General features: G+C 47.9%; 1 protein-coding gene across 2 annotated transcripts; it reads left to right on the top strand.

Annotated features, from left to right (window-relative positions):
• Window positions 1-55,795: 55,795 nt before the first annotated feature.
• SLC4A11 (solute carrier family 4 member 11) lies at window positions 55,796-225,139 on the top strand. Of its 2 annotated transcripts, none has more exons than XM_066572917.1 (20): window positions 55,796-55,932; window positions 100,110-100,160; window positions 118,536-118,694; window positions 141,150-141,193; window positions 150,143-150,374; window positions 156,307-156,388; window positions 170,311-170,434; window positions 171,415-171,618; window positions 178,651-178,735; window positions 181,410-181,535; window positions 189,482-189,595; window positions 189,743-189,875; window positions 192,666-192,739; window positions 196,234-196,483; window positions 197,294-197,400; window positions 205,364-205,532; window positions 207,041-207,214; window positions 208,738-208,933; window positions 213,738-213,907; window positions 222,915-225,139. In XM_066572917.1, the coding sequence occupies exons 1-20, from the start codon at window positions 55,893-55,895 to the stop codon at window positions 222,976-222,978; spliced, it is 2,598 nt and encodes an 865-aa protein (XP_066429014.1). In that variant the 5' UTR covers window positions 55,796-55,892; the 3' UTR covers window positions 222,979-225,139. The 2 variants fall into 2 exon arrangements, with proteins under 2 accessions (XP_066429014.1, XP_066429013.1); XM_066572916.1 differs by having other exon boundaries at window positions 141,147-141,193.
• The last annotated feature ends 63,219 nt before the right edge of the window (window positions 225,140-288,358 follow it).

Genomic DNA, 288,358 nt, shown 5'->3' with positions numbered 1-288,358 from the left:
TCACCGGGGTAGATAAGTGTTCAATCTTCATTTTAAACCTCCATAACTTAACCGTTAACACTCTAGTGACTTTTTTTGTCAACTGCTTCACCCATTATGTCTATGACCTCCCGACAGAAAGAATGCGCCCTTCTCCTTGCCCCTGGAGGTCGAGCGTTCTGCTCATCTTGATCGGTGCTCCTATAACAAGTCCTGCTACTATAATAGCAAGTTATTTAAACCACATCCCTGCAGGCGCAGTTCAGCCGATGCAAGAGGAAAAAAAAGTGTAAATATTTATGCGTCCTGCGGAGGCCAAATCCCCTCCGGGAAATATGCAGCCGCGTCTGAGAAGAGAGAAAACGCTCCACTTTGATTACATTTTAACACATTTTCCCATCAGTAGTCGGGGACTGGGAAGGCCAATATTGTAACAGACAACCTGTGGCTCTCAGTGTGCGGTGGGACTACAACTACCAGCATGGTGCTCCAGCAGTGTAAGGACAAGTCGTAGTGAGGGTCTATCTGCCTATAAGACTACAAGTAGTGTATAATCACTTGTCTCCATACATGAGCTCCTGCAATGTATCTTCCACGTGCAACTGTATCCGGATGAGATCCATCCTGCCTTAAGCCCCATTTACATGCAAAGATGATCGCTCAAAATTCATTCAAAAGATAAGGAGAGTGACAGTTTTAAGCGATCATTTCGCATAAAATACTAATGGGCACTAATGCCCATGCCCATTAGTACTTTATCAGCTTCATTTGTGTGCAATTGAGCCTCTAGGAGCTGTTGCAGGACTCAGCAGGTGGTGTGAGCTATGTAATTAGCTCCAGTGTTCAGCAATGGGCTGCTAAGAGAAAACAATGTAATCTCTAGCTCCCATGTAGATAAGAGCTTGTGGTCTGTTTTCTCTCATGGACTGCACAGAGAATACAATGTTAGCTCCTGCTCCCAGCCTGTGGTCTGAACCATGGTTTTTATGCTGAACTAAAAATCATCGTTCAAAGAAAAGTGCATGATGGTAGCGTTTACACACAGCGATTATCGTTATAAAGCCATTGTTTTAAAGAATTGTGAGTGATAATCGTTGCGTGTAAATGGGGCTTTATACTCCAGAGCTGCATCCGCAATTCTGCTGGCTTCAGAAATAAAATGTCTCTCTTAGGGCTAATTCCCACGGACAGATTTCTGACACGTTTCACGTGGTGAAAATCCGTGACATTATCCCACAGCTATTAGCTTCTATTGAGACTAATAGCTTTCTGCCTTTCAATGTTAAAGCTGCGGAATTCTACCGTGGAATTCCGCAGCGTGAAAGAAATCGCAGCATGTTCTAATTGCCACGGAAAACGTGCGTCCGGCTTCCATCATAGTCAATGGAAGCCGTCCGTCATGCGATACTTCCGCTGTGAGTACAGTATCTTGTGATTATGCATCACTGCCCACTGCCAACGCGTCATGCATTGCACTGCGCATGCGCGCCAGCTTGCTGAACGGGACTTGTGCGGCGGATCCGGAGAGGTGAGTATGGGGTCTTTGGGGGGCACTGCTGGCGGAGTCCGACACAGTTGTGGGAAGGAGGCCTTAGGCCTCATACCCACTGGACAATTTTATTTAGTAAATCTGCGCGGGTGTCCCGCACGTGTGATCCGCGCCCATAGGGATGCATTGGACACCCGCAGGTAAGTAAATACCTGTGGATGTCAATTTTCCCTGCCGCGCGGAACATTACTCGCAGCATGCTCCATTTTCTGCGTGTTTCCCGCGCAGACGGCTCCCGCAGGCTTCCAATGAAGCCTATGAAAGCCGTCTGGATCCGCAGTACACGCGCAGCTGAATTTCTGCTCTGCCACGGGAGTGCGGGAGAACAGGAGTTCAAAAAAAAAAAGTGCGCGGCGCATGCGCCCAGCACGCTGCTGGCGTGCCGAGCACATCCACCGGGCAGAGGAAAGGAAGATGATCTGGCCGCAACGGTCGGGAACCCGCAGCGTCCGGACAGGTGAATAAAATCAATTTTCAGGTCTCATGTCCGCGGGAAAGGAGGGACCCACTGCGGGATTCTGCATGGAGAATCCACGCGGGCCCGAATTTCCTAGTGGACATGAGGGCTTACTCTTCAGGAATATCAATGTTTGCAGCTGGCAACAGGAGCGCCGGAGGGGTGACACAAGACCCCCCAAAAAGGGACTGGCGACCATTCCTCTCTCCTCCTCCTACCAGTACATGAGGACCTACTTACCTGCAGCCCAATCAGGTAGTCCTGCTCCAGGAGGAAAATAAATAAGTCAGTCTTATAGCCAGTATAAAATAAAGAGAACTCACTTCAGAGGTTACGTAAAGCCAATTTATTCGAGGTTCATGTCAAAAAATAGGTGCGATGTGTTTCGGAGGACAGAGAACCTCCTTTATCAAGTACATACAAAAAGTTGTCACAGTTAAATTAAAAGGGTTGTCCAGTTGTAAGCTATTGATGGCCTATGCTCAGGGAAAGTCTTCAATAGTAGCTCTGTGGGGGTCCGTCACCTGCGACCCCCACCAATCAGTTTGTAGGGTCGGTGTGCTCATGCATTAAGCTGATTTCTGTTCTCACTGTAGTGACCTGGCTTGGTACTGCAGGCATTGAAATGAATAAGAACTTTGCTGCAATACCACACCTGGCCACTTCAGTGAGAACGGAGCTGTCTGCTTCCTGCAGAAATCAGCTCTGTGCACCAGGCCAGAAACAATCGGCTGGGATCCTGGAAGGCTGTCCCCACTGATCTACTATCGAGGAAAGGCCATCAATAGTTTACAATTGGACAACCCTTTTAAACTTTGCTATATTTGTATATACAGTCAGCGGTTATCTACAGTCTAGATTGCTCTGCGATGAATCATTGAAGAACCGGGGGGACATCTGCTGTCTGTAGCCACCCCAGGTGTTAGAATCACATCTATTTGTGGCGCCATTTTTTTTTCTGCCAAAAACAGAACATGCAGCGATTTTTCGATCTCGGCCCATCAGTCCAAGAATAGTCGCTTGTGTGAACAACCACATTCATGACAATGTAACAAACCAATGTATGTAAGGCCAATAAAGACACACGGCCATCCAGCTCCGCCTATTGACCCCCCCAATGTTGATCCAGAGGAAGGCAAAAAAAACAATGAGGTAGAAGCCAGTTTTTCCCAACACCAATCTGGCAATCAGAATAATCCCGGCTCACCGCCCCAGCATGTTCTTTTGACGTGTAATGCCTGTCCATATCGCAATCGGTCAGATATTGTGGGTGAAAATCGCCCGTGTGAACGCGCCCTAACCCAGAGAGTCACCATAGTGCGTAGCAGCTCCGAAGGGTTACGTCGGTGTGGGCTCTGCCACATCTGCAGGTGCTCTATTAGTCCATACGATGGCGTTATAGTGTCAGAGAGGTCAGCCTTGTTCTTCTTCTCCCATTTTATTGCTATATTTCGCAATTTGAAGATTCTGACTTTGCTAAAATAAAAGGTGCCCCGTAACTATTTACTAAATTCTGGTGGAATGTCACAATCATGTGACCACAGAGATCACATGACGGTGAAGTCGCCGGACAAATAAAGGTCTAGTGGATTTAGCAGTTTATGATCCATGGTAATGCCGTATGGGGTCATGAGGTTGTGCAATGGACCCCGTGTTGAGGAAGGTCTTTACGTGCCGCAAGCATAGCCAGTGTTAGCTACGTGCAACCCGTGTGCAGGGTACTGGCCACCAGCCTGTAGGGGGGCACCAGGTGATGTACGCTAGAGGTAACTGCCCCCTTAGGTCCGCCCGGACAGATGATCTTCTTCCTCTGTACAACAGCCCCTTGTAAAGGTACATGAATCCTCCTCCTCCAGGCTCGGCCTCCGCCCCTGTGATGTTCTGGGGCTCTGCAGTCAGCCTAAGATCTAGGTTCTGGTGTGTGTGTGTGTATATATATATATATATATATATATATATATATATATATATATATATATATATATATTTCACCAGCACCATATTGCTCCAAGCTTCTTAGAGTGATATAACGCTCGCCGTGGAAATACGGCCTCAGAGAGATGTTCAGACAAAAAGATTTGATGGCTCTTGGGGTTAAACCCCCATCTTTGGACCCCAGGGGATCGAGGATTCAGTAGAAATGCTATAAAAGTTATCAAAATCCTCCTTTACAAAAACATCCATGTTATCCCATGAACAATTTAAAGAAGCCGTAAACTGTGGGAACCTGCAACAAAACCAAAAGATCTCCCAAGATTGCTCGTAAACAATGAGGGGCGCGGCGACGTTCATTACTTCGCAATAAAACTATTATTCATGTATTATAAGGAATTATAATGACTCATGACCAACCTAAAGTAAAGCTGCCACATTGTTGTCTTCCGCCTAGCATTCCTTCTTAACCTTTCTTCCTTAAATGAATATCTCATTGGTGTCATTAGGAAAGTGTAATGGGTGCCGACATTTTGGGTAAATTACATCTTGAGACTCTACAGAGAAAGTTATTTCCTTGCCCTCAGTACAGACATTGTAAGATAGGATGTAAGGCTGAAAATAGAGACATCCAGTTCAGCCTATTATCCACCAAAGCCGACTCTGACAATTGGAATAATCCCCGGATCACCGACCCTTCTGAAGTAATTAGTGATATAATATGTAATATTGTATCGCCTAAGAAAGGTGTCCAGGCCCCTCTTGTACTCTTTTATCGAGTACCCCATCACCATGTCCTCAGGCAGAGAGTTCCATAGTCTCACTGCTCTTACAGTAAAGAACTCCCTTCTATGTCTGTATAGAAATCTTCTTTCCTCGAGACGTAAAGAGCGCCCCCTTATTACATTCACAGACATGGGTATAAATAGTTGATGGGAAAGATCTCTGTACTGACCCTGATATATTTATATATTAGTTATTAGGTCACCCCTCAGACATCTTTTTTCTAAACTAAATAACCCCAATTTTGATCACCTCTTTGGGTATTGAAGTTCAATCATTCTACTTATTACTTTAGTTGCCCATCTTTGTACGCGTTCAAGCTCTGTTATGTCCTTCTTAAGTATCGGTGCCTAAAACTGTCCACAATATTCCATGTGTGGTCTGACCAGTGACTTGTAAAGAGGAAGAACAATGTTCTCATCATGTGCATCTATCATAGAATGGTAGAGTTGGAAGGGACCTACAGGGTCATCGGGTCCAACCCCCTGCTCAGTGCAGGATTTACTAAATCATCCCAGACAGATGTAACCTGTTCCACTCATTGATCACCCTTAATGTCAGAAAGTTTTTTCTAATATCTAATCTGTGCCTCCTCCCTTTCAGTTTCATCCCATTGCTTCTAGTCTTTCCTTGTACAGATGAGAATAGGGCTGATCACTCTGCAGTGTGACAGCCCTTCAGATATTTGTAGTCTCCTCTCAGCCTTGTTTTTTGCAAGCGAAACATTCCCAGATCCTTTAACTGTTGCTCATAGGACATGATTTGCAGACCACTTACCATCTTGGTAACTCTTCTCTGAACTTGCTCCAGTTTGTCGATGTCTTTTTTAAAGTGGGGTGCCCAGAACTGGACACAGTATTCCAAATGAGGTCTGACTAAGGAAGAGTAGAGGGGGATAATGACCTCACGTGATCTAGACTCTATGCTTCTCTTAATACATCCCAGAATTGTGTTTGCCTTTTTGGTTGCTGCATCACATTGCTGACTCATGTTCAGTCTATTAGTATACCCAAGTCTTTTTCACATGTGCTGCTGCTTAGACCTATTCCTCCCATTCTGTATGTGATTTTTTTCATTTTTCTTGCCCAGATGTTTTTATTTTTTTAAATACCATTCTGTTAGTCGCTGCCCACTGTTCAAGCTTTTCTAGATCCTTTTGAATACTCTCTCTCTTCCCTAGTGTTAGCTATCCTTCCTAGCTTTGTGTCGTTAGCAGATTTGATCAGTTTCCCATCAATTCCCTCCTTCAGATCATTTATAAAAATGTTGAGCAACACTGGGCCTAGGACAGAGCCTTGTGATGCCCTACTTTATACATTCTTCCACTTGTATGTGCAGCCATTTATGACCACTCTTTGCGTAAGATCACTCAGCCAGTTGTGAATCCACCTCATAGTTGGCTTGTCAATCCCATATTTGGTCATTTTTTCAATAAGTATGGTATGAGATACTTTGTCAAATGCTTTACTAAAGTCAAGATAAGCTATATCCCCCACATTTTCCTGATCAACTCAGTCAGTGATTCTGTCATAAAAGGAAATTAGATTAGTCTGGCATGACTTGTTTGTTACAAATCCATGCTGGCTCTGGTTAATTACTCCAATTTTATCCAAGTACTTGCATACATGCTGTTTAAGAATTTGTTCACAGATCTTTCCCGGTTTAGAAGTCAGGCTCACAGGCCTGTAATTTCCTGCATCCATCTTCTTCCCTTTTTTTGAAGATAGGGACAACATTTGTCCTTTTCCAATCTTTGAGACTTGAATTCATTTAAGTTAGCTAAGTGTTCCCTCGCCATCTCTCTGATTATAGATAGCCTGCATTCTTTTATTCACCCAATAGCACAGGGAAGATCAGTTGATGTTCCATCTACTTTCTGAGAGAAAACAGATACAAAATAGGAATTTAAAAGTTCGGCCTTCTCAACATCATTCTTAACCAATTCCCCATTTTCATCTTGTAAGCATCCAATAGCATCTTTTCTTTTGCTTTTGACATACACTAAAATCCTTTTTTATTGCTTTTGGCCTCTGTTACAAGCCTCAATTCATTCTTAGCTTTAGCTTTTCTGACACTTGCCCTACAGTTTCTGCAGACTGCATTATATTTTTCTTTAGATATTCCCCCCTCTTTCCATTTGATAAACATATTTTTCTTCATTTTTAACATGCGTGCAAGTTCAGTGTTCATCCATCCTGGTCTCTTTAAATTCTTCCCATTAGTAACACTTTGGAAAAGTCCAGATACACAAAATCTAATGACTCTCCCCAGTCCAGTGTAGAACTTTTGACCCCTTTTTGAATAATGGCCCCACATGTGCCAATTAAGACAATTAAAAAAGGCAATGTTTGTTCTTCTGTGAATATTTAGGGAAGTGAGAAGTACCACCTGGTCATGTTTTTTTGAATTTGATGAACCTACAAAGCAAGATCGTAGGGTTCTTTAAATGTGAAAGTGATTTTGTCACAAGTAATGTGTGTTGGGAGCATTATGAAATGGGTTTCAAGCAGTTGGACACAAGTCTAAGACCACCATACACAATACCAAGCGTCTGCTGGGATGGCTTAAAGCAAGTCATCCCTGGACTCTGGAGCAGTAGAAACATGTTCTCTGGAGCGATGATCATCTCACACTATCTACCAGTCTGATGGAGGAAACCAAGCATGGGTAATCCTTGAAAAAAGCTACCTACCGGAATACATAGTGCTTGTCATAAAATGTGGTGGAGGAAGGATAATGGTGCGGGGCTGTTTTTCAATGAAAGGTAATGTTAATACTACAACATACAGTGAGATTATAAACAATTGCAGCTTCCAACTTTGTGGTAACAGTTTGGGAAAGGCTCCCTCCTGTTCCAGCATGAGAGAACTCCATGAAGACATGAGATGATGAGGATGAGTCTGGTGGAGGAACTTGAGTGGCTGCACAGCGATCTGACCTCAATCCCTTCCCACACCTTTGGGATGAATAGGAGCGCCAACTGCAAGTCAGACCTTCTCCCCCAACACCAATCCTGACCTCACAAATGCTCTTACAGCTGAAGGGGCTCAAATTCCCAAAGTCACCTCCATAATTTTGTGGAAAGTCTTCCCAGAAGAGTGGAGGCTGTTTTAGCAGCAAGATTGGCCAACTCCATATTAATCCCTATGGTTTTAAAATGAGATGTTCAACGAGCTCCGATACATATGAAGGTCAAGTGTCTACATATGGTTAGTCATACTGTATATATATCTACAGCATATAGAGTAGATTAGGGAATTATTATAGAATTGAAGGATGGCTTTGCCTTTTCAATTTTACTTCTCCAATAATGTAGGTAAATTATGGATGTAATAATCCTTCACAGCGCCACCTACTGGAATGGTAGTTACCCTATGAGTCAATTCTGACTATTTAAGAGGTCTTGCACCATGACTAGGAATATAAGCAAAGCCAGAGTACCCATGTACATATAGCTCCTTCAGGGTTATTGCTCCCCATCAGTGTACAGTAGGATTCTGGCTGGCTGGTTGAGACGTCATCAACGTGAGGCCAATATATTGCAAGGCCTGTTAACGGCTTACATATTGACTCATAGGGTAACTACCATTCCAACAGGTGGCAGTGTGGATAACTATTCCTTCACTCATTTGTATATCTTTTTCCCATGGAGCATTGCATGGCCTGTAAGACTCCCTCTATCGTTGTAGTGCTCTCCACAAGGAGAAACATTACCCGGTCTCACTTCTATAATAAATACAATACAATGGCTTCAGATTTATAAGTTCCTTTGGCAATAAAAAAATGCTGTTTCCTGATGTTCACAAAATGAGCTGTGAGCTGCAATTTCTAGTCGCTCATTAACCTGCGCGGTGCAAAACACTCGATGCCTGCCAAATCCCTGAGCCTATACATGAGTAATATGACATAGCGATGCCATTGGAGCAAAGAAACAAATAAGAGGGGGGAAAAAAAAGAAATCAAAGGAAAAAAATTAATGGAAATCATTAAAAATAAAAATTATTTTTTAAAAAAGTTCAAAGAAAATGTTAAAAGCTATGCAGATGGGTTCAGAAGATACAGAAGAGCTTCACAGATAATTAAAGCAAAACACTGAGATCTTCTCTCACAAAACCGCTCACTGGGAAAGTCGAGAAGCCTCTTACACAAACCACTTTAAAGATCCTGGGTATAAAAGCTGGGAAACAAGGCCACATTATGTAAGGACTTAAAAAGATACTTTTTCAACGGAGTCCATTGTTACGGAGGGAGAGGACAATGCAGTGCAAGGAAATGCCGTGTGATAAGGGATAGATGGATTTCCTGAAATAATACTCAAGGCATTTCCAAAGAAAACCAAAAAATATAAGATCTGCAGACAAATGACTTTAGATCTAGGGCATTGGGGGCAAACTATATACCCTGAACTCATGGAGATTACCGACTCTGTTAATTCTAAAACTATTGTATGTTTCCAATAGTTGATAAGTTATTGAACTTGATGGAGACCCAACAGCAAAGATAAAAATTAGGCCGCTTGACACTAGTGTAAGGGATTAAATGCCCATGTATATGGCTGTCTTTTGGTAGTCTAACTGCTATATTGGTCTAACAGGATCTAAGCTGTCTATTAATTGGCTGATGAAATAGGTATAAAGGCAGGCTCTAGTGTGAGTCAACTGTTTCAAAGAGTGCAGTGAAGAAAGACTCCACTAGTGAGAGCTGCAGCAGAGCTGATCTGCAGCAGAGCTTATGAGTTTCTGCAGCCGGGGAATAAGGTTTTTTCACAGAGCAGAGAGCCTTGTGAGGTGTGAGCTGCCCCCGTATTACTAGAGAGCTGTTTTTTTCTATACCACAGAGAGAAAGCGCAACTCAGGTTCCTGTGGTGGAGCTACCAGCTGCTGCAACACGAGTGCCGCAGCGAGGTCTTCCAATTATCCAAGGAATTGTCAGCTACAATTACTGAACACAAAAGCCAAGCCATCACCGGTAAAGAGAGAAGATAGACTGACAGCCAGTATCCAAGCTTTGGTTGTGTGAATAATATCCTTCAGGCTCATCACCAGTAAAACTGATTATTGTGTCTTCATCACTGTACAGCCTCCCCAAAGGTTCTGTGCTAATAATTTGGTCCGGGTGAAGTGACTGTAGATTTTGGTTAGCGGATTTTAGTCATTTGGTTAAATTAGGTTCTTGCAAGACTAACGGCCCTTTTAAGCGGGCTAAAAGTCTTTCAGACGACTGCAGGAGCGCTGACATCACTGCTAAGGTCATCAGCACTCGTGGAGTGTTTACATAGAAGGACGCCACAGGATCGCGGGCTTCTTGTCCGCTTCTCGCTCAACACTTCACCTCCTAGGTGAAGCTCTGAGCGGGGAGCATTTACACAAGATGAGAAGCCAGCGAGCCAATGAGGTTGCTTAAGTTGACTGAAAAGTCAGCTTACCAAATCGCGAACGACAAGGGAACAACTTTTTGCATTCTGAATGATTATCGCTCAAATTCGGTCATCCCAACGAATTTTGAATGATAATTGTTTAATGTAAATGGGCCTTTAGTTCCTATTGTCAACCAGCATCTGTGGAGCTATTTTCCTCTGACCAGGTAAATCCATTTACTGACTATGATAATTCTATAGTGTGCACAATGTTAAGGACACCCTACGTATAGGGACCGAGGTATACCGTCAATCGAACGTTAGTAAGCTATGTTGGATGCTATTGCCTAATTATTCTTCATCGTACATTCGGAAATGCATTGTTTGCTCAACTGAACTGGCGTGAAGTTTCTCTATAACCAGAGTCATATTTTGCACCTTTCATGCTAGCATATACTAAATCACCTGCGCCAGGAGGCTCTGGTGTCCCTGTACTATTCTAATGACTCGAGTACATTTTTTTTCTATAGCACCAGTCCCAGAAAGGTTGTCCACAAAATGAAATGGGGATGTGACCAACCTGGATTGGCACCCATCCCACTGTAAAATGGTTTTGGAAGCCCCTTATTATGGGATTGGTTCTATTTGTTGGTAACTGTCCCTTCCATTTCATATACTGTACCTCCAGGTTGTTGAGTGGACTAGGAGTGACAGTGCAGGACCAGAAGCTCCTACAAGAACAGACTGGTTTGAGCTTTCTGTACATACAGCAGAAAGGGGTTTGTGATGCAGTGTCTTCTTAGCTGGGCAGAAGCTGTCATGTCTCACTAGAGCTGACTTAGCATGGACTTTGCAAAACGCTCAGACACTAACTGCTTGAACTAAGCTTGAGTTAAGCACAGTCGATATTGGCTTCCAGAGAAACAGCTGCTAAAGCAAAGTTCAGACTCCCAAACAGAGTACATGGAAGCAATTCTGCACCGTCGGCCAAGGAAATTTGGGTCCGGACGCAACACCGAAACCTGTTACTGGCCGAGAGCTCTTTGCAGAGTTTGTCACTGAGATTTTAAGTAGTCAAATCAATGAATAGCATTGAATACAGCAATGTGGCCCAGACCTATCTCAGTGCCTCCATATCACCTCAGCCACCAGAACCCCTGTTCCCAGGAATTCTTCCATCGCTTCCCACAACACACCTTCCTGCCAAAGGTAAGCTCAAGGGTTATGAGTGACTCCAAGTCTCAGGAAACCCTGTCCAGTCTATCTGCCCACCTGCTAAATCATCAGGGGCCCTACAGCAGCCTCATAGGCTGTCTTTATGACATTTACAGCTTTACAAATAAAGCATAGTGATTTCCATCCACACTTTGGAGCCACTTTAACACTCTTGACAGTAGAATTGCACTATGTATTCTACGTCTGTTGTTGTAATTATTTTCTTTGCGAGTAGAAACACTTTGTGTACCAGGGCAGAAAAATCCATGTGGCTCCTTTCTGGTACTGACAGTGGTTGCCACCGTGAAAGTCAACTTATTGCCCTTCTGCTCGTCCCATTCGAAGACTACAAGTTCCATAAGACTGATGTGTTGTGTTGACAGTGCCAGTTCCCGTTATGGTAACTTATGTACAGTGTCCCTATTTAGTAAAAAGAGAGCTGAGATGCTGATGGTCCATTATCTTAATTCTTGAAATTCTTGGCCTGGTGACACCCCTAACACTAATTCATGAACCATAAAACCTTCACTCTCTTATCAGTGACTATTTACAGATGTTTGTATGTCTTTTGTAGTATTCTTATAAGTGCAGATCTCACCATGTCTGTGCCTTGTCATAAGTAAGTGTGTGTGTGTATATATGCATGCCTCTTCGGATCTATTTCATTTAGGCCTGAAGAAGAACCCTGCATTGGTTCGGAAGCTCACATTAACATCATGTATTTCTGTTAGCCATTAAAAGGTATCCTATCTACAAGATTACTTGGTTTCTCTTGCTGGGAACAATCACACTTAATTCTTGATGCATTCTGATAATAGCACCAGAAGGACACTTATGGGGATGAACTCAACATGGTTGCTGTGGTCTAGTACAAAAATCACTGCCATTTGCAAAGAATGTGACATAAGTAGGTGGCTCCATCTTCCTTCCGCATTAATGTTGTGAACTTCTTTACCAGTTCCTGAACATTACTGAACCTAATAGATGGGAAATGCCTTTGGTATAAAGATGCTTTGGAGTATCCACTTGTACCAAAACAACCAGGAGGGAGCCATTATTTAGATTTTTGCTATGGGACCAAGGGTGTATGTGTAATGGTGGCCTGACAGTGCAGCATGGTGGATAGGGTCAGGTCTGAAAGTATGTTCTAGAAGCCACTTTACTTGTAGGCAGTCAACAACACTTTTTGCTCAAGCTGATGGTCAGGTTATTCTTTGTATGTACAGTATCTTGGGAAGATGAGGACATATGCCGGCACCGGTCCTGGGAGGGAAGCAAGGTCCTTATCGCCTGACCCCAATTTCTCTTAGTAGTGACTCTCTCCAGCAACAACATGGCTGGTCACTTTTTCTAGATTCCTGTCCTCCAACCATCTTTGGTCCACTGCATACTCTTCTAGCTGTGAGGGAACTCCAGAATTGGAGGTTCATCCTGCTGCTGAGGGCACAGAGGTGAGGGGATCCTTAGGTATTTTCAAAATGCCTGGCTGAAAAAAAGCAGGACAGTTACTTGTTTAAAAGGTAAGCAGCTCGGGGCACTCTGAATCCGCATGAATGGCAGGTCGCATGACAAATTACTCGCCCACATGTCACTGCTTGAAACTGAACAAGTTAAGGAACTCTTCAGTGACGCTGACTCCCGCTCTTAGGGTGGCCACCCTTGCCATTGGCTTTTGCTTTATGTTCCTTCCCATTTAGCGTTGCAAAACTAGTTTTCACTCTGTAGGAGCCGCATCTCTAGAATGCAAGACGCGTAACACCAGAAGCGTTGTACTCTGTGCACCCCATGGCCTTACGCCACTCCCTCTATATCTACCCTCTTGCTACAGCCCCACCACATCATGTGACTCCACCTTGAGCGCGGTATTCTGCACCACAAGTGCTTAAAGGCACAGAGGCTTAATAACAAGTTTCATGATAAAGAGACATCATGAAGAAATAAGCAGTATAAACATTCCCCAAGAATTACCTCGTCACATCTTGCACTCACTAAGGGCCATCAGCCTACAACATTATATTATGATATAAACATAAGTTTATAACACAACATCATTAAAAGTATAGGACTTTACATACATATCATAGAGACATCCCATAGAGATTGATATGGGAACCCTAGATAGAGGGGGTCCACACTGGTTGACTGCATCCTTTACTTTAATGGGTGTTGAGATTCCCCCTCCACAGACCCTACAATATTAGCGAACAAGAATGTGAGGAATCAACTCTAGGATCATGGAGAACGGATGGGGGAGCAATAATGCGCCAAGTCCACCAGTAGCAGGTGGTTAGTTGTGTTGTGGTGTTAAGCTCCATCGCAAAGGGACCCTATTTTAGTCTTTGCTATGTGCAGGCCTGCATGGGACTATCTTGCCACAAATCGTCATTAATCCACTATATTGGCGCATGTGGGGAACATCTAACCCAACGAAGAGACACCATTGGCTGTTCATATGCGACAGTGCCATAATAATGATCTTGCACAGCTACATTTGCAGGGAGTTGAGTTTATACGTTGTAATGGAAGGAGAGGGGGTATTAATAAAAAACTTCTATGCAAAAAGGCAACTTGGAGCTATAGGTTGAATTTTGGGGCTCCTGATGGCTTCAATGCAATCGTGTCCTTCAATGTCTTCATTTGAAGCTGAAGGTCTTTGAGGAAGCTGTACTGGAACTGGATTTATTGTTTGGTTGTTTTCTTTTTTTTCCATGTATATCGACTGTCCTGACCAAAGGATGTGATTAGCTCTCATGGTGGGGCCTGTGGATAGAGTATGCACTATTAATATATACACTGTTTTTGCACACCTGTCTACTAATATGTATATCATGATAGACACACCAACTGGGGTTCTTTTTTTGTTCTTCTCTTTCCTCTAACTATGTCCATCTAATTCCAATATTCCTCATCTTGGAGTGTTAACTAATATATACATCATGACAGACGCTTCATTTGTTGTTGTTTTTCTCTATCTCCCCAGTATAGGGGATTTACTACTGTGTAGCTTTTAATGCTGGTAGAGACCTATTTAGGGTATATATTGGGAATACTTGATCTATTCTTTCTGGGATCGACTGTATATCCAGCTCAACTATTCGGCTGATTGGCTCTTGCTTGTAATGTCGGCCTTATGTCGATTGGACTGTGGAGCCTCCTTGGTGGATGTTCTTGAATGGACTATATAAAATGGATAGTATGAGGCTCTTCCCAACCTCCACCATCAGGGCTTTCATCCTAAAGCGTTGGGTTTGCCAACATTGGCAACCATGTGGGCTGGCGATTCTGCTTTTAATATATCTTCTGTTGTGCTGCGATGGCTCATTTTCACAATCCTTTGCACATTATTGGTATTGCTGTTTGATGTCCACCTTATTTCGCCATCATTCTTCCATCTGTAATGCAGGCCTGATCGTCACCGCTGTAGCATGAATTTATCACCTTCGTCTTTTTTTTGACTTGTTATTTTGAGCTTGTTTGCTCTAAGCATTTCATGTTCAACCCATAGCTGTCTCTGGGACTTGGGTGCAAACCAATTGTTTTGGCTATAGTATCTACGGTATTATCAGTTAGTAGACTCCCGGCGTTCTAGATCAGTTTCTAGAGAAATATGTTGAGCCAGAACTATTTCTAAGATATATATATATATATATATATATATATATATATGTGTGTGTGTGTATCTGCCTATACTGAGACAATATTTTTATATCTATTAGGCCGGGCTTACACCTGTTGGAATACAAATATTGGAGGATCCGCGACAACGCAGGCATTGAAAAGCATGTAAAATTGTTTTTTCCTTAACACTCGCGAATACGAATTGCAAATATGAATTTTTTTCTCGCCATTTAGCCCTTAGGGATTTTTTGGATGAATGTTCGTATGTTTTGTATCATGTTAGGGTGTCTTCTGTGAAGCGCTATTAATCCACTTTTATTAAAAAAAAATAACAAAAATATGTAAAATTCTATGTAGTGATCGTAAACTGGCGTCCAAAGAGGAGGCGCCAGAACGTGGCTGACATGGCGGCCACATAAATACACACAGCAGGCTTACATTGTGTAACAGAAAGAGCTCTTTGTGGTAAATCGTCACCACAATTGTTTGCCTAATCCTCATGTATGGGATCATGTTCTCTTCTTCGTTGAGTCCTTGTCATCACATCTACGGTTTACATGTGTGTTTATGTACTTAGACTTGTTTGTGGCCACCTGGGAGATGGCACGAGATCGCTCCACCCTTCAGGCCTCTACGGCTTCTTTCATGGGCATTTTCTAATTAGACTGATTTGGTTTTCTTTATTGGTATGGTTGCTGACAAAAACAGCAATTAAAGAGCTTTTGGATTTTTGCCTCCTAATATCTCCTTCCCCCATTGGGTGTAGAGTTTCCCCTAATGAGAAAGACTGATTTTTCCCATAACACGTCCTGTTACAAAGCTCGGCCCTATATTAACAAACCTCATCCAGTGACCTCATGGCCAATAATTGACTTCTCGGAAATCATTACCTTGAGGAAAACTCTCTACTAAACACGTGTTTTAGATCTTCTGATTAATGTTCCATGCAACGTCTTAAACTGACTCATTACCATAGAGGAAGAAAAGGTTAATCCTGAAGACGATTAACTTGGGGAATCCGTTGTTTTACTAATCATTGGAAGCTTCCAGGGTTATATTAAGACGGAATGACATAAGATGGGGTTAATTATTAGGCAACTGTTCCTTTAAAAGTTTCACCGTCAGCTTTTCAAAAACATCCAGGTTGTAACTTCTATCCATTGTGAACCATTCCCGTAAACTTCAGATAATCTGGAGTCCTTCTAACCACCATCCTTGGATCATCAAAATGATCACAATTGATGTCAACCAGCCGTCCACGACACAAGACCTCCACGACATTATTGTGGTTAATGAACTTACCTGAACTTCTCAGGACTATTGGAGTCACATCCTTTAGTGCGGCATCTTTACCAAAGCTGCAGTTTCATTGTTTTTTATAATTGTTTTGTCATTTTACCGCTTTTCAAAGTTGAGTCTAGAAGAACCGAGAAGCATCTACTGCTAATCCAACTCTAAAAGATCTGTGAGGGTCTGCAAAAATAAGTGAGATGTGGCTCAGGTTAAGGTGGATATACAATTTCTGTAACTGTAGAGGGGTCTGAGGCTGCCAGTTCCGCATCTACAGGCATGTTGGACAGAGAGGGCAAAATATCTGTTTCACCACCTTTAACTTCAGCTAAGGGCATTAGTTCTGCCCCTACTTACATCTGCTGCTCTCCATACCGGTCAGCCTCCGAGTTGGCCATACAAGATCAGCAGTGGGTTGAGAAAGGAATATGGCAAAGCTACAGAGGCTAAACCAGAGCGTGCGCGGAAAATACTCATACAGATGTTGCTGATACATGCTGGCAATGGGCAACAGTTATTGCATAGTCCAATATGCCTTCCCCCTATCCTAAGGTGAGAATGGGATGCAAGAGAGCTGGGTATGGTTTGGAGCGTGATACTGAATTCGGCTTTCCTGAGGTTGGCAGATGCATACTAGGTTCTCTTTCCTTCCCTTCTGCAGACGGTCTAGAAGACCGACTAACGCAAACAAAAATTTCACTTTTTGGAATCTCTCTGATCTGATCTGATTTTCAAAAAATTGTGCCGTGTAATTACAGGTAGACCAGTAGGGTGTATTTGCTGACAGATATTCATGTTGACATACATCACGGCTGCTGTAGGGACAAGGGGGACATTTTACATTACAACATTGCGCTTCAATGGGGCAAAAAATAGCCAAGAGCTTGCCACCCTGATCATATAAGAAATGTGAGAAGATGAGATATTCCGGTGCCGTTCGCAGCAGAACATTGTGACACCAGAAGGATTGTTGCACTGTATATTTTACCTCTAAAAAGCGATGTTCTTCTGTTTCCATGGAAACCTTTGTCCAGTCTCCTGACCAAGCATTATCATGCGCCTTTTTTTTCCGGATGTTGCATAGATGCTTCTGAAGGTTTACTATTAATCAGATACTTTTTGGCTGAGCTCGACTGAATATAATTATAGAAGATGCTACTAACCATCCTCGGGTGCGTGGGGAAGAGCGGAATAACCAATGTATAAAACAGTCATTCTAAAACCGTCTATTCGATTTGTCCTTGTAGAAACTGGCAATATCCCGAGAGTGAAAGTGTACCTTACAATATACCCTCTATCCTGTGAATAAGGGGTAACATCTATAGGTGGAACAACCCATGTAAGGGGGTATTCCAACCATGCCAGAAGAATGGGGAGGGGGAACGCTGGCCTCTATTGTGCCAATCAGTATGACCAAAAACAAAGAAGATTGGGCATCAGGTCTGCTCTCCATTAGAGTTCATGGGTGTTGTGGAAATAGCCAGACTCATGGGCAAGCACAACGTATTCTCTTAATTTTAATCTTTTTATGCCCTATTTTGACAACCACTGGTCATTTTGATTAACAGAACAGAGGTCAGTGGACCTCAATGGGGGATCACTAGTATTTCCCAATGAGATAGCTTAAAATGGATATTCTAGGCCAGACAACCCATTTAATAACCATCCATGGGCATGTCTACATTGGACTGGAGAGCCTGGTGTAAACTAGACCTTCAGATCACAGGGGCCACAGCTTTTAACTAGCTCCTTTACAAATCATGAAGGACAGCTCAGATAGAATACATTTCTATTCATTATCTTACAGATAAGATGCTTGCAGTATTAAGAAAAGAACAAGATTCTATTATGGAACTGGGAAGTTTACTTATAGCAGCAGAAAATGTAAGCAATTGCCAAAGAGAGATGATGATTGTGCAAGCCAACATTTCAGGATTTATAAGTAAAGTGAAATTAAAGCCAGTGATATTATGAAGAAAAGGCAGAGCAGCTGAAGTAGGACTGACTTGTAGAAAGACATAAATAAATGCAGAGTCTGGAGCATGATTTTACCCTTTTCAATCAACCGTCTGACGTCTAAAGACATTCTGATTGAAGGCTGTAAGGCTCCAATGTCAGAAGACGTCCGGCAGGGTAATCTTACTGTATATTACTGGCCGCTCTGTTGTCAGGGGCCTCTCCAGCATGTCACATACTGCAGTACTAGCTCTAGCCAGCACATAGAGAAGAAGAAAACCCCCTAGGAAACCCTGAATCCAAAATTTCATTGCAAAGATCAAGTTAAAGACTGCTCGTTCTGTACAAATAAATAATTACTATAATACTGCCCCTATGTACAAGAATATAACTACTATAATATTGCCCCCTATGTGCAAGAAAATAACTACTGTAATACTGCCCCCTATGTATAAGAATATAACTACTATACTACTGCCCCCTATGTACAAGAATATAACTACTATAATAGTGCTCCCTATGTACAAGAATATAACTACTATAATACTGCCTCCTATGTACAAGAATATAACTACTATAATACTGCCCCCTATGTACAAGAATATAACTACTATAATACTGCCCCCTATATACAAGAATATAACTACTATAATACTGCACCTATGTACAAGAATATAACTACTATAATACTGCCTCCTATGTACAAGAATATAACTACTATAATACTGACCCCTATGTACATGAATATAACTACTATAATACTGCCTCCTATGTACAAGAATATAACTACTATAATACTGCCCCCTGTGTACAAGACTATAACTATTATAATACTGCTCCCCATGTACAAGAATATAACTACTATAATACTGCCCCCCATGTACAAGAATATAACTACTATAATACTGCCTCCTATGTCCAAGAATATAACTACTATAATACTGCCTCCTATGTACAAAAATATAACTACTATAATACTGCCCCCTATGTCCAAGAATATAACTACTATAATACTGCCTCCTATGTCCAAGAATATAACTACTATAATACTTCCCCTATGTACAAGAATATAACTACTATAATACTGCCCCCTATGTACAAGAATATAACCACTATAATACTGCCCCTATGTACAAGAATATAACTACTACAATACTGCCCCCTATGTACAAGAATATAACTACTATAATACTGCCCCGTATGTACAAGAATATAACTACTATAATACTGCTTCCTATGTACAAGAATATAACTACTATAATACTGCCCCCTATGTACATGAATATAACTACTATAATACTGCCTCCTATGTACAAGAATATAACTACTATAATACTGCCCCAATGTACAAGAATATAACTACTATAATACTGCCCCCTATGTACAAGAATATAACTACTATAATACTGCCCCCCTTGTACAAGAATATAACTGCTATAATACTGCCCCCTATGTACAAGAATATAACTACTATAATACTGCCCTCTATGAACAAGAATATAGCTACTATAATACTGCTCCTATGTACATGAATATAACTACTATAATACTGCTCCTATGTACAAGAATATAACTACTATAATACTGCCTCCTATGTACAAGAATAAAACTACTATAATACTGCCCCCTATGTACAAGAATATAACTACTATAATACTGCCCTCTATGTACAAGAATATAACCACTATAATACTGCCCCTATGTACAAGAATATAACTACTATAATACTGCTCCTATGTACAAGAATATAACTACTATAATACTGCCTCCTATGTACAAGAATATAACTACTATAATACTGCCCCTATGTACAAGAATATAACTACTATAATACTGCCTCCTATGTACAAGAATAAAACTACTATAATACTGCCCCCTATGTACAAGAATATAACTACTATAATACTGCCCCCTATGTACAAGAATATAACCACTATAATACTGCCCCTATGTACAAGAATATAACTACTATAATACTGCTCCTATGTACAAGAATATAACTACTATAATACTGCCTCCTATGTACAAGAATATAACTACTATAATACTGCCCCTATGTACAAGAATATAACTACTATAATACTGCTCCTATGTACAATAATATAACTACTATAATACTGCTCCTATATACAAGAATATAACTACTATAATACTGCCCCCTATGTACAAGAATATAACTACTATAATACTGCCTCCTGTTTACAAAAATATAACTACTATAATACTGCTCCCATGTACAAGAATATAACTACTATAATACTGCTCCTATGTACAAGAATATAACTACTATAATACTGCCCCCTATGTACAAGAATATAACCACTATAATACTGCCCCTATGTACAAGAATATAACTACTATAATACTGCTCCTATGTACAAGAATATAACTACTATAATACTGCCTCCTATGTACAAGAATATAACTACTATAATACTGCCCCTATGTACAAGAATATAACTACTATAATACTGCTCCTATGTACAAGAATATAACTACTATAATACTGCTCCTATGTACAAGAATATAAATACTATAATACTGCTCCTATGTACAAGAATATAAATACTATAATACTGCCTCCTATGTACAAGAATAAAACTACTATAATACTGCCCCCTATGTACAAGAATATAACTACTATAATACTGCCCTCTATGTACAAGAATATAACTACTATAATACTGCCCCCTATGTACAAGAATATAACTACTATAATACTGTCCCTATGTACAAGAATATAACTACTATAATACTGCTACCTATGTACAAGAATATAACTACTATAATACTGCTCCTATGTACAAGAATATAACTACTATAATACTGCTCCTATGTACATGAATATAACTACTATAATACTGCCTCCTGTGTACAAGAATATGACTACTATAATACTGCCTCCTATGTACAAGAATATAACTACTATAATACTGCCCCCTATGTACAAGAATATAACTACTATAATGCTGTTTCTATGTACATGAATATAACTACTATAATACTGCCCCCTATGTACAAGAATATAACCACTATAATACTGCCCCTATGTACAAAAATATAACTACTATAATACTGCTCCCTATGTACAAGAATATAACTACTATAATGCTGTTTCTATGTACATGAATATAACTACTATAATACTGCCCCCTATGTACAAGAATATAACTACTATAATACTGCCTCCTATGTACAAGAATATAACCACTATAATACTGCCCCTATGTACAAGAATATAACTACTATAATACTGCCCCCTATGTACAAGAATATAACTACTATAATACTGCTCCTATGTACAAGAATATAAATACTATAATACTGCCTCCTATGTACAATAATATAACTACTATAATACTGCTCCTATATACAAGAATATAACTACTATAATACTGCCCCCTATGTACAAGAATATAACTACTATAATACTGCCTCCTGTTTACAAAAATATAACTACTATAATACTGCTCCCATGTACAAGAATATAACTACTATAATACTGCTCCTATGTACAAGAATATAACTACTATAATACTGCCCCCTATGTACAAGAATATAACCACTATAATACTGCCCCTATGTACAAGAATATAACTACTATAATACTGCTCCTATGTACAAGAATATAACTACTATAATACTGCCTCCTATGTACAAGAATATAACTACTATAATACTGCCCCTATGTACAAGAATATAACTACTATAATACTGCTCCTATGTACAAGAATATAACTACTATAATACTGCTCCTATGTACAAGAATATAAATACTATAATACTGCCTCCTATGTACAAGAATATAACTACTATAATACTGCCTCCTATGTACAAGAATATAGCTACTACAATACTGCCCCCTATATACAAGAATATAACTACTATAATACTGCCCCCTATGTACAAGAATACAACTACTATAATACTGCTCCCTATGTACAAGAATATAACTACTATAATACTGCCCCCTATGTACATGAATAGAACTATACTATAATACAATCTGCTATGCAGAAGAGTCTAGCAGAATTGCCTAGTAGTAAACCATTATAGGAGAAGCAGATGTGTGTTTTGCAGTCCGTGATTGTGTGACCCGGATTATTGCAGTGCGGCACGTGTTCTGCCGCTCACAGAAGTGTTGCTGATCGTGCACACTAAAAATATAAAAACAGGAAGAGCGAGGAGAGATATTATCTATGTGACGGGTGGCCCCGCGCCCTGTGCACAGGCTCTATTGTTCTGAGACACATAACTAACATAAAGAGGAGTGGTTTGTTGTATTTTGGCGCGGACCTTTAGGCCACCTCTGAATCTTCACCAAAGACTCACCAAGGGTTCACATACATATGGAAAGATCTGTGAATCATTAGATCTGTGAAGTGGTATAATGCAACAACGGGAAATGTTCAGTATTTAATATATTGAGTTTTTCTTATGTTTCTCCAGATCCTGGTATCCTGCACAGACATAGTACTTCTCACAGCTGAGGGTTTCCCCACAACTGAGTCAACACTAGAGAATCCTCTGTAAGCTGAACTCATGAGCAGTGTTAGGGCTTTTACCCACTAGCGATATCTTTCACTGAGATGCGACAGAGATGATTATGAAACCAATGATTTTCAGTGGTTTCATACTCATTTGCAATTTTTCACTTCAGCTTCACATCGCAGAGTAGAAATCTGCGATATCGTTCAGTGTTCTCAATGGGACCTGCGGCAGCAGCGCCAGCCCCATTGAAAACATAAAGAGTATATCGCGGACTTCTGCCACAGCAATGGCAGCTGTAACAGCTGTGGCAGAAGTCCAGCATGCTATCCCATTGCTTTCAATGGGGTCAGCGCTGCTGCTGGCCCCAATGAAAGCACTGGGTTGTAGGCAACCCCCGCAGCATGATTTTCGGGGAAGGGCTTGAAATATAAGCCCTTCCCTGAAAATCATCCCTAGCTGGTGAAAAAAAAAATGATTTACTCACTTCTCCACCGCTCACGCCTGTTCTCCGGCTGGCTCCCTGGCACTTCTGTCAATCTCTTTCAGCAGGCGGGGATTTAAAAATCCCCACCTCCTGAAAGGGCTGTGCTGATTGGCTGAGCGCTCAGCCAATTACAGGCAGTGCTTAGCCCTTCATTGATGACCTACAACCCACTGCTTTCAATGGGGCCAGCAGCAGCACCAACCCCATTGAAAGCAATGGGATAGCATGCTGGACTTCTGCCACAGCTCTCACAGCTGTGGCAGAGGATTCCTTCATCCCTGCGGTCCCCGAGGCGAGTTTATTCACTCGCTCTTGCAGCGCAAGAAAAAACAAAACGCTAGTGGGTAAAAGGCCAGTGTAATAGAACGCATTGATTTTAATGGGTTCATTCTCACATCCCATTTTGGCGCGTGCAAAAAAATACGACCTGCTCTATCTTTGTGCGCATTTGCATACTGAGGGTCCCCATTGAAGTCCATGCGCACATAGAAAAGCAATGTGCTGCGCAATTCCACGATTAAAAGAAAACATCTGGAACTAATCAGGCTAAGTGGCCATTTAAATCAGGGCACGTTTATCTGCCGTGCGCAAAAAATACAATAAAATACGCCGACACCTGTGCAGGAGAGCCTCCTACGTAGTGCAAAAACACTTACGCCCGTGGGAAGGAGCCCTAAATGTCTCTCTGCTAACAGTTTGCTACAGTGTGATATCAGTGCAGGTAAGATGGAGTGCAGCATGTTCAGCTCACAGAGAATTGTCCAGACCGGATACAATTGTAACAAATCATCAGCTGTCAGAACTGTTACATCTCTAGGGGGGTTTTCAGCTATTAGATGCGATTCTGAATGTCCCAATTCACTGACAGAATTCGGAGATCTTGGAAATGGTGGTGAATTAAAATACAAATTATATTTTAAAGATTGCAGACTTTCTCTGCACAGAAGTTGAGCTCTATTTATAAAAAATAAATGTAATACCCCTTTAAGTCTCTCCGTTTATCCAGAGATCTCTTAATGCAGTTCATGTCTCGTCCTTGGGGAAGCTCCTTTGGACACAGTATATGTATAAGCATTGTCCCCCCATAGTAGTCATCCCCAAAGTATACTATTAGACCATGAAAAATTTCAGCCAGGAGAATTTTGAATGCAGCTCTGGATGTGACTAGAGTGACAATGCAACTCCAGAATAGTACAAAATAAGTTAAGTATTTATCGGCTAATTCTAGTATATGGACAAACATAAAAAGGTGCTAAAAATAAAGCATCACAACAGGGGACGCAAGATACGTTTTTCTGTAACTTTCCTTTCAGAAAACTCTCTGGCGATAAGCTGCAATTTTCTTATAGTGCATGGCTGGCCAAGCACACTGCGAGCATCACACAATAGCCAAAACCTGCATACAGCTCTACTGCGAGGAGGACAAACAGTTCGTAACATCAGATAAACTGCTAACATCTATAGAGAAGCTGACACAGGAGAAAGTGAAGACCAAATGAACCCAGACAGAAGCGATAGTCATAGGACCTTGGGGCTCAAATTCTGAGACAACCTTGGGTTTAAAGAATGAAAATTAATTATTGATAGACAAAATCAACCTGATATTGAGGAAGTGAAGTTGAAAAAAATTTTCATTAGGAAGTTCAGTGTCCGACAATACCAGGTATAAATTTAAGAACAGACTTCCGTAATACTGCCCCCTAAGTACCAGAATATAACTACTATAATACTGCCCCCTATGTACAAGAATATACCTACTATAATACTGCCCCCTATGTACAAGAATATAATTACTATAATACTGCCCCCTATGTACAAGAATATAACTACTATAATACTGCTCCTATGTACAAGAACATAACGACTATAATACTGCCCCCTATGTACAAGAATATAACTACTATAATACTGCTCCTAATGTACAAGAATATAATTACAATAATACTGCCCCCTATGTACAAGAATGTAACTGCTATAATACTGCCCCCTATGTACAAGAATATAACTACTATAATACTGCTCCCCTATGTACAAGAATATAAATACTATAATACTGCCCCCTATGTACAAGAATATACCTACTATAATACTGCCCCCTATGTACAAGAATATAATTACTATAATACTGCCTCCTATGTACAAGAATATAATTACTATAATACTGCCCCCTATGTACAAGAATATAACTACTGTAATACTGCCCCCTAAGTACCAGAATATAACTACTATAATACTGCCTCCTATGTACAAGAATATAACTACTATAATACTGCCCTCTATGTACAAGAATATAACTACTATAATACTGCCCCCTATGTACAAGAATATAAATACTATAATACTGCCCCCTATGTACAAGAATATACCTACTATAATACTGCCCCCTATGTACAAGAATATAATTACTATAATACTGCCTCCTATGTACAAGAATATAATTACTATAATACTGCCCCCTATGTACAAGAATATAACTACTGTAATACTGCCCCCTAAGTACCAGAATATAACTACTATAATACTGCCCCCTATGTACAAGAATATAACTACTATAATACTGCTCCCTATGTACAAGAATATAACTACTATAATACTGCCTCCTAGGTACAAGAATATAACTGCTATAATACTGCCCCCTATGTACAAGAATATAACTACTATAATACTGCCTCCTAGGTACAAGAATATAACTACTATAATACTGCCCCCTATGTACAAGAATATAACTACTATAATACTGCCCCCTATGTACAAGAATATAACTACTATCATAATGCCCCTATATACAAGAATATACCTACTATAATACTGCCCCCTATGTACAAGAATATAACTACTATAATACTGCCCCCTATGTACAAGAATATTACTACTATAATACTACCTATGTACAAGAATATAACTATTATAATACTGCCTCCTGTGTACAAGAATATAACTACTATAATACTGCCCCCTATGTACAAGAATATAACTACTATAATACTGCCTCCTATGTACAAGAATATAACTACTATAATACTGCCCCTTATGTACAAGAATATAACTACTATAATACTGCCCCCTATGTACAAGAATATAACTACTATAATACTGCCCCCTATGTACAAGAATATAACTACTATAATACTGCCCCCTATGTACAAGAATATAACTACTATAATACTGCTCCTATGTACAAGAATATAACTACTATAATACTGCCCCCTATGTACAAGAATATAACTACTATAATACTGCCCCCCTATGTACAAGAATATAACTACTATAATACTGCCCCCTATGTACAAGAATATAGCTACTATAATACTGCAGAGAACAGCTGGATGCAGAAGACAACTGGGGCTGCCTCGCTTTTCTTCTGCATCCTCCGCTTGGAGCGCAAGGTGTCAGAACCGGCAACTCTCGGGGCCGCCGTGCCCGCACCACCGGTCCGGCCACCCGGGGTACAGGAGCGCGGCGCAGAGGTACCCCGGTTCTTGTGATCTCCCCGGGCCGCTGTAAGACTGGTCGCCGCCGGGTTGCTAGGGAGGCAGCTGGTGCTTCTAGTGTCCTGACTACCAGGCTGGCTTCCCTAGTAACTGTCTGTGCAGCTAGACTGGGGGCGTGTCCCCAGCACCGCCCTGATTAGCCCTGCTGCTGTCAGGCTCCCCGCCCCAATCAGCTTCTGGGGCGGGAGCGCTGACAGCATTTAAATAGGTGTGTTTTCCTCTCAGGCCTCGCCAGTGTTAGTTTGGTTCTCCAGCTGCACCCGCGTTTATCCTGACTGCTCTTGTGACCTCGGCTTTTCTGACACCTGCTTTTGGACTTGACTACGTTTTTGCCTGACCCCTCCGTACTGCGTACCCTCTTGTTGCCTACCCGGATTGTCTGACCATTCTACCGTTGCTTGTCTCAGTGTCTGTTTGTCTCCCGTGTCCCGCTTCCCTAGTGAGGGTAGGGACCGTCGCCCAGTTGTCGCCCTGGGGGTTAGCCCAGGGGGGCAAGTAGGCAGGGACAGGGGTTGCGGGATATCTCAGGGACCCCCATATCCCGGACACTGTCCTGACACAAGGTGATTGGTCAACGTTTGAGCGATCACCTCGCGCTGTAAATGGACACAACGTTTATCGCTCAAAAGTTGCTCAAAAGACATCTTTTGAGCGATAATCGTTGTGTCCAAATGGGCCTTTAGCGGACTTATAGTCGGTGGCGGGCTTGAAGAAAATCACTCCTTCGGGAGATAATTTAAAGGTACTTACAGTTACAGTTATATGACGTATTGTTTTTCCACCTGTTTCCAGTATGAGTCTTAAACTGGGCAGGACCACCATAAATGACTCCAGGAGCCGATATGATCATTACAGCGCCGGCAAGGATTGGAATCAATCGGTTTATAGGCAGATAGCCATTCTGGAGATTTATACTGTCTTGTTATCAATTTATAATGGTTTCCTGCAGTCTTACGTATTTAGAACGGCCATGTGAGATACATTTCACCTCACTGTCTGACAGATTTATATTCAGTTCCTTTTCCCAAGATATAATAAATGTTGGTCTGAAGTCAGCCTGTGGTTTCCCTGAAAATAAGACCCTGTCTTATATATATTTTTGCCCATAAACGAGACACAGGGTCTTATTTTTTGGGGACGTCTTATTATACTTACCTATCCGTCTCAGTCCAGGTCCCTTCTGCTACTCTCCACAGCTCCAATGCGCTTCCCGCACTCCTCGGCCGCTCATACAAAATCACTTCCTGGTTACGGGATTCATAAATCCCGCATGCAGGAAGTGATGGCTGTGATTGGTTCTTCGACCGCTGCTAAGCGAATCAATGCAGTGCTGGATGAACCAATGCGAAGGCAGTGATTGGTTTATCCAGTGCTGCATTGCTTGGCTGAGCAGTGCTCAAAGAACCAATCAACAGCTATTGCATTGTAGAGGGGGGATTTATGAATTGGCTGAGCTACGGCCAATCACTGCCATTGCATTGGTTCATCCAGCGCTGCATTGGTTGGCTGAGCAGCGGTCAAAGAACCAATCACAAGCATCGCTTCCTGGTGGTGGGATTTATGAATCCCGTAACCAGGAAGTGATGTTTTACGAGGACTGCAGGAACTGTGTCGAAAGTCTAGAGAGCAACGGGAGAGACCTGGACCGAATCTGCTAGGTACGGTTTTTTTTAATGTAGTTTAACTAGGGCTTATTTTCGACATATGGCTTATATTTCAAACCTCCCCGGAAATTATGCTAGGGCTTATTTTGGGGTAAACGGTACATTATAATGAATGGCTCTTTAATCATTCTGGTATGATCAGCCACATCTCATCTACGTATCTTTTCTCATCTTCCACTCTAGACTAACCCTACCACCACGCTATCTGAGAATCCTCCAGAAGACAACCCAATTGGAGGGTGACTTTGTGGCAATCATTTGCTACTAGATTCTGTTCTTATGAAATGATCCCAAATCTATTAGATCTCCCTGATCATCTGTCCTGTGTGTACAAGGATGCCAAGAGAGATCACAATGCACTTAGACATTATGTACAGACAGAGGGAGGGGCTCTCAGACTCATGCCCTTTGGTTCCTGGCTCTGCAGGGTCTACTACATCAGCAGGTTTTTCCTGTAACTTTCCAGATCAGGACAATGGATAATGTCTGACAACTTCATTCCCGCACATTTACTGCCAGTATGAGTAACGTCCAGAGGCAGCGCCTGGAGGAGAACAGGCTAATTGGTGAAGAGCCTGCATTGTAAGGGTCGGAGCAACCTTCTTCTAGTGCATCTATGGGTTATCACATCCTCTAATGAAGGCGGATGGAGAGGTAGGAAGACTCAAGATGGAAACACCACAGTACAAACCATCCCGTGTACATGAACCCGTTGTGTGCCACATGGCAGCACATGTCACTGCAGTGTCCTCCATTGTCTACGTCACTGTGGTGACTTCCACCACATATATCTGCTGCCAATTATCTGTAATGTTACCGTCTCATTATTTTACTGACCCCCAGAGATGTCCACGACAAATGCCATTTATATTCTCACCCTGGTCAGACTTGGTTTCCATCCCACTAAAGTCTATTACGCTAGCAGAAATCCCTGGTGCATCAGAGATGTAATGATATGACTGCAAAGGGTGCCATTCCACACGGGTCCTGGAGCCTCAGGAGGCCCAAATGGTCCTTACCTTATATCAGGAGACTGGCACTAAAAGATTAGGGTGCCATGGAGCTTTAAATTACACCTCTGTGCATTGTGGTCCTTCCTCTGGTCCTGATATATATATGTATACAGCTCTATACAGTGCAGCTCTACTATCAGGCTTGTCATGGAGTCCCGTTAAGTCCCATCCCATCTAAATGGTTCAATTTCAACATGAGGTGGATTATGAGAACTCCTACTATGAGGGACAGAGAGGAAGTGCATGGGTGGCACTAATTGCGTCTTTCCTGCATTGTTTTATGCAACGATCACTGATAATAGTGGTCTAATGATCAGTTGTCATAAGATTACAATAGTAAGTGATCACAATATAAGGAGGGGATTGGCCTGGCCGGATGTGGGTAGTAGCACGGGCAACAGCCCGGAAGGCAAGTATACAGTGCTGTAGGTTCTTGAGGGAACTTCCTATCCCAGGCCCCTCCAACATAATGGACGAGCAGTGGAGTGATGATATATATGGCATACAAGTCGACCAAAGTTCACGAAGTTCGATGCTCAAAAACAAATGTTTAATAAGCAGTCCAACCCTTTGCTGTAGAATAGAACTTGGATGCATTGGTGAAGGTGGAGAGGTGCGTAGCGGGTGACCTCTCAAGACTAGCCGTTCTAAGCCCTCCCGTTCATCGGCTTATATTTGCACATGAACAAGTCAAAATTATTTTTTTCTTTTCTGCTGCTTACATTTTTTAAAAAAAGCTGAAGGATAGGGCAAGTCCTATCTTTTCTTTCGCGTAGTATAATAATTAGAGATGAGCGAGCATTGCCCTTAGCGAGTACCTGCCCGCTCGAGAGACAAGGTTCGGGTGCCGGCGTGGGTGAGAGGTGAGTAGCGGCAGTCAGCAGGGGGGAGAGAGGGAGAGAGAGATCTCCCCTCCGTTCCGCCCCGCTCTCCCCCGCAGCTCCCTGCGCGCTGCCAGCACCCGAACCTTGTCTCTCAAGCGGGCAGGTACTCGCTAAAGACAATGCTCGCTCATCACTAATAATAATACCAAGCACGAGAATCACACTAGCTGAAACTAAACTATTGAAATCACTGACTTCACGTTCGCAGTTGTTTGGCATAAAGCCGGACTGATGCTCATGTATTAAATGAGTCTTTACTAGAAGGGTTCTCTTCACAAGTACCTTCATCAGGATTTTAACATCAGTGGTGAAAAGAGATATTGGACAACGGGAATTCGGAAGAGAGAAATCCTTTCCCGGTTTAGGAATGAAGACAATCACAACATCTCTCATTAATGGTGGGATTTTAGTTGAGCCAAGTTGTCAGCCCAATTTAAAAAGTGTTGATTGACACTTGTTTCATCTTGTTTTATAGGGGCTAAGAATTGGCTTATGGGCACAAACAATCAGTACTACGACCGTTCATCTCCATGGGCCGACCGTATGTCTCCCAGTTCAAACAGGGAGATGTAGCACCGATCAGCGATCACGGTCTGTTGGCGTTGGTAGCGTGATTGTTGGTCCATCACACAGCCAGACCCTCAGGTGAATGAGTGTCTGGAGGAATGTTCAGGCCCAATAGTTGGCCCGTGTAAAAGGACTATCAGTCCTAATTTGACTGTACTGTGTACTTAGATGTCTTCTTGGCACCGTCCTCTGATAGGACTTTTCAGTAACCTTATCGCATTGATGTTTGGAGTGTCCTGTTGTCTTCATAGTATTATTTATCCCAAAAGCAGCCGGCCCTTCCACATACAGGTGCCTTTATATTACAGTCACTGGAAACATGGCAGCTCCAGCCCCAATTTGGGTGTGAATAATTAGGCATTCTATGTCATTTTTCATAGACTTTATATTTGTTGATCGTGAAACAAAAACCTTATTTACTGGGATTCAATGTAGTTACAAAGTATGAAAATAATCCAAAGGGTGAATACTACTACTAGGCATTGGTGGTACACGAGTCTCGGACCTGCTGGTGGCATACGAGTCCCGGACCTGCTGGTGGTACACAAGTCCCGGACCTGCTGGTGGCATGCGAGTCCCGGACCTGCTGGTGTTACGCGAGTACCGGACCTGCTGGTGTTACGCGAGTCCCGGACCTGCTGGTGTTACGCGAGTACCGGACCTGCTGGTGGCACGCGAGTCCCGGACCTGCTGGTGGTACACGAGTCCCGGACCTGCTGGTGGTACACAAGTCCCGGACCTGCTGGTGGCATGCGAGTCCCGGACCTGCTGGTGTTACGCGAGTACCGGACCTGCTGGTGGCACGCGAGTCCCGAACCTGCTGGTGGTACGCAAGTCCCGGACCTGCTGGTGGCACGCGAGTCCTGGACCTGCTGGTGGTACGTGAGTCCCGGACCTGCTGGTAGTACGTGAGTCCCAGACCTGCTAGTGGTACGTGAGTCCCGGACCTGCTGGTGGTACGCGAGTCTCGGACCTGCTGGTGGTATGTGTGTCTTGGACCTGCTGGTGGTATGTGTGTCTTGGACCTGCTGGTGGTACGCGAGCCCATATCTTGCTGGTAGGATGCAAGTTCCGGACCTGCTGCTGATACATGAGTCCTAGACCTGCTAGCGGTATGTGAGTCTCGGACCTGCTGGTGGTATGCGAGTCCCAGACCTGCTAGTGGTATGTGAGTCCCAGACCTGCTGGTGGTATGCGAGTCCCAGACCTGGTAGTGGTATGCGAGTCCCAGACCTGCTGGTGGTATGTGAGTCCTGGACCTGCTGGTGGTATGTGAGTCCCAGACCTGCTGGTGGTATGTGAGTCCCAGACCTGCTAGTGGTATGCGAGTCCCGGACGTGTTGGTAGTACGTGAGTCCCAGACCTGCTAGTGGTATGTGAGTCCCGTCCCTGCTGGTGGTATGTGAGTCCCAGACCTGCTGGTGGTATGTGAGTCCCAGACCTGCTGGTGGTATGTGAGTCCCAGACCTGCTGGTGGTATGCGAGTCCCGGACGTGTTGGTAGTAGGTGAGTCCCAGACCTGCTAGTGGTATGCGAGTCCTGGACCTGCTGGTGGTATGCGAGTCCTGGACCTGCTGGTGGTATGTGAGTCCCAGACCTGCTGGTGGTATGTGAGTCCCAGACCTGCTGGTGGTATGTGAGTCCCAGACCTGTTGGTGGTATGCGAGTCCCGGACGTGTTGGTAGTACGTGAGTCCCAGACCTGGTAGTGGTATGTGAGTCCCGGACCTGCTGGTGGTATGTGAGTCCTAGACCTGGTAGTGGTATGTGAGTCCCGGACCTGCTGGTGGTATGTGAGTCCCAGACCTGCTGGTGGTATGCGAGTCCCGGACGTGTTGGTAGTACGTGAGTCCCAGACCTGCTAGTGGTATGCGAGTCCTGGACCTGCTGGTGGTACGCGAGTCTCGGACCTGCTAGTGGTATGCGAGTCCCAGACCTGGTAGTGGTATGTGAGTCCCGGACCTGCTGGTGGTATGTGAGTCCCAGACCTGCTGGTGGTATGTGAGTCTCAGACCTGCTGGTGGTATGCGAGTCCCGGACGTGTTGGTAGTAGGTGAGTCCCAGACCTGCTAGTGGTATGCGAGTCCTGGACCTGCTGGTGGTAGCACATTCCAGTGTTTATGACATTACTCATTGATTTCTCACATCCAGTACTGTACAAATTTAGCTAAGGACTTTGGTAAAGCATGTCTTACAAGTTGTAATGAGTGACCCCCTGAGAGCGTAGCCGGCAGAGAACCCGCCCGACCTGTGCGGATGAATGAGTACTGTGTCATTTCATGTGTTAATTAACTGACTGTCTCCGAAGCTATTTTTGTCTTTTTCCCATCAATTGTCGTGAGGATTACTTTAATAGGATTATGTCTTAGAGTCAGTCTGGAAGAACAACATGAAGAGGAATATCAAAGAGGTCCTCTGCTTTAAACAGTTCCTACTTGTTAGAAGGATTCCTTGAAAATAAACTGATCACAAATCCGTCCTCCGCCCCCCCCCCCCCCCCCCCCCTTACCTGCTGGGATCGTCAGCGATCAGCTGTCATCTATACAGAAACCTGGCAGTAAGTGCTCAGTTTCCCTGCAGCACCGCCACAGGGGAAATGAAGTATTACACAGTGTCCACTCATATTGATGGGTGGTCTGTGAATACAGGACAGGTCCTCCAGAATAAGAGGCACTCTTTATAACCACCTGCACTGTAGCTAAGAGATGAGGGTCTTGTACAGAGGACCCCCTCTGTTGTCTCAGAACTCCCTGAGTGGGTGTGTGAAAATAGGTATCTGAAAGCAGAGAACCCATTTAAAGGACGGCTCGTCTTTCACAAATGTACATCCTTATGGTACAGAATTGCTTATTTAGGGAGCTTTCACACAGGACGAAATGGGCCGCACGACGCACCGCAAACCGGGGTTAATTCTGCACTAAAATATGAATGCTACCTGACGATTTTAATGCGAAATTGAAAATGCCTTAAAACCTGCCTGCAATTGCGCATCAAAATTAAAGTTAGGGTGGCTTCACGCGAGCACGCTTGTGCGCATTCTGCAGGGAATGAACAATGGGTTCATTCACACTTTCACTTTTGCGCATTTTGCATGCTAAAAAAAAGAAACGTGACACGCTCTATTTTTGCGCACCTCTGCACACCTAAGGCATCGTGGGAGGCTATAGGGGGTGTGCAGATGGGCACCTGATCCCCGCGAAAACTGCAGAATGAACTATGTCATTTTACAGAGAAATCAAAACTACTGGGGACTAATTATACTGCAGAGCCCTTTAAATCATGGCGCGGGTGTGTTCTGTGCTGATGTGAACGGTCCCCAGCAGCGCAGTAAGTCCATTGTGTGGGAAAGGTCCCAAGAAACAATCTGATGGAACAGAAAAGATAAAATCAACGGGGCGGGGCGCGTGTTTTTGCATATGAGTTTCAGATAACTGAACAAATAGAATATTAACCCCTTCATGACGCGGCGCTTTTTTAAAATCCATTTTCGTTTTTTCCTCCCCCCCCTTAAAAAAAATCATAACTCCTTTATTTATCCATCGACGTCGCTGTATGAGGGCTTGTTTTTTGCGGGACGAGTTGTAGTTTTCAATGGTGCTATTTAATGTACCATATAATGTACTGAAAAACTTTTAAAAAATTCTAAGTGGAGTAAAATAAAAAAAAAAAACGACATTCCGCCATCTTTCAGTGCGTCTGCACAAACTGCAACAAAAATGACCTGATAACTTTATTCTATGGCTCGGTACGATTACTATGATACCAAACTTGTATAGGATTTTTTTTAGTGTACTACTCTTTTTTTTTTCAAAGACATTTAATTTTTTTCAATTATTTTCTGCGGTCATCTTTTGCGCGCAATAACTTTTTTATTTTTCCGTCGACGTAGTTCCGCGGTGGCTCATTTTTTCTGTAATGTCCTGTAGTTTCTGATAGTACTCATTTGGAATACGTACGACGTTTTGATCGCTTTTTATTGCATTTTGTCTGGGAAACAGGGTAACTAAAAAAGTGCATTTCTGGCGTTTTTTATTTATTTTTTTGAACAACGATCACCGTGCGGGAGAAATAATGTGCTACTTTGATATATCGGACTTTTACGGAGGTGGCGATACCAAATATGTATTTTTATTTTATTATTTAGACTTTTTAATTATAGATATGGCAAAAGGGGGGTGATTTAAACTTTTATTACTTTTTTTTTACAATTAAAAAAACTTTATTGCTCTTTTTTTTCACTTTACTTTTAAGTCTACAACATGCGATGCTTTGATCACTCCTGCAGTATGACGTAATGCTACAGCATTACGTCATACTGCATTCTGACAGGCAGTCTATCAAGCCACCCCACGGGGATGGCTTGATAAGCAGTCTCTCAAAGCAGCCCTGGGGCCTTTTAGAAGGCCCCCGGCAGCCATGACACCTGCACGGCTCCCCCGATCTCACCGCGGGGAGGGGGGGGGGGCTGTATGGTAAAAGTACGTCCTGGAGCGGGAAGGGGTTGAAGGGGACCTCCGGTTTTGGGACAGAATTCTGTCCTGGGACTTGAAGGAGTTCTGATGCACACTGTGATCACATGATCAGCTTTGACCAATCAGAGAGCAGGAATAGTGATTTAGTAGTCTAACATTACCAGTGTGCCGTGGGGATTGGGTAGCCTGAAGATTGCGCTGGCCATCTTGGATGGCTGGGACCTGGAAGTAGTGGACTGGAGGAGTTAGAGAACAACAGCTGCAAGTAATATTGCCCTCTCCTTCTCCAGTCAGTACCATGCCCTGAAGCCGGACGGACGCTTTAAATATATGCAGTGATAATGCAAAACGGCGGTAGGTTCCAGAAAGGGAGTGCAGTAAGAGAACACATTGAGAAGGGGGCAAATACTTTTTCACCGCACAGTAATTACAAAACAAATTCAGCTTTGCTACAGCGATATGATGCAGAATATTGACTAAAGCATTCGGTAGATGTTCAGCCTGCTCTTGTGTAACGGTTTGAGGGGCCATGCACAGGAAGACCCTCCAGTCTTCCAGAAATGTCAGTGATGCGCAGCCGCCTTATTTCTGCTAATTGTCTTGCTCTCTCATTTACACACTTTAGTAAACGATGGACGATACGGTGAATGTGTATAAACGATGCATGATGAGCTGATCGGTCATTGCTCAGTGTAAATAGCAGCTGTTCAGTACTGAACAGCCGCTATGTTAAGTCAATGGACAGTGGCAGGGGAGCGCAAGGAGAGAAATCTCCTGCAGCCTCCCTGCTGTGAGCCAGCGATACTAGATCCCATGCAGCAGCACGAGAGCTACTATGTGCAGGGATGAGTGTCGGCCAACGGTTGCCCAACACTCGTCCCGTCTAAACGGCCCTTTACTCTCCCAGCACTGCTACACTGACAGATGATCAGCGGGGATCCCGAGCAGGGAACCCCCACCGACCAACAGGAGTTATCCTGAGGATAGGTCATCAGTAATAATCTGCTGAAAACCCCTTTTCACACTAGGACCAACCATAACTGATGATAGCAGCAGAGAAGTCCATCACAATGACTATGTTCATTTACTCTGTAGTGCCCCCCACAGGAAAACCATACGTAATGACCCATATTTGGCTGTCCTACAGAGCTCCATTGTTTCCATGGCTAGACGAGAGCATAGGTATTTGTCTTGTCACCTTAAGGAGAAGGTCCTGGATAGAGACAACCCCCTTTAGGCACATCTATCTGAGAAGGTCATTCCACAAAGTGAACACTCCCTTTAATTCTTCAGACTTCTGTCCAATCCCTGAGACTCTCCGTGACTCAGACGTTACGATTCTGCGGTTCTGTGGCGCTGTGGACATCTCTGCTGCTGAGGTGCGATCTGAGACAAGGTCATACATAACCCTTATACCAAATAAATGAGGCGCGGCGCTCGGTACCGGCACTTTATAATACGCTTCTAGAAGACAATTTATCAAAATCAACCAGCGATAAAAATGCTGAAAACACCAGTTATGTCTGATAAAGCGAGAAGTACTGAATGCAACACCAGTGTAACCAGTAAGTGGTTATCATTCTATGTGTGAACTGGGAAATACTGTCCAGGGTACATAGGTCACCTCTATGTACCCTGAGCGCCTTATAGCAATATATGTACAGTATACATCTCCTGTGTATAGTGTTATGGACCATGCTGATATAACCTAGGGATCTTCTGTAGATATTATAAAATATGTACAGCAGGTATAAGTTATACATCTCCTGTATATAGTGATATTAGCATGCTGGTATAACCTTGGTATCTCCTGTATATAATTATATATGTACAGCTGGTATAAGTTATACATCCTGTATATAGTGATATGGAGCATGCTGGTATAACCTGGGTATCTCCTGTATATAATTATATATGTACAGCTGGTATAAGTTATACATCCTGTATATAGTGATATGGACCATGCTGGTATAACCTTGGTATCTCCTGTATATAATTATATATGTATAGCTGGTAAAAGTTATACATCTCACTGTATGTAATGATATGGACCATGCTGATATTACCTAGGTATCTCCTGTATATAATTATATATGTAGAGCTGGTATAAGTTATACATCTCCTGTATATAGGGATATGGAGCATGCTGATATTACCTGGGTATCTCCTGTACATAATTACATATGTACAGCTGGTATACGTTATACATCCTGTATATAGTGATATGGACCATGCTGATATTACCTGGGTATCTCCTGTATATAATTATATATGTACAGCTGGTATAAGTTATACTTCTCACTGTATGTAATGATATGGACCATGCTGGTATAACCTGGGTATCTCCTCTATATATATTTACATATGTACAGCTGGTATAAGTTATGCATCTCCCTGTATATAGTGATATTAGCATGCTGGTATAACCTGGGTATCTCCTGTATATAATTATATATGTACAGCTGGTATAAGTTATACATCCTGTATATAGTGATATGGAGCATGCTGGTATAACCTGGGTACGTTCTATATATAATTATGTATGTGCAGCTGGTATAAGTTATACATCTCCTGTATATAGTGATATGGAGCATGCTGGTATAACCTGGGTATCTTCTATATATAATTATATATTTACAGCTGGTATTAGTTATACATCTCCCTGTACATAATGATATGGACCATGCTGATATTACCTAGGTATCTCCTGTATATAATTACATATGTACAACTGGTATAAGTTATACATCCTGTATATAGTGATTTGGAACATGCTAGTATAACCTGGGTATCTCCTGTACATAATTATATATGTACAGCTGGTATAAGTTATACATCCTGTATATAGTGATATGGAGCATGCTGGTATAACCTGGGTATCTCCTGTACATAATTATATATGTACAGCTGGTATAATTTATACATCCTGTATATAGTGATATGGATCATGCTGGTATAACCTGGGTATCTCCTGTATATAATTATGTATGTACGGCTGGTATTAGTTATACATCTCCCTGTATATAGTGATAGGGAGCATGCTGGTATAACCTGGGTATCTCCTGTATATAATTATATATATGTGCAGCTGGTAAAGGTTATACATCTCCCTGTATATAGTGATATGGACCATGCTGATATTACCTGGGTATCTCCTGTATATAATTATATATGTACAGCTGATATAGGTTATACATCTCCCTGTATATAGTGATATGGACCATGCTGGTATAACCTGGGTATCTCCTGTACATAATTACATATGTAGAGCTGGTATAAGTTATACATCCTGTATATAGTGATATGGAGCATGCTGGTATAACCTGGGTATCTCCTGTACATTATTATATATAGTAGATATGATTCAATAACCTATTAGATGAGAAGGTGTCAGATGATTTGTGGATTACTCATGAGCCGGGTCTATTACACGTCTCCTCCCTCCGGATGTACAGTGTTTTCTATACAGCGACCACACGCCAGCAGCAGACTCTAAGCTCATTAGGTGATCAATACAAATTAGTCGTCTCAGTGGGAGAAAGTCGATGAGAATTTTATTTTATCCTCCTAGACTCGTGTCGTGGCGATGTGTAACACAGAAGCGGCAGCGCGGCCTTCAGTCCTGCAGCGAGGACGGCAGGTGATGTGATGTGGAGACCCAATCTGCTGACTTATAAAAATCAATGACCCAAGAAAAGAAGAAATTCTTTAAATGAGTCACCAGAGATATGTTTTTAACCCACTAATGGCTGAGTCTTGAGCAGACCTGAAAGCAGCGGTCCCATCTGTACAATCCCTGCCGCTTGTTCTCCTAGGCACATATGGATGTCATAGAGGGGAGTCCACAGCTTGGGACTAAATGCCCCAATGTAATATTATACTGCAGGACATTCCCTTAAAGACGTTTTCTGGGAATTTACTATTGATGACGCATCCTCAGGATAGGTCATCAGTAGTTGATCACTGCGGATCTGCCACTTGGCAACTTCGCCAATCAGCTGATCATTGGGTTGACTTTTAATGCAGCCAAAGCCAGTTGTCCCTAATGGGGCCGGAGCCAGAAGTGTGATAGAAGGCATTGCCATCATTGGAAACAATTGTAGCGATGCCTCCCATTACACTTCCGTCTCCGACCCCAATGCAGGCGCCTGGCTTGGCTACACTGACAGCGGGCAGGAATATCAACTGATCGTTAGGGGTCCCAAGTGGCTTATCTCTACTGATTAATTATTGATGATCTGCGGATGGGTCATCAATAATAAATTCCCAGAAAACCCCTTTAAAATGTAACGTCCATGCGAAATCTTTGATGTTTGGTTCTACTAATAGCGGCTGTGTTAGTGTAAGGCGGTGTAATGATGACTGGTCTTATAGGGGTTCTGCCACGATAGTAAGTAATGGGGCATGTCACACTCATTTTCACCAAGGGCCACAGCAGCCGTATGGTTGCCTTAAAAGGGCCGCTTGTAATTGTATAGTAAGGGCTCGTTCACATGAGTGTATTTGCGCAAAAGCTGCGCACGTAATACGTAGTGAATAGAACCCATTGATTTCAATGAGTTCATTCACATAGGTGTATTTTTTTGCGTGATATACGATCGCATGTATAAATATGCAGCTCACCGTATTATGGTGTGGATTACAAAATAGCCCGTTGAAGTGACTGGGTGGGTGTGCATTTACGCACCATTTTAATAGGCAGTAGTACTAGTGGCCCCAATAGTAGTCCCGCTAGTAATAGTGACCCCCCCCATAGTTGCTCCAGTAGTGAAAGTGTCCCCAATAGTTGACCCAGTAGTAAGAGTGACCTCCATAGTGGACCCAGTAGTAAGAGTGACCTCCATAGTGGACCCAGTAGTAAGAGTGACCTCCATAGTGGACCCAGTAGTAAGAGTGACCTCCATAGTGGACCCAGTAGTAAGAGTGACCTCCATAGTGGACCCAGTAGTAAGAGTGACCTCCATAGTGGACCCAGTAGTAAGAGTGACCTCCATAGTGGACCCAGTAGTAAGAGTGACCTCCATAGTGGACCCAGTAGTAAGAGTGACCTCCATAGTGGACCCAGTAGTAAGAGTGACCTCCATAGTGGACCCAGTAGTAAGAGTGACCTCCATAGTGGACCCAGTAGTAAGAGTGACCTCCATAGTGGACCCAGTAGTAAGAGTGACCTCCATAGTGGACCCAGTAGTAAGAGTGACCTCCATAGTGGACCCAGTAGTAAGAGTGACCTCCATAGTGGACCCAGTAGTAAGAGTGACCTCCATAGTGGACTCAGTAGTAATAGTGTCTTGTGTTTGACATGTGTGGCATATGCCATCACTTACTGATCGTGGGGTCTCACTGCCAGCACTCCTACTGATCTTGACTTGACTCTTTCTAATGACAACCAGCAGAATTGTGAATGAAGCTTTGGAGCAATGGTGGATTATAATACCAGCACTCTACATGGCTGCCCAGGACCCACGGACTCTGGGGGTCCCACAGCCACCCAAAGTATCTAAATGCTTTTTGTGCATTGACATTTTATCGCATTTTGCCATGAATCATAGCAAAACTGCAACACAAATGCTAAGTGGTTCCTGACCCATGGATACACAAGGCAGTTTTGTCTTGTTTTTGCTGCTGTAACTCTGATAAAACTACATTGTGCAATGACCACCTGCAGAAGGACCTTTACAGGCAAAGTCACATGACTGCAGTTCTTCAAGCCACAGAGGAGAGCAGCAAGGAGGCAGACGAGATTGAAAGCCGAATGTAAGTATATGAGGTCTGATCTGGGGTCTGTATTAGTTATGGGGTCTGCTCTGGGTCTGTATTTAGGGGATTGAGGATCTGAATTTATTTAAAGGGTCTTGTAGCCTCAGCTGTCCTGTCTTCAAGAAGAGCCAATGATTATTGGTGCAAGTTCTTAGACTGGAGTGGCAGAGTCTAAACCTGTGGTGCTGAACACGGGGGCATCTTACTAGTAGGTATGGCTAAGTTTGTTATTTTGTACCTTCCACAGCCCTCAACCACTTGTTTCTGGTTGTCAGAAAACCTCTTTAAATGCTATCACATAAAGGGGTGCTTTCTATACCCACAACATTGCAAGGTGGCGATGAGCAATGGAGGGGGCAGATATTAGAAACAGTCCAAGGACACGCAATCCACTTTAGGGCTTCTCTGGTTGAACACTCTTGATGACCTATCCTCAGGATAGGTTACCAATAGCCAATCAGGGGAGGTCCACTAAGAAGCTGCTGTCACCCAGCTACAAAGCTCATAGGGCTGTCTGGTCAGTGGTGGCCTTGTTTGGTATTGTAGCTTTGGTGGAACACCATTGATGACTTATCCTCAGCCGATCAGTTGATAAGAAGCTGCTGTCACCCAGCTACAAAGCTCATAGGACTGTCCGGTCAGCGGTGGCCTTGTTTGCTATTGTAGCTTCGGGGGAACACCATTGATGACCTATCCTCAGCCGATCAGTTGATAAGAAGCTGCTGTCACCCGGCTACAAAGCTCATAGGGCTGTCTGGTCAGTGGTGGCCTTGTTTGGTATTGTAGCTCCGGGGGAAGACCATTGATGACCAATTCCTAGCCGATCAGCTGATAAGAAACTGCTGTTGATGGGACTAGCTGAGCGGCTGACTCCCACTGATCCCAATTGATGAATTGATGACCTATCCCGAAAATACGTCATCAACAGTGTTCAATCAGAAAACCCTTTTAACAGTAAAAAGGGTCTTCAGTGCTGAATCTATACTGCTGATTTGAGTTTCACCGTGTCTGCAAATCATGGTATTTTGGCAAAGTCAAAGGGAAAACTTTGCAGGCTACTTGCAATGAATGCAAGCATTCTAACCAACGATCACATGACCGGGGGTAATCCCATTATTATGCCTTGAGTTGTGGGCAACAAAAAGATGCCAAGTGTAGTAGCCCAGTACATGCTTTCCTGGCCCCCTCCATAATGTCATACATGCATGTCCTATGTTGATGCACTGTGCAAAACTGTCTTGTCATTCTGTTATGTCTATTGCACAGCTGCAGCAAATGAGAGGTAAATGTCTGCAAAGTGAGAGCTGACTGTCTGCAAATGTAACAATTTCTGGGCTGTCACGTGGTATGAGGGAGGTTATAAATGTGAGTGCAAGAAAGCGGGAAATGGAGTTCCATGTCTTCTGGAGTCGGAGTCAGGAGGTCCTGCTACGAGGGGCACCTTCAGCCCTTCATGTAGCAAAGCATGGAAGCGGAGGAGAGATTTCCAGAGTGTCTGGATATATGAAGAAGGAGTGAGCCCCTAAAAGAGAGTGAGTGAACAACGAGTGAGCTTTTCATCCCAAGGCCTAGTGCAGAGGTACTCATCTATCATCATTGTCTTTCACACCCGAACGTATTTAAGTTTGAGACTGCCGAGTTGAGGTACTCTATCTCATTGTTCACATTCAAGCGTTCTGAAGTCTGGGTCTGCTGAGTGGAGGTACGCATTTTCAATTTATCACACACAGGTGCCTTGAAGTCTGGGTCACCGTGGGGAGGTACTCTAGCCTGTCTATTGCCTGCACTTTCCAAATTTGTCATTTATGCCTTGTGTATTGCTGAAGTTAACATTAAGTAAAGTTATTCCAGGCCCTGACCCTTCTCGGGGACCTGAGGTACTATACTCCTGTCTGTGGCTCAGTTATTTCCCCGCCGATGTTCATGCTGGTGGGTGCCAGAACAGTGGCGTCACTTGTGACAACCCCTTCACATGTCCCCCTTGTACTTGGTCATTAACGGGATACCAGCAGCATCCTGGACCGTTCAAAGGAATAATTGGAATTCAAAGATCCCCAACGAGGTGCCAGTTACCTGCAAAAGAACCTGCTGGGGACACACACACCTCAACAACTGAGGCCGGGCTCACACGAGCGGGGCGGATATCCGCAGTGGAAGGCCTGCGAATGATTGCGGAAACAAATTGCGTAGAGTCGCATATGCGTGCGGAAGAAATCTTGCAAGCAGGAAATTATATCAGAAAGTAGCCCAAGATGGCTGAGGTGACGTTCTCTTGTGCTATCATGGTGGGAGTCTCTCTCTCCAACGTACGTACAAATCCGCGCCCACGCACAATATTAATTGCGTATACAATGCAGATGAGACGCATTCATAGAGATCAATGGCGCCCATAAAGGCGGAATTCGCAGTAAAATAGAGCATGCTGTGATTTTTCTTCTGCTCACACAATCCGAAATTCTTACCCGCAAGTGTGAGCGACACTTTGAGAGCCCATGCCTTTTACTGCCCACATATTACCGCGTATCGTCCACGCAGGTGGCGATTGTGGAATCCGCAATTCAAATCTACTTGTGTGAGACCCCCCCCTGACCATATTCATGTGTCTTAAGGCCCTTTTACACGGAACGATTATCGTTCACTTTTAGTTCATGTCATGCAGGCATGAAACTCCTTGTTGGCTCGTTCGCTAATCGTTCAGTTAAAATGGCGACCGTTCAGTCGTTCTCTTAGGCCTCCTTCACACGAACGTCAGTTTAACGCTCCAATAGCCGAACTAAACAATTGCGGATATCAGAGCTTTAACCCGCTTGAGCGTCAGGCTGCGGCGTCTTGCATTCTTAGTTAATGTGACTCACGATGGCAGAATTCGGATGTGCTGGTCAGCTTGAGGATCCTGTACATCGCCAGCGACATGTGATAACCCTGTCGTTATCCGTAAAAGGTACAATAATCCCCATATTAATGTCGCGGATCATCAAACACGGGAGTCTCCCTGGGAGACGCCGGCGACGTCTGGGAGAATCAAACACTGAGGTTCTGAGAAAGTGCAGAGTTTGTGGGGGCAGAGGGAGTATTTACCAAGGGCTATACAGCGCATACATCATCTGTAGTGCCGGAGATTATGGGGTTTTATGTCGCTAATCCCAGATAATACGCCTAATTGACCTGATTTACATGGACGGTGTTTAACACGGCGACGCTTTAGCTCTCGGATTAGGCCATCAAATTCCTCAGCGTTTAAATAAACAGCAAATCTCTTTGTGCAATCGATCCCGGGTCACAGGGAAGGCGGCAGCGCCGAGTGTACCCCAGCGACCACAGCAATATTCATAGGATTGGGGTACCCCATAATGCCCAGCCTGGTCTACTCCCTACAATACACTGGCAGAGGTTTATAACATTGGGCACAGATACTGTTCCTATAGGGGTTCTACAACAATAGTAATGGCGTACGCCATGACTTACTGATCACGGGGTCTGACAGGCAGGATTCCCACTGATCTTAGCTTGGCAGTTTCTAATAACAACAAGCAGAATTGTGAATGCAGCTCTGGAGCAATGAGGGATTATAATATGAGCTCTTTGGGTGGCTGCTCAGGACTCAAGGATCCCCACAAACACCCAAGTTACCCAAATGCTTGTTGTGCATTGATGTTTCATCGTATTTTGCCATGAATCACAGCAAAAACTGCAACAAAACTGCTTAATCAGATGGTCCCTGGCCCAAAGACTCAAAACTGAGTTAAAACTACACTAAAACCACATTGAGCAAAGAACCACTTGCAGAAGGACCTCTACAGGCAAAGTCACATGACCAGAGGTCCTCAATCCACAGAGGAGAGCGTCAAGAAGGCAGAAAAGAAGAGTGAGAGCCAAATATCAGTGTATGAGGTCTGGTCTGTGTTTGGTATTAGTGTAGGGGGTCTGTTCTGTGATCAGTATTGGTGTAGGTGGTCTGATCTGTGATCGGTATTAGTGTAGGAGGTCAGTTCTGTGATCCGTATTAGTTTAGGGGGTCTGGTCTGTGATCTCTATTAGTGTGAGGGGTCTGGTCTGTGATCCGTATTAGTTTAGGGGGTCTGGTCTGTGATCTCTATTAGTGTGAGGGTTCTGGTCTGGGATCGGTATTAGTGTAGGGGGTCTGGTCTGTGATCGGCATTAGTGTAGGGGGTCTGGTCGATGATCAGTATTAGTGTAGCGGGTCTGGTCTCTTGATTGGTATTAGTGTAGGGGGTCTGTTCTGTGATTGGTATTAGTGTAGGGGGTCTGGTCTGTGATCGGCATTAGTGTAGGGGGTCTGGTCTGTGATCTGTATTAGTGTAGGGGGTCTGGTCTGTGATTGGCATTAGTGTAGGGGGTCTGGTCTGTGATCTGTATTAGTGTAGGGGGTCTGGTCTGTGATCTGCATTAGTGTAGGGGGTCTGGTCAGTGATCGGCATTAGTGTAGGAGGTCTGTTCTGTGATCCGTATTAGTTTAGGCGGTCTGGTCTTTGATCGGTATTAGTGTGAGGGGTCTGGTCTGTGATCTGTATTAGTGTAGGGGGTCTGGTCTGTGATTGGCATTAGTGTAGGGGGTCTGGTCTGTGATCTGTATTAGTGTAGGGGGTCTGGTCAGTGATCGGCATTAGTGTAGGAGGTCTGTTCTGTGATCCGTATTAGTGTAGGGGGTCTGGTCTGTGATCCGTATTAGTGTAGGGGGTCTGGTCTGTGATCGGCATTAGTGTAGGAGGTCTGTTCTGTGATCTGTATTAGTTTAGGGGGTCTGGTCTTTGATCGGTATTAGTGTGAGGGGTCTGGTCTGTGATCGGCATTAGTGTAGGGGGTCTGGTCTGTGATTGGCATTAGTGTAGGGGGTCTGGTCTGTGAACGGCATTAGTGTAGGTGGTCTGTTCTGTGAACGGCATTAGTGTAGGAGGTCTGTTCTGTGATCCCTATTAGTGTAGGGGGTCTGGTCTGTGATTGGCATTAGTGTAGGGGGTCTGGTCTGTGAACGGCATTAGTGTAGGTGGTCTGTTCTGTGAACGGCATTAGTGTAGGTGGTCTGTTCTGTGATCGGTATTAGTGTAGGAGGTCTGGTCTGTGATTGGCATTAGTGTAGGGGGTCTGGTCTGTGAACGGCATTAGTGTAGGTGGTCTGTTCTGTGAACGGCATTAGTGTAGGTGGTCTGTTCTGTGATCCCTATTAGTGTAGGGGGTCTGGTCTGTGATTGGCATTAGTGTAGGTGGTCTGTTCTGTGATCGGCATTAGTGTAGGAGGTCTGTGCTGTGATCCCTATTAGTGTAGGGGGTCTGGTCTGTGAACGGCATTAGTGTAGGTGGTCTGTTCTGTGATCGGCATTAGTGTAGGAGGTCTGTGCTGTGATCCCTATTAGTGTAGGTGGTCTGTTCCGTGATCGGTATTAGTGTAGGGGGTCTGGTCTTTGATTGGTATTAGTGTAGGGGGTCTGGTCTGTGATCGGCATTAGTGTAGGGGGTCTGTTCTGTGATCGGCATTAGTGTAGGAGGTCTGTGCTGTGATCCCTATTAGTGTAGGGGGTCTGGTCTGTGATCGGCATTAGTGTAGGAGGTCTGTTCTGTGATCGGCATTAGTGTAGGAGGTCTGTGCTGTGATCCCTATTAGTGTAGGGGGTCTGGTCTGTGATCGGCATTAGTGTAGGGGGTCTGTTCTGTGATCGGTATTAGTGTAGGGGGTCTGGTCTGTGATCGGCATTAGTGTAGGGGGTCTGTGATCGGCATTAGTGTAGGGGGTCTGGTCTGTGATCAGTATTAGCATAGGGGGTCTGTTCTGTGATCAGTATTAGTGTAGGGGGTCTGGTCTGTGATCGGCATTAGTGTAGTGGGTCTGGTCTGTGATCGGCATTAGTGTAGTGGGTCTGGTCTGTGATCGGCATTAGTGTAGTGGGTCTGGTCTCTGATCGGATATTAGTTTAAGGGATCTGGTCTGTGATTGGTACTAGTTTAAGGGGTCTAGTCTCTGATGCGTATTAGTGTAGGGGGTCTGGTCTGTGATCAGGTATTAGTTTAGGGAATCTGGTCTGTGAATGGCATTAGTGTAGGGGATCTGGTCTCTGATCGGTATTAGTGTATGGGGTCTGGTCTCTGATCGGTATTAGTGTAGGGGGTCTGGTCTCTGATCGGTATTAGTGTATGGGGTCTGGTCTCTGATCGGTATTAGTGTATGGGGTCTGATCTGTGATATATATTAGTTTAGGGGGTCTGGTCTGTGATCTGTATTAATCTGTGGGGTCTGGTCTGTGATATATATATTAGTTTAGGGGGTCTGGTCTGTGATTTATATTAGTTTAGGGGGTCTGGTCTGTGATCTGTATTAATCTGTGGGGTCTGGTCTGTGTCTGTACCTAGAGGGGCTGGACTTATTTCGGAGGTCTGCTGGCCTCAGTGGTCTGCATGAATAGCATGTGATTCACTAAATGGGACTGAGCTGCTTTTATTTTTCAGAGGGTCGTTGAAGAATGAATGCTGGAATCGGATTGGTTGATGAGGTTAACGTAAATGTAGGCATTGCTTGGTGTATTTTCTTCAAGGAGTAGTTTGTGGAAATGTTCGGCATGTACCGAGCCGTCGCTATAGGTTGTTTTCAGAACGGAAACGTACTGTGGAGTTTATGTGTCCTGACATTCGCAGTTCGTGCACAAGTCTGACCGCGCCACATTAGCTGCCTCTGCGGAGTCCTCCGCACCTCCAGACAGGTTGCAGTCCTCGCCACATTAGCTGCCTGTGAGGAGTCCTCCGCACCTCCAGACAGGTTGCAGTCCTCGCCACATTAGCTGCCTGTGAGGAGTCCTCCGCACCTCCAGACAGGTTGCAGTCCTCGCCACATTAGCTGCCTGTAAGGAGTCCTCCGCACCTCCAGACAGGTTGCAGTCCTCGCCACATTAGCTGCCTGTGAGGAGTCCTCCGCACCTCCAGACAGGTTGCAGTCCTCGCCACATTAGCTGCCTGTGAGGAGTCCTCCGCACCTCCAGACAGGTTGTAGTCCTCGCCACATTAGCTGCCTGTGAGGAGTCCTCCGCACCCCCAGACAGGTTGCAGTCCTCGCCTCATTAGCTGCCTGTGAGGAGTCCTCCGCACCTCCAGACAGGTTGCAGTCTGCGCCACATTAGCTGCCTGTGAGGAGTCCTCTGCACCTCCAGACAGGTTGCAGTCCTCGCCACATTAGCTGCCTGTGAGGAGTCCTCCGCACCTCCAGACAGGTTGCAGTCCGCACCACATTAGCTGCCTGTGAGGAGTCCTCTGCACCTCCGGACAGGTTGCAGTCCTCGCCACATTAGCTGCCTGTGAGGAGTCCTCCGCACCCCCAGACAGGTTGCAGTCCGCGCCTCATTAGCTGCCTGTGAGGAGTCCTCCGCACCTCCAGACAGGTTGCAGTCCTCGCCACATTAGCTGCCTGTGAGGAGTCCTCCGCACCTCCAGACAGGTTGCAGTCCTCGCCACATTAGCTGCCTGTGAGGAGTCCTCCGCACCTCCGGACAGGTTGTAGTCCTCGCCTCATTAGCTGCCTGTAAGGAGTCCTCCGCACCTCCAGACAGGTTGCAGTCCGCACCACATTAGCTGCCTGTGAGGAGTCCTCCGCACCTCCAGACAGGTTGTAGTCCTCGCCACATTAGCTGCCTGTGAGGAGTCCTCCGCACCTCCAGACAGGTTGTAGTCCTCGCCTCATTAGCTGCCTGTGAGGAGTCCTCCGCACCTCCAGACAGGTTGCAGTCCTCGCCACATTGGCTGCCTGTGAGGAGTCCTCCGCACCTCCAGACAGGCTGCAGTCCTCGTCACATTAGCTGCCTGTGAGGAGTCCTCCGCACCTCCAGACAGGTTGCAGTCCTCGCCACATTAGCTGCCTGTGAGGAGTCCTCTGCACCTCCAGACAGGTTGCAGTCCTCGCCACATTAGCTGCCTGTGAGGAGTCCTCCGCACCTCCAGACAGGTTGCAGTCCGCACCACATTAGCTGCCTGTGAGGAGTCCTCTGCACCTCCGGACAGGTTGCAGTCCTCGCCACATTAGCTGCCTGTGAGGAGTCCTCCGCACCCCCAGACAGGTTGCAGTCCGCGCCTCATTAGCTGCCTGTGAGGAGTCCTCCGCACCTCCAGACAGGTTGCAGTCCTCGCCACATTAGCTGCCTGTGAGGAGTCCTCCGCACCTCCAGACAGGTTGCAGTCCTCGCCACATTAGCTGCCTGTGAGGAGTCCTCCGCACCTCCAGACAGGTTGCAGTCCTCGCCACATTAGCTGCCTGTGAGGAGTCCTCCGCACCTCCGGACAGGTTGTAGTCCTCGCCTCATTAGCTGCCTGTAAGGAGTCCTCCGCACCTCCAGACAGGTTGCAGTCCGCACCACATTAGCTGCCTGTGAGGAGTCCTCCGCACCTCCAGACAGGTTGTAGTCCTCGCCACATTGGCTGCCTGTGAGGAGTCCTCCGCACCTCCAGACAGGTTGTAGTCCTCGCCTCATTAGCTGCCTGTAAGGAGTCCTCCGCACCTCCAGACAGGTTGTAGTCCTCGCCACATTGGCTGCCTGTAAGGAGTCCTCCGCACCTCCAGACAGGTTGCAGTCCTCGCCACATTAGCTGCCTGTGAGGAGTCCTCCGCACCTCCAGACAGGTTGTAGTCCTCGCCTCATTAGCTGCCTGTGAGGAGTCCTCCGCACCTCCAGACAGGTTGCAGTCCTCGCCACATTGGCTGCCTGTGAGGAGTCCTCCGCACCTCCAGACAGGTTGCAGTCCTCACCACATTAGCTGCCTGTGAGGAGTCCTCCGCACCTCCAGACAGGCTGCAGTCCTCGTCACATTAGCTGCCTGTGAGGAGTCCTCCGCACCTCCAGACAGGTTGTAGTCCTCGCCACATTAGCTGCCTGTGAGGAGTCCTCCGCACCTCCAGACAGGTTGCAGTCCGTGTTTTTACTACACACAGGATAACATTACAATCAATGTTTGCATAACAGTGCGGAAAGTGTTGACAAAGTGCTGCAATAATTGGCGCGGAGTGATAAGACGGCAGTCTGGAGGCAGATAAGTGGCGGCGTTATCACTCACAGCCCGTTATAGGACCATTAACAGCTTTGCTGCAGTATTACAGCTGGCGAGATACTTTTATAGGGGATTCACACCTGCAGACGACATCTCTGCACACACCTCATCTGCGGCCGCCGCGGTCAGCGATCCCTGCTCCCCGTCCTCATATCTCACCTATGTAAGTGCATGCGAAGGAAAACCCGCTGCACAATCGCCGTCAGAAATCCGGGACTGCGGTAAATTAGCTTTTTAAAATGCGGCATGTGAACGTATGTCCCATTCAATGGGGCGAATCACATGGGAATCGCGCCAAGAATTGATGCCAATTTTTTTTGTTTACCGCACCGCAGATTTGAAATCCACACGTGGAAAACCTTGTGCTGCAGCTGCAAATAATGGGACAAGGAAAGGGGGGTTTCACTGTGGAATACGTGTTAGAATCCACGCAATGCTCCCACGGCGTGAACACGCTCTACGGCGCTATTATGGGGGCGCTGGTACAGGGGAGCAGTGCAGCTGTTGCTGTTAGGGCAACTTCACACGGACGGGTTTGTTCTCATTTTTATTTTGCGCTTGCACAAGTACATAGGAGTATATGGGAGGTGCGCAAATGTGCACAATACGCAAGAGCATACGCAAAACTGCGGGGGAAATTACATATCTGGACCCTTATTAGGCTCAATAGCCTCTTATATCAGGGCGGGGGGGGGGGTCGCTTGTGCATACAAACAGGCCCTGCATGCGCAAAAAACTACAGTTCTATGCAGAGGCATGCACACGAATCCCGTTAATTGCGCCAATATGTTGCGCTGAGCCGAGTGTGTTCGCATATCTGCTTGTCTTATTCCGCCACTCTGATGGTCACTGTTATGTGAGGACTGCAACTGTTTGGGGGAGTATGGCGGCTATTTCTGCCGTAGGCTGCTTTTACACGGACGTTGGCGCGGTAAACAGTGTAGAGCGTGTTGTGTACATGCAGGTAATGTTTACAGGGGTGGGCACTGTATACAGTGTTGTGTGCATGCGGGCAGTGTATACAGTGCTATATAGGGGGGCATGAGCAGCATATAGAGGTGAGCAGTGTATACAGTGTTGTATACAGGAGTGGGCAGTGCATAGTGTGCTGTAAACTAGAGTGAGCAGTGTAGATAGGGATGGGCAGTGTATACAATGTTGTATAGAAGGGTAAGCAGGGTATACAGTGCTGTATAGAGGGGTGGACACTATAGATAGGGGTGATCAATGTATACAGTGCTGTATTAAGGGGGTGAGCACTATAGATAGGGGTGATCAGTGTATACAGTGCTGTATAGAGGGGGTGAGCACTATAGATAGGGGTGAGCAGGGTATATACTGCTGTATTGAGGGGGTGAGCACTATAGATAGGGGTGAGCAGGGTATATACTGCTGTATAGAGGGGGTGAATACAATAGAGAGGGGTGAGCAGGGTATACAGTGCTGTATAGAGGGGGTGGACACTATAGATAGGGGTGATCAGCGTATACAGTGCTGTATAGAGGGGTGAGCACTATAGATAGGGGTATCTATATCTCTGAGTAGTGTGTAGAGCGCTGTACCCTTGGTGGGCAGTGTATACAGTGCTATACCCTGGGTGGGCAGTGTGTAGAGCACCAATCCTTGGGTGGGAAGTATGCAGAGCGCCATACCCTGGGTGGGCAGTGGGTAGAGTGTTGTACCCCACGGTGGGCAGTGTATACAGCGCTGTACCCTCGGGGGCAGTGTGTAGAGCGCTGTATACAGTGGTGGGCAGTGTATAGAGCACCGTATTCCTGGGGGCAATGTATACAGCGCCATACCCTCGGGGGGCAGTGTATACAGCGCCATACCCTTGGTAGGCAGTGTATACAGTGCCGTGGCCTCGGCGGGCAGTGTACACGGCGCCATACCCTCGGTGCCTAGTGTGTAGAGTGCTGTGTATCTCTGTGTGCAGTGTATACGGCGCCGTACGCTCGGTGGGAATTGTATACCCCTGTGGGCAGTGAGTAGAGTGCTGTATACCCCTGTGGACAGTGTGTACAGCACCATATGCTCAGTGAGCAGTGTGTACAGCTCTGTATGCAGTGGTGGGCAGCGTACATAGCGCTGTGCGGTCGGGGGGCAGTGTATACCCCTTGGTGGGCAGTGTGTACAGCATCGTACGGTGGGAGGGCAGTGAATACAGCGCTGTACGGTCGGTGGGCAGTATATACCCCTCGGTGTGCAGTGTGTACATCGCCGTTTGGTCGATGGGCAGTGTATACCCCTCGGCGGCCAGAGTGTACAGGGCTGCACGGTTGGTGGGCAGTGTATACCCCTGTGGGCAGTGTGTACAGCGCCGTACGGTCAGTAGGCAGTGTATACCCATGTGTGCAGCGTGTAGAGCGCCATACAGTTAGTGGGCAGTGTATACCCCTGTGGGGAGTGTGTACAGCACCGTATGCTCGGTGAGCAGTGTGTAGAGCGCTGTGCGGTTGGGGGGAACTATATACCTCTGTGGGCAGTGTGTACCCCTCAGTGGGCAATATGTAGCGCACCGTACGGTTGGTGGGCTGTGTATACCCCTCAGTGGGCAGAGTGTACAGTGCCGTACGGTAAGTAGGCAGTGAATACCCCTGTGGGCAGTGTGTACAGCGCCATATGGTCAGTGTATATTCCTGTGGGCAGTGTGTACAGCGCTGTACAGTCAGTGGGCAGCATATACCCCTGTGGGCAGAGTGTAAAGCGCCGTACGCTCTGTGAGCAGTGTGAAGAGTGCTGTGCCATTGGAGGGCAGTATATACCCCTGTGGGCAGTATATACCCCTGTGGGCACTGTGTACAGCGCCGTACGGTCAGTAGGCAGTGTATACTCCAGTGATCAGTGTGCACAGCGCCGTATCGTCACTGTACACCCCTGTGGGCAGTGTGCACAGTGCCGTACGCTCGGCGGGCATTGTGTTGAGTGCTGTGCGGTTTGGGGGCGGTATATACCACTGTGGGCAGTGTGTACCCCTCGGTGGGCAGAGTGTATACCGCCATATGGTCAGTAGGCAGTGTACACTCCTGTGGGCAATGTGTACAGCGCCGTACAGTCAGTGGGCAGTGTATACTCCTGTGGGCAGTGTGTACAGCGCCATATGGTCAGTGTATACCCCTGTGAGCAGTGTGTACAGCGCCATATGGTCAGTGGGCAGTGTGTACCCTTCGGTGGGCAGTGTGTACAGCGCTGTACGGTCAGTGGGCAGCATATACCCCTGTGGGCAGTGTCTGTAGAGCGCTGTACGCTCGGTAAGCAGTGTGTAGAGTGCTGTGCCGTTGGGGGGCAGTATATACCCCTGTGGGCACTGTGTACAGCGCCGTACGGTCAGTATGCAGTGTATACGCCAGTGATCAGTGAGCGCAGCACCGTATCGTCACTGTACACCCCTGTGGGCACTGTGTACAGTGCCGTACACTCGGTGGGCATTGTGTAAAGCGCTGTGCGGTTTGGTGGGGGTATATACCACTGTGGGCAGTGTGCACCCCTCGGTGGGCAGAGTGTATACCACTGTACTGTCAGTAGGCAGTGTATACTCCTGTGGGCAATGAGTACAGCGCTGTACAGTCAGTGGGCAGTGTATACTCCTGTGGGCAGTGTGTACAGCGCCATATGGTCAGTGGGCAGTGTATACCCCTGTGGGCAGTGTGTACAGCGCCATATGGTCAGTGGGCAGTGTATACCCCTGTGGGCAGTGTGTACAGCGCCATAGGGTCAGTGGGCAGTGTGTACAGCGCTGTACGCTCGGTGAGCAGTGTGTAGAGCGCTGTGCAGTTGGGGGGCAGTATATACCCCTGGGGGCAGTGTATACCCCTATGGGCAGTGTCTAACTCTCGGTGGGCAGTGTGTACAGCGCCATATGGTCAGTGTATACCCCTGTGGGCAGTGTGTGTAGAGCACCGTACGCTCGGTGAGCAGTGTGTTTAGCGCTGTGCAGTTGGGGGGCAGTATATACTCCTGTGGGCAGTGTATATCCCTCGGTGGGCAGTGTGTAGAGCGCCGTATGCTCGGTGAGCAGTGTGTAGAGCGCTGTGCAGTTGGGGGGCAGTATATACCCCTCGGTGGGCAGTGTGTAGAGCACTGTGCGGTTGGAGGGCAGTATATACCCCTGGGGTCAGTGTGTACCCCTCGGTGGGCAGTATATACCCCTGTGGGCAGTGTGTACCCTTCCGTGGGCAGTGTGTAGAGCGCCGTACTCGGGGGGCAGTATATACCCCTCAGGGGGCAGTGTGCACAGCGCCTAACGGTCTGTGGGCAGTATATACCCCTCGGTGGGCAGTGTACTCAGGGGGGCAGTATACACCCCTCGGTGGGCAGTGCGCACAGCGCCGTACGGTCTGTGGGCAGTATATACCCCTCGGTGGGCAGTGCGCACAGCGCCGTGCTGTCTGTGGACAGTATATACCCCTCGGGGGGGAAGTATATACCCCTTGGTGGGCAGTCAGTATATACCCCTCGGGGGGGGAAGTATATACCCCTCGGTGGGCAGTGTACACAGCGCCGTACTTGGGGGGCAGTATATACCCCTCGGTGGGCAGTGTGCACAGCGCCGTACGGTCTGTGGGCAGTATATACCCCTCGGTGGGCAGTGTGCACAGCGCCGTACTGTCTGTGGGCGGTATATACCCCTGGGGTCAGTGTGTACCCCTCGGTGGGCAGTGTGTAAAGCGCCGTACTCGGGGGGCAGTATATACCCCTCGGGGGGCAGTGTGCAGAGCGCCGTACCGTCTGTGGGCAGTATATACCCCTTTGGGGGCAGTGTGCACAGCTCCGTCCTCGGGGGGCAGTATATACCCCTCGGTGGGCAGTGTGCAGAGCGCCGTACCGTCTGTGGGCAGTATATACCCCTCCGGGGGCAGTGTGCACAGCTCCGTCCTCGGGGGGCAGTATATACCCCTCGGGGGGCAGTGTGCAGAGCGCCGTACCGTCTGTGGGCAGTATATACCCCTCCGGGGGCAGTGTGCACAGCTCCGTCCTCGGGGGGCAGTATATACCCCTCGGTGGGCAGTGTACTCGGGGGGCAGTATATACCCCTCGGGGGGCAATGTACTCGGGGGGCAGTATATACCCCTCGGTGGGCAGTGTACTCGGGGGGCAGTATATACCCCTCGGGGGGCAGTGTACTCGGGGGGCAGTATATACCCCTCGGTGGGCAGTGTACTCGGGGGGCAGTATATACCCCTCGGGGGGCAGTGTACTCGGGGGGCAGTATATACCCCTCGGTGGGCAGTGTACTCGGGGGGGGCAGTATATACCCCTCGGGGGGCTGTATATACCCCTCGGTGGGCAGTGTACTCAGGGGGGGCAGTATAAACCCCCTTCGGGGCGCAGTGTACTCGGGAAGGGGGGCTGTATATACCCCTCGGGGGGCAGTGTACTCGGAGGGGCAGTATATACCCCTCGGTGGGCAGTGTGCTCAGCTCCGTCCTCGGGGGGCTGTATATACCCCTCGGGGGGCAGTGTACTCGGGGGGCAGTATATACCCCTCGGGGGGGCTGTATATACCCCTCGGTGGGCAGTGTGCTCAGCTCCGTCCTCGGGGGGCTGTATATACCCCTCGGGGGGCAGTGTACTCGGGGGGCAGTATATACCCCTCGGGGGGGCTGTATATACCCCTCGGTGGGCAGTGTGCTCAGCTCCGTCCTCGGGGGGCAGTGTACTCGGGGGGGGGGCAGTATATACCCCTCGGGGGGGGCAGTATATACCCCTCGGGGGGCAGTGCGCTCAGCTCCGTCCTCGGGGGGCCGGCCGGGGGTGTTCCCGGGGCGGCCGCCGGCTCCTCTCCTCCTCCCGGTATACAGGAGGACGGTCCCGCCGCTCTCTCAAAAAAACAGAAACTTCTAGTGACAAGATGGAGCGGAGGCGGCGGACGAGGAGGTGAGAGCCGGACGGAGACATGGCAGTGGCCAGGAGAGTCTTCCATCTCCAGCCATGTGGTGAGTGAGAGCCGGAGCCCGGCCGGAGGAGTGCGGGCTGCACCGGGGGAGGGGAGATACAGCGACGGGTATATACCGTGCTGGGTGATATGTGTAGTGTATATACAGTGTATACCGTGCTGGGCGATATGTGTAGTGTGTATATACAGTGTGTATGCTGTGCGATGTGTGTAGTGTATATACAGTGTGTATGCTGGGCGATATGTGTAGTGTATATACAGTGTATGCCGTGCTGGGCGATATGTGTAGTGTATATACAGTGTGTATACCGTGCTGTGCGATATGTGTAGTGTATATACAGTGTGTGTGTATATGATATAATTACTGTGCTGTGCGCTATATGTATGGCATACAGTGTGTGTATACTGTGGTGTGTGCAGTCTGTACCAGGGGGTAGTGTGTGATATACGTATAGTGATGTGTGATATGTGTAAAGTCTATAGCGATATATACTATGTACGATATGGCTGTATATTGTGTGTATAAATAGTCTGTAGTATCTATGAGGGTATATTTAGTATGATGTGCATACTATACGGCATATATTGTGTGATGTATATGGTGTGTGTAGTATAGATGTGGGATATGTACATATTGCATAGTCTGTATATAAGGTAAATACTGTGTATGGATGTATAAAGTAAGAAATATGTATGTACGTAGGACATTATGTTGTATGACGGTATGATGCGTGTGACCATATGCGGTATAATTGTGTACACGTATATGACGGTATGATGCGTGTGACTGTATATGCGGTATAATTCTGTACACGTATATGACGGTATGATGCGTGTGACTGTATATGCGGTATAATTCTGTACACGTATATGACGGTATGATGCGTGTGACTGTATATGCGGTATAATTGTGTACACGTATATGACGGTATGATGCGTGTGACTGTATATGCGGTATAATTGTGTACACGTATATGACGGTATGATGCGTGTGACTGTATATGCGATATAATTGTGTACACGTATATGACGGTATGATGCGTGTGACTGTATATGCGATATAATTGTGTACACATATATGACGGTATGATGCGTGTGACTATATGCGGTATAATTGTGTACACGTATATGACGGTATGATGCGTGTGACTGTATATGCGGTATAATTGTGTACACGTATATGACGGTATGATGCGTGTGACTGTATATGGCGGTATGATGCGTGTGACTGTATATGCGGTATAATTGTGTACATGTGTATGACGGTATGATGCGTGTGACTGTATATGCAGTATAATTGTGTAGCTGTGTATATGGCGGTATGATGCGTGTGACTGTATATGCGGTATAATTGTGTACATGTATATGACGGTATGATGTGTGTGACTATATGCGATATAATTGTGTAGCCGTGTATATGGCAGTATGATGCGTGTGACTGTATATGCGGTATAATTGTGTAGCCTTGTATATGGCAGTATGATGCGTGTGACTGTATATGCGGTATAATTGTGTAGCCGTGTATATGGCAGTATGATGCGTGTGACTGTATATGCGGTATAATTGTGTAGCTGTGTATATGGCGGTATGATGCGTGTGACTGTATATGCGGTATAATTGTGTAGCTGTGTATATGGCGGTATGATGCGTGCGACTGTATATGCGGTATAATTGTGTAGCTGTGTATATGGCGGTATGATGCGTGTGACTGTATATGCGGTATAATTGTGTACACGTATATGACGGTATGATGCGTGTGACTGTATATGCGGTATAATGGTGTACACGTATATGACGGTATGATGCGTGTGACTGTATATGCGGTATAATTGTGTACACGTATATGACGGTATGATGCGTGTGACTGTATATGCGATATAATTGTGTACACGTATATGACGGTATGATGCGTGTGGCTGTATATGCAGTATAATTGTGTAGCTGTGTATATGACGGTATGATGCGTGTGACTGTATATGCGGTATAATTGTGTAGCCGTGTATATGGCGGTATGATGCGTGTGACTGTATATGCGGTATAATTGTGTACACGTATATGACGGTATGATGCGTGTGACTGTGTATGCGGTATAATTGTGTATGATTACCGTAGTTGCCACGTGGTACTATATATAATGTGTGGGATATTACATCACTGGTCACCTGTGGCCCCCTGTACGGGTGTCCTGCTCACATGGTGGTTATGTTGCTGTGCATGCTGGGAGTTGTAGTCTTTCAGCACCTGGGGAGTTGTAGATCTCAGGTTTTGCAACAGGGTATGTCTGTACAGATGTAGCAGAGTTGAGTTTGTTGCATTACTATTACCCAAAGTTTTCTGTGTAAATTCCCAGAGTCGTGTGATAGCGGGTGCCATGTGTGACACCCGCCTGAGCCATAGGCAGCGCTGCGCCCCCTGTTGGCACTCGCGGACTCTTCTTTTCTAAAGATGCTGTACGGGGGCAAGGGTAAAATCTGCGGTGCATCAGCGGCGTGCGAAGGCAGCCGGCTGGGGCATCGCTGGGGGTCCGTCTACACCTAACGACTCATGGTCTGAACGAGCGAACGGCGTCAGCAGATACATCGCCGGCGCGGTCACACGAGAATCCTTCAGTCCTTCTCACTTAATGATCAACATTTAAACCGAACGACTAGTGAGGGAGCCAGCGAGGATTGTCATGCCAGCACACAGTGAACGGAAAGCCAGCGAATTATCGGTTATTGCGCGATCGCTGGCCGCAGTTACACTGATTGATTTGTTCATTTTCACCTCAAGGGGAAAAAAAGAACAGCAGACAAACACAGCTCTGCTACATCCTCACATTAGCAGACAAACACAGCTCTGCTACATCCTCACATTAGCAGACAAACACAGCTCTGCTACATCCTCACATTAGCAGACAAACACAGCTCTGCTACATCCTCAACCAGCATAAATCACATTTAGGGATGTGCCAGCCTGACACCCTGTCTTATCTGGCATTGCCAGCGGGCAGGATCTGTATGCTGTACCCAGCAGATGGGTTACTGGGATTGTTTAGATCACCTCTGGCGGCGATATATGACCACTATAACGTGCCTGTAGGGGTGTTTTCTGGACAGACCTGTAGGGGTATCTCCCTCTGTAGGTGTCCCCTATAGGTAGGTAGGTATCCCCTATGTGTCTCACTGAGCTCTCTTATGACCAGTCCCTCTTCTGCATTTGCTTTGCACTTGAATGCAGGCTATTGTTCTCTGTTATCAGAGTGCTGTCATTCTATCTGTGGGGAAGCAGGGGCTCTCCTTTCCATCCCTCCTGTTGGGTGATACACAGAGGACTGGCGGTTACAGTAGGGGTTGTCATAGTATCGGGAAGCCATAGGATGCTGCAGACGATGTAGAGCGTCCGAGCGCTCTGCCTCCTGCCGGGAGAGTTATGTCCTGCGAGAAGCGCTGACTTCAAGAAACCGAGAGTGTAAACATGTTTGTGCGAGGACTGGGGGGCCGCAGTCGTCTATAGTCATGTGCGAGGACTGGGGGGCCGCAGTCGTCTATAGTCATGTGCGAGGACTGGGGGGCCGCAGTCGTCTATAGTCATGTGCGAGGACTGGGGGGCCGCAGTCGTCTATAGTCATGTGCGAGGACTGGGGGGCCGCAGTCGTCTATAGTCATGTGCGAGGACTGGGGGGCCGCAGTCGTCTATAGTCATGTGCGAGGACTGGGGGGCCGCAGACGTCTATAGTCATGTGCGAGGACTGGGGGGCCGCAGTCGTCTATAGTCATGTGCGAGGACTGGGGGGCCGCAGTCGTCTATAGTCATGTGCGAGGACTGGGGGGCCGCAGTCGTCTATAGTCATGTGCGAGGACTGGGGGGCCGCAGTCGTCTATAGTCGTGTGTGCGAGGACTGGGGGGGCCGCAGTCGTCTATAGTCGTGTGTGCGAGGACTGGGGGGGCCGCAGTCGTCTATAGTCGTGTGTGCGAGGACTGGGGGGGCCGCAGTCGTCTATAGTCGTGTGTGCGAGGACTGGGGGGGCCGCAGTCGTCTATAGTCGTGTGTGCGAGGACTGGGGGGGCCGCAGTCGTCTATAGTCGTGTGTGCGAGGACTGGGGGGGCCGCAGTCGTCTATAGTCGTGTGTGCGAGGACTGGGGGGGCCGCAGTCGTCTATAGTCGTGTGTGCGAGGACTGGGGGGGCCGCAGTCGTCTATAGTCGTGTGTGTGCGAGGACCGGGGGGGCCGCAGTCGTCTATAGTCGTGTGTGTGCGAGGACCGGGGGGCCGCAGTCGTCTATAGTCGTGTGTGTGCGAGGACCGGGGGGCCGCAGTCGTCTATAGTCGTGTGTGTGCGAGGACCGGGGGGCCGCAGTCGTCTATAGTCGTGTGTGTGCGAGGACTGGGGGGCCGCAGTCGTCTATAGTCGTGTGTATGCGAGGACTGGGGGGGCCGCAGTCTATAGTCGTGTGTGTGCGAGGATCGGGGGGCCGCAGTCGTCTATAGTCGTGTGTGTGCGAGGATCGGGGGGCCGCAGTCGTCTATAGGTGTGTGTGCGAGGATCGGGGGGCCGCAGTTGTCTATAGGTGTGTGTGCGAGGATCGGGGGGCCGCAGTTGTCTATAGTCGTGTGTGCGAGGACTGGGGGGCCGCAGTCGTCTATAGTCGTGTGTGTGCGAGGACTGGGGGGCCGCAGTCGTCTATAGGTGTGTGTGCGAGGATCGGGGGGACCGCAGTCGTCTATAGTCGTGTGTGCGAGGACCGGGGGACCGCAGTCGTCTATAGTCGTGTGTGTGCGAGGACCGGGGGGCCGCAGTCGTCTATAGTCGTGTGTGCGAGGATCGGGGGGGCGCAGTCGTCTATAGTCGTGTGTGTGCGAGGACCGGGGGGCCGCAGTCGTCTATAGTCGTGTGTGTGCGAGGACTGGGGGGCCGCAGTCGTCTATAGGTGTGTGTGCGAGGATCGGGGGGCCGCAGTTGTCTATAGTCGTGTGTGCGAGGACCGGGGGGGCCGCAGTCGTCTATAGTCGTGTGTGTGTGTGAGGACTGGGGGGCCGCAGTCGTCTATAGTCGTGTGTGTGCGTGAGGACCGGGGGGCCGCAGTCGTCTATAGTCGTGTGTGTGCGCGAGGACCGGGGGGCCGCAGTCGTCTATAGTCGTGTGTGTGCGAGGACCGGGGGGCCGCAGTCGTCTATAGTCGTGTGTGTGCGAGGACCGGGGGGCCGCAGTCGTCTATAGTCGTGTGTGTGCGAGGACTGGGGGGCCGCAGTCGTCTATAGTCGTGTGTGTGCGAGGACTGGGGGGCCGCAGTCGTCTATAGTCGTGTGTGTGCGAGGACTGGGGGGCCGCAGTCGTCTATAGTCGTGTGTGTGCGAGGACTGGGGGCCGCAGTCGTCTATAGTCGTGTGTGCGAGGACTGGGGGGCCGCAGTCGTCTATAGTCGTGTGTGCGAGGACTGGGGGGCCGCAGTCGTCTATAGTCGTGTGTGCGAGGACTGGGGGGCCGCAGTCGTCTATAGTCGTGTGTGCGAGGACTGGGGGGCCGCAGTCGTCTATAGTCGTGTGTGCGAGGACTGGGGGGCCGCAGTCGTCTATAGTCGTGTGTGCGAGGACTGGGGGGCCGCAGTCGTCTATAGTCGTGTGTGTGCGAGGACCGGGGGGCCGCAGTCGTCTATAGTCGTGTGTGCGAGGACCGGGGGGCCGCAGTCGTCTATAGTCGTGTGTGTGCGAGGACCGGGGGGCCGCAGTCGTCTATAGTCGTGTGTGCGAGGACTGGGGGGCCGCAGTCGTCTATAGTCGTGTGTGCGAGGACTGGGGGGCCGCAGTCGTCTATAGTCGTGTGTGCGAGGACTGGGGGGCCGCAGTCGTCTATAGTCGTGTGTGCGAGGACTGGGGGGCCGCAGTCGTCTATAGTCGTGTGTGTGCGAGGACTGGGGGGCCGCAGTCGTCTATAGTCGTGTGTGTGTGTGTGTGTGTGTGTGTGTGGACTGGGGGGCCGCAGTCGTCTATAGTCGTGTGTGCGAGGACCGGGGGGGCCGCAGTCGTCTATAGTCGTGTGTGCGAGGACCGGGGGGGGCCGCAGTCGTCTATAGTCGTGTGTGCGAGGACCGGGGGGGGCCGCAGTCGTCTATTGTCGTGTGTGCGAGGACCGCAGGGGGCCGCAGTCGTCTATAGTCGTGTGTGCGAGGACCGGGGGGGCCGCAGTCGTCTATAGTCGTGTGTGCGAGGACCGGGGGGGGCCGCAGTCGTCTATAGTCGTGTGTGCGAGGACCGGGGGGGGGCCGCAGTCGTCTATAGTCGTGTGTGCGAGGACCGGGGGGGGGCCGCAGTCGTCTATAGTCGTGTGTGCGAGGACCGGGGGGGGCCGCAGTCGTCTATAGTCGTGTGTGCGAGGACCGGGGGGGGCCGCAGTTGTCTATAGTCGTGTGTGCGAGGACCGGGGGGGGCCGCAGTCGTCTATAGTCGTGTGTGCGAGGACCGGGGGGGTGCCGCAGTCGTCTATAGTCGTGTGTGTGCGAGGACCGGGGGGCCGTAGTCGTCTATAGTCGTGTGTGTGCGAGGACCGGGGGGCCGCAGTCGTCTATAGTCGTGTGTGCGAGGACCGGGGGGCCGCAGTCGTCTATAGTCGTGTGTGTGCGAGGACCGGGGGGGCCGCAGTCGTCTATAGTCGTGTGTGTGTGTGAGGACCGGGGGGGGCCGCAGTCGTCTATAGTCGTGTGTGTGCGTGAGGACCGGGGGGCCGCAGTCGTCTATAGTCGTGTGTGTGCGCGAGGACCGGGGGGCCGCAGTCGTCTATAGTCGTGTGTGTGCGAGGACCGGGGGGCCGCAGTCGTCTATAGTCGTGTGTGTGCGAGGACCGGGGGGCCGCAGTCGTCTATAGTCGTGTGTGTGCGAGGACTGGGGGGCCGCAGTCGTCTATAGTCGTGTGTGTGCGAGGACTGGGGGGCCGCAGTCGTCTATAGTCGTGTGTGTGCGAGGACTGGGGGCCGCAGTCGTCTATAGTCGTGTGTGCGAGGACTGGGGGGCCGCAGTCGTCTATAGTCGTGTGTGCGAGGACTGGGGGGCCGCAGTCGTCTATAGTCGTGTGTGCGAGGACTGGGGGGCCGCAGTCGTCTATAGTCGTGTGTGCGAGGACTGGGGGGCCGCAGTCGTCTATAGTCGTGTGTGCGAGGACTGGGGGGCCGCAGTCGTCTATAGTCGTGTGTGCGAGGACTGGGGGGGCCGCAGTCGTCTATAGTCGTGTGTGCGAGGACTGGGGGGCCGCAGTCGTCTATAGTCGTGTGTGCGAGGACTGGGGGGCCGCAGTCGTCTATAGTCGTGTGTGCGAGGACTGGGGGGCCGCAGTCGTCTATAGTCGTGTGTGTGCGAGGACTGGGGGGCCGCAGTCGTCTATAGTCGTGTGTGTGTGTGTGTGTGTGTGTGTGGACTGGGGGGCCGCAGTCGTCTATAGTCGTGTGTGCGAGGACCGGGGGGGGCCGCAGTCGTCTATAGTCGTGTGTGCGAGGACCGGGGGGGGCCGCAGTCGTCTATAGTCGTGTGTGCGAGGACCGGGGGGGGCCGCAGTCGTCTATTGTCGTGTGTGCGAGGACCGCAGGGGGCCGCAGTCGTCTATAGTCGTGTGTGCGAGGACCGGGGGGGGCCGCAGTCGTCTATAGTCGTGTGTGCGAGGACCGGGGGGGGCCGCAGTCGTCTATAGTCGTGTGTGCGAGGACCGGGGGGGGGCCGCAGTCGTCTATAGTCGTGTGTGCGAGGACCGGGGGGGGCCGCAGTCGTCTATAGTCGTGTGTGCGAGGACCGGGGGGGGGCCGCAGTTGTCTATAGTCGTGTGTGCGAGGGACCGGGGGGGGCCGCAGTCGTCTATAGTCGTGTGTGCGAGGACCGGGGGGGTGCCGCAGTCGTCTATAGTCGTGTGTGTGCGAGGACCGGGGGGCCGTAGTCGTCTATAGTCGTGTGTGTGCGAGGACCGGGGGGCCGCAGTCGTCTATAGTCGTGTGTGCGAGGACCGGGGGGCCGCAGTCGTCTATAGTCGTGTGTGTGCGAGGACCGGGGGGCCGCAGTCGTCTATAGTCGTGTGTGTGCGAGGACCGGGGGGCCGCAGTCGTCTATAGTCGTGTGTGCGAGGACCGGGGGGGGGCCGCAGTCGTCTATAGTCGTGTGTGCGAGGACCGGGGGGGGGCCGCAGTCGTCTATAGTCGTGTGTGCGAGGACCGGGGGGGTGCCGCAGTCGTCTATAGTCGTGTGTGCGAGGACCGGGGGGGGGGGGGGCCGCAGTCGTCTATAGTCATGTGCGAGGTCCGGGGGGGCCGCAGTCGTCTATAGTCGTGTGTGCGAGGACCGGGGGGGTGCCGCAGTCGTCTATAGTCGTGTGTGCGAGGACCGGGGGGGTGCCGCAGTCGTCTATAGTCGTGTGTGTGCGAGGACCGGGGGGGGCCGCAGTCGTCTATAGTCGTGTGTGCGAGGACCGGGGGGGGCCGCAGTCGTCTATAGTCGTGTGTGCGAGGACCGGGGGGGTGCCGCAGTCGTCTATAGTCGTGTGTGCGAGGACCGGGGGGGGGGGGCCGCAGTCGTCTATAGTCATGTGCGAGGTCCGGGGGGGCCGCAGTCGTCCTCACATAGTTATTAGGAAATTATACGGTTTTATGATGGACTCTGGATTATCAGACGGTCGGCAGACTGCGGCATATGCCAGATTATAGGCAGTTTACATCTTGGCCCTCTTCTATCATTTGGGTACGGCTTCCATTGCTAAGCCTGCTGAGGTAAAACGAAAGCTGCACCTTGATTGGTTGCTAGGGGCAACAGCTTCCATTGCTGAGCCTGCTGAGGTAAAACGAAAGCTGCGCTTTGGTTGCTAGGGGCAACAGCTGCCATTGCTGAGGTAAAACGAAAGCTGCACTGTGATTGGTTGCTAGGAGCAACAGGAGACTCCCCGATAAATGAAGTCTGGTGTTTTCTGGAAAAACGCAGCATTTTTTTTCTGTTTTTAGCAGTGTTTTTGTCAGATGTTCTGCCCGTAAGTGAAATATTACACACGCGACCGCATGAGGTCTTCTTTTGTGTTGCTTTTTTAAGTACGCGGCGTATTTGTTTTCTGCCCGCAGCTCGCGGTTTTCGTGGCGGTCTGCCTGTAGGTTTATCTATTAGAAAGGAGAGAAATAATTGTCAAAATAATAAAAAATGTGCGACCAAAAGAGACGCATGTTAAAAAAACCCCCAAACCTATGAAATTCCCGACACGTTTCACAAGCCAGGACATAAATGGCTGTGAGGCGCTCGGAGCAGCGGTTTCTCCCGCGGTGCACAGTACGTTATATACTGCTGGCGTGCCGACGATCCGCCGTGCATGTCCGTGTAATGGGAGGCGTGGGAGTGCCGGACGTGCTGTTCTTTTGCGCTGTGAGAGGCAGCGGTGAAGTCCTGTGAATTTGGTTACCATTTATTACGTGCGCAAAACCTGTGTGTAAGACATGGTAAACACGGCTCCTGCGAGAAGAACCTACGTGAGACCCCCCTGCTCATGGTGGCTGGGGTCACGCGGGGGCGGATTTACCCTACGGATGGCGAGTCCGCTGCAAATACAGCAAAGTAGATGAGATGTTGGAAATCCCGTCTGTATGCTGCGGAAACCGTCACACGGCACGGAATTCATATCCGCGTCATGACATCCGTATTCTCGGACCCGCGTGTATTCCACGACAGGGCGCAGACCTGTAATGGCCGGCGAGGCCCGGCACATGGCCGGTTTTTCCCTTCCAGATGGAGGAAAAAAAATCGCAGCTGGTCCTCTTCTTCTGGGATAGGTCGGCGCTCCACGCGTGCGCCTCTAAGAAAATAGTTTCTCTATATCTAAATTCTCGGACGGCGCAAAACCAGAAGGACCTGCGGGGCGTCTCTGTTTTTGGCACTTTCTGTGCATCGGATACATAAACCCTGAAGTTATCAAAAAGTTGCAAGGAATTTCATTTAAATTGTGTGAGATGGCGTGGCTCCCCGCCCCTGCGGTGCCGCCTGGCGGAGGCGTGGCTCCCCGCCCCGGCGGTGCCGCCTGGCGGTGGCGGGGTCCTCCGTCCCGGCGGTGTTGTCCATCCTTGCGGTGCCGCCTGGCGGTGGCGGGGTTGTCCGTCTCTGCGGTGCCGGCGTTGTCCGTCTCTGCGGTGCCGCCTGGCGGTGGCGGCGTTGTCCGTCCCTGCGGTGCCGCCTGGCGGTGGCGGCGTTGTCCGTCCCTGCGGTGCTCCCTCTTCTCTGTACTGAGGACAATGGCCATTATCCCTGGGCTGATATTCCGTTCCCCCGGGGCACATGTGATGTTACTTTGGATCTGGATGTTCCTGCTTCCATCTAGTCGGGTGCGGAGCGCGAGAACCGCTGCCATCCAAATGGAGTAAAGTCAGACCCCCCCCCCCCCACCCCCCCCCCCCCCTAGACCGGATAGACCTGATATTCCGGAGCGGCTGCTTATCTGTGCCCATTGCTGCGGCAGCCCTGCACAGAGATGGTCTCAGCGATGCTCCGCGCCGGTAAGTGCTCCGCAGGGGGCTCTCCAGATGCAAGACGGCAAAAAATCTTTTATTCAGGTTTTTTTTATTCACACACTAATATATATTATAACTTTTTGTTTTTTGTGCAAATTTTTGAGAATATCCACTGAATTCTATTTTACTTGTTGGACCTTTTAGTTGCATAGAGCAGCATTTAATATTTAATGCCCTGGCGCCGAGCATGTGTTGGAAGCAGGTGGAGGTCAAGTGTGTCTCGGATGGAGCAGAGCTGAGTTTGTCATTTGGTACATCATGGTGTGTAATGCAGGGCTGCCTATTGCGCACACACAGCACAGAGGGGTCAGTGGGGGTCTTACAAGCCGTGTTTAGGAAAGCCCATGATCCGCCTGGGTTTCTTGATGGAGGGATCTTCCCTCGTGCCGCGGTGCGATTGTCTGCAGCCGGGGAAGCTGCAGGGACTTGGTTTTCTCCGGGTATTCCTGATGAAATTCTTTCCCACTTATTATAATTAGTAACTTTCATGTAGTGCGAACTGGAGCTACATTCAGGTGACAAGCTCGGCTCTGCTGCATCCAGGTGACAAGCTCGGCTCTGCTGCATCCAGGTGACAAGCTCGGCTCTGCTGCATCCGGGTGACAAGCTCGGCTCTGCTGCATCCGGGTGACAAGCTCGGCTCTGCTGCATCCGGGTGACAAGCTCGGCTCTGCTGCATCCGGGTGACAAGCTCGGCTCTGCTGCATCCGGGTGACAAGCTCGGCTCTGCTGCATCCGGGTGACAAGCTCGGCTCTGCTGCATCCGGGTGACAAGCTCGGCTCTGCTGCATCCGGGTGACAAGCTCGGCTCTGCTGCACCCGGGTGACAAGCTCGGCTCTGCTGCACCCGGGTGACAAGCTCGGCTCTGCTGCACCCGGGTGACAAGCTCGGCTCTGCTGCACCCGGGTGACAAGCTCGGCTCTGCTACATCTATAACTGGGCGTTGGATGAGCTCGCATTGCCCTAGTTTGCTGTCTGCACTGTGGCTGCCGGGCAGCGGAGGTCGCCTACAGGCAGCTGCTGTATACATATATTCTGCTGCGCTCCGTGGATCGGTCGGATGGCGTCCTCCGCCAGTAGACGTGGGGCTCATTCACACATGCAGTTGTGGGCCATATAACGGGTTTGTTCCATGTGCGCTTTAATTTATTCCTTTTTTTACATGCGTGTGCCATTCGTTTTTCCTACGAGCCAAAAAGAAAAAAAAATGCAAGAAAGCCCAATTGAGGTCACTTTTTATTTATTTATTTTTTCATGGTCTCCTAGCAACGAGTGCAAAAAACCCCGCAGCGCGCACACGTGTAACACTTATGTTGGTTTTTTTAATTTTTGCAGACCCATAGACTTTCACGGACGATTGTGACCCTTTAATACCGACCAGAATAGAGAACGCACGATTAAAAAAAACCGCAGCAATGTTGGTTCGCATAAAAACCGTCCGCCTGAATGCGCCAATTTACTTTAACGAGTCTGTATTCAGTCAATAAAAAATATGGACCGCACACAGATAGAAAATGGAGCCGTGTGAACGGGCCCCGGGGGCCACAGGCACCCATGTCGTCCCTCTGTCACATGCGTGCAGTTAATTGCTGCCCGAAACCACAGCATTTTACCGCGATTTCAGGTGGCGTCTTTGAATGCACGTCGCAGGATTTGGCAGCACTTTTTTAACACATCCCACCAAAAAAAAGCGAAACCGCTGAAAAATAAAACAGACGGCGCTCGAAAATGGCCAAGTGGGAGCGCAGGTCTGAGAAGCCCCATTAAAATCCATGGGCGCGTTGTACCGCCGTTAACATGGCACTTGGGGTGCTGCTCTGATCGCGCGTGTGAGAGAGAGCGACGCGTGTGTGAGAGCGGCCTAAGGCCCGTGACGCTCCGCCATATTTCGGACTCTATTTTGCATCCAAAATATGGATGCGTGTCTTGGTCTGACCATTGGTCTGGCGGGGGCGCACTTCCATATTACGGACACAAAGTTGCGCCGGTGGTGTGTTCATGACCTAACGAGCCGGAGACGTGAGCCTATTAGTCCCAAAGGCTAGAAGGACCCTTGTAATTTAGAGGCCTCTGCGGACCAGCACCGGTCAGGGGGGCAGAGTTCATATCCGTGTCCTCTGCCTAATATTGGCTGTTCTGTAATGTTGTGTCTCCAGCAGTAGATTGTACTACGAGGACATGAAACGCGTCGCCCCCCCTCTTACCTGCATGGTAATGGTATAAGGGGGTACCAATGCCCCCATAAAGACGTTGGTCTGGGTCTTCGCTCCAGTTCAGCCTGTTGTCCTGCAGGGCCCAGAAGGCACAGCTCACCTACAAAGCGTTTTCCTTGCTTAGGTAGGTGTGCGGATATCTTCTGGACTCCAATATTGAAGTCTGTTGAAGATGATGGGTGTCTTAAGATCGCTCTGCGCCCTCCTTAAAGGGGTTGTTCTGTGGTACTTTCCTACCCGGTAGTGTGGTCAGGCTCTGGACCACCTGGGCCCGATCATTGGTGTCCACAGTACCAAAGTGGAGGCCAGTGATTGGCTGCAGCGATCATGTGTCTAGGTGGCACATGACCACACTACCAAATGGAGGGCACTGGAGTGCCACGGGCACACATCAGGTGGGTACAGCTCTGTTTATTAGTTTACACCTGTGCCAGCTTGTAGGGTAAAGGTAAGTACCATCCTTTAATAATTCTTCTCAGACTATGATCCCGACACGCAGACCTCAGAGCGCCCGTAGTCGCCGGCGTTCATTAGCATCCGTTGCTAGGCAACAGCCCAGACACTTAAGATGTAGAAATTCGTGTTTTTGTGGTTTTACTGGAAGAGCCAGTCGGATCGCTGCTTTCATTTTCCAAAAGGCCTCAAAGTTGAGAACTGTAATCTGATTGGTTGCTGTGGGCGACCGCCACCCTTCTGCCTGGCATCTGGCTTTGATAAATCTCTCCTATGGCCCCCTCTTTGGAGTTAAAGGGGTAGTCCAGTTACAGGAGGGGGAGGTGGTAATGAGTAGGGTGTGCCCCCTGACGTCGGCTTTGTGTTTGCATGCTTCTGTGAGATGTTGGCTCTTATCCCATGATATTACATAAGTGACACAGTACCCACAATGCCAACAGCCTAGATGGCACCGAGCTCCACTCATGGCTCTCGTTTTGTGGAAGGCGGGACATTATGTGTCACCAAGATAACAATGCCATGCAAAGTTCCCCTGTGTGGTGGCGCCGTACACCAGGCACCTCCCCGCATGGCGGTTTTATACTGTGACGTATAATAACGGAGTACAGCATCTACACGGTGCCTGCTGTGGGTACTATGGCATAAGGGGGTGATGAGCCATGATGGAGGATGCTTAGAGTGGGCCAGGTATATCGTAGTCGACATGGCGAAACCGTATATAGAGCATTCTGCCATATATACAGTGCTCACAATATAGTGCCATACAGTGAACATATAGGATGGAATGACTAAATAGTACCGCAGCTGGCACCGTGGCATAGATATGTGGTGAGCCATGATGGAGGTTTAGAGCAGGCCTTGAATGCTAGATACATGGGAGTCCACAAGCAGCGCCATCCATAAAGCTCTCTTAGGCCTTATTCAGCAATATACATGGTACTAATCGTATAGGGTGCAGTGGCTATATAGTATCACAGCTGGCACCGTGGCATGGGTGTGTGATGAGGCTGCATAGAGTTAGCCTTCAATGCCATGCACATGGCGGTCCATCTACTGCAGTCATACATAGAGCACACCGCTTAATAGTTGCCCTACACACAGTGCCATGTAGTAAACATTAATAAGGTATAGAGTCTGGCACCATGGCATAGATCTGTGATGGGGCACCAGGGAGCGGGCCATGGATGTTGTGGTCGTGGTGGTCAGGGTCGTGGATGTAAATGTTCTTATGTAAACTCGGAGCAGCACTTGTGCCCCGGCGACCTCCCGTACTGGTGATGAGGGTGACAGGAGGATGGCACTGATTGGTAGCGGACAGACTGGATACACCTGTTCTGTAGTTGATAAACAGACTCTGTAGCGCCCCCAGCAGGCAGGAGACCTCACACGTTATATAAGACTCCAGCATGATGTATAACGTGTGGCGGCTTCTTTCCAGGAACTCGTTTTGCATGCGATGCCAGTACAGCTCCAGTGTGATGCCAGGACGCTGCAGCTCCCCGCGGTCCGGATCTCTAGAGACACCACTTACCTACTGTGTCTGGCACTCACCTGGTCGTCACGGTTACCATCCATCAGGCTGCCGCCTCATTATTGCATGCAGTATGTATGAGCCCGTGTCTAATAGTCAGACGTGTGCCAGGAGGGGTGTGAGGCACACGGAGCGGCCCCCTGCCAGCTGGATGCCTTCTAGCTCTTCTCGTATAGCATGGGGCGGTTATTATAGAATTATAATACATATATTCACTTGTTGTTGCAGGACTCTAGGGGGGGATGGCTATTTGGGGGGGATCTCTTAATTGTTTTGCCCCGTGCCCCATGCATTAGAAATGGCGTCATGTATTCTCTACTATTTGCACAATAAGGGCTTTTCTAATAAATTATGAGCTGCAGTATTGCGGTATGCAGATGTAGTAAGGGGGGGGGGGTATTGTTACCTAATGTGTCCTGGGGTGACAGCTGATGGATCGGGGAGATCTGACCACTGTGACCCCCATCGATCATGAGAACATGGTGGTTCCTTTTGCCTTCTTCCGCCCCTACCCCATCTGACCCCAGCCAGCTCACCTATAACGGAGCGCTGGCTGCGTCTGCCCGCTGGCGCTCCATGTAGTTCCATGGGGCTGATGGAAACGGCCCAGCTTGGGTCTGCGATCATATGGGATTGGATAGGAGGCCCTCCAGTGAATGGAAGCGGGGAAACCGGGACCTCCGTGTTCTTGTGATCGGTGGGGATCCCGGTGGTTGCATCACCTACATCCCCCTCCAGCTCGCCCGTACGTTGGGCTAGCTTTAGTCACGACACCGCAGTATACCGTATTTATAGCCGCTCTCCAGCTTCAGGACTACACCCCACGGCACTCCTGTTTTTGGGCGGCCATGATGGCTGAAGTCCTTTTTAGGCTACTTGATATTCCATAGTGCATTGGTTGTGTTAGAATACCCATGTGCTACACCTGTTGTGTGATTCGTCACCTTTGGCCAATCACAGAGCAGCGCGGAGCCTAGTTATATAATGGCAGAGGCTATCCTGAAAACGGGAGTGGAGTTGGGGCAGCAGAGGAGATGATCGAGTGGAGGTAATGTCCCAGGACACAGTTTTGTTCCGAAAAATAACCAAGGCCTACGTGCCAATCCGATGTCCCGCCGATTCCTCGTTGTCACCTCCTTTCTCTTCTGACTGTTTGCAAGCTGCAGTACTGACTTGTCCGTATAGTTGGCCTTTTGGGTCAGCCGCTCGGGATCCCCCAGCAGTCGCCTGTTATCTGGTCCGCTGTCAGTGTGGACGGAGCTGGCAGCTGAGAGGACAGCTCCGTACATATTACAGTGGCCCAGATTTGTAATGCAGGCACAGACCCAGTGACTTCAGTGCTCTCCATTCTCCATCAGGTAAATGGGGACCTATGGATACATTCAGCATGTTTTGGAATTTTTTCCCTGTGTACATTGAGAACAGGAAGTGGTCACATCCGATGGAGGTAGTGAAATCTCATTGGTAGTTTGTAGTAACCATGTGGGGTATGGGCCGACAATAAGGATGTGTTATCTCACACACCGGCACAATGCAGGCTAGAGCCTCATGAAGTTCGCGGTGACTTCGGCTCTCCCAACAGAGCCCTCATTCATTCTGCCGCCTGAATAAAGGGATCTCAGTTCCCGGCTTCCCCATTCGTAGACTCGCTCGCTCGGAGCCGCACGCTTGCAGGATGCCGTGTTTACTTGTGTGCTGCAAACATTTACTCTGCCCAGACCCTCGCTCCAGGATGAGCAGCTTCTGCCTTTAGGAAAGCTGGGTGACCTTCATTATGGCCGGCAGCTCCTCATCATCTAGCTTTCCCAGACACCTGAACAGCAAGTCTACCTTTTGTGGTGCACCGATCTGCCATTCAGGCCTCTGGGAGAGCTGGGTAGTACCCATATCACCTGTCACAGTTTTCTGTTGGGGTCCTGTCTTCTGCTTATTCAGTCAGTTGATTTGACTTTGGGTCCTTCTCCGCGGGTGAGGTTGGCCTATAATGACCGCATGTTGCTGGCGCTCGCACTGGCGGGGATCACTGATATGGGATGAGCTAATGTTACTGCCATCATTTGTCAGCCGCACCTACGCGGGAAGATGCTGTGCCAACCAGCGATCATTCTTATGCCAGCGGGAAGAACACCAGCCTTTTGCCGTCATATTTGGACGGACCTATGATTGAGCAGACGTTGGCGAGGTGTCCGGTCATCGGCCTGTGTGACGGGGGCTTTAGTCTCCAGAAGTGGGTTACAGTCTTGGAGATTAGGTGCCCGCAGGGTTGGTTATAGGTGGTAGCTAAGTGGGCAATTGCCCAGGACCCCTGTTTGCTATCAGGCTTCTCAGGGCCGCTGTAAGATAGTGTTATGTGGTTACTGTATGGATACTCTATGGTGGTATTACTGATTTCATGAGCACTGTATGGCGGTTTAGTTTGGGAGTTGTGTGACGGTAGGACATCTGCTCACATCTGTCGGAGAGTCTGTCTCGGGTTCTGCCACATTTGATGGAACGGTGGCGCTGTTATGGATTTAGACATACTTGAAAAGGTTCATTCACATCGCGCTTAGATCCCCATTTTGGGGGCACCTTACCACGCCTCCGTCTGGATGCTGAAACTGGCACCCATGTCGAACCACGATGCAAATCAAAGCTGCTCTATTAACCCCTTAAGGACCAAGCGCTGTAAATATACAGCGCTTGGTCCTGGGCTTTAATCCCGGCCGATAGCAGAAGTATGGCGCGTGATTAAGGCTGCCTTCACACTGGTGAGAAAATCGTGCAAGATTTTACATCCCATTAGTAGTGTTTTCCTGCGCGGCAGCGCGATGTGATGCTGTGCGGGAAACACATCGCAGCATGTCCTATCTTTCAGAGATATCGCCCATTGAAAACAATGGGAGAACCCCGGATTCTCTCCTGCAGCTATAACAGCTGCAGCGGGGATTCCTTCATCCCTCCAGTGATATGAGGCTGTCTTCACGTGAAAACTCCTCACATCCGTGGGTTTCACATGGATGGCGATATCTGGCCGTGATTCACAGCCCAATAGCACCCTTGCCCATGTGAAGAAGCGCTAAAGCCTCTGCTCCTGCAATCAAGCAAAAGTAGGTCAGGTCCATGGCTGTCAGTTACAGCTGTGGACCCGGAGGAGAAGGTTGAAGGGATATATATATATATGTGTGTCTGGTCTTTTGGGACCTAAACACCCTGGAGGGGTTAATAGGCTTATATTCGGTTCTGGCATTTTGATAGGGCAGAATGTGTAGCTGACAAACCCAGTACTACTACATCTGTAATATGAAGTACTTAGCACTTACCTCCTTGTAACAGGTGAGAGGAGGCTGGTACTGTGCGCAGCCGCTGAATGTCCATCTCTACAGACCATGCAGGTTGTATCTGCTGCTCTTATACCCGCAGTAATGGCTGTGTGAGAGCGGTGGGCGACGGCCGACACTGCCCCCATTACAGGGGCGGCAGACTAGTTCACTTTTATACTGTTTATTCCCATACAGAACAGTTGGGGGAGATTATAAATGTATAATGCAGGGATGGCGGTGGCCGCTGTTCTAGATCACCGCTGATTATCTGATAGCTTGTGGCATCAGCTAGTCGCGTGGCAATATAAAACCCGCTCTTTGTTCTGCGGATCTCCTTTCTCCCCAGAGATAATAAACAGAAAGGAGGAACATCTGTTCTATGAGGAGTTGTGAGCGAAACACAACCAGAGCGGTCTGTCCGGGCCACCGGCATGGGGACAACGTTGGGGGGCCACTGGCATGGGGACAACGTCCGTCCGGAGGCCCCCGCCACGTGTCACCCCTAATAGTACTGGTGACCTGTGTAGATGCATCCTGACACTTCCATCCGCAGCCCCGTCCGCCCCTCTTACCGGACCGCTTCTATACGCCGCTGTGATCTGAGGGTTCAGGGTGGTCGGCTGATGGATGCGCTCTTGAGTCATGAGTTTGGAGAGTCCTAGGCTTGTATGGCCGCCTCTCCATGCAGGACTGGGGACAGGGGGCTTCCGTACGTGGGGGTAGTTGTAGTCGACCGTGTGGATATGGCCACCTTACAAATAGTGATCAGGAGGATGATGTCAAATGGGTGTCTCCAAGGACAGACAGAAGCCCCGTTTTTGGTGAGGATTTTTGTGTTTCACATTTTGCCTTGGAACAAAACGCAGAACAGGATGGAGAGGGGAGGATGTGATCGGGGGCCACCGGTTGCCTTAAAGGAGGTTTTTGACACCCGCGGTACGTAATGGCATAAAAAAATCAAAATCCCCATTATGTACTCTGTTACTGTGCTTCCATCCAACGCTGAGAACTTGTTCCTCTCTTATCTGGACCCCGCTGATGCAGGAAGCGATGACATGCCGTTCATCAGTCACTACCCTCGGTGGTCGTGTGTGATCACGAAGGGCAGTGATTGGCTGCAGCACCATGTAAGCCATAAATGTGCCGTTATTACTTCCTGTATCAGCAGAAACCTAGTGGGCGATGCTGAGGTACGGTTCCAGGGTATATAACGGTTGGTTTATTTTTACGCAATTCCTCACCCTGGGGCCCTTTTTTGACTGTGTATGAACAAGGACATAGAAGTCTAGAATGAAGGAGCGCTGATGGACTGGCTGCACTGCCGACTGGTTCTGGTTGTGGCCAGTAGTAGAAGCACCCTTGGCCCAGTGTCTGCGGACAGCCTGGCTGCATGGGAAGCTCTGGGTGATGTGGCTAGCCTCCTCCCTCGGGATGGGAGGTACATTAAAGGGTTTGCAGGTTGACACCTCGCTTTCCCCTACAATGGATGAGTAGATGGCGGTGCGGCCGGTCTGCAGATGCACGTTGTGAGCACGCCGCACGCTCTGCCTCCACCCTCGGGGTGGAAGGTACATTATAGGGTTCCCCTACAAGGGATGGATGAGTAGCTGACGGTGCGGCCAGTCTGCAAATGCATGGTGTGAGCACGCTGCACGCTCTGCCTCCACCCTCGGGGTGGGAGGTACATTATAGGGTTCCCCTACAAGGGATGGATGAGTAGCTGACGGTGCGGCCGGTCTGCAGATGCATGTTGTGAGCACGCTGCACGCTCTGCCTCCACCCTCGGGATGGGAGGTACATTATAGGGTTCCCCTGCAAGGGATGGATGAGTAGCTGACGGTACGGCCGGTCTGCAGATGCACGTTGTGAGCACGCCGCACGCTCTGCCTCCACCCTCGGGATGGGAGGTACATTATAGGGTTCCCCTACAAGGGATGGATGAGTAGCTGACGGTGCGGCCGGTCTGCAGATGCATGTTGTGAGCACGCTGCACGCTCTGCCTCCACCCTCGGGGTGGGAGGTACATTATAGGGTTCCCCTACAAGGGATGGATGAGTAGCTGACGGTGCGGCCGGCCTGCAGATGCATGTTGTGAGCACGCTGCACGCTCTGCCTCCACCCTCGGGGTGGGAGGTACATTATAGGGTTCCCCTACAAGGGATGGATGAGTAGCTGACGGTGCGGCCGGTCTGCAGATGCATGTTGTGAGCACGCTGCACGCTCTGGTGAAGAGCACTCTGCACACCCAGGATATACACCATTGTTTCCTCTGACATGTACTGTACATGAGTAAACACTGAGCGAGCGCACATTAACCCCTTCAGGGCCTTTTTAAAAATGCTTTTTATTGTTGGAGCCTGTCGGATATGGAATACCTAAAAGATATTTTGGATCTGCTAAAGCCCAGTGGATTGTGTGGTGAAGTGCTGGGACCATTGCAAACCAGTGAGTGGGTGAATAGACGCCCGCGGTCCTCCCGAGCCGAGGACGGGGTCTGATGGTAAGAGAGACGCATTACCCTGTCTTACCTAATGTGTCCCAAAGCAGCAGTGTGGAACCACAACTCCCAGCATGCCCTGTGGCTGTGATGATATAATGTGTGGGTGCCACCTTCTTTGTAATGGGCATCTTGAGATGCTGAGGAGATCTGATGGCCTTCAGCTCTGGGGACTTGAGGACATGCCGCTTGTCTCCAGTAGCTGCTGAAGCTCTCATCTCTGAATGGTTAGAGGAAGTTGTCCGCTCTTTTTATAGCTCCTCCAGATGCTGTGGTGTAAAGCGGAAGTACAGACAACCTGACTGTTACCCCGCAGCCAATGCCATCTTCCAATTCATTGCTTCTTACACCAAATCATCTGTGTTGGAGCATGCGGGACCTCGTTAGACTCCCATGGAGGCCACAATGCAGCTCCGGAGACGTATGAGCCTGGAAGCCTCTTCCATTAGTCTCCTGATGGGCCTGCCCCACCGCAAACCAGAGCGGCTGCCCAAATGTTACTGGTTTGTGGAGTAGACAGCAATGCAAGAGCAGAGGGGATTTAAAGGGGTCGCCTTGGTGGGTGGAGATGAGGTTTTTTGTTTTTTTTTCAAACACGGGTACATATATGTTAAAACAATAAAGGCGGTCGTACTCGCTATTTTGTTCCCCCAGCAATTAATTTCTGCAGCGCCCGCAGCCTCTCGTTCCTTGTTTCTGAACGCCTACCATTTGAGCGCTGCAGCGGGCACATACCGCAGCCGGGAGCCATGATTCCAGGGGATGGCAGGTGGTAGTCAGAAATAAAGACCAGGAGGACTGCGGGCGCTGGGGCGAGGACGGGGGAGTATGGCTGGTTTTATGGTTTTAACACATTAGCACCCATGTTTTAAGAAATCGTTTAGACCTGAACAACCCCTTTATGTAGTGAATCGGCAGGGATGCCCAGCTGATCACATGAGCAGCTCTGGCCAATCATTGGTGTTCTGGCACTATCGGTGCGCAGAAGGGGTCAAGTAGTCTTAAGATTAAGTTGGACATCTTGACTGACCAAAAGTGGGACCTGGACCCGACAGATCAGAGAACTGCCAGTAATATATAATACACCCTCTGGTGTTGGGCACTGGGGAGTTGTTTTGGATAGGCACAGTTGCGCTGTCTACTGGCCATGTGGTGTCACTGCAGCCACTAAATCAAGCAGTATAGTGCGCACCTTTAAAGGGTTCTGCGAGAGTGATGGAAACCGGCAGCAACCGATATTATACTAATAAAACCCTCACGGTTCTCCTAAAGCCCCCAATTCTCCGGGGGTCCCGCTGGCCTCGGGGTCCGCATCACATTGTGTCCTTCCTGGCCACTGATCGTCAGAGGAATACTCTAAAGGGAAGCATGGATACAAATGTTGCAGTTTTGTAGCGAGGTTGAGTCGCTGTAACATTGTGTCCTGCTTGCTAGTGACTGACTACCGCAGGGCTCTCCCAGCACCTCTCCTACAAGTCGTGACAAAGGGTTAATTGCACGGGGCTGCTTCCCATTCTCTGGATTACTGGAAGTGGCCGACACACTGATTTAATTAGACATCTGTACAATGTATATACACGAGCGCCGCGATCACCGCCCTTACATCGCACTGCCCCCCGCGGTGAGCGCCGTGTTTTCCATGGCTTCCGACCAATCCTGCCCATGTTTTCGCTGACTCTTGTTTTGCAGCACCGTGAGAAACCATTATTTTCATATACGGCGCACGGAAAGCTGGGGCGACTGCGCCTTACGTAACGGGCAGAAGATACAGTAAAGGTGCGCTCACACTGCGGGTTCGTGGCAGAATTTCCGCAGGTTAGAGTTGCAATACGGTCACAGCAGAAAATCCGTAGCGCCATTTTCCCTCTGAGCAGGTTCTGCTTTAATTCCATTCACTTTAATAGTAAACGCTTCCGCTGGTGAAAATCCGCGGCGTTCCCGCAACGTATGAACGTACCCACGATAATACCTCTTGGGTGGCTGAAGCATTTCATTCAAGCCTTTTAAATGTGTTTCTGGGAAAGCTGGGTAACATCTAATCTGGCCACCGGTAGTCTCCAGCTTTCCTAGACCCGAGTGGCGGGTACAGGAGAGGTGGCAGCAGACGGAGCTGCAATGGCGGGCATAGTCAGTGGCATCCATCTAGCCTACAGAATGGCAATGGTATACTATGTGTGCGGTTGGCACCCAGCTTTCCCAGGAGCAGATGGAACCAAGGAATGTCCGCTGACTTAGTTTAGTGACATTTTCCGCACCCCCTGGTTATGACACCTGGAAGACGTTTCCTAAATGCCCAAGCAAGACTTTACAATGCAAATTGCGGGCAGATCTGCGTGACGTCACATACGGGGAAGGCTCCTGGTTTGCATCGCGCATCATCTGCATGCAAAACCTCAGATGTTGTGGACTGTAGGTTTTAAAGGACCGGTAGCTCTAAAGTGTGCGGCTAATAAGAGCCAATAGTGGTGGTAGCCATAGCAAATATCTAAGGACTGGAGATGGGGGAGATTCAAGGGCTGGTCACAGATTAGGAAAGCATGGCGCCACACCTGTCTACGGGTTGTGCCTGGTATTGCAACTCGGCTCCATTGAAGTGAATAGGAAAGAGATGCAATACCACATATGACCTGTGAACAGATGTGGCGGTGTTTTTTGGAAGAAAGCAGTCATGTTTTTCTATTTCTGGACACCCTGAGGATGTAAGGATGTTTCTGCGCTTCCTGTTACCCTTTTTTGAGGTCGCGTTTAAAGTTGCTGATGTGCAGATTTTGATGCGGAACTGCAGCATTGAATTCAAATTAAAGGAATGAAATCTGCTTCAGATCCCCCCCCCCCTCCCATCTTACCCCCATCCTGCGCAGACCCGAGTCTGTCACTAGTGGTGATTATCACAATGTGTTCTCTATGGTTTTGCATAAAGATATGACTTGAATGGATTCCGTCTGCTTTGTTGGGCTCTAGCCTAAAAGTGATGTTTGACCTTCCCCCAAGGTCATTTAGGAAGCAGCGACCATACAGGTTGGAATTGGACCTGTCCAAGCCTTAGAGATAAGTGGCAGCAGATTGCCTCTTATCTCCCTCTTCCCTGATGATATCTGTCATCTTGGGTCAGGGCTTTAGATAAACCATCATCTTCACTCTGTTATCTTAAAGCCCTTCCAATGCAGCGCTGGAGTTAAAGGCCAGCACCGCTCCAGCTCTGCTACATCTATTCTGTGCTGCGGCTCGCAGTGTATAGTGGTAGCTGTGGAGCGCCAGTATCTGCTCACCTCTTCGGGAAGGATGTAGCTCCAGCCTCCTGCTCGCACTGCCTTCGCCGTCTCCATCCAGCAGCCGCTGACTGTGCTGCCCCTCCCTGCGGACTGCGAGCCCCCCGACATCCTCATACCTTTGCATGGGGTCTGTGCACTTGCCGTGGCTCGGTGGGCACACACACCACTTGTCTTTGCTGTGTCCCTTCCATTCCTCGGCTGATCCCGCGTCTCCTCTATTGATGAGATGCTGGAATGTCTCTCCGGATTCTTGGCTCGGGGTCTTTTCATTATTTTGCTGCTTCCTCCTCTTTTTCCTGGTCACTGGTCCGACTGGTCGCAGCGATGGATTATCCCAGTGCCTTATGACTCCACCTTGTTTCCTGCACACCAATAGGGTCCTGTCTGGAGATGCTCTGCCTTCCATAACATTACTCCCCCTCCCTTCTACCCCAACACCTCTGTGGCCCCTTAAATTCTAGTCTTGTTTTTCCATCCGCCAAGTTTACTTGTTTTGTGGGAGCCAGACTCTACCATTTTAGTCATTTTTTTGTTATTTTCCCCAGTTTTTTCTGTTCCCCTAGCGGTCCTGTCAGGTGAGTTATACGTTTTATATATATACAGTATTAATGATGTAATTGCACTTTTTGGATGGTCGCTGCCCCTGGCACTGGATGGGTCTGACTTCGCTCTCTCTAGCTCCTCAGACCCCGGGGTGAACAGGTTGTTTGTGTTGTCTGTGGCTGTTGGTATATTATGGATGTTCTGGGCTTTCAGCACTTTATAAGGGGTGCTACATGTCTTGCAGTTCTATACCATTAGCGGCTGTCTTCCCCAAGCCTTAGGATCCTGTTTCGGTGTTTTCTTCATCTTGCCTCTCTCTGTAGTGCTTTCCTTACCCCTGTCATGCTTTTGGTGCTTTGTGACAGCCAGTATGAAATGTATCATCATTTTGGTACTTGGGGGACAGTAATGGGGTCCAGCCTATCCCAGAGAAGGGATGACCAATCTATCATTAAAGGGACAGATCATCTATTATTTAGCGGTAATGGTTCTGACTCCCATTACGACTCCCTAATCTAAGCTGACACATCCGTTACTAGATTTGGGCACCAGAAGCAGTGTTGACCGCTCGCCTGATCCCATCGTTGTCCTCTTGCACTTTTTTTTCTCTCATTGGCAGTATTATATGGATATCTATTAGTGTGTATGGTAACGGTCTGATTAGGGGATTAAGTGTCCCGGAGAGCAGAGGTTTGCCCGGTGTCACACATGTCCCGCGTCCCCGGGCGGTCTCTGAAGTGGCTGGCTGCGGAGGAGTAGCTGCAGGATGACGGGTCGTGCTGCTTCCTGCTGTGCTTGTTAACACTTGAGGGAGACATTGCCTTGGAGAATTGGGCTATCATTGGAATATACCGTCGCTGTGGAGTGTTATGATGTTTGTACGGATGCATCTATGGAAGATCACACACCGTCTGCTAGAAGTCCGTATAGTTCAGAATCTGCCTATGGGGACCTGTTGGTGTCCGGGTAAAGGACTAGATTATGATGGACGCTCTGTGAAGTCGGAGTCGTGGGATAGAATAGCAGTGTCTTATAGAGGGGTAAGTAAGTGAACCGCTTATGACCGGAAGGTCTGGAATGTGAGGATCTGGTTAGGCTAGGGCAACATGGCGACTATGGTCATGCGACCAAAAAAAACTGCCTTGCTGTTTTAGATCTGCAGTTTGACTGTTAATGAGGCTTGTATTGTGGTCATACCCATCGCATACCCATCACATACTTATCGCATAGCTGATAAGTCAGATCATAGTAACGTAGTGTGTAAGGCTGAAAAAAGACACATGCCCATCCAGTTCAGCCTATTACCCCCAATGTTGATCCAGAGGAAGGAAAAAAAACACCAATGAGATGTTTTGCTCATTTAAGGGAAAAAATTCCTTCCTGACTCCAATCTGGCAGTCGGAATAATCCCCGGATGATTCCAGTTCATGAATCCTGTGTCCCCTCTTCTCCGCAGGCTTGCCGCACCCCCTCAGTGACGTCAGATTGAATAGAGGGGTGTTCGCACATGCGCGGCTCCATTCATTTCAATGGGGCTGATGGACATGGCGTACAAGCACTCCGGTAGTCCCATTGAACATAAATGGAGCCGCGCATGTGCGACCGCCACTCCGTTCAGCTTCCTCTTCACTGTTGCGGTTGCATTGAGCGCACAGCAAGAACGAGAGGGGCACACGGGACCCCAGTTCTTGAGATTGGCAAGGGTCTTGTGATGGCACTTCCAGCGCTCTCACTCGGCCATAGGATAAGTGATAAGTCTATCTAAAAGAGAAAAAAAAACCTAAGAAAACTGGCAAATCGCAGGCAAGTGGAAGTCACATGGCAATATATGAAGACAGTCTAGTGCCACTCGCGACCATAAGTCTACCAGTGTGTTGGGTTTGTACGGCAGTGTGACCCATTGACACTCGGTAGATGCAATGTCACCGTGTGACCCTGCGGCCCCAGTGATGTGTGTGACCCTGGCCCCCACGGCGTGTGTGTGCGCGTGTGTGTGCGTGCGTGCGTGCGTGCGTGTGTGTGTGTGTCCAGAGTCACTGTGTAGCCTGATGCGAAGCAGAGAGTCAGGTGGAAGTTCTCTTCTTGCCCGCCTCTGTGAAAAGGGTTTTGCTATGGCTGATATAATCTGCGGTGTCTTGGCATCGGCACTGGTCTCCTTCCTTGGATTTGCTAGTGTGGTTGGGCATACTCCTGCACTATGGTGCCCGCTGGTGCGTGGCATTGTTATTTTATCTAGTCGGAGGCTAACTGATACAACATGGGCCAACGGAGGTCTTCTACTTCTCACGGACTAGTACTGAGCCTGGAAGGGTTTCCCGGGACTCTTGATGACCCATTTTTAGGCCAGTAGCGGCTCTGTTGGGCTGACTGACGGGCCGTGGCTCTCCAGCTTATGGTTTGTAGTTGGAATTCCCTTTTAGGTGAATGGAGCAGAGCGCCTCTGAGCTGTCATACCAGGCGCTGCCGCTAATAACTCTGCTGAGATATGGCATGACCTCGGCCCCCACAATCATCTGGTCCTGGTGTTAGACTCCCACTGATGCTATCTTTTCTCCTTAGGGAGAGCAACTATAAACTAAGTGAGGAGACTCAAATGGCCACGCACGCTCCTCTGGGTAATATGCAAATAAGGGAGATGGAATAAATCCTCCACAGCGCCACCTAGTGAAAGGCAGCATTCCTTCAAGCCAAAGTCAGACTTTTTATACAAGCCTTGTTACAATGCCCGGGAATTAAAAGCAAAGCCTGACTCCATGTACAGACAGCTGTATACGAGAAGCTCCTGGTATACTGATGGCGAGCGCTCTTCAGTGTGGGATCATTGACTTCATGCGGCTGCAGCGAGGCATCTGCGCGGTAATGGGCTCAGTACTGTACACCGATGCAGCCCTCGGCGGCGCATGGATATGGTTATTGGATGTAGACTACCACCCGCGGCATCATGCATCATATACTACTTGTGTTTTACTCGTATTTTATTCTTTCATTGCATTAGTCCAGCTGTTCATTCTTGTTACTCTGTTGCTCTTCCTGTCGCTGAGCTCTACAATGGTCACTTTTCACCAATTCCTCCTCTTTGTCTAGTTAGTTTCGCACATTTACCGACTTGTTGTTACTTGTCCTCTATGTTTCGATGCGTTTGTTTTTATGTTTGCCCTTCGTCCTGTTCACACTGATGTCCCTGCTGACTTTTCCCGGTGTTACATACACCCCACACTGACGAAGACCCCCGTCCAGTGCTGAAACGTCTGCTCTCTGGTGACCGCTGCCCCCTCGTATCACCTGGGTTGCTGATTGTCTGGATGAAGGGGCGCAGCAGCTGACCCCCACTGTTACTATACAAGCCCTTTCCAGAGCTGGACTGGAACCTCCCAACTCTGCATGGCGCCCGCTCCCATCCGCTTCACTTGGCCTCCTCATCTTGTACCTCCGTACCAGCGAGCGCCACCTTTTTTGTTTCTCTCCTAGTGAAGGATATAGGGGGATATTGATGAAATCTGTCTAAAAAAAATACTGTTTTAGTTGCCCCTAGCAACCCATTACAGGGCAGCTCTCGTTTTATGTTCTGCGCTGCTAAAATGAAATTTGCCCTGTAATTGGTTGCTAGGGTCAACTAAGGTTGTGGTTTTTTTTTTGACAGCTTTCCTAAATCTGCCCCCTGCTGCTCCCCTTTATATTGCATTTAAGGTAATCTCGCTGTACGTAGCTCTGGGTCCCCGCGTGTCTATTGGATGCTTACTGGGACCCCAAGACATCAGTGAAGGAAACCGTACAGCAAGCACTTCATTCCCCTGCAGCGCCCCCACAGGGGGAATAAAGCCTTGCACAGTTCACATTGGACTTGGTGGCCTGTTCATGTAATACACAGACGTGTCCTGTCGCCCGGGGGGGCGCTCTCTTGTAGTTGCTCTCTGTAGGTGATGGTTATGTTACCCTGGTACATTACACCCTCAGCCCTCGTGTTTATTTGGGTAGGGGAGTATTGTGGGCTTGCCCTTGCCCTCACTTCTGTGAAGGGGATTCCCACAGTCTCCCATGAAGACCACCTCTCTGGAGTATAGGAGGGGCACTTGTGTTTTGTGAGTTCACAGCAGATGCCATGAAATAACTTTGTGTTGGTCTTGTTGCCAGCTGCTTCTGACTGAAGCCCCCCATACACGTTGGTGTTTAGTGGTCTCTGTGTGGCGGACGCTCGGCCCTCCTCTGACCATTAATGTTTGCAGGAAGAAGGATCAGAGGACATTGAATTTCCAAACTCCATCCTTTTGTTCCCCAGGAAATAGTCCAACGCCGGAGCTGCTGTAGCCTGCATCCATCAACACACGGACGCTTGGCCGAGCGCTCGTACGCGGGGGGCAGGGGAACTGCTGGAGATATAGGGGCACTTTGAAGCCCCCTCCATAATGATGTCCCAGGACTGGAGGGGGCAGCTATATTCCCTTCCACTCTTCTTCTCTGCTGATCTCCCCCCAATCCGCCACTTCTGGGATTTTTTGTTTAGTTGTCGATGCAATCTTCTGGCTACCCAATCCCTAATGCACGATTCCTGCTCCCTGATTTATTTCAGCATTGCTGACGTGATCAGTATTAGCCAATTGTAGTTTAAAAATTGGGGCGGCCATCTTGAATTGCCAAAAAACGAGACCCTGAATCTGTAGATGAGAGGGATGATGGCTGAGAAGAGCAGCGGCAAGTAGCATACCGCCCCAGGACCAAAGGGCCACTTTTCGTCACCTCTTGGATGGCGCTCTTCTATAGAGGTATGTATATGTCCCCAATGTGCGGTCAGTAAGCGAGCGGACGGTGCGGTTACTTTTGGGGGGGGGAACAATGACCTCCATATTGTCGCTGCACCCTCCCCAGTAGTAGCAGGTTGCCGTCTCCTCGTGCCGCTGCCGGGGTAAACTGGTGTCTTGCACCCTCTGCTTTCCTCGCTGCCTTGTCGCCCTCACTAGTAACATCTCCTCACACTTTGATCCTTTCCCCCATCCACTTCTGCTTCGGCGTTGGCCGGTATCGCCCGGACGTCGGCTCCTTCTAGTACAACATTCAAAGCTTTGGTTCTTATCTGCCTAGCTCTTCACAACTTCACTCCTCTCCGTCACGTCCTTTTTAGAACTGCCAAGTTCTTGGTCTGATGTGAAGAACACAGGTCCTTTAATATGGTGCAAGATTCTGCTTCTGTACCAGTGACTTCTAGTAGATCCCCCACCCCGCCGGCCGGCTGCATGCTCTGCCTGTTGGCTATGGCAGCTCACTGATGTACTGCCATGCTCGCTGACAAGTGCCCAGTCTGCTGACAAGTGCCCAGTCTGCTGACAAGTGCCCAGTCTGCTGACAAGTGCCCAGTCTGCTGACAAGTGCCCAGTCTGCTGACAAGTGCCCGTTGGCTCGTTCGTCAGCTGATTGATGATTCTTTTATTCGGCCTGTTCGTTGGGTGAACAAACGTTTAGAGGAACGTTCATGCCAGATTATCAGACCTTTGGTTTACCAATAGACTGGCACGCTCTACCTAACCTAAACACTGTACCAACATCCTTTTCCCGTCTTTAATACTCCTCTCGGACTTCCCCTCTACTCTCGGATGCGCTATCTCTTACCTGACAGTTCTGTTTACAAGGACCGATAATCTGCCTGTAACGAGTGCCGATCAGTATTCTAGCATGCTCATCAATGCTGATTAAATGGGTATTCCAGGCTTTTCTTAACTGACGAACTATCAGTAATTGGACAGGGGTCTGCCACTTGGGACACTCGTCCATTTGCTGATCATCTGGCCCGCTGTCAGTGCAGCAGGCCGGATGTCGTCATCCATGGTCAGAGGAAGCAGAGGGAGTACCGGCTTCACTCTCATTGAAATCAGTGGGAGTGCAGCACTGCTTCCTGTCCTGAAAGTGTAGGAGAAGCGCGGCGCTCCCACTGATTTCAGTTGCTCTACGTGCTTCCCTTTAACCATTGATGACGACATCTGGCCTGCTGCGCTGACAGTGGGCTGGACAATCCTCTAATGGATGAGGGTTCGGAGCGGCGAATCCCCATCCATGAACGACCGATGGCCTATCCAGGAGATAGGTCAACAATTTAAAAAAGCCTGGAATACCCCTTTATACTTCCATTTACATGTGGTAATCGCTGCGATTGTGCAGACTGTATGGGACTGATTAAGGGGTATCCCCATGGAGTAGCCACAGGATGCCATGCAAGTCTGATAGATGCAGGTCCCACCTCTGCGACTTATAAACTGCATTATCAGAGTAGTTCGCTGTAGTACGCTGCTTCTGTAAGTCCGCACACATCTGTTTCATCCGGACCCGACGACTGTGGGCCAGAACTAGATATGGATGGGACCCGCTTCTGTCATACCACCAGAGGATATCCTGTGGATATGGCATCAACGTCTCGGATGGGGACACCCCGTTAATACCATCACTTACGCCCATAGAGCTAGCATTACTGTTGTCAGCACATTCCTGTTTACACCAGCGGGATAAGCTGATGACAAATCATACTTTTCATGCTTTTTTGATGCGCTCAGCCGGCCGGATTATAGATCCGAAAAACATGGCAGCTTTTTTTATCCCCCTTCATAAACCAGCGCCACACCTGACCACATGCTGTCTGGTGGTATTGCAGACAGCTCTATTAAAGTGAATGAGACTGAGCTGCAGTACCAAACACAACCTGTAGAAAAGTGTGGCGCTGTTTTTGGAAGAAAGTTATTTTCTTAACTTCATCTAACCCCTTTAATTGCGATGCGCTAAGGAATGTGTTGATGTTAATTACGTAAAGGATAATAATCAATGGTGATAATTTGCGTATCCGATCTGCCGGCGTGGAGCTCCGGGGGACAGAAGACGCTGAGACTGAAGCTTCTCGCCTGCTGCCTGAACTCCATTATCAGTTTTATATTTTAATCTGCAGATCCTGCATGATTAATCAGAGCGTATCCGCTGACAAGTGCTATCCAGATATCGGCTCAGGAATATTCCTTACCCGCAGACTTTATGAAAGCTTTTCCATCATCTCGCATGATGAACACTCCACTTTCTGACACTCCGCTTAAACCTGCAGAATGAAAGTCCTCGTCAAGCGCCTCAAGATACGGGAATATAGATGAAAATTGAGGAAACTCATTTGATTATGTGAACTTCTGCAGTCTCTTGATGCAGATGGGGGAGCAAAACGCGTTAAGTTTCAGTTAACAGGTTTGGCTCTTCATCGCATACGTTTAAGGTTAGCCATTAAGAAAGAGTCTTACTGCAAGTGAGGTTATAGAAGATGAAAAATATAATGATTTGCTAAATTTATGAGCCCCCTGGGAACTTTTTTTAAGACTCACAAGGAAGCCATGTGTATTAGTCCTGGGCCTCATTCAGATGACCACATCGCGAGTTTCCCCGGAGAATCTCAGCACCGGATAGTGCATGGACACATGCCCATGTTCTGCTTTAAAAAATTGTATTAGGAGGACAACGTAGGGTCAAAAACTGTGTCCTGCTGCTCTGTCAACTCTCATTAGTGTTTACTCCTTTCCACAAATCTCTGCAGCTCCGTCCTCGGCGCTGTGAAAGGCGAGGCCATTCTATGCTGCAGACGGCTTCTCCCATTCACAGTGCCCGTTTCCTGCAAGACCAATGCACTGTCAGTGGCTCGAGTTGTGGCACATTGTACTGTACACCTGAAGTACAATGTATCGGGTCTGGTGGGTAGTGGGCACTGTGGAGGGAAGAAGCCGTTTGCAACGCAAAACAACTTCTTTGTACGCAGCACACACAGAGGACAGAGCTGCCAAGAGGAATAACTGCAGCGCAGATGGATAGGGCAGCAGGGCACAGGAGGACAAAGCAGGGTTACATTTAACTTTGAAACAAACTTCTCAAACAGTTGTATAGAAACAGCTGTGCCTGCACTACAGAGAACAGTGCAGGCTCAGCTGCAGCTTCCCCTTCAGCTTTGCGGGCACAGCCGCTAGCATGCCCTATTCTCAGCCCGCTCTTCACCTAGCTGCATAGCTGAAAAGGGGTTTTATATGAAAAATGTACAGAACACATTTGGGATTATGGAAAATGGACATTTCCCTCTGTACTCTCCTCACGCTCCGTTCCTCCTCCTGGCGGCCGCCATTGACAGACTTGAGCCACCAAGTGCTCTGCTAAGACCAGACGTGATTGAGGGTGAAGCGCAGAGCGCACTAATGCACAACACCAGGCTGTTCGTAATCCTTCCTGAACTGAGCAGAAAACTAATTTTCTATAATTGAGAGGACAAATTATTTGGCTCTTCACGCCCGATAACAGCCATATTATTTCCTATTATTCCATGTAATATTATAATGCAGGACACATAGGGGGGGAGCAGGGACAGACTTGCATCGGTTATGTGGGGAACGGTGAAAGATTTTTGAAATGATAAAAATAGAAACACTTGCGTCATATATCATAGCGATTATAACACTGCGGATCATTTAAAGGGCACCTCCCCTCAATTCTGATACGACCACCAGTTGTGCAGGAATTATTGCTAGGCTACATCCTAAAGACTCTTTGGAAATGTATTTTGGTAGATCTCTAGCACATACTGACAACAATATAACTACTATTATACTGCCCCCTATGTACAAGAATATAATTACTATAATACTGCCTCCTATGTACAAGAATATAACTACTATAATACTGCCCCTATGTACAAGAATATAACTACTATAATACTGCCCCTATGTACAAGAATATAATTACTATAATACTGCCTCCTATGTACAAGAATATAATTACTATAATACTGCCTCCTATGTACAAGAATATAACTACTATAATACTGCCCCCTATGTACAAGAATATAACTACAATAATACCGCCCACTATGTACAAGAATATAACTACTATAATTCTGCTCCCTATGTACAAGAGTATAACTACTATAATACTGCCCCCTATGTACAAGAATATAACTACTATATTACTACCCCCTATGTACAAGAATATAACTACTATAATACTGCCCCCATGTACAAGAATATAACTACTATAATACTGCTCCTATGTACAAGAATATAACTACTATAATACTGCTCCTATGTACAAGAATATAACTACTATAATACTGCCCCTATAAACAAGAATATAACCACTATAATACTGCTCCTATGTACAAGAATATAACCACTATAATACTGCTCCTATGTACAAGAATATAACTACTATAATACTGCCCCCTATATACAGGAATATAACTACTATAATACTGCTCCTATGTACAAGAATATAACTACTATAATACTGCTCCTATTTACAAGAATATAACTACTATAATACTGCCCCCTATATACAGGAATATAACTACTATAATACTGCCCCCTATATACAGGAATATAACTACTATAATACTGCCCCCTATATACAGGAATATAACTACTATAATACTGCTCCCTATGTACAAGAATATAACTACTATAATACTGCTCCCTATGTACAAGAATATAACTGCTATAATACTGCTCCTATGTACAAGAATATAACTACTATAATACTGCCCCCTATGTACAAGAATATAACTACTATAATACTACTCCTATGTACAAGAATATTACTACTATTATACTGCCCCCTATGTACAAGAATATAACTGCTATAATACTGCCCCCTGTGTACAAGAATATAACTACTATAATACTGCTCCCTATATACAAGAATATAACTACTATAATACTGCCCCCTATATACAAGAATATAACTACTATAATACTGCCCCCTATATACAAGAATATAACTACTATAATACTGCCCCCTATGTACAGGAATATAACTACTATAATACTGCTCCTATGTACAAGAATATAACTACTATAATACTGCCCCCTATATACAAGAATATAATTAATATAATACTGCCTCCTATGTACAAGAATATAACTACTATAATACTGCCCCCTATGTACAAGAATATAACTACTATAATACTGGCCCCTATTTACAAGAATATAACTACTATAATACTGCTCCTATGTACAAGAATATAACTACTATAATACTGCCCCCTATGTACAAGAATATAACTACTATAATACTGCCCCCTATGTACAAGAATATAACTACTATAATACTGCCCCCTATGTACAAGAATATAACTACTATAATACTGCCCCCTATGTACAAGAATATTACTACTATAATACTGCCCCCTATGTACAAGAATATTACTACTATAATACTGCCCCCTATGTACAAGAATATAACTACTATAATACTGCCCCCTATGTACAAGAATATTACTACTATTATACTGCCCCCTATGTACAAGAATATTACTACTATAATACTGCCCCCTATGTACAAGAATATTACTACTATAATACTGCCCCCTATGTACAAGAATATAACTACTATAATACTGCCCCCTATGTACAAGAATATAACTACTATAATACTGCCCCCTATGTACAAGAATATAACTACTATAATACTGCCCCCTATGTACAAGAATATAACTACTATAATACTGCCCCCTATGTACAAGAATATAACTACTATAATACTGCCCCCTATGTACAAGAATATAACTACTATAATACTGCTCCTATGTACAAGAATATAACTACTATAATACTGCCCCCTATGTGCAAGAATATAACTACTACAATACTGCCCCCTATGTGCAAGAATATAACTACTATAATACTGCCCCCTATGTACGAGAATATAACTACTATAATACTGCCCCCTATGTACGAGAATATAACTACTATAATACTGCCCCCTATGTACAAGAATATAACTACTATAATACTGCTCCTATGTACAAGAATATAACTACTATAATACTGCCCCTATGTACAAGAATATAACTACTACAATACTGCCCCCTATGTACAAGAATATAACTACTACAATACTGCCCCCTATGTACAAGAATATAACTACTATAATACTGCCCTCTATGTACAAGAATATAACTACTATAATACTGCCCCCTATGTACAAGAATATAACTACTATAATACTGCCCCCTATGTACAAGAATATAACTACTATAATACTGCCTCCTATGTACAATATTATAACTGCTATAATACTGCCCCCTATGTAGAAGGTTATAACTGCTATAATACTGCCCCCTATGTACGAGAATATAACTGCTATAATACTGCCCCCTATGTAGAAGAATATAACTGCTATAGCACCACTTCTATTGCCTTCGCCTCCTCCTGATTGCACACTTCTGTACAGCCCGCTGTGTAGAGACGTGGGACGGCTGAAGCTATTCATATACGCTGCTCTCTGTAATTACAATCAAGCTCAGAGAAAAAATAATCGTCCTCCAAAAACCCTCGCACCCCTAACGAGGCGACTAACTATTTTAGCCCATGGAAATACTCCGAACAATTCATTCAGCCTTAGAGAAATGAGGTTGTTACATCAGAAGGGCCGGTGATCCGGGATTATACTATAGGCCAGACTGGAGGCTGGGGGGAAGAACGCACCCCCTCCTAAAATGAGGAAAGCTGAGGGGGAGTCTGCCCTGCTCTGCCATTGCTGGGTAATGTGTTGGACGGGATGGATGCAGCTTGTTTGTCAGTATAAGGACACAAACCGTCATCTGTACGTCTTAGCAACTATTTCGAGTGACTATTCAGGCAATGGTTGTCCCTTGTAGACCTGCACTCAGTCATACCGTATCTGTTGCTTAGAAAGTTCATTTAGCACTTGTGGGATATCAACCTGCTCCAAAACAGCACATTTCCCCTAATAAGAGGGTCTATAGTTACAGAATTGGCCAAGAAGACAACTGAAGACCCATCTCTTTTTCCTAAAATGCAGTGTGACAGTTATAGATGATCAGTGGTTGTTTGGGGGTCTGCCGGAAACGCACAGCCCCAGACAAGCTGCAGTGGCCCAGCATGTACTATGTAGGTGCAGTTCCATTGAACTAAATGAGAGCTGTACCTGCAATACCATACTGGTCCACTGCAGTGCGTATGGAGCTCTCTGCTTCTGGCAGACCTCTTTGTGCACAAGCACATTGGTCCCAGGGTAGACTCCTGCCAATCTGCTGTAGATGACCGCTCCTGAGGAGGGGTAGAGCCATTGTCTTTGCAAAAGTTGTTCTAGGCCTTAATAATTTGATGCGTTGGAACCTTAAAGATATTAAGGAACCTTGACTTTTCCATCCTCAAGTCAACCACTTGACTCCTCTAGAAAGTCCTAGTAGTGCAGGACTTCTCCAAAGAGTGATGCCATTTTTTTGGATGCTATCAGAAGTCCTGGATGTGCGCTCACTACGAGGCCCATACTGCCCCCCACAGGCGGACACCCTCTCTGATATGATGTAGTCACACAACGTACTTCCTGTAATAGTCCTCGCAGAATTATGGCATGTTCTTCCTTCAGCCTCTGGAGTTGGTGAACTTCTTAGACAAACCACTTGATGACAAATTGTGTTCACTTCTGGAAGAGGAATTTTTTTTTTTTTTTTTGGCAGAGACGTAACAAGTCAAAAATAAGAGTTGGCAGGCTTTTTGATGTCGGGGAAGCTGTGGGGAACCTGTCACCGGTGCTCATTGCTGCTTGCTAATTCCACCGTGAGCTCCAAAACAAGTGACATTTTCAGGATGCCTTCATTAGGAGCGAGGTGCGTTCCTGGAGCCCATCAGCAGCCGCCGTTCTGTAAAGGCTTCTGCGTTTCCTTCCTTGTCCTGCGGTGTCAGAAGTCGTACAGTCGTCCGTACAAGATAGTCACCGACCAGTAATGGGACTTTTCAGCTTAGTGCAGTAAACAATGGCTTCCATTAATGGCAGAGGGCAGCCTGCTCTTCTAGGGGAGACCAAGTGGACTGGCCATCTACAATAACTTGCATATCACATGTGCCATGCAGGGACAGTGGTTCGCATTGCCTAGATTCCCAGCATCTTTGGTCTGGATTGGTTTAGGACGCTAATTGTAGATAACAGACTTCCCTTTTAAAGGTATTATGTCACCAGGATCATGACGTTCAACTCCGAGTCGTGGAGACGGGCCGTGCTGGCTTCTCCCTGCCCATAGCATGCAGATTGACAGCTTGCTCCCCTTTTGTTTATAGGTAGAGCAGTGTCATGCTGCAGGTAGGGGCGGCCCACCTCCGTGACCCGGAGCTCGGAGTCCAACTTCACGCTTTAAAGGGGTTATTTTGGTTTTCTTATGCTGTTGGAGGTATCCGTCTGTGGTATTCTCCTGCTTTGTATCCTTCCATGGAATGAATACATTGACCTATACGGCCTCGTTGGCGTATTCTTGGTGTATGGAGGACTATGGATATATTCGGTGTTTGTGCCCTATTCACCCCGGAGCGCTCCTGGTCCAGACGCCCCATACAGTGTTACACAAGTGTTATATGGGGTCGCCAAAAACGGTCGACTAAACGGGAGCGCTTTAAAGTGACAGTGCAGGCACTCTTTTTAACCATAGTTTGGTTGTTTTTGGTGGCACCAAGCGGGGTAATGACCCCAATTTCTTTGATCTACCAAGACATCCCTATATGAGGAGTCTCCCGGGCATCGGAGTGAGTCAGGCTACAGGCAGCCATCTCCTCGGAGCTTTAATTCCTTCTCTTCTTGTAAATAGATTTCTATGATAAAACATATGACTAATTAAATCTGCGGGGCGGCTGACGAAAATTCAGAAGGCGATACGAAATAATAGTCTATGAGGCGATCAGCTGGGAATGTTCCATAAGCCGTCATTAAGAAGAATAGATTCATCTCAGCGGGTCACAAATGCTGTAGATCACGCCGGCTCTTACCGAGAGCCTGAACTGGAAGTTTGAGTGGTGTGTCAACTGAAAAGGCAAAACTTCCGAGTAACTCGCCTACTTGTGTAATCCGACAGGCGCCTAAGGGCGGAGTACTGACAAATGACAACTGCAGAGTGTTTACCGCTGCACATCCATGTGGCGGTCATATTGGTCTTTCACTGTATATAACCCATCAGCAACTTGGTAGGGTGTGATGCTACTCAAAGGTTTTGTCCTATGATTGGGGGAAGGATAGGGGATGACCTGATGATTGTAGGGGTCTGACTGCTGGGACCACCAATCCCGAGAACGAGTGTCTTGTGATGAAAGTAGGAGCGGTTGCACAATAGCACTGGAGCTCTGTTCTTTACAGTGGGAACATCTTGGGTAGACATGCGTTTCATGACCAATAGATGGCATCTAGGATTAGGACCATCTCGAAGACTGGCAGATGGTATGTAGATTCGGTAACCTTCATCTCTCAGCTGGGCAGAGGACTTTGTGAGGGTTCATGTTTTGGCATTTTTCCACCAACAAACTTGTTTTGGGGTATGATTGCCTCTGTAGCAGTTGGTGTGTCCTATATGTATACTGTATGCCTGCGATGCTGACGTTTGCCCTATGGAACTTGATTTCTCACATTTCTGACTATTTTCTGACCTTATGTTCTCTTCTGACCCCAACTACGGCACCTATGGTATAAAGCTACGCTAAGGTTTAGTGTTGTCCAGAAGTAGTCCAGCTACTTAGGAGGAACAGACAATTGCTTCCCTATCTCTGGGCAACATGCATTCCCCAACATGACCCAATAAGAGGTCTGGGATGTTATGTGCGGTGGTACCAAAGAAATTTAAGTCATACTTTTTTATATAATGGAGTTGTCTGATTGAGAAAATCCATTTATGAGTAAGTAGTGGGGTCAACTGTTCAGGACCATCCACCATTAACCGGAGCTGCGTCAGAGGGTTTCTTGTACTGGTGGGCTTGCCATGCCCGTGTTTTAAATGTGGACTGTGTAATACCTCATTTTTCCTGTGGGGGCACTGCAGGGAAACGGAACACTTGCTGCCGATCGCAGTCGACTTGCTGCTGATTGGGACAGCAGAATATTTTCATAGGATTCATATAAGTAAGTGTGTCCCAACTGGATAATCCCTTGAAGAAATGTTTGGTGTTGCCGTGCACAGGGGTTTTTAGCTGGCCATGACCATTGCCTTCTCTACCCATGGACATGCCCTCTGGCCCTGATATCTCATCTGCATTACTTTGCCCTGCGTTTGTCACTCCTACCTGCATGATGGAAAGCTCTGACCGTAGCGGCGACTATCGCTTCCAGTGGCGTGGCGGGGGGGATTGGGCAGCCATTGTGGAGACTGTCAGCATCTTGGTGTACACGAGTGAATATCCTCTGACTACATCTGCCTAATTAAACGCCTGCGGGACTTCATGTGTTTCCAGCTTGGAAGCATCCGGGGAATGTGTGTTTTGTTTTGTTTTTGGGGGGCACAGCCTCTGATCGGTAATCCTGGAATAAATGTCTGCTGGTGGCTTTATTACAAGCCTTCAAGCATATGAATTTAATAAATGTATTCCCGTACAAGGTCCGCGCTCCGCAGGAATGCAGCCAGCGCCAACAGATCACAGCCGTTCCTTCCCCTCGTTGTCTGGGACGCTTCTTCTTGAAGAGCGGCCCGTGTTTTCTGGAGATGGGCTTGGAGTCTATTCAGATGATGTTTTTTGCAATGGTATTAAAAATGGGGAAAAAACCCCAAAAAACACCCCCACCCATCCTCCAGTTTTCCAGTAACTAAAAAAGTCTGCTCAACCGTTGGCTGTCACTGGGTCCCAGCCGGTATGATGGATCGCCACATTTGATTCGCTCTTTGGCCGCTGTCTATAGACCTCAGTTCATGCCTCTAGCAGATGAGGAGTGTCGTGTAGTATTTTTTTTTTTCTTTTTGTGTGAAATGTCAGATTTGTTGAGTCAGAGAACTGGCTCCACATCAAGACGTCCATTAGCTGATCGGTGCATCTTCCTCGAATTTCTGATATTTAGCTGTAACTGCTCCAGGACTTTTGCTGATAAGCTGGGATTCACAGTTTGATTTCCTTTCATTGGAGCAACCCTATAGAATCTATATCACCCCCTGTATATAAACTTCTTCATTACCCTCCTCTGAGGTCACAGGCCTTGGGAATGTAAAGTTGCATGTCTGTGATGTCATAGAATATATCTGTTGTCATAACTAATGAATGACGTCGATACTGATGTCATATCTTCCTACTGGATGTATACATCAGCATTGGTGATGTCATAGTTTCCTTGTAAACATATAACTGTATGTCTGTGATGACATCACCATGGGAGTGTTTATTAGATAGAAGTCTGATGTCATAACTGTGTGGTAAAGGAATAGTTCTGTCAATGCTGCTTCCTTCTAAATTGCAGCAAGTCGGTGATGATGTAGTAGTCTTGGGAGTGTGATGTCATAGTTGTCGCACGTAGAGCAACCTAAGAAGCTACCGTACAGATAGTCACTCGATAGAGCGAAATATAAGTGGCAGTTCTGTATCAGTAGGGCCACCAACTGGGTGACGAGCGAGAATTTGTTAATTAGTTGTTGCATTTCAGCTTGCCTAAAAGTAGTCGCTGGTGGATTAAAGGGGGTATCTGGGAAAATAATGAGCCTGCGGTAGTAAAATAGCAGAATACATGCCTGCCCTTCACCACTTACCTGTCGCTGCTCTTTCAGCAGCGCCCGGTCACTGCTGATTGGTACTTCCAGGTGCAATGCGCCAGCGATGGCGTTCCGACAAAAGGCCCATGTGACCGCTGCTGCCAATCCCAGTCCCCCTTCAGCCAGTGAATGGCTGCGGCGTTCTCCTCCAGGGAGTGAAGATCAGCGGGCACCTGGCGCCAGCGGCCTGGCAGAAAGGGTTGAATATGTGTTCTGTTATTTCACTACCGCAGGCACAGCAAGTTTTTGATAAAAAAAAAAAATGTATTTCCTTGAATAACCCCCTTACTGATCGTCCGGTGTCAACGGGCAATTGTCCTCCTATGACGAACCAATCACTGTGCAGAGAGCTGCGCTCTTGTTCAGCGAGTGCCTCCCACTGAACGCTGGTTAGGCTCCCTCCTTTTTGAACATTTTGCCCTCCCTCGTAACGCTCATTGGTTCCCGAAAACACATACATACTTGCAAATGGTTCTGGACTGAACAGTCGCCGCTGGTCCACAACAGAATAGTCGCCACTCTGGTCTCTGGCTGGTTTTGGTCTTTGAAGATACACTGGCTGCAGCAGCGCTTGTTAAGTTGGACCAGCGAGAGACCGCAGCAGCGAAGGTTCTCTCAGACACTCACGTGTATGTCTGTATGCTCAGTGGACTTGGCAACCAATGGGCGTATGTTGGGGAGAGGTCGAAATTTCAACAACTTGCCCGCCAAAAAACCTCTCCCGCCCCTGAAGTAGTGAGCGAAGGATATTGCAGCCCGTGTAAATGTTCCCAACAACTTGGTCAACCATTGAGAAGTTGAACAAGTAAGCCACAAACTACTGTGGTCCTTAGAGTGCCAGTTCAGACGATGGTTGTCCTATGTAATGCAGCCTTCAGTGTTTAGTGTCTGATGTCATAGCTAACAGATGAATGACTCCGTAAGTCCATGATGTCATCGCCTTATATGTATGAATAGGCGTGTTTCTAGTGATGTCGTCGCTTTTTATTGGTGGGTTAGTAGTTTGTCTGTTAAATAATAAATAGTTGTCAATGATGTCATAGCTTCCTACTAGATGGCTGCATGAGCAAACGTGATGTCATACCTTCCTGGTGAATGGACAGGAGTTTACTGATGATGTCACCGGTTTTTGTAGGGCTCTGTAGTGGAAGATCAGGACACGTCCAGTAGTGTTAAAGCCTCCTAGGAAATGAATAGGAGCCTGTTGGTGATATCTGATCACTGATATGTTTCTAATGATCCGCTTTGTAGAGAATGGATAGACTAGTGATGTCATAGCTTTGTAGAGAATGGTAAGACTAGTGATGTCATAGCTTTGTAGAGAATGGATAGACTAGTCATGTCATAGCTTTGTGGAGAATGGATAGACTAGTGATGTCATAGCTTTGTAGAGAATGGATAGACTAGTGATGTCATAGCTTTGTGGAGAATGGATAGACTAGTGATGTCATAGCTTTGTGGAGAATGGATAGACTAGTGATGTCATAGCTTTGTAGAGAATGGATAGACTAGTGATGTCATAGCTTTGTAGAGAATGGATAGACTAGTGATGTCATAGCTTTGTAGAGAATGGATAGACTAGTGATGTCATAGCTTTGTAGAGAATGGATAGACTAGTGATGTCATAGCTTTCTTGTGGTTGCAGGTGATGGGCTTCACTGGAGCTACGGTGGTCTATCTAAGCCATCCAGCATACTATGTTATATAATATATTTTTGTTGCATGTTACTCGTTCACTATGGCTGTAGCTTATTGTTTCCTTTGCTGTGGTGCCATTGGGCTGCGCCTGTCCCATCTTTTAGGTTTTTGTAGGGGGTCATTAAAGGGTTATTGTGTATTTACGCCTATAGCTCAGTGGATTTGCTTTCTTTGGCTTCCCAACAAGTAGCTTGCGGTGAGGTTGTTGGATGTGAAGAGCTCTCTTATGAAATCCTGCCCAGTGTTTTTGGGGCCGGTCATCGGAGTGAGGCGCGTGTCAGAACTGGCCCAGCTCGTACAATAGCGCACAGATCTCCGTGCCACACAGACACTCCTGCAGATCCCCGGGGGACACCGGAGCTGGCCATAGTCTTCAGAAGGGACAAGGCGGGTCATAATCAGTACTTTAGGAATATCCCCTTACATGTGAATATCTGCAGGTCCAATACATGTGTAGTGTTTGCTCCAGCAGCCATGTAGTAGGACGGGGACTTTTCATGGTGACTACTAATTGGATGTGATGGGATAACATGGTGGTCCTCATCTTGTATGGCTTCCCAGTGCTCATTTGGACCAGGAGTGGATAATTACTGGGGTTTTCTGTCCTTTTAAAGAAACCTGTCCCAATGTTAGGAATAGCTTACAAAAATAATGGCCATTACCCGCCCTTCCCCTTGGCTTCCTGTTCCCCTCCACTGACTGACTTGAGCCCCTCCAATTCCCCTAAAACAGGAAGTGATTACATGGCCGCTGTAGCCGGTTGCTGGCCTCTGTACTCATGTGCCGTTCATGAGGTCACCGGTTGGCCACAGCAGTCATGGGAGTAGTGAACGTGATGTCATCACTTCCTGTCTTCCTGCATCGGGGTCAGTGGCGCTGGGAGGGTGTGTAATGGCTATTTCATGATTTCACGCCATTTCTTACCCTGGAGCGTTTGGTTTTTCTCTTTTCTTTAAAGGTTGGAAACCCCTTTTAACCAACTTGTCTACAAATGTGCAGCCGACTGTCAGCTATCACATGGTCAGAGAAGCTAATGGTGGCCCCCTAGTATAGTGGCCCCCTAGTCGCTCCATAAAGTGTTGCTATCATTTGTGAGACTTTTGACATGTCGTTCATTGGGTGGAGGTCTTGGTGCTTAGATCCCTACCAACTAACTTACTTCCCCCCATTCCTGCAATAGGCTTCCTTTGGCTGATCCTTGGAGGTGGGCGTACCGGCCATAGAACACCTCCGCTCAGTCACGACACAACGTCCCCCCCTTCGTTCTTCGGCCCCGACTCCCACTGAACACATGTATTATACATGGAGGGCCCACCGGCTCATGGCTGATAAAGGTTTCATTCTCAGGCCTCTCCTCTAGATTACCCTGGCTCCCATTGACTACCTATTTTTCTCCAGTAGGGGGCGCCCTTTTAATGTTCTCATTTTAGACTATTTGTGGGGGGTATAAATTTTAAAACTGGCATCCCAAATGGTTCTGTGTTAGTTGATGCTCTTCGTACAGTTCTGGGTCACACATTGCACCTCTGTTCCTTAGTGAGGGGCACTCCTTTTACCCAAGAGGTTCCCCGTGCTTCCCCCGTAGAGGCACCCTTTCTGTGCTGGAGCACTTTCTTTAGTGGCTCCTTCTGGTTGGTTTACTGTACTCTGTATAGACTGTATGTATAGAATATCATCTCCAGTTGCTAATTCTGTGTTTCTGTCCGCAGAGAGCCCTCCGGCAGCGATGTCCAGGAATGGATACTTCTTTGAAGAGACTGGTGAGTCTTCTGACCATTCTGATATACAAGTAGAAGATCTAATTGCCACTTACCGTGACTCTGACTAACTTACATTCAGAGCTGCACCCATCATACCCTCCTGACAAACCCACTCCATTTTTTTTCTAGTTTTGGAGCACTTGGTTTGTTTTGCTGGGGAAGTAGAATCCGTTACGTGGCGACCGTTCAGCTGAACCGGCGGAACGAAAGCCTGTCTTGTAAAGAGGGGAAGCGCACCATACAGATCCCTATTATGCATATGGTCAGGCAATGTCATTCTGATGGCTTACACGTGTAGCAGAGCTGTTTCTATTGTTCATGGTGATACCTGACTTGGATGCCTCTGGAAAATGGGGATAACATCTGAGTTGTACTAAATGACCGCCTCTGTTGCGTCTACAACTCAGATTATTTAATGCTTTCTAAGGATCCTTTTTACACAAAGTCATCCCGTCTGTTTGGTGTTTGCACAGCTAATTCAGGCTCGATGAGGGGACCAACAATGGTTTATACCATCATTTGCCCCCTATAGAGCACCATCACAATGGTTTATACCATCATTTGCCCCCTATAGAGCACCATCACAATGGTTTATACCATCATTTGCCCCCTATAGAGCACCATCACAATGGTTTATACCATCATTTGCCTCCCTATAGAGCACCATCGTCAGCAGCACACCCCCCGTTCACATGGGGAGGTGTGTAGTGGACAACGGTAATTTTTTGATTTGCTCTCTTGATGAACAAGCTCGTTATCGGGTAAGCAGCAGCATCTTAACGCTGCCCCGATGATTGGGCAAGGAAATGTTCATACTGGTAGGAACGATCTTGCCTGATCATAAGGCCACAAAGGCAGTGTTCACATGGTTGATTTTTGCAGATCCAGCATTAAATTCATGTCCAAAAGCCTACTATTTGTGCGAATGGAAATCCGCATCCTATTCTATACGTTGTGGATCTCAAATCCTTGTGTGAAGAAAGTCCGCATTCAGGAAACAAGTGATACGTCCTAATTGGCAGGCTGTGTGATGGGCAATCCTCATGATAATTAGCTCCTATGGAATGGACTAATCCCTACGTGGATCTAGGGTACAAACCTGCGCAGGAAGCCATGACTCGGCCACGGGCTCTGCTGTAGTTTATGGGGCGCATTCTTGTATCTAGACATGTATAGTAGCTTAAAGGCTTGTAACAGAATTGCAAGTTATCCCCTATCCTGTGAATAGGGAATAACCTGCTGATCAAAGGGGGTCTTGCCACTGAGACCCCCGCAGATCACGGAAGTCCTGTGTCTCCCTCCTCCTTATTGCAGAGTACTGCGCCCCTTGACAGTGAGAGGAGACTGAATGGCACACTGGTAACACAAGCACACTAGCTCTCCGTTCACTGCAGAGATAGCCAAGCGGCACCCACTGGGGTATTTCCATCCGCATCACTGAAATGAATGGAGCGTTGACCACACACTTGGCCAGCGCTTCATTCACAGGGAAGAAGTGGCCCCCGCGGTGACCGGCAGAGCGGGACATGGGAGTCCCGTTCTAGAGATCGGCAGGACCCTTGGTGGTGAGACCCCCACTGATCAGCAAGTTATCCCTTATCCTGCGGATATCCTGTTCATGGGGGATAACTTGCAGTTGTGGTGCGGGCTCTTTAATGTTCTGCTCCGATGTGGTGTACACGCTGCAGATTTGTCGCGGTGGACGTGATTGCGAAAAATCTGCAGCGTTTACAGTACAAGCGATTGTACCAAATCTCCTCCACCGTGCAGAGAAGATCCTTTCGGAATCGGCGGCATGTCGGTTGTCCGCTGTGGTTTTCACGATTTACTAGCTCAAAGGGAAATCTGCGGCAAATCCATTTTTCCACACTGAAATTTTATATAAAATCCGCAGTGAATCCATCCTGTGGGAACACACTGCAGGGTATTGGGGTATCCAGGGGTAATTACAAGTGCCCCTCCGGACCTGGAGAAACAAAGATGGCCGAACCGCTGCGCTGGCTACTTGATGTGCATAGTAGACACCAACAGTCCAAGAGCCTGCATGGCGCTCAGCACTACTCATGTGGACAGCGCTGGGTAGTCAGAGCATGCTTGTATTATGCATCATTAGTCGGGTAGTTAAGAGAAGCTGGTGCGGCCATCTTTGTTTCCTCGGGCCCAGAGGGTTGCTTTTTTTAAACGTGTTTCCCCCCCCTCACATCAGAACATTTGCCACAGTACAGAGCGCCCTCTACAGGAGAATCTACCAGCAGGAAGATTTACCTTTTTCAGCTTGAGTGATCACTGTATTATGAATGCAGCTTTGGCTGTGAGTAGAGTAGAAGTCTGTATGTCACCCAACTGCTCTCTAAATTAGTGCCAGGCAGTGGGACTCGTTAGCTAAAACTGCTCTGATCTTGGAAAGACTGTGTTTCGTTACTTCCTACCCTACAGTCTTGTTAGGGTCTCTTAACTTTCTGCACGGGACGACCATTAAGATAAATGGAGGCCGCCAGGAAGAAAGGCTTTTGAAGTTGACTGAACTAGTTTTAAAGTGTTTTACCATCGCACTAATTCTAAATAGATGCAGCAACTTTCACTGGAGCCATCAAACGAGCCGAGATCAAAGCCCACGACCGCCGCAGAAATGGGATTCGTGCAGCTATTAAATGTCTCTTCTCAATGATCATCTTGGAGCCGCTGAGATGGAAGTGACCCGGACTCTGAGGATCAAGTAGAAGCGTTCCCGATCTCTGATCTAGCCATAGACTAACACTGACCCGTATAAAGGGATGGAACTAGTATGATGCCACCCAATAAGTGGGCAGAGCCAACAGAAGTGATGGGGTTACTTGGTCAACCCAATATGACTGGCCAATACCTCTCAGTACAAAGATGAGGCACAGCCAGCAAATGTCCAAAGGCCTGACCCTGCTGCTCTTTAAGGGTTACCAGACGAGATTCCCCTGATACCACAAACTGTGCTAAAATAGCAAAGGGGTCGGTATTGCCCCTCCTCTGCCACCGCGATCCAGCGCTGTGGTCCCGCTGTTTCTTAAGCAGAAGTCACTGCTTGATTTACACTGTGCATCGGTGGTCAGACAATGCATGCTGCTTCCTAATTGGGCAGCGCTGCTCATGTGAGCAGTGCTGGCCAATCAGAGCAGTATGTAATAGGCTGCCAATGCACACATGAGCCCTGGTGGTGCATCAGTAGGCTAAGAGTTGCCAGGGCCATCTTGGTTGTATGAAGGCGGAACCAGAAGGAGGACGGTGGCGGCGGTAAACTAAACTTTTGTGGGGGGAAGTAGTTTTGGGCATGGATTTTGTTTTGTGGCTGCTGTGGATTTGCTGTAGAGTTCACCCTTTTGTATTACAAAGGTGATAATCAATAACAAACGGTCATGTGACAGACGTATAGCCTGCACCGCGCGTCCGCTCCGCTCCCATGTGGATTCCACCCCCCCCCTTCAGCGCACGAATGAGATTTGTGGATCGTCTGCATCGTCCTCGGCGCCGGCGTTACCTCCGTAGCTGCTTGTTAGTTTCCATATATCCTGTTAGGTAATTGAAAGGGGAATGGCTTGTCCCACTAACAAGTTATCCCCTATCTACTTGCTGATGGGTGGAGGTCTCACCACTGGAACCCCCACTGATCTAGAGAATGCCGTCTCATTGCATCCTGAAATGTGGGCAGCGGAGGTCGCACACGTTCACCTCCGCTCCAATCACTTGACTAGGACCATTAGTGGTACGCACGCACTGAACTTGGCTATCTCCGGTGGTCCTACTGATGTGAATGGAGCAGAGGTGCATATACACGTTCTCCGCTGCCCAGGCTTGATGAATGGATCCCAGGATCAATGGTGGTCACAGAGGTTGGATCCCCACCAATCAGAATGTTATTCTATTGGGCCTCGTGTGGTGCAGAATGTTACGGCAGCAGAAATGCAGTCCTAAACTCTCGCTCACAACCTGAAGGTTGCGGTATCAATCCCCGCTTGGTTCAGGTAGCCGACTCAAGGTTAACTCAGCCTTCCATCCTCTAGGGGTTGGTAAAAAAGAGTAACCACCTTGGTGGGGGGGGCAATAAATAAATCACCTGAAAGCGCTGTGGAATAAGATGGTGCTATACAAATAACAAGATTTATTTATTATTTTATGGCCAACCCCTGTAATAGTTGGGGAAGGAGATCTCTACTATGGATCCTCTGCTCTTGGTCAGGGTTCAGGTGGTTTATAAAGTGTGCCTTTCACTTTCAAGAACCTGTCCTGTCTGTTTCACAGGCAACCCATCAATATAAATGGAAACTACCATGTTTCCCCCGATAATAAGACAGTGTCTTATATTAATTTTTGCTCAAAAAGGTTTAACTTTTTTACATGTATAGCTGCCTGGACACTATTTAAATTGACTTTTTTAATTACCTGTTAGCAAGGCTTAATTTTGGAGTAGGGCTTATATTTCAAGCATCCTCAAATAGCCTGAAAAATCATTTTGCATCCTCAAAAATTCAGGAAAATCATGCTATGTCTTATTTTCAGGGTATGTCTTATTTTCAGGGAAACGGGGTATGTAATACTTGGTTTTCCCTGTGGGGGCATAGCAGGGAAATTATACAATTTACTGGCAGGTATCTGCAGAGATTACAGCAGATCACCAGCTGGAGGAGTCTTTATGATCAGCTTAAAGGACCCTTCAAACAAGTCGGGGTGGCACAGAAGCTGAGGACCACTTCTATGAGGAGCGGCCACTTGGGTGTTGGTGGATTCCGTCCTCCCAGGGCTCTAGGGCACATGCTTCTTTCTTCGCTGGTCTTGCTCCTACAATCTGGAGTAGACCAACACATGGACTCCCGTCTTCAGAGCTGTTTTCCCATCGCTTTCGTGGACAAGTCTACAGTCAACAAACCTGTCTGGTGAAATACCCCAAATGCCTCACTTGGGCGGACCAGGAAGATTGGGTTTTAATTGCCGTTAATGAGTGGATGAATATGCATGGAGACAATCTGCTAATGGCGCAGACTGTTATGTCATCGCTGCTCCGTGGCCCGTGGCCAAGGCATTATCATAGCAGGAGAGCCAGTTCTGTTCTCTCCGGTGGTAAATACCCAAAAAGCCTTGCAAGGCAACATTTGCCCTTTTGCATTGTGGGGTTTCCCTGTAAACACGCGCAGGCGGCTCGGGAAGCCTCGGGCTTTTTGGATAGCTTTTAAGACGCCGTCTTGATTTGGAGATTAATAAATGTAGCAAAGGGCATTTCCGTAATTAATTGCTGTGTAAGACTAAATAAGCTCTGGGTTGCACATGGGCGCGGCTGCCATAAAGCTTGGCTCATGTCCTGCCGTAGACGACAGCGCCAACCGCTACTCCGCTCTGTAATACCCTACTTCATAGTACAGGCGCGGCCGCCCGTCAGCACCCGTGTTACCGCCGCAGATATTTATAGGTGGATCTACGCAAAGTCTTCTTCCCAGGACAATTGATTCTCTCAGCGATGTCTGTGGATTCTTAAAGGAACAGCAACATTTATGCAAGGCAAGAATTTTTCGAGGTGTAGGTCAGGATGGGTATGGTTCCTCCTTATGGAAGGCACCTAGAAGGAGACTTATAAGGCCCTGCATGCTCCTATGGGAAGATGGAGCCATGTAAAAACCTGCAAACAGTCTCTGCATGCTTCTCTTAGCGAACACACGTCCACCCAGTTCAGCCTATTACCCCCCAAAAAACACCCAATGAGGTAGAAGCCAAATTTTCTTCTGGGTATAAATAGATGATGGGAGATCTCTGTATTGTCCCCTGATATATTTATGCATAGTTATTAGAGCGCCCCCTTGTTACAGTCCTGGGTATAATAGATGATGGGAGAGATCTCTGTATTGTCCCCTGATATATCTATACATAGTTATTAGAGCGCCCCCTTGTTACAGTCCTGGGTATAATAGATGATGAGAGAGATCTCTGTATTGTCCCCTGATATATTTATGCATAGTTATTAGAGCACCCCCTTGTTACAGTCCTGGGTATAATAGATGATGGGAGATCTCTGTACTGACCCTGATATATCTATACATAGTTATTAGAGCACCCCCTTGTTACAGTCCTGGATATAAATAGATGATGGGAGAGATCTCTGTATTGTCCCCTGATATATTTATACATAGTTATTAGAGCACCCCCTTGTTACAGTCCTGGGTATAATAGATGATGGGGGAGATCTCTGTATTGGCCCCTGATATATTTATACATAGTTATTAGAGCGCCCCCTTGTTACAGTCCTGGGTATAATAGATGATGGGGGAGATCTCTGTATTGGCCCCTGATATATTTATACATAGTTATTAGAGCGCCCCCTTGTTACAGTCCTGGATATAAATAGATGATGGGAGAGATCTCTGTATTGGCCCCTGATATATCTATACATAGTTATTAGAGCGCCCCCTTGTTACAGTCCTGGGTATAATAGATGATGGGAGAGATCTCTGTACTGTCCCCTGATATATTTATACATAGTTATTAGAGCGCCCCCTTGTTACAGCCCTGGGTATAATAGATGATGGGAGATCTCTGTATTGTCCACTGATATATTTATACATAGTTATTGGAGCGCCCCCTTGTTACAGTCCTGGGTATAATAGATGATGGGAGATCTCTGTATTGTCCCCTGATATATTTATACATAGTTATTAGAGCGCCCCCTTGTTACAGTCCTGGATATAAATAGATGATGGGAGAGATCTCTGTATTGTCCCCTGATATATTTATACATAGTTATTAGAGCACCACCTTGTTACAGCCCTTGGTATAATAGATAATGGGAGAGATCTCTGTATTGTCCCCTGATATGTATACATAGTTATTAGAGCGCCCCCTTGTTACAGTCCTGGGTATAATAGATGATGGGAGAGATCTCTGTATTGGCCCCTGATATATTTATACATAGTTATTAGAGCGCCCCCTTGTTACAGTCCTGGATATAAATAGATGATGGGAGAGATCTCTGTATTGGCCCCTGATATATTTATACATAGTTATTAGAGCGCCCCCTTGTTACAGTCCTGGATATAAATAGATGATGGGAGAGAGCTCTGTATTGGCCCCTGATATATCTATACATAGTTATTAGAGCGCCCCCTTGTTACAGTCCGTATAATAGATGATGGGAGAGATCTCTGTACTGTCCCCTGATATATTTATACATAGTTATTAGAGCGCCCCCTTGTTACAGTCCTGGGTATAATAGATGATGTGAGATATCTCTGTATTGGCCCCTGATATATTTATACATGGTTATTAGAGCGCCCCCTTGTTACAGTCCTGGATATAAATAGATGATGGGAGAGATCTCTGTATTGGCCCCTGATATATTTATACATAGTTATTAGAGCGCCCCCTTGTTACAGTCCTGGATATAAATAGATGATGGGAGAGATCTCTGTATTGGCCCCTGATATAGCTATACATAGTTATTAGAGCGCCCCCTTGTTACAGTCCTGGGTATAATAGATGATGGGAGAGATCTCTGTACTGTACCCTGATATATTTATACATAGTTATTAGAGCGCCCCCTTGTTACAGCCCTGAGTATAATAGATGATGGGAGATCTCTGTATTGTCCACTGATATATTTATACATAGTTATTAGAGCGCCCCCTTGTTACAGTCTTGGATATAAATAGATGATGGGAGAGATCTCTGTATTGTCCCCTGATATATTTATACATAGTTATTAGAGCACCACCTTGTTACAGCCCTTGGTATAATAGATGATGGGAGAGATCTCTGTACTGTCCCCTGATATATTTATACATAGTTATTAGAGCGCCCCCTTGTTACAGCCCTGGGTATAATAGATGATGGGAGATCTCTGTATTGTCCACTGATATATTTATACATAGTTATTGGAGCGCCCCCTTGTTACAGTCCTGGGTATAATAGATGATGGGAGATCTCTGTATTGTCCCCTGATATATTTATACATAGTTATTAGAGCGCCCCCTTGTTACAGTCCTGGATATAAATAGATGATGGGAGAGATCTCTGTATTGTCCCCTGATATATTTATACATAGTTATTAGAGCACCACCTTGTTACAGCCCTTGGTATAATAGATAATGGGAGAGATCTCTGTATTGTCCCCTGATATGTATACATAGTTATTAGAGCGCCCCCTTGTTACAGTCCTGGGTATAATAGATGATGGGAGAGATCTCTGTATTGGCCCCTGATATATTTATACATAGTTATTAGAGCGCCCCCTTGTTACAGTCCTGGATATAAATAGATGATGGGAGAGATCTCTGTATTGGCCCCTGATATATTTATACATAGTTATTAGAGCGCCCCCTTGTTACAGTCCTGGATATAAATAGATGATGGGAGAGAGCTCTGTATTGGCCCCTGATATATCTATACATAGTTATTAGAGCGCCCCCTTGTTACAGTCCGTATAATAGATGATGGGAGAGATCTCTGTACTGTCCCCTGATATATTTATACATAGTTATTAGAGCGCCCCCTTGTTACAGTCCTGGGTATAATAGATGATGTGAGATATCTCTGTATTGGCCCCTGATATATTTATACATGGTTATTAGAGCGCCCCCTTGTTACAGTCCTGGATATAAATAGATGATGGGAGAGATCTCTGTATTGGCCCCTGATATATTTATACATAGTTATTAGAGCGCCCCCTTGTTACAGTCCTGGATATAAATAGATGATGGGAGAGATCTCTGTATTGGCCCCTGATATAGCTATACATAGTTATTAGAGCGCCCCCTTGTTACAGTCCTGGGTATAATAGATGATGGGAGAGATCTCTGTACTGTACCCTGATATATTTATACATAGTTATTAGAGCGCCCCCTTGTTACAGCCCTGAGTATAATAGATGATGGGAGATCTCTGTATTGTCCACTGATATATTTATACATAGTTATTAGAGCGCCCCCTTGTTACAGTCTTGGATATAAATAGATGATGGGAGAGATCTCTGTATTGTCCCCTGATATATTTATACATAGTTATTAGAGCACCACCTTGTTACAGCCCTTGGTATAATAGATAATGGGAGAGATCTCTGTATTGTCCCCTGATATGTATACATAGTTATTAGAGCGCCCCCTTGTTACAGTCCTGGGTATAATAGATGATGGGAGAGATCTCTGTATTGTCCCCTGATATATTTATGCATAGTTATTAGAGCACCCCCTTGTTACAGTCCTGGGTATAATAGATGATGGGAGATCTCTGTACTGACCCTGATATATCTATACATAGTTATTAGAGCACCCCCTTGTTACAGTCCTGGATATAAATAGATGATGGGAGAGATCTCTGTACTGTCCCCTGATATATTTATACATAGTTATTAGAGCGCCCCCTTGTTACAGTCCTGGGTATAATAGATGATGGGAGATCTCTGTATTGTCCCCTGATATATTTATACATAGTTATTAGAGCGCCCCTTTGTTACAGTCCTGGGTATAATAGATGATGGGAGAGATCTCTGTATTGTCCCCTGATATATGTATACATAGTTGTTAGAGCGCCCCCTTGTTACAGTCCTGGGTATAAATAGATGATGGGAGAGATCTCTGTATTGTCCCCTGATATATTTATGCATAGTTATTAGAGCACCCCCTTTGTTACAGTCCTGGGTATAAATAGATGATGGGAGAGATCTCTGTATTGTCCCCTGATATATTTATACATAGTTATTAGAGCGCCCCCTTGTTACAGTCCTGGGTATAATAGATGATGGGAGAGATCTCTGTATTGTCCCCTGATATATTATAGATATTAGAGCGCCCCTCAGCTGTCTTTTTTTTTTTTTTTTTCTAAACTTAATAACCCCATTTTTTATTACCTCTCTGGGTATTGTAGTCCGTCCATTCCATGTATTACTTTAGTTGCCCACCTTTGTACTCGCTCAAGCTCTGATATGTCCTCCTTGAGTATCGGTGCCCAAAACTGTCCACAATATTCCATGTTTGATCTGACCGGTGACTTGTAAAGAGGAAGAACAATGTTCTCATCATGCGCCTCTAGATTTCTTCTGATGCACCTCATGATCTTATTTGCCTTGGCAGCAGCTGCCTGACACTGGTTGCTCCAGTTAAGTTTACAGATAACTAAACCCCCCAAGTCCTTCTCCATGTCAGTGTTCCCCAGTGGTTTCCCATTTAGTGTGTAATGGTGACATCTATTTCCTTGGCCCGGGTGCAGAACCTTACATTTATCAGTGTAAACCGCATTTGCCACTTTTCTTCCCCCAACTTATCCAGATCCTCTTGCAGCTGTTTACTGTCCTGTGTCCTTCTGTGTTAATATTTGCAGATGACACAAAACTATGTAAAGTAATTGATATTTTACAGTGTAATTTTTCTACCAGGTCATTAATAAATAACGCTCAGTACTGCTCCATGTGGTAGCCCACTGGTAACTATGACCCCTCCACTACTGCCCCCTGTAGTACCCCTCTAGTAACGATGACCCAATCAGAGTATGTAGCATTTATAACCACCCTCTGCTTTCTATCACTGACCAGTTACTTACCCAATTCTCGCCCAGCCCAAACATTCTCATTTGATGTACCAACCTTTTATATGGCGCAGTATCAGACACTTTGGCAATGTCCAGAAACACGAGATCCAGTGACTCTCCCTGGTCCAGTCTAGAACTTACCTTCTCGTAGAAGCTGATCAGGTTGGTTTGACAGGAGCAATCTCTCATAAACCCATGCTGATACAGAGTTATACAGCCATTTTCTTGAGGTCCTCCAGGATGGCATCCCTTAGAAACCCCTCAAACATTCTACCCACAACAGAAGTTAGACTTACCGGCCTGTAGTTACCAGGTTCATTTTTTTTAGCCTTTTTTGGATATCAGTACCACATTAGCGATGCTCTAAACTGATCGAATTTTGCCCTTCTAAAGTTTAGTATTTTCATAGTTTTCCAATTAAAACTCCTGCTTGAAATACAAGTGGAAATGTATTATATGTTCACTATTTCCCAGGTGCCCCTGACCTGCACCCCTATTATTCTGTCAGGTCTGTTGGTTAGTATTAGGTGGCCATCCCCCTAGTTGCCTCCTGTACAAGTCGGGTAAAAGTATTCTCTTTAGTCATTGACTGAAGCGTATTACCTTCCTGAGATCCGCAGGTTTCGGCTTCCCAGTTTATATTCGGATAGTTTAATACCCCATAATAATTCCCTCATTGTGATTTGCTGCTTCATCTGTTTGCTTCAATCATAGACTTTCAGTGGCTTCTGTTATATTTGGTGTCTATAGAAACCCCTGTGAGGATGTTGTTATTGTTCTACCTACAGAGACCCCACACGTTCCTCTCCCTCCCTATATCGTCCTGTAATGTGGGCTTCAAACGGGATTTTACGTAATGATAAACCCCTCCTGGATCTCTACAAGGAGAGGTGGTACCCCCAGAAGTAGTCTCCGTCACTGTGGAGTTGATTACACAAGTTTGCTTTTGGCAATTTCCTAGAGAATAAGGGTTTTATAGCTATTTCTCCTGCTTTTTTTTGGGCTGTTGGGGCCTCCTGACCAAGGGGCTCGCTGCTCTCCATCCTGGTTCCAGCAATGCCTTCTGATCTGGTACAGGTTTGCTGACCCTGTAATAAGTAACGGGAGCGCATGCGTGTAATGGGGTAAATGTCTCTTGGCGGATATCTGGTCGGCGGCTCCTAAGGCTGCCTTGGTTTTAGTCTAGTGCTGTGTCTTGGTTTTGTAGGCTTTCCTCTGGTAACGTACATCATACGGCCTCGGCGAGCAGATGGCGGTGACAACCCGCTATGTGGTGATCTGCTCTATAACGGGTCCTGTAACACCGCGGGGCTCCAGGGATGTTATCAGCATTACAGACATTTGTCTTTTCATTCCAGAAATTCCTCAATTGCGCTTCCCAAGTCCGGCGTCTACTATGAAGTCATCGGGAATAATGTCTTCTGCAGGTGACAGCGGCCAACCTGTTGCCAGCCGTGCCCTGGAGAAAGCACATAAACAGTCCTGTTATTATCTTAGCGGTTAACCTTACTTAAGTCAGTACACTCCCTCCGGAAGACGTCTCCGTACAAGAAGTGTTCTTTAGGAGAGTCCTGGATTGTGTTTCTATGACCAAGTGGCTAAACGCACAACGTCTGCACAATGCCAAGTGGTTGCACAGATGGGGTAAAGCCTCCACCAGTTCATTCTGTAGCAGGGGAAGCTCTTTATAGTTATAAAAGTGAGATTTTTGATAGGCAGTGCACAACAAAACTAGTCGGGGTCGGAACAAACAGTACCCGCTGCGAAATTTTCTTTGGCGCTGCATCTGCGGTAGTAATAATAATAATAAAATATATAAATAAAAACACTACACCAGAACCAAGCTGATAATATAAATACGGCACCAGGACCAAGGTCACTTCATGGCTACAATAACAGAACTAAGCTCATAGCATAAATACAGTCCTACAAACAATCTCATTACATAAATACAGCTCCAGAACCAAGCTCATAAAGCCCTAGAATCAAGTTGATTGGTTTTACAACAGTGTGTCAGAACATCAGAGGGACAGAAATAGAGCCTGGTGGAGGAGGAGGAGGAGGAGGATTCAAGTAGCTCCACAAGACGCTGCCACAAGAAGGTCATTTGGCCAGTTGGACTTAAGGGAGGGTGATCATTCCCAGCTTACGTCCTCCTGGTGGCCAGCACCCTGTGTAATGGCATGTATCACACATGGCTAAGGCTAGCCATGTATTTGCCCTCCAGAAGGATATTTCTGAGGTCGGTAATTGAACTCCTGATGTTTGCTACATGATGCCATCATGCCACTACCAAATGGGAAGTGCAAGAATGATGGGGGCTAGCATAGACTCTGCAGAGCTCAGGGGGTAGCAGTTAGGTACCGATCTCCTGGCATCACCACTAAGCTACAGGGAGCCATGATGCCGGGGGAATGGTATCTGACTTCTGAGGCCTCTGATTGGCTGCAGAGGTCAGTTGGTAACTGTTCTGGAAAAAAATTTTCGGCAGAATCACCGGTGGCTAGGTGAGAGGACGGCTTAGTACCGCTGGGCTTATTGTTTTAAGAGGCCTAGATCAAATTTTAATAAACTGCCTTGCGAATGAAAACCGGTCGGCGGGACTGTGTATGTCCGTAACGTAGACGGCTTCTTGTTTTCGGGCTCCACCGCTCAGGCAGCAAAAACATCAGGAGATTTAGGATAAAAGGAAGCAGAACGTTTCTGCGGTTCAGCTCTTTTTCCTTTCTTCATATCTTGATACCCGTGTGCAGAGAAGGTTGACAGGAGACGCTGCTTGGCAAACCGAGATGTTTTTTTAGCAGTGTGTCATGATGGCGGTTCTTCTCCATGTGTCCTATCGGAGCATACGGATGCCACGGAAGAGAGTACTCCATAAGGGACTCCTCACTATCACTGTGGAAAACTGCTTATGAAGAACAGCGCTCGCTGTGGCGGACTCGGCCTCTACATGTATTACACTTTAAAGGAGATGTCCCGCGCCGAAACGGGGTTTTTTTTTTTTTAAACCCCCCCCCCCGTTCGGCGCGAGACAACCCCGATGCAGGGGTTAAAAAACCCACCCGCACAGCGCTTACCTGAATCCCGGCGGTCCGGCGTCTTCATACTCACCTGCTGAAGATGGCCGCCGGGATCCTCTGTCTTCATGGACCGCAGGGCTTCTGTGCGGTCCATTGCCGATTCCAGCCTCCTGATTGGCTGGAATCGGCACGTGACGGGGCGGAGCTACACGGAGCTACACGGAGCCCCATAGAGAAGAGGAGAAGACCCGGACTGCGCAAGCGCGGCTAATTTGGCCATCGGAGGGCGAAAATTAGTCGGCACCATGGAGACGAGGACGCCAGCAACGGAGCAGGTAAGTATAAAACTTTTTATAACTTCTGTATGGCTCATAATTAATGCACAATGTATATTACAAAGTGCATTATTATGGCCATACAGAAGTGTATAGACCCACTTGCTGCCTCGGGACATCTCCTTTAAAGGAGATGTCCCGCGCCGAAACGGGTTTTTTTTTTTTTCAACCCCCCCCCCGTTCGGCGCGAGACAACCCCGATGCAGGGGTTAAAAAAACCACCCGCACAGCGCTTACCTGAATCCCGGCGGTCCGGCGTCTTCATACTCACCTGCTGAAGATGGCCGCCGGGATCCTCTGTCTTCGTGGACCGCAGCTCTTCTGTGCGGTCCACTGCCGATTCCAGCCTCCTGATTGGCTGGAATCGGCACGTGACGGGGCGGAGCTACACGGAGCCGCTCTCTGGCACGAGCGGCTCCATAGAAGACTGCTGAAGACCCGGACTGCGCAAGCGCGGCTAATTTGGCCATCGGAGGCCAAAAATTAGTCGGCACCATGGAGACGAGGACGCTAGCAACGGAGCAGGTAAGTAAAAAACTTTTTATAACTTCTGTATGGCTCATAATTAATGCACAATGTATATTACAAAGTGCATTATTATGGCCATACAGAAGTGTATAGACCCACTTGCTGCCTCGGGACATCTCCTTTAATGTCCCACATGCAATACCACATTTTTCCTGTAGTGGCCACTGCAGGGAAGATGTATAACTGGCTGCACTCCTCTTGGCAAGAACAGCTGATCGCCGAGGTTAGAAAAGTCAGCTTCCTTTTAACATTCAGTACAATTCCTGGGGCTGCAGTGACTGAATGTAGGGGTTAACCCTTTCCCCACATTGGATCTTTATATAGTCATGTACATGTCTATCGTAATGTCAGAAGGTGTATATGGAGCCGTCGCACATAACTGCGGTATTCAACATTGAAGACTCCAATTCCAGCTTTTCATCCCCTTAGATGACACAGTCAGGGCTGACCACGGCATTCAAGTGGTTAGAGAGGGAAGGGGACTCCCTGTCACCAATCACCCCTGAGGATGCTAAGCTGTTGCCATGGCAGCTGGAGGCGGAGTGCAGGCCTGCCGTCATGGTCTACCTATTATACCGTGCCCCTGGTGTAATAGGATGGCAGCCGTAATACAGAGGTATTTCAGTGTACTATACAAGCAATCAAGATGGCATGGATGAAAAATGGCTGTGATAGGAAGGGGTTAATATTAAGGAGGAGAACAAAATCTGGAATTTTATTAAAAACCTCTAATGAATTTTCTAAACCGAATTGCCATTTGCTTCAGTGCTGTGAGCCTGCGGCTGGGGATTCCTCCTACGCTGTGACTTTTATTTCCCGAGCGCCTTCAAAGTGCCGCGTCTGCCGCTGCGTTCTACGGTTTGGGCCACATTTGGCCCACTTGCTGTGTTGTTTACATTAATTGCGCACCAGCTCCTTTGATTGTGCGCTCGTTAAAAGGCGACACTCCAGTTTGCAAATGGGGTCTCCTCGATGAATAGGATGGAAGAGCGCTCTCGTAATAAATGCGAAGGCGCAGATGACGATGAGAGCCGCAGGACGCTCACGGAATAAGATTACGGAGTCATTAATGAGAGCGATTGGATGAGGGGGTCCTGGAGGGAGATGGGTTTAGGGCTCCCACACACACGCGTTTTTTTTTTACGCTAATGTCTATGGGACTTTCTAATGTTAAGAACGCAACACAAGATTGTACTTTGCGATTTTTGTGCGATGCGTTTTTATCATTACAAAGTCCCATTGACAATCGCGTAAAAAAAACCCGCAGAGTTTTAAAAAAAAACCAAAAAAAAAAAAAAACCGCAAGTGTGTGGGAGCGCTAAGTCCCAGAGGAGGCGGCGCTGATTAGGGGGTTCATGTCTATGAATGGGATGTGGCCGATGCTTGGCCTATGGATTGTGAGCGGTATTTTATAATATTTCGTGTAACGCCTGTATGATTGTAGATCGTGTTAGAAATGCGAAAACGCTGGATTACTAATGCAACACGAAATGATGGCGGCCAAGTTACTGTGATGAGCAGAGTAGTCGCCACAATGTGACAGACCGGTCGCTATGGATATAGTCAGACGTCAGGCTCTTGTATACGGGATTGTCGGGCCACACCTACCACTAGCAGCCCGTCTGTGTACGGCTTCAGGGGGCAAAACCTGTACGGAAAAAATGTAACCGCTCCGATTTGTCTGTGAGATCGCAAAAACGTGCCCATTATTTGCTATTGGCAAGTTAAAAATTGCGCCTACATGTGAGGGTGATGCGGTTTATTTAGTGTTTTTCATTCTCATCACGCTTGTTCAGCTCGCTGCTGTCTAGCAAATCGCCTGCAATATCGGTCCAAGATTCGCGGATTCATGGCGTCCGCGCCCGAGTAAACAAGGCCTTATTCACAGGAGTGTCCGATTTCGGTCTGCAACGCCTGATCCATTGTAATCGCGCATATTTCAGTGTTCCCTCCTGAGTCCCGTCTAATGCTCAGCTTTTCTCATGCTGCACCCGTTGACTCGAGTCGTCGACTGTCTCACAGAATAGGAGATGCTGCAAAAACCCTGCATGTCGGAATAGTCCTATTGAGTGTAATGACTCGGTGTGCCGTAAGCCGCGCCCACGGACTAGACATACGCTTGTGTGGGTAAGCCCTAGAGGTGCCCATGCCACCAACATTGGTCCGACGGCTATTCCCCCCGACTCCCGCATACACGCGTGTGCTCCGCCCGGCCAGCAGTGCCTTTACACCGGGCAGTGGAGAAGGATTACGTGTTAAGATTCAACGTTCCCAGGCCTCCTTTGCCCCCACATCCTTTCTCAGGAAGCCCCACGTACCGCACATGAGAGCGGGCTTATGACCCGGGCAGGGACTTGTGGGATTTTCTTGTGCAGCGGTGTGGAGAGTCTACTGAGAATGGTAGGAAGGCCTCCAGCGATAGGAGACCCTGCGGATAGAAGCAATTCGTCACTAAAAGGGGTCAGAGGAGGATGTTGGGAATGGTTGTGATGAGCGGGCGCTGTACAGTCAAGTACCCTGCTGCTCCACACAGCTTGTTCTGTGGGAAAATTCAGGATTTCAGACCCAAGCGAGTTGGAAAAGATCATAGTTTGTGCCTGGGACTGCCACCCACGCAGGGGTTAATGACACTCGCACAGACGGTATTTCTCCTTGGCCGGCGGCCATATTTAAATGCCATATGAAGTGAAGAAACAATTGATTTAATAGGTGTCTTTGTGTAGAAGCAGAGTATTGCGACACTCCAGTACTGAGCTGTTTTTGTCTGCGGTGCTCGGTGGGCAGCACCCAGTGACTGAGGGCACCTATGCCCGTACGTACACACTCGCTCTCCAATACCCTCAGGCACATTTCACAATGACCACAGAGATATAAAATAGCTGTTTTGTTTCACCCTAATGTGTGTTTTGGCCATTAATGGTGTAGAACGCCGCTTATTACTCACTCCGTCCCTTACACCCATGACGGTACCCATGAGACAGCCTGCCTCCCATCGGGCAGGAAACTGGAACTCCTTCTGGCTCTTTAAAGGTGGGAATACCCAGCGCCACCCCCGTTCCTGTCCATGGAGTGGGTTGTGATGGAATAACAATTGGATTTGTCATGGGACTGCAGGGCACCTCGCCCTTCACCCCCATGGGCATAGGGTGTTACTGAGGGTGTAAGACTCCGGCCAGGAGCCACTGGATGAAGTCTGGGCTACCTTTCCTGTCTCCCTGGCTGACCGTTGCGCTCTGTGTTGGTCCTGCACCCTGGGGTCCCTCCCTGGCGGTGGTGGCAGTGCCCAGGTAGTGCCTCGGAGGCCTCTTTCTGCCCGCCGTTAGGCTGAACGGCACGTGGTAGTGGGGCACGTCTCTTCTCTCACTCTTACCACAGTGTGCTGAACCCCCGGACCCGCGACTGGTGGCACATGGCAGTCTGGTGGGGGGTTAAGGCTTCTACCCCAGCTTCTATCTTTGCGGATAGAGGTTTTTATTTCTTTTTGAACTAGGCTTATCCGTTAGTTCTGTTTGTTTTTAGCGCCCTGAAGGCTCTGGCCAAAACAAAAAATGGGGGATTCCCTTTTACAGGATGATTCCCTTGGTGACCGGCCTTGTTGGAAGTCACTCAGATTGCTGGATCTTCCAATCTAATGTGGATTCACACTGAAACTGATCCACGGTCACTTGTCACGTGACTTTATGCCGCACTCCGGGGTCACGGGGAGAATTTACATACAGGGACGCGGCAATCGTAAAAGGACGGTCGGCTCTAATAAAGGAGCCATTCAGTCTATAACATTAAGTATAACCTTTTACTATGTAATGTAGAATATATATTTTGCATCGGGGTTAGTGTTGCCCCTTGAGCCCGCTTCGTAATACTAAGATACTCCCTGTTTACCAGTGAAGTGTCGGTCATAAATCCTCATTTGGCGGACTGTCCTCCGGGACCCCTCTCACATGTCTTATGTTTGTTTGCAGGTTACCTTAAGTGCGACACAGATGACGGCTGCGACAACAAAGAGGAAGAAGGGGGAGGAGGAGAGGAGCTGTTCGATACTGTCCATTCTTCCATCGTATCTGGGGAAAGTATCCGCTTCTTTGTGAATGTCAATCTCGAAGGACCACAGAACACGACAGGTGGGTGCAGGACGTGGCTGCTGCGCAGAATGTGCTAGAATGGCTTAAAGGGACCCTGCAGTCCAGGACAAACAAAGATGGCCGCACGGCTTCTCTGACTGCCGGATGCGTGCTGTACATCAGAACATGGTAGACGCCCGCCCGCTGGTGTGAGGCGCTAGTCGCCCGCCCCTCCCGGAGCACTGCATTAGGATACATCATTAGTCCATCAGGTAGTCAAAGAAGCAGGGCGGCCATCTTTCTATGTCTAGGAGAGGAGGGTCCTTTTAAATTGCCATCCCGGTGGTCTTGTTGGAGCTACATTCTCTGTTTTCAGCCATTGATTATCACATACTTTAGTTTGCAAATAGGATTCAGTTGAGAAAGTCGTAGTCACCTATAGGCGAATTGCAAGGCTATACCCACATGGGGCGGGTCTGTTGTGGAACGTCCGCAGCGGAAAATGCACCTTTTTGGTCTGAAATTCACCCCCTCATTGAAGAGGTGGGATCCGCACTGCCGCCCCGCAGGTCAGTTTCCGCAGCGCAGTTTTTCTCGACCTTTTTTTAATCTCCCCCACTTTGCTGATGCTGTAGATGTTGCAGCTTGTCTGTGTGGGGAGTCTGTACAGGACATCTTTGGCAGTCCCATCCCGTGTGGACACGGCCTATGGAACGTGGTCTGTTGGCTCAGGAAGATGGAGGTTTACTGCACTTGCTCCTCAGCAGTATTGTGAGCTGCTGCTGAGTAGTCGGTGACTTTATTCTGCACTGGTTTGTATCCGCCCTCACCAAGGGCTCTGCCTGTTCCCCCGGATCTCTGCCCAGATTTGCATCACTGCCGATGGGAGCCGCACCGATAATGTCCTATGAAGTAATGATTGGTTTAGTCCGGACTCCATTACACGGCACGACTGATGCAACCCCTGAGGATCGCCCCCACAGTAATCGCTCCCGTGAAAGGAGGTGGAGCTGATTGGAGATCGCTCCGGCCGCCCGCCTCCGTTCACCGCCAACACACCTCTTTACACAGGACGATCGTCTTGATTTTTATGCCTGTGCGAACTGAATGACGAATGATAAGCAAACGAATTATCATTCATGGTACATTCGTTGGCAGCATGTCCACTGAACAATCATTGCTGAGATTCCTGCGATCCAGCGATAAGCTGAATGGTCATCGCTTTCTGTAGCGGGGCTCTTACACCGCTGCTATAAAGGGACCCCTTAAACGGTGACCTAACGGGTCATAGATCTGCAAGGGGAAACGTCAACCCAAGTTACCCCCTCTTATAGGGCTATTGGCATCATATCCTAGATGACTGACGGGTATGGGGCCCACCTATCCAGACAAGAGGGGTCTACTCGTCCCCCGCTCACATTTCCTGGTCATTGCGTCCTTCATTGAATTCACCTTTTCTATTTAAAGGTGTTTCCATCATGCACACCGGATACAGGGAGCGACTGGTTGATTGAAGGGGGCACAGCTGGTAGGCATACAGCCCTGGCAGGTCCTGCAGTGGTGGGCAGCCGAGGACGGGCATGCAGACCTCCGCTCTGTTCTCTATAAAGGGAGCACCAGAAGTAGTTTAGTTTGTCCATCTGTATGGGAAAACCCTGTGCTATGGTGGCAGTGGGAGTTTGGGGTAGAGTCGAGCACTGCCAAGCCACTTCTATTATGTTCATACGTTAGTAGGATCATTACCTCAAGCTGGAGAAATGCAAGCCTAGAGCTGGCAAGGTTATTGCAGTTTCTCTGCATGCCGTAGACCCCCCCGGAGACCAACTGTAGACCCCCCCGGAGACCAACTGTAGACCCCCCCGGAGACCAACTGTAGACCCCCCCGGAGACCAACTGTAGACCCCCCCGGAGACCAACTGTAGACCCCCCCGGAGACCAACTGTAGACCCCCCCGGAGACCAACTGTAGACCCCCCCCGGAGACCAACTGTAGACCCCCCCCGGAGACCAACTGTAGACCCCCCCCGGAGACCAACTGTAGACCCCCCCCGGAGACCAACTGTAGACCCCCCCCGGAGACCAACTGTAGACCCCCGGAGACCAACTGTAGACCCCCCGGAGACCAACTGTAGACCCCCCCCGGAGACCAACTGTAGACCCCCGGAGACCAACTGTAGACCCCCCGGAGACTGTTATAATGATGCTTGGGCACCTTTCTCGCTATTCACTCTTCCTGGGAGCAGAGATGTCTCTACATTACACAAACCCTCACTGATTTGGCAGAAGGGCCCCTCATTGGTTGAAGCTGCTGCCGCACACGGGTTCGCGGTTACCTTCCCCTTTATATCAGGATGTGATGCCAACCCTACATCCGGTGATGAGTTGGGTAAAACGTGCCGCTCTCCTTCAGTCCCGTGTGATGTTCCCAGGTTGTACCAGACGTATAGCTGTGGGAACAATAATGTGGACTGTTAGGTTTAATAACCGAGGACGCTTACCGTGTTCCCTCGTACCAATGACACCGATCAGCTCATCCCCCTCGCACTTATTCTGAGTCCTCAGGGATATTACAGCTGGCTATTCCTGCGCAGTGAAAGTCATCACAAAAAGCCAGGAGTTATAATAATATATAAAGCAATGCTGGAATGTGGGAGCTACAGTACCACCAGCACCTCAGGGGCAGCGGCCTATAGGGAAAGGCTCGCCATTACACAGAGATGGAATGAGAAGAAACGGTTGGATGACTTCAGAAGTACATTACTTATCCTGTACCGGTCCTGAGTCACATCATGTATTATACTCCAGAGCTGCACTCACTATTCTGCTGGTGGAGTCACTGTGTACATACATTACTTATCTGGTACTGATACTGCATTATATTCCAGAGCTGCACTCACTATTCTGCTGATGGAGTCACTGTGTACATACATTACTTATCCTGTACTGGTCCTGAGTTACATCATGTATTATACTCCAGAGCTGCACTCACTATTCTGCTGGTGGAGTCACTGTGTACATACATTACTTATCCTGTATTATACTCCAGAGCTGCACTCACTATTCTGCTGGTGGAGTCACTGTGTACATACATTACTTATCCCGTACTGGTCCTGAGTTACATCCTGTATTACTTACTATTCTGCTGGTGGAGTACAGCTCTGGGGTATAATACAGGATGTAACTCATGATCAGTACAGGATAAGTAATGTATGGACACAGTGACTCCACCAGCAGAATAGTGAGTGCAGCTCTGGAGTATAATACAGGATGTAACTCAGGATCAGTACAGGATAACTAATGTATGTACACAGTGACTCCAGCAGAATAGTGAGTGCAGCTCTGGAGTATAATACAGGATGTAACTCAGGATCAGTACAGGATAAGTAATGTATGTACACAGTGACTCCACCAGCAGAATAGTGAGGGCAGCTCTGGAGTATAATACATGATGTAACTCAGGATCAGTACAGGATAAGTAATGTATGTACACAGTGACTCCACCAGCAGAATAGTGAGTGCGGCTCTGGGGTATGATATAGGATGAACTTAGGATCAGTACAGGATAAGTAATGTATATACATGGTGTCTCCACCAGCAGAATAGTGAGTGCTGCTCTGGAGTATAATACAGGATGTAACTCAGGATCATTACAGGATAAGTAATGTATGTACACAGTGACTCCACCAGCAGAATATTGAGTGCAGCTCTGGAGTATAATACAGGATGTAACTCGGGATTAGTACAGGATAAGTAATGTATGTACACAGTGACTCCACCAGCAGAATAGTGAGTGCAGCTCTGGAGTATAATACAGGATGTAACTCAGGATCAGTACAGGATAAGTAATGTATGTACACAGTAACTCCATCAGCAGAACAGTGAGTGCAGCTCTGGAGTATAATACAGGATGTAACTCAGGATCAGTACAGGATAAGTAATGTATGTACACAGTAACTCCATCAGCAGAACAGTGAGTGCAGCTCTGGGGTATAATACAGGATGTAACTCAGGATCAGTACAGGATAAGTAATGTATGTACACAGTAACTCCATCAGCAGAACAGTGAGTGCAGCTCTGGAGTATAATACAGGATGTAACTCAGGATCAGTACAGGATAAGTAATGTATGTACACAGTAACTCCATCAGCAGAACAGTGAGTGCAGCTCTGGGGTATAATACAGGATGTAACTCAGGATCAGTACAGGATAAGTAATGTATGTACACAGTAACTCCATCAGCAGAACAGTGAGTGCAGCTCTGGGGTATAATACAGGATGTAACTCAGGATCAGTACAGGATAAGTAATGTATGTACACAGTAACTCCATCAGCAGAACAGTGAGTGCAGCTCTGGAGTATAATACAGGATGTAACTCAGGATCAGTACAGAATAAGTAATGTATGTACACAGTGACTCCACCAGCAGAAAAGAGAGTGCAGCTCTGGAATATAATACAGGATGTAACTCAGGATCAGTACAGGATAAGTAATGTATGTACACAGTGACTCCACCAGCAGAATAGTGAGTGCAGCTCTGGAGTATAATACAGAATGTAACTCAGGATCAGTACAGGATAAGTAATGTATGTACACAGTGACTCCACCAGCAGAATAGTGAGTGCAGCTCTGGAGTATAATACAGGATAAGTAATGTATGTACACAGTGACTGTTAATGCTCTGTATCACATTGTAAATAAATGAAAATAAATTAGAATTGGAGCAGGGATCCATCTCGCTAATACTTACCCCATCCTGGCGCCTGCCTCTGGGCAGAGATCTTGGGGCTATGCCGCAGGCACTGCAGCTTTAGTAACTGTAGAAGTGCGGTATATAGTGTGTACCACTCTCCTGTCCCCCCTTTATACCTCTGCACCCCCATAGATGCAGCTCCCACACCTGGCAGCATATGGGTTAGGTAGGTGTGCCCATCCTGACTGCAGCCCACGTGGCATGAAGCCTTTCTACCCTTCAGTGTGGTTGGAACATGTCCTCCCTTAGCAGAGCGTTCCCCGTCACTCGCTCCGCATGTTGTGTTGCTCAGCGATGCCTCCTTCCAGACGCAGCTCGCTGGCATTTTCTTGTGTTTACCGCTGGCACTTATCACCAGTATAAATAATGCAGGGTTGTTCTGTAATTCTGGGCAGTGCCAGATGGAAAGCTCACAGGCTGATGGTGTCTCCTCGTCTACCCAATATCTCAAGCATTTAGCCCGTCTAATCAGATCCTAATCCTTCATATGGCGGGGTGAACGTTGTAGGATGGCACAGTGCTGCTGCTCACCCGTTTTATAGGGTGTGCGGACAGACCCTCCCTCCATGTAGCGAGGTAACGCCAGGGAGGCTTCTTAAAGGGCCGCTGAAGGTTCACTTGTGGTGAATGTAAGTGACCCTTATTGCATAGTGGTCTGTGAGGTCCTTGTAGCACATCCAAAGTTACATTAAGCAAGCCTCCTCAGGCTCAAGTGATGGCAGCTGTAGGTTACATCTCCTGCTGCTTTCTTTTCCCTGCACATTAGGGGGGGGGGGGGGTATTTCTCCTAAACCGGTGGAAGCATTCTTGGGCTACTAGAGGTTTGCATTCTGCACTTGGTCGACTTGCACTACAGTCCTAGATCATAGTTTTAAGGTTCAAGAAAGAAGTGATGAGTGTGGGCAACTAGAAATCTCACTACCCTAGACTACCAGGGAATGTGGAGTTAATCTTATCTCTGTATGATTCTACTAGGCAATTAGAATTTCAGCAGTCCTGGTGGTCATGGGGAAATGAAAGGTTTAAGAAATAGTCTGAGTGGTGAGGGTGGACACTTAGACATTTCACTAACCTAGACTACCAGTGAATTCACAATCAGAATTTTAATAGTCCTGGTGGCCTAGTGGGGTGGAAGGTTGTGGAAAATGTTTGAAAATTGTGATGGTGGAATATTTTAGGGATATCAGTACCTTAGACCACCAGGGAATTTTAACTTTAAGCATTTTTATTACCCTAGACCACCAGGACTATTGAAATCCTAAGAAAAAATTAGGTGATGGAGGGACGGTGCGGAGTCAGAGCTCTTTTTGCTCCTTCCGTGTTCTCCTTGTTGTAGAAAGCTGAGCATAAGTCTTGAAGTAATAAGACAAACTTGAATTTATTACTTGATGGGATCTTCAGCATCTTGGAGGGTTCCTGGAACGATGCAAGGAGATGTTCATAGACCTTTAGAAGTCTGCGGAGTGTTGTGGGGACCACTGGTAGCACTTAGATTAGCGACCTGTTCTTGCACTTTAGTGGACCTCCTTGATCTCTGGGCCTCCATAGCAGCTACTGCGGCTATAGTTCTAACCATGCAATAAGGTATATGGCCTATTTCTGGGTTTCAGTATGGGGTCTATGGGGGTGCTGTGGTGACAGTAGGGGGGCTGCCATGCACGGACTATAATGACGTGTGCTGTATTGCTGGCACTTGTATATATTGTGGACAGCGCTCCTCCGCACAGAGGAGCCTGCTGAATCCCAGGGAGACCATTAGTAGCGGCAGGAGGTCTGGAGCTGGTGGAGCAGTAGGGAGCACACAATAGTGTCCCGCTTCCTCACATGAATGCCGCCTCTTGTTTGTGAGCGAGCTACACAATGCCCTGAGCAGCCTCCGCTCTCATAACTTCAGCTCCGAGGCTTTGAAGCCCCCATGAGGGTCTCCATCTGTATGGCTTCCTGTTCTGATAACGCCAGTCCTCCCTCCACGGCGGCGGCACGCTGGCTGTCCTATAGCCTCTGTATTAATGGCGGTGCGGATTAACACGACGCGTGCGAGTCCTGAAATAGAGATGAAAGAGCGCAAGCAAACCTCCAGCTAATAGAAGTCCTTGAGGCGTCTTAAGACGTTTAGTATTACATGCGATTGTTCCTTAGCTATATCTGTTTCTGGGAAAGGTGGATGACAGCGGGGGGCGCCGGAGTAAGTCCACGGAGTCAGCAGCCATACAAAAGAGGACATATTGCTGAAAACTGACTTGACCATCAGGAGTCTGGGAAAGCAGAGTGGCCACCAGTGTATGAGGTGCGGCCATATTGGTGGTTCCTCGAACTGTCTCACATGCTTTTAATTGGTTTATGTATGGGACTGTTTGGTCGCTGTATGTTGGTAGTATTTCGGCATTGTGTGATGTTGCTATTTCGGCACTTGATCGTGTAGTATCTTTGGTGGCGGCCAAATTGTAAAAGACAACATTATGGAAAGGCTGTTTGGCTATGGTATCACACTGCTATATGGGCACTATATGGTATCGCACTGCTATATGGGCACTATATGGTATCGCACTGCTATATGGGCACTATATGGTATCACACTGCTATATGGGCACTATATGGTATCACACTGCTATATGGGCACTATATGGTATCACACTGCTATATGGGCACTATATGGTATCACACTGCTATATGGGCACTATATGGTATCACACTGCTATATGGGCACTATATGGTATCACACTGCTATATGGGCACTATATGGTATCACACTGCTATATGGGCACTATATGGTATCGCACTGCTATATGGGCACTATATGGTATCGCACTGCTATATGGGCACTATATGGTATCGCACTGCTATATGGGCACTATATGGTATCGCACTGCTATATGGGCACTATATGGTATCGCACTGCTATATGGGCACTATATGGTATCGCACTGCTATATGGGCACTATATGGTATCACACTGCTATATGGGCACTATATGGTATCACACTGCTATATGGGCACTATATGGTATCACACTGCTATATGGGCACTATATGGTATCGCACTGCTATATGGGCACTATATGGTATCGCACTGCTATATGGGCACTATATGGTATCGCACTGCTATATGGGCACTATATGGTATCGCACTGCTATATGGGCACTATATGGTATCGCACTGCTATATGGGCACTATATGGTATCGCACTGCTATATGGGCACTATATGGTATCGCACTGCTATATGGGCACTATATGGTATCGCACTGCTATATGGGCACTATATGGTATCACACTGCTATATGGGCACTATATGGTATCACACTGCTATATGGGCACTATATGGTATCACACTGCTATATGGGCACTATATGGTATCACACTGCTATATGGGCACTATATGGTATCACACTGCTATATGGGCACTATATGGTATCACACTGTCCGTTAGACATTATATGGTACAGCACATTTGGACATAGTACTATAGTGTGTAAGGCTGCTAGATGGTACACCGCTGTTGGACGCTGTGTATGGTACGTCGCTGTTGGTTGGACGCTGTGTATGGTACGCCGCGGTTGGTTGGATGCTATATATGGTGCGCCGCGGTTGGTTGGATGCTAAATATGGTACGCCGCGGTTGGTTGGATGCTAAACATGGTACGCCGCGGTTGGTTGGACGCTGTGTATAGTACGCCACGGTTGGTTGGACGCTGTGTATGGTACGCCACGGTTGGTTGGACGCTGTGTATGGTACGCCACGGCTGGTTGGACGCTGTGTATGGTACGCCACGGCTGGTTGGACGCTGTGTATGGTACGCCACGGCTGGTTGGACGCTGTGTATGGTACGCCACGGCTGGTTGGACGCTGTGTATGGTACGCCACGGCTGGTTGGACGCTGTGTATGGTTCCGCCACGGCTGGTTGGACGCTGTGTATGGTTCCGCCACGGCTGGTTGGACGCTGTGTATGGTACGCCACGGCTGGTTGGACGCTGTGTATGGTACGCCATGGATGGTTGGATGCTATATATGGTACGCCATGGATGGTTGGATGCTATATATGGTACGCTGTGGTTGGTTGGACGCTAAATGTGGTGCGCCACGGTTGGTGGGACGCTGCGTATGGTGCGCCACGGTTGGTTGAACGCTGCGTATGGTGCCCAATGGGTGGTTGGACGCTGTGTATGGTTTGACGCTGTGTATGGTACGCCACGGTTGGTTGGACGCTGTGTATGGTACGCCACGGTTGGTTGGACGCTGTGTATGGTACGCCACGGCTGGTTGGACGCTGTGTATGGTACGCCACGGCTGGTTGGACGCTGTGTATGGTACGCCACGGCTGGTTGGACGCTGTGTATGGTACGCCACGGCTGGTTGGACGCTGTGTATGGTACGCCATGGATGGTTGGATGCTATATATGGTACGCCATGGATGGTTGGATGCTATATATGGTACGCTGTGGTTGGTTGGACGCTAAATGTGGTGCGCCACGGTTGGTGGGACGCTGCGTATGGTGCGCCACGGTTGGTTGAACGCTGCGTATAGTGCGCCGAGGTTGGTTGGACGCTGTGTATGGTACACCGTGGTTGGTTGGACGTTGGGTATGGTGCGCCGCGGTTGGTTGGACGTTGTGTATGGTACACCGCGGTTGGTTGCACGCTGCGTATGGTGCGCGGAGGTTGGTTGCACGCTGCGTATGGTGCGCCGAGGTTGGTTGGACGCTGTGTATGGAGCGCCGCGGTTGGTTGGACGTTGGGTACGGTGCGCCGCGGTTGGTTGGACGTTGTGTATGGTGCGCCTCGGTTGGTTGGACGCTGTGTATGATCCGCGGCGGTTGGTTGGACGCTGTGTATGGTGCGCGGCGGTTGGTTGGACGCTGTGTATGGTGCGCCGTGGTTGGTTGGACGCTGCGTATAGTGCGCCGTGGTTGGTTGGACGCTGCGTATGGTACACCGCGGTTGGTTGGACGCTGCGTATGGTGCGCCGAGGTTGGTTGGACGCTGTGTATGGTACGCCGTGGTTGGTTGGACGTTGGGTATGGTGCGCGGCGGTTGGTTGGACGCTGTGTATGACCCGCCGCGGTTGGTTGGACGCTGTGTATGACCCGCCGCGGTTGGTTGGACGCTGTGTATGACCCGCCGCGGTTGGTTGGACGCTGTGTATGACCCGCCGCGGTTGGTTGGACGCTGTGTATGACCCGCCGCGGTTGGTTGGACGCTGTGTATGACCCGCCGCGGTTGGTTGGACGCTGTGTATGACCCGCCGCGGTTGGTTGGACGCTGTGTATGACCCGCCGCGGTTGGTTGGACGCTGTGTATGACCCGCCGCGGTTGGTTGGACGCTGTGTATGACCCGCCGCGGTTGGTTGGACGCTGTGTATGACCCGCCGCGGTTGGTTGGACGCTGTGTATGACCCGCCGCGGTTGGTTGGACGCTGTGTATGACCCGCCGCGGTTGGTTGGACGCTGTGTATGACCCGCCGCGGTTGGTTGGACGCTGTGTATGACCCGCCGCGGTTGGTTGGACGCTGTGTATGACCCGCCGCGGTTGGTTGGACGCTGTGTATGACCCGCCGCGGTTGGTTGGACGCTGTGTATGACCCGCCGCGGTTGGTTGGACGCTGTGTATGACCCGCCGCGGTTGGTTGGACGCTGTGTATGACCCGCCGCGGTTGGTTGGACGCTGTGTATGGCGCGCCGCGGTTGGTTGGGCGCTGTGTATGGCGCGCCGCGGTTGGTTGGACGCTGTGTATGGCGCGCCGCGGTTGGTTGGGCGCTGTGTATGGCGCGCCGCGGTTGGTTGGACGCTGTGTATGGCCCGCCGCGGTTGGTTTGACGTTGTGTATGGTGCTCGGCGGTTGGCTGGACGCTATATAGTATATGATATAGGACTTATGGTCCGGTACCGTCCAGTGATTTGTTCGCTGTATGAGTGTACGCCATATTTGAGATGCCAAGGTAACACAAGGGCATCGTCCAGCGATGGTCCTGCATGTAGTAACAGGTTTATAGCCGAACACCTTGTTCTCTCGGCCGACTGATCTTCCATCCCAGCAGTTGTGCCAGTGTAGCCCATTTGTCTTATATTACACGTCTTCCAGCGGTACCGAGCCTGCCAGCCGAGGGATCGCCGTACATGAATAGTAACCAGTCACATATGGAGCATACAATCCCAGCTTTACTAGGTGCCAGCACCAAGTCAGTCTGCCACGTTTCTGCAAGCACCTTCGTGGGCGAGAGCCCTTATTGTAGCCGAGATCACAGGTTCCTCCCTACAGCCTTGCGGCCCCCCGGTGTGACAAATACAAGGCACATTTACCCAACGCCTCTGGAGACTCTCAGGACATTGCGGTGGTCACGGTAAGGTCGCACCGCTGGTTCTTCAAGGGGTATTCAGTCCTGTAGATTTCATGGTGACGATGAGGCAGGGGGGCTGCAGAAGGAAACGCTTGTATCTATGTGCGATGCTGGCAGGAGTTCCATTACATTCTCATTTTCTTGCTACTAAATTAAAGGGCTCCTCCATGATTCACACCAGTCTTACCGGGATATATGGTACCATTCATACTGCATATCTTTGCAGATTTTGCTTGTTTCCAGTCCAGCAGCCCCTTCTGCAGTACATTGTAGAGGGTCCGTGAGATGATGATGTCTGGACATTCCCCTCCGACTGACCACCGTTTCACTACATGTACAGAAAGCATAAACTCCCTTTAAACACCATTGTACGGTATATAGGTACTAAACCATTCTCAGTGACTTTATTATTGACCTATCCTTTTACATAGTTGAGCTATGCTAAATAATAATGGATGGTGCTATGCCGGCTCCTTCATTGCGTTGATTGCAAAGAGCACCAGAGGTTAGGTCCCCACTGATCAAACATTGATGGCCTACCCAATTCATGGAGAACCCCTTTTCTAATCAACATAGAAGTTGAATCAGTTTGGAAGTAGATTATCCTGAGTTACATCTTGTGTTATACTGCAGAGCTGCACTCACTATTCTGCTGGTGGAGTCACTGTTTACATACATTACTTATCCTGTACTGATCCTGAGTTACATCCTGTATTATACTCCAGAGCTGCACTCACTATTCTGCTGGTGGGAGTCACTGTGTACATACATTAGTTATCCTGTACTGATCCTGAGTTACATCCTGTATTATACTCCAGAGCTGCACTCACTATACTGCTGGTGGAGTCACTGTGTACATACATTACTTATCCTGTACTGATCCTGAGTTACATCCTGTATTATACTCCAGAGCTGCACTCACTATTCTGCTGGTGGAGTCACTATATACATACATTACTTATCCTGTACTGATGCTGAGTTACATCCTGTATTATACTCCAGAGCTGCACACTATTCTGCTGGTGGAGTCACTGTGTACATACAGTACTTATCCTTTACTGATCCTGAGTTACATCCTGTATTATACTCCAGAGCTGCACTCACTATTCTGCTGGTGGAGTCACTATATACATACATTACTTATCCTGTACTGATCCTGAGTTACATCCTGTACTATACTCCAGAGCAGCACTCACTATACTGCTGGTGGAGTCACTGTGTACATACAGTACTTATCCTTTACTGATCCTGAGGTACATCCTGTATTATACCCCAGAGCTGCACTCACTATTCTGCTGGAGTCACTGTGTACATACATTACTTATCCTGTACTGATCCTGAGTTACATCCTGTACTATACTCCAGAGCAGCACTCACTATACTGCTGGTGGAGTCACTGTGTACATACAGTACTTATCCTTTACTGATCCTGAGTTACATCCTGTATTATACCCCAGAGCTGCACTCACTATTCTGCTGGAGTCACTGTGTACATACATTACTTATCCTGTACTGATCCTGAGTTACATCCTGTATTATACTCCAGAGCTGCCCTCGCTATTCTGCTGGTGGAGTCACTGTGTACATACATTACTTATCCTGTATTGATCCTGAGTTACATCCTGTAGATCTTTTATTAGAAAAGTATAAAACACAACCAAACATGAACAATAACACAACTGTATACAACAAGATGAGGCCCTTTCCCCCGGTCCATGACCCATCAACAAAAGAAAAGTCACTTTATACCCATTCCCCCTCCCCCGCTGTACACTCACACAGCCACTCATACTCAATATATAACAAAATACTTAAAAGAGCGTAACACTACAGAAAACTAGAACTACAGGTCCAGCCGAACCCCCTGAAACCACACAAATAAAACGAAATAGCGTTAAACAATAACAGAAATAACTAACCAAACCATCCTAACATAAAGACTGAGCCAACCGGCATATAACCAAACTAATATTTTTTTTTTTTTTTTTTTTTTTTTTTTTTTTTATTTATTTTTTTTGGGTCCCCAGTGCAGCTTGGGGGCCATGCCTGCTCCACCAGTCCGTGCCCAGAGTTCAAAGTTCAGGACGTGCCAAGCCACACCAGGGTTTTTTTTTTTTGTTTTTTTTTTTTTTTTTAAATATACATCATACCACACTTTTCCCTGCCGCAGCCTGGGGGCCATGCCCACTCCACCAGTCCGTGCCCAGAGTTTGTTTGGGACGTGCCAGGCTACGGCTCAAGGCGTGAACCCCACTCCCCCCAACTCCCCACCCAACCTACCTACCACCCAAAATGTGAATATATACAATATATACAAAACCATAATAAACTATACACCGACAAACACCAATATACATACTATACAATATTCATACAACCCGAAAGCCTAAGGTCGGCTCTCCTGCAGCCCTACTTCTTTTCATTTTGCCCAAACCAAAACAAAAGGCTTCATGGTGCACTCACAGCCCACCACCGGGATTGGAGATGATAAACCGGGCACATACACGGCAATGCCCTTTCCCTTCTCTTTTTTTAAAAAGGTCTCCCTATTCTTTCCCTAATTTGCCCTAGACTGTCCTTAGTCTGCCCCTCAGTCTGACCCTTCATGGAAAACTTTCCCTGCCCTATCCCTCCTCTCTCCCTATCCTGTCCCTATTCTCTCCCTACTCTGCCCCTAGTAAATTAAGAAAAGACTGTCCCTAACGAAATACAAGCCCTCTCCATAGGAGAGAAGCCTTAGATGTGCCCAGCCTCTCATACTCCAAAGAACGCACCTTCACCAGGTCACCCAGGATGTTCCTACATACCGTATCCACGGGGAGGACTTTCAGCTCCGTCGAGATTAAACACCGTGCACTCCAGATGTGGAACCTGACCACTAGGCTAACTAGAAATAAAGTGCAGCGGTCCCTGCCACCAAGACCTCTGAAGGCTCCATAAGCCCACTCCGCATAGGAGAGGTGTGCCAGCTGACGCCAGCCTATGGAGACCCCTACCCGTTGGTAAACCTCTGTATTAAAGGGGCACTGAAGCAGGAAATGCTCCATGCTTTCCAGCACGTCGCTGCACTCCTGACGGGGGCAACCCCTGTCAATCAGAGGCCTGCTCTTCAAGTTACCCCTTACATACAGTCTCCCGTGAAAGCAGCGCCAAGCCAAGTCCCAAAACTTCAAGGGGACCCGGGTTGAATTCAGTAAACGTAACCCTCCCTCCAGGTCCCGACTTGGGCAGTCCTTGAGCGCCAGGGGCTTCTGGAAATGGGTCAACAGGACTCTTTCGTCGAGGAGCCTCCTCGTCAGAGTCCTGATCTCCCACATCCCCAGACCCCACCGGCGTATCACCTTCAGAACCAAGGTAGCGTAAGCCGGGAGATGTCCGTGCTGCGTGCGAAGGTCCTTCACTCGCCCTCCTGTCTCCCATTCCTGGAAGAAAGGCCGAAACCATCCCCGGCAGGAGTAGACCCACGGAGGAGCCCTCTCTTGCGAGAGGTTGCCTATGTTGATCTTAAAAAAGGTGTCTACAAGAAACACCACGGGGTTGACCATAGATAACCCCCCTAGATTCCTCGTGCGGTATGTAACATCTCTCCTGATCAGGTTCAACCTATTCCCCCACAACATTAGGAAGAACAGGTTGTAGACCCGGGTCCAGAGAGGCTCTGGCAAAATGCATACGCTGCCCAGGTAGATGAATAAAGGGAGCAGGTATGTTTTGATCAGGCTAACTCTTTCCCGAAGGGTTAAAGACCAACCCTTCCACTGATTGACCTTGTGAGTGGCACCGTCTAGCCTGTCTACCCAATTTTGCATGGGGTAATCCCCCTGGCCAAATTTGATGCCAAGAACTTTTGCTGAAGTCTGGGGCACCGGAAGAGTGTCCGGGAGATCAAACACAGGATCTCCCCTTCCTAACCAGAGACTTTCGCACTTATCCCAGTTGATCCTGGACCCAGATGCCTCTGAGTAGCCATCCACCTCCGACACCACAAACTCCGCCTCCTCCCTTGAGGATACGAAGAGCGTGACATCATCGGCGTATGCCACTGCCCTCAGGGTAGCCTCCGGCACCGCCCGGTCCATCCCGACCCCTGCTATAGGTCCACGATCAACCCTCCTGAGGAAGGGATCTATCGCAAACACATACAACAGGGGACTTAGAGGACAGCCCTGGCGGACACCGGACCCCACCTCGAAAGGGCGGCCAAGCCAACCGTTCACCAGCGGGAAAGTCTCAGCCCCTGCATACAATGTTCGCAGCCAATCAACAAACCCCACTGGCAGGCCGTATCTCAGAAGGACTGACCAGAGGTACTCGTGATTAACCCGATCAAACGCTTTGGCCTGATCCAAGGACAGCAAGTACCCCTCCCAGTGACCAGCCCTACCCTGCTCCACTGCCTCCCGGACACCAAGAACAGCGCTAAAGGTGCTACGGCCTGGAACAGAGCAATGCTGGGCGCCCGAGAGGAGCCGGGGTGCAAACTTGACCAACCGATTAAACAGCACTTTTGCCAGAACCTTCCTGTCCGTATTGAGAAGTGCTATGGGACGCCAGTTCTCAATACGGCTCGAGTCTTTACCCTTTGACAGAAGGATCAAAGCTGACCTCCTCATTGACTTTGGCAGAGTGCCCGAGGAAAGACACTCATTTAATACCTCCGTCAAGAGGGGACTCAAGAGGTCCTTGAAGGTCTTATAATACTCGGATGTTAGTCCGTCCGGTCCTGGCGATTTTTTGAGCCGGAGCCCATCAATCGCCAGTTTAACTTCCTCTATTCTGATCTCTCCTGTCAAAACATCAAGAGAGGTGTCTACCCCCGGCTCAGGGACAGCTTCAGCCAGAAAAGCCGACATCACTTCCGAATCTAGATCCCTCTTTCCCAAGAGTTGCGAGTAGTAGGATCTGACGACCTCCAGAATCCCTGATCTGGATCGATTCAGGGATCCTGTACTATCGATCAGTCCAGTGACCACTTTACTATTCACTGACATCCTACAGTTTCTGTAAGGGTCGGGCGAGCGGTACTTCCCGAAATCCCTCTCAAAAACCAAGGATGCGTGTCTATCGTACTGGCACTTCCTGAGCAAAGATTTCACTCTGGAGATCTCCTCGCGGCTACCTCCAGTCGAAACGAGATGTTCGAGTTTCCTCCTCAGGCCGTTGTACAGGCGGTACCTGTCCAGGCATCTGAGGTTGGAGAGCTCTCGGAAGAACCTCGCTGCCCTCCTCTTGAACATCTCCCACCACTCTGACTTACTGCTACAGAGATCCAGTAATGGTACCTGGCTCTGCAGAAAATCCTCAAAGGACTGTCTTATCTCTGCTTCCTCCAGGAGTGATGAATTCAGTCTCCAATAACCTCTGCCCATCCGGGGGGTCTCTGCAACATTCAGAGAAAACAAAATCAGACAGTGGTCGGAGAATTCCACCTCAACAACGGACACTGGTGAAGAGATGGCTTCCTCCTTCAAAAAAAACCTGTCTATTCTTGACCTGCTCTGACCTCTATAATAGGTGAACCCCTCGTGGCCTGGGGTGTGCCGGATGTGGACATCCACCAGGCGAGCCTCGCTAGCTATGCTATTAAGTGCGACGCTGTCAAAAGTCAACCGCCTGTCTCCAGAGCCTCCCCTATCACGGGCTCTTGTGACTGCATTAAAGTCACCTCCAAAGACAACTTGGCGGCTGGTAAAAAGGTAGGGCTTGATCCTCATAAAGAGACTCTTCCTGTCCTTTTTTGACTGGGGACCATAGATGTTTACAAGTCTCAATTCTTGTCCCTTCATGAGGACATCTAAGATCAGGCACCTTCCCATTTCTAATTCAATAACTCGTCGGCATTCAACCGCTGCGGTAAAAAGGACCGCCACTCCGCTATACGGCTCGGCCGCAAGAGACCAGTAGGAAGGGCCTGACCTCCACTCCCTTTTTGCCTTATGTATCGCTGCCAAATCAGACAGCCTGGTCTCCTGCAAAAATAAAATGTCAGCTTCAACTCGGCTGAGAAAATCAAAGGCCGCAAATCTAGCCGTATCCGACTTAATGCTGGCAACGTTAATTGATGCCAGAGTCAGCGGAGTGGGTGCCGCCATCATGAGTGATTAAATTAGACGGCTTTCTTCCTCACACACCCTTCCTCGGGGTCAGAGGAAAGCCCCTTGCTTCTTTTTTTGGACATAGATGTGTCCATAGCAAGGGATCCCCCGACCCCATCGTCCTTGTTTCCAGGCTCTAGAGTCGCCTCCTCCCCTGTAGGAACTATGCCTCCACGAGGAGGAGACTCAGCGCCCCCTGTTGACCCTTTCTTTGCCCCAGGAACCTTGCCCTTTCCTTCCCCCTCAGAGGAGGAAGAGATGTCTTGAAGGGCTCGGAACCTATTGGAGTGTCCAACTGGAGGTGAGCAGGCTTCCCCTTCCAGTACTTGGCCCGGGGTGGGAGAAGATCTTGAATCCCCCCTTCGCTTCCTCCTCGTGGCACGTAGCTTACGCCTTTTTTCTAACCACCTCTTGCCTTCCTCATCCACACTTTCATAGTGGGAGGAATCTGCAGAGTTGGTCTCCTCCCTCTGGATCCTCCTGTCCTCTTCATCTAACTCGCTGTCCCTCAAAGCCTCAGCCGCGAGATTTGCTTCTGGAACAGGGGCCACCATCGACCCACCTGCTGTGGGCGCTCCTGTCAGCTCCCTGCTCCGTCTGCGCTTCTCCTGACGCCTCTGCTGAGCAGCCGTCTTTTGCCGGTTCTTCCCTGGCTCCTGAGCTCCCTCACCTCTGCTGGTCCCCTCACCCCCGGAGGCCACCTCATGACCCCCATCCATAGGGGCAGAGACCGCATTGGCAAAGGAGCGTGGACAGCGGCTAAATGGGTGACCGAGATCACCACACAGGTTACACCTAATCTCTGTACAGGAGGCGGCAAGATGACCCAGACCCCCACACAGAGCGCACTTCAAGATCTTACAAGCAGCGCTCAAGTGTGAGGGGTCGCCGCACCTGTGGCAGAGCTTCGGCTGCCCCTGGTAAAAGGCCAAGATACGATCCCTGCCGAGGAAGGCTGCAGATGGTATGTGTGACACTGAGTTTCCTGAACGCTTCAGCTTGACCATAAACGTCCAGGCCCCGGACCATATGCCGTGCTCATCCCTGTTCTTTTTGGGCATCTCTGTCACCTCTCCGTACCTACTGAGCCACGTCATGATGTCAAAGCAAGAAAGTGACTCGTTACGAGTCAAAACGGTCACTTTCTTGATATCGTTCTGGCGAGACACCACCTGGATGGCAAAGTCCCGCCAGCCGGGCTCGTTTTTCATCAGCTCATAGTTCCCCCAGAAAAGTTCTAGACCCTCTGGGCGAACGAAGCTGATGTCAAACTCAGACGTGCCGTAGGGATGGATCAGGGCAAAGATGTCAACTGCCCTAAAGCCCATCTTCAGTAGGAGCTCCACTACCTTCCCCCTTGGAGGACATGCATCATTGCCCCTCCAACGAAGACGGACCACATTCCTACGACCTGCGTCCTGCCCGGGTGTTGGTAGGGACCATACGGTCTCCCCCCTTTGCTCTCGGAAGGCACCCAAGCCATGTCTCTCTTTCCAGAGAGATAGGTCCACCTCTCTTCCTCCAACTGTAATTGAACTCTCCCCTTTCCGTAGAGCCTCCAAGAGGCGCTGTTGCAAAACGCCCTCCCTAGAGCCTGGAGACAAGGAGGACCCACTCCCTCCAGCGGCGACACTGGCATAACTCCTACCAGGTGTTGTCGCCGCTGGAGGGGCGACTGGAACCTGTGACACTTCCTGACCCCCTGAACAAACTGTACCTGCTTGTGCAGCAGGTGCCCCTATATTAGGGACGCCAAGAGCTCCCTGGGTCTCTGGGCTCTTAGTAGTATCAGAGACCTGGGCTGAACTGGGAATCTTCTTATTACCACTAGTACCTCTCTCGCACGCACCCTCACCATCCGGACCAGATTTTGGGTCACGACCAGGGTCCAAGCGGGCCTTAGCAGACCTAGGGGGCAACATTGCTGGCCCAGCTTGTGCAGCTGCAACTACCGCAATGTTCCCCCCACGGTCAGCACTCTGTGTTATAGCAGAGATGTTTTTAGTTTTGCTTTTGCTTTTGCCTTTCTTTTTACCTTTGCCAGAAGCCTCCGCATCACTGGGTGCCTGGGACTGAGAGACCCCCGCAGACCGAGTTGTCACACAGGAGACCTCAGATGCTGATCCCGCTGCTCCCTCCGCATCACTGGCCTTACTGGCACCATCACCGCCATAGCCTTCAGCCTTCTCATCTTTACCACAGGGTCCCAGGTCGGAGGTGCCTCTTTCTGGCTTTGCAGCCGGACCAGCGTCCCCCGTCACATATACAAATTTTTCCTGGGGCTTCCTTTGTTTTCCTTTTTTATCCTTGATTTTTGTGTCCACTTTGGGAATGTCTTTGCCAAAATGAAGACCCCCCATATGAGGAGGGGATTCCAGCAGTTGCGACACCAAAGCCCCCACCTTATGATTTCCTTCCTCCAGATCAGACTCCTCAGAGGTTGTTGGTAGCCCAATCTGCTCTGGCTGGAGATTGCTGGTGCTTGTAGTGCTGCCTTGGGTTAGGGCTTGTTCAGCCGAACACGCAGGCTGCTCCCCCAGACTCTCCTGTACATCCTTGTAGTCGTCCTCATCCGAGCTGTCGTCACCATCACTGGACTGATCGGTCTGCTGCGAGTTACTGCGTCCTGCAGCCATCTTCGCAAAGCGATCATCGTTCATGATCTTTTCTTTAAAGGGACCGCTCTCCTCCAAGATCCGCTCTCTCACATCTTTCCACACTTTAATGCACTCTTTGCACTTCTGCATCACTTTAGAGACTTCCGCCTTTTTGCCTTTAGAGGAGGCTTGGTCTCTTTGCAGCCTGGCAGACCGCAGTTTTTCCATCTGCATAACAATCTGCTTTCCTGCAGTCTCATACTCGGCCATGCTTCTTGCCAGCCGGGAGGCCAGCTCTACTACAGACTCTCCCTCTGGCCTATCACTCCACTTTTCCGGCTTTGCCAGCTTCTGTGGCTTACCTGTCTTCCTCCGGGCCTGGCTACGCGTCACCATCTCGCTGCCTGCGCTGTCGGATGCAGCCGCACTGATGGACTGGCCCGCGTTACTGCGCCTGCGACTGGAGCCCGTGTCACCGCTGCCACGACTTAGAACCGTCCTTTTCTCCGGCTCACCTGCAGTCCTTGGCTTCTTATATTTTGCCGCTGCTGCTGCGGAACATCTTGGAGCTGCAGAAGCCACCGATGCCACTGCGTAGGTCGTTGCGGCCATCTCTGTCCTCCCTCCCTCCGACCGAGATCGGAGGGAGGAGGTGCGCGACTGCATGACAAACAAAGCCCAGAAACGTGCACTGTTCCTGGGCTCTCAACAAGGTCTCCACCTGGGAAGCAGACCACACCCTGGATCCTGCAGAGCTCTTCAGAACACAACCTTACTCCAGAGTTGCACTCACTATTCTGCTGGTGGAGTCACTGTTTACATACATTACTTATCCTGTACTGATCCTGAGTTACATCCTGTATTATACTCCAGAGCTGCACTCACTATTCTGCTGGTGGGAGTCACTGTGTACATACATTAGTTATCCTGTACTGATCCTGAGTTACATCCTGTATTATACTCCAGAGCTGCACTCACTATACTGCTGGTGGAGTCACTGTGTACATACATTACTTATCCTGTACTGATCCTGAGTTACATCCTGTATTATACTCCAGAGCTGCACTCACTATTCTGCTGGTGGAGTCACTATATACATACATTACTTATCCTGTACTGATGCTGAGTTACATCCTGTATTATACTCCAGAGCTGCACACTATTCTGCTGGTGGAGTCACTGTGTACATACAGTACTTATCCTTTACTGATCCTGAGTTACATCCTGTATTATACTCCAGAGCTGCACTCACTATTCTGCTGGTGGAGTCACTATATACATACATTACTTATCCTGTACTGATCCTGAGTTACATCCTGTACTATACTCCAGAGCAGCACTCACTATACTGCTGGTGGAGTCACTGTGTACATACAGTACTTATCCTTTACTGATCCTGAGGTACATCCTGTATTATACCCCAGAGCTGCACTCACTATTCTGCTGGAGTCACTGTGTACATACATTACTTATCCTGTACTGATCCTGAGTTACATCCTGTACTATACTCCAGAGCAGCACTCACTATACTGCTGGTGGAGTCACTGTGTACATACAGTACTTATCCTTTACTGATCCTGAGTTACATCCTGTATTATACCCCAGAGCTGCACTCACTATTCTGCTGGAGTCACTGTGTACATACATTACTTATCCTGTACTGATCCTGAGTTACATCCTGTATTATACTCCAGAGCTGCCCTCGCTATTCTGCTGGTGGAGTCACTGTGTACATACATTACTTATCCTGTATTGATCCTGAGTTACATCCTGTATTATACTCCAGAGCTGCACTCACTATTCTGCTGGTGGAGTCACTGTTTACATATATTACTTATCCTGTACTGATCCTGAGTTACATCCTGTATTATACCCCAGAGCTGCACTCACTATTCTGCTGGTGGAGTCACTATGTACATACATTACTTATCCTGTACTGATCCTGAGTTACATCCTGTATTATACCCCAGAGCTGCACTCACTATTTTGCTGGTGGAGTCACTGTGTACATACATTACTTATCCTGTACTGATCCTGAGTTACATCCTGTATTATACCCCAGAGCTGCACTCACTATTCTGCTGGTGGAGTCACTGTGTACATACATTACTTATCCTGTACTGATCCTGAGTTACATCCTGTATTATACTGCAGAGCTGCACTCAATATTCTGCTGGTGAAGTCACTGTGTACATACATTACTTATCCTGTACTGATCCTGAGTTACATCCTGTATTATACTCCAGAGCTGCACTCACTATTCTGCTGGAGTCACTGTGTACATACATTACTTATCCTGTACTGATCCTGAGTTACATCCTGTATTATACCCCAGAGCTGCACTCACTATTTTGCTGGTGGAGTCACTGTGTACATACATTACTTATCCTGTACTGATCCTGAGTTACATCCTGTATTATACCCCAGAGCTGCACACACTATTCTGCTGGTGGAGTCACTGTGTACATACATTACATTCACACACTTTGTGCACTTCAGAGCTGCAATCTCCTAGCATTCCCTGACTGTATTTGTCATCCTGTTTTGTCACCTTAAGCAGTCTGTGACCATGAATCTGCCTTGCGGTTGATGTTTTCTTGGGATGGGCTCTGGTAGTGGTGGGACCTACAGGGACTGTGCGGTACATCTCCAGCACTCGTCCTGTGTATACGCCGGATGGATTGTTCATTTGACCTTTGATGAATTTGTTATAATTTACCTTTATTTTGCTCCAGCAGAAAATGAGAGCCACGGCTGCGTATTGCTGCACACCTCAAGAAAAGTAAGTGAACCTTCATGAAATCTTATTTGTAGTTTTTATATTTTACGTCTTATTCCTGTAGACAGTCCAGGGCGGAAGGAATCCCCGGTGCCCGTTTGCCAAGGCCCAGTAATCTGTTCCTGGCATCTATTTGGTATTTTCTTATTCAACCTGTGAGAGAGCTTAACTCTACAAGTGTCTCCTGGAAGGCCTTGGCGTTTCCCTTGAAATCTCGCTATTAATGACCTATACTCAGGACAGGTCCTCAATATTTGACTGGCTGGGGTCGGCCGCTCGGATTTCCGGATGATCGGGTGTCTTGTCAGCACCCCAACACAGGGGTGTACTGGCCGGCACTTGTAAGTGCAGGTGCAGCTCTCATTGATTTTAATGAGACCCCAGCCTGCAGTTACATGCACTGGCCACTACACAGTTGGGAGCAGCAGTTTCTTTGACAGTACGCAACCTGGTCAGCTGATCAGCCAGGGTTTCGAGCGGTCAATCCCAGCCGGTTAACTACTAAGGACCTAGGTCTCCATGGTTCAGGGAGATTATTTATGATGCAAGACGTTTCCCACCAGTGAAGAAGCTTTCTATTGGTCAGAGATATCACATCATCCAGGTCACAGACTTGAACCTTCCTGTCTTTGGGCCACCTTAAAGGGCTCATCTGGGATTTTGATATCCATGGGCTATCCTTAGAGCAGGCAACCAATATCGGATGAGTGGGGCTCCGGCTACCAGCACCCCTAGTGATCAGCTGATTGAAGGCACCCCAGTGAATCGTAGAATCATAGAATGATAGTTGGAAGGGGCCTTTAAGGGTCATCAGGTCCAACCCCCTGCTCAGTGCAGGATTCACTAAATCATCCCAGACAGATATTTGTCCAGCCTTTGTTTGAACACTTCCATTGAAGGAGAACTCGCCACCTCCCGTGGTAACCTGTTCCACTCATTAATCACCCTCACTGTCTAATATCTAATCTGTGTCTCCTCCCTTTCAGTTTAATTCCATTGCTTCTAGCGTTTCCTTGTGAAGACGAGAATAGAGCTGATCTCTTTGCACTGTGACAGCCCTTCAGATATTTGTAGACCGCTATTAAGTCTCTTCTCAGCCGCCTTTTTTGCAAGCTAAACACTTCCAGAGCCTTTAACTGTTCCTCATAGGACATGATTTACAGACCGCTCACCATCTTGGTAAATATTCTCTGAACTTGCTTCAGTTTGTCTGTCTTTTTTTAAAGAGTTTTTCCCAGAACTGGACCCAGTATTCCAGATGAGGTCTGACTAAGGAAGAGTAGAGGGGGATAATGATCTCACTTGATCTAGACTCTATGCTTCTCTTAATACATCCCAGAATTGTGTTTGCCTTTTTGGCTGCTGCATCACATTGTTGACTCATGTTCAGTCTATGATCTATTAGTATATCCAAGTCTTTTTCACATGTGCTGCTGCTTAGCCCAATTCCTCCCATTCTGTATGCTTTCTTCATTTTTCTTGCCCAGATGTAGGACTTTGCATTTCTCCTTGTTAAATACCATTCTGTTAGTCGCTGCCCACTGTGCAAGCTTTTCTAGATCTTTTTGAATCCTCTCTCTCTTCCCTAGTGTTACCTATCCCTGCTAGCTTTGTGTCATTGGCAAATTTGATCAGTTTCCCATCAATTCCCTCCTCCAGATCATTTATAAAAATGCTGAATAACACTGGGCCTAGGACAGAGCCTTGTGGTCCCCCACTTGATACATTCTTCCACTTGGATGGGCAGCCATTTATGACCACTCTTTGAGTACGATCACTCAGCCAGTTGTAAATCCACCTAACAGTTGCCTTGTCAATCCCATATTTGGTCATTTTTTCAATAAGTATGGTATGAGATACTTTGTCAAATGCTTTACTAAAGTCAAGATATACTATATCCACTGCATTTCCCTGATCAACCCAGTCGGTGATTCTGTCATAGAAGGAAATTAGATTTGTCTGCAATGACTTGTTTGTTACAAACCCATGCTGGCTCTGGTTAATTTCTCCATTTTCATCCAAGTACTTGCATACATGCTGTTTAATAATTTGTTCAAAGATCTTTCCCGGTTTAGAGGTCAGGCTCACAGGCCTGTAGTTTCCTGGATCCACCTTCTTCTCTTTTTTTAAGATGGGGACAACATTTGCCCTTTTTCAAATCTTCTGGGACTTCACCTGTTCTCCAGGAATTTTCAAAGATTATGGCGAGTGGTTCAGCAATTACCTCAACTGCTTCCTTTAGTATCCTAGGATGTAATTTATCTGGACCTTGAGATTTGATTTCAGTTAAGTTAGTTAAGTGTTCTCTCACCATATCTCTGCTTATAGATAACTTGTATTCTTTTATTCCCCCAATAGCACAGGGAAGATCAGCTGATGTTCCATCTACTTCCTGCCCCAATTATTTACCAGGCATAGCGCCACACATCTACCGATAGTAGTGGCTTTACCTGGTACTACTGCGCACACTGAGACTGAGGTTGCCGTGAGCTATAATACTGCTTATGCGTCAGACAGCTGTGTAAAGGTACCGCAAGACACTACATGCTACACCGCCCAATCATAGCGTCTTTTACTAATACACAGTGTGCATCAGGTAGTCGGGGAAGCTGTGCGGTCAGCTTGGTTTGTTGAGAACTGAAGTGTCCCTTTTACAAGGATGGAGTACAAGCTTTACAGCTCCTTCAGTTGTCTCATTGACATGAAGTGCCTGGAGTCACACCCCATGATTCGATATTGACAACCTGGCATGTCACATGGATGCCACGAGTGTCCTGTGAGTCATTCCAGCCTGGTGGGTATGAAATATACCTCAATTTTCTGTCTCCAGTCTGCTGTGATTACTGTCCTGAGACATTCCAGAAGAAAGTGTATTGTGCCGTATACATTTTTATTGTCTCTGTATACCTATGGTGATAGAAGGCTCAAACGTGATGTGAGCGCAGTCCTGTTTAACATGGATAGGGTGGACTTATCTCAGATTATTGACTCTTGCTTTTGTTTAAAGGGCTGACGCATATCCTTTGTAGCTTTCAGAGGGTTTCTCGCTCTCTAACGTAATCATCCTAAACAGGCTTTCTTTTCTCATCCCTCTTGCCTATTCTTCCGAATCCCTTTTCTCTGCTCTTTTCCTCTCCTTCCCACTCCCACTATCCTTACTCTCTTCCTCTCCTTCCCGCTCTTCCATCCTTACTCTCTTCCTCTCCTTCTCGCTCTTCCATCTTTACTCTCTTCCTCTCCTTCTCGCTCTTCCATCTTTACTCTCTTCCTCTCCTTCTCGCTCTTCCATCTTTACTCTCTTCCTCTCCTTCTCACTCCCCCCCATCTCTACTCTCTTCCTCTCCTTCTCACTCCCCCTATCTCTACTCTCTTCCTCTCCTTCTCACTCCCCCCATCTTTACTCTCTTCCTCTCCTTCTCACTCCCCCCCATCTCTACTCTCTTCCTCTCCTTCTCACTCCCCCCCATCCTTACTCTCTTCCTCTCCTTCTCACTCCCCCCATCCTTACTCTCTTCCTCTCCTTCTCACTCCCCCCATCTCTACTCTCTTCCTCTCCTTCTCACTCCCCCCATCTCTACGCTCTTCCTCTCCTTCTCACTCCCCCCATCTCTACGCTCTTCCTCTCCTTCTCACTCCCCCCCCCCATCTCTACGCTCTTCCTCTCCTTCTCACTCCCCCCCCCATCTCTACGCTCTTCCTCTCCTTCTCACTCCCCCCCCATCTCTACTCTCTTCCTCTCCTTCTCACTCCCCCCCATCTCTACTCTCTTCCTCTCCTTCTCACTCCCCCCCATGTCTACTCTCTTCCTCTCCTTCTCACTCCCCCCCATCTCTACTCTCTTCCTCTCCTTCTCACTCCCCCCCATCTCTACTCTCTTCCTCTCCTTCTCACTCCCCCCCATCTCTACTCTTTTCCTCTCCTTCTCACTCCCCCCCATCTCTACTCTCTTCCTCTCCTTCTCACTCCCCCCCATCTCTACTCTCTTCCTCTCCTTCTCACTCCCCCCATCTTTACTCTCTTCCTCTCCTTCTCACTCCCCCCATCTTTACTCTCTTCCTCTCCTTCTCACTCCCCCCATCTCTACTCTCTTCCTCTCCTTCTCACTCCCCCCATCTCTACTCTCTTCCTCTCCTTCTCACTCCCCCCATCTCTACTCTCTTCCTCTCCTTCTCACTCCCCCCATCTCTACTCTCTTCCTCTCCTTCTCACTCCCCCCATCTCTACTCTCTTCCTCTCCTTCTCACTCCCCCCATCTCTACTCTCTTCCTCTCCTTCTCACTCCCCCCATCTCTACTCTCTTCCTCTCCTTCTCACTCCCCCCATCTCTACTCTCTTCCTCTCCTTCTCACTCCCCCCATCTCTACTCTCTTCCTCTCCTTTTTGCTCCCCCCCCGTCTGTATACTCTTTCTCGCTCTCCCCATCTCTACTCTCTCTCTCCTTTTCGCTCCCCCCGTCTCTACACTCTCTCTCCTTTTCGCTCCCCCCGTCTCTACACTTTCTCTCCTTTTCGCTCCCCATATCTCTATTTTCTCTTGTTTTCGCTCCCCTCATCTCTACTCTCTCTCCTTTTTGCTCCCCTCGTCTCTGCTCTCTCTCCTTTTTGCTCCCCTCGTCTCTGCTCTCTCTCTCCTTTTTGCTCCCCTCGTCTCTGCTCTCTCTCTCCTTTTCGCTCCCCTCGTCTCTGCTCTCTCTCTCCTTTTCGCTCCCCTCGTCTCTGCTCTCTCTCCTTTTCGCTCCCCTCGTCTCTGCTCTCTCCCTCCTTTTCGCTCCCCTCGTCTCTGCTCTCTCTCTCCTTTTCGCTCCCCTCGTCTCTGCTCTCTCCCTCCTTTTCGCTCCCCTCGTCTCTGCTCTCTCTCTCCTTTTCGCTCCCCTCGTCTCTGCTCTCTCTCTCCTTTTCGCTCCCCTCGTCTCTGCTCTCTCTCTCCTTTTCGCTCCCCTCGTCTCTGCTCTCTCTCTCCTTTCGCTCCCCTCGTCTCTGCTCTCTCTCCCTTTCGCTCCCCTCGTCTCTGCTCTCTCTCCCTTTCGCTCCCCTCGTCTCTGCTCTCTCTCCTTTTCGCTCCCCTCGTCTCTGCTCTCTCTCCTTTTCGCTCCCCTCGTCTCTGCTCTCTCTCCTTTTCGCTCCCCTCGTCTCTGCTCTCTCTCCTTTTCGCTCCCCTCGTCTCTGCTCTCTCTCCTTTTCGCTCCCCCTGTCTCTACACTTTCTCTCCTTTTCGCTCCCCATATCTCTATTTTCTCTCGTTTTCGCTCCCCTCATCTCTACTCTCTCTCCTTTTTGCTCCCCTCGTCTCTGCTCTCTCTCCTTTTTGCTCCCCTCGTCTCTGCTCTCTCTCTCCTTTTCGCTCCCCTCGTCTCTGCTCTCTCTCTCCTTTTCGCTCCCCTCGTCTCTGCTCTCTCTCCTTTTCGCTCCCCTCGTCTCTGCTCTCTCTCCTTTTCGCTCCCCTCGTCTCTGCTCTCTCTCTCCTTTTCGCTCCCCTCGTCTCTGCTCTCTCTCCTTTTCGCTCCCCTCGTCTCTGCTCTCTCTCCTTTTCGCTCCCCTCGTCTCTGCTCTCTCTCTCCTTTTCGCTCCCCTCGTCTCTGCTCTCTCTCCTTTTCGCTCCCCTCGTCTCTGCTCTCTCTCCTTTTCGCTCCCCTCGTCTCTGCTCTCTCTCCTTTTCGCTCCCCTCGTCTCTGCTCTCTCTCCTTTTCGCTCCCCTCGTCTCTGCTCTCTCTCTCCTTTTCGCTCCCCTCGTCTCTGCTCTCTCTCCTTTTCGCTCCCCTCGTCTCTGCTCTCTCTCTCCTTTTCGCTCCCCTCGTCTCTGCTCTCTCTCCTTTTCGCTCCCCTCGTCTCTGCTCTCTCTCCTTTTCGCTCCCCTCGTCTCTGCTCTCTCTCCTTTTCGCTCCCCTCGTCTCTGCTCTCTCTCCTTTTCGCTCCCCTCGTCTCTGCTCTCTCTCCTTTTCGCTCCCCTCGTCTCTGCTCTCTCTCCTTTTCGCTCCCCTCGTCACTGCTCTCTCTCCTTTTCGCTCCCCTCGTCACTGCTCTCTCTCCTTTTCGCTCCCCTCGTCTCTGCTCTCTCTCCTTTCGCTCCCCTCGTCTCTGCGCTCTCTCTCCTTTCGCTCCCCTCGTCTCTGCGCTCTCTCTCCTTTCGCTCCCCTCGTCTCTGCGCTCTCTCTCCTTTCGCTCCCCTCGTCTCTGCGCTCTCTCTCCTTTCGCTCCCCTCGTCTCTGCGCTCTCTCTCCTTTCGCTCCCCTCGTCTCTGCGCTCTCTCTCCTTTCGCTCCCCTCGTCTCTGCTCTCTCTCTCCTTTCGCTCCCCTCGTCTCTGCTCTCTCTCTCCTTTCGCTCCCCTCGTCTCTGCTCTCTCTCTCCCTTTCGCTCCCCTCGTCTCTGCTCTCTCTCTCCTTTTCGCTCCCCTCGTCTCTGCTCTCTCTCTCCTTTTCGCTCCCCTCGTCTCTGCTCTCTCTCTCCTTTTCGCTCCCCTCGTCTCTGCTCTCTCTCTCCTTTTCGCTCCCCTCGTCTCTGCTCTCTCCCTCCTTTTCGCTCCCCTCGTCTCTGCTCTCTCTCTCCTTTTCGCTCCCCTCGTCTCTGCTCTCTCTCTCCTTTTCGCTCCCCTCGTCTCTGCTCTCTCCCTCCTTTTCGCTCCCCTCGTCTCTGCTCTCTCTCTCCTTTTCGCTCCCCTCGTCTCTGCTCTCTCTCTCCTTTTCGCTCCCCTCGTCTCTGCTCTCTCTCTCCTTTTCGCTCCCCTCGTCTCTGCTCTCTCTCTCCTTTCGCTCCCCTCGTCTCTGCTCTCTCTCCCTTTCGCTCCCCTCGTCTCTGCTCTCTCTCCCTTTCGCTCCCCTCGTCTCTGCTCTCTCTCCCTTTCGCTCCCCTCGTCTCTGCTCTCTCTCCTTTTCGCTCCCCTCGTCTCTGCTCTCTCTCCTTTTCGCTCCCCTCGTCTCTGCTCTCTCTCCTTTTCGCTCCCCTCGTCTCTGCTCTCTCTCCTTTTCGCTCCCCTCGTCTCTGCTCTCTCTCCTTTTCGCTCCCCTCGTCTCTGCTCTCTCTCCTTTTCGCTCCCCTCGTCTCTGCTCTCTCTCTCCTTTTCGCTCCCCTCGTCTCTGCTCTCTCTCTCCTTTTCGCTCCCCTCGTCTCTGCTCTCTCTCCTTTTCGCTCCCCTCGTCTCTGCTCTCTCTCTCCTTTTCGCTCCCCTCGTCTCTGCTCTCTCTCCTTTTCGCTCCCCTCGTCTCTGCTCTCTCTCCTTTTCGCTCCCCTCGTCTCTGCTCTCTCTCCTTTTCGCTCCCCTCGTCTCTGCTCTCTCTCCTTTTCGCTCCCCTCGTCTCTGCTCTCTCTCTCCTTTTCGCTCCCCTCGTCTCTGCTCTCTCTCTCCTTTCGCTCCCCTCGTCTCTGCTCTCTCTCTCCTTTCGCTCCCCTCGTCTCTGCTCTCTCTCTCCTTTCGCTCCCCTCGTCTCTGCTCTCTCTCCTTTTCGCTCCCCTCGTCTCTGCTCTCTCTCCTTTCGCTGATCTGTTTACATGTCTTTGCTCTGATGCACATAAGTGATTCAAGCACAATGGCCATTTTTACACGACGAGGTTGTCGGGCACAAACGTTCCCCTGAATGCTTGCTTGCCCAACAATCGGCCATGTAAAAGGGACAACGGTTGTCGTTTGCCTTTGAGCATAACGGCGCTCACTGATTGGCTGTACATTTGTGACATCAGTCTGAAAGTTGGCTCATGTAGGAGACCCCAAACCTGTAGGCTCATTTATTTATTTTTGTCTTTTTTCCTGCCATTTCTGCCCCCATAATCTTCTGGATTCATTGCAAAGTCTTTCGATTTCTTTGGAATAAGTCAGAACCGCTTAAAACCAGTCTGTGTAGCCTAGAGGGGCATTCTCTTCTGTAGCGCACAGGACCTCCTGTGACCACAATGATGCAGGTAGTTACCCATACCTCCAACAGCGGTCGCCCAGATACGACGACAATGCCTGCCAAGCAACCTGAAGTAACCTGGATTACAACCGGCGAGCCGGACAAGGGACCCATCCACCATCCGTCTGTAGGAGAGCACACATGACTCCGGCACACAGGGGGCGCTCCTGGCCCGGGATAAGACACATTCCTGCCTCCTCAGACTGAATGAAGCAGAGCCTCCTCGCGTTTGTTGACTTGTTGATGTTACCGAGCCGGCGATTACCGCGCCACACGCCGTCTACAATTAGGCTTTATGACTTCAGTTGTTTTGTTCTCTCTCGTTACCGTCGCTGGTAGACGTGATCTTCAGAATGTGGAATTCATCTTAATTAAACCCATCTCTTTATACCAAGCAGCACAGCCCTGCGGCTTCACTCCATCCCTCCTATAAATATTGGAGACCGCTAAAAGAAGCTTCTCTTTTTATTAAATTAACTTGCGTTTTGGATGTAGCCGCGCCGCAATTTACAAACCGGTCGGAGACAAAGTGATGCCAGCCGACCAGTCAGCAAGCTCTCCCAGCGCCAAACAAGAAGGAGGGAGGACGGCGTCCTTGAAACGGGATTAATGGGGTGATTACGGCTGGTATCTGTGGTAACAAGACGCTCGTGTCCGACCAATGGAAATCCGTTTACCGTGTCCAGTTCTTGCAGATTTTTACGTTTCGCACTGATTTATTGCTATTATCGGCAGTGTATCTATTTCCAACATGAGCTTGGTGCGGGGTCTGACTACCATTTTACTATACAGTTAGTTGGGACTGACGTTTTTATGGCCCTGAACCCCCAAAGGGCTTCTATATAACAATAGTAATATCTAAGTTGCTTGAAATGGCGCTAAAGTGTGCGAGCGACCGCGCGCTTTTACTGCTGGCTGAACTGTTGGGAGCATTTACATGGTTGAGGTCTACAGGCTGCCCCAGGCTCAGCGTACGGGTAGGGACGGGTGTATACCCTCTTGTGCCTTGTGTTCTCCCTCCTCTCTTCCGCTGTATCATTCATCTCTTCCCTGTCTTTTTTTTCCCCAGTACCTAAAGTTAAAGAACTTTGAAGAGGAGGTGCGAGCTCACCGGGACTTGGACGGCTTCCTTGCCAAAGCCAGCATTATCCTGGATGAGACCGCCACCTCTCTGGACGACGTCCTGCGGGAAATGCTCAAGCACTTTGTGGAGGACCCCGAGAACGCCGAGCCCAGCTGCAACTTCGACAAAATCATGAGCACTTTATTCACAGACTCTGGCGCTCCGAGGGAAGGGAACGGTACGGGTACTGCCTTATACTGTATATTCATAGGCTCCTAGACGTGCTGAGACCTCCCCGAGGCACCATATACTCTTAAAGGAATAATGTAACATGGCAAGCAGGTTTACACGTAGATGCCGCTGTATAAAATGCGGAGGTATAGCATGAGCATTGTGTTGGGCCCGTTACCTGTGCATCTCCTGCAGGATCTGGCGTTGGCGCTCGGTCTGTGCCAGTTTAGCTGTGCTTCTCCTGTGGAATCTGGTGTTGGCGCTCGGTCTGTGCTCGTTATCTGTGCATCTCCTGCAGGATCTGGCGTTGGCGCTCGGTCTGTGCCCGTTATCTGTGCATCTCCTGCAGGATCTGGCATTGGCGCTCGGTCTGTGCCAGTTTAGCTGTGCTTCTCCTGTGGAATCTGGTGTTGGCGCTCGGTCTGTGCTCGTTATCTGTGCGTGTCCTGCAGGATCTGGCATTGGTGCTCAGTCTGTGCCCGTTATCTGTGCTTCTCCTGCGGGATCTGGTGTTAGCGCTCAGTCTGTGCCCGTTATCTGTGCATCTTCTGCAGGATCTGGCATTGGCGCTCAGTCTGTGCCCATTGCCTGTGCTTCTCCTGCAGGATCTGGCATTGGCGTTCAATCTGTGCCCGCTATCTGTGCGTCTCCTGGAGGATCTGGTGTTGGCGCTCGGTCTGTGCCCGCTATCTGAGTCTCCTGGAGGATCTGGCTTGGCGCTCGGTATGTGCCCGCTATCTGTGCGTCTCCTGGAGGATCTGGTGTTGGCGCTCGGTATGTGCCCGCTATCTGTGCGTCTCCTGGAGGATCTGGTGTTGGCGCTCGGTCTGTGCCCGCTATCTGTGAGTCTCCTGGAGGATCTGGCTTGGCGCTCGGTCTGTGCCCGCTATCTGTGAGTCTCCTGGAGGATCTGGCTTGGCGCTCGGTATGTGCCCGCTATCTGTGCGTCTCCTGGAGGATCTGGTGTTGGCGCTCGGTATGTGCCCGCTATCTGTGCGTCTCCTGGAGGATCTGGTGTTTTCGCTCGGTCTGTGCCCGCTATCTGTGAGTCTCCTGGAGGATCTGGCTTGGCGCTCGGTCTGTGCCCGCTATCTGTGCGTCTCCTGGAGGATCTGGCTTGGCGCTCGGTCTGTGCCCGCTATCTGTGCCTCTCCTGGAGGATCTGGTGTTGGCGCTCGGTCTGTGCCCGCTATCTGTGAGTCTCCTGGAGGATCTGGTGTTGGCGCTCGGTCTGTGCTCGTTATCTGTGCGTGTCCCACAGGATCTGGCATTGGTGCTCGGTCTGTGCCCGTTATCTGTGCGTGTCCTGCAGGGTCTGGCGTTGGCGCTCGTTCTGTGCCCGCGGTTGGCATTTCCTCTGGTACATTACACAATGCTGCAGTATAAGGACCAGATACCACAATCTGCTTCTCCTGCAGTTTTCCTCCCCTGGATTACAACATAGCTGGAAGGGAAGAGAATATCGGTAAGAAGTGTGCCCAGTTCCCGTGTTTACTCATTGTATTGGCACCACGAGGCGCTCTCGCTGCGGCTGATGGCCCGTAGGATCAAATACCAATTAGCCTCTTGTTTTCCTCCTTCATGAATATTTGTTAGGTGACTCATTGGCTCTGGAGGCTCAGACCTAATTCCTTCCAGCCCGGCTGAGGTGAAGCAGCTGTTGCAGTTTGTCTGACTAGGCAATAACCTTATTGACATAGGAAATGCAGCACGTGCCTGCGCAGTATGGAGCGCGAGCCGCCTGGATGCTACACACCACAGCCCTGCGCAGTATGGAGCGCGAGCCGCCTGGATGCTACACACCACGGCCCTGCGCAGTATGGAGCGCGGGCCGCCTGGATGCTACACACCACAGCCCTGCGCAGTATGGAGCGCGAGCTGCCTGGATACTACACACCACGGCCCTGCGCAGTATGGAGCGCGAGCCGCCTGGATGCTACACACCACAGCCCTGCGCAGTATAGAGCGCGAGCCGCCTGGATGCTACACAGCACGGCCCTGCGCAGTATGGAGCGCGAGCCTCCTGGATGCTACACACCACGGCCCTGCGCAGTATGGAGTGCGAGCGGCCTGGATGCTACACACCACGGCCCTGCGCAGTATGGAGCGTGAGCTGCCTGGATGCTACACACCACGGCCCTGTGCGGTATGGAGAGCGAGCCGCCTGGATGCTACACACCACAGCCCTGCGCAGTATGGAGCGCGAGCTGCCTGGATACTACACACCACGGCCCTGCGCAGTATGGAGCGCGAGCTCCCTGGACGCTACACACTACGGTCCTGCTCAGTATGGAGGACGAGCTCCCTGGATGCTACACACCACGGCCCTGCGCAGTATGGAGGACGAGCTCCCTGGATGTTACACACCACGGCCCTGCGCAGTATAGAGCGCGAGTTGCCTGGATATTACACACCACGCCCCTGTGCGGTATGGAGAGCGAGCCGCCTGGATGATACACACCACAGCCCTGCGCAGTATGGAGCGTGAGCTGTCTGCATGCTACACACCACGGCCCTGCGCAGTATGGAGCGCGAGCTGCCTGGACGCTATACACTACAGCCCCGCGCAGTATGGAGCGCAAGCTGCCTGGATGCTACACACCACGACCCTGCGCAGTATGGAGCGCGAGCCGCCTGGATGCTACACAGCACAGCCCTTCGCAGTATGGAGCGCGAGCGGACTGGATGCTACACACCACGGCCCTGCGCAGTATGGAGCGCGAGCTGCCTGGACGCTATACACTACAGCCCCGCGCAGTATGGAGCGCAAGCTGCCTGGATGCTACACACCACAACCCTGCGCAGTATGGAGCGCGAGCCGCCTGGATGCTACACAGCACAGCCCTTCGCAGTATGGAGCGCGAGCGGACTGGATGCTACACACTACAGCCCTGCGCAGTATGAAGCGCGAGCTGCCTGGATGCTACACACTACAGCCCTGCGCAGTATGGAGCGCGAGCTGCCTGGATACTACACAGCATGGCCCTGCGCAGCATGGAGCGCGAGCTGCCTGGATGCTACACACTACGGCCCTGCGCAGTATGAAGCGCGAGCTGCCTGGATGCTACACACTACAGCCCTGCGCAGTATGGAGCGCGAGCTGCCTGGATGCTACACACCACGGCCCTGCGCAGCATGGAGCGCGAGCTGCCTGGATATTACACACCACGGCCCTGCGCAGTATGGAGCACGAGCCGCCTGGATGCTACACAGCGTGGCCCTTCGCAATATGGAGCGCGAGCGGACTGGATGCTACACACTACAGCCCCGCGCAGCATGGAGCCCGAGCTGCCTGGATATTACACACCACGGCCCTGCACAGTATGGAGCACGAGCCGCCTGGATGCTACACACCACGGCCCTTCGCATTATGGAGCACGAGCCGCCTGGATGCTACACACCACGGCCCTGCACAGTATGGAGCGCGAGCTGCCTGGATGCTACACACCACAGCCCTGCGCGGTATGGAGGGCGAGCTGCCTGGATGCTACACACCACAGCCCTGCGCGGTATGGAGGGCGAGCTGCCTGGATGCTACACACCACAGCCCTGCGCGGTATGGAGCGTGAGCTGTCTGCATGCTACACACCACGGCCCTGCGCAGTATGGAGCGCGAGCCGCCTGGATGCTACACACCACGGCCCTGCACAGTATGGAGCGTGAGCTGTCTGCATGCTACACACCACAGCCCTGCACAGTATGGAGCGCGAGCTGCCTGGATGCTACACAGCACCGCCCTGCGCAGTATAGAATGCACTGCGCAAAAACGCACACTTCCGCGGCCCATATACTTAAAACAGTCTGTTGGCACGTGACTATGCACAGATTTACATGTGCAAAGAAACCGATACGTGAATTTTGTGGCATATATACGCTCATGTGAATGAGTCCGAACACAGAGAAGAGTTAGGGTGCCGTTCCACGGGCGTGATTTACCGCTTGACCGCTGGCAAATCGTGCCCTCTGAAGCTTTCCATAGCATTTGCCTCCCCCCCCCCCCCCATTCTCTTTGTAAGGCAACTGCCTCCCCCCCCCCTCCTCCTCGTTGCGTGACGTCTGTCCCCCTCCCCCTCCTCCTCGTTGCGTGACGTCTGTCCCCCTCCCCCTCCTCCTCGTTGCGTGGCGTCTGTCCCCCTCCCCCTCCTCCTCGTTGCGTGGCGTCTGTCCCCCTCCCCCTCCTCCTCGTTGCGTGGCGTCTGTCCCCCTCCCCCTCCTCCTCGTTGCGCGGCGTCTGTCCCCCTCCCCCTCCTCCTCGTTGCGCGGCGTCTGTCCCCCTCCCCCTCCTCCTCGTTGCGTGGCGTCTGTCCCCCTCCCCCTCCTCCTCGTTGCGCGGCGTCTGTCCCCCTCCCCCTCCTCCTCGTTGCGCGGCGTCTGTCCCCCTCCCCCTCGTTGCGCGGCGTCTGTCCCCCTCCCCCTCCTCCTCGTTGCGCGGCGTCTGTCCCCCTCCCCCTCCTCCTCGTTGCGCGGCGCGCGTCCCCCTCCCCCTCCTCCTCGTTGCGCGGCGCGCGTCCCCCTCCCCCTCCTCCTCGTTGCGCGGCGCGCGTCCCCCTCCCCCTCCTCCTCGTTGCGCGGCGCGCGTCCCCCTCCCCCTCCTCCTCGTTGCGCGGCGCGCGTCCCCCTCCCCCTCCTCCTCGTTGCGCGGCGCGCGTCCCCCTCCCCCTCGTTGCGCGGCGCGCGTCCCCCTCCCCCTCGTTGCGCGGCGCGCGTCCCCCTCCCCCTCGTTGCGCGGCGCGCGTCCCCCTCCCCCTCGTTGCGCGGCGCGCGTCCCCCCTCCCCCTCCCCCTCGTTGCGCGGCGCGCGTCCCCCTCCCCCTCCCCCTCGTTGCGCGGCGCGCGTCCCCCTCCCCCTCCTCCTCGTTGCGCGGCGCGCGTCCCCCTCCCCCTCCTCCTCGTTGCGCGGCGCGCGTCCCCCTCCCCCTCCTCCTCGTTGCGCGGCGCGCGTCCCCCTCCCCCTCCTCCTCGTTGCGCGGCGCGCGTCCCCCTCCCCCTCCTCCTCGTTGCGCTGGCGTCGCCCTCCCCCTCCTCCTCGTTGCGCGGCGCGCGTCCCCCTCCCCCTCCTCCTCGTTGCGCTGGCGTCTGTCGCCCTCCCCCTCCTCCTCGTTGCGCTGGCGTCTGTCGCCCTCCCCCTCCTCCTCGTTGCGCTGGCGTCTGTCGCCCTCCCCCTCCTCCTCGTTGCGCTGGCGTCTGTCGCCCTCCTCACACTCATTTTTGTATGGAGTCCGTCCCCCGCCCCCCCAACCACCTACTTGTTTTACGGCATCTCCCTCCTCCCCCTTGTTGTTGAATGGTGTCGGCCTCCACCCCCTCTTCGTTCCTCGGTGTATGGCGTCTGTCCCCCTCATACTAACTTGCCCTCTATTAGTGCATCTCCCACAGACCTCCTCTGTGATGACATTCCCCCCAACATGCAGCTATTTCTTCCCTGTCCATTTCCCCACCACCCCCCCTCCCCCCCGGTCAGTCCTGGCTCCTGTGCCCCGGCGGCTCGGTTCGGGATGATTACATGTTTTCTTACTGGAACGGCCTCGTGTCATTATCATCTTTTAAATATATGCTTCAGAAATAAAAATATCCCCTGCGTCCTGCCGAAGGGGGGAGGGGAATCGGGGTAAAAAGCTGCTGTTGGGGGTTTTTCTCTTCCCTTTTTGAGTCCTGAGCGGCGGCTGACTACGAGCGTTCATCCCGCGGCCGTCCTTCCCAGCAGCTGCAGAGATCCTGAGGATTGGGGAGTTTCCAGCTTTCATGTTTTGACACTTTTTCCTTCTGCAGCTGAGACGTTGTGGCCGGAGCGAGCGGCCGTCCAAAAACCTTACATAATACAAGTTCTGTCATATGCACAATGCAGCCTTCATGCCTAAGGCCGTATTGTGGGGCTCCCCATGTGGGGAAGGGCTCTGGTGCTTCCTGTTTGATTTTACAGAATTCTTTTTTTCTTCACAGTACATCTGCTTTCTGACACGATTCAAGGGGTGACGGCCACGGCCACCGGCGTCCAGTACCAGCAGTCCTGGCTCTGTATAATGTAAGTCAGGCCTGCAGCAATAAGACGTGTGAGCGGGGGGACTTAGAAAAACCATCTCTGCCTGCTGTCAACTTGTGCTTGCAAATCGCACTTTCTTTTTTTTCCGTCATTCAGAACATGCCGCCCCGTAGGCTAATAATACTGCAAACATGCTTAATATACAACACACACTGACCTACATCCATTCCTACCAGTATCTCTAATTTTAAGTTAAAATTCATAAAAAAATGCCATATTTTCAATATAGAAGAAGTGCGTTTTTACAAAGAAGAAATGGTTGAAGTCTGCAGACAAAGGGGGGTAATCGCACCAGAACCCCTTGGCTGCTTCCTTAATGATTGGGTAGAGTGCTTACAAGGCAGTCAGCCCCATCATAGCTGTTTATATATCTATAGCTGCACTTTCCTCTCTGTCCAGGTTTTTGTCTGGCATTGATCTGTATCATCAGGCCAGGAACAATGGCTAAATGTGATTGGTTATCATTGGATCATGGGGTAGCGAATAAATCACCAGGTCTAAAGTCCTTAGGCCACTAGGGCAAAGTATATCAATCCACTAATATAATCCCCAGGGTGCCCATTCTTTTTAAATAACCTAATGTACAGAGCTATTTAAGAAGGAGCAGATTTGGGGATTTAATTACCAGCTACAAAAGACGGCCACACAATCCACCCATCGCTGAAAAGAGGAGGTTCAACGTTTTTTTAGGTCAGACCAGTAAACTTCATTTTTCTGCCCCATACTACTTTGATGATGATGATCTGTTCAGTCGCATCCGACCCTCGGTCACTCCATGGATCAATGTTCTCCACGCATTCCTGTCTTTCCGTTCAGTGACTGACATGTTTGTGGTGCCTTGATTTGTATCTAGCCATCTTGTTCTTTGTCGTCCTCATCCTCTCTTTTCATTGACCTTTCAAGCATCAGTCCTGTTTCCAGTGAGTTAGCGCGCATCCCATGAGCCACTGTCTGATGATTTTGCCCTCTAGTGTTATTTTTGGTTTGACGCGATCTAACACTACCTTGTTCTTTTTGAATAACCCTGCATAAATCCATGATTTACAATGAAATAATATATTATTCTCCACCCCCCCCCCCCCACCCCCCCCTTCTTACTTCCTTACCCGGGATATATGGTAGACCTCATGTATTAACCTCCATTAACAGTAGGCCACCAGAATATAATAGCCCCATGAATATATTCTAGATCCCCTCATATAACCCCTCCACCCCCCGCCCCCTTTTTATGCTTTACAATCATGGTAAAAATATAATGTTGCTGGATATATTTTAGACCCTCTTTTATAACGCCATTTACACTAGACCACCAGGGAAAAATATATTAACACTCTTAGTATATTCTAGATCCCCATGTATGAACTTCCCATTTACACTCCATCACCAGAGAATCCTCTAGTAACTCCCTGAATGTATTCTACATCCCCCATGTGTAGCCCCCATTTACACTAGGTCACCAGGGAAAAGTATATTGGCCTACTTAATATATACCAGCCCCACCCGGCCAACTCCATTATGCTTCCTCTCACTGATACACCATTATTTCAGCTGTCTGTCACAGTAGGCGTTAAGGCTCATTTACACGGAACGATGATCGATCAAACAGCAGTTTGAGTGACCATTTTGAGCGATCACTTTGCATAACCTCTTAAGTAGCTAATTAGCTGCTTATAAGGTTATTAACGTGTAAATGAAGGCGGAGCGGCATACCACTGACAGCTGCCTTGTTCTCTGAGCTATCAGCTGGTATCCCGCTGAGGGCTCCACAGGATACTGGCTGAAAGGGTATGATCGGCGGTATCCTGCTGAGGACTCGGCGCTGATAAGGCTCATTGCTGACTTTCAGCTTGCTAAAAGTTAGCGATGACCGAAGAGTGCACAATGGCTGCGTATTTAGAAACAACGATTATCGTTCAATATATGACTTTTGAGCAATAATCGTTGTCTAAATGGACCTTTAGGCGGCTTCACATGGACGGAATTGTGCGTTTTTTTCCCCAACGGCTTCGTTCACATGCGAGTATTCTGCATACGCATGTCGGCAGCACAAAACCGATAGAGCATGGTCTATTTTTCTGTGTATTTGTGCACCAAAGGTTCCTATAGAAGTCAATGGGGTGGAGGGCAAATGTGTGCGCAATATGCGAGGAGTTACGTGAAACTGCGTAGTTGCACTGGGAAAAGAGCACATCTAGAACTAATTAGCCGTTTCACTTGGTGTGTGTCTGCCGCGAGAACATGATAGTGCCATGCAGGCAGAAGTAGGACCTGGAGCTGGGGACACTGCTAGAAACATACAGCTGGTCCCAGAATAAATGTAATGCGTTACCATGAAAATCACTCGGTCCTTAGGGTGCCCACCCACTAGCGTTTTTTTTACTGCGAAATTCGCAGCATTTTTTTTTTCTGCAGGGGTCTTTGGGCTATGGGACATGCAAAGCTAAAATCGCGATTGCGCAAAATCGCGATATTGCGGTAAATCGCGATTTTGCGCGATCGCGATTTTTACATTACAAGTCCCATAGACCCCTGCAGAAAAAAAAACCCTGCGACTTTCGCAGTGAAAAAAAACGCTAGTGGGTGGGCACCCTTAAGGCAAAAAATAGGCTGGTCACTAAGGGGTTAATAGGCTAATCTACATCACCCCGGCCTCTTGGTCACAAGGATAAAGCTAAAATGTATTCACCAAGTGCAGTGGGATTGCGGGTTTTTTTGTGTAAAATCTGTGGGTGAGGGGATGTGATTGTGTGGGAGATTGAAACTATCAGCTCTAAAGTGTAACGAAACTTTTTATAAACCTCTGACAAGTTTTGACCAGTGGGGATCGAGGCGGAAAAAGGTAATATTAGGAAGAACTAATGGAAGGTCTCACAATGGTGCGCTACTGTATGAAGGTCTCACAATGGTGCGCCACTGTATGAAGAAGGTCTCACAATGGTGCGCCACTGTATGAAGAAGGTCTCGCAATGGTGCGCCACTGTATGAAGAAGGTCTCGCAATGGTGGGCCACTGTATGAAGAAGGTCTCGCAATGGTGCGCCACTGTATGAAGAAGGTCTCGCAATGGTGCGCCACTGTATGAAGAAGGTCTCGCAATGGTGCGCCACTGTATGAAGAAGGTCTCGCAATGGTGCGCCACTGTATGAAGAAGGTCTCGCAATGGTGCGCCACTGTATGAAGAAGGTCTCGCAATGGTGCGCCACTGTATGAAGAAGGTCTCGCAATGGTGCGCCACTGTATGAAGAAGGTCTCGCAATGGTGCGCCACTGTATGAAGAAGGTCTCGCAATGGTGCGCCACTGTATGAAGAAGGTCTCGCAATGGTGCGCCACTGTATGAAGAAGGTCTCGCAATGGTGCGCCACTGTATGAAGAAGGTCTCGCAATGGTGCGCCACTGTATGAAGAAGGTCTCGCAATGGTGCGCCACTGTATGAAGAAGGTCTCGCAATGGTGCGCCACCGTATGAAGACCTCATTAAACAACAACCAAACTTCTGATAAACTTGTGAAACGTCAGTGATGTGTCAGAAATATTGATCAGAAGCCGTCCGGGTCTGAGACCCCCACCGATCGCTGACGCTCATCTAAGTGCTGTGTGCATTCGTGTGCTATGGGCGATAGTCTACAGGAGTAGGTGCAGCTCTCAGATAAGTACTTCTAGCCGTCAGCTGGTGGTCTCGGCGCCCAGACTGCCACAGATCAGTACTTCTGATGTGTCACTATAACACGCCAGAAGTTTATAAAAAGTTTAGTTGCCCTTCGCTGTGACCTTCAGGCAGCAGCTCACCATTGTGAGACCTTCGAAGCCTTCTTCGTTTTTACCCTGTTACCTTTTTTTGTAGCTGTCCTAACTACCCAAAATGCTGCATCACGCAGAGCCGCAGTCTAATCGCACGGAGCCGCTTTAGGAAAGAACATCTTACAGCGCTGTGTTCGGTCCCCTTGTTTCCCCGAGATAAGCGGCCCTCCAGGCTTTCAATGCCGCTTTACTCTCTCAACTTAAAAGTCTTGCCAAACATGCGTGTTAAATGGGAAATCGCTCTTATTTGTCGCCCTGTGACTGATATTTGGGTCTCGGTCGGCTTTTGGAAGGACATTTTGGAGTGCATAAGTATGTGGGATCCTGCAGACATAAGTCCATAAGCCCAGAGTCAGAGACCCATTCACCACGAACGCCCCATGTGAATCTGCTTAAAGCTAATTGTTTAAGTCTGCATGAAACAATGAGCTCATTCAGACGTCCTTCACTGACAGACGCAAACACAATGTGTGCACATTTATACTGTACATATATACCGTATACACACCTCTGTACCGATCCGCACACGGTACATGCTGTACATATATACAGTATACACACCTCTATACCGATCCGCACACAGTACATGCTGTACATATATACAGTATACACACCTCTATACCGATCCGCACACAGTGCATGCTGAACATAGACAGTATACACACCTCTATACCGATCCGCACACAGTACATGCTGTACATATATACAGTATACACACCTCTATACCGATCCGCACACAGTGCATGCTGTACATAGATACAGTATACACACCTCTATACTGGTCCGCACACGGTACATGCTGTACATATATACAGTATACACACCTCTATACTGGTCCGCACACGGTACATGCTGTACATATATACAGTATACACACCTCTATACTGATCCGCACACAGTGCATGCTGTACATATATACAGTATACACACCTCTATACCGATCCGCACACAGTGCATGCTGTACATATATACAGTATACACACCTCTATACTGATCCGCACACAGTGCATGCTGTACATATATACAGTATACACACCTCTATACTGATCCGCACACGGTGCATGCTGTACATATATACAGTATACACACCTCTATACCGATCCGCACACGGTGCATGCTGTACATATATACAGTATACACACCTCTATACTGATCCGCACACTACATGCTGTACATATATACAGTATACACACCTCTATACCGATCCGCACAGTGCATGCTGTACATGTATACACACCTCTATACCGATCCGCACACAGTGCATGCTGAACATAGACAGTATACACACCTCTATACCGATCCGCACACAGTACATGCTGTACATATATACAGTATACACACCTCTATACTGATCCGCACACGGTGCATGCTGTACATAGATACAGTATACACACCTCTATACCGATCCGCACACAGTGCATGCTGTACATAGATACAGTATACACACCTCTATACTGGTCCGCACACGGTACATGCTGTACATATATACAGTATACACACCTCTATACTGGTCCGCACACGGTACATGCTGTACATATATACAGTATACACACCTCTATACTGATCCGCATACAGTGCATGCTGTACATATATACAGTATACACACCTCTATACCGATCCGCACACAGTGCATGCTGTACATATATACAATATACACACCTCTATACTGATCCGCACACGGTGCATGCTGTACATATATACAGTATACACACCTCTATACCGATCCGCACACGGTGCATGCTGTACATATATACAGTATACACACCTCTATACTGATCCGCACACTACATGCTGTACATATATACAGTATACACACCTCTATACTGATCCGCACACGGTACATGCTGTACATATATACAATATACACACCTCTATACTGATCCGCACACACTACATGCTGTACATATATACAGTATACACACCTCTATACCGATCCGCACACGGTGCATGCTGTACATATATACAGTATACACACCTCTATACCGATCCGCACACGGTGCATGCTGTACATATATACAGTATACACACCTCTATACTGATCCGCACACAGTACATGCTGTACATATATACAATATACACACCTCTATACCGATCCGCACACACTACATGCTGTACATATATACAGTATACACACCTCTATACCGATCCGCACACTACATGCTGTACATATATACAATATACACACCTCTATACCGATCCGCACACGGTACATGCTGTACATATATACAGTATACACACCTCTATACTGGTCCGCACACAGTACATGCTGTACATATATACAGTATACACACCTCTATACCGATCCGCACACACTACATGCTGTACATATATACAGTATACACACCTCTATACCGATCCGCACACTACATGCTGTACATATATACAGTATACACACCTCTATACCGATCCGCACACACTACATGCTGTACATATATACAGTATACACACCTCTATACTGGTCCGCACACAGTACATGCTGTACATATATACAGTATACACACCTCTATACCGATCCGCACACACTACATGCTGTACATATATACAGTATACACACCTCTATACCGATCCGCACACTACATGCTGTACATATATACAGTATACACACCTCTATACCGATCCGCACACACTACATGCTGTACATATATACAGTATACACACCTCTATACCGATCCGCACACGGTGCATGCTGTACATGTATACAGTATACACACCTCTATACTGATCCGCACACTACATGCTGTACATATATACAGTATACACACCTCTATACCGATCCGCACACAGTACATGCTGTACATATATACAGTATACACACCTCTATACCGATCCGCACACACTACATGCTGTACATATATACAGTATACACACCTCTATACCGATCCGCACACACTACATGCTGTACATATATACAGTATACACACCTCTATACCGATCCGCACACACTACATGCTGTATATATACAATATACACACCTCTATACTGATCCGCACACGGTGCATGCTGTACATATATACAGTATACACACCTCTATACCGATCCGCACACACTACATGCTGTACATATATACAGTATACACACCTCTATACCGACCCGCACACACTACATGCTGTACATATATACAATATACACACCTCTATACTGATCCGCACACGGTGCATGCTGTACATATATACAGTATACACACCTCTATACTGATCCGCACTCAGTGCATGCTGTACATATGTACAGTATACACACCTCTATACCGATCCGCACACGGTACATGCTGTACATATATACAGTATACACACCTCTATACCGATCCGCACACAGTGCATGCTGTACATATGTACAGTATACACACCTCTATACCGATCCGCACACACTACATGCTGTACATATATACCGTATACACACCTCTATACTGGTCCGCACACACTACATGCTGTACATATATACAGTATACACACCTCTATACTGGTCCGCACACGGTATATGCTGTACATATATACAGTATACACACCTCTATACTGATCCGCACACAGTGCATGCTGTACATATATACAGTATACACACCTCTATACCGATCCGCACACAGTGCATGCTGTACATATATACAGTATACACACCTCTATACCGATCCGCACACTACATGCTGTACATATATACAGTATACACACCTCTATACCGATCCGCACACAGTGCATGCTGAACATAGACAGTATACACACCTCTATACCGATCCGCACACAGTACATGCTGTACATATATACAGTATACACACCTCTATACTGATCCGCACACGGTGCATGCTGTACATAGATACAGTATACACACCTCTATACCGATCCGCACACAGTGCATGCTGTACATAGATACAGTATACACACCTCTATACCGATCCGCACACTACATGCTGTACATATATACAGTATACACACCTCTATACCGATCCGCACACGGTGCATGCTGTACATATATACAGTATACACACCTCTATACTGATCCGCACACAGTGCATGCTGTACATGTATACAGTATACACACCTCTATACCGATCCGCACACAGTGCATGCTGAACATAGACAGTATACACACCTCTATACCGATCCGCACACAGTACATGCTGTACATATATACAGTATACACACCTCTATACTGATCCGCACACGGTGCATGCTGTACATAGATACAGTATACACACCTCTATACCGATCCGCACACAGTGTATGCTGTACATAGATACAGTATACACACCTCTATACTGGTCCGCACACGGTACATGCTGTACATATATACAGTATACACACCTCTATACTGGTCCGCACACGGTACATGCTGTACATATATACAGTATACACACCTCTATACTGATCCGCACACAGTGCATGCTGTACATATATACAGTATACACACCTCTATACCGATCCGCACACAGTGCATGCTGTACATATATACAGTATACACACCTCTATACCGATCCGCACACAGTGCATGCTGTACATATATACAATATACACACCTCTATACTGATCCGCACACAGTGCATGCTGTACATATATACAGTATACACACCTCTATACCGATCCGCACACGGTGCATGCTGTACACATATACAGTATACACACCTCTATACTGGTCCGCACACAGTACATGCTGTACATATATACAGTATACACACCTCTATACCGATCCGCACACACTACATGCTGTACATATATACAGTATACACACCTCTATACCGATCCGCACACTACATGCTGTACATATATACAGTATACACACCTCTATACCGATCCGCACACGGTGCATGCTGTACATGTATACAGTATACACACCTCTATACTGATCCGCACACTACATGCTGTACATATATACAGTATACACACCTCTATACCGATCCGCACACAGTACATGCTGTACATATATACAGTATACACACATCTATACCGATCCGCACACACTACATGCTGTACATATATACAGTATACACACCTCTATACTGATCCGCACACAGTACATGCTGTACATATATACAGTATACACACCTCTATACCGATCCGCACACACTACATGCTGTACATATATACAGTATACACACCTCTATACCGATCCGCACACACTACATGCTGTATATATACAATATACACACCTCTATACTGATCCGCACACGGTGCATGCTGTACATATATACAGTATACACACCTCTATACCGATCCGCACACACTACATGCTGTACATATATACAGTATACACACCTCTATACCGATCCGCACACACTACATGCTGTACATATATACAGTATACACACCTCTATACCGACCCGCACACACTACATGCTGTACATATATACAATATACACACCTCTATACTGATCCGCACACGGTGCATGCTGTACATATATACAGTATACACACCTCTATACTGATCCGCACTCAGTGCATGCTGTACATATGTACAGTATACACACCTCTATACCGATCCGCACACGGTACATGCTGTACATATATACAGTATACACACCTCTATACTGGTCCGCACACACTACATGCTGTACATATATACAGTATACACACCTCTATACTGGTCCGCACACGGTATATGCTGTACATATATACAGTATACACACCTCTATACTGGTCCGCACACGGTACATGCTGTACATATATACAGTATACACACCTCTATACCGATCCGCACACACTACATGCTGTACATATATACAGTATACACACCTCTATACTGGTCCGCACACGGTACATGCTGTACATATATACAGTATACACACCTCTATACTGGTCCGCACACGGTACATGCTGTACATATATACAGTATACACACCTCTATACCGATCCGCACACAGTACATGCTGTACATATATACAGTATACACACCTCTATACTGGTCCGCACACGGTACATGCTGTACATATATACAGTATACACACCTCTATACTGATCCGCACACGGTACATGCTGTATATATATATACAGTATACACACCTCTATACTGATCCACACACACTACATGCTGTACATATATACAGTATACACACCTCTATACCGATCCGCACACAGTACATGCTGTACATATACAGTATACACACCTCTATACTGGTCCGCACACGGTACATGCTGTATATATATACAGTATACACACCTCTATACTGATCCGCGCACAGTGCATGCTGTACATATATACAGTATACACACCTCTATACCGATCCGCACACACTACATGCTGTACATATATACAGTATACACACCTCTATACCGATCCGCACACACCACATGCTGTACATATATACAGTATACACACCTCTATACCGATCCGCACACGGTGCATGCTGTACATATATACAATATACACACCTCTATACCGATCCGCACACACTACATGCTGTACATATATACAGTATACACACCTCTATACCGATCCGCACACACTACATGCTGTACATATATACAGTATACACACCTCTATACCGATCCGCACACACTACATGCTGTACATATATACAATATACACACCTCTATACTGATCCGCACACAGTGCATGCTGTACATATATACAGTATACACACCTCTATACCGATCCGCACACACCACATGCTGTACATATATACAGTATACGCACCTCTATACCGATCCGCACACTACATGCTGTACATATATACAGTATACACACCTCTATACTGATCCGCACACAGTACATGCTGTACATATATACAGTATACACACCTCTATACCGATCCGCACACAGTACATGCTGTACATATATACCGTATACACACCTCTATACCGATCCGCACACAGTACATGCTGTACATATATACAGTATACACACCTCTATACTGATCCGCACACAGTACATGCTGTACATGTATACAGTATACACACCTCTATACTGATCCGCACACGGTGCATGCTGTACATATATACAATATACACACCTCTATACCGATCCGCACACGGTGCATGCTGTACATATATACAATATACACACCTCTATACCGATCCGCACACTACATGCTGTACATATATACAGTATACACACCTCTATACCGATCCGCACACAGTACATGCTGTACATATATACAGTATACACACCTCTATACTGATCCGCACACAGTGCATGCTGTACATATATACCGTATACACACCTCTATACCGATCCGCACACAGTGCATGCTGTACATATATACAGTATACACACCTCTATACCGATCCGCACACAGTGCATGCTGTACATATATACAGTATACACACCTCTATACCGATCCGCACACAGTGCATGCTGTACATATATACAGTATACACACCTCTATACCGATCCGCACACAGTGCATGCTGTACATATATACAGTATACACACCTCTATACCGATCCGCACACTACATGCTGTACATATATACAGTATACACACCTCTATACTGATCCGCACACAGTACATGCTGTACATGTATACAGTATACAGACCTCTATACCGATCCGCACACAGTACATGCTGTACATATATACAGTATACACACCTCTATACCGATCCGCACACAGTACATGCTGTACATATATACAGTATACACACCTCTATACCGATCCGCACACACTACATGCTGTACATATATACAGTATACACACCTCTATACCGACCCGCACACACTACATGCTGTACATATATACAGTATACACACCTCTATACCGATCCGCACACAGTACATGCTGTACATATATACAGTATACACACCTCTATACCGATCCGCACACTGTACATGCTGTACATATATACAGTATACACACCTCTATACCGATCCGCACACACTACATGCTGTACATATATACAGTATACACACCTCTATACCGATCCGCACACAGTGCATGCTGTACATATATACAGTATACACACCTCTATACTGATCCGCACACAGTGCATGCTGTACATGTATACAGTATACACACCTCTATACCGATCCGCACACAGTACATGCTGTACATATATACAGTATACACACCTCTATACCGATCCGCACACACTACATGCTGTACATATATACAGTATACACACCTCTATACCGACCCGCACACACTACATGCTGTACATATATACAGTATACACACCTCTATACCGATCCGCACACAGTACATGCTGTACATATATACAGTATACACACCTCTATACCGATCCGCACACTGTACATGCTGTACATATATACAGTATACACACCTCTATACCGATCCGCACACACTACATGCTATACATGTATACAGTATACACACCTCTATACTGGTCCGCACACGGTACATACTGTACATATATACAGTATACACACCTCTATACCGATCCGCACACACTACATGCTGTACATATATACAGTATACACACCTCTATACCGATCCGCACACAGTACATGCTGTACATATATACAGTATACACACCTCTATACCGATCCACACACACTACATGCTGTACATGTATACAGTATATACACCTCTATACCGATCCGCACATGGTGCATGCTGTACATATACAGGATACACACCTCTATACCGATCCGCACACACTACATGCTGTACATATATACAGTATACACACCTCTATACTGATCCGCACACAGTGCATGCTGTATATATATACAGTATACACACCTCTATACTGATCCGCACACGGTACATGCTGTATATATATACAGTATACACACCTCTATACTGATCCGCACACAGTGCATGCTGTACATATATACAGTATACACACCTCTATACCGATCCGCACTCAGTGCATGCTGTACATATGTACAGTATACACACCTCTATACTGATCCGCACACAGTGCATGCTGTACATATATACAGTATACACACCTCTATACCGATCCGCACACACTACATGCTGTACATATATACAGTATACACACCTCTATACTGATCCGCACACAGTGCATGCTGTACATATATACAGTATACACACCTCTATACCGATCCGCACACACTACATGCTGTACATATATACAGTATACACACCTCTATACCGATCCGCACACACTACATGCTGTACATATATACAGTATACACCCCTCTATACCGATCCGCACACACTACATGCTGTACATATATACAGTATACACACCTCTATACTGATCCGCACACGGTACATGCTGTACATATATACAGTATACACACCTATATCTAATGGCAGACACTCTCATCCCATATGTACAGTACTGGCACACCCAGCATACACCTCTACACTTGGCCCTTTTTACTTGGGCACATTATTGCCCGCCACAAGTGCAGATCGTCACTTTTGTGTTTTTACATGAAGAAATTGTCTTAAAGGGGTTGTATGAACTATTGATGGCGTGTCCATAGGATCAGCAAGGGTCTGCTGCCTGGGATCCTCACCAATAAACTGTTCCCAATTACGTGAACAGGAACTTTGCCTGTAATACCTAGCCTGGCCACTGTAGCTGGAACAGAGCTGCCTGCTTCCTGCAGAAATCATCTCAATGCACAAGTGCATCGGCCCAATGAGCAGCTGAGCTGATGAGTGGAGGTTCCAGGCAGTCTACCCCAGTCAGTGTGCTGTTGATGCCCTATCCTAAGGATATATTGCCCATCAATCATTTCTAAGTGGACAACCCCTTTAAAAGGTGTTGTCCCACTAAAGACATCTCATATCCATAAGGGAATAAATGTCTAATTGCTGAGGGTCCAAACACTGGAGGTCCGGAGAACTATGCACCCCATATACCCTATGTGACTGAATCGGCGTGCGCATGGGCCACCACTTCTATCGGTTAGAGGGAGATGGCTGAAGTAAAGTTGGACACCTCTGTATACACACAGCACCATAATCATGTATATAATATACCAGTATATGTACTCCTCCCCGAGGATCCGCATTAATGACACAGGTAATTGGTACGGGCACCCAGAAGGATCTGTGCAATTACTTGTGTCGCTGCTGGGTGTCTCTAGAGTTGGGGTGCACAACCTTTGGCCTGCTGAGTCCCCCTACGTGGTCCATACTGGGGGCATTGGGCAGTATGTCTGGCCTTTCCCTGCTGTGTCTTCTGTATCTGCCCCATTGATCTTCCTTATTGCTGTACTCCTGTTCCCCCCCCTCCTCTTCACAGTTGCACTATAAAGTCACTTCAGAGACGACATGTTTGCATCAGCCGACTGGAGAGGCCGCAGAACTGGGGAGAGAACTCCTGTGAAGTGAGATTCGTCATTCTCGTCCTGGCTCCTCCAAAAATGGTGAGTCCTTGACGGGGCATGTCCCTGTACTGTGGCTTATTTGATCAAGTGACCCATTGGGGATTGTGTGTACATATATCCCAGGTTTGTAATGTATGTAGTTAAAGCGTTCCTGAGTTTTCAGCAAGTTTTCTAAACTACCCCAGGTCCTCCCTACCCGCTCTTTATTATTTGCTCCCCATTTCATGTCCCAAGTTCGGATTTTCCAGTGGTCTTCCCCATTTTTATGTTGCTCCACTGTTTGCAATCCACTTTTATGTAGTAAGCCTAGCATTCTGCCAGGAGTTTACTGTGCTGTACTTCTTTGCCCTTATTTCCCATGCTGCATTGCACAGTCTGTGGTCCAATCAGCCGGGAGTCAGCATCCGAATGCCCGCCCCTCTGCTTTCCTAGGATAATAGATGCATTCAGAGACATTCTGGCCAAATAGTTAGTGAACCCACTATAATGTGCTGGAGCAGCAGAAGAGGCTGAAATTGTGGGAATCATTATTAGAGTATGCGTAAATCTGTCAGCTTGGAGCCTAAGTATACGGCGCCTCCTGTGAAGATGGCTCCTCCCCCTGTTGCTATGGAAACATCATTATTACCCCCAGAAGCTCAATGTCTAACAACTGGAAGGGAGACCCCTAGTGGTAGCTACTTAAAACATGATTTCCACTACTAAAGCAAAAACATTTTTAATGCTAGTATATTACAGAAATGATGAACAAACACAAGCTAGTGGATGTAGAGAAGCAGAAGTTGGCTGAAAAGTTAGCAAGTTGGTGCCCCTCGAACTTTTAGAAACCGCTCCTGCAAGGAACTGTCTGCCGCACGGGTTCGCTTTCTTGTCCAGACAAATGACAGATTCCTACAAAAGTGCTGCTCTCATGTCGGTCATCGTGCAAGGGTGTACATATCCAGTCCTCTGTCCTTACCCTAATTATTACCGCCACTCTGTGTCCCCCTAATATGCTGTCATGTGATTTGCCTGCTTAGAAAAGTACCAAAACTGCAACAGAAGTTGGAAGGACGTTTGCAACCATGTTCTCGGACATCGCGTTCCGACAGAAACTTCTAGAAACCAAAACGGAGGAAGAGTTTAAGGAGGCATTGGTTCACCAGCGACACCTCCTAACAGTAGTAAACAGGCATTCTTCAGTCAACGATGGCCACAAAGTCCACAGCCACAAACCTCTAAAGGTAAGTGCCTGCCTCCAACTTCAGCTCCTTAAAGGGGATGTCTTGGAGTTGTACTATTGATGATCCGTCGTCAGGATAGGTCATCAGTGTTTGATCAGGTGGGATCCACAACTTGGGAACCCCCACTGATCAGTTGATCGGCAGTGTGGATAGCACTGTCTGTATTGCAGCGGCCCGGCTTGGTCCTACAGACGGAGCTCCCATTGAATTCAGATGCTGTGAGCTGCCTAGTAACTGGAAGAAAAAAAGTGCCATATAGTGCACCAGGCAGCAGTCTAGCCGCCTTATTGGGGTTTAGTCACATGTGGCGGTAATGTCGCTGCATTGGAAAATCAACAGCAGAAAATGCTGCTAGATGTGAATAAACTCTTCTATGAGCCGCCCTGCTCCCCAGCGGCCCGGGGCTCCGATTACACTGCAGCTCCTCCTGTCAGTGTCTGAGGTCTGGCCCAGTGATCGGAGCATCTTATAACTGCTGGTGGAAGGAACACAAGACGGCATTGACTGCCCGTGCCTTGGCAGACAGCATATTACCATGCATAAATATGGGCAAGAAGCTCTGGTTTAGTTCCAGAGATATGTTTTTATTGTATCCTTATGTTGTCTTCTCGATATTCCTTTTGCTCTGCTATTTCAGACGTTCTGTGAAATGTGGCAAAGGTTTAATGATACTAGTGGTGCTGCCTGTTGCTGTCTTTGTACTTTTCAGTTATTGCTGGTTCATGTGTTATTTCTTTCTATCCTTTGCCTCTTCTCCTGGAGGATTTGCTACTGGTTCCAAGAGCTAGGCCTTCCAGGCAGGTCTGCCACAACTCCTTCTTCTGTCTTCTGGTCTGTGTCTCAGAGCCGTGAGCCAGGCTGTCCATGTTAGTAACCGGGGACTGGCTGGGAGTTTACCACAGAGGTGGCATATGAAGGGCGGTCATTAGTCCCAACAATTGATACCAAGGGTTAGTGAGGGAATGTCAGTTATGTACAAAAGTATAATTAGTAAAATACTGTCCACTGTGTACAAGAATAGAACTACTATAATACTGCCCCCTATGTACAAGAATATAACTACTATAATACTGCTCCTATGTACAAGAATATAACTACTATATTACTGCCCCCTATATACAAGAATATAACTACTATAATACTGCCCCCTATGTACAAGAATATAACTACTATAATACTGCCCCCTATGTACAAGAATATAACTACTATAATACTGCTCCCATGCACAAGAATATAACTACTATAATACTGCCCACTATGTACAAGAATATAACTACTATAATACTGCCCCCTATGTACAAGAATATAACTACTATAATACTGCTCCTATGTACAAGAATATAACTACTATAATACTGCCCCTATGTACAAGTATATAACTACTATAATACTGCTTCCTATGTACAAGAATATAACTACTATAATACTGCTTCCTATGTACAAGAATATAACTACTATAATACTGCCCTCTATGTACAAGAATATAACTACTATAATAATGCCCCCTATGTACAAGAATATAACTACTATAATACTGCCTCCTATGTACAAGAATATAACTACTATAATATTGCCTCCTATGTACAAGAATATAACTACTATAATACTGCCTCCCTATGTACAAGAATATAACTACTATAATACTGCTCCTATGTACAAGAATATAACTACTATAATACTGTCCCTATGTACAAGAATATAACTACTATAATACTGCTCCTATGTACAAGAATATAACTACTATAATACTGCCACCTATGTACAAGAATATAACTACTATAATACTGCCCCCTATGTACAAGAATATAATTACTCTATACTGCCTCCTATGTACAAGAATATAACTACTCTATACTGCCTCCTATGTAGAAGAATATAACTACTATAATACTGCCTCCTATGTACAAGAATATAACTACTATAATACTGCCCCCTATGTACAAGAATATAACTACTATAATACTGCACCTATATACAAGAATATAACTACTATAATACTGCTCCGTATGTACAAGAATATAACTACTATAATACTGCCTCCTATGTACAAGAATATAACTACTATAATACTACCCCTATGTACAAGAATATAACTACTATAATACTGCCTCCTATGTACAAGAATATAACTACTATAATACTGCCTCCTATGTACAAGAATATAACTACTATAATACTGCTCCCTATGTACAAGAATATAACTACTATAATACTGCTCCCTATGTACAAGAATATAACTACTATAATACTGCCCCCTATGTACAAGAATATAACTACTATAATACTGCCTCCTATGTACAAGAATATAACTACTATAATACTGCACCTATATACAAGAATATAACTACTATAATACTGCCTCCTATGTACAAGAATATAACTACTATAATACTGCCTCCTATGTACAAGAATATAACTACTATAATACTGCCATCTATGTACAAGAATATAACTACTATAATACTGCTCCCCTATGTACAAGAATATAACTACTATAATACTGCCCCCTGTGTACAAGAATATAACTACTATAATACTGGCCCCTATGTACAAGAATATAACTACTATAATACTGGCCCCTATGTACAAGAATATAACTACTATAATACTGCTCCTATGTACAAGAATATAACTACTATAATACTGCCCCCTATGTATAAGACTATAACTACTATAATACTGCATCCTATGTACAAGAATATAACTACTATAATACTGTCCCTATGTACAAGAATATAACTACTATAATACTGCCCTCTATGTACAAGAATATAACTACTATAATACTGCCCCCTATGTACAAGAATATAACTACTATAATACTGTCCCCTATGTACAAGAATATAACTACTATAATACTGCCCCTATGTATAAGACTATAACTACTATAATACTGCATCCTATGTACAAGAATATAACTACTATAATACTGCCCCCTATGTACAAGAATATAACTACTATAATACTGCCCCCTATGTACAAGAATATAACTACTATAATACTGCCCCCTATGTACAAGAATATAACTACTATAATACTGCCCCCTATGTACAAGAATATAACTACTATAATACTGGTCCCTATGTACAAGAATATAACTACTATAATACTGCCCCCTATGTACAAGAATATAACTACTATAATACTGCCCCCTATGTACAAGAATATAACTACTATAATACTGCCCCCTATGTACAAGAATATAACTACTATAATACTGGTCCCTATGTACAAGAATATAACTACTATAATACTGCCCCCTATGTACAAGAATATAACTACTATAATACTGCCCCCTATGTACAAGAATATAACTACTATAATACTGCCCCCTATGTACAAGAATATAACTACTATAATACTGCCCCCTATGTACAAGAATATAACAATATAACTACTGTAATGCTGCTCTCAATAGATAAGAATTGGGACCATTCTAGGACTTGCTCTTTCTCCCTCTCTGCTACAAGCACCAGGCGGCCCCCGGCACTAGCTGTGGACAGACTCTATATGCTGCACTCCCTTATGTTCATGTTTGGCGTCTTCTGCTTCATTCCGCTTCTCTCCATGCTTGCTGCTGCACCTCCTAGCTGCTTGCTCTCTCTGAACCCTTCATCTATAAGGCTGTCGCCTTTGCTTTTGGTGGTATCGTTTGCATAACCCTCTGGAGCCGCTATTCTCTCCAGTTACTCCTGGCAGCTGACGGATGGCATTCAGACTTGGATTGTCAGTCATTTGTGTGATGCTTGTGTACTTACACGTTCCTTCTTGCTGCTTAAATTTTAGATTAGTATTTACGAAATTATAGTACTATTGTTACTGGTGGTACAATGCGCAACACAGCTCTGCTACATGGCTCATGCGTTATGATCCCCACATATCACAGACACAGGTCTGCTACATTCCTCACTGAGTTGTTGCTCATCGATCTTGATTCCCACACAGTACACAGACAGCTATGCTACATTTTACATTCATTATGAGTCCTACACATCACGCACGCGGCTCTACTACATCCATCTTGATTCCCACACGTTACGCACACAGCACATTACACACACAGCTCTACTACATACATGCTGACCCAACACCTTGCACACAGCTCTGCTACATTGTATATCCATTTACACCCATCCTGACCCCACACATCACACACGCAGCACAAAACACACACTGCTCTGCCATACTGCACATCACTAGACTCCTGGATACAGTGATCACCCCTGGTCATGTGATTCCTGACGCCACAGACGCAGGTGATCCCATGATGGTGACGTCATCACAGGTTCTGGTAGTAGCTGCTGTCAGTTTATCCAGTATACGGTACTTTCTACCAAACTGCACAATGGCTCCTCCCACAGCAGTGACATCACTGCAGGTCCTTCAGCCCACCAGGCCTTTGTGGTGGCGGTAGGTCAGTGTCTTCTATCAGGACCGCTGAGTTGTGTCTGAGATAATATTGGCTTAGCTGTACTCTCATTTTGTTATTTTTGTCCTCCCCTTTGAAGAGCCCTAACTGTGTTCTTCTGTCGGCCAGGCTCTGCGTTTTATATAGAGTTACGTAGGTTGTGCATCAAACTCACAGCAAACCCGCGCTGCGTTACTTTCCCTGGGATGCTACGCCGTAGTCCACACTACATGTATTTCCACACGGGATGGGGAGGGGGTCACAGATCTTGGCACAGATTCCGTGCCAAGTCCGCATTGATAAAGGTGAAATCCACATCTGTGGGTATAAATGTGCGCAGCCGTGGCAGAAACCCATTGTGTAGCTGCGGAGTCTAGAGGATCCTGGATAGCGGAGCTTCCAAGCTGGTGCGTTAGTGGTGGCTTTATAATGGCCTTACGGCCCATTTGCCAGTTTTCTGATATACCTGGTTTTGATTCTGAATTGTCAATGTGTTCCATTGATGTCAGTGGATGGAAGTGTTCTTGTTGAGGCTGATATTCCTCGCAGCTGAGGGTTTGTTAAGGCCCATTTACACGCAATGATTATTGGTCATTGTTTGAGTGATAATGGTGTGTACATGCTTACATCTTTCACCCTTCGGCAGAAGGAGGATAAAATCTGTCTTTCAGCTGAAGAGAAGATAACACGGACCGCATGCTGTGTTTGCTGTCCAAGGTGCTGTATTCTCAATGGGTGCACTGATTACATTGTATTCAGCTTGCAGTCCCAAGGCAGAACAAAGGAGCTGTATGCAGAGAACAGACCGCATGCTGTTCCCTGCATACAAGTCCCAGAGGCTCATTTAAATGCAAATGAAGGGGATAAGCTGCTGATTGCTCTGCATCTTTTGAACGATTATCTTTGTGTGTAAACGGGCCTTTAGAGTGTATCGGGATGAGATTATGAGCTGACTGACGGCACATTGTAACAAGCCCTTCTGAACAGAGTACACCGTATTGCAGACATTGGATACATTGCAGCAAACTGTCAGCAAAAAAGTTTCTTCTCCATGTCAACCATCAGGTCTAAAGGCATTAACCCCTTAGTGACGAAGCCTGGCATTTGTTTTTTGTATTAATTTTTATGGCGTTCGGTGTGCAAAATAAATAATGTGGGTTTCAGAGAGAAGAATTTAATAGTTTTCCTCTTTCGCATTTTATGTTTGGCTTTTTTTGTACACAAAAAACTTCTTTTTCTTTTTTTTAGATTTGCTTTTGTGTTGCTGCCATCCGAGAGCCTTAACATTCATATTTTTGCACCGATGGATCTCTATGGGGGCTTGTTTTTTTTGCGGAATTTACTTTAGTCTTGAGTTACCTAATTTTTGGGAACATTTTAACATTTTTCATTTCTTTTTATTACATTTTTTTCTAGAGGCAAGATTAGTAAAATCTGCAATTGTGGCATGTTTTATCTGTAATAGTGTTCACCATGCAGCATATATTATATTACATACATCATACAGGTCGCAGAATTAATGTCACTGCCAAATTCATATAGGTTGCTTTTTGCAACTTTTTCACAGTTTAACCCTTTCCAGTCCACTGTCTGACCTCTGAAGACATTATGATTTAAGGCTGTACAGCTCTGATGTCGGAAGACGCCCGTCAGGGTTCTCTTACTGTATATTGCCAGCCTCTCTGCTGTCGGAGCCTATCCCATGTGTCACCTCATGCAGTACTGGCTTTAGCCAGCAGATAGCGCCATTGTATAACGGCAGAAAAAGAGTAAGCCCCCTAGGAAAACCAGGATACAAATTGGATTAGAAAGGGTTAAAAAAAAAAATTGCCGTGATTTAGTTTTTCCATGGCCTGCACTGTGCAGGTTTAACAATGTACCAACTTTTTTCTCTGATTCATTACAAATGCAGTGATGCCATATTTTGTTTCTTTTTTACATAGTAAAGAGGGAAAGGTGCGTTTTGACATATTTTAATTTTTATATATTTTTTTTCTTTTGTCCCACTAGGGGACTTGACTATCACCATGTTTTATCATTCAGTATCCTAGTGTATTGGAAAGCCTATGAGGTCAGCCAGAGACTGAATCTCATAGGTCACCATTGCTGGCAGACCCGGAGGCTATAGTCAAGCTTCCGGGTGCCAAGTCAACCAATTGGGAGTCTGCGATCACATCTCAGGGGTCCGATGGGTGATGGAGGGAGCCCCCTCCCTCTGTCTACCTTTTACATGCCTCGGTCACACTGACCACGGCGTGTAAAGGTTTACATAGGCTTACCATAGTGGCCACTGCAACGTGTACTCGGCTGATTGTTCCGCCACTATAGGCTAGAGCAGCAGTGCAGCCTCCTAGCAGGTGTCCCGGGTGGTGGACAACCCCTTTAAATCCTTATATTCTGACCAATAGACTTGATTCCCCTCTGTCACCACATATTTAGTGGGATTTGCAGAGTTGTCGAGCCCTCTGTCTCCTCCGCAGTCCAGGACCATGGATAGCGGCCATCACCTGGTACTATGTAACGTTTACCACCACCGCCATGAGTCTGATGGAGTCTCATTAGTGATGTGTGAACGCGGGCTCATCGCGGTGAACGCCCTCTTACTATTTCTTCCTTCTCTACAGCTACAAGAATTCCTCAATGTGGGAAAGGGAATTTTCGATGATATTGCCCGTAGGTTGCCAGTCTATCCTCTGGACTTCACAGACGGTAAGAGGTTAATAATTTTGTTTAGAACTCTCTTACATTGTTTTGCATAGACTACTTCATTGACTCATCAGCGTGGGGTCTACAGCCGTGCCGAAGCACTGAGGGGGGCCGTAACCTGGGAAGACCCAGGAGAGGACAGTGACTTTGTGTATAGAGGAGGTCCGGAGTCTTAGTGAGGGTTGGCCACCCTGGTAGCAGGACCCCCTTAGGTGGGCAGAGAGCAATAACACAGTTGTTTTTTTTTTAATTATACCCCCTTCCAAAAACACCTTTCTCTGCTGCTGCTTATTAATGTAAGACCTGTAGGTAGACTTAATGAAGACTCTTCAGCTTCTCCCCCGGCAGTAATGATCTGACCTAGTTATTGCTATAAGCCGGTTTGCTCTTTTGTACGGCTTGTGCTGTATGAAATGGGTCAATAAGCTGTCGCTAGAGAGGGATAACAGCGATAATGGGCTCCACAACGACCCCCTTCTACCTGCATCCATCTAATGCCTGATGCTGTGGTTTATCCCTCCGGCTCTTCAGACACTTCATATCCACTCCTAGGATCCTTATAACGCTCTCACCAAAGCCCAGCACATTCATCTCCACGTGTCGGGGAGATACTGATGTGACCTGAAGCCTCCGATCGGGGCGCTCCGGGTCGGGTCCAAGGCCTCTGCAGTAAACGTCATTGGATGTGGTTACTCTTGCATCTAAAGGTGGTCTCCAGGGTGGTTAGTTCTAGTTTATTTATGTCCAATCTGTAGTTTTATTTTTGTGTATTTGCATATTACCTTTTTAACATATATATTGAGTGTTTCGCCTATCACCTCTTCGCCTAAGTTTCTCTGGAGCCTACCCAACCCCCCCCCTCCCCCCCAAACAAACAAATAAACACAGCCTCTCTGGGGCTTTCCCCCATCCCGTCTCTCTGGTGCCTATGTCCCCTACCCCCATCCTGTCTCCCTGGTGCCCTATCCACCTCACATCCCGTGTCTCTGGTGACTATTTCATCCCACCCCCATTCCGTGTCTCTGGTGCCTATATACCCCCCTCCCCATCCAATCTCTGTTGCCTATCCCCCCCCCCCTCCTATCCATCTAATCTCTGGTGCCTATTTCCCCCCACCGCATTTCGTCTCTCTGGTGCCTAAGTCCCCCCCCTCCCCTATCCTGTCTCTCTGGTGTCTATTTCCCCACCACCACCATCCCATCCCATCTCTCTGGTGCTATCCCCCCCTACCCTCACATCCTGTCTCTCTGATACCTATTTTCCCCACCTTCTCCCCCCCCCTCATCCCATTGCTCTGGTACTATTCCCCCCCCCCCCTCATCCCATCGCTCTGGTACTATTCTCCCCCTCCCTCTCATCCTGTCTCTGGTGCCTATTTTCCTTCCAAGTCTCTGGAATCTATTCCCCCTCACCTCACCCATAACTATGGTGCCAGCCTCTCTCCCCTCCTTGTCTCTTTGGGTCCCCTATTCTCCCCACCTCCTCCCGTACCTCCAGTGACCCTGTCCACCCCCTCTCTCTCGGGTGCCTATTCCCCAACCCTCCCCCCCACCCATACCTCTGGTGACCCTGTCCACCCCCCTCTCTCTCATGTACCTGTTCTCTCCGCCCGTACCTCTGGTGACCCTGTCCACCCCCTCTCTCTCGGTGCCTTGTTCCCTCCGCCCGTACCTCCGGTGACCCTGTCCACCCCCCACCCCCCCTCTCTCGGGTGCCTGTTCCCTTCGCCCGTACCTCCGGTGACCCTGTCCACCCCCCTCTCTCGGGTGCCTGTTCTCTCCGCCTGTACCCCTGGTGACCCTGTCCACCCCCCTCTCTCTCGGGTGCCTGTTCCCTTCGCCTGTACCTCCGGTGACCCTGTCCACCCCCCTCTCTCGGGTGCCTGTTCTCTCTGCCTGTACCTCCGGTGACCCTGTCCACCCCCCTCTCTCTCGGGTGCCTGTTCCCTCCGCCAGTACCTCCGGTGACCCTGTCCACCCCCCCCCCCCCCCCTCTCTCTCTCGGGTGCCTGTTCCCTTCGCCCGTACCTCCGGTGACCCTGTCCACCCCCTTCTCTCTCGGGTGCCTGTTCCCTCCGCCCGTACCTCCGGTGACTCTGTCCACCCCCTTCTCTCTCAGGTGCCTGTTCTCTCCGCCGGTACCTCCGGTGACCCTGTCCACCCCCCTCTCTCTCGGGTGCCTGTTCCCTCCGCCCATACCTCTGGTGACCCTGTCCACCCCCTTCTCTCTCAGGTGCCTGTTCCCTCCGCCCGTACCTCCGGTGACCCTGTCCACCCCCCTCTCTCTCATGTGCCTGTTCTCTCCGCCCGTACCTCTGGTGACCCTGTCCACCCCCTTCTCTCTCGGGTGCCTGTTCCCTCCGCCCGTACCTCTGGTGACCCTGTCCACCCCCTTCTCTCTCAGGTGCCTGTTCCCTCCACCCGTACCTCCGGTGACCCTGTCCACCCCCTTCTCTCTCAGGTGCCCATCTCTCCTCCTGCTGTTCTTGTGCCGGCAGGCTGGCTGCATCGCTGTTCATCTAACTCTTGTGTGGCAGAGCTCTATAATGACAGCCGTTGGACTCCACAACAAATGACCGGCTTTCTCGCGTCGCGTGGCCATTATACCACCTAATTGTCGCTCTCGAGAACAGTGCCGGCAGTAATCACAGGCTTTGTCGCTCTGCTCTCCTCCACAGGTATTATCGGAAATAACAAGGCCATCGGGAAGTACATTACAACTATGATTTTCTTGTACTTTGCATGCCTCCTGCCCTCAATCGCCTTTGGCTCTTTGAATGATGAAAGCACGCGCGGGGTGATTGGTAAGATTTTCTTTGAAGATCATTTGTTTTGCAACTATCAACTTGGAAGAGATTGAACAGGTGGGTAGCATCGGTGCTACTTACTTACCTACTGCTGAGATGAGTGGCGGGTAGACACTGCCACCCTCTTCTACACATGTAGATTGCTTTCCAGCCCCATGTTAGGTGACACTTGATGGTCTTCCATTGGTGATGTTGACCCTCCCAGCAGGCTTTAGTGCCATCCTTGCCTTCTGCCCTTTGGCACGACTTGAGGTGTAGGACTGATGTAGCCAATATAGATCTGAGTCCAGGCGAGTGGAGGGGCTTCACAAGCTTCTGTAGAGCCGCCAGTGTCTACATGGCCACGATTCTCAAGGTTGTTGAGTAAGTTTCGCAGCTGCTTCTTCCCCATAGTATTAGTTCCTCCATCTTTAAGGAAGCCGGTTGTACCCGGTTCCTTACTGATCAAGGAAGAATTGCACAAGTAACTGGTCTTGGTGGGACGTGGTAGGGGGGGCAAGTGGGCATCTGGTGGGGTAATGTTTTAAATCTGCATATTATGTTTAACCTTTTATATACTTGACAGTATTTACATTGTAATTAAATGAAAGATGCCTTCTACTCCAGTCACATCCAGAGCTGCATTTGGAACCATGCTGGCTTCCTGTTGGCACCTCATGACTGCCCCCTGCTGGCAGTGTCCCTTGTGGTTTTACACACTTACATTTAATATATTAGAACCCTTCACGCTTTGTTCACACAGCCTTATTATAGCGAATGCTGCTTGTTTAGTGCCGAAATCTGTATGACTTATTCACATTTCTGGCCTTAAGGCCTCGTCCTCGCCCCCCCCCCCCCCCCCCCTCCGTGACTTATTCACATTTCTGGCCTTAAGGCCTCGTTAACGCAGGCTACAAAATCATCACTGTGTTTTGTAGCCTGAAAGAACCCATTGGAAACCACAGGCATAATTGTGGATGCAGCTTTGGCTGTGAATAGAGTAGAAGACATTGTGAAATTCAGTTGGCACATAAAGCAATTTTCAGCGTTTTTCAGGTATGACCATAGATTGTTAGAGTAGTCATCGAGCATTAGACTATAATGTACCGTATGATTATGATGTAAAATGGACCACTTAAGATTGCGTACAAATGTATTCCCCTTACTGGAAGCAAGGGACAATGGGAGCCTCATGCAGCTGCATATCCAACACTGCCCCCATTGGGGAAGGTCAGCAGATGCATTGTACAGCTGTATATTGATCACTGCCCCTAGTGGTGATGAAGGTCAGTAGCAGCCATGTACAGCTGTATAGTATATGGATCCCTGGCCCTAGTGCTAGTGGAGGTCAGTAGCAGCCATATGTAGCTGTATATGGATCACTGCCTCTGCTGGTGGCGGAGGTCGGTAGCAGCCTTATACAGTATGGATCACTGCTCCTTGTGATAGTGGAGGTCAGTAGCAGCCTTATACAGTATGGATCACTGCTCCTAGTGATGGTGGAGGGCAGTAGCAGCCTTATACAGTATGGATCACTGCCCCTAGTGGTGGTGGTGGTCAGTAGCAGCCATATGTAGCTGTATATGGATCACTGCCTCTGCTGGTGGCGGAGGTCGGTAGCAGCCTTATACAGTATGGATCACTGCTCCTTGTGATAGTGGAGGTCAGTAGCAGCCTTATACAGTATGGATCACTGCTCCTAGTGATGGTGGAGGGCAGTAGCAGCCTTATACAGTATGGATCACTGCTCCTAGTGATGGTGGAGGGCAGTAGCAGCCTTATACAGTATGGATCACTGCCGCTAGTGGTGGTGGAGGGCAGTAGCAGCCTTATACAGTATGGATCACTGCCCCTAGTGGTGGTGGAGGTCAGTAGCAGCCTTATACAGTATGGATCACTGCTCCTTGTGATAGTGGAGGGCAGTAGCAGCCTTATACAGTATGGATCACTGCTCCTAGTGATGGTGGAGGGCAGTAGCAGCCTTATACAGTATGGATCACTGCCCCTAGTGGTGGTGGAGGTCAGTATAGCAGCCTTATACAACATGTATCACTGCCCCTAGTGGTAGTGGGTCAGTAGCAGCCATGTACAGCTGTATAGTATATGGATCCTTGACCCTAGTGCTGGTGGAGGTCAGTAGCAACCATATGTAGCTGTATATGGATCACTGCCTCTGCTGGTGGCGGAGGTCGGTAGCAGCCTTGTACAGTATGGATCACTGCCCCTAGTGGTGGTGGAGGTCAGTATAGCAGCCTTATACGACATGTATCACTGCCCCTAGGGGTGGTGGGTCAGTAGCAGCCATGTACTGCTGTATATGGATCCCTGACCCTAGTGCTGGTGGAGGTCAGTAGCAGCCATGTGTAGCTTTATATGGATCACTGCTCCTACTGGTGGCGGAGGTCAGTAGCAGCCTTATACACTATGGATCACTGCCCCTAGTGGTGGTGGAGGTCAGTAGCAGCCTTATACACTATGGCGCACTGCCCCTAGTGGTGGTCAGTAGCAGCCATGTGTAGCTTTATATGGATCACTGCTTCTACTGGTGGCGGAGGTCAGTAGCAGCCTTATACACTATGGATCACTGCCCCTAGTGGTGGTGGAGGTCAGTAGCAGCCTTATACACTATGGCGCACTGCCCCTAGTGGAGGTCAGTAGCAGCCTTATACACTATGGAGCACTGCCCCTAGTGGAGGTCAGTAGCAGCCTTATACACTGTGGAGCACTGCCCCTAGTGGTGGTCAGTAGCAGCCTTATACACTATGGAGCACTGCCCCTAGTGGTGGTCAGTAGCAGCCTTATACACTATGGAGCACTGCCCCTAGTGGTGGTCAGTAACAGCCTTATACACTATGGAGCACTGCCCCTAGTGCTGGTCAGTAGCAGCCTTATACACTATGGAGCACTGCCCCTAGTAGTGGTCAGTAACAGCCTTATACACTATGGAGCACTGCCCCTAGTAGTGGTCAGTAACAGCCTTATACACTATGGAGCACTGCCCCTAGTGGTGGTCAGTAGCAGCCTTATACACTGTGGAGCACTGCCCCTAGTGCTGGTCAGTAGTAGCCTTATACACTATGGAGCACTGCCCCTAGTGGTGGTCAGTAGCAGCCTTATACACTATGGAGCACTGCCCCTAGTGGTGGTCAGTAGCAGCCTTATACAGTATGGATCACTGCCCCTAGTGGTGGTGGAGGTCAGTAGCAGCCTTATACAGTATGGATCACTGCTCCTTGTGATAGTGGAGGGCAGTAGCAGCCTTATACAGTATGGATCACTGCTCCTAGTGATGGTGGAGGGCAGTAGCAGCCTTATACAGTATGGATCACTGCCCCTAGTGGTGGTGGAGGTCAGTATAGCAGCCTTATACAACATGTATCACTGCCCCTAGTGGTAGTGGGTCAGTAGCAGCCATGTACAGCTGTATAGTATATGGATCCTTGACCCTAGTGCTGGTGGAGGTCAGTAGCAACCATATGTAGCTGTATATGGATCACTGCCTCTGCTGGTGGCGGAGGTCGGTAGCAGCCTTGTACAGTATGGATCACTGCCCCTAGTGGTGGTGGAGGTCAGTATAGCAGCCTTATACGACATGTATCACTGCCCCTAGGGGTGGTGGGTCAGTAGCAGCCATGTACTGCTGTATATGGATCCCTGACCCTAGTGCTGGTGGAGGTCAGTAGCAGCCATGTGTAGCTTTATATGGATCACTGCTCCTACTGGTGGCGGAGGTCAGTAGCAGCCTTATACACTATGGCGCACTGCCCCTAGTGGTGGTCAGTAGCAGCCATGTGTAGCTTTATATGGATCACTGCTTCTACTGGTGGCGGAGGTCAGTAGCAGCCTTATACACTATGGATCACTGCCCCTAGTGGTGGTGGAGGTCAGTAGCAGCCTTATACACTATGGCGCACTGCCCCTAGTGGAGGTCAGTAGCAGCCTTATACACTATGGAGCACTGCCCCTAGTGGAGGTCAGTAGCAGCCTTATACACTGTGGAGCACTGCCCCTAGTGGTGGTCAGTAGCAGCCTTATACACTATGGAGCACTGCCCCTAGTGGTGGTCAGTAGCAGCCTTATACACTATGGAGCACTGCCCCTAGTGGTGGTCAGTAACAGCCTTATACACTATGGAGCACTGCCCCTAGTGCTGGTCAGTAGCAGCCTTATACACTATGGAGCACTGCCCCTAGTAGTGGTCAGTAACAGCCTTATACACTATGGAGCACTGCCCCTAGTAGTGGTCAGTAACAGCCTTATACACTATGGAGCACTGCCCCTAGTGGTGGTCAGTAGCAGCCTTATACACTGTGGAGCACTGCCCCTAGTGCTGGTCAGTAGTAGCCTTATACACTATGGAGCACTGCCCCTAGTGGTGGTCAGTAGCAGCCTTATACACTATGGAGCACTGCCCCTAGTGGTGGTCAGTAGCAGCCTTATACACTATGGAGCACTGCTCCTAGTGGTGGTCAGTAGCAGCCTTATACACTATGGAGCACTACCCCTAGTGGTGGACAGTAACAGCCCTAAACACTATGGAACACTGCCCCTAGTAGTGGTCAGTAGCAGCCTTATACACTATGGAGCACTGCCCCTAGTGGTGGTCAGTAGCAGCCTTATACACTATGGAGCACTGCCCCTAGTGCTGGTCAGTAGCAGCCTTATACACTATGGAGCACTGCCCCTAGTAGTGGTCAGTAACAGCCTTATACACTATGGAGCACTGCCCCTAGTGGTGGTCAGTAGCAGCCTTATACACTGTGGAGCACTGCCCCTAGTGCTGGTCAGTAGTAGCCTTATACACTATGGAGCACTGCCCCTAGTGGTGGTCAGTAGCAGCCTTATACACTATGGAGCACTGCCCCTAGTAGTGGTCAGTAACAGCCTTATACACTATGGCGCACTGCCCCTAGTGGTGGTCAGTAACAGCCTTATACACTATGGAGCACTGCCCCTAGTGGTGGTCAGTAACAGCCTTATACACTATGGAGCACTGCCCCTAGTGGTGGTCAGTAGTAGCCTTATACACTATGGAGCACTGCCCCTAGTGATGGTCAGTAGTAGCCTTATACACTATGGAGCACTGCCCCTAGTGATGGTGGTGGTCAGTAGTAGCCTTATACACTATGGAGCACTGCCCCTAGTGATGGTGGTGGTCAGTAGTAGCCTTATACACTATGGAGCACTGTCCCTAGTGATGGTGGTGGTCAGTAGTAGCCTTATACACTATGGAGCACTGTCCCTAGTGATGGTGGTGGTCAGTAGTAGCCTTATACACTATGGAGCACTACCCCTAGTGGTGGTCAGTAGCAGCCTTATACACTATGGAGCACTGCCCCTAGTGGTGGTCAGTAGCAGCCTTATACACTATGGAGCACTGCCCCTAGTGGTGGTCAGTAGCAGCCTTATACACTATGGAGCACTGCCCCTAGTGATGGTGGGGGTCAGTAGTAGCCTTATACACTATGGAGCACTGCCCCTAGTGGTGGTCAGTAGCAGCCTTATACACTATGGAGCACTGCTCCTAGTGGTGGTCAGTAGCAGCCTTATACACTATGGAGCACTACCCCTAGTGGTGGACAGTAACAGCCCTAAACACTATGGAACACTGCCCCTAGTAGTGGTCAGTAGCAGCCTTATACACTATGGAGCACTGCCCCTAGTGGTGGTCAGTAGCAGCCTTATACACTATGGAGCACTGCCCCTAGTGGTGGTCAGTAACAGCCTTATACACTATGGAGCACTGCCCCTAGTGCTGGTCAGTAGCAGCCTTATACACTATGGAGCACTGCCCCTAGTAGTGGTCAGTAACAGCCTTATACACTATGGAGCACTGCCCCTAGTAGTGGTCAGTAAAAGCCTTATACACTATGGAGCACTGCCCCTAGTGGTGGTCAGTAGCAGCCTTATACACTGTGGAGCACTGCCCCTAGTGCTGGTCAGTAGTAGCCTTATACACTATGGAGCACTGCCCCTAGTGGTGGTCAGTAGTAGCCTTATACACTATGGAGCACTGCCCCTAGTGATGGTGGTGGTCAGTAGTAGCCTTATACACTATGGAGCACTGCCCCTAGTGGTGGTCAGTAGTAGCCTTATGCACTATGGAGCACTGCCCCTAGTGGTGGTCAGTAGCAGCCTTATACACTATGGAGCACTGCCCCTAGTGGTGGTCAGTAACAGCCTTATACACTATGGAACACTGCCCCTAGTAGTGGTCAGTAACAGCCTTATACACTATGGAGCACTGCCCCTAGTGGTGGTCAGTAACAGCCTTATACACTATGGAGCACTGCCCCTAGTGGTGGTCAGTAGTAGCCTTATACACTATGGAGCACTGCCCCTAGTGGTGGTCAGTAACAGCCTTATACACTATGGAACACTGCCCCTAGTAGTGGTCAGTAACAGCCTTATACACTATGGAGCACTGCCCCTAGTGGTGGTCAGTAACAGCCTTATACACTATGGAGCACTGCCCCTAGTGGTGGTCAGTAGTAGCCTTATACACTATGGAGCACTGCCCCTAGTGGTGGTCAGTAGTAGCCTTATACACTATGGATCACTGCCCCTAGTGATGGTGGTGGTCAGTAGTAGCTTTATACACTATGGAGCACTGCCCCTAGTGATGGTGGTGGTCAGTAGTAGCCTTATACACTATGGAGCACTGCCCCTAGTGGTGGTCAGTAGCAGCCTTATACACTATGGAGCACTGCCCCTAGTGGTGGTCAGTAGCAGCCTTATACACTATGGAGCACTGCCCCTAGTGATGGTGGTGATCAGTAGCCGTCTTATACACTATGGAGCACTGCCCCTAGTGGTGGTCAGTAGCCGTCTTATACACTATGGAGCACTGCCCCTAGTGGTGGTCAGTAGCCGTCTTATACACTATGGAGCACTGCCCCTAGTGGTGGTGGAGGAAGTCTGCTTAAAGTTTAGTCCCATTTGACTGTTGAGTTTGCAGCTAGATTGTATGTTGCCACCAGAGATGGGGCCACCTCCTCACAACCTCCTCACAACCTCCTCACAACCTCCTCACAACCTCCTCACAACCTCCTCACAACCTCCTCACAACCTCTTCACAACCTCTTCACAACCTCTTCACAACCTCTTCACAACCTCTTCACAACCTCTTCACAACCTCTTCACAACCTCTTCACAACCTCTTCACAACCTCTTCACAACCTCTTCACAACCTCTTCACAACCTCTTCACAACCTCTTCACAACCTCTTCACAACCTCTTCACAACCTCTTCACAACCTCTTCACAACCTCTTCACAACCTCTTCACAACCTCTTCACAACCTCTTCACAACCTCTTCACAACCTCTTCACAACCTCTTCACAACCTCCTCACAACCTCCTCACAACCTCCTCACAACCTCCTCACAACCTCCTCACAACCTCCTCACAACCTCCTCACAACCTCCTCACAACCTCCTCATTGACCTCCTCGTTCTTAGTCACGTATGTAGTAGGACAACCCAAGTAAGTAAGTCAGTCCTTCTCAGACCACCATGGTGATGCCAGTATGGCTGGCGCGTCACCACTACAACCACCCACTGGCTGTCTTGTTCACAGGTCCAGTACACCGCCTCTTTTGTAAGTCCCCTGTAGTCACCGACATGAGATGGGCAGCACTTCCGTTTTCCACAATGTCGCTCATTTTGTACAAAGTCTCAGACTTGTTTTTTATGACACCTCCCCCATCCACCATCCTCCAAATTGTGGCATACCTTACCCCCAGTTCAGGATTCAGCGAGTCCAGGTTCTATGTACCATCAGCATGCGTTGGGCAGAATCCTCCCCCCTGCGGGTACCGGAGGACACATTTCTTGCTTCTGTGATCTCTCACTGAGAAATGATTTTGGTTTTTCTTGGGTTTCCTATTTTGGATATATGTATTTTTTGCATCAGTGCCTTGTTGCATCTTACGTAAACTCAACACTACTTCCCCCTCTCGTTGCAGACGTGCAGAAGACTATTGTTGGTCAGTGCATTGGGGGTGTGATATATGCACTCTTTTCTGGGCAGCCTCTAGTGGTGTTGCTGACGACTGCCCCCTTGGCGTTATATATCAATGGTAAGTATGCGGACATCCCTTCTGCCAGCATCGTGTCCTCTATGGTTCTTTATCAGGTCTAGCGTTTCATGGCCTGGTGAGGTTCTCAGGGTGACCGGATGCTCATGTTCTATGGACTGTATATACCCCTGTCTCCTCTCCCTGCAGTTATCCGTGGCATCTGTGATGACTACGACATGGACTTTAAAGCTTTCTATGCCTGGACGGGGCTGTGGAATAGCTGCTTCCTTGTCCTCTATTCCCTCTTCAACTGTAGCCTGCTCATGAAGCTCTTCAAGAGGTGAGCCCACCGCCCTCATCCTGCGGGGACTGGAATGTGTGTTATGGAGGATTCACAAGGCCCAGCTGAGGGCTTCTCCAAGACATTACCATGTTTAATAGATGGGTCCAGCTCACTTCAGTAAGACTTGTCTGTGCAACTGAGGAGTAGTACAGGAGAAGTAATGTATGTACACAGTGACTCCACCAGCAGAATAGTGAGTGCAGCTCTGGAGTATAACACAGGATGTAACTCAGGATCAGTACAGGATAAGTAATGTATGTACACAGTGACTCCACCAGCAGAATAGTGAGTGCAGCTCTGGAGTATAATACAGGATGTAATTCAGGAGCAGTACAGGATTAGTAATGTATGTACACAGTGACTCCAACAGCAGAATAGTGAGTGCAGCTCTGGAGTATAATACAGGATAAGTAATGTATGGACACAGTGACTCCACCAGCAGAATAGTGAGTGCAGCTCTGGAGTATAATACAGGATGTAACTCAGGATCAGTACAGGATAAGTAATGTATGTACACAGTGACTCCACCAGCAGAATAGTGAGTGCAGCTCTGGAGTATAATATAGGATAAGTAATGTATGGACACAGTGACTCCACCAGCAGAATAGTGAGTGCAGCTCTGGAGTATAATACAGGATGTAACTCAGGATCAGTACAGGATAAGTAATGTATGTACACAGTGACTCCACCAGCAGAATAGTGAGTGCAGCTCTGGAGTATAATACAGGATGTAACTCAGGATCAGTACAGGATAAGTAATGTATGGACACAGTGACATCACCAGTAGAATAGTGAGTGCAGCTCTGAAGCATAATACAGGATGTAACTCAGGATCAGTACAGGATCAGTAATGTATGTACACAGTGACTCCAACAGCAGAATAGTGAGTGCAGCTCTGGAGTATAATACAGGATGGAACTCAGAATCAGTACAGGATAAGTAATGTATGTACACAGTGACTCCACCAGCAGAATAGTGAGTGCAGCTCTGGAGTATAATACCTATATAACTCAGGATCAGTACAGGATCAGTAATGTATGTACACAGTGACTCCACCAGCAGAATAGTGAGTGCAGCTCTAGAGTATAATACAGGATGGAACTCCGAATCAGTACAGGATAAGTAATGTATGTACACAGTGACTCCACCAGAATAGTGAGTGCAGCTCTAGAGTATAATACAGGATGTAACTCAGGATCAGTAATGTATGTACACAGTGACTCCACCAGCAGAATAGTGAGTGCAGCTCTGGAGTATAATACAGGATGGAACTCAGAATCAGTACAGGATCAGTAATGTATGTACACAGTGACTCCACCAGCAGAATAGTGAGTGCAGCTCTAGAGTATAATACAGGATGGAACTCCGAATCCGTACAGGATAAGTAATGTATGTACACAGTGACTCCACCAGCAGAATAGTGAGTGCAACTCTAGAGTATAATACAGGATGGAACTCAGAATCAGTACAGGATAAGTAATGTATGTACACAGTGACTCCAACAGCAGAATAGTGAGTGCAGCTCTAGAGTATAATACAGGATGTAACTCAGGATCAGTACAGGATAAGTAATGTATGTACACAGTGACTCCACCAGCAGAATAGGGAGTGCAGCTCTGGAGTATAATACAGGATGGAACTCCGGATCAGTACAGGATAAGTAATGTATGTACACAGTGACCCCATCAGCAGAACCGTTAGTGCAGTTCTGGGGTATAATACAGGATGTAACTCAGGATCAGTACAGGATAAGTAATTTATGTACACAGTGACTCCACCAGCAGAATAGTGAGTGCAGCTCTGGAGTATAATACAGAAAAGTAATGCTTTGTATGCACACAGTGACTTGACCCTTTGTGAAGATTGATTTTATATATATATATATATATGTATATATATATATATATATATATATATATGTATATATATATATATATATATATGTATATATATATATATGCAATACTCTAGAGCTGCACTCACTATATATACCGTAAATTGCAGATTAAGCTCTGCTGCATAGTTATTTATATGTATTTAGTAACATTGCAAGTAGTGAAGGCGGTAGCCATACGTAGCGTTCCCTGAATTGTATGGACAATTAGTGCCCCCTACATAACAAAGCAGACTTGTATGCACATTTCGTGCCCCCCTCTTCCCTCCCCCTACATAACACAGCGGGCTTGTATGCACATTTCGTGTCCCCCCCCCCCCTATAACACAGCGGGCTTGTATGCACATTTCGTGTCCCCCCCCTATAACACAGCGGGCTTGTATGCACATTTCGTGTCCCCCCCCCCCCCTATAACACAGCGGGCTTGTATGCACATTTCGTGTGTCCCCCTATAACACAGCGGGCTTGTATGCACATTTTGTGTCCCCCTATAACAGCGGGCTTGTATGCACATTTTGTGTCCCCCTATAACACAGTGGGCTTGTATGCACATTTCGTGTCCCCCTATAACACAGCGGGCTTGTATGCACATTTCGTGTCCCCCTATAACACAGCGGGCTTGTATGCACATTTTGTGTCCCCCTATAACACAGCGGGCTTGTATGCACATTTTGTGTCCCCCCTATAACACAGCGGCCTTGTATGCACATTTTGTGTCCCCCCTATAACACAGCGGGCTTGTATGCACATTTTGTGTCCCCCTATAACACAGCGGGCTTGTATGCACATTTTGTGTCCCCCTATAACACAGCGGGCTTGTATGCACATTTTGTGTCCCCCTATAACACAGCGGGCTTGTATGCACCAGCTACACTCTTGTTTGTCTTTCTCAGGTCCACAGAAGAGATCATCGCACTCTTTATCTCCATAACATTTGTGCTGGATGCGCTGAAAGGGATCATAAAAAGTAAGTTGTGCGTCGCTGCGTATTTATAATGCTTTCACCCCGCCGGCTGTCGCACCTCTGGATGCCTTATGTGGGAGCCATCCAATGGCGGGCCGGGCTATTATAAGGCATCCCTGTAAATGTTGGGGTAAATACCACGTGATCTGGGTGTCGGGTAACTTGTAGGAGGGTGATTGGGTCCGTAGGACATTGCAGCATCTCTTTCTGCCTTTTTTACAAGGAGCTGACAGCTAATCTAGTCATATGACCTGGAGGTCAGGCCAGCAGGGGGAGCCGTGACATTTTATAGATCCCTATCAGAGGTTCTAGTCTTAAAGGAAGGAGTCCCTGGAGTCTTGTTTTCATCAGTTATGCAGTGGCATGTGATCTATTGCTCCCTGTTGTCAGCGTAAGTGTGGTGTCGTGTGCTGGTAAGGGTTAAACCCTTTTTTCTATGGTCGAGGGGCTTTCCGCACCCCCGGATCTATGCTTCTATGGTCCTTGAATGGACATTACATGGCAGCCTCTCTATAAAGGAAGCTGCAGAGAAGTCCTCTTAAAATAACAGCGCAGGTCAGAAGTTTCCACGTTGGTTAGCACATCTGTGCCGCGCCGCCGCTGGTTGTGGGAAGGGGGCGACAGCTGCAGGAAGCTGCACACATCTGCATCAGAGGTCACTGCACATACAGCAGACATCTCTCCCATCACACCTGCTCTCCTCCAGCCATCCTCACCGCTCTCCATCAAACGCTATCAGCTCTCATCACATAGAGGAAAAAACACAAGGAAACGCGTTGCTCCCAGAGCCCATTGTCTATTACAGATGTGGACAACACCAAACCTCCCCGTAGTCCACCTATGTCATCGTTCTCCCCGCCAAACACCTCTGACCCATGTCTACCACTCCACTATCAGCGCGTTTCAGTCACTGCTGCCAGGAGTGCTGTCACTTCGAAGTGTCATCGCTTTTTCCACCTCTGCTCACAACACAGCTGTCCCCTCCAAGTAGGAACTTGGTTGCCATCAGATGTTATCTGTGTTCATCACGTATGAGGGAAAAAACAAGGAAACGCGCCAGTGCAGGCCCATTGTCTTTATAGATGTGGATGATGGTAGATCTCCTCTTCATTCACCAATGTCCCAGTTCATCCTCGCTTCGCCCATCGCTGTTCTAGGTCCACCGAATCGTTATCTGCTCCTTTTAGTCCTTCAGATAGTGGTCTTCCCAAATCCTCAGCACGTTTTGGTCTGTCCTTCCATCGGAGCGGTCAGATCACTTCCGTCTGTACTTGGGGGAACGCGGTCGCCTCAGTTTATCAACGCACTTCTATCACTGCTTCAGTAGTCACTTGTAGATACGTAACCTCTAATTACTGAGCATTATAGTCCATCTGAGATTACGATGTTACAATGCTTTCGATATCAGATCAGTGGGGGTCCACCAATCAGAAGCCAGTCAGCAGTTTGAAGAGGCCCATCCCCTTTATTTGTTACCTGGTCTGAGAGCAGCTTAGTCCCACTTAGGTGAACAGGATGGAGCTGTAGACCAGCCACCACTGCTACAGTGTCTTTCTGAAAATAAGACACTGTCTTATATTAATTTTTGCCTCAAAAGAGGCACAGTGTCTTATTCTCAGGGGGGTCTTATACTCACCTGGTCTGCGGCGTCCCAATGCCTCACGATGGTCTTCAGCGGCACTGCGGCAAACAGGATTCTCCTCTCTGTCTGCCATCTCAGCTTCTTCTGGCGACGGGGCTTTGAATACCCCACCTCCAGCAAAGTGAGCGCTGTGATTGGCTCATCAAGCGCCAGCAGCCAATCACAGCCGGTGCTCGATGAGCCAATCACAGCCATTCAGTGATGTCATTCACTAAGTGGCTGTGATTGCCTCATCGAGCGCTGGCTGTGGATTGGCTAATCGAGCGCCAGCAGCCAATCATAGTGTTCGCTTTGCTGGAGGTGGGATATTCAAAGCCCCGTCGCCAGAAGAAGCTGAGATGGCAGATGGGGAGGACACTGCTGTTTGCTGTAGCGCCGCCGGAGACCATCTGGACGCCGTGGATCAGGTGAGTATTGTTTTTTTGTTGTTTTTTAATGCATGTTAGCTAGGTCTTCTTTTTGGGGTAGGCCTTATATTTCAAGCCTCCCCTGAAAACTGGAGTAGGTCTTATTATCAGGGTAGGACCTATTTTCGGTGAACGGTATATAATGTACCGTGGAGAGGCCATGATGTTCACAGCTGACCGGTCAGTGTCCCAAGTGGCGGATCCCCACCAATCTGATGATCATGGCTTATCCTGAGGATGGGTTGTCAGTATCTTCTGGTTTTTTTACACGGATTGAATTCTCAACCCAATGCAACGAGTGCCATCAGCACTTATGCCGCTCTGTGCTCTTACACGGGCCGGGGACTATCTTATGCGGTCATCTAGTGTTCGGCCCTATAGGCCAGCTGTTCATACAGGGTGGCGCCGAGCAGAGCATGATTCATGTTCTCCAATAAATGTGTTGACTAGTTTTGTGTTATTATTCTTAGTCATCAGATTGTTGACCCATTTACACTGTCCAATCGTAAAACATCCTGCCAATCGTCCTGTGTAAAAGGACCGTTAGTCCCGGAAAATTTTCTTTTTTTTGTTCTTTTAATAAAGTGACTCTCTGGTCCTGGGGAAACATAGATGGCCGCACCACTGCTCGGACTGTGCATTCCTTGACATCATTAGTCTAGGACACGACGCCGGCTTTGATTAGCCAGTGCTGACCAGTCATAGCAGCATGTAGAGTCTTTGACTACACTGTGCATAGTATGAGAAGAGATGTCTGTCCAGGACCAGAGGGTCACTTTAAAGGAACATGGTCACCAGGGAATGGCTCCATAAACTAATTTAGGGTGCGGTCTCGGGGAGCGGCTTTGGGGAGGGGTGTTTTATACTCACCTGCTAACCAGTCTCCACAGTCTTAAAGCTTGTGTGTGCACTGTCCCATATACTTGGATAGCAGGGTGTGCTCATAGCAGTCTGAAGAAGCGTAGAGTATGAAACGCGCACACCAGCCCCCCATCACCCCCCGAAACGGCACCATAACTTAGTTTATGGCGTTATTCCATGGTGACCGTGTCCCTTTAACACACTCTTAATTCCCCCCCTTCCCACACACTGCAGGTCAGGGATCTTCTTACATTATGCACCCGTTCTTCGTTCCAGCGGTCTGTGATGTCACCCCTGACCCGATGCCGTTGGGTATATAAGGCTAGGGGCAGCTACTTCTAGCCCGGTATACGGGATGTCGCTGGCTGCTGTGTGTTCTTCCAGGCAGCTCGGTTTCCGGGTTCTTCTTCTTGTTGAATGGATGCAGAAATAATGGAAGGAACGGCAGCCATATTCAGCAGCCCTGGAGCCATCATTTAGTCACAAGGTCACCCCGGCTACCTCCATCCTACATTCAGAGCCATACTTGTCAGGCTGCCGTAGATCATCTCCATATGACTACTTTTTTTTTTTTTTATTTCTTACAGTTTTCAAGAAGTATTACTTGGAAGCCCCTGGCTCTCATCCATATTATCATAAGGAGTCTTCAGAGTCCTTCCCCAATGTCACCTTGTCTCCCGACACCTTATTCAACTCCACCTTGAACAGCTCCATCCTGCATGGTCAGAGCCCGGATCACGAGGATACGCAGCATGGGAAGGAGTCGGCCGTCCTCAGCCTGATGCTGATGTTTGGGACCTTGTGGCTGGGTCACACACTGTACCAGTTCAAGAAGAGGTAAGGTGCCGCCGCACCACACAGCATGCTCTAGAGGTTATGGGGGCTTTCCTATAAAACATGCATTGCCTATGGACAGTATGGGTGATAAATGCTCCCGGGGGTCTGAAGACTGCTGTTCCCAAGCCCCTCAATGAGTAGAGCAGTACTGCACATACATGACCGCTGCTCCAGTCACCGTCTATAAGGGTAGCCAATCACAAAGCTTCAGTGTGGCTACCAGTCTCCTAGAAGTGGCAGGAGCAGTGGTCAGCCATGCTCAGTACCCCTCCATTCACCCAGCCATGTGGGACCACCATCCACAACAGTCGGAGCCCCAGTGATCATCCATTTATCATCTAGTCCATGGGAAGGTCATACATGTGTTTATAACCCTTCTTAACCCCCGATTGTTAAGCTGTCGTCTTATGTCACCGAATGGAAGCATTCTTGTTCGAATTCTATAATGGACCGACCTTGTTAGGTTTGTTATTGTCTACTTCACACCCATCTCGTGCTTATATCCTGGGTAACGGGAAACTTAGAGGGCGTGCGGGAAGTAAACAGGCTCCCTACATTGTGCAGTGGCCTGGGCTGGTACTGCAGGTTGAATGCTATTGCAGTGAATGAGACTAGATGGCGGTAGGGTCATAAGGGTGCCGGTCCTGTGCTGGGGTTATGATGTAAAGGGGATGGCCATTTTTATTTTTTTTTACTATTACTCCAGATTTTAGATTTTCTTGTCCTTGTAAGAGTTCCTGGGAGTTAATATGCAAATGATCACCTGTAAATGTGTGCGATGCCAAATGATCCATTCTATCTATATTTCAGCCCCTACCTGCACTCAAGAGTTCGAGAAATGCTGTCTGATTGTGCGCTGCCGATATCTGTCCTGACCTTCTCCGTGGTGGGGTCGTACTTCTTTCAGGATATACGCAGTAAGTTGGCCGGTCAATCCTCTCTCCTATGTTGACATAACAGTAGCTGGCCCTGGGGAATGGCGGCTGCGCTGTGATCTCGTGGTGACGGCGGATTAATGTCCTAATTACAGGGGATTAAATAGCCTTTTATGCCACTTTTCATCTTCAAATAACCCGGTCCCCTGGGGCTGAATGTGCTCTGACCGCTGTACATTCAGGAACCGGGGACCAGAGCTTCCCCGAAAATACTGTAAGTGAAGCACCTGAAAAGGTCTCCAGTAGCAAGACAACTCAATGTGATCACCCCATTACACTGGGGAAGCCCATCACTGCTTCACCTTCTTAAGCCAGTGTTTCCCATCTGTTGTATTCTTCTACATAGGAGGCAGTATTATAGTAGTTATATTCTTGTACATAGGGGGCAGTATTATAGTAGTTATATTCTTGTACATAGGGGGCAGTATTATAGTAGTTATATTCTTGTACATAGGAGGCAGTTTATGGTAGTTATATTCTTGTACATAGGGGGCAGAATTATAGTAGTTATATTCTTGTATATAGGAGGCAGTTTATGGTAGTTATATTCTTGTACATAGGGGGCAGTTTATGGTAGTTATATTCTTGTACATAGGGGGCAGAATTATAGTAGTTATATTCTTGTATATAGGGGGCAGTATTATAGTAGTTATATTCTTGTACATAGGGGGCAGTATTATAGTAGTTATATTCTTGTACATAGGAGGCAGTTTATGGTAGTTATATTCTTGTACATAGGGGGCAGAATTATAGTAGTTATATTCTTGTATATAGGTGCAGTATTATAGTAGTTATATTCTTGTACATAGGGGGCAGTATTATAGTAGTTATATTCTTGTATATAGGTGCAGTATTATAGTAGTTATATTCTTGTACATAGGGGGCAGTATTATAGTAGTTATATTCTTGTACATAGGAGGCAGTTTATGGTAGTTATATTCTTGTACATAGGGGGCAGAATTATAGTAGTTATATTCTTGTATATAGGTGCAGTATTATAGTAGTTATATTCTTGTACATAGGGGGCAGTATTATAGTAGTTATATTCTTGTATATAGGTGCAGTATTATAGTAGTTATATTCTTGTACATAGGGGGCAGTATTATAGTAGTTATATTATTGTACATAGGGGGCAGTATTGTAGTAGTTATATTCTTGTACATAGGGGGCAGTATTATAGTAGTTATATTCTTGTACATAGTGGGCAGTATTATAGTAGTTATATTCTTGTACATAGGGGGCAGTATTATAGTAGTTATATTATTGTACATAGGGGGCAGTATTATAGTAGTTATATTCTTGTACATAGGGGGCAGTATTATAGTAGTTATATTCTTGTACATAGGGGGCAGTATTATAGTAGTTATATTCTTGTACATAGGGGGCAGTATTATAGTAGTTATATTCTTGTACATAGGGGGCAGTATTATAGTAGTTATATTCTAGTACATAGGGGCAGTATTATAGTAGTTATATTCTTGTACATAGGGGGCAGTATTATAGTAGTTATATTCTTGTACATAGGAGGCAGTATTATAGTAGTTATATTCTTGTACATAGGAGGCAGTATTATAGTAGTTATATTCTTGTACATAGGGGCAGTATTATAGTAGTTATATTCTTGTGCACAGGGGGCAGTATTATAGTAGTTATATTCTTGTACATAGAGGACAGTATTATAGTAGTTATATTCTTGTACATAGGGGGCAGTATTATAGCAGTTATATTCTTGTACATGGGGGCAGTATTATAGTAGTTATATTCTTGTACATGGGGGCAGTATTATAGTAGTTATATTCTTGTACATGGGGGCAGTATTATAGTAGTTATATTCTTGTACATAGGAGGCAGTATTATAGTAGTTATATTCTTGTACATAGGAGGCAGTATTATAGTAGTTATATTCTTGTACATAGGAGGCAGTATTATAGTAGTTATATTCTTGTACATAGAGGACAGTATTATAGTAGTTATATTCTTGTACATAGGGGGCAGTATTATAGTAGTTATATTCTTGTACATAGGGGGCAGTATTATAGTAGTTATATTCTTGTACATAGAGGACAGTATTATAGTAGTTATATTCTTGTACATAGGGGGCAGTATTATAGTAGTTATATTCTTGTACATAGGGGGCAGTATTATAGTAGTTATATTATTGTACATAGGGGGCAGTATTATAGTAGTTATATTCTTGTACATAGGGGGCAGTATTATAGTAGTTATATTCTTGTACATAGGGGGCAGTATTATAGTAGTTATATTCTTGTACATAGAGGACAGTATTATAGTAGTTATATTCTTGTACATAGGGGGCAGTATTATAGTAGTTATATTCTTGTACATAGGGGGCAGTATTATAGTAGTTATATTCTTGTACATAGAGGACAGTATTATAGTAGTTATATTCTTGTACATAGGGGGCAGTATTATAGTAGTTATATTCTTGTACATAGGGGGGCAGTATTATACTAGTTATATTCTTGTACATAGGGGGCAGTATTATAGTAGTTATATTCTTGTACATAGAGGACAGTATTATAGTAGTTATATTCTTGTACATAGGGGGCAGTATTATAGTAGTTATATTCTTGTACATAGGGGGCAGTATTATAGTAGTTATATTCTTGTACATAGTGGGCAGTATTATAGTAGTTATATTCTTGTACATAGGGGGCAGTATTATAGTAGTTATATTCTTGTACATAGGGGGGCAGTATTATACTAGTTATATTCTTGTACATAGGGGGCAGTATTATAGTAGTTATATTATTGTACATAGGGGGCAGTATTATAGTAGTTATATTCTTGTACATAGGGGGCAGTATTATAGTAGTTATATTCTTGTACATAGGGGGCAGTATTATAGTAGTTATAATATTGTACATAGGGGGCAGTATTATAGTAGTTATATTCTTGTACATAGGGGGCAGTATTATAGTAGTTATATTCTTGTACATAATGGGCAGTATTATAGTAGTTATATTCTTGTACATAGGGGGCAGTATTATAGTAGTTATATTCTTGTACATCGGAGGCAGTATTATAGTAGTTATATTCTTGTACATAGGGGGCAGTATTATAGTAGTTATATTCTTGTACATCGGAGGCAGTATTATAGTAGTTATATTCTTGTACTTAGGGGGCAGTATTATAGTAGTTATATTCCTGTACATAGGGGGCAGTATTATAGTAGTTATATTCTTGTACATAATGGGCAGTATTATAGTAGTTATATTCTTGTATATAGGGGGCAGTATTATAGTAGTTATATTTTTGTACATAGGGGGCAGTATTATAGTAGTTATATTCTTGTACATAGGGGGCAGTATTATAGTAGTTATATTCTTGTACATAGGGGGCAGTATTATAGTAGTTATATTCTTGTACATAGGGGGCAGTATTATAGTAGTTATATTCTTGTACATCGGAGGCAGTATTATAGTAGTTATATTCTTGTACTTAGGGGGCAGTATTATAGTAGTTATATTCCTGTACATAGGGGGCAGTATTATAGTAGTTATATTCTTGTACATAATGGGCAGTATTATAGTAGTTATATTCTTGTATATAGGGGGCAGTATTATAGTAGTTATATTTTTGTACATAGGGGGCAGTATTATAGTAGTTATATTCTTGTACATAGGGGGCAGTATTATAGTAGTTATATTCTTGTACATAGGGGGCAGTATTATAGTAGTTATATTCGTATACATAGTGGGCAGTATTATAGTAGTTATATTGTACATAGGGGACAGTATTATAGGAGTTATATTCTTGTAGATTAAAAAAATAATAAATCACTGGAACAGAGAGGTCTAGTAATTTACGCGAAAGCTCTTCACAGACAAGAACCCTAAAAATAATCTTTATTGGTTACTTGTGTTAGAAACTATGTGCTAACAAAGAACGCTGAACCCAAGGCAGGAAATCACAATGGAATAGTGATCCCCATTAGGGACAGACAAAAGTGGACCGAATAATGGAAAAAATTTCTGAAGGATTCACGAACTTTGGTTTATCGCAGTCCCTATATGTAGAATGAGGAGATAAATAGTTTGAGGTGACAAATCACAGCCACTGAGGAGCTCTTGGCTGGTCTTCCCACACATCACCTCTCCAAACAGATTCGTAGCCAGCGCCCAAGGAGAATCAAACATAATAGAAACAACAGATGTTAAGGGTTTTTATTCCAACCTCATGATGCCCAAGAAGGATTGTACAGTTAGACATTTGTGTGAAAGCTCCAACTGTCGGACAATCTGTACTGTCTGGACACTTTGTCCCGGTTCGGGTGGAGTATCAACCACTCTTAAGTCCTGCCTCTCACCATCTCAACGTCTGATCTTTCTTGGTCTGTCATGCCACACAACATGGGCCTGAGTTCCGCTCCTGCCACAGAAAGTGCATCTTCAGTGAAACGTGCGCTCCCTGCAGACCCAGTTCCCAGTGATCATTCACCGCTACATGAGAATCCTAGGACTCATGGTCTAATCCTTCAAGGCCATCCCAATCCGGAAATTTCCTTTGCAGCCTCTCTAGTGGACTCTTCTCTCTCTGGTGGGACAAATCTGAACTCTTTTAATTGCAAGCTCAGACTGCCTCACAGCTTCAACGTGATCTTTTCTGGTGGCTAGACTGCCCGCAGATCATTCGGGGCTGCTCCTTTCTTACACTATACTGCCCGGTCCTCACAACGGATGCCAGTCTACTTGGCTGGGGGGAAGTATGCTGCAGAAACTAACAGTGCAAGGCACTTGGACAGTACTGGAGTCCACTCTTTCTTTAAGTGTCTTAGAACTTCAGGCCATTCTTCTGTCACTTCAGCACTTTGCAACCCAGGTAATGGGCCTCCACCTCCAGGTCCAAACCAACAACGCGACAGCTGTCGCGTACATAACTCTCCAAGATTTTGAAATTGGCTGAAGATCACCTTCTGGCAGTTTTGGGGGTTCACATACCAGGGGTGGACAAGTCGAAGAACAGTCAAGCCATGAGTTGTGTCAGAGAATGGATAGTCTGCTAACATCTAGATTCAACCATAAACTACTTATCTACGTGTCCAGATACCCAAACCCTTAGGCTCGAACAAAGGATGCCCTAATAATTCCCTTGACTGAATTCCAGTTCCTGTATGTCTTACCTCCCTTTCTTCTTATACCTCGACTTCTTAAGAAGGTCAAGATAGAGGGCCTGACTATGATTCTCGTTGCGCCAAACTGGCCTGGTTGTGCATGGTACATGGACCTCATCGACCTACTCATCAACACTCTGTGGCCCCTTCTTCCCGGAGTAGATCTTGCCTCCCCTCTTCCACCCGAGTTTGTCCACGCTTCATTTAAGAGTGTGGTAGTAGAAGCCGTGGTCCTGCAAACCCATGGTTTTGACAAGCCTGTCATTCAAACTATGATGGAGACCAGGAAACTCTTCTCTTCCCAATTTTATCCTCTTGTTTAGAAGACGTTCTTCCTCTTGAGCAAATTATGCGACTTTCCCTCCTATGCATTTTTTGTTATCTATCTTTCCTACAAGAAGGCTTCAATATGGGGATGGGTCTTGGCTCTCCTGAAGGGTCAGGTATGTGTTTTGTCCATACTTTTTCAATGTCCTCTGGCCTCGAAGTCTGCTGATTGCACCTTTTCTACAAGGAGTCCTTCACTCCACTCCTCCATACCGTTCTCCTGTCCCTCCTGGTATTGGACGCGCTGCAAGTTCACCCCTTCGATTTATCCCAGCTCTCATGTACTGCAAAGTAGACTCTTTCATAACGATCACTTACGTCAGCAGGGTTTCTGAGTTGACTGCCTTGTCGGCCAAGCCTCCATTCTTTATCTTCCATCAAGACAAGCTGGCCCTACGATAACATACCTTCCTTATTACCTAAGGTGGTTTCTGCCTTCCTTCCGTCCCTCTACTTCGCACCTGAGGGAATCTGCTCTCCATAGACTGGACTTGCTTCGAGCCTTGAGGATTTGCCTAAGGAACTGTGATTCCAGACGGCCCGCAACGTGGCTTCACAATCTATTATCTTGCATTTGATTAGGTCCGCTGTAGTGGAGGCCTATCTCACCAAAGGCAGCTAACCTCCCTCCATGTTACTTCATACTGTACTTAGGCAGTGGGTGGCTCTTGGGCAGTAGGTGATGGTGCCTCCGCTCTATAATTATGTCAAGGCCACTACGTGGGCTTTCTGCACACCTTCTCTGAATTCTTTTGGTGCACATTTTGCATACGCTGACGCCTCTTTCGGTGGAAGGCTGTAAACTGACCGCATGTATTTCAATTTCCGTTTCCCGCTTTTGAGGGACTGCTCTGGGCCTAGGGTATGCCCCTCAATGCAACGGACAAGAAAATCAAATCTTATGGAAGCTGCTAAAATCCATCACTCGGCTTTAAAGAGCTTTTGAATGGCAATCCTGCCTAACTGTGCGTTGGGCGGCTCTAGCAGACGCTGTTTTTTTGCCCGTACGTGCTAGTAAGCATCCTTTATAGCATATGTGGTAAGTAATGTGTACTATCACTTTTTTGGTCGTGGGCCGGCATGAATTCTTATCACTCGTCACCTGTAAACGCACATCCGTAAAATCACGAGCGCCCATCTTTATTTTGTACGGTTCCATGAGAAAACTCTCAGCCAAAGCGATTTCTCAAAGTAGGCGCCCGAATATTTTTAATTGTTCTCACCAAATAACAGGAAGGGGAATCAATCTCTCCATCTCCAGATGTTCGGAATGTATGTGGCGGCTCTTTACGTTCCACATTTGGCCCTGCCTGGCCATCTCTATACACAATGGGGGCGATAGGAACTGATTCAGATCACTTTGGCAAAAAGAAGAAACCTTTCCACCCCAGGAAGACCCAGGTAGATGAGCCAAGAATTCATTCTGTCCTCTAGTGACATTAGCAATTCAATGGAAATGAATAGGTAATCGCTTCTGTTGTTCACGGTCCATCTCCAGAGTGGGGTTTTTAAAAAACCTTTTTATGACTAGTTCAGTTAAGTCGAGACATAGGAAAAAACGATTTATGATAAATAGTATATAAAGCAAGGTCACCAAGATCCTCTATACTAGTAAAAATGTGAAATAGGTTTGCATGCCTACTGAGGCTCACGCATGTAATATTGTGTATACTACTACTAGATACTATAGCGGTGTCCCGGGACACTTGGGCTCCATTGCTGGCGGGCTTTGGGATGACACGGTCTGAATTTTTTAGGGTCCTAGTTAATTTTGGCATATGAAAGAAAACTTGGAGGTCTCATGAAGGGGCCATGTGCACTACTTGGGACATTTCAGTTGGGTGTCTATTGGGGCAAAGACAGGGGCATAACATGAAGCTTTTGGGTCCCAATGCAAAATCTGTTACGAGGCCCCCAACTATAATGCTTTATTCATAGCACTGGGCTCCCTATATGGAGAAAAGGACCTTATGGGCCCTCTAAAGCTCATGGGCCCGGGTGCAACCGCATCCTCTGCATCCCCTATAGTTACGCCCCAGGGCCTAGACAAAAAATCATGTTGTATGTCCATATGAAATATGAGCCATCTCTGACTTCTTGCCCAGTGTTGACATGTTGTCTATAATGATGACCTGCTACCTGGCCACGGTTGCCAATCTCTGCCCACAGCACTGGCATAATTCTGTAAGACATGACCACCAGTCTCTGGTGATGTATGGAGAACAGGTTGGGGTTCTGTAAACTAAAGTTTGGTAACTACTGACTTGGTGGAGAAAGTCTACCGGTGATGGCCAGAATGATCTCCTCCATTCTTCACACTGCCGGCTGCATTTAGAGAGCTGAAAAATGATGAGCTCCATTTCTCTTTTGTAGATGACCCTTGAAATTCAAGTGATCTGTGTTAGGTATATATTACGGTCCAGGAGTGAAGTCTTTAGTCGTTGACCCGCGGTCATAATTCGCCTATTTTTTTTTGTTCCACAGTTGCCAAGTTTAATTACATTGAAACAGAGAGTCTGTTTGTGCTGGCGCCAATAGGGTCGCTTTCCATGGGCTCCATCACCAGCGCCATGGGCTTGGGGTTCCTTCTGTCCATGTTGTTCTTTATAGAGCAGAACATTGTGGCGTCCCTCACCAACGCACCTGAGAACAGGTAAGTCCCAGCTTGACATTCGCAGTGCATCTTTGTAAGGATTATAATCAGACCCGCCTGTTGGGTCACATTATATTGCCAATATATGTAATAGACCATAAAGCTCTTAGGCTGTACATCCAGTTTGGAATACAAGGACCTCCAGCACACCAGGGAAAATGATTTTACTCCATATGATCCCTGCACAGAGGTGCCACTCCAGTTCCCTGCCAGTCAAATATTGATGATCTGTCCGGAGGATAGGTCATCAATAGGAAAACCCCTTTAAATAATGGAAATGAGCTATGACTATAGTGATTCCTCAGGCATGATGAGTGCAGATCAGCAAGATAGGCGTCCTTTAATTTACTCTTCACCGGCCGATGCTGGCTGTATGGTGGATGAACGACCCTTCATGTAATCATTCGCATGTGGCTGTCGGCTGATCACGGGTATCTTCAAACAACCAGATCGGGAAGCACATGTTCTTACAAATGTTCACGCCCAATCGCCATGCTTTGTGAACGGTCCTGACGCCATGTTCACCGCAGGTGTTAAGGCTGTGCCGATTCCTCATCGATTCTAATTCTAAATCCGTGCAAGTAGGTTTCCTATTCATGTCAATGGGAATCTTATTGCAATAAATTATCAGAAATACCGTATATTCCGGCGTATAAGGCGACTGGGCGCATAAGACGAACCCCCAACTGTCGCCTTATACGCCGGAAATACGGTGTAAAAAAAAAAAAAGCAGTACTCCCCTCCCGTGGCGTTCTGCGGCGCTGCTGCAGGCTGACGCTCCCACCTCGTCCTCGACAGAGCATTGCTTTCTGGATGCGGGTCTTGAAATCCCCGCCTCCAGAAAGCTAATGCTGTGATTGGCTAACTCACGCAGAGTCAGCCAATCACAGCCATTCAATATGTTGTTGAATGGCTGTGATTGGCTGATACTGCGTGAGTTAGCCAATCACAGCCATTCAATGATGTCATTGAATGGCTGTGATTGGCTGACGCCGCGTGAGTTAGCCAATCACAGCATTAGCTTTCTGGAGGCGGGGATTTCAAGACCTGCATCCAGAAAGCAATGCTCTGTCAGGGACGAGGAGGGAGCGGTGAGGGAAGGTGAGTATTGCTTTTTTTTGACACTTTTTTTTTTTTCTATACCCGGCGTATAAGACGACCCCCGACTGCAGAGCAGATTTTTCGGGGTTAAAAGGTCGTCTTATATGCCGAAGTATACGGTCTATATGCAACAAGTGAGCGCTATTAATGGCGCAATAAATGTAAGAGACAACGGAAGAGCTTTTCCGTATTTAGTCGCACATTTTTAATAGTTTTAATACATTTTTATACTTTTTCCAACCAGTTTGAGTTCTAATATAATAACGATGCGCACAGTCATATTTCTGCATGCCATTCAGTGGTGCCGCCTCATTTACCAGCCCTCCTAGAGAAGCAGCAGACCATTATCCATCCAGAAGCTGCATGTATAGCAGACCGCTCATTGTGCTGCTCTTCTTGTTTTGTAGGCTGGTGAAGGGTACGGCGTATCACTGGGATCTTCTCCTCGTGGCTCTTATTAACACCGGACTGTCTGTTTTCGGAATGCCCTGGATCCACGCTGCCTTCCCACACTCACCGATGCACGTACGAGCGCTGGCCAACGTGGAGGAGAGAGTAGAGTATGGCCATATCTATGAGACGTAAGTATCTGCGCTGCACTTCGCCAGGCTTCTCCTTGGAAGAAGCTTCTGTTCTGTATGTAGGGTGAAGTTATAAAGTCTTCTCCATGTCGATACTGGTGGTCTATATAGAAATAACTAGTAATTATTAGGACATTATAGTAGCAGTGTTTCTGGTGGCACATCACACTCACAGCAGCTTGATTACCACACAAGACAAACACAGCTTGGCTTCTCCCACAGCAGTGACATCACTGCAGATCCTTCAGCCCACCGGATCTCTATGGTGATGGTAGGTCAGTGTCTTCTGTCAGGACTGCTAAGTTGTGTCTGACATAATAGCGGTTTAGTTGTATTCTCATTTTGTTATTTTTGTCCTCCCCTTTTCAAGAGCCCTACATTTGTGTTGTTCTTCTGTCGGTCAGACTCTGTGTTTTATATATGTTGTAGGACCCTCAATGGCGTCACCAGGAGGCGCAGCGATGACATCACCAGGGGTGGAGCATAAGAATCAATCACACAGACAAGTAGTCATTAGTAGTTTGACAATAGCGTACTTGGATAGGAAGACGTGGATGCACTACATGATGGCATCCACAAAAAACAAAATTGTGACAGTGGCACCACAGGCCAATCCCTCCTGGGAGAGCAAAGTCCACTGCATCCCCTTCAAAGTTTCAACTGGACACTGCTTGACAATGACTGGCGTGTCCACTCGAAACATTGCAGGTGATGTAGTGGACTGATGTCTAGAATAAAGTTTGTATCATTGATTGGGTGTGAGCATCGTCCTCCTCATTTGCTTGCACCTCAGTTGCTGCTCTGTACCACGTATCTACATGATGGTATGGCGCATGGACCCCTGGGGCCCCCCGGAACATGAATTTCAATTTTGTGTTGTGACTCCTGTAAGAGAGAGAGGGACACGGAAAAAAGAATGATTTCTTCTCACATGTTACTCTTCAGCAATTGGACTTTACTCTAAGTTCTGTGGGACCGCCGCTATGACTGAAGGAAAGTATGCTAGAAGTGGCCTCCTCCTGGTATGATAGAGACAGCTCCTCCAGACAGTCATCCACAGTCATCTGCAGGAGATGCAGGTGACAATCCGCGTTGGGAGTCCCTGGAATGAACAAGGCGTCAGCCCTGGACTGCCTTTTAGAATGGCTTCACGCATGTATCCTAGCAGGAGGAGACCACTTTGAGTACACTTTCCATACGTCAGTCATAGCGGTGGTCCTATGGGATTGGGAGAGATGCGGAAAGCTGATTTCTCCTTCTCAAATGCCAGCGATGCCCAATGGAACCCTTCGACTGTAATGGGTTCTGTCCTTCTTTTGTTTGCCGACATTTCTAACTGTAACGCTGGATGGAGGCTCCAACAGAAGCATAGAAGGAGCAGTCCCATAAGAACATGAATACTTCTCCATTGGTCTTGGCTCTACAAGCCCCAGAATGCCAGGCTGGCGTCCGTTGTACTTGTTTGTGTCCAGACTTCCACCCGTCAGCAGACCTTTATATACTTGTTCCCTTGTATTTCACAGGATCGTCAGTGTGAAGGAGACGCGTCTGACATCGCTGCTTGCAAACATACTAGTGGGCCTCTCCCTCTTCCTCCTGCCTCTTCCACTTCAGTGGATCCCCAAACCCGTCCTGTATGGCCTTTTCCTGTACATCGCCCTGACCTCCATTGACGGCAGCCAGCTCTTTGAGCGGGTGGCTCTGCTGTTGAAAGAGCAGGTAGGTGGGCGGTGGTGCTGAGGGGCGGGGGTGCACAGGATGTGTCGCAGGTATAGGAGCACTTAGTGTTTTCCCAGGAAATGGACTTATTGTGTGTATCGGTGACCCAGAGCAGATATCAAAGTCACCATTGTGTTTTCCTAAGGTCCTTGTGAACAGCTCAGTCTATAGCTCAGTGCCGTGCGCTTCCTGCCTGGGTTACAGGATCAGACCTGGTCTTATGCTAAACAATTGATCAGGAGCCAAAATGGCACAATACAGCGTATGCGGGGAAGGAGTGTCATACGTCATATAATACCCAATGGACCGTGTGCAGCAACTTATAGGGCAAGACGTGTATACGTGCATCAGTATGGATGTAGGGTTATATATAGGTAAACCCTACATCAGTATAGCTATAGCCACATATATACAGTACATGTATCAGTATAGAGATATATGGATTATATTCACGTATACACCTATTGGTATAGGGATTATAGTCATGTATACATTTATAACTACAGATATAGGGTTATAGTCCCGTATGCATCAATGAAGGCATAAATATATACATACGTTGTAGTCTCACATACATGTATAAATAAAGGGTTATAAGAATATATCAACATACTGTGGATATAGGGTTATAGTCACGTGTACATGTATCAGTATAGAGCCCAGGTTATGGTCATATAGAGTTGTATAAGTACAGATAGAAGGTTATAGTCGCATATACAATGTATCGGTGTAGATATAGGCTGCAGTCGCATATACAATGTATCGGTGTAGATACAGGCTGCAGTTGCATATACAATGTATCGGTGGAGATACAGGCTACAGTCACATATACAGTGTATCGGTGGAGATACAGGCTACAGTCACATATACAATGTATCGGTGGAGATACAGGCTGCAGCCACATATACAATGTATCAGTGGAGATACAGGCTGCAGCCACATATACAATGTATCAGTGGAGATACAGGCTGCAGTCACATATACAATGTATCGGTGGAGATACAGGCTGCAGCCACATATACAATGTATCGGTGGAGATACAGGCTGCAGCCGCATATACAATGTATCGGTGGAGATACAGGCTGCAGTCACATATACAATGTATCGGTGGAGATACAGGCTACAGTCACATATACAATGTATCGGTGCGGTGGAGATACAGGCTGCAGTCACATATACAATGTATCGGTGTAGATACAGGCTGCAGCCACATATACAGTGTATCGGTGTAGATACAGGCTGCAGTCACATATACAATGTATCGGTGGAGATACAGGCTACAGTCACATATACAATGTATCGGTGCGGTGGAGATACAGGCTGCAGTCACATATACAATGTATCGGTGTAGATACAGGCTACAGTCACATATACAATGTATCGGTGTAGATACAGGCTGCAGCCACATATACAGTGTATCGGTGTAGATACAGGCTACAGTCACATATACAATGTATCGGTGTAGATACAGGCTACAGTCACATATACAATGTATCGGTGGAGATACAGGCTACAGTCACATATACAATGTATCGGTGGAGATACAGGCTACAGTCACATATACAATGTATCGGTGGAGATACAGGCTACAGTCACATATACAATGTATCGGTGGAGATACAGGCTACAGTCACATATACAATGTATCGGTGGAGATACAGGCTACAGTCACATATACAATGTATCGGTGGAGATACAGGCTACAGTCACATATACAATGTATCGGTGGAGATACAGGCTGCAGTCACATATACAATGTATCGGTGTAGATACAGGCTGCAGTTGCATATACAATGTATCGGTGGAGATACAGGCTACAGTCACATATACAGTGTATCGGTGCGGTGGAGATACAGGCTACAGTCACATATACAATGTATCGGTGTAGATACAGGCTACAGTCACATATACAATGTATCGGTGGAGATACAGGCTGCAGCCACATATACAATGTATCGGTGGAGATACAGGCTACAGTCACTTATACAATGTATCGGTGTAGATACAGGCTGCAGCCACATATACAATGTATCGGTGGAGATACAGGCTGCAGCCACATATACAATGTATCGGTGGAGATACAGGCTGCAGCCACATATACAATGTATCGGTGGAGATACAGGCTGCAGCCACATATACAATGTATCGGTGGAGATACAGGCTACAGTCACATATACAATGTATCGGTGGAGATACAGGTTACAGTCACATATACAATGTATCGGTGGAGATACAGGCTGCAGCCGCATATACAATGTATCGGTGCGGTGGAGATACAGGCTGCAGTCACATATACAATGTATCGGTGTAGATACAGGCTACAGCCACATATACAATGTATCGGTGTAGATACAGGCTGCAGTCACATATACAATGTATCGGTGGAGATACAGGCTGCAGTCACATATACAATGTATCGGTGGAGATACAGGCTACAGTCACATATACAATGTATCGGTGTAGATACAGGCTACAGTCACATATACAATGTATCGGTGGAGATACAGGCAACAGTCGCATATACAATGTATCGGTGGAGATACAGGCTACAGTCACATATACAATGTATCGGTGGAGATACAGGCTACAGTCACATATACAATGTATCGGTGGAGATACAGGCTGCAGCCGCATATACAATGTATCGGTGCGGTGGAGATACAGGCTGCAGTCACATATACAATGTATCGGTGGAGATACAGGCTACAGTCACATATACAATGTATCGGTGGAGATACAGGCTGCAGCCGCATATACAATGTATCGGTGCGGTGGAGATACAGGCTGCAGTCACATATACAATGTATCGGTGTAGATACAGGCTACAGCCACATATACAGTGTATCGGTGTAGATACAGGCTGCAGTCACATATACAATGTATCGGTGTAGATACAGGCTGCAGTCACATATACAATGTATCGGTGTAGATACAGGCTGCAGTCACATATACAATGTATCGGTGTAGATACAGGCTGCAGTCACATATACAATGTATCGGTGTAGATACAGGCTACAGTCACATATACAATGTATCGGTGTAGATACAGGCTGCAGTCACATATACAATGTATCGGTGTAGATACAGGCTGCAGCCACATATACAATGTATCGGTGTAGATACAGGCTGCAGTCACATATACAATGTATCGGTGTAGATACAGGCTGCAGCCACATATACAATGTATCGGTGTAGATACAGGCTACAGTCACATATACAATGTATCGGTGTAGATACAGGCTGCAGTCACATATACAATGTATCGGTGTAGATACAGGCTGCAGCCACATATACAATGTATCGGTGTAGATACAGGCTGCAGTCACATATACAATGTATCGGTGGAGATACAGGCTACAGTCACATATACAATGTATCGGTGTAGATACAGGCTGCAGTCACATATACAATGTATCGGTATAGATACAGGCCGCAGTCACATATACAATGTATCGGTGGAGATACAGGCTACAGTCACATATACAATGTATCGGTGGAGATACAGGCTGCAGTCACATATACAATGTATCGGTGGAGATACAGGCTACAGTCACATATACAATGTATCGGTGGAGATACAGGCTACAGTCACATATACAATGTATCGGTGGAGATACAGGCTGCAGTCACATATACAATGTATCGGTATAGATACAGGCCGCAGTCACATATACAATGTATCGGTGGAGATACAGGCTACAGTCACATATACAATGTATCGGTGTAGATACAGGCTGCAGTCACATATACAATGTATCGGTGGAGATACAGGCTACAGTCACATATACAATGTATCGGTGGAGATACAGGCTACAGTCACATATACAATGTATCGGTGGAGATACAGGCTACAGTCACATATACAATGTATCGGTGGAGATACAGGCTACAGTCACATATACAATGTATCGGTGGAGATACAGGCTACAGTCACATATACAATGTATCCGTGGAGATACAGGCTGCAGTCACATATACAATGTATCGGTGGAGATACAGGCTGCAGTCACATATACAATGTATCGGTGGAGATACAGGCTGCAGTCACATATACAATGTATCGGTGGAGATACAGGCTACAGTCACATATACAATGTATCGGTGGAGATACAGGCTGCAGCCACATATACAATGTATCGGTGGAGATACAGGCTACAGTCACTTATACAATGTATCGGTGGAGATACAGGCTGCAGTCACATATACAGTGTATCGGTGTAGATACAGGCTACAGTCACATATACAGTGTATCGGTGGAGATACAGGCTACAGTCACATATACAATGTATCGGTGGAGATACAGGCTGCAGTCACATATACAATGTATCGGTGCGGTGGAGATACAGGCTACAGTCACATATACAATGTATCGGTGCGGTGGAGATACAGGCTGCAGCCACATATACAATGTATCGGTGTAGATACAGGCTGCAGCCACATATACAATGTATCGGTGTAGATACAGGCTGCAGCCACATATACAATGTATCGGTGTAGATACAGGCTGCAGCCACATATACAATGTATCGGTGGAGATACAGGCTACAGTCACATATACAGTGTATCGGTGTAAATAGTTGGCTTTTGATCTGATCTGCCGGATTACTGGACTTGTATTTTTGAGTGCAGTGATCATGATCTTGCTGGTTAGGAACATCATTAGTGATGTCTTCAGCAACTAAATGGATACATGTATCACACAACATAGATCAGAAGCAATCCGTGTCTATTTGCTGCTCTGGGGTTTATTGCCCCATGTCCCTGCTCTCCAGTATTCTCTCTTATGCCGTTTCCTGCCTTGCAGACTGCTTACCCTCCAACCCATTACATCAGAAGAGTTCCCCAGAGGAAGATTCACTACTTCACGGGGCTCCAGGTTCTGCAGCTTGTTATCCTGTGTGGGTTCGGCATGTCACCTCTCCCGTACATGAAGATGATCTTCCCTCTCATTATGATAGGAATGATACCCATCAGGTAAGTCCAGCACTCAGCAAATCGCATCACCCTTCAGATTAACATCAGTTCTACAGAAGTGGAGCTAGAGCTTACAGTCTACAGGAGCGAGGTGTCTCTGTCCATAAGAGCTGGCAAACTACATGTAATCACTTCATTATAAAGGACTGTGCGTCTCAAATATTCTCTCCAGGCGACTCCTCAGCTTGTAATACAACCTTAAAGCTCTCTCCAAGCTGGTAGGAGGAGGTTAGGCTTGTAATTCACCACGACAGGTTATTCTCCAATAAGATGAGAATCGGGTGGCAATCAGGAGCGCTTAATGTGTAAGTATCGCCTAGAGAGGTTATAATTAAGACCCGCGTACAAGAACGTTTTGTCTTTAAGGAAGGTGGTGCCTGGGCTGAACATAAGGAAGTGCTAGAATGGTCATATATGTCCACCAGTCAACACTATTGGTGGAAATGTCTGACTACTTTTACTCTAGACTTGATTGGGAATGAAAACCAAGCCTGATTCCATACACAGACAGCTGTTTCAGGGTTTTTGCCCCTCATCAGTGGGCAGTAGGTTTCTAGCTTGACTGGTGAGAGACCTGTGACATCTCACTCACCTTCTAGGTGTCTCCACATACCTACTAGGTGCTCTCCTTACAGAGAGATGATACCCCTCCCATCCCGTATCACAGATCTCTCACTAACCAAGCCAGAAACCTACTGCACACTGATGAGGGACCAAAACCCCAAAACAGCTGCCTTTATATGGATTTCTGGCATGGTTTTCAATTCCCAATCATTGTTTTAAAGACTTGTTTAAAGGTCTGACATTGATTTGAAGGAATGCTGCCGTCCAATAGGTGGCGCTGCAGAGGTATTGTTGCATCTTCCTTATTTGCATAGACTGGGCTGCTGTAATGTTGGCAGCACTGGCAGGGATCCCAAGCAGCAGACCCTCGCCAATCAACTCTTGATGACCCATCTTAAGAATAGATCATCAACAGTAAAAGTCCTGGACAATCCCTTGTAAGCTTGGGTTCAAAATAAAGGAAGTCCAAGAATGGTCCTATATGTTCACCAATCAGCACATCGCTGGACATAGTGTATATGATCATTCCTGCTGTAAACCTTCCTAAATGGGGTTCTGCTTGCAGCTCTTTGATACAGTTGATGTTCCTCAATCTTCCTCCAGTTTGTTCTCCTCAGGCCCTTCTACCTACTTCCCTCTAAACACATCAATCAAGCTGTTTAACCTATACCCGCTCCTAACCATCAGCTACACCGCAACCTATACCCGCTCCTAACCATCAGCTACACCGCAACCTATACCCGCTCCTAACCATCAGCTACACCGCAGCCTATACCCGCTCCTAACCATCAGCTACACTGCAGCCTATACCCGCTCCTAACCATCAGCTACACTGCAGCCTATACCCACTCCTAACCATCAGCTACACCGCAGCCTATACCCGCTCCTAACCATCAGCTACACCGCAGCCTATACCCGCTCCTAACCATCAGCTACACCGCAGCCTATACCCGATCCTAACCATCAGCTACACCGCAGCCTATACCCGCTCCTAACCATCAGCTACAGCGCAACCTATATCTGCTCCTAACCATCAGCTACACCGCAGCCTATACCTGCTCCTAACCATCAGCTGCACCTCAACCTATACCCGCTCCTAACCATCAGCTACACCGCAACCTATATCTGCTCCTAACCATCAGCTACACCGCAGCCTATACCCGCTCCTAACCATCAGGTACACCGCAGCCCATACCCGCTCCTAACCATCAGCTACACCGCAGCCTATACCCGCTCCTAACCATCAGCTACACCGCAATCTATACCTGCTCCTAACCATCAGCTACACCGCAATCTATACCCGCTCCTAACCATCAGCTACACCGCAATCTATACCCGCTCCTAACCATCAGCTACACCGCAACCTATATCCGCTCCTAACCATCAGCTACACCGCAGCCTATACCCGCTCCTAACCATCAGCTACACGGCAACCTGTACCCGCTCCTAACCATCAGCTACACCGCAACGTATACCCGCTCCTAACCATACCATCAGCTACATTACAACCTATACCCTCTTCTAACAATCAGCTACACCGCAACCTATACCCGCTCCTAACCATCAGCTACACCTCAACCTATACCTGCTCCTAACCATCAGCTACACCGCAACCTATACCCGCTCCTAACCATACCATCAGCTACATTACAACCTATACCCGCTCCTAACCATCAGCTACACCTCAACCTATACCCGCTCCTAACCATCAGCTACACCGCAACCTATACCCGCTCCTAACCATACCATCAGCTACATTACAACCTATACCCTCTTCTAACCATCAGCTACACCGCAGCCTATACCCGCTCCTAACCATCAGCTACACCGCAGCCTATACCCGCTCCTAACCATCAGCTACACCGCAGCCTATACCCGCTCCTAACCATCAGCTACACCGCAGCCAATACCCGCTCCTAACCATCAGCTACACGGCAACCTCTACCCCCTCCTAACCATCAGCTACACCGCAACCTATACCCGCTCCTAACCATACCATCAGCTACATTAAACCTATACCCTCTTCTAACAATCAGCTACACCGCAGCCTATACCCGCTCTTAACCATCAGCTACACGGCAACCTGTACCCGCTCCTAACCATCAGCTACACGGCAACCTGTACCCGCTCCTAACCATCAGCTACACCGCAACCTATACCCGCTCCTAACCATACCATCAGCTACATTACAACCTATACCCTCTTCTAACAATCAGCTACACCGCAGCCTATACCCGCTCCTAACCATCAGCTACACGGCAACCTGTACCCGCTCCTAACCATCAGCTACACCGCAACCTATACCCGCTCCTAACCATACCATCAGCTACATTACAACCTATACCCTCTTCTAACAATCAGCTACACCGCAACCTATACCCGCTCCTAACCATCAGCTACACCTCAACCTATACCCGCTCCTAACCATCAGCTACACCGCAACCTATACCTGCTCCTAACCATACCATCAGCTACATTACAACCTATACCCTCTTCTAACAATCAGCTACACCGCAACCTATACCCGCTCCTAACCATCAGCTACACCTCAACCTATACCCGCTCCTAACCATCAGCTACACCGCAACCTATACCCGCTCCTAACCATACCATCAGCTACATTACAACCTATACCCTCTTCTAACAATCAGCTACACTGCAGCCTATACCCGCTCCTAACCATCAGCTACACCGCAGCCTATACCCGCTCCTAACCATCAGCTACACCTCAACCTATACCCGCTCCTAACCATCAGCTACACCGCAGCCTATACCCGCTCCTAACCATCAGCTACACTGCAGCCTATACCCGCTCCTAACCATCAGCTACACCGCAGCCTATACCCGCTCCTAACCATCAGCTACACCGCAGCCTATACCCGCTCCTAACCATCAGCTACACCGCAACCTAAACCCGCTCCTAACCATCAGCTACACCGCAGCCTATACCCGCTCCTAACCATCAGCTACACCGCAGCCTATACCCGCTCCTAACCATCAGCTACACCGCAGCCTATACCCGCTCCTAACCATCAGCTACACCGCAGCCTATACCCGCTCCTAACCATCAGCTAGACCGCAGCCAATACCCGCTCCTAACCATCAGCTAGACCGCAGCCAATACCCGCTCCTAACCATCAGCTACACCGCAGCCTATACCCGCTCCTAACCATCAGCTACACGGCAACCTGTACCCGCTCCTAACCATCAGCTACACGGCAACCTGTACCCGCTCCTAACCATCAGCTACACGGCAACCTGTACCCGCTCCTAACCATCAGCTACACCACAACCTATACCCGCTCCTAACCATACCATCAGCTACATTACAACCTATACCCTCTTCTAACAATCAGCTACACCGCAGCCTATACCCGCTCCTAACCATCAGCTACACGGCAACCTGTACCCGCTCCTAACCATCAGCTACACCGCAACCTATACCCGCTCCTAACCATACCATCAGCTACATTACAACCTATACCCTCTTCTAACAATCAGCTACACCGCAACCTATACCCGCTCCTAACCATCAGCTACACCTCAACCTATACCCGCTCCTAACCATCAGCTACACCTCAACCTATACCTGCTCCTAACCATCAGCTACACCGCAACCTATACCCGCTCCTAACCATACCATCAGCTACATTACAACCTATACCCGCTCCTAACCATCAGCTACACCTCAACCTATACCCGCTCCTAACCATCAGCTACACCGCAACCTATACCCGCTCCTAACCATACCATCAGCTACATTACAACCTATACCCTCTTCTAACAATCAGCTACACCGCAGCCTATACCCGCTCCTAACCATCAGCTACACCGCAGCCTATACCCGCTCCTAACCATCAGCTACACCGCAGCCAATACCCGCTCCTAACCATCAGCTACACGGCAACCTGTACCCGCTCCTAACCATCAGCTACACCGCAACCTATACCCGCTCCTAACCATACCATCAGCTACATTACAACCTATACCCTCTTCTAACAATCAGCTACACCGCAGCCTATACCCGCTCCTAACCATCAGCTACACGGCAACCTGTACCCGCTCCTAACCATCAGCTACACCGCAGCCTATACCCGCTCCTAACCATCAGCTACACGGCAACCTGTACCCGCTCCTAACCATCAGCTACACCGCAACCTATACCCGCTCCTAACCATACCATCAGCTACATTACAACCTATACCCTCTTCTAACAATCAGCTACACCGCAACCTATACCCGCTCCTAACCATCAGCTACACCTCAACCTATACCCGCTCCTAACCATCAGCTACACCTCAACCTATACCCGCTCCTAACCATCAGCTACACCGCAACCTATACCCGCTCCTAACCATACCATCAGCTACATTACAACTTATACCCTCTTCTAACAATCAGCTACACTGCAGCCTATACCCGCTCCTAACCATCAGCTACACCTCAACCTATACCCGCTCCTAACCATCAGCTACACCGCAGCCTATACCCGCTCCTAACCATCAGCTACACTGCAGCCTATACCCGCTCCTAACCATCAGCTACACCGCAGCCTATACCCGCTCCTAACCATCAGCTACACCGCAGCCTATACCCGCTCCTAACCATCAGCTACACCGCAGCCTATACCCGCTCCTAACCATCAGCTACACCGCAGCCTATACCCGCTCCTAACCATCAGCTACACCGCAGCCTAAACCCGCTCCTAACCATCAGCTACACCGCAACCTATACCCGCTCCTAACCATCAGCTACACCTCAACCTATACCTGCTCCTAACCATCAGCTACACCGCAACCTATACCCGCTCCTAACCATACCATCAGCTACATTACAACCTATACCCGCTCCTAACCATCAGCTACACCTCAACCTATACCCGCTCCTAACCATCAGCTACACCGCAACCTATACCCGCTCCTAACCATACCATCAGCTATATTACAACCTATACCCTCTTCTAACAATCAGCTACACCGCAGCCTATACCCGCTCCTAACCATCAGCTACACCGCAGCCTATACCCGCTCCTAACCATCAGCTACACCGCAGCCAATACCCGCTCCTAACCATCAGCTACACGGCAACCTGTACCCGCTCCTAACCATCAGCTACACGGCAACCTGTACCCGCTCCTAACCATCAGCTACACCGCAACCTATACCCGCTCCTAACCATACCATCAGCTACATTACAACCTATACCCTCTTCTAACAATCAGCTACACCGCAACCTATACCCGCTCCTAACCATCAGCTACACCTCAACCTATACCCGCTCCTAACCATCAGCTACACCGCAACCTATACCCGCTCCTAACCATACCATCAGCTACATTACAACCTATACCCGCTCCTAACCATCAGCTACACCTCAACCTATACCCGCTCCTAACCATCAGCTACACCGCAACCTATACCCGCTCCTAACCATACCATCAGCTACATTACAACCTATACCCTCTTCTAACAATCAGCTACACCGCAGCCTATACCCGCTCCTAACCATCAGCTACACCGCAGCCAATACCCGCTCCTAACCATCAGCTACACCGCAGCCAATACCCGCTCCTAACCATCAGCTACACGGCAACCTGTACCCGCTCCTAACCATCAGCTACACGGCAACCTGTACCCGCTCCTAACCATCAGCTACACCGCAACCTATACCCGCTCCTAACCATACCATCAGCTACATTACAACCTATACCCTCTTCTAACAATCAGCTACACCGCAGCCTATACCCGCTCCTAACCATCAGCTACACGGCAACCTGTACCCGCTCCTAACCATCAGCTACACCGCAACCTATACCCGCTCCTAACCATACCATCAGCTACATTACAACCTATACCCTCTTCTAACAATCAGCTACACCGCAACCTATACCCGCTCCTAACCATCAGCTACACCTCAACCTATACCCGCTCCTAACCATCAGCTACACCGCAACCTATACCCGCTCCTAACCATACCATCAGCTACATTACAACCTATACCCTCTTCTAACAATCAGCTACACCGCAGCCTATACCCGCTCCTAACCATCAGCTACACCGCAGCCTATACCCGCTCCTAACCATCAGCTACACCGCAGCCTATACCCGCTCCTAACCATCAGCTACACCGCAACCTATACCCGCTCCTAACCATCAGCTACACGGCAACCTGTACCCGCTCCTAACCATCAGCTACACCTCAACCAATACCTGCTCCTAACCATCAGCTACACCGCAACCTATACCTGCTCCTAACCATCAGCTACACCGCAACCTATACCCGCTCCTAACCATCAGCTACACCGCAACCTGTACCCGCTCCTAACCATCAGCTACACTGCAACCTGTACCCGCTCCTAACCATCAGCTACACCGCAGCCAATACCCGCTCCTAACCATCAGCTACACCGCAGCCTATACCCGCTCCTAACCATCAGCTACACCGCAGCCTATACCCGCTCCTAACCATCAGCTACACCGCAACCTATATCCGCTCCTAACCATCAGCTACACCGCAGCCTATACCCGCTCCTAACCATCAGCTACACCGCAGCCTATACCCGCTCCTAACCATCAGCTACACCGCAGCCTATACCCGCTCCTAACCATCAGCTACACCGCAGCCTATACCCGCTCCTAACCATCAGCTACACCGCAGCCTATACCCGCTCCTAACCATCAGCTACACCGCAGCCTATACCCGCTCCTAACCATCACCTACACCGCAGCCTATACCCGCTCCTAACCATCAGCTACACCGCAGCCTATACCCGCTCCTAACCATCAGCTACACCTCAACCTATACCTGCTCCTAACCATCAGCTGCACCTCAACCTATACCTGCTCCTAACCATCAGCTACACCGCAACCTATACCCGCTCCTAACCATACCATCAGCTACATTACAACCTATACCCGCTCCTAACCATCAGCTACACCTCAACCTATACCCGCTCCTAACCATCAGCTACACCGCAACCTATACCCGCTCCTAACCATACCATCAGCTACATTACAACCTATACCCTCTTCTAACAATCAGCTACACCGCAGCCTATACCCGCTCCTAACCATCAGCTACACCGCAGCCTATACCCGCTCCTAACCATCAGCTACACCGCAGCCTATACCCGCTCCTAACCATCAGCTACACCGCAGCCAATACCCGCTCCTAATCATCAGCTACACGGCAACCTGTACCCGCTCCTAACCATCAGCTACACCGCAACCAATACCTGCTCCTAACCATCAGCTACACCGCAACCTATACCTGCTCCTAACCATCAGCTACACCGCAACCTATACCCGCTCCTAACCATCAGCTACACCGCAACCTGTACCCGCTCCTAACCATCAGCTACACTGCAACCTGTACCCGCTCCTAACCATCAGCTACACTGCAACCTGTACCCGCTCCTAACCATCAGCTACACCGCAGCCAATACCCGCTCCTAACCATCAGCTACAACGCAGCCAATACCCGCTCCTAACCATCAGCTACAACGCAGCCAATACCCGCTCCTAACCATCAGCTACACCGCAGCCTATACCCGCTCCTAACCATCAGCTACACCGCAGCCTATACCCGCTCCTAACCATCAGCTACACCGCAGCCTATACCCGCTCCTAACCATCACCTACACCGCAGCCTATACCCGCTCCTAACCATCAGCTACACCGCAGCCTATACCCGCTCCTAACCATCAGCTACACCGCAGCCTATACCCGCTCCTAACCATCAGCTACACCGCAGCCTATACCCGCTCCTAACCATCAGCTACACCGCAGCCTATACCCGCTCCTAACCATCACCTACACCGCAGCCTATACCCGCTCCTAACCATCACCTACACCGCAGCCTATACCCGCTCCTAACCATCACCTACACCGCAGCCTATACCCGCTCCTAACCATCAGCTACACCGCAGCCTATACCCGCTCCTAACCATACCGTCAGCTACACCGCAACCTGTACCCGCTCCTAACCATCAGCTAGACCGCAACCTGTACCCGCTCCTAACCATCAACTACACCGCAACGTGTACCCGCTCCTAACCATCAGCTACACCGCAACCTGTACCTGCTCCTAACCATACCATCAGCTACGTTACAACCTATACCCTCTTCTAACAATCAGCTACACTGCAACCTATACCCGCTCCTTACCATCAGCTACGCCGCAGCCTATACCCGCTCCTAACCATCAGCTACACCGCAGCCTATACCCGCTCCTAACCATCAGCTACACCGCAGCCTATGGCCACTCCTAACCATCAGCTACACCGCAGCCTATACCCGCTCCTAACCATCAGCTACACCGCAGCCTATATCCGCTCCTAACCATCAGCTACACTGCAACCCTATATCCGCTTCTAACCACCACCCACATGTCTAATAATCCTACCATGATCGCCTCTTCTAAGCCGCCTTGTTTTCCTCCATAGATACAACCTACTACCCAAGATCATCGAATCCAAATACCTGGATGCTATGGACGCCGAACATTAGAAAGCGCCTCGAACAATCGAGAAGTTCACATTCTACGACGGAGGAATTGTAGGGTTTAATAATCTTCGGGGGCGGGCTCTAGACTTTACTTTCATGGTTGCAACTTTTTGGATTTTTTTTTTTTACAATAACGATTTGACCAAAGTGGAATCAGACGGATGCAGAGCTTGACGACCAACTGGAATACCCCAAAGAAGCCCTGCGTGTGTCTCGCCTCTCTGGACCGGGCATTTTTTGGTTTCTGTTGTTTTTTAAGCATCCTGTGTATCCAGCGAACCAAATGTGTATTTTTTGAGGACTTTTCCGGGATTTTCGGCAATCGGTGGGACAAAAAAAATGCACACGATGACCTTTTTCTCCTAACAAACCTTGCAATACTTTTTTGAAGTGCATTTTCGGCTCCCCACAAGCGCATCGGGGTAACGACTCCCTGAGTACGAGGCTTCTTTTACCTCCTTATGGTTTTTTTTAATGAGGTTGAGACATAAAGGACTTTCTGCTTTCTTTTTATAACTATTGTGACGCTGCGCAGCAATAGCGATGTCCACAGATCAACCCAAAGTGTTTGTCCGTTTTTTTTTGTTCTTTGTAGCAGTAGCTAGGCCCGCCCCTAGAATGTAAGCTAATTTTTACCAGTTCTGGACTTTTTTATGATGTAAGTGAAGTAACGACGTATAGTATACGAGCTGTCAAATTTGCACAACAGCGACTCGGCATGATGCACAAATTCACTCAGATACCAGCACTTTTTTTTTTCTTTTTTGCCACTCTAGTCTGTTTTTTCTTTTGTGTATTGTGTGTATGTGTGTGTGTCCGTTGCATCTCGACAAACTTCCATGCATACATGCTCCCATAGTGCATTGAAATGCATGTTTTATGTATAATGTTTATACATGGTTAGTGGAAGGTGTCACGCTAGAGTTTTTGGTTTTTAATGACCTCCTTCTGGAAGTCCCAACCGCTTCATGATGGTCGTGGCAAGCGTTGTATACTCTTCAGCGCGGAGGCTCGACAAAACATGGAAGACCGCACCGTGCCGACCGACGACTGGACACTGTTGCACTTTCTGCACCACCTCTAGACCATCCAGTCTGAATGATAAAAACTTCCATACCATCCTTGGTATCTCAACGACTGGTGGATCCGGCTTTGGATGTTCTGCTTTGAATGTAGAGGTCACTGACTTCGGACCATCTCATCTCACCAAAGATACATTCGTTGGCACCTGTTACACTGATGTGTTGTCCGTTCGGATGCTGAACATGGTTATTTCCTGCAAAATGCAGGGTCTAGATTGCCTTTCGCCGCCCCCTGTTCTCCTATAGCAGAATCTCGCCAATCCCCTGCCACCCCGCCCGGGCCAGGCCCCTTGGCGTCTCTGGATTCTGCTGTATCTGATGTGAATTTGGCATGATGGCTTCAGTCGTATGGCTGACGTTCAAACCGGGTTACGTTTTACCGGAGAGGGTTATTTTGTAAATACGTATATGTTGGTTTAAGGTCTTTATGACAAAATACTCTTTATGGCGTTTTTTGTTCTGTTTTTCAGTTTGCAGTGACGTTCCCTTTTTGAATTTATAGCTTTATTTTTGTTCTGTTTTTGCATTGTATGAAACTCTTGTTACTTAAGACAGCGATTTCATGTTTTCGGGCGACAAAACAATCCTTTCCCCCCCTGACGTTGAGCATGCTGCAGTTTATATGGATACTAAGTATCACACAAAGCGCTCGACTGCACAGAATCTGATGGAGCGGTTACTTTCAAAATTCAAAAACTTTTTTTTTTTAATTTAAAGGGACATGATTGGACTCGCTGTCCGGACGTAGAAGGGGACTTTTGCTCTGGTAGAAGTTGACCTTGACGATGCTGTCCAAACTTTTTGTGTGTTTTTTTTAGTTTTTTTTGCTGTTGTCCCTGACTTCACGACGCATTATGAAGTGATGGAGATGTTCGTCTTGCCATCACCCTTCAGAGCTGTGCCAGTACAGCGCATGCTCGATTTCAGATGGGGACCTATATACTGTATATATTTACTACATAAGTGCTGCTTTAAGTCTACCGTTTGCTACGAGCGGGTCAATTTTTGTAAATATTTGAGATGTTTGGAATCAAAGAAGAGAGCAACGAAGAAAAATTCTATTAATAAATGGTTTAAGAGCTGTCTGGTGTCATGAGGCTTCTTCTGAGTCTTCCTAGTCTACCGGCTCCGGTGGGCCGCTGCTGGACGGATGGGTTAGGTTTTATGGAAATATTCTGTTGACATCGCTGGACATTTAGGGATCACTAGGTGGTCCTGAACATTTCACAGGTGGCTTCAGTTCTCATTGGTCACTTGCCCGCATCACACCATTTCATAGGTATTCGAGATGCCGTTATCTGGCCAAGACCCCTTAGTGCACATGTGAGGGTCCCAGGGCCCCATCGCTACAATCTTGCACATCTAAATGATATTAACATTGATGAATCCCGATGCCGTCTTGTCCCGATCGTCACATCGGTGGATGCGGTCCCATTCTGCTCACAACTATCCGCACAGTCCTCTCCTCAAATACTCTGTGCTATGAGACAAACGGCTTCGGCCAGTCTGTGACATCCTGCTTGTCCCCAAAGCCTTGTTACATCCATCATTAGGAGTGATGGTTCATTGTGGTTCATGCATGAATATTCTTTCGGGGTGGTGTAAAATAATAAATAAAATTCAGTGGCAAAGCTTGATAGGAAATATCAAAAATTTTCCAAAGGATTGCAAGTTCAAGTCCCTTGTGGGGACTAAAAAAAAAAACCAAAAAACCTTTTTATAAAATTTTTTCCACACTTTTAAAGTTAAAAACAACACTCCCTCCCCCCCCCCAACTAAACCATTAGAGAATCCCACATTTGATATCGCCGTGTATGTGAAAGTCTGAACTATGGTAATATCACAATATCTATCCCGCACCATAAAGCAACAAAACTAAATGCTCCCAATTTTTGAGTGATCAAAAAGAGGTTTCCCATAATGGTGCTAATGAAAATGACAGCTTACCCCCCCAAAAAATTGTCAAAAACTGCTCTCCGTCGCCATCGTTTTAAACTTTGAACTTTAAGAAGAAATATGTTTTTGTTTTTCTTTCTTCTGTTTTTAAAATAGAAATCCATTAAACGATGTAACTTTGGTATCGCTGCGATCACACGGAGCGGGAAAACAGCAACCATATGTCATTTTTACTACACTGTGAACGCTGCTAAAAAAAAAACAAAAAAACCCTCTCAGAAATGGCACAATTGCTTGTTTTTAAATCTCTCCCCACCTAAAAATGTTTGAAAGTTTTTTTCCATCCGTTATACTGTACATTAAAGGTTCGCATTAATTAATACAACATGTGCCACAAAAACCAATATAGTTATGTTAATGGAAGAATGTAAAACTTGTGGCCCTCGGAAGGAGGACAAAAAAAAAGGATAAACCCTCTGGTCCTAAAGTGGCTCATATAAGGCCCTGTTATCCTGCACGCTTAGCGCAAAAAAATAAACCATGCCAAGGGATTTTACCCACTAGCGGCTTTTTTTTTTTTTCTTTTGCTGCGATTTCGCTGCGTTTTTTTTCCCAATTGTCAATGGGACTTTCTAATGTTAACATCACATCGCACAAAAATCGCAGCAACGCAAACTTAGAAAGTCCTATTGACATTTGGAAAAAAAACGCAACGGAATCACAGCAAAAAAAAAAGCTACTGGGTAAAATCCCTGAGATTGTGCTTTTTTTTTCTGTCTCCAAGGAAAAAAAGTTATAAAAAGTGATCAAATAATGATCTGCACTTAAAATGGTGTCAATAGAAACTGCAGGTTGTCCCACAAAATCCGAGCCCTCACACAGCCCCACCGTCCGGGAGGTAAAGCTATGATGGTTAGAAAAGGAGGAGAGCAATTTTTTTTTATACATTTTTTTTAAAAGTAGTAAAACAATACCAAGCGTAGTTTTTTCCTAACGGTAATCTGGGGTCAGTGGGGTGCGGTAATCTGGGGTCAGTGGGGTGCGGTAATCTGGGGTCAGTGGGGTGCGGTAATCTGGGGTCAGTGGGGTGCGGTAATCTGGGGTCAGTGGGGTGCGGTAACGTCATGTGTGCTGCATAGTGTATGCCATAAAGAGACCTGCCCAAAAATGGTGACAAACTGCAGCATTCTCCACTTCACTCCACTTAAAAATGTTTTAAGAGTTTTTAATGGCCTTATATGCTATATTATATGGTACCATTGAAAAATACAACTCGGCCTGCAAAAAACAAGCCCAGATGGCTGCGACAGAAAAATAAAAATACATGGGGAGGGAAAGGAGCAATAAATGTCAAGGCCCTTAAGGGGTTAACGAAATTCCCAAATTAGAGCCGAGGTGTAAGAGCGGATACATCTATATACACGTACGATCATCTATCGCCATAGACTTGGATTAGAGGCAACATGGTGATGTGAGCGCGCTTGTGCTGGTTGCTCAGCGCTTCTGCCGCGGTCATGAAGGAGCCTCCCACCATTCTGCATTGTGCTCACCTGTCCCATTGGAGTTCAGGGAAGGTGCTGGGTAACTGCCATTCAAACTCCATGCCTTTATCACCTATTCAATGGATGCTGATTGGCTGGAATACAAGGGCCGTGTGTCCGATGACCATTCAAAGCTTCTTCGGCAATGGGGAGATTTAGCAATATCCCTTTACCCAACCTAAACCGATGGGTCAGCCAAAAATACTGCAAACCTGTGGGGTGCAGTCCTAAGCTCTCGCTCATGACCTACGAGTTCAATCCCCACATGGTTCAGGTAGCCAGCCCAAGATTGACTCAGCCTTCCATCCTTCCGAGGTCGGTAAAATAAGTTTGCTGGGGGGTAAAAGATGACTGGGGAAGGCAACCCCTCCCCCCCCCCCCCCCCAACCTGTCATCATCTTTTGAGCCCCATATGCTACATTATCAGGCTCAAAAGTGAGGTCAGGGGTCCAAGGAGCTATGTTTTATACTCGCTGGTCGCCATGTTCCTGCACGCAGTCCCTGCGAAGTCGGCGCACACCAACAGCTTGGCTGTTTCTGCACACACACGTCTCATAGAGATAAATGGGCGATGCGAACGCAGAAAGAGTCAAGCTGCTAAAGCCCGCTGACTTCACGGGGACACCGCACAGGAACGGGCCGCCTGGTGAGTATGAAACACAGCTCCCGCCCCTACCCCACCCGTTCCCTCACCTCTGAGCCCCATATCATAGATTCGGCTGGTGACGGGGTCCCTTTTAGGTTTCCACTACAATGTTGGCTCGGTGACTTTTGTCCCGTTGTATCTATAGATTATAGTTTGGTCCGAGCTGAGAATTGCGCAAAATAAGACCTGATTGACCGCTGGTGAAGACTTTACAATAATTCTTCATGCACAGATTCCTCTGCACAACGCTCTTAAGGGGAAGTCCCATTATTTTGGTATCCAGGCTTTCGTGCATGGGGCATTGCACTGAATTCTGAGTGAAGTTGGGGGCAGCCACAAAGAGCGGAGGAGATGGAAGGGGTTACGGATTTCTAGGACGCTTGGGTGACTAAATCAGAGCTCCATTACTGGTAAACATGACTGCTGCCTCCTAGCTGCTCCCTGAATAACTAGGTACAGTGATGGGTCAGGGGCTTCAGCCGGATGGAACATTTCCGTGGATCACATGCAGTGAGATACTCCGTATAGTACATATGTATCTCAGTAGAGTATGTGTAGATACTGCTGTCTGTTCTGGTGGGATCTGCCCAAGAAGGTGCTGGAGCCTATAGAGTCAACAGATTTGCTTCTCTTCTATCGTGTTCCTCTGACAGGTGAGATGGGATGAGAGGGTTCCTCTCCCAATACCGGATGTCGTAGATGAATGTATCTTCTATCATCCTGATGATGTAACCTATGAGATGTGTCCAGACCTTCCAATCATCTGGATGAAGGGTGTATTCCAGTATGATGGATAGGATGGAGTAACTATCTGATCTGTGGGAGCCCGACCTGTGGAACTCCGGCCGATCACAGGATCTGCGATCGCTGTACCCAAGAATGAATGAATGGAGCGGTGGCTGAATGCATGCTACAACTCCATTCAGATAGTTAAGCTCTTGAACTCTGCCAGTTCTGCATGCCCAGTCCCCGCTCCAGTCCTTTAGGGATGCATAGGACTCCTGATATGATCAGCAGGGGCTCTGTAGTTATCCTGTCCTCTTCTATAACCCCTTTAAGTTATAAAATCAATTCCTTTTCTAATCCCTACATACTAGCGATACTCGCCTTGTTTTATTAATGGTCCATTGACCTGGGCGTGCCTTCGGGTGAACGCCAGCAGTAAAGAGGTCTTATTAACATTCTGTAAGCGTTGGAGAACTTTTTACATGAAGATGTATTCTTTAATTTGTGAGAAGACCAGACCCCTAAAGTTAATTCAGACCAAGATTTAATTTGGACCCCAGAGCAGACTCCTAAAATTAATCTTGACCCCAGTTCAGTGGGGAAAAAAAAGCTTGCACTTGCATTGCTAACTGCAGCTGCACGCCAGTACCTGATCTGTGGGGACGCACCCTCAAGGCTTTAAGGCCTCATGTCCACGGGGAAAAGAAAAATGAAAATCCGCAGCGGATTTTAACTTCACCCGCACGCGGATCCGCACCCCATAGGGATGCATTGACCACCCGCGGGTAGATAAATACCCGCGGATGGTCAATAAAAGTGAATTAAAAAAATCATGGAGCATGAAAAAAAATGGACACCTCCATTTAGGTGCGGGTCTCCCGCGGGCTTCTTTTGAAGCCTATGGAAGCCGTCCGGGTCCGCGTGAGACCCGTGCCTGAATTACACTCACCTGCTCCGGGTGATGCAGATTTTCCTTCCTTTGCCGCCTGATCTTCCTTCTTCGCGGCCGGATCTTCTTTCTTCGGCGGGGCAGATGTGCCTGGCGCAAGTGCGCGGCACGCAGCTGGCGTGCTGGGCACATCCGCTGGGCCGAAGAAAGAAGATCCGGCCGCGACGGAGAGAAGATCCGGAGCATGCGGAGAGGTAATTGTTATTTTAATGCCTCATGTCCGCGGGGCAGGAGGGACCCGCTACGGATTCTCCATGGACTGATTTTCCCCGTGGACATGAGGCCTTGGTGAGGCTGAACCTCACTTACGTATCTTCAATACAGTCTGCATTGTAATGTAGCTGCAAGCTTTTTGATGACTGTACTAGATACTTGATTCAAAGGCCTGTAACTGATGTTTCTCCTTCTGTACCAGTCCCAGCAGTGGTCCTGTTTTTGGCTGCAGAATGATAGCTCTGTTAGATCGCTAGTATGGCTTCCTAAATCAGCACAGACAACCATCACAAGCACACTCGGTCTCTGGGCTGCCCCTTCTCTCATATGGCTGCTCCACTTCAGCAGGCGCACAGCCCCTTGTAACTTCTGCAGCCCCATACTGCGGTGCCACGGTCCCCTGCAGCCTTTACTTCCCAGCACTGCCGACCCCGGGGCGCTCTCTCTGACTAGAGAGCACAGGACTAGGGGAAGATCACACACCCAGAGAAGTCCGGTTTCTTCACATTTAAGCTAGGGTTCTATGGTGACTTTGAGCATTACAGTGACATGGCCAGAGATGGTAGCATGGCCCTGCTCCATCGCATCTTGATGGAAGTGAATTCGATTGTATTTTGACTTTCAAGTTTCCCCAACACAACCATTGCCAAACGTTCATCAGGTTTGCACTTCTAATGATTGTCCGGTCGCAATTCTGAAGGCTTGAGATTCACATTGCAAACAGTCGGTTACATTAGGAATTCGCAATGTAGCAGGTCCAGCGTGATCTTCCGCTACATGTTGTGTGGTGGCCAAAGTCGCCATGTATGAATGTGGCTCACAAGGTACAGAAGGTTGGGGACCTCTATGCTAGATGCAGTGGAGGAGAAGCTGCCCTCATCTGGTGCAACTAGAATGGCAGGTCAGTGTGGGTCTGGACAACTGGAGCCCGGGTCTGGATTCAGACTGCAAGCCCTAAGTTAACCCTTTGCAATCCAATTTTGGGTTCAGGGTTTCCTAGGGGGTTCTCTCTTTTGGCCATTATACAACGGTGCCATCTGCTGGCTAGAGCCAGTACTGCAGTATGGGACATGCTGGAGAGGCCCCCCAACAACAGAGCAGCCAGTAATATACAGTAAGAATACCCTGCTGGACATCTTCCGACAGCGGAGCTTTGCAGCCTTCAATCAGAATGTCTTCAGACGTCAGACAGTGGATTGGAAAGGGTTAAAGGGAACCTGTCACAGCTCCACAACTTAAGTTCTAGTGCTGTAGTGACCACCGGGGCCGTGCACAAATGTAAATAAGTGCATCATTCTGGCCAAATATAATCACCCCCACCATGAGTTATTTGGGTAGGATTAGAGGTTCCCCAGGATGGGTAAAAAACCAACAATCTGGGTTTCCCCGTATGAATACGGTTATAATCGCTGCTCTGCAGGCAGACGTCAGATCCTTCAGAATAATAATGAGGAGCTCCGTCCTTATCGCTTATTGTGTTTATGCAGATCCCCGCGGGGATTGCGCAAATTATTAAAACATAATAAAAACAAACTTTCGTGTTACCATCTACTGCCACCTAGTGTCCAAAAGTGGTACTGACACTGGGAAAACAGGCACTGGTCTTATGGTTTCGACATTGTAGGGTAATTTGAAGATCATGGGACGTAATGAAAGTCCTGCTTATCCCAGACGGCAGAGGTTACTGGGTCAGTCGTCCCTGTTTATGAACTGGAAGCACTGGGGAATTGGGATCTGAGCCCAATCCTGACAGCAGGCAAGGCCGGTGGTAAAGCGCATACAGGATGATGGGGAGGAGGGTTGGACCGGAGCCTTAAATACATGTAATTTGTACATCTAGACAGGCAATCATTTATATAGCACCGCCATACGCTGCAGTGCAGTACAGCAAAGGCTTAAACACGTACTTTCCTCCCCTCATACAGAAGTGATAATGATGGCCGTATAATGGGACAAAACAAAACCATGGATGTCCGTAGGCGTTCAGGGGCTTAGTTTTCACTGCTGGGATTTCTCGTCTGTGAATACTATGTCTGAGAAGGTATAGGACCTGCACGATCTTCCCCGCAGGTAGTGGACACTTCGCATGGGGAAGATCGGGCAGACACCATCTTCCTGCTCTTATTTTTATACTCCTGCGCTCTGGCATGGAGTTTGAACTGCCGGCGTGGGAGAAAAAAAATATCCTTGTTCAGGCGCAACTATCCACCGTGCCGCCGAGTGTAGTTGTGCCTACAGCAGCAGTTTTCCTCCCTCAGAGTATAAGTAGTACAGAGGTACAAGCAACTGACCATTCCAACAAGAGGAGTGCAGCTCCTGCTCACAAGCTGCAGCCTCTCTCTTCACACCCTGAGGGCTCCCTCACATGGGCGTACATACGCAGCGCTGAATCCCCATTGACTTCAATTGGAGTATTCAGGCCAGTGGTTTTCACTCGTCCCTGTACGATGTATTCACTCCATGCGGGAAGATTGCGGCTGCCCGCTCGTCACCGTATGATGTATTCTATCCATGCGGGAAGCTAGTGGCCCCCCGCTCGTCCCCGTACGATATATTCACTCCATGCGGGAAGCTAGCGGCCGCCCGCTCGTCCCTGTACGATGTATTCACTCCATGCGGGAAGATGTGGTCGCCCACTCGTCCCTCTATGATGTATTCACTCTGTCCAGGAAGATAGCGGCCGCCCGCTCGTCCCCGTACGATGTATTCACTCTGTCCGGGAAGCTAGCGGCCGCCCGCTCGTCCCTGTACGATGTATTCACTCTGTCCGGGAAGCTAGCGGCCACCCGCTCGTCCCTGTACGATGTATTCACTCCATGCGGGAAGCTAGCGGCCGCCCGCTCGTCCCCATACGATGTATTCACTCTGTCCGGGAAGCTAGCGGCCACCCGCTGGTCCCCGTACGATCTATTCACTCCACGCGGGAAGATAGCGGCCGCCCGCTCGTCCCTGTGCGATGTATTCATCCGTCCGGGAAGCTAGCGGCCATCTGCTGGTCCCCGTACGATGCATTCATTCCATGCGGGAAGATAGCGGTTGCCCACTCGTCCCTGTACGATGTATTCACTCCATGCGGGAAGTTAGCGGTCGCCCGCTCGTCCCCGTACGATGTATTCACTCCGTCCGGGAAGCTGGCGGCCATCTGCTGGTCCCCGTACGATGTATTCATTCCAAGCGGGAATATAGCGGTTGCCTGCTCGTCCCTGTACGATGTATTCACTCAATGCGGGAAGATAGCGGTTGCCCGCTCCTCCCTGTACGATGTATTCATTCCATGCGGGAAGATAGCGGTTGCACGCTCGTCCCCGTACGAGGTATTCACTTCATGCGGGAAGCTAGCGGCCGTCCGCTCATCCCTGTACGATATATTCACTCCATGTGGGAAGATGGGACCGCCCGCTCTTCCCTGTACTATGTATTCATTCCATGCGGGAAGATATCGGTCGTCCGCTCGTCCCCGTACGATGTATTCACTCCATGCGGGAGGCTAGCGGTTGCCTGCTCGTCCCCGTACAATGTATTCACTCTGTCCGGGAAGCTAACGGCTGTCCGCTTGTCCCTGTACGATGTATTCAATCTATGCGGGAAGCTAGCGGCTGCCCGCTCGTCACCGTATGATGTATTCACTCCATGAGGGAAGCTAGCGGCCGCCTGCTCGTCCCTGTACGATATATTCACTTCATGCGGGAAGATGTGGCCACCCGCTCGTCCCTCTACGATGTGTTCACTCCATGCGGGACGATAGCGGTCGCCCGTTCTTCCCCGTATGATGTATTCACTCCATGCAGGAAGCTAGCGGCTGCCCGCTTGTCCCCGTGCGATCTATTCACTCCATGCGGGAAGATAGCGGCCGCCCGCTCGTCCCTGTGCGATGTATTCATCCGTCCGGGAAGCTAGCGGCCATCTGCTGGTCCCCGTACGATGCATTCATTCCATGCGGGAAGATAGCGGTTGCCCACTCGTCCCTGTACGACGTATTCACTTCATGCGGGAAGATAGCGGTTGCCCACTCGTCCCTGTACGATGTATTCATTCCATGCGGGAAGATAGCGGTTGCCCGCTCGTCCCCGTACGATGTATTCACTCCGTCCGGGAAGCTGGCGGCCATCTGCTGGTCCCCGTACGATGTATTCATTCCAAGCGGGAATATAGCGGTTGCCTGCTCGTCCCTGTACGATGTATTCACTCTATGCGGGAAGATAGCGGTTGCCCGCTCCTCCCTGTACGATGTATTCATTCCATGCGGGAAGATAGCGGTTGCACGCTCGTCCCCGTACGAGGTTTTCACTTCATGCGGGAAGCTAGCGGCCGTCCGCTCATCCCTGTACGATATATTCACTCCATGTGGGAAGATGGGACCGCCCGCTCTTCCCTGTACTATGTATTCATTCCATGCGGGAAGATATCGGTCGTCCGCTCGTCCCCGTACGATGTATTCACTCCATGCGGGAGGCTAGCGGTTGCCTGCTCGTCCCCGTACGATGTATTCACTCTGTCCGGGAAGCTAACGGCTGTCCGCTTGTCCCTGTACGATGTATTCAATCCATACGGGAAGCTAGCGGCTGCCCGCTCGTCACCGTATGATGTATTCACTCCATGAGGGAAGCTAGCGGCCGCCTGCTCGTCCCTGTACGATATATTCACTTCATGCGGGAAGATGTGGCCACCCGCTCGTCCCTCTACGATGTGTTCACTCCATGCGGGACGATAGCGGTCGCCCGCTCTTCCCCGTATGATGTATTCACTCCATGCAGGAAGCTAGCGGCTGCCCGCTTGTCCCCGTGCGATGTATTCACTCTGTCCAGGTGTGCTAGTGGCCATCCGCTCGTCCCCGTACGATGTATTCACTCAATGTGGGAAGATAGCGGTCGCCCGCTCGTCCCCGTACGATGTATTCACTCCGTCCGGGAAGCTAGTGGCCATCCGCTGGTCCCCATACGATGTATTCACTCCATGTGGGAAGCTAACGACTGCCCGCTCATCCCTCTACAATGTATTCACGCTATGAGGGAGGCTAGCGGCCGCCCGCTCGTCCCCGTACGATATATTCACTCCATGTGGGAAGATGGGACTGCCCGCTCGTCCCTCTACGATGTATTCATTCCATGCGGGAAGATAGCGGTTGCCCACTCGTCCCCGTATGATGTATTCACTCCGTCCAGGAAGCTAGCGGTCACCCGCTGGTCCCCGTACGATATATTTACTCCATGTGGGAAGATGGCGGCTGCCTGGTCGTCCCTGTACGATGTATTCACTCCATACGGGAAGCTAGCAGTCACCCGTATGTCCCTGTATGATGTATTCACTCCATGCGGGAGGCTAGCGGCTGCCCGCTTGTCCCTGTACAATGTATTCACTCTGTCAGGGAAGCTAGCGGCTGTCTGCTTATCCCTGTACGATGTATTCACTCCATGCGGGAAGCTAGCGACTGCCCGCTCGTCCCCGTACGGTGTATTCACTCCATGCGGGAAGCTAGCCACTGCCCGCTCGTCCCCGTACGGTGTATTCACTCCATGCGGGAAGCTAGCGGCTGCTCGCTCGTCCTCGTACAATGTATTCTCTCCATGCGGGAAGCTAGCGGCTACCTACTCGTCCCTCTATGATGTATTCACTCTATGCAGGAAGATAGTGGCCGCCCGCTCGTCCCCATACGATGTATTCACTCCATGCAGGAAGCTAGCGGCCTCCCTCTCGTCCCCATACGATGTATTCACTCCGTGTAGGAAGCTATCGGCCGCCCTCTCGTCCCCGTATGATGTATTCACTCCATGCAGGAAGCTAGCGGCCGCCTGCTCGTCCCCATATGATGTATTCACTCCATGTGGAAAGATTGCGGCCGCCCGCTCGTCCCTGTACGATGTATTCACTCCATGTGTGAAGATTGCGGCCGCCCGCTCGTCCCCATACGATATATTCACTCCATGTGGGAAGATGGGACCGCCGACTCGTCCCTGTACAATGTATTCACTATGTCCGGGAAGCTAGCGGCTGTCCACTTGTCCCTGTACGATATATTGACTCCATATGGGAAGCTAGCGGCTGCCCACTCGTCCCTGTACAATGTATTCACTCTGTCAGGGAAGCTAGCGGCTGTCCACTTGTCCCTGTACGATGTATTTACTCCATACGGGAAGCTAGCGGCTGTCCACTTGTCCCTGTACGATGTATTTACTCCATACGGGAAGCTAGCAGCCGCCCGCTCGTCCCTGTACGATGTATTGACTCCATGCGGGAAGATGTGGTCGCCCACTCGTCCCTCTATGATGTATTCACTCTGTCCGGGAAGATAGCGGCCGCCCGCTCGTCCCCATACGATGTATTCACTCTGTCCGGGAAGCTAGCGGCCACCCGCTCGTCCCTGTACGTTGTATTCACTCCATGCGGGAAGCTAGCGGCTGCCCGCTCGTCCCCGTACGATGTATTCACTCGATTCGGGAAGATGGGGCCGCCCGCTGTCCCTCTACGATGTACTCACTCCATGCGGGAAGCTAGCGGCTGCCCGCTCGTCCCCATACTATGTATTCACTCCATCCGGGAAGATGGGGCCGCCCGCTCGTCCCTCTACGGTGTATTCACTCGATCCGGGAAGATGGGGCCGCCCGCTCGTCCCTGTACGATGTATCCACTCCATGCGGAAAGCTAGCGGCCCCCCGCTCGTCCACATACGATGTATTCACTCTGTCCGGGAAGCTAGCGGCCATCCGCTGGTCCCCGTACGATCTATTCACTCCATGCGGGAAGATAGCGGTCGCCCGCTCGTCCCTGTGCGATGTATTCATCCGTCCGGGAAGCTAGTGGCCATTTGCTGGTCCCCGTACGATGTATTCATTCCAAGCGGGAATATAGCGGTTGCCTGCTCGTCCCTGTACGATGTATTCACTCAATGCGGGAAGATAGCAGTTGCCCGCTCCTCCCTGTACGATGTATTCATTCCTTGCGGGAAGATAGCGGTTGCCTGCTCGTCCCTGTACGATGTATTCACTCCATGCGGGAAGCTAGCAGCTGCCCGCTCGTCACCGTATGATGTATTCACTCCGTCCGGGAAGCTAGCGGCCATCTTCTGGTCCCTGTACGATGTATTCATTCCATGCGGGAAGATAGCGCTTGCCCGCTCGTCTCTGTACGATGTATTCACTCAATGCGTGAAGATAGCGGTCGCCCGCTCGTCCGCGTACGATGTATTCATTCCATGCGGGAAGATAGCGATTGCACGTTCGTCCCTGTACGAGGTATTGACTCCATGCGGGAAGCTAGCGGCTGCCCACTCGTCCCTGTACAATGTATTCACTCTGTCTGGGAGGCTAGCGGCTGTCCACTTGTCCCTGTACGATGTATTCACTCCATACGGGAAGCTAGCGGCTGTCCACTTGTCCCTGTACGATGTATTTACTTCATACGGGAAGCTAGCGGCCGCCCGCTCGTCCCTGTACGATGTATTGACTCCATGCGGGAAGATGTGGTCGCCCACTCGTCCCTCTATGATGTATTCACTCTGCCCGGGAAGATAGCGGCCGCCCGCTCGTCCCCGTACGATGTATTCACTCTGTCCGGGAAGCTAGCGGCCACTCGCTCGTCCCTGTACGTTGTATTCACTCCATGCGGGAAGCTAGCGGCCGCCCACTCGCCCCCGTACGATGTATTCACTCGATCCGGGAAGATGGGGCCGCCCGCTGTCCCTCTACGATGTACTCACTCCATGCGGGAAGCTAGCGGCTGCCCGCTCGTCCCCATACTATGTATTCACTCGATCCGGGAAGATGGGGCCGCCCGCTCGTCCCTCTACGGTGTATTCACTCGATCCGGGAAGATGGGGCCGCCCGCTCGTCCCTGTACGATGTATTCACTCCATGCGGGAAGCTAGCGGCCGCCAGCTCGTCCACATACGATGTATTCACTCTGTCCGTGAAGCTAGCGGCCACCCGCTGGTCCCCGTACGATCTATTCACTCCATGCGGGAAGATAGCGGTCGCCCGCTCGTCCCTGTGCGATGTATTCATCCGTCCGGGAAGCTAGCGGCCATCTGCTGGTCCCCGTACGATGTATTCATTCCATGCGGGAAGATAGCGGTTGCCTGCTCGTCCCTGTACGATGTATTCACTCCATGCGGGAAGATAGCGGTCGCCCGCTCGTCCCCGTACGATGTATTCACTCCGTCCGGGAAGCTGGCGGCCATCTTCTGGTCCCCGTACGATGTATTAATTCCATGCGGGAAGATAGCGCTTGCCCGCTCGTCCCTGTACGATGTATTCACTCAATGTGTGAAGATAGCGGTCGCCCGCTCGTCCCCGTACGATGTATTCATTCCATGCGGGAAGATAGCGATTGCACGCTCATCCCTGTACGAGGTATTGACTCCATGCGGGAAGCTAGCGGCCGTCCGCTCATCCCTGTACGATATATTCACTCCATGTGGGAAGATGGGACCGCCCGCTCGTCCCTGTACTATGTATTCATTCCATGTGGGAGGCTAGCGGTTGCCTGCTCGTCCCCGTACGATGTATTCACTCTGTCCGGGAAGCTAACGGCTGTCCGCTTGTCCCTGTACGATGTATTCAATTCATACGGGAAGCTAGCAGCTGCCCGCTCGTCACCGTATGATGTATTCACTCCATGAGGGAAGCTAGCGGCCGCCTGCTCGTCCCTGTACGATATATCACTTCATGCGGGAAGATGTGGCCGCCCGCTCGTCCCTCTACGATGTGTTCACTCCATGCGGGACGATAGCGGTCGCCCGCTCTTCCCCATATGATGTATTTACTCCATGTAGGAAGCTAGCGGCTGCCCGCTTGTCCTCGTGCGATGTATTCACTCTGTCCAGGAAGCTAGCGGCCACCCGCTCGTCCCCGTACGATGTATTCACTCAATGCGGGAAGATAGCGGTCGCCCGCTTGTCCCCGTACGATGTATTCACTCCGTCCGGGAAGCTAGAGGCCATCCGCTGGTCCCCGTACCATGTATTCACTCCATGTTGGAAGCTAGCGACTGCCCGCTCATCCCTCTACAATGTATTCACGCCATGCGGGAGGCTAGCGGCCGCCCGCTCGTCCCCGTACGATATATTCACTCCATGTGGGAAGATGGGACTGCCCGCTCGTCCCCCTACGATGTATTCATTCCATGTGGGAATATAGTGGTTGCCCGCTCGTCCCCGTATGATGTATTCACTCCGTCCAGGAAGCTAGCGGCCACCCGTTGGTCCCCGTACGATATATTCACTCCATGTGGGAAGATGGCGGCAGCCTGGTCGTCCCTGTACGACGTATTCACTCCATGCGGGAAGCTAGCAGTCGCCCGTATGTCCCTGTATGATGTATTCACTCTATGTGGGAGGCTGGCGGCTGCCCGCTTGTCCCTGTACAATGTATTCACTCTGTCAGGGAAGCTAGCGGCTGTCTGCTTAGACCCTGTACGATCTATTCACTCCATGCGGGAAGATAGCGACTGCCCGCTCGTCCCCGTACGGTGTATTCACTCCATGCGGGAAGATAGCGGTCGCCCGCTCGTCCCTGTGCGATGTATTCATCCGTCCGGGAAGCTAGCGGCCATCTGCTGGTCCCCGTATGATGTATTCATTCCATGCGGGAAGATAGCGGTTGCCCGCTCGTCCCTGTACGATGTATTCACTCAATGCGGGAAGATAGCGGTCGCCCGCTCGTCCCCGTACGATGTATTCATTCCATGCGGGAAGATAGCTGTTGCACGCTCGTCCCTGTACGAGGTATTCACTCCATGCGGGAAGCTAGCGGCCGTCCGCTCATCCCTGCACTATATATTCACTCCATGTGGGAAGATGGGACCGCCCGCTCGTCCCTGTACTATGTATTCATTCCATGTGGGAAGATAACAGTCGCCCGCTCATCCCCGTACGATGTATTCACTCCATGCGGGAGGCTAGCGGTTGCCTGCTCGTCCCCGTACGATGTATTCACTCTGTCCGGGAAGCTAACGGCTGTCCGCTTGTCCCTGTACGATGTATTCAATCCATACGGGAAGCTAGCAGCTGCCCGCTCGTCACCGTATGATGTATTCACTCCATGAGGGAAGCTAGCGGCCGCCTGCTCGTCCCTGTACGATATATTCACTTCATGCGGGAAGATGTGGACGCCCGCTCGTCCCTCTACGATGTGTTCACTCCATGCGGGACGATAGCAGTCGCCCGCTCTTCCCCGTATGATGTATTCACTCCATGCAGGAAGCTAGCGGCTGCCCGCTTGTCCCCGTGCGATGTATTCACTATGTCCAGGAAGCTAGCGGCCACCCGCTCGTCCCCGTACGATGTATTCACTCAATGCGGGAAGATAGCGGTCGCCCGCTTGTCCCCGTACGATGTATTCACTCCGTCTGGGAAGCTAGTGGCCATCCGCTGGTCCCCGTACGATGTATTCACTCCATGTGGGAAGCTAGCGACTGCCCGCTCATCCCTCTACAATGTATTCACGCCATGCGGGAGGCTAGCGGCCGCCCGCTCGTCCCCGTACGATATATTCACTCCATGTGGGAAGATGGGACTGCCCGCTTGTCCCCGTACGATGTATTCACTCCATGCGGGAAGATAGCGGTCGCCCGCTCGTCCCCGTACGATGTATTCACTCCGTCCGGGAAGCTAGCGGCCACCCGCTGGTCCCCGTACGATATATTCACTCCATGTGGGAAGATGGCGGCTGCCTGCTCGTCCCTGTACGATGTATTCACTCCATGCGGGAAGCTAGCAGTCGCCCGTATGTCCCTGTATGATGTATTCACTCCATGTGGGAGGCTAGCGGCTGTCCGCTTGTCCCTGTACGATGTATTCAATCCATACGGGAAGCTAGCGGACGCCCGTTCGTCCCTTTACGACGTATTCACTCCATGCGGGAAGCTAGCGACTGCCCGCTCGTCCCCGTACGGTGTATTCACTCCATGCGCGAAGCTAGCGGCCGCCCGCTCGTCCTCGTACGATGTAGTCACTCCATGCGGGAAGCTAGTGGCTGCCCGCTCGTCCTCGTACAATGTATTCTCTCCATGCGGGAAGCTAGCAGCTACCTACTCGTCCCTCTATGATGTATTCACTCTATGCAGGAAGATAGCGGCCGCCCGCTCGTCCCTGTACGATGTATTCACTCCATGCAGGAAGCTAGCGGTCGCCCGCTCATCTCCATACGATGTATTCACTCCATGCAGGAAGCTATCGGCCGCCTGCTTGTCCCCATACAATGTATTCACTCCATGTGGGAAGATGGGACTGCCCACTCGTCCCTGTACAATGTATTCACTATGTCCGGGAAGCTAGCGGCTGTCCACTTGTCCCTGTACGATGTATTCACTCCATACGGGAAGCTAGCGGCTGCCCACTCGTCCCTGTACAATGTATTCATTCTGTCCGGGAAGCTAGCGGCTGTCCACTTGTCCCTGTACGATATATTGACTCCATGCGAGAAGCAAGCGGCTGCCCACTCGTCCCTGTACAATGTATTCACTCCATACGGGAAGCTAGCGGCTGCCCACTTGTCCCTGTACGATGTATTCACTCCATACGGGAAGCAAGCGGCTGCCCACTCGTCCCTGTACAATGTATTCACTCCATACGGGAAGCTAGCGGCTATCTGCTCATTCCCGTACGATGTATTCACTCCATGTGGGAAGTTAGCGGCTGTCCGCTTGTCCCTGTACGATGTATTCACTCCATGTGGGAAGATGGGGCAGGTTCTATCTTTTCTCTGCCGTACAATTAACGCGCGAGAATCCCAATGTTGGAAATTAGAACCGCTGAACGCCATTGATAGGAACGTTCCGTTTTGTCCTTTTATGATTTGTTCCCGCAGCAGAATCTGATTCGTGGATTCTGCCTCCAAAAATTGTACCAGAAATCCACCGCTGAACTACAAATTTCAGCCACGAATCTGCAGATGTACGGCGGCGAAATCACACGAACATTTAGCCCTTCTCAGCTGACAATCCACGGGCGGATTTCATGACACATCACTTTTTATTTTTTTGAACGCAGTATTGAAATCTGCACGCCAAAAAAAATCCACGGCGTGTAGACGGCGGCACGGATTCCAATAGATCAAAAATAATGGGGTGCAGATTTGTTGTGGAATTCCACGTCCAATTCATGCTGAGGGAACCCTTCCGGCTTCACACGGCGCATTTGTATAGATTCATTCACATCCGCGTACTTTTCCTGCACACTTCAATCCTGAAGAAAAAAAAAGCGCCGCGCTCCACGTTCCTGAGCATTTTGTGCACCAAACGTCCCCATAGAAGTCAATGGGAATGCGTAAATACGCTAGAAAATGCGCGAAGCACTGCGTTATTGTGGAAAAAATCTTGATTAATTAGCCATTTTAATGGGTCGGAGCAACGATTTGATTTTACGTGTGCGCACAACGTACGTGATGCGTGCACAAAAAAAAAACGTTTGTCCGTAAAAACGCTGCGTTCATGCACGCCTAAATACGCATGCGCTCGTGTGAAGCCGGCCTAAGAGCGTGTTCACACAGATCCGCAGCAGATCTGCACCTTTTGGACTCCTTTTAATGCCGATCTGCAGACTCTGCGGCAGATCTGCGGCCAGTTGGCGGCGTCTGAACACATCCTTGTGCCGCCATCACACACGGCTGAGCTGCTGCAGAATTCACCCCCTTAAATCGGACTTCAGTTGAAGGGGTGAAATCTGCAGCAGATCGCCACTAAAACCCGTCCCCAATCAGCGGAATATGATCGCACCCCTGGGCTGATTCACAGGAGCGCAGGCGGTTTCAGTCATCTCTCTCCGTATATATGTGCGCATGGCAGACATGTTTGTTGCCCGTGCGTGGCCAAAGCATCATCCGTTGTTCACTTGCACACAAAAAACACGCAAGAAGGCCCAATTGGTGTCCGTTTTTTGTTTCCGCTGTCTCCTGACAACATACAGAAAACGTTTAGCGCCCACGCATGTAGGAGCCGTGCTTGCTGTGTTCTTAACGCTCCCGCAGACTTTCACGGACAATTTTGGTCTGTGATTTTTTTTTTTTAAGAGCAGCACCCGTCCACGTAAAACCGCACGTCTGATTACAACTACTACTGTAATGCGTCTGTGTGCTCCCCGTATGAGGGAAAATACGGACAGAAAATCCGCCTGTGTGGGTGACCCTCAGCCTACAGTCACAATTATTTTCATATGGATTCTGCGCCAAAATCTGTGTAAAATCTGCCTGTTTTTCACATTATTTTCAATGGTGATCCGCGCTGTAGTTCATGCGATTTGAAAGCTGGGTCATGAAAAAAAATGTGACGTCAATTACTGATGTGGAATCCATATCGGGCAGCCGCACACGGATTACGCCCGGTCACCGGAGGTAGTCTTCATGCTGATCCATGGCAGGAATGTGAGGCTTAGCTGCCACCAGGGGGAGCCAGCAGGTCACAGATTTATATAAACCAGTGATGGCAAACCTTTTAGAGACCGAGTGCCCAAACTGCAACCCAAAACCCACTTATTTACTGCAAAGTGCCAACATGTCAGGGGGCGGGGCTTATCATGACGTAGGATTTTACCCCCGTCGTTCTAAAAAGGACAGGGCCGCGTCAAAATAGACAGCAATTAGATTTTGACTGCTTTTTGGATGCGGAAATACTGCAGAACGTCCTCAGTGGAAGTTTCTGTGGAAAATTTTGCAGCATTTTCACATCCAAAAAACAGACAAAATCTGCACCCTGTCTAATTTGAAACAGCCCTGCCCATTTCCGCCACATGTAAACATACCCCAGCGGTAATAGTGACCCCACCCCAGCGATAATAGTGACCCCCCCAGCATCCCCCAGTGGTAATAGTGACCCCGACCAATGGTATTAGTGACACCCCACAGCGGCCCCCACTATGATAGTGACACCCCACAGCGACCCCCTCGATGATAGTGCCCCCCCGAGAGCCACGTGCTTACCCCCTCCTCCTCACAGAAGCTCCGACCCTCCTCTGCTCAGCGATGATCCCAGGTGCACACTGTGATGTCAGTGTCTTGCCGGACACCTCCTCCCCCTGCTCTCACGGAACCTAAGAGGAGACATCAGGGGAGGGGGAGGAGGATCCCGGCTGCACACTGACGTCACAGTTGGTGCCGGGATCAGTGCCGCTAGCAGCACAGTGAGTGAATACCGGCAGGGGAGCTGCAGCCCCTGCCAGTATTCACTGATGTGGTGAGCGGCCGACGGTGACGTGTGCCAGCAGGAAGGCTCTGCGTGCCATAGGTTCGCCACCACTGATATAAACTATCATTGAGTTCCTGGAGATGGAAATATCCAGATAATGCAATTATATAGTAAATATTCCATGTATTAAGCACATGGCTTTACCAGCTGATCAAGGTGGCATTACCAGCTGACCAGGGTGGCATTATCAGCTGACCAGGGTGGTGCTGTTCGGCTTTGAGTAGGTGAACGACGAGTCTCTTTCCACGATGTCCACGCTGCTCTTGGATCACATCACCAAATTCTACAGACAGGTTCCCTTTAAGCTGGTTATGAGGCACAGTGGACACCCCAAGACTGTAAACTATAAAGTGGGGGCTCTGGTTTAACCCTTCATGGCAATAGAAAGCAGGAGATACAAGCAGCACTCGCCGGGTCCTTCTCTTCCTTCCTAATGCTGTGCTAAGATAGAAAGTAGTAAAATGTAGTACATAAGCCTACTGTAGGGAATGGAAGCTAAGCCTCCCATATAATCATATGTAAGACCTCCGGCTTATATTTGGGTCTGTGTGCGGTCCTTGTTAACTCATGGGCAGCATATGGATCCATTATAGCCATATAGGGCTATTCACACTGCCGTTTTTCTTGCAGTCCGTGTGAAAATTACCAAATGCATGTCAGTGTGTGGGCAGTCTGTGAGTCGCACAGTAAGTGGACAGGCGTCCGTGCGATGTTCGACATAAGTTGTGCCGAAACTTCCTGAGTGCAACTCTCACACACAGCAAGCGTGCGCCCGGCCTGAGGGGACGGTGAGATGTGCCCCCTGCACCCTCCTACCAGAGGATTGGTGTTGCCATGTGTTATGGATGGCCTGGTGAGCACCAAATGCATATTGCATCGTCTTTTCCATTCTATGTGCTTCCTCCTGGTCTCTTGCAGGTAGCCTTAGGAGTTAATTATGGCGCATTGCTTTGTATTATATTCCAACTTTTGACCAATGAAAAGATGGACAATTTTTTTGCAATTTTTTTCTTAGCAGGCCTTACCCCTTTGATGTTAAGCCACGTGCTATGTGTCCCCTCATAGTACCACTATAATTCCAAATAATACCAGCTCAGCACATTAATAGTGATTACAGTGCAGTTACCTCCAGTAATCACAAGTGACATCTTCTCTGATTGGAGACGTCTGTTTTCTTTCTGTATCCGTGCCCTGGCCACTATGACGACTTCTTTCAGCCATGGCCTGTCTTTGCGCGTACTTGTCATCCTACCACTACCTTCAAAGAACCTCACAGTAATGCCTCCATGGTATAAGTGCCGCTCCATAGCCCCACCAAGTAATAATGTTCCCTCCATGGCTCCACTTACTAACATTGCCCGTTCTGTGGCCCCACCTAGTTTTAGTACCCTCTTTGCAGCTCCACTTGATTATAGTGCCCTCTCCGTGGCTACTAGAGATGAGCGAGCATGCTCGATAAGGCAAACTACTCGATCGAGTAGTGCCTTATTCGAGTACCTGTCCGCTCGCTCTAAAGATTTGGCTGCCGGCGTGGGTGACGGGTGAGTTACGGCGGTGAGCGGGGGGGAGAGAGGGAGAGAAAGATATCCCACCTCCCCCCTCGTTCCTCCCCGCTCTCCTCTGCCACTCCCCGCCCCCTGCCAGCAGCCGAATCTTTAGAGACGAGCGGGCAGGTACTCGAATAAGGCACTACTCGATGGAGTAGTTTGCCTTATCGAGTATGCTCGCTCATCTCTAGTGGCTACACATAATTATAGTGCCCCCTCTGTTGCCCCACAAATTAATAATGCTTCCTCGGTTGTCCCACAAAGTAATACTATCCCAGCTGTTGTGCCACAAGGTTATAGAGCTCCTCTTAGTAACTCAATTATTGTGCTTTCTCTGTGGCCCCATGTGATTATAGCGCATGTGATGTCGTGGAATTCTGCACCCAAATCCCCGCATCTAACTGCAGATTGTGATGCAGAATTGATGACAGAATTCTGACATTTTCAGTTCCGCATCAAAATCCGCTGATTTGGGTGCTGAATGTTCCGTCGCCCTAATAGCTACGTGTGATCCCAACCAGGACACGGCCCTGAGACACTGGGAAAGGGAAAACCACATAGGGCTAGCCCGCAGCAGAGATTGGTGGGCAAAGCTACAGCTGCAGCATTGAGAAAACTGGATGAGCCAAGAACGGGCGTGAATACTCCGGACTCCCCGACCGCGGGCCCGCTGTTCAGGTGTAACAAAACCATAGAGAACCCCCCACAAATTACCCCATTTTGAAAACTAAACTCCTTAACGAATTTATCTAGGGATGTACTGCGTATTTTGACCCCACAGTTTTTGAATAAATTCAAGCAAAGCAAAAGGAAAAAATTTGGATTTTTGTTTTTTTGGCAATTCTGTCATTTTAAAAACAGTTTTTTTTGTACAGCACACATATGAAGGAAGACTTACACCCCAAAATGGATCCCCCTGTTTGTGCTGTTTTCAGAAATATACCCATTGTGGCCCTAATCTTATGTCCGCATGCACAACAGGGCCCAAAATAAAAGGAGTAATCGGGGGCTTTCAGAACATAGATTTTGCTTGAAGTCCTTTTAGGCCCCATTGCCCACTTGTAGAGTTCTTGAGCGCCCAAAACCATATAGAACCCCCACAAATGACCCCATTTTGAAAACTAGACCCCTTAACGAATTTATCTAGGGATGTACTGCATATTTTGACCCCACAGTTTTTGAATAAATTCAAGCAAAGCAAAAGGAAAAAAATAGGATTTTCATTTTTTGGGCTATTGTGTCAATTTAAAAACAGTTTTTTTTGTACAGCACACATATAAATGAAGGCTTTCACCCCAAAATGGATACCCCTGTTTGTCCCGTGTTCAGAAACATACCCATTGTGGCCCTAATAGACTTACAGGACCCATGGCTAGGCCTACAATGAAAGGAATACCCGTTGGATTTCAGGGTACCGCTGAATAAATTTCAGGCCCCATTGCCCACTTATAGAGCCATTGAGCGGCCAAAACTATAAAGAACCCCCTCAAATGACCCCATTTTGAAAACTAGACCCCTTAACGAATTCATCTAGGGGTGTACTGCGTATTTTGACCCCACAGTATTTGAATGAATCTAAGCAAAGCAGAAGGAAAAAGTTACGATTTTCAATTTTTTTGGCAATTTTTTCAATTTAAAAACAGTTTTTCTGTACAGTGTACATAGGAATGAAGACGTTCACCCCAAAATGGATCCCCCCCCGTTTGGCCCGTGTTCAGAAACATACCCACTGTGGCCCTAATCTACTTACAGGACGCATGGCAAGGCCTATAAAGGACGGAACACCTGTTGGATTTTAGGGCACAACTGAATAAATTCCAGGCCCCATTGCTTATTTGTACAGAATAAAGATTGACTCCCTAAAAATCCCCCCCCCCCTCCGCGCCCTTTTTGGCGTTCGCAAATCTTAGATAAAAGTAAAAATGTGAACTGTGTAGTATTTTTGAAGACAGGGGTAATTACGGAGGCTGGTTGGAATGGGCCCATGGGGCAATAAAACCGGGTATCCCCCCCCCCTCCTCTCATGCTTTTTGGGGGTATTTCGTGACCTCAGTAGCGGGTATGGGGTGTAAAAAGTGGCGCACTGTGAGTCTCCGTAAGCTTGATGAGGTGCGGCGGTCTCACACAGAAGGCGCTCAACAAGGTGCTCCTGGAACTGCAGGAAGGCGAGCGTTCCCGGGGCTTCTTGTAAATTGCGTATTACAGGTAGCGGTCTGAATAACGCCGGGCTCACGCGGGTGCAGGCGGAATCCGCTTGCGGAGGCCCACAGCGGATCCCATCTGTGAGCCCAGGTGTGACCCTGCGTACGGCTGCGTAATGTACTGCGCATAACTGCCTACTCACACAGGCGGTCATGCACAGTACACCTTTGTTTGTATTTCCCGCACCGTCGCTTAGCGATGACGGGGGTACCCGCAGCCCGTATATAATGTAGTTGCGTATGAGCAGCGGGTATATCCGCGACCATGGAGCACAATGGGCTCTGTGTTGCCGATATCCGCGGTAAAATAGAACCTGCTGCGTTCTCTTTTCTGTGAGTGGATTACACAATTCCGACCCACTAATGTGAGCAGAATTGTGTAATCCAATGCGATTGATCTGCGTAATACCGTGGATCAGACGCATGCAGAATCCGTAATTCCTATCCAGTCATGTGAGACCGGCCTAAGGTAGATCACTACCTTTTTATCACGTGACCGGGGACCGCTCAACGAGGCCACCCGTCACTGCTCCAGGCTCTCCGACCGTTGGTCGCTGGGAGCAAGGAGATTTTAAGTTTCCTGGGCTCCCCGACTGCTGTGCCTGTGTCCGGCTTTTTGCCGGAAATCGCATGTGCAGAATCCTGGAAGGTCCACGGAGGAAGATCGCGTCGGGGTTCAAATACGCAGGCCTCCGGTAAAAAGATTCATCTCCTCTCACCGATCGCATCAGTGAGGGGAGATGAAACTTCAAATTTTTTTTTTTACTTTTACGTGATCGCCATTATTGGATAATGGCGAACACGTGACCAGGAACCGCTCACCGCGGCCCCCCGTGAAATCTCCATGCTCTTGGCTACGTTTTGTAGCCAGGAGCAGGGAGAATTTAAATTATCCTGGCAATCCACAGCTTTTGCGCATGCACCCGCCATTTTGGCGGCGGGCGCGTGTGCAGAAGCTGTGGTAAGGTCCGCGGATAAATCTGGGGGCCTTAGGTACGTACTTTCATCCTCCCTCACGGATATGATCCATGAGGGGAGATGAAACGTACGCTTTTTAAACTTTTAAAAACTTTTTTTTACTTTTTTTTTTTTTTTACTTTTTTACACTTTTTTTTCACTTTACATGATCACTGTCATCCATTGGCTGACAGTGATCATGTCCCCGGTATAATCTCTCTGCTCCTAGCTACACATGGCAGCCAGGAGCAGAGGGATTTTAAATTTCCCGGGGCTTGAGCCCGTCTGTGCACATCGGGCGCGCATGCGCAGACGGGGATTCAGGTCCCGGGACATCGGGACACCGCTGAGGACTGGGGTTGAGTATTTTCACCTCCCCTCATGGATCCGATCTATGAGGGGAGGTGAAACTGACTTTTTTTAAACTTTTTTTTAACTTTTTCGCGATCGCCGCTAACCATTGGATAACGGCGATCGCGGTACCGGGGACCGCTCACCGCAGTCCCCGCTGACGTCTCCTGCCTCCCGGCTACCTACAGGAGCCGGGAGCCAGGAGATTTTAAATCTCCCGCGCCGCCGGGCCTTCTGCGCATGCGGCTGACGTAATGCCGCCTGGCGCGCATGCGCAGAAGACCGGCTTCGGGCCCCGGAGCAGCAGGAGAGCGGGGAGCAGCGTGCCGGACCTGGGTGAGTAATCTCAGCTGCTCTGATGGATCCGATCCATCAGAGCAGCTGAATCTTTAACTTTTGTGTACTTTTATTTACTTTTTTTGCGATCGGCGCTATCCATTGCATAGCGCCGATCACAATGCCGGGGGGGGCTCCGAACAGCCCGGGATGACAGCTCCATGCTGTCAGCTACCTGCGGACACCGACAGCATGGAGCTGTCACGTCCACAGCCCGAGGGGCATTATTCTCTGCAGGAAGCATGTTTTTACATCCTCAGAGAATAAAGCCCACTTCGGGAGGACGTAAAAACACTATGGGCTGGTCGTTAAGGGGTTAAGAGAGACGGCATTGTTGGGAGAGAGAGCTGCCAAAGGAGTGAGGAGTCGGCTTGGGGAGCCACGTTAGATGTGTCCTGGAGAATCTGTGCCTGATAGAGAGGGACAGTTGCAGAAAAAAAGGAGGCAGCCGGTGTTGGAGAAGGAACCAATCTGCAGGGTACAGCTATAGAGACTGCAAATCGGGGTTTCTCCTACAGACGTCCAAAGACGTGTTTCCTACATTACGATAGCAAACATGCTAGAGGTCTGTAAGTGAGGTTGGTCCTCAGGAAAAGGCCAGACGTGTGCACATGGGTAGTAACTTAAACACAGGCCTACGTAACTACAAATATGAGAGCTCGAGCCGACACTAGAGGAGCACATATTCATCGCCAGCTGTGGACAACTTATTGGACAACTCTTACGTTACTTTTGGGGTGCCACCATGTGTTTTACAATGAAGCGTGTTGCTGATCTCTGTGACTTATAAAGGATTGTTAGCATACCGCCCTCACGTTAGACATACTCTTAGAGTCAGTCAGGTCATCTAACATTCGCATCAGACCCCGATTCCTGTTTCGTCTACAGTAGTAAATTGTAAGAAGTCTTGTGTAACGACAAACCGCTCTATGTTCCCGCAGTCATCGATGGGTTTGGCGGCCCCTTACATGGTGGTGTTTCCCCTCCGGTGTGAGGGTCTCGTTGTGTTTGCAGTATAATAATCAGAGATTAGGATAAACATTCGGGGTTTTATGGAGCATAATGTTCTCATCACCATCCAGCCTTATAAATGTTTTAATTATGTCATTAATATTTAACAATCCCCGTCACACACAAAGCTCCGGCCTCAGACTTCTGGATCATCGCATCCGTCCGTGGAAGCAGCAGCTGTACGGGCCGCGTCCTGACTCATCTCCCAGCGGGACGATATGGGGGAGCCCAGTGCAGCCATCTCAATGCTAAGTGGAAGTGGCAGCTTCAGATAAGATGATGTAAATTATGGAACGGAAGATGGAGGCTGCAGGAAACCGTATCCCCCCTTCCAGCGCTCTAATGTCCCCGGCACATATGCTGGCGGAAGGATCCAAATGAGGAGTGTAAAGGAAGTCCATTAAGATCACGTTTGTACGTTAAGCTGCTATCCAGGCTTAAAGGGGAACTCCATTCACCGCCGGTAATTACAGCAGTCGTGGGAAAGCCTGAGGAGGAGAGGCATCATTAATCAAGGAGAACCATAGCTTAACCCCTTCATGACTGCGATGCGCATTTTTACTGAGCTCACTAATGGGCTTTAACCCCTTAATGATGCAGTCCCTTTTTCTTTTTCCATTTTCGTTTTTTCCTCCCCCCCTTCAAAAAAATTGTAACGCCTTTATTTATCCACCGACGTCGCTGTATGAGGGTTTGTTTTTTGCGGGACGAGTTGTATTTTTCAATGCTGCTATTTAAAGTACCATATAATGTACTGAAAAACTTTTAAAAAGTTCTAAGTGGAGTAAAATGAAAAAAAAAATGACATTCCGCCATCTTTCAGTGCGTTTTCTTTCTACAGCAAACAAACGGCAACAAAAGCGACATGATAACTTTATTCTACGGGTCAGTACGATTACTATGATACTAAACCTGTATCGTTTTTTTTTTACTATACTACTCTTTTTTTTTTTTTCAAAGACATTTAATGTTTTTCAATTATTTTCTGCGGTCATCTTCTGTGCGCAATAACCTTTTTATTTTTCCGTCGACGTAGTTCACCAAGGGCTTATTTTTTGCGGGATGTCCTGAAGTTTCCGATAGTATCAATTTGGAGTACATATGACTTTTTGATCACTTTTTATGGCGTTTTTTCTGTGAGACTGGGTAACTAAAAAAGTGCATTTCTGGCGTTCCTTATTTTTTTTTCAGACGACGTTCACCGTGCAGGAAAAATAATGCACTACTTTGATAGATCGGACTTTTACGGACGCGGCGATACCAAATACATATTTTAATTTTATAATTTAGATTTAATAACAGATATGGCAAAAGAGGGGTAATTTAAACTTTTACAACTTTTTTTTTTTACAATTAAAAAAAACTTTGTTGATTTTTTATTTTTTTTTACATTACTATGTAGCCCCCCTAGGGGACTTTAACATGCGATGCTTTGATCGCTCCTCCAGTATGATGTAATGCTATAGCATTACGTCATACTGCTTTTTGACAGGCAGTCTATCAAGCCACCCCCGGGGATGGCTTGATAGCCAGTTTGGTAAGGCAGCCCTGGGGCCTTTTATTAGGCCCCCGGCTGCCATGACACCTGCACGGCTCCCCCGATTTCACCGCGCGCGCGGGGGGGGGGGGGGGCGTGCGAGACCCCCGAACATCGTTCGGGAGATTGAAATGCCGCTGTCAGAATTGACAGTGGCATTTAAATGGTTAATAGCCACGAACGGCCGATAGCGGCTATTGCCCACGGGTGTCAGCTGTTATAAACAGCTGACGCCCGCACTGTATGAAGAGAGGTTGCCACGCAACCTCTCTTCATACATACCCCGCCGCTCCATGACGTACCGGTATGTCATGGAGCGAGAAGGGGTTAAACCTGCACATACATGATGATACACATCCTGTCTACTGATAGCCAGGCTCCTGCTCTAACAGCCAGGAATAGAAATCAATAGCAACTGCAGAATGTAAGCAGATGGCAGGGCGAGGGGGCTCCTTCTGTCACCAATCAGCACCTCGCAGTGTGGTTGCAAGGTACCCATAGGTTCCCATGGCGGCCGGAAGTCTAACAAGCACCTTTGTGGCGGCCATGTAACTCAGCATATTAGTCCCGCAGAATCTAAAAGCTGCTGTCTTAATAGAATGCATTACCTAAGTAATGCAGTGTACTGTCCTAGCCATCGACTAAAGATTGGTGTAAAAATAAGCTTAAGGTTTAATTGAAATAAAAAAGAATCCAGTTTAAAGATATTCACATTTTTCTCTGCAACAACCTGATGGATAAAATACAGAAAAAAAGTTTAAGAAACCAACACATAACAAGTATTACCAGGTTCGAAGTAACAAGACAATGAAACTATTTAATGATCTCGCTTGGCAAATGCCATAGAAATAATAAAAAAAAAAAACAACGCCAGAATTGTTATTTTTCTTTTGTTCGCCTCCCAAAAAATGCAATAAAAGCAACGCAAAAGTCACATGTACCCAAAACGGCATCACTAAAAACTACAACTCCTCCCACAAAAACCAAGCCCCACAGAGCTCCAGAAAACAATGTTCTGATTCTTAGGATCGGGTGAAGTGGATTCAAGCGTCTTTCTTCAAAAATGGGTTTTATTGTGCAAAAGTGGTAAAATATGTTTAAAAGCCAGAGAGATCCAACATGGCGGTAATTGTGCCGAGCGGATCGGAAAGGTAAAACGTTTTACCGAATGATGAATGCTGTAAAAACAAACAGTAGTGGAATTTAAGGACCTTTTTCCATCCCCCTCCCATAATGTAATAAAGGTTCTACAACACATTATAAGGACCCCGGAGGGCGGCCACTAAAATATACAACTGGTCCCCAGAATAAACAGGCCCTGCAATGTCAACAAGTTGTGGCTCTTAAGGCACAAAATAGGCCGGTCACGAAGGGGGAAAGAGTTTCTCCCCCTAAACATTTGTCCCTATGCACAGGATAGGGGATGGCTGATCATGGGGGTCTGACCGCTGGGACCCCAGAGACTGCTGCTCCCCAGAGTGATGGCTGCATGCTTGGGTGCCCCTGCAGTCACGTCTATGGGATGGGGAGAGACTGCTGTGCTCTCATAGAGGTGTATGGAGCTGCGGTTGATGTGGGTTGGTGGGTGTCACAATCGTTGGGTTTATACAACATGTGATACAGTATGTGACCCCTCTCACATTATAATATGGGGACTTCCTCATAGTGAGGGATGTTTTCCATCTACCGAAGTCTCTGATGTTCTGATGCTATCGCACTACTTAATTAAAACTATAATATAAAGAAGCGGTCGCCGCTGCAGAATCAGACAAGGAGATGAGATGATGCCGCGTCTTCACTTATGTAGTATCTTCACTCCCATCTGTGCAGCAGACTGTTAATAAACCTGCACTGTCTAGTCCTCCCAGTAACGGCCTTGTCTGGAGTCTGTATTAATTTAGAGGGTCAGCTCTTGGGGTCTGTGATAGTTTGGAGGGTCTGCGCTTCTTTAGAGGGACTGGTCTGGGGTCTGTATAAGTTTAGAGGGTCTGGTTTGGGGTGTGTATTAATTTAGTCAGTCTGGGGGCTGTATTAGTTTAGAGGGTCAGCTCTTGGGGTCTGTGTTAGTTTGGAGGGTCTGCACTTCTTTAGCGGGACTGGTCTGGGGTCTGTATAAGTTTAGAGGGTCTGGTTTGGGGTGTGTATTAATTTAGTCAGTCTGGGGTCTGTATTAGTTTAGAGGGTCAGCTCTTGGGGTCTGTGTTAGTTTGGAGGGTCTGCACTTCTTTAGAGGGTCTGGTCTGGGGTCTGTATTAGTTGAGGGTCTGGTCTGGGGTCTGTATTAGTTTAGAGGGTCTGGTCTGGGGTTTGTATTAGTTTAGAGGGTCTGGTCTGGGGTTTGTATTAGTTTAGTCGGTCTGGTCTTGGATCTATATTATTTTGGGGGACTGATCTAGGGTCTGCATTATTTAGGAAGTATGGTCTGGGGTCGGTATTAGTTTGGAGGGTCTGCTTTTATTAGTGGATCTGGTCTTGGGGGCCTAATTAGTTAAGTGGGTCTGGTCTTAGGGTCTGTATTAGTTTAGTGAGTATGGTGTGGGGTCTGTATTATTTAGAGGGACTGGTCTTGGATCTATATTATTTAGGAAGTATAGTCTGGGGTCTGTATTAGTTTAGAGGGTCTGTATTACTTTAGCGGGTCTGTATTACTCAGGGGGACTGAGTTGGGGTCTGCATTATTTAGGAAGTATAGTCTGGGGTCTGTATTAGTTTCGAAGGTCTATATTTCTTTAGCGGGTCTAGTCTTGGGGATTGTATTAGCATAGTTGGTCTGGTCTTGAATCAGTATTATTTAGGGGGACTAATCTGGGGTCTGTATTATTTAGTATAAACTAGTATATAATGTCATGCATTATAAAATATTGTTCAGCATATGGTAATATAATATAACATGTGGTATGCAGTAAATCGTATAATATAATCTAATTCTATAATGTAAAAATAGTGTAATAAAGCATGTAATATAGAATAGTGAAGTCTAATACCGTATGATATGTAGTATAATGCAATATGCAGCACAACACACATGGTGAGGTATGCATTAGTAAAATATAATGTAGTACATGGTATAATACTCTGCAGGCAGTATAATGTGATAATCAGGAGATACACAATGTATCACATAGCAGTATAACCGCTGCCTCTCGCACTGCGCTGTGCGCTCCTTTAGAACTTCAGGGTCGAGGTATCCACCGCTATAAGTCTCTAGAGGGCGCTAACGCTACATAGAAGACAGTGTGTGTATAGTGCCATTGCTGAGCTCTGCAGAGCAGACTCGCTTCCATCTGGAGGATTTGACGTCCCTCTTTACGGTGTTGTATCTCTTCAGAATGGCATCTGCTCAGTGCCCGGGTGCAGTGCGCATCGTCCTGGCATCGGCTTTGGTATTCCTATGGCACAATATAGTAGTATTTGAGCACAGTCTGGCATTATTATGTAAGCACAGTCACATGGGCATGGTACGGTAGTCAATGATTGTATTAGAGCATGGCAGTCGTATAGCGGTATTATTCCTCTGTTCCCTTATTTGCCTGCTTAATGTGCCCCCCTCCACCTGTCCTGAACCGCGTCGTTATACGATTCGCCATAATAACGGTTCATTGTAATCTCACTCCACCCAGTAAAAAAAAAATACGTAAAAAGTATGTTTTCTTTTCTAGATGGAGCCTGCGGTGATGGATGGCGTCTCATGGGGCTTCCATCAGAGGTTGGACCTGTTTTCAGATTTAACCTCTCACCGAAGTTCTCAGGATGTGTCGTGTTTGCAGACCTTACACCCGTGAGGAGGAGGTTGGTTAGAGCACTTGTGCGGTGCAGCTCCATTCATTTTCAGTGGGACTGCCAGAGATAACCGGGCGCTTGTTCTCGGCTATTTCCATCCGCCCCATTGAAATTAATGGAGCAATGCTGCGCATATGTGTCAGCCGCACCATGAAACCTGTCATCACGGGGGGGAATGCAGCAGCAAGTGTGACACAAGCCCTCCGGTTAGAACTTTATTACCTGTCCAATAGATAGGAGATAAAAATAGTTTTTTGTACAACACTTTTAAAGACGACACATCGAAGCTTTCGAACATTCAGCTAGTTTTATTTTATTTCCTGTTGCTCATATTGTGCCAATGTATTCCTCAGTGTCTTACAAAGGTGAAGAAGCAGCACTATCTGTAGCAACATCATTAATAGGGAGGGACAGGGAGGTAGTACTATCTGTAGCGACATCATTAATAGGAAGAGACAGGGAGGTAGTACTATCTGTAGCGACATCATTAATAGGGAGAGACAGGGAGGTAGTACTATCTGTAGCGACATCATTAATAGGGAGAGACAGGGAGGTAGTACTATCTGTAGCGACATCATTAATAGGGAGAGACAGGGAGGTAGTACTATCTGTAGCAACATCATTAATAGGGAGAGACAGGGAGGTAGTACTATCTGTAGCGACATCATTAATAGGGAGAGACAGGGAGGTAGTACTATCTGTAGCGATATCATTAATAGGGAGAGACAGGGAGGTAGTACTATCTGTAGCGACATCATTAATAGGGAGAGACAGGGAGGTAGTACTATCTGTAGCGACATCATTAATAGGGAGGGACAGGGAGGTAGTACTATCTGTAGCGATATCATTAATAGGGAGAGACAGGGAGGTAGTACTATCTGTAGCGGCATCATTAATAGGGAGAGACAGGGAGGTAGTACTATCTGTAGCGACATCATTAATAGGGAGAGACAGGGAGGTAGTATTATCTGTAGCGACATCATTAATAGGAAGAGACGGAGGTAGTACTATCTGTAGCAACATCATTAATAGGGAGAGACAGGGAGGTAGTATTATCTGTAGCGACATCATTAATAGAGAGAGACAGGGAGGTAGTATTATCTGTAGCGACATCATTAATAGGAAGAGACAGGGAGGTAGTACTATCTGTAGCGACATCATTAATAGGGAGAGACATCATTAATAGGAAAAGACAGGGAGGTAGTACTATCTGTAGCGACATCATTAATAGGAAGAGACAGGGAGGTAGTACTATCTGTAGCGACATCATTAATAGGGAGAGACAGGGAGGTTGTATTATCTGTAGCAACATCATTAATAGGAAGAGACAGGGAGGTAGTACTATCTGTAGCGACATCATTAATAGGGAGAGACAGGGAGGTAGTATTATTTGTAGTAACATCATTAATAGCAAGAGACAGGGAGGTAGTACAATCTGTAGCGACATCATTAATAGAGAGAGACAGGGAGGTAGTATTATCTGTAGCGACATCATTAATAGGAAGAGACAGGGAGGTAGTACTATCTGTAGCGACATCATTAATAGGGAGAGACATCATTAATAGGAAAAGACAGGGAGGTAGTACTATCTGTAGCGACATCATTAATAGGGAGAGACAGGGAGGTTGTATTATCTGTAGCAACATCATTAATAGGAAGAGACAGGGAGGTAGTACTATCTGTAGCGACATCATTAATAGGGAGAGACAGGGAGGTAGTATTATTTGTAGTAACATCATTAATAGCAAGAGACAGGGAGGTAGTACAATCTGTAGCGACATCATTAATAGGAAGAGACAGGGAGGCAGTACTATCAGTAGCGACATCATTAATAGGGAGAGACATCATTAATAGGAAGAGACAGGGAGGTAGTACTATCTGTAGCGACATCATTAATAGGAAGAGACAGGGAGGTAATACTATCTGTAGCGACATCCTTAATAGGGAGAGACAGGGAGGTAGTATTATCTGTAGCAACATCATTAATAGGAAGAGACAGGGAGGTAGTACTATCTTTAGCGACATCATTAATAGGAAGAGACAGGGAGGTAGTACTATCTGTAGCGACATTATTAATAGGAAGAGACAGGGAGGTAGTACTATCTGTAGCGACATCATTTATTGGTACAGACAAGGCACTACTATTTGTACCTACATAATTAACAGCAAGAGACAGGGAAGCAATACTATTAGAGATGAGCGAGTATCGCTCCTCTCGAGTAACTGCATTCTCGTCCAAGCAGGCTCGGGGGGTGGGGGGAATGTGGGGTAGCGGGGGGGGGGGGGGGGGAAGAGTTAGAGAGATTTCTAACCCCCCCCCCCCCCCCGAGCCTGCTTGGACGAGAATGCAGTTACTCGAGAAGAGCGCTGCTCGCTCGAGTAACTTCCTTATCCGAGCGTGCTCACTCATCTCTAAATACTATCTGTAATGACATTTATAGGGTGAGATGGGGAGGCAGTACTATCTGTACCTACATCATTTATAGGGAGAACCGGTTCGGGGGTACTCCTGATATGCAGCAAGTGCCAACTGTATACTATTTGTGCAGCATGGCCCTTGCTAACATATGTGCTCAACACTATCACCATAGCGCACCATCATTTACTCATACAGACTGGGTGAAGGTATTATTTGTACCTACAGAACTTGTGTGGGAACCCGATGTGCACTTGGAATACAGGACAATGCATAGAGTCTAAAAACTCAAAAATAAGCTTTACTCGGTGGTTGAATTAGCAATACATTCACTAAACCACTTTAGTACCACCAACGGCCATAAACGTCCTGCGGTCCTGAAGGGTATATCCATACCCTAAGTCTATCAGCTCTATACCCTGTGGCATGGCTATCAGCCATTTATGAAAGCTGATAGCCATTGGTATCTGCCATGATCACTAATAGCTCTGATGACGCTGGTTATCGGTTTAGGTATCACGATTAAAGCGGACTACGCGTCTAAGCACCCAACAGGAGCGGGGGGGCTTCCCTTCCCGTGCCCCATTGGCACCCTCCACAGAGTCATAGGAGGGTGTTGATGGACTAGCATGGCAGCTCAGAGTCTACTGAAGGCTCCCGGGGCAGAAAGGCATAGATGCCTATCAAGCCCTGTCCATAGCAAGGCTAGAAAGGGAACATCAAAAATCACTATATACTGTAATACTGAAGTATTGCAGTATATAGTACAAGCGATCAAATTATCACAAGTTTAAGTTCTCCGTGGAGACTAAATAGAAGTGTAAAAAATATTTAATAACTTTTTTGACAGTTAAAAAAATAACAATATATTAAAACTTTTAAAAATAACTTTTCGCATTTTTCCTATGAAAAACTAGACAAAAAAACCCCCAAACAATATTCCCCCCGCACGATGAAGGCCGTGGAGGAAAAAGGACGAAATGCGCTTTCTCAAATTTACTTTTGATTTTTGTGTTGCCGCATTCCAAGAGCCAGAACATTTTTATTTCCCATGGACGCAGCTCTGGGGGCTTCTTGTTTGTGGGATGAACTTTTAGTCTTCATTTATCCAATTTTTGGGAATATGTTACATTTTAATTAGAGATGAGCGAACGTACTCGTCCGAGCTTGATACTCGTTCGAGTATTAGTGTGTTCGAGATGCTGGTTACTCGTAACGAGTACCACGCGATGTTCGGGATACTTTCACTTCCTTCCCTGAGACGTTAGCGCGCTTTTCTGGCCAATAGAAAGACAGGGAAGGCATTACAACTTCCCCCTGCGACGTTCAAGCCCTATACCACCCCCCTGCAGTGAGTGGCTGGCGAGATCAGGTGTCACCCGAGTATATAAATCGGCCCCTCCCGCGGCTCGCCACAGATGCATTCTGACAGAGATCAGGGAAAGTGCTGCTGGTGCCGGAGCTGCTCTAGGGAGAGCGTTAGGAGATATTTTAGGCTTCAAGAACCCCAACGGTCCTTCTTAGGGCCACATCTGACCGTGTGCAGTACTGTTGAGGCTGCTTTTAGCAGTGTTGCACAATTTTTTTTTTGTATATCGGCCGTGCAGAGCATTGCGTCCGCAGTCTGCAGTCATTGTACAGAGTATAGGGCCAGTACTGGTGAGGCAGGGACAGTGGTACAGGGAAAGAGATATACAGGCTATATAGGCAGTGGGCTTTTTCCAAAAAATTGGGGAAAAATACTATATTTGGGCTGCCTGTGACCGTCTTCAGTTTACTGCGTGTCAGCTGGGGGTAGTAGTCCTAATTAATACGCAGCTAAGCGTTACAGCAGGCTTGCGCAAAATTGTTTCCTGGATCTGCTGTCTCTGTTACATCAGCGCTGTCATCCCGCCAGAGGGAAAGAGTATACATAATATTATACGCTGCCTACAGTATCTGTCTGCTGTATCAGCTCAGCATTTAAAAAAAATAGAAGCAAAATACTTAAGGCCTACTACTGGCCTTTGGCCACTTGACTGCTTCTGCGCTGTGAATTCCACTAGCTCAGTCATACGCACCTACGTCTCACTACAGGCGTGCGCAAAATTGTTTCCTGGCTCTGCTGTGCATTCCGTAAGGGAAGTCAGCCTCCAACCACAGGCCAATAAGCGGCACATTTAATTACAGCGTTCTGTTTCTGCACTACTGGTAATGCAGCATGCTGAGGGGTAGGGGTAGGCCTAGAGGACGTGGACGCGGGCGAGGACGCGGAGGCCCAAGTCAGGGTGTGGGCACAGGCCAAGCTCCTGATCCAGGTGTATCACAGCCGACTGCTGCGGGATTAGGAGAGAGGCACGTTTCTGGCGTCCCAAGATTAATCTCGCAATTAATGGGTCCACGCGGTAGACCTTTATTAGAAAATGAGCAGTGTGAGCAGGTCCTGTCGTGGATGGCAGAAAGTGCATCCAGCAATCTATCGACCACCCAGAGTTCTACGCCGTCCACTGCTGCAACTCTGAATCCTCTGGCTGCTCCTCCTCCTTCCTCCCAGCCTCCTCACTCCATTACAATGACACATTCTGAGGAGCAGGCAGACTCCCAGGAACTGTTCTCGGGCCCCTGCCCAGAATGGGCAGCAATGGTTCCGAATCCTCTCCCACTGGAGGAGTTTGTTGTGACCGATGCCCAACCTTTGGAAAGTTCCTGGGGTCCGGGGGATGAGGCTGGGGACTTCCGGCAACTGTCTCAAGAGCTTTCAGTGGGTGAGGAGGACGATGACGATGAGACACAGTTGTCTATCACTCAGGTAGTAGTAATTGGAGTAAGTCCGAGGGAAGAGCGCACAGAGGATTCGGAGGAAGAGCAGCAGGACGATGAGGTGACTGACCCCACCTGGTTTGCTACGCCTACTGAGGACAGGTCTTCAGAGGGGGAGGCAAGTGCAGCAGCAGGGCAGGTTGGAAGAGGCAGTGTGGTGTCCAGGGGTAGAGGCAGGGCCAGACCGAATAATCCACCAACTGTTTCCCAAAGCGCCCCCCTTGCGCCATGCCACCCTGCAGAGGCTGAGGTGCTCAAAGGTCTGGCAGTTTTTCACTGAGAGTGCAGACGACCGACCAACAGTGGTGTGCAACCTTTGTCGCGCCAAGATCAGCTGGGGAGCCACCACCACCAGCATGCGCAGACATATGATGGCCAAGCACCCCACAAGGTGGGACGAAGGCCGTTCACCGCCTCCACTTTGTACCGCTGCCTCTCCCCCTGTGCCCCAACCTGGCACTGAGAACCAACCCCCCTCTCAGGACACAGGCACTACCGTCTCCTTGCCTGCACCCACACCCTCACCTCCGCTGTGCTCGGCCCCATCCACCAATGTCTCTCAGCGCACCGTCCAGCCGTCGCTAGCGTAAGTGTTGGAGCGCAAGCACAAGTACGCAGCCACGCACCCGCACGCTCAAGCGTTAACCGTCCACATAGCCAAATTTATCAGCCTGGAGATGCTGCCGTATAGGGTTGTGGAAACGGAGGCTTTCAAAGGTATGATGGTGGCGGCGGCCCCGCGCTACTCAGTTCCCAGTCGCTACTACTTTTCCCGATGTGCCGTCCCAGCCCTGCACGACCACGTCTCCCGCAACATTGTACGCGCCCTCACCAACGCGGTTACTGCCAAGGTCCACTTAACAACGGACACGTGGACAAGCACAGGCGGGCAGGGCCACTATATCTCCCTGACGGCACATTGGGTGAATTTAGTGGAGGCTGGGACAGAGTCAGAGCCTGGGACCGCTCACGTCCTACCCACCCCCAGAATTGCGGGCCCCAGCTCGGTGGTGGTATCTGCGGTGGTGTATGCTTCCTCCACTAAAGCACCCTCCTCCTCCTCCTTCTCCTACGCAACCTCTGTCTCGCAATCAAGATGTGTCAGCAGCAGCACGTCGCCAGCAGTCGGTGTCGCGCGGCACGGCAGCACAGCGGTGGGCAAGCGTCAGCAGGCCGTGCTGAAATTACTCAGCTTAGGAGAGAAGAGGCACACGGCCCACGAACTGCTGCAGGGTCTGACAGAGCAGATCGACCGCTGGCTTTCGCCGCTGAGCCTCCAACCGGGCATGGTCGTGTGTGACAACGATCGTAACCTGGTGGCGGCTCTGCAGCTCGGCAGCCTCACGCACGTGCCATGCCTGGCCCACGTCTTTAATTTGGTGGTTCAGGTGGAACTCTACGCTCCACATGTTGGCCAGGCTCTATGAGCAGCGTAGAGCTATAGTGGAATACCAACTCCAACATGGGCGGCGCAGTGGGAGTCAGCCTCCTCAATTCTTCACAGAAGAGTGGGCCTGGTTGGCAGACATCTGCCAGGTCCTTGGAAACTTTGAGGAGTCTACCCAGATGGTGAGCGGCGATGCTGCAATCATTAGCGTCACCATTCCTCTGCTATGCCTCTTGAGAAGTTCCCTGCAAAGCATAAAGGCAGACGCTTTGCGCTCGGAAACAGAGGCGGGGGAAGACAGTATGTCGCTGGATAGTCAGAGCACCCTCCTGTCTATATCTAAGCGCGTTGAGGAGGAGGAGGAGCATGAGGAGGATGAGGAGGAGGGGGAAGAGACAGCTTGGCCCACTGCTGAGGGTACCCATGCTGCTTGCCTGTCATCCTTTCAGCGTGTATGGCCTGAGGAGGAGGAGGAGGAGGAGGATCCTGAAGGTGATCTTCCTAGTGAGGACAGCCATGTGTTGCGTACAGGTACCCTGGCACACATGGCTGACTTCATGTTAGGATGCCTTTCTCGTGACCCTCGCGTTACACGCATTCTGGCCACTACGGATAACTGGGTGTACACACTGCTCGACCCATGGTATAAGGAGAACCTTTCCACTCTCATACCCGAAGAGGAAAGGGGTTCGAGAGTGATGCTATACCACAGGATCCTGGCGGACAAACTGATGGTAAAATTCCCATCCGACAGCGCTAGTGGCCGAAGGCGCAGTTCCGAGGGCCAGGTAGCAGGGGGGGGGGGGGCGCAGAGATCAGGCAGCATGTACAGCACAGGCAGGGGAACACTCTCTAAGGCCTTTGACAGCTTTCTGGCTCCCCAGCAAGACTGTGTCACCGCTCCCCAGTCAAGGCTGAGTCGGCGGGAGCACTGTAAAAGGATGGTGAGGGAGTACGCAGCCGATCGCACGACCGTCCTCCGTGACGCCTCTGCCCCCTACAACTACTGGGTGTCGAAGCTGGACACGTGGCCTGAACTAGCGCTGTATGCCCTGGAGGTGCTTGCTTGTCCTGCGGCTAGCGTCTTGTCAGAGAGGGTGTTTAGTGCGGCTGGGGGAATCATCACAGATAAGCGTACCCGCCTGTCAACCGACAGTGCCGACAGGCTAACACTCATCAAGATGAACAAAGCCTGGATTTCCCCAGACTTCTCTTCTCCACCAGCGGACAGCAGCACCTAAGCAATACGTAGGCTGCACCCGCAGATGGAAGCATTGTTCTCTATCACCATCAAAAACGGGGACATTTCTGCTTCATCAATCTGTGTATAATATTCCTCCTCCTCCTCCTGCTCCTCCTCCTGAAACCTCACGTAATCACGTCGAACGCGCAATTTTTCTTAGGCCCACAAGGCTCACTCAAATAATTTTTGTAAACAATTTTTATACGTTTCAATGCTCATTAAAGCGTTGAAACTTTCACCTAAACCAATTTTTATTTTAACTGGGCTGCCTCCAGGCCTAGTTACAAATTAAGCCACATTAACCAAAGCGATTAATGGGTTTCACCTGCCCTCTTGGTTGGGCATGGGCAATTTTTCTGACGTACATTAGTACTGTTGGTACACCAATTTTTTGGGGCCCTCGCCTACAGTGTAATCCAATAAATTTTTTGCCCACCTGCATTACAGCTGACGTTACATCAGCTGTGCTGGGCACTGCAATGGGATATATTTATGTACCGCCGGTGGGTTCCAGGGAGCCACCCATGCTGTGGGTCCACAGGGAGTTGTAACTGCATGTGTCCACTTCTAAAGAACCCCAGTCTGACTGGGGCATGCAGTGTGGGCCGAAGCCCACCTGCATTTAATCGGACGTTACCTAAGCTGTGATGGGCACTGCAATGGGATACATTAATGTACAGCCGGTGGGTTCCAGGGAGCCACCCACGCTGTGGGTCCACAGGGAGTTGTAACTGCATGTGTCCACTTCTAAAGAACCCCAGTGTGACTGGGCCATGCAGTGTGGGCCGAAGCCCACCTGCATTAAACATGACATTACCTCAGCTGTGATGGGCAATGCAATGGGATATATTTATGTACCGCCGGTGGCTTCCTGGCACCCACCAATGCTGTGGGTCCACACAGACTTCACAATAGGGAGTTGTTCCTGCCTGTGTCTATGAATTAAAAACCCCGGTCAGGTTGGGGCATGCAGTGTGGGCCGAAGCCCACCTGCATTTAATTGGACGTTACCTCAGCTGTGATGGGCACTGCAATGGGATACATTAATGTACAGCCGGTGGGTTCCAAGGAGCCACCCATGCTGTGGGTGCACACGGAATTCCCATTGCGGAGTTGTACCTGCCTGTGACTATTTATAAAAAACCGCGGTCTGACTGGGGCATGCAGACACCTTGACAGAACGAATAGTGTGTGGCACATAGGTTCCCCATTGCTATGCCCACGTGTGCAGCTCCTGATGGCGGTGGCACAGGATTATATTTCTCATTGCTTCTGTACAGCATTGTGGGCTATCACCCCGCCCCTTTTAAAGAGGGTCGCTGCCTAGCCGTACCAACCCTCTGCAGTGTGTGCCTGCGGTTCCTCCTCATGGCAGACGCACTTATAAATAGACATGAGGGTGGTGTGGCATGAGTGCAGCTGAAGGCTGCGCAGGGACACTTTGGTGTGCGCTGTGGACACTGGGTCGTGCGGGGTGGGGGTGGGTTGGGCAGCATGTAACCTAGGAGAAGTGGCAGCGGAGTGTCATGCAGGCAGTGATTGTGCTTTGTTGGAGGTAGTGTGGTGCTTAGCAAAGGTATGCATTGCTAATGAGGGCTTTTCAGAAGTAAAAGTTGTTGGGGGGGGGGGGGGGGCCCACTCTTGCCGCTATTGTGGCTTAATAGTGGGACCTGGGAACTTGAGATGCAGCCCAACATGTAGCCCCTCGCCTGCCCTATCCGTTGCTGTGTCGTTCCCATCACTTTCTTGAATTGCCCAGATTTTCACACATGAAAACCTTAGCGAGCATCGGCGAAATACAAAAATGTTCTGGTCGCCCATTGACTTCAATGGGGTTCGTTACTCGAAACGAACCCTCGAACATCGCGATAATTTCGTCCCGAGTAACGAGCACCCGAGCATTTTGGTGCTCGCTCATCTCTAATTTTAATTGCTTTTAAATCCATTTTCTTCCAGATGCGCGGTTAACAAATCTGCGATTCTGGCACATTTTTTACTTTTCTTTTTAGTATAATAACGTTAGGTTCATTCTGCGGCTCCGATTACATCTAAACCAAATTTCTATAGTTTTTTTTTCTGCAACTTTTTCACATTTAGAAAAAAAAAATATATATATACTTTGTCTATCGCTGCATTCAGAGATCCCTAACTCTATTTTTGTCGCTGTGTAAGGTTCTTTTTGTTTTGCGGGATGAGTTGTACTTTTTAATGGTGCCACTTGTTCATCCATGCAACGTTTTGATCACTTTCTATGCCATTTTGTGTAAGGCGGGATAGGCAAAATTAACTATTTTCATCATATTTGTACACATATACACAAAGATTCCGTATTTTCCGCTTTATAAGACGCATCCCTGTTTTAGAGCGGAAAAATATTTTAAACTCAGCCAGAGACAGTGCCAGGCGACGGAGCAGTAGAAGCAGAGCTCTAAGACACCGGAGCTCCGTGTCACAGCGGCACTTCTTCAGCAAGAGGAAGGGAAAAAGACGATTGGTAGAGGCGGGGAAGCAGCATCAGTTCCTGCCGGCACTCACTACCAATCAGCGGCATATATGGGCGGCAGTGGGGAGGAGAGAGAACTGGTAAGTGATCGCACATTTGTTCATGCGATCGCACGTTTTTTGCGCGACTGCGATTTAGTTAGCCTGATCGCGCATTTAAACTTGCAATCGCACAAACGAATGCCGATGCCATGAATTTCAGCACATTCGCTTTATAAGACGCAGCAACTTTTTCCCGCTTTGGTAGGAAGAAAAGTGCGTCTTATAAAGCAAAAGATACAGTAATTGCCTGGTAGATATTCCTGTCACAGAGAGGAACCTCAAACGTAAACCTGTAGGCCACTCTGAGTCTGGCCGGTGGGGTCTGAGTCTGGCTGGTGGGGTCAGAGTCTGGCTGGTGGGGTCAGAGTCTGGCTGGTGGGGTCAGAGTCTGGCTGGTGGGGTCAGAGTCTGGCTGGTTAGGTCTGAGTCTGGCTGGTTAGGTCTGAGTCTGGCTGGTGGGGTCTGAGTCTGGCCGGTGGGGTCTGAGTCTGGCCGGTGGGGTCTGAGTCTGGCCGGTAGAGTAAGAGGCCCCATGCTTTAGGGTAATTGGTAGTCAGCATCTAGCATTTAAGATACAAGTTGAATATCAAAAGCTCTGATCTATTTCTAAGGATGAAGCTGACTGCGGTTACTCTTCTCCTCTATCTAGATAGGTTTTCTCTCCCCGATTGGTAGAAGATGGCCGACGTTCTATAGCTGGAGTGTGTTGATTTCTCCTCCCCACTGGCTGATTTACTATATGAGCCTGGCAGACTTATTTATAGTTTTTTGTTCGGTGATCTGGACCTGTATTGTTCATATTTGGGTGACTTCCAAATATTCCTCTAACCCATGATATAACACAGCTGACAGTTGATGTACGGCGGACTATGTCCCAGACATTCAAAAAACATTTCTGAGAGGTCTGTTTCAGCATTGTCATTTTCCTTCCCTTTTTTCAGTTATGGGCTCTATTTTTAAGCATTTGATATTAAAGGTTATGTTTTTGGTTCCTCCCAGTGACAGGACTTCCTATATAAGTGAACCTTATAAGCTCCCTGTAAATATTCTAACTACAGCAGCACTCCTGGTAATTAGTGGCATCACTGGCTTGTACTGCAGTAAGCACTGGCATTGTCACCTTTGTATCCAGTGGATTACATTAGATTGTGCCTGCTGTAACTAGATTCTATTTTTCTAAATTCAAAGTGCTGACTTTCCCGCTGACATACAGTAAATGCCGGCAGCACATTTACCGCACTTATGCTCTTTGCAAAAAACATTCTTTCCCTAGAAGAAGTTATCGTTTTGCTGTAAAACCCGGCAAGCAGTTTTATCTCAGGCAGATCTGTAAATGATGAGAGTTGTGGTTATTAGATGAACAGTCTGGTCACCGGAGACCCAAAGGCCTCATGTCCACGGGCATTTTAAATCCGCAGCGTTTCTCCCGCACGCTTATCCGCGCCCCATAGGGATGCATTAGACACCCGCAGGTAGGTAAATACCTGCGGATGTCATTTTTCCCTGCAGGCGCGGGTCCCGCGTGCAGGAAAAAATCCGGACATGCTCCATTTAGGTGCGGGTCTCCCGCGGCGACGGCTCCCGCAGGCTTCTATTGAAGCCTATGGAAGCCATCCCATCCGGATCCGCAGAAGACCCGCGCCTGAATTAAAATCACCTGCTCCGGGCGATGCAGGTCTTCCTTGCTTCGCGGCCGGAAACTTCTTTCTTCAGCGCGGCGGATGTGCCCGGCGCATGCGCGTGGCATGCAGCCGGCGTGCCGAGCACATCTGCCGGGCCGCAGAAAGAAGATCCGGCCGCAAAGAAGGGAAGACCTGCACATCCGCAGCAGGTGAGTAATTCTTATTTTCATCCCTCGTGTCCGCGGGCCAGGAGGGACCTGCTACGGATGTAGCGGGCCTGATTTTCCTCGTGGACATGAGGCCTAAAAATGGTTCCTCCCTTGGCCTATAAAAGGCTCTTGGAGGCTCCTTGTGTGTAGTGACCTCTTCTTCCGCTTGTGTAGAGCTTGTTGACCACTAGAGGCCTCTACGACGCAGAGAAGAGATTTCACCCCATTACTAGAGGATTAGATACAGCAAATGTAGAGCGATATGCTGCTGGGTATCATACAGAACATGTGTGCCTCCATGCCCGCCCATATCACATCTGGTATCCAAGCTATAGGTGGCCCAACAGAGTACAAGAATCTCCATGCCCGCCTGTATAACATTTGGTATCCAAGCTATAGGTGTCCCAACAGAGTACAAGAGCCTCCATGCCTGTCCGTATCACATATTGTATCCAAGCCAGAGGCGGTAGAACAGGGTACTACAATCTCAATCCCTGCCTGTATAACATCTGGTATCCAAGCTATAGGTGGCCCAACAGGGTACAAGAGCCTCCATGCCCACCTGTATCACATCTTGTATCCAAACTAGAGGCGGTACTGCAGCGTCCGAGGAGCGGCCCACAGCCAAAAGACATAGCGAGGTAGATTGAGGCCTTGTCACGGTCAGCTGCTGGCCACTCTCTTTCTCTCTCCAGCTCTCTACCGGTCAGCACTCACATTTTGGAAGTAGCATCTTTGCCTTGACATATATGAGATATGATCACATGACACACAACAAGATACAGTTTCCAGACATTAACCCATTCAGTGCTGCAGAGGTGCAATACACATTAAATTCATACACATAGAAGACACTGACTATACAATTGCACAAGACAAACACATGCATACTTATGGAGGGGCCCCGTTAACTCTGGGTCACTACAGTACAACAGGGTACAGAAGCCTACATGCCCCCTTCTATATCACATCTTGTATCAAGGCTAGAGGTGGTACAACAGGGTGCTAGAGCCTCCATGCCCACCCGGATCACATCTTGTATCCAAGCCAGAGGTGGTACAACAGGGTACTACAACCTCAATCCCTGTCTGTATCATATCTGGTATCCAAGCTATAGGTGGCCCAACAGGGTACTAGTGACTCAATACCCCTGTATCACATCTTATATCCAAGCTATGTGGTCAGACCACGGATGGAATATTGTGGACAGTTTTGGGCACCGGTACTCAAGGAGGACATACCGGAGCTTGAATGGGTACAAAGGTGGGCAACTAAAGTAATACAAGGAATGGGCAGACTACAATACCCAGAGAGGTTATCAAAATTGGGGTTATTAGGTTTAGAAAAAAGATGGCGGGAGGACGACCTAATAACTATGTATATATATATATATATATATATCAGGGGACAATACAGAGATCTCCCATCATCTATTATACCCAGGACTGTAACAAGGGGGCGCTCAAATAACTGTGTATAAATATATCAGGGTCAGTACAGAGATCTCTTCCATCATCTATTATACCCAGGACTGTAACAAGGGGGCGCTCTAATAACTATGTATAAATATATCAAGGGACAATACAAAGATGTCACATCATGTATTATACCCAGGACTGTAACAAGGGGGCGCTCTAATAACTATGTATAAATATATTAGGGGACAATACAGAGATCTCTCCCATCATTTATTTATACCCAGGACTGTAACAAAGGAGCGCTCTAATAACTATGTATAGATATATCAGGGGAGAATACATAGATCTCCCATCATCTATTATACCCAGGACTGTAACAAGGGGGGCTCTAATAACTATGTATAGATATATCAGGGGACAATACAGAGATCTCTCCCATCATCTATTATACCCAGGACTGTAACAAGGGGGCGCTCTAATAACTATGTATAAATATATCAAGGGACAATACAAAGATGTCACATCATGTATTATACCCAGGACTGTAACAAGGGGGCGCTCTAATAACTATGTATAAATATATTAGGGGACAATACAGAGATCTCTCCCATCATTTATTTATACCCAGGACTGTAACAAAGGAGCGCTCTAATAACTATGTATAGATATATCAGGGGAGAATACATAGATCTCCCATCATCTATTATACCCAGGACTGTAACAAGGGGGGCTCTAATAACTATGTATAGATATATCAGGGGACAATACAGAGATCTCTCCCATCATCTATTATACCCAGGACTGTAACAAGGGGGCGCTCTAATAACTATGTATAAATATATCAGGGGACAATACAGAGATCTCTCCCATCATCTATTATACCCAGGACTGTAACAAGGGGGGGCTCTAATAACTATGTATAAATATATCAGGGGACAATACAGAGATCTCTCCCATCATCTATTTATACCCAGGGCTGTAACAAGGGGGCTCTCTAATAACTATGTATAAATATATCAGGGGTTAGTACAGAGATCTCTCCCATCATCTATTATACCCAGGCATGTAATAAGGGGGTGCTCTAATAACTATGTATAATATATCAGGGGACAATACAGAGATCTCCCATCATCTATTATACCCAGCACTGTAACAAGGGGGTGCTCTAATAACTATGTACAAATATATTAGGGGACAGTATAGAGATCTCTCCCATCATCCATTTATACCCAGGACTGTAACAAGGGGGCGCTCTAATAACTATGTATAAATATATCAGGGGACAATACATAGATCTCTCCAATCATCTATTTATACCCAGGACTGTAACAAGGGGGCGCTCTAATAACTATGTATAGATATATCAGGGCCAATACAGAGATCTCTTCCATCATCTATTATACCCAGGACTGTAACAAGGGGGCGCTCTAATAACTATGTATAAATATATCCGGGGACAATACAGAGATCTCTCCCATCATCTATTATATCCATTATATCCAGGACTGTAACAAGGGGGCGCTCTAATAACTATGTATAAATATATCAGGGGACAATACAGAGATCTCCCATCATCTAGTTATACATATGACTGTGACAAGGGGGCGCTCTAATAACCATGTATAGATATATCAGTGGACAATACATAGATCTCTCCAATCATCTATTTATACCCAGGACTGTAACAAGGGGGCGCTCTAATAACCATGTATAGATATATCAGTGGACAATACAGAGATCTCTCATCATCTATTATACCCAGGACTGTGACAAGGGGGCGCTCTAATAACCATGTATAGATATATCAGTGGACAATACAGAGATCTCCCATCATCTATTATACCCAGGACTGTAACAAGGGGGCGCTCTAATAACCATGTATAAATATATCAGTGGACAATACAGAGATCTCCCATCATCTATTATACCCAGGACTGTGACAAGGGGGCGCCCTCTACCTCTAGAAGAAAGAAGGTTTCTACACCGACATTGGAGGGGGTTCTTTACTGTAAGAGCAGTGAGACTATGGAACTCTCTGCCTGAGAATGTGGGAGATGATGAACTCGAAAAAAAGAGTACAAGAGGAGCCTGGACGCCTTTCTTGAGCGATACAATATTACATGTTATATCACTGATTACTTCAGAAGGGTCGGTGATTCGGGGATTATTGCGCTTGTCAGATAGGAGTCAGGAAGGAATTTCTTTCCCTTAAAAGAAGAAAATTGGCTTCTATCTCTGGATCAATATTGGGGGGTAATAGACCAAACTAGATGGAAGTTTCTTTTTTTCAGCTTTAGCATGGACCCGCAAGAGCGTAAGTGCAAATACGCATGTCGTATCGCAATGGCTAGTTGACATGGGCGGGGGAATTACCCCAACCTGATTTAAATAGCTAAGCCAAACAAGGTGCCGATGTTCGCAGATATGTGTAGCACTTTGCGTATACCCGTGTGTACATATAGTGCGCATTTGCACCCCCCATCATAATCTCCTATGGTGTGCAAATTTTGCACATGGAATGTGTGTTTGCGCAAAAACGCATAATGTCAAACAACCCTTTGAAATCAATGGGTTCTGTTCTCCGTGTATTGTGCGCACAAATACGTCCGTGTGAATCCCCTCTTACACGCTACGTTAATCTGTCTACAGATAGAACCCACCACATATTAGATGCATGCAGCACGCTGATCAATCACATACCAGATGTATGCCACACAGATATGAGGGCATGGGCAACCCCTTTAAAGGGGACTCACACGGATACACGGCCCAAATGTCCTGTGCTACATGCGTGTTCTTGCACATGCGCCCATGTGAATCCACCCTAAGAGTCTCCTACAGATGCTACGCACCACATACTACATGCATGCAGCACATACTAACTACATATGGCACGCACATGAGGGTACAAACAACCCCTTAAGAATCAGCCTACAGATACCACCCACCTAATATTCCAGCAGGGTGGGCTGTACCCTACTCTGCCAAAGGCAATGAAACCCCGACGGATTGAAGCACAGGGTCAGTATGAAAACTGCACCTTCAGCAATGCATTACAGCAGCTGAACCACCAGGGGGAGCAGAAAGATGTGCAGTTCTCATAGTAAGCCAGCAGAAGTCTGAATGCAGCTCTGGATGTGACTGGAGCAAAGTATTTACACAGTAACCAAACGTTTCATGTAGATTTAGGCTGTAAGCGGATGTTTAGAAGCGCAGAAGTGTTATATGCACTGAGATATTGAGATGTTCTGCGTCTCTCGCTTTCCGTAATTATTACTGTTAATCATAATTGAGCCTTTTATCATAAATTCATTTGGAACCGACTTGAAAATATTAGAGCGAAGATACATTTGTGATAATTATGTGCTGGATGGAAGAGCGCGGAGCGAAGTGTTCCCTCCAGCAACAAAAGGCAGGCTCTTTTATCCGCCGACGCATGAATGGAAGGAGGATGCATTATATACAGTGTTCCCTTACAGAGGTCATATAGACGGCAGCAGATAGATGGAGTGAAGACGCTGCAGCTTGTAGCGAGTGCTTTATGGGCTAAAGTGCTTTTACATGAATGCAAAATTATTGGAAACAAGCTATAGACAAACATATATCGAGGCTTCTGAGTCAGAACACGTTTTATCTCCCCCTCTGCTGCTTTACGGACACAAGGCTATCACAGCTGATAAATAAGAGACTCGTCCTCTTTTCAACATATAAACTTCCAAAAATGGGCTAAAAGGAATTGTCCAATCTCAGCCTTATTATGGCAAACTGAGTGGCCACTTTATTGGAGAGCCCCGGCCTTTCATAATTGAGCTTTCCTTTATGTAAATTCTCCCCGTGACCCCGGAGTGCCGCATAAAATCACATGACACTTTTTCGGTGGATCAGGTTCAGTGGGAAAATTCAGTGATCTGAGCGACTTCCAATGAGGCCGGTCATCAGTGCTAGACTAGCCAGGGCCAGGATGTCACTGTCAACCTTGTAAGGGTTTTCTCGTACAGCAGTGTGGAGAGTATACCGAAAATGGCGCAACATCTAACGAAAGGAGATCCTGTGGATTTGGAACCTGGGCCCAGTGTTGGTCAACATTTTTCTAAATGATCTAGATGATGAAATTGAGGGGACACTGATCAAATTTGCAGACAACGCAAAGTTAGAAGGGATAGCTAACACCAGGGAAGAGAGGATTCAAAAAGATCTAGACAAGCTTGAACAGTGGGCAGTGACTAACAGAATGGTATTTAACAAGGAAAAATGCAAAGTCCTACATCTGGGTAAGAAAAGTGAAAAAAAGCACATACAGAATGGGAGGAATTGGGCTAAGTAGCAGTACATGTGAAAAAGACTAATAGATCATAGACTGAACATGAGTCAACAATGTGATGCAGCAGCCAAAAAGGCAAACACAATTCTGGGATGTATTAAGAGAAGCATAGAGTCTAGATCAAGTGAGGTCATTATCCTCCTCTACTCTTCCTTAGTCAGACCTCATCTGGAATACTGTGTCCAGTTCTGGGCACCCCACTTTAAAAAAGACATAGACAAACTGGAGAAAGTTCAGAGAAGAGTTACCAAGATGGTGAGTGGTCTGCAAATCATGACTTATGAGGAACAGTTATAGTGGTTCTCCAGGCAGCACCCGCTGTCACAGCTTGGATACATTGCTGCTGCGAACCCAGTGTAGTGGCCACAGCTCTAATAAAAAAACATGTTAAAAGTTCATGATTTACATTTATTGCTAAAGGAATATCAAAATAGGATGTCAGATGGAGTAGTGTACAGTGAAACCTGGTGACATGGTGTCTCCTGTATGAGCAGTAACAATAGTAAATGATATTGTACAATCACATTAGTGAGACCATTGGTACTCAGCTAGCCACTAGGCAAGGCAGGGGGGGGGGGGCACTCCGTATGTGTCCATGACAATGGAGGCTAAGGCTGTGGGGACCGATGACCTCTCCCTGCCGGGCATTTTAAACACAGCATGTAATAACTTCTAAAAACAACTGAAAATCAAGATTTTCAAATAAAGCGAATATATGAAGGAACTTCTCAAAGTAGTGAAAGAATTAAGGCAGCTGGTGAGACGTCCACAATGGGTGTGATTAATAACAAACAATCCGAAGAAAATGTTAGATCTAGCAATCGTAAAAGGGGGTTAAAAGTTGCTGAAAGGGGAAGGGGGTAAAATTTAGATTAGTCCCAAACCTTTGTTAAGCTTTCATGTGAACCAATGGGACGTCGATATCAATATCCAGCGCATTCCACAGTCATCGCCGTGCCGGATGGGTTCAAATGGTGCGATGCGGGAAGAAGCAGAGCTGTGAGCGTTCACGTCAGCTGCGAGGTGTGAGATACTACAGTATGTGCGAGGAAGCCTTGTCACATTACTCTGACGCTTCTGTGATATCAGTGCCGCCCTCATGTTGGACTTCACGACTTCATTCAATTAAGTAAATAACAAAATCGGTGGAACAATTCGGGAAGATTTTATACGGAATATCCCCCACAGAACGACCCCTAAATGTGCTGCTCTTGTCTGTGAAGCTCAAACTACATTTGCATTTTGCATGAAGCCAGGAATACATGGAAGCGGTGTGTTTTAGGTGATGGATCTGATGGTTGGTTTCCTTCTCAATTTGCTTGAGTGTATATTGAGTATATTTTTGAGGTTTTTGCCTTTCTATTATCTCGGGTTTACGAGGAAGGTTATGTTTTTTTTGCTAAAAATTAACAAAATACCAAAACGTGCCAGTACTTTCCCCAAACTCTTCTTACAGCCAAATGTGATGTATTGTAAGTAGCAATAAAGTTATGAGAAAAATGGGATTTTTTAATCATGAATATTTCCCCAATGCTGAATATTATGCCCTATAAATGGCGTCTGGGAAGCTGCTTTCTTAAAAGCTCTTTTTGATCAAGGACTATGGATAACATGTTGTACTTAAACATCTTTTACTCTAAAATCATTCTTTTTAGTGCACTTGCGTCTGGTTCTATAAAACTGTCTGAAAGGGACATATGCAAAAGCCATTTCTTATAGCCGGCCTTGCTAGAATTTATAAAGCTTTTTGTGACCATTTTCTCTCCCTCGTGATCTAATATTAGGTCTAGACATTCTATATTTGAGCTGGAACATTTCTTGGTAAAAGCCCGGTTCCAGGTATTGTTATTTAAGTAAATATTAAAAGACTGGAACTTCTCAAGGGATCCGTCCCGAATAAACAAAAGATCATCCATGAATCTTCTGCATGAAACACTTATGTCTCCAAAGGGGGGTTGGACAAAATAAATTCCAACTCAAAGGTGATTACTTAAAGATTGGCCAAAACCGGTGGCAAATTTTGCCCCCATCGCTGTGCCTAAAGTCTGAAGATATCATTTTTACATTAAAGCTGTAAAAAATGTTTTTCATGATAAATGAAATACCATCAAATTGATTGCATGTGGGGATCGGGGGGAGTCTGTATTTAGGAAACAGTAAACAACATTAATATTAGACTGGTGTTGTATATTTGAATAGAGGGCCGTGACCATAACCTGTTTAGGACCAGCCACCGTAAATTTACGGCGGCTGGTCCTGGGCTTAGAGCACCACTGATAGTAAAATTACGGCGGTGCTCTAAGTCTCCTGCCTCTGCAATCAGTCAGAGGCAGGAACGGGTTTTCAGCTGTTAGTGACAGCTGATAACCCAGAGCAGAAGGTAGGAGGGGTTTTTAACCCTTCCTGCTTTCTGCTTCCCCGATATACAGAAGTGAAAGTAACATGTACTTTTACTACGGGAGCCTCGGACCTCCTGGGATTCCCTGCTACTGCAGAGCTGGAGGGTCAGACTAGACCCTGGCAGCTCTGCAGGTGACTAATGTCACTACAGGGGTTGCTTTCCCCTGTAACTAGGGCTCCTATGGACGCCCCAGTTACAGTGGGAAAGTGTCAAATAAAGAAAAAAAAAAAAGTGAATGTCCCCCAGAGGTCTTATATGACGTCATGGGGGACACTAATAGTAAAAAACATAATTACATACACTACCGTTCAAAAGTTTGGGGTCACCCAAACAATTTTGTGTTTTCCATGAAAAGTCACACTTATTCACCACCATGCGTTGTGAAATGAATAGACAATAGAGCCAAGACATTGACAAGGTTAGAAATAATGATTTGTATTTGAAATAACATTGTTTTTACATCAAACTTTGCTTTCGTCAAAGAATCCTCCTTTTGCAGCAATTCCAGCATTGCACACCTCTGACATTCTAGCTGTTAATTTGTTGAGGTAAGCTTGTGAAATTGCACCCCACGCTTCTAGAAGCATCTCCCACAAGTTGGATTGGTTGGATGGGCACTTCTGGCGTACCATACGGTCAAGCTGCTCCCACAACAGCTCAATGGGGTTCAGATCTGGTGACTGCGCTGGCCACTCCATTACCGATAGAATACCAGCTGCCTGCTTCTGCTGTAAATAGTTCTTGCACAATTTGGAGGTGTGTTTAGGGTCATTGTCCTGTTGTAGGATGAAATTGGTTCCAATCAAGCGCTGTCCACTGGGTATGGCATGGCGTTGCAAAATGGAGTGATAGCCTTCCTTATTCAGAATCCCTTTTACCCTGTACAAATCTCCCACCTTACCAGCACCAAAGCAACCCCAGACCATCACATTACCTCCACCATGCTTAACAGATGGCGTCAGGCATTCTTCCAGCATCTTTTCATTTGTTCTGTGTCTCACAAACGTTCTTCTTTGTGATCCAAACACCTCAAACTTGGATTCATCCGTCCACAACACTTTTTTCCAGTCTTCCTCTGTCCAATGTCTGTGTTCTTTTGCCCATCTTAATCTTTTTCTTTTATTGGCCAGTCTCAGATATGGCTTTTTCTTTGCCACTCTGCCCTGAAGCCCAAAATCCCGCAGCCGCCTCTTCACTGTAGATGTTGACACTGGTGTTTTGCGGGTACTATTTAATGAAGATGCCAGTTGGGTACCTGTGAGGCGTCTGTTTCTCAAACTAGAGACTCTAATGTGCTTATCTTCTTGCTTAGTTGTGCAACGCGGCCTCCCACTTCTTTTTCTACTCTGGTTAGAGCCTGTTTGTGCTGTCCTCTGAAGGGAGTAGTACACACCGTTGTAGGAAATCTTCAATTTCTTAGCAATTTCTCGCATGGAATAGCCTTCATTTCTAAGAACAAGAATAGACTGTCGAGTTTCAGATGACAGTTCTCTTTTTCTGGCCATTTTGAGCGTTTAATTGACCCCACAAATGTGATGCTCCAGAAACTCAATCTGCTCACAGGAAGGTCAGTTTTGTAGCTTCTGTAACGAGCTAGACTGTTTTCAGATGTGTGAACATGATTGCACAAGGGTTTTCTAATCATTAATTAGCCTTCTGAGCCAATGAGCAAACACATTGTACCATTAGAACACTGGAGTGATAGTTGCTGGAAATGGGCCTCTATACACCTTTGTAGATATTGCACAAAAAAACAGACATTTGCAGCTAGAATAGTCATTTACCACATTAGCAATGTATAGAGTGCATTTGTTTAAAGTTAGGACTAGTTTAAAGTTATCTTCATTGAAAAGTACAGTGCTTTTCCTTCAAAAATAAGGACATTTCAATGTGACCCCAAACTTTTGAACGGTAGTGTATGTAAGTAAAACAAAATAACAGAATAAAACAATAATGTATACATAAGAAAGAGAATAACACAAAGCAGACGCCAACAAAAACTGTCGCTGTATGCGCCCTGTAAACCAAAACCATGCATACTATATATCAAAATGCCCGAAACAAATAGAGGAACCCGTTCCCATACTTTATTTTAGCGTAAATATAAAAATAATTTTGAAAAAATGTATAAATGTTAAAAAAAAAAGATTTTTTTTTAGCTTTTTACCCCCAATAAAACTAAAAAACAGAAAAAAAGAGTCAGTGAAAAACATATAAAGAAAATTGCCCTATATGTCACGGAAAAAAAACCTCAGCAAAAATAATTTTGGTAGCTAAAGGAAAAAAATAGAGCAGTAAAACCGCCACATGGGGAAAATCCCTAAAAAGTGTCTGGTCCTTAAGGTACAAAACAGCTTGGTCCTTAAGGGGTTAAGGGTTGCCCAGCAAAAAGACGACTCCCATGTTATTCCAGAAAAAAGTTTAGTGTGAGTCGGAGTGTCTTTGAGATAAGAGTCGACATTCACTACGTATTTTTGAAGAAGTAGGTCAACATAATGTGACAGGTTACATGTGATACTATTTATGCCCAAAATGATTGGCCTACCCAGAGGGGCTTCAGGATTTTTGTGGAGATGATAGATTATGGGCATTTGTGGATCTTGAATGATGAAATCTCTTTCCTTCTTTGAAATGATTCCATCATCAAAAGCAGTTTTAACAAAGAAACAAAATTGCTCCAAGGTTTTTTATATTGGAATCATTGGTTAAGGGGACATAATAATTGGAGTCCGATAAGATGTGAAAGGCTCCCTTCACATAATTGTCATGATTTTGTAAGACCACTCCGCCCCCTTGTCTGCATTGACGATGATTCAATCATTGTCAGTGAGCTGTATTAAAGCGAAACGTTCATCTCTAACGAGGCTATAGTGGAGCGTGATGTTGGTATTAATATTTCTAAACTTCTGTGACATTAAAGTGTGGAAAGTCTTGATGTAATGGCCTTTAGGTTGGACAGACAAAAGCTAGACTTAGGTCTTAGATTAGTGCGAGGGGGGGGGGGGGTGTCTGGGGAACCCATCAGGTCTGAAGTGATCTCTTCTACTGGAGATCATTTTTCAGCATCGCCTTCCTGTGATCCCAGGATAGTGAAGTGTCTTGAGCAAGTTAATTTCCTCACATAATTACTTACATCAATGAACAAATCCAATTAGTTTATCTTACCAGTTGGACAAGAAGAAAGGCCTTCCTTTAGTAAACTAGTTTCTGCTTTAGTGAGTGTTTAGATAAATTAACCCTTTCCAATCCACTATCTGACGTCTGAAGACATCATGATTTAAGGCTGTACAGCTCCGATGTTGGAAGACGTCCGTCGGGGTTCTCTTACTGTATATCGCCAGCCTCTCTGCTGTCGGAGCCTATCCAACGTGTCACCTCATGCAGTACTGGCTTTAGCCAGCAGATAGCGCCATTGTATAACGGCAGAAAAAGAGTAAGCCACCTAGGAAAACCAGGATACAAATTGGATTGGAAAGGGTTAAAGATTTTAATGGTTTCATTTGAGGTTGTAGTTTGATTCTCTTTGGATTCGGTGAAATTTCTCATTTCCCTTTCATGCTTAGCTTCTGTTTCTGCCCCAAAGGACTGGATGATTCAAGTTGTTTTGTGGCTTTGACAAATGTGATATGTGTGAATTGGATCGATGGTTTGGGGAAGTTCTAAAAAAGATAAAGAATGACTTAGCGACAGAGTTATTGGAAGTGGTATCGTTAAAAGCTAGCCCTCTTTTAGAATCTGGAGGAGAGGAAGGGGAAGTAAGGGTATGATATACTGTGTAGAGTGAGTCTTCTAAGACCCTAGATGAAGAAGAAGAGGAGCTGGTGATTGACTTTGGAGGCCTCAATTCTGGAGGGTTAGACACTGGGGTATTGGTAAGTTTTCTAACTGTAGTCGAAAGAGGACAGGAACTGATATCTGAAAAAAAATGTAGGTGGGAGGAATAAAGATGAAGATGGATTGTCAAATTGTCAAAGAGGTCCACTTGAGTATTAGTAATGGGGTTAGATGTAAAAGCTGGTGGCACGCTCTGAATGTATCTGAAGGATGTGGTCCTTGAGAGTGAATGGTTTCTATCTGTGGTGGAGCTTGAGGATGTTTTTCCACAGGTCCTACAGAACTGGGTTGAGGGACAGAGTTGTGACTAGTGGAAAGACCTGTGGGGCTGATTTAATGATTTATTTCTGTTTATGAAAATGGTTGGACCATCAGAATTAGTAGTTTTATGATCTCCACTTTTTCAATTTATAGGGATATTTGTGTATTGCTGGGGGTGGCTTTTTTTCTGCCAAAAATGAATGTTCCCTGTTTGGTAAGCTGTTCCAATTTCTACTGTGGCCACTATGGAGGTCACTATTACTAATGGGGCTACGATGGGAAACACTATTACTACTAAGGCCACTATAGGAGTCATTATTATTACTGGGTCCATTATAAAGATCACTATTACTATTGCAACCACCATGGAGGTCACTATTACTACTGGGGCCACGATGGGCGACACTATTACTACTAGGGCCATGATGGGGGACACTATTACTACTAGGGCCACGATGGGGGACACTATTACTACTGGGGCCACGATGGGGGACACTATTACTACTGGGGCCGCTATAAAGGTCACTATTACTACTGTAACCACTATGGAGGTCACTATTAGGGCTCGTTCACATGGGCATAAGCAAATTTCGGTCACGCACATTTCAGTCACGCACATGCTCACACAAAAAAGAACGCTGACGGACCCATTGATATGATGCACAAATATGCAGTCAATACACAGCTTTCCATCGGTGTTCACTGCATCTTTGCGCCTGCTCATTCCCTGATTGGCCTATGGGAACCTACCGCCACGCGCACCATCACCAGAGATACAGAGACCGATGTCCAAGGCCGAATTAAGTGCGACAATGCCCATGGAAACCAAAGTAATCAACTGAGGTAGCATCTGTACAAGAACTTTAGTGATGCATATTAGTGAGTAATGTTGCACCCTGAGCCAGGGGCGTACTAGAAATCATAGGGCCCCATAGCACATATGACAATGGGGGCCTCCATTCCATCACCCACACCTCCTGAGAGCCTCCCTCCACAGAGAGAGCCCACCACACTCCGTGCCCCATAACGACCCCGTAGTCTGCCTACATTGTACTGTAGCCAAGCCACTGCCCTGAGTCTTCAGCCTAAGTTGTTATACGGTAGTTGTATATCAGTTTACGGATGGAGAAACAGCCTATTCTTGCTCACAAATATGAACTTGCTGCACTCCCTATCAGTCAGGCGTGTACCAGAGCTTGAAAGGCTATTGATGCTTGTCTTAAAGGAGCTCTCCAACTGGTTCTTGTGGATAACAAAGTCTATGGAGAATGCATGCCCAGCGGTGGACATCACATGAACGGTGGAGTGGGAGAGTATAAAAAATACACTGCCATCTCCCTATAACATCAGACGTACCATAACTTATTAAATGTTACTGTCCGGTGGTGAGAGGTTCCCTTTAAGACTTAAGAGGCATTAATAATAAAATATGGTGTGGCGCCCCTCGGTGGGGACTATCCTCCATGGCTTGTTTACTATGTGGAATTTGCGTGACAATGTAGAAATGAGCATTTCCGGTGCGGCCTGACATGCCCCCCCCCCCCCCCCGGTAGGTATTGTTGTTCTCCTCCACATTGTTATTCGTCATATTATTATATTGAATTAGCAATGTTGTCTGAGGACATTAATACAGCGAGCAGGGAGCCCGGCTAACGTAGGTTAATTATGAGTCCTCGCTGGGAATGTGAAATAAATGGTAATCCAGAGGATGGCTCTGCCTGCGGCTGCGTGTGCAGCGTATGAGCAGAAATTATAACAATCACAGACAAAGAAAATCTGAAGTATTCAGCGAGAGACAAAGACAAGATCCGGGTTCTCCAATGTGTGGCTCTCCATCTGCTGGAAAACTATAGCTCCCAGCTTCTCCTATCACCACCGGCAGTGTTTGTATGCAGGCAGAGTTGTAAGTCACTCTAGATGGTGGCGGAAGCAGGACTCACAGGCTTTCTTTCTGAGTGGGTGGGGAACCAGAACAAGGTCCAACAGACTCTCTTTATGGGTTGGCAGGAGAAACTGGACTCACAGGCTTTCTCAATGAGTGAGTGAGAATGCAGGACTCACAGGCTTTTTCTATGTATGGGTGGGGGATGCATGACTCACATGCTTTCTCTATGAGTGGGCGAGGATGCAGGACTCACAGGCTTTCTCTATGAGTGGGCATGGATGCAGGACTCACAGGCTTTCTCTATGAGTGGGTGAGAATGCAGGACTCACAGGCTTTCTCTATGAATGGGTAGATGGTGCAGGACTCACGGGCTTTCCCTATTAGTGAAGGGGATGCAGAACTCACAGGCTTTCCCTATGAGTGGGTGGGGGGATGCAGGACTCATAGGCTTACTCTATGAGTGGGTGGGGGGATGCAGGACTCACAGGCTTACTCTATGAGTGGGTGGGGGATGCAGGACTCACATGCTTTCTCTATGAGTGGGCGAGGATGCAGGACTCACAGGCTTTCTCTATGAGTGGGCATGGATGCAGGACTCACAGGCTTTCTCTATGAGTGGGCGGGGATGCAGGACTCACAGGCTTTCTCTATGAGTGGGTGAGAATGCAGGACTTACAGGCTTTCTCTATGAGTGGGTAGATGGTGCAGGACTCACAGGCTTTCCCTATGAGTGAAGGGGATGCAGGACTCACAGGCTTTCTCTATGAGTGGGTGGGGGGATGCAGGACTCACAGGCTTTCTCTATGAGTGGGCGGGGTATGCAGGACTCACAGGCTTTCTCTATGAGTGGAGGGATGCAGGACTCACAGGCTTTCTCTATGAGTGGGCGGGGTATGCAGGACTCACAGGCTTTCTCTATGAGTGGAGAGATGCAGGACTCACAGGCTTTCTCTATGAGTGGGTAAGAATGCAGGACTCACAGGCTTTCTCTATGAATAGGCGGGGGATGCAGGACTTACAGGCTTTCTCTAGGAATAGACGAGGGATGCAGGACTCACAGGCTTTCTCTATGAATAGGCAGGGGATGCAGGACTCACAGGCTTACTCTATAAGTGGGTGGGGGATGCAGAACTCACAGGCTTTCTCTATGTATGGGTGGAGAATGCAGGACTCACAGGCTTACTCTATGAGTGGAGGGATGCAGGACTTACAGACATTCTCTATGAGTGGGCGGGGGATGCAGGACTCACAGGCTTTCTCAATGAGTGAGTGAGAATGCAGGACTCACAGGCTTTCTCAATGGGTGGGTGAGAATGCAGGACTCACAGGCTTTCTCTATGAGTGGGTGGGGAATGCAGGACTCACAGGCTTACTCTATTAGTGGGTGGGGGATGCAGGACTTACAGACTTTCTCTATGGGTGGGTGGATGATCCAGGACTCACAGGCTTTCTCTATGTATGGGTGGGGGATGCAGGACTCACAGGCTTTCTCTATGAGTGAGGGGGATGCAGGACTCACAGGCTTTCTCTATGAGTGGGTGGGGGATGCAGGACTCACAGGCTTTCTCTATGAGTGGGTGGGGGATGCAGGACTCACAGGCTTTCTCTATGGGTGGGCGGGGTTGCAGGACTCACAGACTTTCTCTATGAGTGGGCGGGGTATGCAGGACTCACAGGCTTTCTCTATGAGTGGGCGGGGATGCAGGACTCACAGACTTTCTCTATGAGTGGGCGGGGTATGCAGGACTCACAGGCTTTCTCTATGTATGGGTGGGGGATGCAGGACTCACAGGCTTTCTCTATGAGTGGATGGAGGATGCAGGACTCACAGGCTTTCTCTATGAGTGGGCAGTGGATGCAGGACTCGCAGGCTTTCTCTATGAGTGGGTGAGAATGCAGGACTTACAGGCTTTCTCTATGAGTGGTTGAGAATGCAGGACTCACAGGCTTTCTCAATGAGTGGGTGAGAATGCAAGACTCATAGGCTTTCTCTATGAGTGGATGGAGGATGCAGGACTCACAGGCTTTCTCTATGAGTGGGCAGTGGATGCAGGACTCACAGGCTTTCTCTATGAGTGGGTGAGAATGCAGGACTTACAGGCTTTCTCTATGAGTGGTTGAGAATGCAGGACTCACAGGCTTTCTCAATGAGTGGGTGAGAATGCAAGACTCATAGGCTTTCTCTATGAGTGGGTGGGGGATGCAGGACTCACAGGCTTTCTCTATGAGTGGGTGGGGGATGCAGGACTCACAGGCTTTCTCTATGAGTGGGTGGGGGATGCAGGACTCACAGGCTTTCTCTATGAGTGGGTGGGGGATGCAGGACTCACAGGCTTTCTCTATGAGTAGGTGGGGGATGCAGAACTCACAGGCTTTCTCTATAAGTGGGCGGTGGATGCAGGACTCACAGGCTTTCTCTATGAGTAGGTGGGGGATGCAGGACTCACAGGCTTTCTCTATGAGTGGGTGGGGGATGCAGGACTCACAGGCTTTCTCTATGAGTGGGTGGGGGATGCAGGACTCACAGGCTTTCTCTATGAGTGGGTGGGGGATGCAGGACTCACAGGCTTTCTCTATGAGGGTGTGGGAGATACAGGACTCACAGGCTTTCTCTATGAGGGGGCGGTGGACGCAGGATTCACAGGCTTTCTCTATGAGTGGGTTGGGAAGCAGGACTCACAGATTTTCTCTAAAGGCCTTTCTACAAGGGCCAATGATTGGGCATGAACATCCACAAGTACGTTCATTTGCTCGATCTCTGACCTGCGTCAATATGCTATAATGCTGACTGGTACACTTAAAAAAATAAATGATCATCCCATGTAAAAGGCCACGAAGGTCATGGTCATGTGGCGGCATTCACCTCTAAAAACCATGGCAACATCCATGTGTTGTTGCTGTGCTTTTTTCGTAGCTCTGCCTGTGGATTTGGCCCTGTCGATAGCTGAAATCCGCACAAGGAATTTCGATGCGGAAAATTCAGTTTGCAAGTCATGAAGTGGGAACCTGCGGAAATGTGCCAGAATTCTGTACATAGATTTTGCTCATTGACAGGGCTAAATCAGTATGCGAATCTGCGACAAAAACCACAGCAGAATACCACGATGAACTCCACCATGTGAACATACCTTCAGAGTCCCAGCAGCAGTTGTCCTCATCGGTCCCATCCTGTGTGGCCCACTATGTTATGACTGAGATCTTGTAGCTTAAAGATATTTGTGTAGAATCGCTTCTTCTCGTTGACCAGGTTGTTGGTGGGGCGACCTCCTATTGCACTGCTCCATAGACACCTACTGAGATCTTTGGTACGACCCATCATACAGCTACTGTTTGTCTATGGAGCTTCCATGGTTGTGTGCTGGATTTTATTCATCTCTTAGGAAGAAGTGCCGGCATTGACTAATAGGGGTATAAGCGCTTCCCCCATGCACACCTGTAACTTGCTTTGGTAATTAAAACCTCTTAAAGGTATAATACCACCGTACCCTGCCTTTAATCTAGCTGGGATCTACCAACTGATGCACTTGGGTTCTTCACATACCACATTTGTTGAGCCGTCATTCGACATCCTCGCGGACCCGCGTTCCTGTCTTATCTGTCAAACAACATTTGTGTTGAGTTTCCCCCAAATACGTTGTCACAAGCGCAGATTTGTAACTCCTTAAGAACGGCAACTTTCCAAGTCTGTACGAAGCAAAGCAAAAACGAAGCCTTGAATTATTCATGGACCTCACGAAGGCAGATGGGCTGCGAGGGAGATGTCAGAGCATTGACTTAGTGTCCAACCTGCGAGAAGCTCTCACGTGTCTCACCACCGGTGTGTAGGAAGACGTCAGCACCGAGCTCCTCGTCGGGCGGGAAGAAGAGGAATGTTTTGACATTCTGTGGAAATATGTCGGCTTCTGCCTCTTCTGTTTGTTGTCATAAATGGCCTCTAAATATTTACCGTTAGTGTTTTTGGCCGTTCATACAAATTGGGGATTTTGGAATCTGAATACACTAATATCTTCAGAAACAGTTTATGGAAGAATGCCACGTTTCCCAGGAAAACAGCCACGTGGTTACAAGCTGTACTGTATCAGAATAACATGGCTGCTTTCTTCCAAAAACAATGCCACATCTATCAGCAGGTTGTGTGTGGTATTGCAGCTCAACTCCATTCACTTCAGTGCAGCTGAGCTGCAATATCAGACTCGACCTCTGGGCACGTGTGGCACTATTTTTGGAAAGAAGCGGCATGTTTTGCTAACCCTGTACACCCCTTTTAGACTTCGCAATATAAAGGCCAGGAAAGATATTTTTGTTTTCTACTTAAAGGGGTTGTCCAGTAAACTACTGATGGCCTATATACAGGATAGGCTGTCAATAGTAGATTGGCAGTGTTCTGATCCCCAGGATACCCACTGATCAGCTGTTCAACGGCCTGGTGCACTCACTCACTGAACTACAGGAAGTAGACAGCTCCATTCCCACTGCAGTGGCCAGTCTTGGTATTACATGCTTGGTATTAGATTGAAGTGAATGGGAACTTTGCATGTAATTCCAAGTCTGCCCACTGCAGTGGCAATGGAGCTATTATTGATGGCCTATCCTAAGGCTAGACCATCAGTAGTTTACAACTGGACAATTCCCTTGTGGGGGTATTTCTGTCTTAGTACTATTGTTTTCTCTTTGTGGAAGTCAGGGGCGTAGCTAAAGGCTCACGGGCCTGGGTGCAAAAGTTTAGCTTGGGGCCCCCTTCCAGACCACTCCAACCCCCACTCCTTTTCACGGCTACTCCTTGTACATCACTTTTAGCTACATTACTGTTTTTTTTTAAATGACCTATTAATGGATCATTAGTAATCAGGGGTTTTAGCAGAGTCTTAAAACATCCGGAACACAAGTCTCAAGGCATGCTTTGCATCTTCTCTCTCTGCTCTTTGATGTGCTGGCTGGTGCACAGAAATAGGACATGCCGAGATTTTAATACCACGCGAGTTTTCACGCGGTCAAATCGCGGCTGTCAGCAAAGTGTTGCATAAACTAATGCAATCCTATGGCAACGTGCAAAGGTGGAAATTCCATGTGGAATCTCGACGCAGAATTTCCGTTCATGGATATTGGGCCTAAAAGTCAAGTTAAACTTTGCTGCATTTGTGTGTTGAATATTTCTACAGCATTCTGACCTGTTCTAGAATTTTTATATCATGCCCCCATAACCACTTTAATTTTTTTGCCTTCGCTTCTATTTTGTTCTTACATTAGTTGTTGTATTATACCTGGTACACGCTTGTATGGTGGTGCTCTATGTGTATATGAGCTCCATCTGTATAACAGAGAGAAATACACCAACTAATAAAGCCCAAAGGGAGACCCCAGACAACTGACATATGTGGGGAGCTGGGAGGGTAAAGTGATGGCTTGTCACGGCGGCACTTACCAAGCTCTTTCCCCCAGGGAACACACGCAGCCAAGGCCAGAGTATTACTGCAGGCCACCAGTAAGAGCGGCCTAGGAAAGGGAGATGCCCAATAAACAGGATAACAGGGGTTGTAGTTGTCACGAGTGACGCCACTGTTCCTACACACTGGTATGACCCTCAGCGGAGAAGAAATATAGCCACAAACAGTTCTTAAGTACCATAATTCTCTAGGAATGGTTAGAGCCCGGAATAACTTTACTTGGAAACTTTAAACAGATAATACAAGGCAGTTCACTTAGAGTCCTTACAGTGCAGTCAAGACAAAAGATCTGGGGTCAGGGAGGAAACTCAGGATGACACTGGTCCTGCAGTCTACGTTATCTGCCAGGAACCGCTCCTGGTGGGGAACACCCTGAGGAGGAAAGGGGTAGGGTCACTCCACGGGCACCCTGACAGAAGTTAGCTTGAAGTACCTTCACCCAGCCTTGGGGACACGTGGGTGTGACAAGTAAAGGGTGTACCTCTATGCGGGGATCCTGGCTTTGTACTGAATTTGATATTACTTTCTGTTTTCTTCTCTTTGAGTGAGAAGTCAAATGTTGCAAATTTTAGCATGCATCTATACAAGTGGCTTCTTAAAGGGGTTATCCAGCCTTTAAAAATTACTCAGAATAAACCATTGATATCTGTTCAG

This window comes from Eleutherodactylus coqui, chromosome 7 (assembly GCF_035609145.1).
Source record: "Eleutherodactylus coqui strain aEleCoq1 chromosome 7, aEleCoq1.hap1, whole genome shotgun sequence".
Classification (NCBI taxonomy): Eukaryota; Metazoa; Chordata; class Amphibia; order Anura; family Eleutherodactylidae; genus Eleutherodactylus; species Eleutherodactylus coqui.
Note: the sequence above shows the minus strand (reverse complement) of the source record. Positions and strands in the feature narration are given on the sequence as shown.

Excerpts from the sequence above, each read along its gene's own strand:
- SLC4A11 (XM_066572916.1), top strand. The coding sequence starts at position 55,893 with ATGGCAGTGGCCAGGAGAGTCTTCCATCTCCAGCCATGTG. Across the intron at positions 189,596-189,742 it reads CTTGGCGTTATATATCAATG|TTATCCGTGGCATCTGTGAT; the intron begins GTAAGTATGCGG and ends CTCTCCCTGCAG. Across the intron at positions 208,934-213,737 it reads CTCTGCTGTTGAAAGAGCAG|ACTGCTTACCCTCCAACCCA; the intron begins GTAGGTGGGCGG and ends CCTGCCTTGCAG.